The sequence below is a fragment of the Taurulus bubalis genome (assembly GCF_910589615.1).
Source record: "Taurulus bubalis genome assembly, chromosome: 2".
In the NCBI taxonomy this organism is placed as follows: Eukaryota; Metazoa; Chordata; class Actinopteri; order Perciformes; family Cottidae; genus Taurulus; species Taurulus bubalis.
Genome location: NC_136590.1, coordinates 18813970 through 19102327, shown reverse-complemented (window position 1 = coordinate 19102327; position 288358 = coordinate 18813970). Strand labels below are relative to the sequence as shown.

At 43.1% G+C, this 288358-nt stretch overlaps 14 protein-coding genes across 14 annotated transcripts; 6 read left to right on the top strand and 8 right to left on the bottom strand.

Annotated features, from left to right (window-relative positions):
- Positions 1 to 28828: 28828 nt before the first annotated feature.
- On the bottom strand, positions 28829 to 33373 carry eme1 (essential meiotic structure-specific endonuclease 1; the record flags this gene model as incomplete). The annotated part of the gene is made up of 9 exons (XM_079235337.1): positions 33298 to 33373; positions 32190 to 32876; positions 31972 to 32099; positions 31673 to 31768; positions 30900 to 31021; positions 30649 to 30787; positions 30016 to 30131; positions 29741 to 29930; positions 28829 to 29005 (listed from the first exon to the last, which is right to left on the bottom strand). The coding sequence occupies exons 2-9, from the start codon at positions 32848 to 32850 to the stop codon at positions 28829 to 28831; spliced, it is 1629 nt and encodes a 542-aa protein (XP_079091463.1). The 5' UTR covers positions 32851 to 32876; positions 33298 to 33373.
- A 705-nt stretch (positions 33374 to 34078) lies between these two features.
- On the top strand, positions 34079 to 37207 carry mrpl27 (mitochondrial ribosomal protein L27; the record flags this gene model as incomplete). Its single annotated transcript, XM_079214343.1, has 4 exons — positions 34079 to 34118; positions 34858 to 34986; positions 36318 to 36385; positions 36485 to 37207. 4 exons carry the CDS (start codon positions 34079 to 34081, stop codon positions 36689 to 36691), a joined length of 444 nt encoding a protein of 147 aa, XP_079070469.1. The 3' UTR covers positions 36692 to 37207.
- Positions 37208 to 45244: 8037 nt separating this feature from the next.
- LOC306754153 (ras-related protein Rab-37-like) lies at positions 45245 to 54726 on the top strand (the record flags this gene model as incomplete). The annotated part of the gene is made up of 9 exons (XM_079238070.1): positions 45245 to 45415; positions 50828 to 50938; positions 51848 to 51889; positions 52055 to 52121; positions 52238 to 52290; positions 52523 to 52588; positions 53567 to 53623; positions 53714 to 53790; positions 54621 to 54726. 9 exons carry the CDS (start codon positions 45245 to 45247, stop codon positions 54724 to 54726), a joined length of 750 nt encoding a protein of 249 aa, XP_079094196.1.
- Positions 54727 to 59054: 4328 nt separating this feature from the next.
- Positions 59055 to 83397, top strand: nherf1a (NHERF family PDZ scaffold protein 1a). Its single transcript, XM_079233657.1, has 6 exons — positions 59055 to 59640; positions 75755 to 75925; positions 78229 to 78382; positions 78538 to 78587; positions 81365 to 81475; positions 82342 to 83397. The coding sequence occupies exons 1-6, from the start codon at positions 59173 to 59175 to the stop codon at positions 82483 to 82485; spliced, it is 1098 nt and encodes a 365-aa protein (XP_079089783.1). The 5' UTR covers positions 59055 to 59172; the 3' UTR covers positions 82486 to 83397.
- Positions 83398 to 84720: 1323 nt separating this feature from the next.
- On the bottom strand, positions 84721 to 135074 carry LOC306753653 (CASK interacting protein 2; the record flags this gene model as incomplete). Its single annotated transcript, XM_079237548.1, has 21 exons — positions 84721 to 86601; positions 87061 to 87283; positions 87380 to 89521; positions 90127 to 90265; positions 90435 to 90536; positions 90958 to 91068; positions 92079 to 92152; positions 95443 to 95524; positions 95699 to 95826; positions 97247 to 97333; positions 99508 to 99636; positions 101403 to 101520; positions 103600 to 103694; positions 103837 to 103945; positions 104176 to 104284; positions 106251 to 106384; positions 109849 to 109944; positions 110389 to 110534; positions 112679 to 112776; positions 116772 to 116823; positions 134981 to 135074. 21 exons carry the CDS (start codon positions 135072 to 135074, stop codon positions 86505 to 86507), a joined length of 4365 nt encoding a protein of 1454 aa, XP_079093674.1. The 3' UTR covers positions 84721 to 86504.
- Positions 135075 to 143619: 8545 nt separating this feature from the next.
- Positions 143620 to 150070, bottom strand: wdr45b (WD repeat domain 45B; the record flags this gene model as incomplete). The annotated part of the gene is made up of 10 exons (XM_079214067.1): positions 143620 to 143726; positions 144583 to 144704; positions 144806 to 144907; positions 145307 to 145392; positions 145472 to 145662; positions 146220 to 146314; positions 146682 to 146769; positions 147598 to 147699; positions 148820 to 148894; positions 150004 to 150070. 10 exons carry the CDS (start codon positions 150068 to 150070, stop codon positions 143620 to 143622), a joined length of 1035 nt encoding a protein of 344 aa, XP_079070193.1.
- Positions 150071 to 151896: 1826 nt separating this feature from the next.
- On the bottom strand, positions 151897 to 156433 carry LOC306753862 (uncharacterized protein; the record flags this gene model as incomplete). The annotated part of the gene is made up of 7 exons (XM_079237779.1): positions 151897 to 154305; positions 154531 to 154654; positions 154909 to 155019; positions 155178 to 155273; positions 155416 to 155511; positions 156119 to 156321; positions 156430 to 156433. The coding sequence occupies 7 exons, from the start codon at positions 156431 to 156433 to the stop codon at positions 152258 to 152260; spliced, it is 2682 nt and encodes an 893-aa protein (XP_079093905.1). The 3' UTR covers positions 151897 to 152257.
- A 1740-nt stretch (positions 156434 to 158173) lies between these two features.
- LOC306753861 (uncharacterized protein) lies at positions 158174 to 163771 on the bottom strand (the record flags this gene model as incomplete). The annotated part of the gene is made up of 7 exons (XM_079237778.1): positions 158174 to 160244; positions 160903 to 161026; positions 161142 to 161252; positions 161515 to 161610; positions 161718 to 161819; positions 161994 to 162196; positions 163744 to 163771. 7 exons carry the CDS (start codon positions 163769 to 163771, stop codon positions 158311 to 158313), a joined length of 2598 nt encoding a protein of 865 aa, XP_079093904.1. The 3' UTR covers positions 158174 to 158310.
- A 484-nt stretch (positions 163772 to 164255) lies between these two features.
- On the bottom strand, positions 164256 to 170775 carry kdelr2b (KDEL endoplasmic reticulum protein retention receptor 2b; the record flags this gene model as incomplete). The annotated part of the gene is made up of 5 exons (XM_079214567.1): positions 164256 to 165510; positions 167064 to 167316; positions 168918 to 169076; positions 169270 to 169370; positions 170685 to 170775. 5 exons carry the CDS (start codon positions 170773 to 170775, stop codon positions 165476 to 165478), a joined length of 639 nt encoding a protein of 212 aa, XP_079070693.1. The 3' UTR covers positions 164256 to 165475.
- A 1843-nt stretch (positions 170776 to 172618) lies between these two features.
- LOC306733289 (forkhead box protein K2-like) lies at positions 172619 to 193478 on the bottom strand. The gene is made up of 13 exons (XM_079214505.1): positions 193018 to 193478; positions 191567 to 191761; positions 191316 to 191457; positions 190904 to 191050; positions 190490 to 190683; positions 189458 to 189660; positions 189070 to 189327; positions 188734 to 188931; positions 186399 to 186613; positions 174293 to 174483; positions 173998 to 174207; positions 173402 to 173586; positions 172619 to 173309 (listed from the first exon to the last, which is right to left on the bottom strand). The coding sequence occupies exons 1-13, from the start codon at positions 193311 to 193313 to the stop codon at positions 173083 to 173085; spliced, it is 2661 nt and encodes an 886-aa protein (XP_079070631.1). The 5' UTR covers positions 193314 to 193478; the 3' UTR covers positions 172619 to 173082.
- On the top strand, positions 175931 to 181234 carry LOC306752847 (uncharacterized protein; the record flags this gene model as incomplete). The annotated part of the gene is made up of 6 exons (XM_079236664.1): positions 175931 to 175955; positions 177398 to 177600; positions 177720 to 177812; positions 177907 to 178002; positions 178774 to 178897; positions 179015 to 181234. The coding sequence occupies 6 exons, from the start codon at positions 175931 to 175933 to the stop codon at positions 181150 to 181152; spliced, it is 2679 nt and encodes an 892-aa protein (XP_079092790.1). The 3' UTR covers positions 181153 to 181234.
- Positions 193479 to 203496: 10018 nt separating the features above from the next.
- Positions 203497 to 225967, bottom strand: LOC306732943 (ras-associating and dilute domain-containing protein-like). Its single transcript, XM_079214124.1, has 18 exons — positions 225840 to 225967; positions 224032 to 224225; positions 223087 to 223261; positions 221332 to 221564; positions 219887 to 220347; positions 215851 to 216147; positions 215341 to 215739; positions 214923 to 214960; positions 214606 to 214829; positions 214036 to 214148; positions 208972 to 209236; positions 208701 to 208873; positions 207864 to 208008; positions 207556 to 207751; positions 206859 to 207241; positions 206555 to 206781; positions 203716 to 203855; positions 203497 to 203636 (listed from the first exon to the last, which is right to left on the bottom strand). The coding sequence occupies exons 1-18, from the start codon at positions 225962 to 225964 to the stop codon at positions 203558 to 203560; spliced, it is 3867 nt and encodes a 1288-aa protein (XP_079070250.1). The 5' UTR covers positions 225965 to 225967; the 3' UTR covers positions 203497 to 203557.
- Positions 225968 to 234543: 8576 nt separating this feature from the next.
- On the top strand, positions 234544 to 279064 carry abcc3 (ATP-binding cassette, sub-family C (CFTR/MRP), member 3; the record flags this gene model as incomplete). Its single annotated transcript, XM_079237537.1, has 31 exons — positions 234544 to 234579; positions 248062 to 248238; positions 249294 to 249419; positions 250269 to 250406; positions 254336 to 254461; positions 254740 to 254801; positions 257014 to 257145; positions 259358 to 259603; positions 261057 to 261234; positions 261375 to 261536; positions 261701 to 261793; positions 261917 to 262120; positions 263092 to 263238; positions 263320 to 263407; positions 263805 to 263871; positions 263958 to 264084; positions 265275 to 265451; positions 265593 to 265760; positions 266148 to 266331; positions 266410 to 266518; positions 267224 to 267380; positions 267957 to 268161; positions 269096 to 269406; positions 273411 to 273610; positions 274412 to 274538; positions 275059 to 275160; positions 275657 to 275803; positions 275895 to 276053; positions 276875 to 277041; positions 277153 to 277347; positions 278325 to 279064. 31 exons carry the CDS (start codon positions 234544 to 234546, stop codon positions 278434 to 278436), a joined length of 4629 nt encoding a protein of 1542 aa, XP_079093663.1. The 3' UTR covers positions 278437 to 279064.
- A 3807-nt stretch (positions 279065 to 282871) lies between these two features.
- LOC306750246 (WAP, Kazal, immunoglobulin, Kunitz and NTR domain-containing protein 2-like) lies at positions 282872 to 284797 on the top strand (the record flags this gene model as incomplete). Its single annotated transcript, XM_079233646.1, has 2 exons — positions 282872 to 283057; positions 283253 to 284797. 2 exons carry the CDS (start codon positions 282872 to 282874, stop codon positions 284795 to 284797), a joined length of 1731 nt encoding a protein of 576 aa, XP_079089772.1.
- Between the last annotated feature and the right edge of the window lie 3561 nt (positions 284798 to 288358).

Here is a 288358-nt window from a genome sequence, read left to right as displayed (position 1 = left end):
CACATCTGGGAATTTGGAAGCATATTGATGTCCTACTTCACAGCCACAGATGTGTGATCGAAACGGCAAAGCTTTTTACAGTATGCGGAAAATTATTTGTTTTGGGGGGAATCTTTCTCTTTTCTTTTTTTTTGCCAGCGCCGGTAGTCCTGATCAATGCTGCCTTGTCTCAAACTCGATGCCACGAAGATGTCCTCCTTACAAAGAAATGGAGAGAAAATAATACAGTTTTAAATATGTCTCACTTTGAAGGCTACAACTTCACCTACAGCAATAGGCAGGTGGAATCAAAACATGGATCGGAGAGTACACTGTATATTTTTACTCAGAGGAGCAGACTCTTGTCGCACATTTCCCTCTTTGTCAGCTAGTTCTTTTATGAAAGAAAGGCAATAGGGCATCCTGCCAGCATTCAGATGTAGAAATACAAGATGTCTTCCAAGTCCTCTACTTCTACAGCCCCCTCCCTCCTCCCTTACTCTCATTCACTGCTCCTCAGTGGCTCCTTAATGCTTGAAGTTCCTCTCACACAGTCTGCACTTCCTCTCACACAGTCTGCAGGAGATATTATTTTTGCAAAAGGTGAAGGTCATCATTATGCAAAAGGATGGAATTTTCCCAACGTCATGCATTATTCCAACTCTTCAACATAGTTCCCTTTATTCCTAAAGTTATCTTTTTTTGTCCTTTTTTGAACTCACATAATCTCACTGTTGTGCGAAATTTGCATTATCGCCACTGACCAGCAGGGGGCGACTCCTTCTGACTACTTCTCACTTCTCAGTAAACATGGTAAACATGAGTTTATGGTCTCAATCTCTAGTTTCAAGTCTTCTTCAACACAGCATGATGTTTATTTAGTAAATTATGGTCCATTTAGAGTCACATAGACCAGGGGTTCTTAACCTAGAGTCCAATTTTTCAAGTACAAAGTGGCCCGGGGCCCATTCAAATATTAACACTGTATTGGTTTATTAACCAATTGATCTCACTCTTGGTTTGATTTGTATTAAATAACTGAATCAAATCTGAATTAAAACTACCTACAGTTTAACAAGCAACACTTTCTAAACACTTTGCAACAACAAGTTTGATGGCTTTGTGATCACGCCCCAATATCTGAGTGCTGTATCCCTCTGAAAGACTCTTTACAATTTTTGAGGGGCATTACACAAATACACATTATCTGACATGCTTGAATCCAATAGGCATTTAAGTGTGTACACCTTAGAGTTGGAAACATATGCATACAGATTATGATATGGTCAAAATAGTAATCATTAAATAAACTGTAAATAACATTTTAATATCGTGCAAATTAAAATATAGCCTTATAATCTGTAAATGATATGCTTCAGCAGTCTTTGCAGAACCAGAAGTTGCACTTCATATCTGTGACAGCTGGCTTTCATAGCACATTTTGAGTTGCCTGTCAGTGACACGACAGACCTTTTTTGCATTTGTAGTACATTGTCCTTTCTCTTGAAAAAGCCCACTGGCTTTCCCACGAGCGTTGGATGTTTTGTCTTTAGATACCGCTTTAGCTTTCAAGCCTTCAGTGCTGTGTTAACGAGGCTAGTGTTAGCCCACACTCCACACAGGCTCAGGGCACCACCTCGTTACCTCCGTTTACAAAGCCCTACTTCGTGAAGTCAGGATTATACTTCACTTTCGTCTTCATTTTTTCGTTTTAAATACTTCTAACTTTCGCAGGCTTTCACAGGCTAGAGGCTGGCTGAGTTTCTTCTTCTGCATATTGTAGATTGATAAACAACTGACTGACGCATAACCGTCCACTTCTTATACACAGTCTATGGTTGTAATATGAAAGGCTGGCGTACATTCTGTTTGTTTAACTGTTGGGTGGAAAATGAAAAAAATGAGACATCCTGTTATTTCTGCTTGAATGTATTTCTGTTCTCGACACAGAAAGGCCGGTGGGTTCTGAAACCCAGAACCTTCTCGCCGTCAGGTTACCATGCTGACCGCTGCGCCGGTGAGTTTCCATATATGCTTTGAAATGCGCAAGCATTGAATACAGTCACGGGAGCAGCTCCAAGCAGGGAGGACATGGGGGAGAGATTTTTGCTGCACAGCTGCTGCACAGCTGGAAATGATGTGGATTGTGTTTGAGATCAGTGTCACGTCTTTTTCTACCCAACAGGGCTCTCTGTGGGATGTCATGCAGATGTTTCTGTGATGGGCAGGCCCATCACCCAGTTGTCTCGACCTTGATGGAGGAGCTGAATAATTGTTTTATGTATCTCTATGTACCAACATACTATAGTTACCATAAAAGGTACCATGGACATCTATTATCGCATCCAACCTTCCGAGCAACAACTCACCAAATTCAGCTCTGCATCTTGTTGTTCTTTTTTTCCATCTCAACAGAGAGGGAACACAAGTACCTATCTATCCACTTGTGTGCAGTTAAATCCACTGTGAGCCACCAAATGAGTACAGGGGAGTTAAAAATATCAATCTGCAGGCACACTGGGATGAAAAATACTGCCGCATTTAAGTCCCTTTCTGGAATCATGTGGGATTCTTTTCTCTTGGACCGTATGACAGTGGCGGGCTGTGCTTTTTCGACTAAGGTCTTCAGTGCCGTCTCATATTGTTTACATAAATACGCGCATGACGGGATGCTGCGTCATTAACAGACAATACTTGTTGTTCACATCAACAAGAACCAGTCACATTTAGTTATGTATTCAAGGGTTTATTTTAGGCCTATACTTCACTTTATTAATAAAACAACAACACGATGCTGCATAGTTTGCACAAGACGGCAACCACCTTTATTCTCGTTCCACACTTCCCTAGAACATTTCCTCTCCTTCCGTTTTTCCCTTCACAATAAAAGCCCCAGAAACGAACATCAGAACACTGCTTCCTAGAGGACTGTCCAAGTACTCAATATAGTAGCTTAGCGTTATAACAAAACCTGACAAAACAATCCAACAAAAACTGCTAAAACACCACACCTCTCTGCAGCCGCAGAAGCAGCCCAACGCCCTGTTGTTCTCCCTGCACCATCTCTCAGCCAGCCACTCCGCCGGCACCCACCGACGAAGCCCCCACGCTCACCCGAGGTGGCTTGGAAAACAATATATTACATTTCATTTAGCTGACGCTTTTATGCGAAGCGACTTACAGGTCTGGCAGCGAGAGCTCTCCCAACACCTCCACCCCTAGCTTAGCTTAGCTCTGTGGAGTTGGGAGCCAGCAAAGAGCCAAGCAGTGTGAAAAACACAAAAAGCAGAAAAAGCTGTTCACTCACCAGATGCTCTTCACTTAATAAAGACAAAGTCCATCCGCCTCTCTTCGTTAACACAGTTCAATGACGTGGTTGTTCAGTTCATCGGTGTGCTTCAGTGAGGATCGTCATTACCAAAACATGCCCATCCCTCCATGAGAAAGGCATAAAGTAAACCCCCCACTAAGTTTGTTTCTCCTCCTTCAACCATTAAGTGTTAAAACAAGCAAAACACTAAACATGTCATAACTTTGCTCGTTTCAGCCTGAATTCTTCTGTTGACACATTGACCAATCACAGTGTATGTTAATAGTCAGGCGGGCCCTGTGACGAATCACACGTCCAGAACGCTAGCAAGCCGTCTCCATGTAGTTTAACCCGCTATTCTACCATAGAGAAACAGAGGTGAAATATGGTTGGATAAGAGCTCTCCTTAACCTGCCAAGCAATCCGCGCCGTGGCAGGTACAGACGAAGACAGGAGCTGCGCAATGAGAAAATAATATAATAGGGAAAAATAACTATAATACATGTAGTGTATTTGTGGGGAAAAAAAGTAATTATAAAATAGCTATAATTTTTTATTTTTTGTATCTTGAGTGAGTTGCCTCAAAGACACCATTTTTATGCTAACTGACAGAGAAGAATCCAAGTAGAAACTGTGTTGTCGGCAATTATTGTGCAATAAGTATTATTAGCTCGTCCAAAATAATCAAATCATAGAGATGGAACTTAAATCAATCAATAGATGGACTGGACTTGAGCCATCTTGGTTCAGGAAATGATTTATTTTATTAGCTGTTGTATAAGTGTTGTTATGGATTACATTGCAGCCATTTGACCACCGGTTGATTGAGACCTCTGTTGTTCTTCAAAATTGTGAAAAGGCCTGTGAGTGACCCGTGCAGGGTGTCGGTGTCGTCGTCCTGCCTTTCTATTCGTGCAATCGGAAAATCTCTCCTTAACACCTTAAAGTCTTAATAAACTCCTTTCGGTCGAGAATAATTTCTCTTGAGGGCCTGGAGGAGTAAAGAATAGGACTGTTGCAGCAAAAATACTTTCTTTAAGTGTCCTTGAATGTAGAACAAAAGAACAAAAGAACAAAAGAACAGAAATATTGTCAACTTTGAAACATGTTCACCTGTCTGAAGCCCAGATGAGATACCGCTGTCTTGGCTGAACCACAGAACGGATTCAGCTGATGAGACCTCGGCAGTTGAGGCGTTGGAGTCGTGTCAAGGCGGCACTACAAAATCACCACCACCCTGACATCTGGACCACATGACCGTCGGGTCAAAGGCTAGCTTAGTTTTATGTTCGCTCCTGATTGGACCTCCCACTTAGTCTTCCACTCCAATCATCAGTCTGGACAGGAGACACAAAGCACCTTTCTCATCTCATGTTATAACTTGAGCTGACTGGTGTGTGTGTGTGTGTGTGTGTGTGTGTGTGTGTGTGTGTGTGTGTGTGTGTGTGTGTGTGTGTGTGTGTGTGTGTGTGTGTGTGCTGCGTGCACATGTGTGTGCAGGAGCAACAAGCCTTTAAGTCCATATTGAGACATTGAGCTAGTACCCTGAGAATATATTACCATCTCCTCCCTGACATAAGGCAGGTTTTTTTTTATTTTTTTTATTACTATTCATAATTCTGGTGATATTGACACAGTGATAAGCTGAATTGAGTTTATGAGGCTCCTCCTCAGAGGGATACCAGCCCACACTTCTAGTTGAGTCAGCAGAATAGTGTCAAAACTAATCACAATTTAATGGATCTCCAAGTCCCAAGGTCACAGAGATGTGAATAAAGCACAGCCTGGAGCGTACTTGGATAACCCCATACACTCTACCTCCAGAACACTTCTGATAAGCTGAACATCTGGGTTGGATTTGCTTGAAATGGACACTGGCTTGCCACATGCTTTATTTAAATGTATAGTTTCTCAGCAGACATTTCGTCAATATGTGTCTACTGAGATATTCCCCAGGCTATTCTATTCGTCTCTCAGTACTTTCCAACTTTAAGTATGGCAGTCAATGCCAAGCCTTTCTGTTCCTGCCGAAGACGCAAATCTCTAAAAACAGCTCACATGTCAATCATATTTTTTGTATTTTAAAGTGGAAATATCCTTTTACAGCAGGACATTGTAGTTTTCAGCAAACAAAAGTCATAGAGCTTGGATTAGATTCATTCTTTAATCGATAATTTAAGGCTAACGGTACTCACTTGCGTGAGCCAGGTAGTGTGCCGTTTAAGATTAGCTTGTAATAATCAGTTTTGAAGAGCAAGATGAGAGCTTTTTGTTTTCAGTTCTATTCAATAAGCCACACGTGTTATAAACATTAGCTGTGTATGTATTACCTTGTCCAACAGGTGGACATCACTTTCACATCTAGCCAAACTAGCACATTACAATAAACAATATTTTTGGGTTGGGTGGGGGGTGATTCTAAAGGAAATGGCTCATTCCCCTACACAGAATGCTCTGCCATTGGTTAAGACCGGTGAGCTGAGGGGCAGTTGGAGAAAGTTAATGGCAGCTCTGCAACCGTATGACAAAAGACAACAGTGAGCCATAATGTTCCTGTAAAAGCTACTAAAGTGTTGATTAGTGTGTTGGGCATCGGCTTTGGACTTTAATGGGGATCCAGGATTAAAGGAGGAAAAGTTTTTATGCCGTGACAATGAGCCTCCTCTGGATTCACACAGTCTGGGCCAAAACATTATCAAGCCGAAGCCTTTGTTACGGTTAACAATGTGTCTTCTGAAGATGGTAGGGATATGTGGGTGGAAGTCACATTATGGGTGTTTCTGACAGTCTCGTTTAAACTATGAAACATTGATCAGTTACATCCTAAGGTCGAGAGGGATGGGAGCTTCAATGCATGGCTTTTACAAACAGTTCACATGCCTTTAACTCACCATTCATATGTATAATCAGATACATGTAATGTTGTAGAACTTGTGTAGAACGTTCCAAGCTGTAAAACTAATGACGTTCTCAAACATTTAGCTTAGAGCGACGCTGTGTCCAAGTACTAATAAGGTGTCACCAAGCTTCAAATCAAGTGCTTGTCAAATTGTTGTACAACACACACTCACACACACACACACACACACACACACACACACACACACACACACACACACACACACACACACACACACACACACACACCTGTCCAACATTGGCATAGGTACAGTCTGCAGGATTGAACCTCTCTTTCTCTTGTTTTATTCGAGACCACCAAGTGAACTAATGTGTCTCTTCAGTCAAAAGTGTCTGGCTGCAGCCATATATATATATATATATATATATATATATATATATATATATATATATATAAGAAGTGGATGTAGTCGTCTTGACATCACCCATTGGTTTGTAAACTGCGTTTTTGAGGCTGCGAGTTCAGCGTTTTGGCCTTCGCCATCTTAGATTTTTGCCATCCCATGTTGTTTTTTTGAACGGAAGTGAATGTATTTGGACTGTGGAGGAGCGATATAGAGATGCCATGTACAGTTCTGGTAGGGGCAGGGACCTGTCAATCACAAGAGAGCCATGCCCAAAAGCATACTCTGCTATATGGTCTATTTTATTTCTAAATGGGCCATATTTTACGAAATGAACATCATGAAGAAGACTTGAAAGAATTCTATACAATCAGACATCTTTTTGCAACCAGAGGAGTCGCCCCCTGATGGTCATTAGAGAGGATGCAAGTTTAAGGCACTTCCACATTTCCTTCACTTTTCAGAACAGGAGGTTGCCATCAATTCATGAAGATGGAGGGCCAAACTAAAAACTAAAAGCACACATTAAATAAATATATTTATTAATGACTAATTTGAATAGATCTTTATGTTCAGTCTATGGTTATTGTCACTGACTGTGTTGCTAGCTAATGTAGCAATATCTCCACTGACTGCAAGGTTAGCCGAATAATAGAACATGCAATTTGAAAATGTTATCATAAATGTATTTAGAATATGGTTAGTTGTTGTGTCTTTCTAGCCAAACAGCTACCAGCACGGTAGCTTGTAATGTAAGCACCATGCTAAGATAAAGGCTAGGTGGCTCTCATGCAAACAAACTGGGACCGTACTGAACTTGCGATTGGCTTGGGCCTCTATGTATAGGGCCTCAATGCTCCGGCTCCCAGATCACTGCTGCGCAGTCTAGACTCTGTCTCTGAATTATGTTTAAAGCCCAAATGGTAGCCGTATCTGGGATATTTTGCCTTCACTTTCGTAAAGTGAGTAGAAAAACAATTTCTTGTCGATGGTCTCATCCCCATCTACGACAGCAGGCTTTTCGTCATGTGGCCATTTGGGACAACAGTTTTTCTAAATTTGTTTTGTTACTGAAAAGGAATCCTCCTCGCCAGGATATTCCTCGAGTGTTCAAGAATTGACAGAACAGGTTATATTACAGTTAAGGTTATTTATTTAGCAATTACACACATACATGAAATGCATACCTACAAGGCCTTGAACTCAGCTCCCCTGATGGTCTGCTCTGCATACAGTCTGCACACAGCCAGCACACCCCCAGAATGAGAGTGGGCCTCGTTCTCTAAGAACAATGGATATTTATCCCATTTCTGTGAGACTCCCCCTTATCTGACTTCCATATTTGTCTCAGTCTTAGTAGCGAAAAAGGGAGCTGAGTCCGTCTGTAATTCAGACATCTAGCTGACATCAGCAGCAAAGACAGTCTGTCTGTATCTAATCTGTTTAGCCAAGGTCAAAAGCGACTGAGAACTTGACCAGTTACGATTTCTCAGCTTCGCTCAGCTTCGAGACACCTTCTTTAGTATAAGTGGGACATGAAACTTTAGTCAAAGTAAAGTAGTACAACATATAAATCATTAAATTCTCTTCATTACTCTGGGTAACGTGAAACTTTTTTCTCTCCAGTAAGTTGGAATGTTGGAAGCAGAGAGATCCTCAGGGCCTCTGAATCCGAGACAGTGAAAGATTGCAGCATTACGTTTTTTGTAGATTAATATATTTACGGGTCAGAGCCATGTTCCTCCCATTAGGTCAAGCTTTGCCTCAAGACGAATACATTAACAAGATTATCATAGCTACCTTGGCCAGGTCTAGAGTCAAAATAACTGCATGCTGGGTGAGACTATTTCTATTTTGTATCCTTCTCTTTTGGCTGGCTCCCGCTGTTTAGTTCCATCTTAAGTGATTTTACAGAGCTCGCACAGCAGGAGATTTTAGAGTTGCCCTCCCCACCACCCCTTCGCTATCTTTGAATTATTTAAGTGTCTTGGCTCAGTGCTATCATGCAGATGCCAACCTGCTTTGATATTGCGTGAGCCGGCGGACCATTCTTCATGTACCTTCTCTTGTCAAAGACAGAGCGCGCCCATTGAGTCTAGTGACACCAGCATCAAATGATTAATTAAGAAACACTTCCTTCAGAGACGGGCATTTCAGTTACTCTGTTTTCAAACTGTTCAGTTAAGTAAGAGTCACATGGATATCTCAGAACACGCAGTGTATCGGGATGGATTTGGGCCACTTTGGATCGGCTGTGACGACGATAGACTTTGCTTTTCTGTCTCTTTGGTACTCGATTTTTACATTTTCCTTTTAAGCGCTCCTCTTCTATCTTTAGACTGAAAGGAAGAAGGTGGGTGCAGCAAATGCTGAAGCATAGTGTAACAGCAGCACAAGCAGAGAAGAGTCACAGTCAGCAACGTCGATTACATGGAAATCAGCTAACATTAGCTACCGTAAGCTAGTGTGCTTTTCATTGCATATTACTTCTACTTTGAATTGTGTTAGAAGAGGAATGTGTTGCAGCTTCCTTGAAAAGTTAGTTTTTCCACCTGTAGGAACAATAAGTGCTTGAGTAGCTTTTCAATACCACAGAGGGGGCTTAGAGGCAACGAAGAAAAGACATGAACACAACTACTGGGTGCAGCAACAGCATTTTATTTTTGTCTGTCAAATGTGAAGAGATTGTCAGTGTGTCATGAGGCAATTTGGACTGCCTTTACCGATGCACGTGGTATGTCGCGCACATCAAGGGCGTAGCTGTGGTCTCAACATTGGTAGGGACCTCCCACCCAAAACATGTGTCTGGAGCTGCTTATAAAGCTTTATATATAGTGATATTATATATACAAAAACTATAGTTTGTTGTATTTATAAAATCATAGAACAAGAATAAAGATAAGTATTGACATTGTATTGCTATTTTACCTGTTTATAAATATCAAACTCTTATAAAGTGGAGAAAAAAAATACTGTAATGTCGACTATGCCAATACACACAACTATGCAGACTTGAAGTAATATCAATGTTTGTGGCTAATGTGGTAGAGTGTTCGTCCTCAAACTGCAAGGTAAAACAGCTGCAGGGAAAGAGGCTTGACAGCGACATAATAGAATGTGACGCCCATTTTAGTAAAAAAAAATATTTAAACAGTTCCCTTTAAGAGATTTTCCACTTGGCAAAGCCTCAGGGAGCAACAGAGGTGCGAAAGAGCCACGCGTTGCTGACCCTTGCACTGCATCTCTTTCTGCAAGTCAAGAATCACGTAGTGTTTCTGACTACTTTAGCCAATTAAATGACAGCATCTTGTCTCGCAGGCTCCAAGGCGCATTGGAAAACGTGGAAATGTATTTTCTCTCTTCTGGGCGACGAACATAGTATAGATAATAATACGAATGTGTTTTCAAATATATTGTGCAAAATATTTTTCCCGTATTGATGGGTACAATTGTGTCTTTCCCAAACTTTGGTCTTGACTAGTCTCTATGGACCCTATGCAAACCTACGCCTTTGGCGCACATTGCCATACAGCGATAAATGTAATGTTGAAATGAGTGCAGACTTGATGCACACTGTGAGGGTCAGCTGATAAATTGACATTATAGAAATGAAAGGAAAGGAACTGCTCCAAATTCTGTACGGCTTGCATTCGGAAATTGTCAGCAACGAAACGGGTCCTATAGGTACAGAGATAGGTCAGCAGAGAGGGGTTCACTGTAGTGCTACAGATAGAGACCAAATTAGGATAACCAGCAGGGGAATGCCTCAAAATGACTATTTAAATCATTGGTTGCCATCTCAGCACTTGGAAAACATCCTACTCAACTGTGGTCGGGTTTTCTTGTCTAGAGAAGGTTGTGTGTCAGACGGCGTTTGAATAAACCTGCTCATCCACTCGTCCGGTCAAGCCTCCTCCCGACGCTCCGCAGCCTCCGGCAGACCCTGAAATAATTAATCTGCGGGTTCTTCTCTCAAACCTCATCCACAGACAGCACAACATCCAGGCGGCAGTCATCTGGGAAATTGATCCTCTCAAAGACATTCACAAGGCGGGTTTTGGCAGCTCTCGTTCAGAGGCGACGTTACATTCAGTAAGTACAAACAGGGAGCTGATCAAACTTGTGTTTTCCTGTTCTTTATACCTCCACCCTAGAGAGTTGGAGAGTTGATGGAATTAGTCTTTCTTCAATTGAATTTGTAGTGTGTCGACAAAGCTAAATAAACACAGAGCTGTCTCCCTTGCTTTTGTCAATCGTGGATCAAATAAAAATAACTTCCCTCATAAGTTTAAAGTTTTTCTCTGAGCTTTTTTAGCACCAACGCTACCGCCAGGGTCCTTTTACAACAAGTTGGCCCTGAGGTGCCAGTTTTAAAGGACAAATTATACTAATATGTTTTCACCCTAATGGGATGTCTCCCTGCGCTAAAATGTTGTGCTCTCTGAAAGTGTTTTCAGCAATGTAAAGTGCTCCATAACACTTGAATAAAATGGAAAAAGTAAAGTGGTATTATAGTGGAAATAAAAGTGCTGTGCATTTTTGTCGTTGAATTTATGATGTTTTTTTGTCACCGCCTGAAACTCTTTCCAACTTTCCGCTGATGCTCGGGCGAGGGAGAATGCTTCAAAATCTAAAATCTGAAGAAATAGTGCTGAAATATCATGCGCAGAGAGACCTTCATGTGAAAAAGGTTGATATTGGAGATGCTTTATTGATGTATTTTACAAAGAAGCCTCACTGTTTTCTAATCAACTGCAGTTTATCAATAGTCTGATTTTATTTTTTACTTTTTGTATAGATTATATTGGTGCACTAATTCAACCAATCACTATTTCAACCTTACTGTTTTGTCCATTTAATCAAACAGCTTAAACCCGTCTGAATAACACTGCTACCTTATAATCTCCATGTGTGACGTCTGCCTATAGTTTACATTTTAGTAAGATCGTGGTCAAACCCCGACATATATGCCATTTGGAATGTCTTGTGGTACGGTTCGTGTTTCCGTTAGTCGCACGAAAGATACGTTCAGCTAAATGGCCAACGTTTGATGTTATACTTACCAGTCTAAATGAAATGTTGCCAGTTCGGCGCCAAATTCTGTCTCCAGTGGTGAAAAGCCGCCCCCCTTTTTACTCTCGTTTTCTTTGTCCCAAAACAGGGCTTCTTGCCAAGAGCGGTCGATTGGGATGTGCCACTTAATGGGGCTGTGTATTTTCAGTGAATTAATTAGTGGTGCCCCCGACTAAGAATTGATATAGTCAAATCTGATTGATCGAGTCTTGCCCATCGCCAACTGATCGTCGAACCATAAAAATTTAAATATAGAAAAGATAATAGCAAAAAATTATTGATCGAGATAAGCAAACAGCTGATAATATGCTCCTCCCCCTGCTGATTTGACAGAGGATTGTTCATAAATTAAAAATATATAAATTTCCCTGATATTATGTTGTGAATTTTCTGATTAATTCATGTATTTTGAAATGGTGGCCTTAAGTTGTCATTTGGCCTGTCCGATTCTATCGCCAAGATGCTGCTCTGATGGGGAATGTGGATAGTGATCTATTCATGCTCACTGAGGATATGGATGGAATTCATTTCCAGTTTGTATTAACAGTATTATTAATAGGCTTATTGTAATACCAAAATATGTTATATATCGTGATTTATTAGGAGCGATTATATGTAAAATCTGACATTCAGCACCTCCGATATTGGTTGAATTTATCCGATCAATAACCGTGCTTTGTCACTCGCTTTGTTTGTTACCTGTGTGCTGTTTATACAGCTGTTCTTGTATATTTCTGCTTGTGTCGGCATCAAGACTATCTTTTAGAATGCACGGCGTTGATGGGAGAAACAGCTGCTTGGCCCGACTGATCAATAAAGCTTTGAAATTGGAAACCAGCTTCTCCTGATTGTAATGTTAGCAAACAATGTAGAGACCGGCAGCGATATAAATGGCACCAATCGTCAGACATCGACTTTTGCATCAGTACAATTTTACAGATCGGCTGCTTTGTGGCAGAAAACAAGGAGAGAGCTGGAATGTGCAACATTTATCCAAAAGTAAAAGCACTCATGACGTAAAATTCTTTCGGTTTATTTATCAGCTATTGGACCTCTTGAGTCCAACTGTTTAAGCGTAGCTGAGACACTTAACATAAACACACTCAAACGAGCTTCTCTCCTGTTTCACTTCTATAATATCTTTATGTCTTTCGGCGGCGTATGTTTCCGCGTGTGTAAATGAACTTTCAGATGGCAGTGGTAAAATTGGACTTTTATTTTGCATCTCATACTCATTCTGTGCAAATCTGCTTCCCTGTTGCTAAGTCCCTATCATGTTCAGACTGATGGTTCTTGCTGGAATGAGTCGCCGCAGGACTCTACAGTTTGGGAGAGACGGTGACATTTGAAGTTGTTTTGCAAGCGCAATGTGAAGAAAGTGATACTTCCAAACAGAAAAAGAAAAAAAACTGCAGGTATTAATGGTGCGAGAGGTCATTAGCATTGATGACAGGCAGAAATGACTTGAATATTGCGATTGTGATATATGGTGTGTACAGTAGGAACATTAAAAGGCTGTCCAGTCTTGCAGCATCAAGTCAGCAGCCACTAATTGCTAAACTAATCAATACACATCTAGTTAAAAAAAATGCTTGGTGGCATTTTGCTGGTGCCATTAAGTCATTCTCCTGCAGTCAACGGTCCCTATGACAAGATAAATAGAGCCATTCAGAGTAATGAGTGCCACAGTGCGTAGGTCAAAAGCTCTTTATAGTATTAAATTAGAGTAAGTGCATAGTCACGGGTATTAAGTCAGCTGAAGGGTGAAATTTGCACACAGCATGATGCTGTGGAATTTAGTACAGCGTGGCAGTAATTGGACTCAATGCTTTAGCGCATAACCCCTTTTTCAATGAGCACAGGGGGAATGAAAACCATTTGCAAAGTAAATGTTCATCACGTTCTCACTCCCAACTCAAGTCCCGGCCCTACGCTACAAAGTACGACGCTCTATAGGTTCCCCTTTCGCGTCAGTTTTGGACGTATCATCAGTTTCCACTGTGTTACATGCGTGTCTTTTTACAATTAGACTTCCTTTATCACAGGAAATGTTTCCACTGGAAGGTTTACTTAGTTTTTAGGTTTACACAGTTAGGTTTAGGAAAGGATTGTGGTATGGGTTCAAATAAGTTCGTTCAATAAAATAGCTATATTTGTTACGTGACTGTGTGGGTTTAAGTACGTAAGTTACGCCACAAAAGTAAGGTGAAATAAGTGAACGTTGACTTGGTTTCACTGGGGACACGAACTGCGGTCTCCTGGGTGACGGTCCGTATTTGTTTGACCCAATCACCCCTCCCTTGGTGATTGCACTTGAACTAAACAAAGGGCTGCTAAGGGAGCTCTCAAGTCTGCTCACAGAGGCATGTGGTAGAATGAGTAATAGTCGGCTGGAATGCGCAACATTTATCCAAATGTAAAAGACGCACCGAATGGTTCTTTCGGCTTATTTATTAGTAGTGCTGGACCTCTAGAGTCTAACTGTTTCAACGTAGCAGAGACGCTTAACACAAACACACTCAAATAAGCTTCTCTCCTGGTTGACTGCTATTATATCGCTCTTTATATCTTTTATGTCTTTTGGCCGGTGTATGTTTCTGCGTGTGTAAATGATGTGTTATTAGGCAGAGTCAGTAGGGCCTTTAGATCTGCTGGTTAAAGGAGTGGTTCAACATTTTGGTTAATGTGCTCATTCAGAGTCAAAGGAGGAGATCAATACCAATCTCATGTCTGTGCATTAAGTTTGGAGCTGATCCAATTCCCGATCCAATACTTCTGTTTTGCCAGCTAATACAGCTGTGCAGTGCACACATCGAGAACATTAATGCTATTTAAACCAATCGAATGTATATGCTTGGCAATTGAATAGCTCTGCATTGCATAAAGAAAAATAAATAAGAGAGCCTGCATCGGAGCTCTAACACACACCCAATAACAAACCCTCTCTGTAATATTTTTGGTCTTGTTGCTGTCTCGAAGCAATTTCTCTTTCCATTTTAAAAGTGACCTCCAGCCTTTACCTGAGTTACCTCAACAGCTGAATATCGTCGACACCGCCTTGATTGGCCCCGATAGCGACCTTTGAGATTGGAACGGGACCTCCCTATTATGTTCAATATAACCTCACTTTGACTATAAGTCCCTGAACTGAAGTGCTGGACGCATGGACAAAATATTCAACATCCAGAAGTTGAAGAGAGTATAGTTCCAGCACAGATTTAAGATTTCTTAGTCTAAATAAATAAATAATTTGATTTTGCTGAAACACGCCCACTTTCCAATGACCCCTCCCACAACTAAACCCCACCCAGGAGATACACACAAAAAAGACATATCATTTTTGTCGTAACAGTTTTGATTGGCAGATCTGAATATGTTCCATGCAATGACGAATAAACCATCATAAATGGTAAATATTAAATATTTCCCAAGACACGCCCTTCAGCTGTGCTGTGTGGACCTCCTGCAGAGAGCCACTTCACACGCTTAGTAAACCCCTCACAGCTGGTCACATTGCAAAAGGCGTGACATGAGAGTCCCCCGATAAGCAGTGGAAGCTGTGGTATTCAGATGAGCCCTCCATACTTGATGTTATATATGCGCTCAAGCTTCATATCATAAACTATCCAAGGCGAGGACACGTGACAGGACACAAGGGAGGTTGACACATAGGGTGTGTGTGTGTGTGTGTGTGTGTGCACTGGCGTAAGTTATGATAACCTTGTCATCGCTTGTCAGGTCTGTAAACTTCATCACCATTTATATATTTCATCCCGGCGCTGGGGAAACCGGCGGTTAATAGAGATTTAGACCTTCAGTGATTCCGTATCTGCTTCTGTGCATATCATAGCAAACTATTCCCCTGCCGTTCACTTAATTTGCGTTTTCTTTTTGTCTGAGCCTTCATGATATATAATAACTATAGTGTCTGATAGTAATTGGTCTTGCACTTATCGCAGCAAAAATCATCAGCTGCATAACATGTCCTGCAGGAGTGTAGAATTGATGTCATGGGAGTAGTATAAAGAATCATAAAACTCGCTCCATAAATTCAGTGTTGAGAAGCCTACTTTACCACAGAGGCACATTAAGTCCTTGTTGGAATACCACAGGCTTGTTGCAATACCATAGGCACATTAAGATAATATTATAATGGGGTTTATTTGTTTGAGAAATCTTTAAATTAACCACAGGGGAGGACGGATAAATGATTCAGGATCTTAATATATAATCCTAATATAGAGCTCAAATCTTAAAAGAAAAAAATATAATCAGAGTGAAGGGATGCTGATTAGCAAAACACATCATGCATCAGCGCCAGCTCTGACAGGATGGCAGGATAGTTGTGTTGAGGGGGTAGCCATGGCAACTGGATATGTCTGTGTCAGAAGCACGCGTGCAACACGTCCACAGGAAGATACACACAGTCTATCTAAATTCAGTTTTTTATGCTGACATAAAAACACATGCAGAGCCATTTCTACAGCTAGAGAATTACAACAACAACAAAAAACAGGAAAATGACGTACACATTGTTATGCGACTCCTGTCTCTGGATTATCCATCTCCGAGTCTTTTTTGCATTTTCCTGATGGATGGGCTCATTTGCATTGCTCAAAAAACAAGTTGGATTGTTAGCGAGCCAGGAACACTCTTCAACTTGATTATTCAGCCTGGTAAATTAAATCTTACAGCTCGACAGCAACTGTTTAATACAAGCTCAGTGACTTAAGAACGCTGAATTGAAACTTGAATTTTATTCATATTTGTGAAAGGAAATATCCCTAATGAAATAACAGCCATTTTGGATTTCTTTCCATTTTTCAAAAGATGGACTTAAGGTACCAAAACCCGAATAGAGCTGTTAACATACATTGATGTTAACTTTGTATTCCACTCAGAAAGTGCAGCTTAGCCAGCAAGGCCAGGGGTAGCCACAGCTTTTTGATTGGTGGACCCGTAGAAAGGAACATTTCCATCAAAAATAACTAAGCAACAAAACTTAACAGTCTAACTTGACATAACAGGTCGTTTATTGGATGTGCCCACATATTACACAAATATTTCTGTACCAGCTGCAGCCATAAACTCAGTAAGGGGGGGAAGTAGGGTCATTCTCTCATAGACTTCTATTAAATCAAACTTCTTTTGCAACTAGAGGAGTCACCCCCTGCTGGCTATTAGAGAGAATGCAAGTTTTAAGACACTTCCGCATTGGATTTACTCAGCAGAACCGGAGGTTGCCACCTCGGACTTACAGTGTAGCCTACTAGAAATATGTTCAAGCCATATTTTAGTTTATTTTTAAATAATCACTGCGGGCCATTTAGAAACGGGCTGGCAATTGTCGCTTCTTAGCATGAGAGCTACCTAGCTGCGGTTGGTTAGAAAGACACAACAACTAACCATGAAATCTCTATCAATATTCGTGAAAAAATTGACGCATGTCACGATACTTGTTCCAGAAACATTCCCACGTGTCACTAGCTAGCTTAGTGACGTTTCCACGGTTCATATCCTAAGAACGGAAGAGTCAGCAGACACACAGATGATCTACAGTCTGTGTTTGAAACAGACAATCACGGTTATAGAATGTTAACGGCCTCCAGGTCCACAACTACTTCAGAGCAGCTGTCAATCATGACGTCACTCCCCCTTTATTAGCGCCGTACAACTAATTGCGTAACTAATTGCGTGAATAGATCTACCTAAAATGATACCAACCATCTTTGAGGAAAATGTATTTGACATGTAGTTTGTTTATTTAATTTGTATTACATTGAGAAGTGTTGACGTCTTCTTTATATAGTCTACAGTCTCAATGGATGCAATGAAAACATCACATCACTTGACAATACTAAACCCTAAAATGTTCTTTTTGACAATTAAAATTTCCCCCACATTACAGAGGTGGAAACAAATGCCACAAATATAGATTCAGATTTCTTATTTTAAGATCAGGTTTTTTTCTTTTAAAATGTGAAGGAACCAAGAACCATTGGAGTAAAAGACTCAATTCAGTCACACCTGAGCTGAGGTAGCTCCTCAACACCAGGCCGCCATCTCCATTCCATCGGGGTCATTTTGGAAAGTGGCACTGAAGCCTGAATTTATCTGGCAGTTCACATCAGTCTCTCTTGTTACACATAGCATTCAGCCAATCCGGGCAGAATAAAATGATTTCACACTTCTTTTTTTCACCCACACACTTGAGACCGTGGTCCTTCTCGGTGGCAGAAGGCAAAAATAATTACTGTCCCCGTTGCAGATATTTCCAATGTCCTTCCTCTTGGTTTTAAAAGAGCATGAATTAGCAAATCAAGTCCAGAGGGACAGCAGCAACATTAAACAGCTTAATGGCGGCGATATACAAGCCTGTATTTGGTGATCACCTCATTAGCCAGTCAACATAAGAGTTCGGTAAAGTTTATGGAATGTCTGAATTCCCTAACTGATACGTAACAGAGGACTTTTTTTTCCGGCTGATGGCTGAGAGGAGCAGCCGGTTGGAGTGATGGATCTCCCACTTCATCATGTGTAATGGCGTAGACAGAAGGGAGTAAACTGGGGCTGAGGTAGAGGTAGCGCTCATAGAGAGCAACACCAGGGGCCAAGGTTGCATTCAATACCATTTATTCAAGTTTATATGAGGCGGAAATGTTGTGCAAAGGTACTGGACAGGAGTCATTGACTCCTTTTGGCTGTTGGTTTTCAATCACAGGAGTTCAACAGAGACGGGGGAAGCGGGGGGAGAGGTGTAATAATTCAAGTGAAACATGCTTTGAGTGTCATAAAGACATGATGTGCAGTCAGACGCTGTGATCCTTAAAGTTCCTTAATCAATATTGTTTTGTGTCAACAATGGATCAGATGACTGTGTATTGTGAAATGTGTTGTTCTTAGTGAAGAACTCACAGAGGATTATCACTCCACTTTGCAGCCCCACTCAGATCTATGGGGGCTTTAAGCCTCTTTTAGCCAGCTAATTCAGTTTATGGCTAATCCATAACAATACCTGGGCAGCTGGCAAAGTCACTGTACACGAAGCCTGCTCAGCAGCAAACATCAGTCAAAGTTAGACAACCTGGAGGAACAATCAGAAGATAAAGAGCCAGATGGCTTGGGGGTTGTTTCACAAGTAGCCAGTTTACAGGCTAATCTTAAAACCAATAAAAAGCTAAATTATCGTGAGATGACAGCCGATGGGTTCCCAGATTGCAGTCCAGCCAATGCGTTCTACCCAGGCGGCAACCTCTGATTCTGCAGAGAGAAGCCGATGCAGAACCGTCATTAAACTTTCATTCTCTATAATGGCCATCAGGGGGCGAAAACAGGGTCTAAACAATTCCATACAAGTCTATGAGAAAAATGACTCTACTTCTGTCTTGATTTATTCCCTCAGTAAACATTGTAAACATGAGTTTATGGTCTCAATCTCTAGTTTCAAGTCTTCTTCAGTACAGCATGATGCTCATTTAGTAAATGATGGTCCATTTAGAATCAAATAGACCATACATATGTGAATGCTGTGGGGCGGGGCTACCTGGTGATTGACAGGAGAGTTACCAGGGTGGGAGTTGTCCGTGTTTACTTCTTCGAACTTGTAATGCATTCACAGTGTGTTTCCAGTTCATGACAGATAATTGTAAGGGATGTTATATCAGACTACATTAGTTTTAGCTGAGAGTATAAACTGGCAACTGGTTGCATATAAAAATGTCCCACTCAGTACATATATTAATCAACTTCTTTAATAACATAATTTAAGCTATTTAAGGGAGCCAATATATCATTATCTGATTTAACTTTGAAATGCGTGTGTTGGTGTGTGTTTACGTTTTTTTAAATAATCCAGTATCTATCTTTCAATGCAAATGCGGCTCTGAGGGGCGAAGAAAACTCATTTAATGCAGCTTGATTTCAAAGATCATCTTTTCAGCGATGACGAGATAATAAAAACAGGTTATTTTCACATATTTCTGTCAACTCCCTCGAATCGCATATCATGCTCTACCGCGGAGACTCGTCGACGGTCTCCTTATCCCACCATCCGGCCGTCCCTCTGTGCATTTCCGTCCTCCCGCCGGGTGTGTGTGTGTGTGTGTGTGTGTGTGTGTGTGTGTGTGTGTGTGTGTGTTTTGTTTTGTTTTCTTCCTCCATGCTTAATCTCTCTGTGTCTCGCTTGGGAGGGAGGCAGACCAGCGGAAAATGAATGACACAACACACACACACTTTCTCCCTCCATCCTCTTCCCCTCTTTCCCCTCAACGCCGTCCACCTTTCTTTCTCTCTGTGTCTTCTCATCCCCCCCCTGTCACTCTCTGCATGCCGCTCAAGGACTTGGTGGGAGCAGCCACTTCATGTCCAAGGAGTGGTGGGGTTTGATTTGAATAGAGCTCTGCTGAATGGCACTCTGTTCTGCTGAATGCAAGCCAGGGATCAATGCATCACAACCAGTGTGGCAGCCATAAGATGGCTGGGGGTGAGGGGTGGAGGGTGGGGGGGGGCATGTGATATGCATCCATCTTTGTACTTGTTTCAGATTATTTGTGCCTGTGTGCGATTAGGAAGCCGTGCCTCTCGCGTGTCAGTGAACTCCCTGGGAGTGTTTTCAACTCCTGTATCAAAGGCAATTCCCAATTTGTTTCTGTGGATCGAGCAACCGCGACGGCAGCCGAGTGGAATGTTAATGTTTTAAAAAAAAAACGCCCTGCGGGAACGCCCCTATCCGCTGTCTGTGAATACTGATTTGTGGGTGCTGCAGACGAGATGGACTGGGGTTTTGGGGTTGCTTAGGCCCACACTGCACCATTTGTGCATTTTTTGACGAGCTCGAAAGTTCTGTTTTTTTTCACCATCAGGGGAGGGGGAGGCTGCGTGGAATATAAAACGAGCACCCAAGTATCCAACAGTAGGCTGGGGAAGAATGAGGATGAGTCTTGATTTGTGGGACAGGAGATCAATGAAAATCTGATGGGTGTAGTTTGTAGCTCCCGGCCGCTGAGGGCAGGGTTGCTTACACATCTGCTGTTCCAAGGGCAAATATAAGCCCCCCACCCTCCCTTCCCCCAGTTGCTGTTAACATTATGATTTAAGGAGTATAAGCTGATCTCTGACAAGTGCCTGAGGGCAACTTCCATCATGGCTTTCCAATAGTCCTGGTCCTGGTGTGTTCAAAAACTAGCTCTGATGGAGGTTCATAAATTCAGACTGCATTTTTTGCCCCACATTGTCATCAAGAAATTACGTATTTATTTTATTTACAGTCAATGTGCTCAATGGACTGAACAAACTGAAAGGAGATAGCTAGAAACCGTGTTTTGTGAGACAGTCTGACTGATCTCAGAACTTCCCAGAATTCCCAGTTCTTTCCTCTCATCAGTCGTCGATCAGCAGCTACTTCGACAACTCATAGATACTTGAATTTACTTTTCAAGTATAAACGGCCCCATTTTTATCCGTCTCATCGTTCAGATTTGCTGCTTTTTCTTTTTTTCTAATGTCAGAATGTCTTTTGGCTTTGGACTGTTTGTTGGGCCCAATTCACGGCAGCCATTTTGACATGTTGGATGTAATTAATAAAAATTAAACCGAGGAGGACACTGTTCGTTCCTCATGTGAAATGAGAAGCTGATTTGGATTTGGGGATTTATTTGTCATAACGCCATTATTTTAACCTAAAATAACTACAGAAGTCTCCAAGATGTTTTTCCAAAACCTAACCAAGTAGTTGTGTTGCCTAAACCTAACTAACTAGATTATTCTTGTGAAGGAAGTTTATTTCGTAACGAGGGGAAACTGACCCGTGTTTCTGGGCTGTCGGAGGAAAGCTTTCCGTAAGATATCGTATGAACTCTTATCGCATGAGGGTCCGTTGGCCACGGCCTGGTACTGAGAATGCTGGCAATCGAAACCTAATGAATCAATAAATCAATCAAGGAAATACTACGCAGATTGATCCATGTTCATAACCTGCTGTTCTACAGGACATTGTGAAATGTCAATTAAAACCAAATAAAAATACATTATGTTTGGGTAATTTTTTTATGGCAAATTATATCCAAATAAGGGAAATGTTAATGTTGAAGTAGCTAGACAGTGATATTGTAACAGTGCCAAAGTATCCAACTTGTTGGCAACTGTTTGGGGGAGGTCATTTCCTGTTTCCAGAAAAAAAAAGTTAGTGTGAAAACAAATTCCAAGCTAGCAGAACTGCCCGAGAGATCAGTCTGTTAGTGGGTGTTTGTGGGCGTGGCATGTGATACCCAAATTAGTGCATATATGAAAAACCCGCTAAAAGTAGGCCATAAAACTTCTTTCCCATTGCAGTTCTGTTGAGAATCCTAGTGTCTTTTTTTACTTTTCGTAAAGGGGGGTTAAAGATTGGGTTCAGGATTAAGATTAGAATCAGGAAAATATCCTCTATAATTGGAATAAATGCCTGAACTGTCGAACAGCCAAGTGTATGTTTAGAACTAAGCGTGTCAAGGGGCGGTTACGGTGTGGATTAAAGGGTAATTCCACATGGAAGAAGAAATTTAGTGTTCACCACATGTTAAAATATCCAGCGGGCCACAGTGACGTCACAACTGCCGTGTTCTCACGGTTGTCAGTGGCAACATACCCGCTGTGACATCAATGACTGGAGCATTGCCAGGGTTAGGCAACGGATTTATACAAAAAGATGACGAAATAAAGGCGATGCGCTTCCTTGGTTCTTCCTCTTTTTTCCGGCTAGTCCTTTAGTGCATTTTACATTCACACTGAAAACACTGCGCTCAATCCCCTTGGTAGTCTGGCACTGTATCGCACTTCATGATCACACATTTTAATGGGCCAGGCGGTGGGGTCGAAGGACCTTCTTTCACCTTAATGCATGCCGACACCTCGCCTCCTGATTCACACACAACCCTCGAAAAACACAAATGAGCCTCCTCTTCAGGGCCTCTCGGTGATGGAGCAAACAGAGGCAGGCCGAGAGATACCTGACATCCAACGTGGAAAATAAAACATGAGCTGACACGCCCTTCACTTTGAAATTTTATCTCGGCACGTAGAAAAATCCCCCCAAACTTATCTGAGCCATTTATCAAAATCTACCGTGGGTTTCTCTGTGCATATTTATCTTTCCCCCGTCCGTTAGTTTACAGGATACATTTTCTGCTGGCCTGATAATTTATCCAGCCTCTCAGATCCTGACATGCTGATGTTTTCCTATCTGCCCATCTGACTCCAGTCGAAGCCAATGGGGGTGTTTGGATGTGGCTCAAGTCTGCCCCCTAGTGACTTAATTTCACCATGGCCATTTCCCCATAGCTCTAAACATGATAATGAGTAGATTCATTTGCACCTACATCTCATAAGTGGATATGTTTTTTGTTTTTTTAATGTTCTGCAACATCCATTCACGCAGAGAGCGCCAGAAAGCTGTGACAGGAAACAACAGACGGGAAGTTCACGATTCGCCAAGAGCGTAGTAACACATAATGTCACGTTTAAATGTGAAGCCGTTTTACACGCAACATATTCTGCTAATTAAACATCGTCAACAAGGCTGGATCCTCCCAACAGGGCGACGCGAAGGAGCCGCACCATGGTCTAAAGGCCCTCGGGGGCCCCAAAGGGCTGCAGCTTCACCGTGTGGCAATTAGTTTGTGATAATTCGATTAATTGAAAATGTGTTTATAAATATTGTGTGGGCCTGTAAAGCTCAGTATAAGATGGATGCATTTATAGGTAATGTCTTGCTTGAGGCCCATATCTCATTCTTATTGAAATATTGTTTATATTGGGCTTACATTGAACACATTCCTACATATATTAGTATTTAATCACGTTACCACAAACATGTAAAAAAATGTATATACGCTTCAAAAAGATCGCCCGTTTGTTGTAATAATTAAAAATCCAACAGGAAAAATCCTGTTTTCCCTCTGGGAACCAGGGCGATGCCAACTCTGGGGCTGGCCTCTCAAAATACTTCATCCCTGGATCCATCAATCGATCCATCGATCAATCAATCTGTAACTGTAACTGTAATCTCTTTTACGGTCAAATCAAAAGCAAAGGATTTGATTGTGATCCCTCTTGTGACTGTAATCCTAAAGTTTGTTTGTCATTCAGACACCAGTGTCCTTTATACATTAATGTTCCCTGCGCTTTCGTTCAGACACGTGTCACTGACAGTCAGAGCCACAATTATAGCGTGATATTTGGCGCCCAATGGGGGCGGTGCATCTGGATTATTAGAGCGCTGCCAGTTCTCTCAAAAGCAGCATCAATGATGGATTTTGAAACTTGTTTCGCAGTTGATGCCTTCATAATGAGCATCGGGGAGCACACCACTCGCAACCGCTTCTCACACTAAAGCCTCTGATAAATGTTGCCATCAATTTAATCATGTACTGACAGCTCGTGCAGTGCAATGACAAGACCTTAAAATGGGACTCTTGTATAATTCCTCATTCATTCATCATCACAATAAACTCATTACCAGTGTTTCGTGGTTGATTGAAGGGATTTTTTTTTTTTGCACATTAGAGATTATATATTTCTCTGTCTATGTATGTAACCTTGTGCTGATCTGAAAGCTTCAAGTTCGGACTCTTGTGTTTAAGTGTTGGGAGGCAATGCTACTGGGTAGTAAGGTTGTCATTGGAATGTTATTTACGTGGTGGGATGAGAACCCTGACCCCTAGTGAGTTAATGAGGCCCCTAGGGGCGCAGAAATCCTGCACATGGTTGCATTCATTTTAGATGAGGTTCAAACCAACGCACATGAATGTTGAAACGGCACCTTTTTGAAATCCTTTTCCAAAATGTATTTTTAAAATGCAGCCTTATCACTAAGTGTGGATCTGCCACACATAAGTGCCACGTTTACATGTTTTTGAGGGCATCAAACTGAATCCGTTGGAAGTGAAAGTGCCCGTCTCGGATAAACAGACAGTGACATATGATGCTCCGAAGCGTTGCTCGCCGATCTTTCTCCTTTTCTAAGATGAAACCCTTCTTTCTTTTTGAGTTGAGGTCAAAAAAGGGGGGCAGGGGTGGAATAACGTTACCACAGAGAAGGCATTTACACACATCTCCCTTCTTTTGCCCGCCACAACCCCCTTTTTTTGTTCTTCCTGTTTTGGCTCCATCCCGCTGGCATCCTTGAAGTCTCCCCTTCCACCTCAAAGCAAATGAGATAGGACTTGAAGCAGAGGCTTGTACTGAGGTAGAGCAAAGCCGTGTATCTTTCGCTGTAATTGCAAAGTTCTGTGACCTGAAAGCGTTCCGATCCTCCTGCGCGACGACGTGGACTAAAAGCTACTGAGTCATGTAATGTAACAATAGCTTTTGGGGCAATGAAGGCAGAACCAATTATTGACACTCAGTAGCCAGACGCAGTTGATGTTATGGTACAGTCTCCTCCACAGCAGTGTGGATCGTGTGAAGAGTCTTGGAAATGGGGAGAAAAAAACAACAATTTTAACCCCACTTACCTCCGGTGGCGTCCCGTCAGTTGTGGTTTCATTTGCAGTTTTAAGATCACTGTGCAGAGGTCTCTCGTCTGAGTCCAGGTTTATGAATCCGTGTCCCCAGGCTTTTGAAACAAATTGCCAGAGAAAGGTAAGCCTGGTTCGTTCCTGGCTTACCAGGAACGAATCCTATTTTTATCCTATTTTATAATGTCAAAATGTAATCAGGCTTGTTTATTTGATTTTTCACGAGCTTTGTATTCTGGTCCCGTTTAAACGCGCCATTAATGTTTTTATGCCGTTGTTGTTTTTTGTCACTCCATGACAAACTGACGATCACACACATGTGACGATCACACACATGGCTTACGTTTTAGTACTCTAATGCCTGTCTGCACTTCCAGGAGACACAGAGCAAAGTCAGCGTTCGATTCGGAGCTGTGCGTCCGGTGACCCGGAGAATGCTGCTCGCGCCAACAAAAACCCTGTTGTGGGCCCTGAAGGAGCTCCGTTGTGGGCCCCTGAAGGACCAATCGGCCCTCGAGCAGCTAAATGTTACGTTTGCCCGCTGCTTGCCAACTATGTCTTTCTGCTATTTAGTGAAGGGTAGTTTTATTCAGTAGTGCAGCTTTAATGTTGTTTATGTTTTTTCATTTACTTTTCTCATCTCCGCCAGGAGATTATGTATTCGGTCATGTGTGTATGTGTGTGTGTCGCTGTGTCAGTCCGTCCACGGATGATCTCACGCACTGCTCGAGCTATGAACCTGAACTTTTTATTTTTCTCATTTTTGACTGCATGCTCAAGGGCCTCTCGTGGCGGACGTTTTAGGAAAGCATATGCTACAGACAACATATTTTACCGACTGTTTTATAGGCCTATCATCATTGACTGCTGGCTACTCTTGACCGGCCGGTAGGCGCCACAAGTGCTATTGTGGATTGTTTTCTATCAATCAAACCGTACAGCAGTGGTCATTGCAGACACCTGGCGGAGATCTGCATTTTTGTAGTCATCGTTGGTTTTGAACTTGTGGCCTAGCGTAAAGCACGGTGCAACATGGCTTTTAAAACACACAAGATTGTTTGTTGTAATTTGGTAAAACCATCCCTTTGAGAAGCCAGGACAGCAAACAGTTGTGACTTTGTTGAGTGTTTAGCTCGCAGCGACGGAGCTACAAGCCGATTGGCAGCAGCCGAGCGGAGTGAACGAGCTGGGGTGTACGGTTTTACCATGTCCTGGATGTAGATTGGACCTCATCTGTTCGTAGCACGGTACGCAAGTACCAATGTTTTGAAGCAGATGCGGGCGACCACCAGTAACCAGTGAAGGGCGCGGAGGAGCGCAGTAGTGTGGGTGAATTTAGGTTAAAGACCAGTCGAGCTGCTTCTGGATGAGCTGCAGAGGTTGAATGGGACTAGCAGGTAGACATGCCAGGAGGGAGTTACAGTAGTCAAGGCGCGAGACGATCAGAGCCTGGACGAGAACCTGTGCTGCCTTCTGAGTGAGAAATGGACGTATTCTCCTGATGTTGTACAGCATGTACCTACTGGAAAGTGTTGTTGTGGTAATGTTGGCAGTCAAGGAGAGTTGACTAGTTCAGTCAACTCTCCTTGACTGCCAAAAGTAAAAGGAAAAGTCGTTCAGTCTTGTCAGGGTTAATTTTCAGGTGGTGTGCGGACATCCACTGGGAGATGTCAGCCAGGCAGGCAGAGATTTGTGCTGCTACCTGTGTTTCAGATTGGGGAAACAAGAGGATCAGTTGGGTGTCATCAGCATAGCTATGGTGGGAAAAGCCATGTGAGCGAATGACAGAGCCGAGAGAGTTGGTGTACAGAGAGAAGAGGAGAGGACCCAGGACGGAGCCTTGGGGGACCCCAGTAGTGAGAGGACAAGGTTCAGACACAGATCCTCTTCAAGGTACCCGGTAAGAGCGGTCATTGAGGTAGGATGAAAAGAGGGAAAGCGGAGTGCCTGAAATACCAAGGTCCTGGAGGGAGGAAATAAGGATCTGGTGGTTCACTGAGGCAGCAGAAAGGTCTAGAACAGGGGTACCCACACTTTTTTGGCTCACGAGCTACTTTTAAAATGACCATGTCAAAAAGATCTACCTACATTAATAATGCTAAATATCTATAGAAAAAAAAATAGCATTATTAATGTATAAATATACCGAGTATACTTTATATTTACAATATTGGCGTACCTTGCATAACTGCATGAACCCTTATGACACAATACAATTCTGTACATTTTTGGTCATTACATTTTACTCTGATGCCTTCACTGAATGGAACCAGCAGGGTTGCATAGTCCGGACAGTAGCTGCTGCTAGCCAGCCTCAGGCAGACCAAATGGTCATCAGTCATGGTGGAATGGTATTTGGACTTAATATTTTTCATGTGGGAAAAGGCTGGATCACATAAATGAACTCTGACAGACACGTGTCAAGCTGCTCTGTGTAGCGCACACGCCTTCCGTTGAATCTCCAGCTCTGACACCAGGTTTTGTAAGCTCATTCAACAGATCGGTTAAAAATGCCACATCTAGCAGCTACTGATTGTCATTTAGTTGGTTGTATTGCATTTTTAACAACATGGAGAAACTCCTTTATCTCCGGACAGAGCTCTATAAGCCATCTCACATCAGTGTGCAGCAGGAAGTCAGAGTGGCCGCAGTCCTTCTCCAGATACGCACGGAACAGCCGTCTTTGAAGAGCTCTCGCTCGAATAGGCGATCTTCGTTACCACATCCATTATCTCTTTCATGTTTAGCATTTTAGCGCATAATGCTTGTTGGTGTATTATGCAGTGGTAATTAAGGAAGTTGGGGAAAACAGTCTTCCCTGCACTTGGCAATAAATCCATTCAAGCGGCCGACCATTGCGGGTGCAGCGTCCGTGGTGATTGACATTAATTTGCACACCGGGAGCAGGGTTTTCTTTCTGTTGAGTGGCCGGCCTTGAATCCAGACTGGTGAGGGTATAGAAGGTTGTTATGGTGGAGAAAGGTGGAGACTTGGTTAAAGATAGCTCGCTCCAGAGTTTTGGAAGTAAAGGGAAGGAGAGAGACAGGTCTGTAGTTGTTGACTTCCGACGGGTGAGAGTGGGTTTCTTCATGAGAAGGTTAACTCTTGCCTCCTTCAGCGAGTTAGGGAAACAGCCAGTTGAGAGAGAGGTGTTGATAAGATGGGTGAGAAAGGGAAGAAGGTCAGGAGCAATAGATTGGAGAATGTGAGATAGGATGGGCTCAAGGGGGCAGGTGGTTGGGCGGGCAGAGGCTACCAAGGTAAGAACTTGATTGGGAGACAGGGAGGTGAAAGAGGAATGCAAATGGGAAGAAGATGAAGTTACTGGAGGTATAGTTATAGAAGATGGATTAGTAAATGAGGAGCATGTCATCTATCTTTTTGGTAAAGTAGTCAACAAAGTGTCTCAGCAGAGAGAATGCACGTTTAAGACACTTCTGCATCGGCTTTACAGAACCAGACGTGGCTATAGTTTGTACTGTTAGCGCTGTTAGCATTGCGCCGAAAAAGCAGCAGAACTTCTCCAAATCTAGCACCTTCTAATGATTACAATTTTCAAAAAATGCAATTTTCATAAAACTTTAATTTAAACATAAGGAAAACAATTGCACAAAAATGTAATGTCATAAAAAAATAAAGAAGAATTCCAACTCCATAGTTTTTAAAATGCAGTCCTACAAAGATGATAAACATCTTATTTCAAAAAGGCGTCAGACGGTGGCATCCAGAGTCTGCTGAGGATCGCAGGAGGTCATCATGAGGAAGAGGCGTTTGGAAAGCTCCGGGCCGACGCGGCGAGTCGTGGAGGTGACGCCTTCTCCTCGGCGGACCACCAGGTCAGACAGCAGGGCGATCCTCTCGCGCTCTGTCTTGCAGAGATTGTAAGCCTGCAGAAAGACGGCGGGAATATTTCATAGAGACGAGAAGATTTGATTTGAAGAGAAAATGTGAGTGTTTACCAGACGTGACTGAAAATGTTTTGACTTGGAAGTGTTGCGTTGCTATTTAAACTCCCAGTGAAGAGTCATTCCCTTGGAGCCTGCCCTTAACTGACATATTTGAGGCAATAAAGATGCATTTGTACTAAGCTGGTGTGCTTGCATTGAAGCAGATTTTTTAAAGCGCTCTCATGGTGCTTTTTACAAGAGGAAAAGCAGTAAATACAGAACATTTAATCCACAGGAAAACTCTCAGGGCCGGTCAGGCTCCTGCAATATTCTAAATATAGCCTGAACTTGACCTCATATTGGCTTTTTTTTGGCGGGCCTTTATTTTAGGTGGCTGATACTTTAGAGTAAGATACACAAAAAAATAAAAAAAATTCTGAATGAAGCTTGATTGGATGTCTGTGTAAAGATGAAAAGACCCTTCTCGGCCTAATATAATATAGATCATATAACCCTATAATCAGGATTCAAAGTTTTAATGGAACATACTGCTGCCATCGTGACAAAGGCAATCTGCTCATTTATTATTATGACAATAAGATTTTATAGTATATTTTATAGTAATCCGGTGCATGTGCGGAGACAAAATCAGGCACCGTAACAGACATCTTGTTAAAACGCATGCTGGGGCATGCTGGGGGATGGAGAACCGGCCTGCTATAAGTGGGCGTGTACCTTCCTGAGCAGCTGTGGGGAGGGATACGCTGCCAGGATGGCCGAGGCCATGTCGGGACTGACTCTGTTGAACTGCTGGATCTGCCTCCTCCACGCCTGCAGCAGTCCCTTCCCGCCCCTATCCACCCGCTGCCCCCCCGCCCACTCGCTCTCCAGGTAGAACGAGAAGCCCGTCTGCTCCCTGTCTCGCCTGCCAAACACAAAGAGGAAACCATCGTTTTATCTTTGGGGGTAGGAGTCTCCTGACAGAGGAGTTAACTTGCGAGGTCGCTCACTTGAAAGGGGCCTCCGCGACCGCTCTGGTCGTCATGGTGATGTGAGACGAGAAGTCCTTCCAGGTTGCCAAGAAGTGGACGGAGACGCCGGTGTGGAGCTGAAGATGCACCACTGCCTGATGGGAGTTTTTAAGGGAAATGAACGGTTAAAAAACAAAATGTTGTTTGTTCAGATCTATTACAGGTTCCGTGTGTTCTTCTGCACGGACGCCTTAAAGTTTGCAAATTACATCACAGGTACCCATTCATTTGTGCCACCTTCACTTAAGAGAAAATGAAAGGGGTTCACCTCAAGCATGGGGATAGAATAACAAGATTTATGGAGAAATTAATGGGTTTTAATAAGATTTGTTTTGAAATTAGCCCTATAATAAACATGGGGTTTGCATTCTTTTTTTTTACATTTTAAGGGATTTTTACCCCTTATTAAGCCCTCAAACCATGCAGATGATCCATTAAAATATTATAAAATAACATTTTCCATTGATAATGCCCTAAAATCCAATTTCCGAAAACACATCATCAGTGACTGATAAAATAATTGGCTCCGCTTCATCGTGAATAATTTACCAAAGTCTGTTTCAGATCAAGAACAGACTGCCTCCGCTCGTCTTCCTCCGCCGGCCGACCTACCTCCTCCACCTCAATCCGCGACACCTCGGGTCGCACCTCGTCTCCGCCGTTATTCCTCCTTTTCTTCGTTTTCCCTCCCCCTCGCTCCTCGCCGGCGACTGCCTCTCTGAAGCGTTTCTGGCTCTGGGACTTCTGGAATCTGCAGACGGACCAAAACATAAAAATAAGGGGCTCCCTTTCGGCTCCGTCTCCCAACGATGAAGACGTTACCTTATGACGGGTCCCTATTTTCTGCCATTTCCCTTCCCTACCTGAAGTATTTCTCTAAGTCGATGACCGCCAGGCTGAGGACCTTACCGGGGTGACGCCGCTGCTGCTCCTGCACCCAGGACGTCAGAGTCGGCCCAGAGCCACACAGGCCCCGGCTCTCTTCCTGCATTAGACACACCCACACGCACCGGCACACTGCTGTAAATACACTGGAACGCCATTTAGCATTTAAATGTGGATTAATCCACCACTGAAAATAGTCCCGAACAAAAGCAGCTACTGCCTGCTGTTTGCTTTTAAAGATTTACATCTTCAGTAGGAATCAAAATGTATGACATCAGCGTTCTGTCCTGTAAAGGTTTTGGTATTTCTGTATTACAATATATTAGTGTTGCTTTTTACCTTCTGTGACAAGCAAACCACACTCAGCAATTGTTTTGTAATGTGAATATGGTACATGTTTATGGCCATATGTTTACAGCCATTTAATATTGCTAATGTATTCTGATGCCTTCACAGTTTACTGGAAACAAATGTCTTCTGCTTCGCTACGTGGTCATTAAAGCGGCATTTTACTATTTGTATGTATTCATACGCTCCAACATACTTCTACTTATTGCTCCGTGACTATATTGTGATGTCATTTCCCATCGGGTTCCGTTTGACATCCCGTCCACCTGTTCCGCTCTCACCTCCGGCTTTATTCTCACGCCTCTGTCCCGCCGCCCGTCGTCAGAAGCGGCCGCCGTGTTCCAAGTTGGTTCATTAATATGGGCCTCAGGTTTTTTAAAGCGCCGGTCGGACGCAGACCAACCTGAACGTAGCCGTGGATCAGAGTGATGAAGTCGTCCACCGTCGTCTGCATCACCACGTGGGCTTCCGGCACACATGCACCGCCGTCGCCGTCTGGCTGGAGACAGGCAGCGGGAAACAGACGACTCGCTGGTAAACATTTCATTACAGCATGCGCGCACACACACACAGACACAATGGATGAGCGCTCGTAAAACTGCCTTCTTAACCACGGCCCCATTTGTCTCAAGTACAGTCATGCGTCTCCCCGTGTGGGGCGCAGCGGTCGGAGCAGACAACGTGTGTTTTGTGTGTTATCACCTGGGCACAGGGAGCCCTCCTCATCCAGCTGACGCTGCGTGGGACCGCTTGTTTCTCTACGGCGCAGCTGCAGCCCAGAGCCTGCACCGACGCCAGCAGAGTGCCGCCTCCTTCCAGCTGTAAGAGAGCTGCAGACGCCAACAACAACAAAGAAGAAGCTTGAATAATGCCTTCCGAGCACGTGGGCTTTGTTTGCAGTATGAAATAGATCTACAGACCTGGGTCCACGGCCACCACCATGCGTTTGATGCACTCCTCCGGCCTCAAGGCCCTGGCGGCCTCGGCCAGAGCCTTCCTCTCTGCTTTCTGTCTCTCTTGTTCCTGCCGAAGTGCCTCCTTGTCCCTCAGCTGTCCCCGCCCGACCTGCTTCCTCCGCAGAGCCTCCTCCCGGGAGGCCTGGATCTCCTCTTCCGTCCGCCTGGCGGGTTTCCTCCCGACTGGAGGGGCGTCCGGGCCCCCAGACGAGACCCCGCGGCTCACCGTCCTCGCCTGATGGAGGCCGAGCGGCCGCTCTGACCCCGGAGGACCATTCGGGCGGGGGAGCCGCGCGCCGGCCACATTAAATGCTGAACAGCGGTCGGCATCTTCCCCATTACCAGCGGAGGAGGAGGAGGCACTAATCGCATTGGCTCGTCTCTGCTCGAGCCTCTGTGCCAGAGGGACATACGGTGCACCGTCATCAGAATCACTGCTGATCATCAGCACATCAGCCGCCCCCGTGTGGGCGGCCGTGTGGCCCTTCGCTGCGGAGGTCGTGGCTTCAGAGCCATCCGAGTCGTGGCTCGGGGAGGCTCGGCGGAGGCGTGGACCCGCCTGGAGGAAGTCAAACACAGGCAACTCCTCATCGAGGTCACTGGTGGAGTCACTGTAGCTACCCATGCTCCTTCACGTGCAAGCAGAAGTTCCTGTAAATGAGATAAGAGACAATAATTCATTAAAAAAATAGATATGAATTGCATCGAGATGACCAAGCTTAGGCCCAGAAGTGTTTTATCTTCACACAGACACCCAAACAAGCTTCATTCAGTGCATCTTACTTTAAAGTATCTGCCAGATCATAACCTAAAATACACAGTAAATATAGTTATTCTTCTAACTTCACCCACCATCACCCACCAAACAGCACTCATTCCAGTAAAATAAACGAGATAAAAGACAATAACAAACAAACAAAGTACAATATTTTTAAATAATTGGTGCAAACTGCTTGTTAACGCCCACAACTGTGTGTTCTGGTGTCAAGAGAATAACGAGGACCAATTACAAATTACAGATGTCACTGCGCAGGAACCAGTAACGTCGCTACTCGGTGAAATGAATACTTACACGATAAGAAAAATAGGTTTTGATAAGAAATGCGTTACTTCTTCAGTTGAGTTTGGTGCAGCATTTATGGTCCCTCGGGAAAAACAAAAGGCGAGACACATCAAAAACATTAAAGCAACACTGAGCAGAAAGAGACGTCGCCAAAGTTACGCCAGCTGGAAGCTCACTATGCTTGTCGTACTCACCTCTCACGTATTCCCGCACTCAGATGCGGGTTATTTTAAGAAGTCAGTGCTTCTTGCAATAGCCAGATGTCGCACGCAGCACGTAAAGTATATTTTTGCATAAGAGTCCGTTTGATTTCCCGGGTTGCAGGAAATGTTGCATTCAAGGTTATGGAACGAACCTAAACTTCCGTTCAGCGCAGTGTTTCTTTAATCGTTAAACTCGTTTCGTAAGGGACCAATTGTAGTTAGTTTTATAATTAAAACAAAACTACAATTGATGTTTGCCTTGTTTGACCGCTTTTAATTGATTATGTAGTGCGACATGGTATTTTGTAAATCATAAACTCAGAATCCTATCAACCTAAAAGCAATTTGAGAACATATTTGTTGTTATTTTTGCCATTTCAAGTATTGTTTGTAGATTTGTCTTAATAAAGTGAACGCAACAGTTACTTTTGATGACATTTCATGACTTTTGATTGCATTTCGCTCCAGTTTGGGCACTAAATAGGGTCAGTATTTGTACTCTGCTGATACGGGACTGGATCTTGAATGCAGCAAACATATCCGGATGTGACGCAATTGCGCAGACGACGTAAGTGACATCGTTCAAGATGGCGGCGCTGGCGTCCTTGATGCTGAAGTCTAGAGCAGGTATCGACTACTTACATTTCTATTTTACACGTTCTACCAATATTTACACATGTCTCGTGCCGACGTGTCAAATAGGTACATTTATTCTCAGCAGCTCTGGGCTTTCTGTAAACATTTAGCAACGTTTTTAATCTGAATCAAGCTAACAAGCTAGCTCAATGTGTAAATTAGCACCGAATGTCATACGGTGCATCCCAAGTCTCTTAATTGCAGCCCCGTTTCCCTCACTTGCGTCTTTCCCTTGCGTCTTTGTCCCTCCCACCAGGGATGCAAGGAAACCATGCGAGAGAGGAAACGAGAAATATGTTTAAAGAGACATAAGACGTCCTTTCCTCTGAAGTGTCACGTGAAGCGACGTCATTTTCTGATGACGGCGACCCCTGATCACATCTGGATCAGCTGTCAGTCGGCTAACATTTTTAGCTAATATTCTAATCAAAATCATCTTAAAATAAAGACGGTTATCATCACTGTCAGAGTGAAAATGTATTCTCTGTAGGCTGTTACCTGTTAAACAAACTGCATTGAGTATTTTTACACAGTTTGTGGTATTTATATTGTGTTCTGTGTCCTGCTTATACGCGCAGGATGGATTTCTACCGGCGGAATGTGTTTGTCTTATTCATTATTTGTGTCTGTATGTTTTTTAAAATTCTGATTGTGACATCATTATAAAGTAACCCACAATAAGATTATGGTTTCTCTTCAACACTGGAATTCTCTGTGATGCTGGTTTCAGGTCTGCTGGTACCGGGCCAGATCTCTCTTCTGGACTCCGTGAGGTTCGCGTCCAAGAAGGCCGGCGGCAGCAGCAAGAACACCGGAGGGAAGAGTCCCGGGCGGAGATATGGCTCCAAGAAACACGACGGTAATAATGCATCGTTTTTAAACCACTTCCCATAAGTGCTGTGGCTATTCAGCCTCCATGCGATGCCTGGTACTGCTCAGATAATTATTGTTGTGCAAACTGCAGTACGACCGAGAAGGCAAATTAACCTTGAGTGAGGTGTTCACCTAATCCAGGGATCAGCAACCTTTCCTATCCATTTGCCCTTTTTTGCTATTTGATATCACATCTTATAATGTTGTACATATAGTCATATTAATTATATTTACAAAAACTATAGTTTGTTGTATTTATGACATTATAGAACAAGAATAAAGACAATTATTGACATTGTATTGCTATTTTACCTGTTTATAACTATCAAATTCTTATGAAGAGGAGAACAAAAAAGTCATGTGTCGGCCTACATTAAGGTAAATTAACATGACCACTTTGCAGACTTTTATTCTTATCAATATTTGTAGATGAAGTGGTAGAGTGTTTGTCCTTGAACTGCAAGGTAGCAGGTTCAATCCCCACGGGAGGTTTTTTATTTTAAAACGCATATCTTTTGCTACGTTAACACTGAGCGTCCACACTCCGCCACACTCCTGAGGACGGATCCGTTTTTACTAGCGGACGCCTCAGTGTCTCATGAGCTGCCACAGAACCAGCTGTTTTAAAAAAAAAAAAGTAGCCAGCTGCAGGGGAAGAGGCTTGACAGCGACGTGACAGCGACGTGACAGCGACGGTACAGCGACGTGACTCACATTTTAGTAAAACAAATATTTAAAAGATTTTTTTTATTTTCAGTGACCCAATATCACCTCAAACTCCAAGATAGGAGGAATTCCCTTTTGAAAGATTTTTTTTTTCTTCTTTTTCCAAAGTCTCAGGGAGCCGCAACAGAGTTGCGAAAGAGCCGCGGGTTGCTGACCTAATCCTATAAACCTTTGTGCAGCGTTGCGTCTTCGCCAGATGCTGAGTCAATTTAAATTGGGCTTTTATTGTGAAAGGTTAAAAAGAAGTAGGAGGAGTGGAGCTGTTGTGCTATGACAATATGGAAAATAATACAGAGCTGTTGCTGGTTCAGACTGCGGAGCCGCCATGTTTATATTTTGATCATCTCATAGTAAATGCCAACTGGCTACACTGTTTTGACTGGGCGTCCATAGTGTTTCAAGCAATGCACCCTGGTACATGTAGGTACTCCAGCTCCATGTGCAGAATAACTTTCTATGGAGGATATAGCACACACTGAGGAATTTCTTGCTCCCATGGCTACATTTAACCTGTATTCCATTCCATGGTGAGGTGTTAACTCCTGTCATAGTCATGATGTAATCTAACGGCTCTTTTCATCTGGTTACAAGGTCATTATGTCCATGCGGGTAACATCCTTGCAACACAGAGACTGATGATGTATCACCCAGGAGCGCACGTAAGCAACACTTTCCGTGTCAAGTCAAACATCAATCCGGTGTCGTGGAAATGTACACATTCTCATCGTGCCTGCTGTTCCCCCTTACCTGTCCCTCAGGTGGGCATGGGAACCAACAAGACGCTCTTTGCCATGGAGGAGGGCTACGTCCGGTACACCAAGGAGGTCTACGTCCCGCCGCCACGCAGCCCTGAGGCCACCAGGGTCATCACCAAGCTGCCAAAAGGAGCTGTGCTCTACAAGACCTTCGTCAGCGTCCTGCCAGTCAAACAGGAGGGTAAGTTTAAACTGGTGGACATGGTCTAAGACTGGACCGGACTAGGATGCCATTGTTTCCCCTGGTATTCTCGCGGTGGACCCCGATCAAGAAGGATTTGTTTTTGACACTTTCACTGATTTCCGGAGATCTGAGTGAGCAGCGCACCATCAGCCAGAGAGCAGAGAGCAGTCGGGACACCTGCAGACTCTTGGCCCCTCCTTGGCTTCCTGTCTCTGAGTTCCATAATTATGTGACCTACCTACAAACGGAAGTTAGCTCTGTCACGCGTTGGATTTTTTATTTATTTATTTGTTCAGTATATTTAAAAAAAAACACGACTGAATCAAATGTATAAAGAAAAACATTTACAGTGAAGATTTGACGGATTTCTTGTGTTATCGGAGTCAGCAATGTGGCAATTTCCTGTGTTTTGATAATAAATATCATCCCAATGTAGTCCATAATACGGGTGCATAAATATGTGACCGTTACCTCTCACTGAGCTGCTTTGTGGTCAGGACAACACTGTAACACTGAACTGAATTAAAGTTTTATACGTGAAAGACTTCACATGTAATGACTTGAAATTCTCTTTACATCCCAACAGCAATCAATAATCCCCCGTTGGAGCTGGTGTTGCTTGCTACTTTCATCAGTAATGAACATGGGCTGTTTTTTTTTTTTTGGGTAGATGCTAGCTGAGCCAAAGCTTTAATGGGCCAACTATAAGCAAGCAATGGGATTGAGTTTACAAGTACTGCAGGGAAGAAATAAAAATGGAAATGTGCAATACCAAAAACTGACCACAAGATGTAGTACAATTACTACTTAATGTTTATGGATTCACCAGCATTAGGTCCACATTCATGCGTTGCTGTTGTGTTTTATTCACATATTGGAAGTTACAGGGGGAAAAAAGTAACCTCAAGAAGATGTCTCCAAAAGATCAGGATCACTCTTTACCAGACCTCGTACTTCATGTGAACAACCCCCGTATGAAGTGAGTTGTGAATGATGCAAGCTTTCAACAGGAATCAAGAGGAAAAACAGGACCTGTTGTAGCTCAGCGGCTTGTGGTATGCAGGTGGGAGTGTGGGTAACGCCTGGTACACCACATGGGAGTTGGAACGCTGTCATGAAGCAGAGTGATGGATGTGTGGAGTTGGCAGACATGGCGTTCTATTGCTGAGATGTCGGAGGGCTAAACTGCCATCTAATTGGACAACATACCGAAATGAAACTGAACGATATTTCCACGAGCCGCATGTAAGTGAATGGGCTATTTGATATCTTTCCCTCCTCGTCAAAAAAGAACACAATGAGTCATGAAAGTCCACTGCGTGCGCACAAACGACAAAGTGCAGTCTTGTTCACCCAGATGCTTCCTGGTTTCTGTGGTTAGTGTTTGATCGGGTTAAAGAGTAACTGCTTTACCTTCGTTGGTGAATGAGTGCAGGCCAAACACATCTACCGTGTAAGCAACACTCAGTCTTGCGAGGGAGACGCCTCTATGAGAGTGAAATCATTGGATTTTGTCTTTTTTTCTTTTACAGTCTGGAAATGTGAAAGATGTTTACTTGACATGTTGCAACATGAGTGCAACAATCGCACTGTAGTTTTTAGTCTCGGTTGGTGGATCCACTGCTGAAATATCTCAACTGTTAGATGGATTAGCATGAACTTTTGCACAACACATGCATGGTTCTCAGAGGATGAAACCTACTGACTTTAGTGATCCCCTGACTTTGCCTTTTGTGCCACCAGCAGTTTGACAGGTTTTTTTTAAATAGTTTTAAGTTTTAAGTTAAATATCTTAACTCTGGGATGGATTAGCATGACACTTTACTAGAGATATTCATGGTTCCCAGATGATGGATTCTACTGAATTTAAGGATGCCCTGTTTTTGTTTTTGTTTTTTTTACTTCAACTCTACAATGGGCTCTTAGGGGGTTTGAGTGAAATCGCTCAACAATGATTTGATGTATTGCCATTAAGTTTGATACAGATATTTGTATGCCCCAACAAGATGAACTGAAATCAGTAGACTTTTTATCTAGCGCCATCATACGGACGAAGACTGTACATAAGAAGTGGACGTAGTCACCCATAGGTTTGTGGAATTCCGTTTTAAAGCCTCGAGTTCATTGATTTCGACGTCAACATCTTGAATTACCGCATGTTTCTTTGCAACCAATGAACGAAGTTACCATATTTGGGAGAGCAGTAAACGTCTTTGGTAGCAGCAGCGACCTGTCAATCACAGTAAGCATCCCCAGCTTTATGGTCTGTTTAACTCTAAATGGAGCATAATTTACTAAATGAACATCAAGCTGTATTGAAGAAGACTTGAAACTAGAGATTGAGACGTAAACTCATGTTTACAATGTTTACTGAGGGAATAAATCAAGAGAAGTAGTCATTTTCTCATAGACTTCTATACAATCTGACTTCTTTTGGAACCAGGGTAATCGGCCCCTTCTGGCCATACGAGAGAATGCAAGTTTTAAGACACTTCCAGCATTGGCTTCACCCAGCAGAACCGGAGGTTGCTGCCTGGTTAAGCGCTAATTAGCAAACGTCAGCACGAAACTGGTGAAAATGGTAGCTTAATACCTGCTGAACATCAGCACGTTAAGGACTGGGTGTGGGTACAGCATTAGCATCGTATGATGGTCTAAATGTTGTTCCTAGACTCTTTTCAGAGTGAAAGCCTGATGGAAACACTGGACATGCAGGATTTAATTGGTGTCAAATCTGTTCAATTCAAAGATGTCGAATAAAAAGCCTTCAGTACGAAAATATCACCCTCGAAAGAATCACATTTGTCAAACATTTAAGTCCATTCTCCCATTATACCATTCTTGGAAACCCACAATGTGAACCCTGCCGGGAATTGAATGGACAATGCAGAGAGATGTGTCATTGTCAGCCTTGGGGAGTGTACAGCCAGAGTCGTTGTCATGAAGATACATCCAAGCAGGATCCCAGTGATCCATCAACAGCTCTGCCTCAAAGCACAAGCAATCCCTTCCCGAAACGCTTCTCTTGTCCCCGATGACGTCACCTCTTGGCTCTAACAAGTGTAGCCCCCCCTCCTCCCTTCATAATTCTGTGACTTGGCCAAACAAACTCCAGAGCCATCAGACAGACGGAAAACTGGAGCTCTGTGCCGGGCAGTAGGAGAAGGACGGGCCCTGGAGGGCCGCGGGTGGTCGACCCGGGTTGTGCATGTCTTCATTGAGGTTTGGGTTGTGATCCTGGGGGCAGACTGACGGGGGAACTTCCAGATGTTCAGGTGGAATGTCGACGGATTGGTGAAGGGTTTCTTCATACGTTGGTGGAGGCTAGAATGTAATGTGACAAAAGGAAATATTTTGAATGTAATATATCTAAAGATTTACTTTAAAGGTAACTCCCCAAATGTGTACACACAAGTTCAGTTTACAACGGCTCCATAATAACTAAGGCTGTCAAAAAAGGGGGGAAACAACCAGGAGGCTGCTTTGCAAACCGGGGGTAAGGAATTTGAACAATAGGCATTTACCAACAAGGGAAGATCTAACAAAAATCATATGTGAAATGTTACGGCATGCCACGCCTCCAATTTGTTCATCGATTCCAATCGGTCTGGTACAGAGCCCCAAAATGCTGAAAGGTGATTTATTTATTTATTATCCTATAACTTAATTATCCTTTGGGAAAAAGTTACTATCTTTTACACACAAGATAATTAACTCGTTCCCACAAGAAAAAGGAAAAAAATCCCTTTACGAGACTTTGGGGCTCTGTAGTCTGGTGTTGTGCTAATGGAGGAGGAGTCCCTCCCCTTCTGGTGTCTCCAATGGGACCATATTTGCTGAAATTAATATGAACGGTAGTCAACGGCTTCAGACAAATATTTTGTTTGAAATGTGCCTTGAATTACACATGATTGTTGACAATGTGAAAGAAGACTTTACACGTTGAGAAAGTCACAGTTTTTCGGTGCACTTTTTGAGCAAGAGCTGGGCTAGTCTTTCAATTCAGTTTATTTTATATAGCCCAACTCTTTAGCTCTTCATGCTAAGCTAGGCTAAGTGCCTCCTGACTCCAGTTCCATACTTCTCCCACAGACATCAAACTGTCATTTAAAACTTTTTAAGTGCGATAAAAGAAACGCCCTCCGACAGGACCAAACAGAACTTCGGTCCGCTCACCTCGTCCGAGCAGCCGCTGAGGCCAAAGCGCTGTGAGATCATACTGTGGATCCGTCTCTGCCGGTCCTTCTTACGAACGCTCTCGTAGGACGGCAGCCTCGGCAGAGCCCCATCCAGGTAGTTGTGTGGCTTCCCAACAACAAACAGCCTCCCAGGGAGCTAGATTCCATATACACACACAAACACACACACACACAAGCAGATAAAAAAATACATATAAAACTTCTGGCAGATGCATTTCAAATCTTTGAGGCCATCAGTTCCCGCCAGATCAGTTTTTACCTGTGGTCCAGTTGCTCCCTGGTTCATAGCAGCATTGTGCACATTATGGGGAATGCTAGTCAAAGAGTGCCTGGTGTGGTAATGGGGAGGCTCATCCTGGGAGGTAAGAGATCATTGGCAATTGGTCTCAATTCAACATCTACAGCAAAGGTTTTCCTCATGTCTATTAGTATGGCAACAGCATCTAAAGACAATCTCACCCCAAAAAGCTGAAGGGGGTGAATTCTGTAAATTTGTATAGCACAGTTGACGGGACAGAAGTCTGAAGTCTTTCTGTGGTTACTGTAGACTGTATTGTTCTTACACGTTCAGTCCTGCTGGGTCTGAATCTGCAGCAGAGAGGATCTTTCCTGTACAGGACCACCACCAGCATCAGCATCATTAAACAAATCGCTACACAGGACCCTGAGGCGGGAGAGAGGAACAGCAACTGTACGTGTTATGATTTATGAAGGCAGTCGGGGAAGGTGGGGGATGCCCACCTGCATGTATCTGTTATGGACAAGTAGCAGTAAAGTTGTGGAGCAAATGCACAATGTGAGGGCGGCCATTTGTAAAGGTCCAATTCAGAATTCTACACAAAACAAAATGTTCCTAATTGTCATTCAAGAAGTGTATTTCACAAGTAGAGTCGTATATTGGGCATTCCAGGAGATTCGTGTGGGGAAGTTTCTATTGTTGCAGTTGTTACTTTTTAACTATTTGATTACATATTAAATACATAAATAGATCAATATGGCTATAAAATAAATCTTGAAATAAATAATTTTGGCAATACATTTTATATATATTTATATAAATGAATGAACATGTATTTCCTTTTTTTAAATAAAACCTGGAAAAAGTTAATATTTATATATGCAGAAATCTTACCTTGTGTTTTTTCAGGGGACATCTCTCCCTACATCTACCCAGTATAACTACTGGTAAAAAAAAAAAGCACGTGGTTTTTGATAGCGATTATCAAAAAAAGACGTGATGCTTTTGCTCACTTCTTTCACATCATGTCAGAAGTATGGAAGCCCATTTCGTCGAAATTATGAGATAGAAAGCCAGAAATCAGAATCATAACTATTTATTTGCTAGGTATGAATTTGTCTTGGCAGGTGTTGCAAACATTAGACAAACAAGAACAATCAACACAGTGCAATAGAGACATATTACATTTACAATAGAATATTACACTTATCTGATCGTCTATATTATTGCACAGACGAACAGATAACAGTACTTTCTATCTCATAATGTTGACTTTCTATCTAATATTTATGACTTTCTATCTCATAATTTCGACTTTCTATCATAATTTTGACTTTCTATCTCATCATTTTGACTTTTTATCTCATTGTTTTCTGACAGAAATGGGCTTCCCTATTAGGGAAGCGTTAACCACGCAGCAGAGAATCGAAGTGCCCTGGCCCGCATACTCACCCGAAGCCACGATGGCGGTCAGCAGCTCCGGACTCATCTCGAGTCTGGCGCTGGTGAAGCAGATGCGACACTTCCGTCTCTCTCGCGCAGGTTCTGGGCAGTTCAACCCAACTGGCTGTAGAGGAGACGAAGTGTTCACCAAACTAAATGTTCCAAACTCTTCACCCGGGATTAACCTGCGGGTGAATATTAACCGCACGGAGGGAGGAGGCAGCGGGTTACAGCAGAAACACTGCAGAGAAACTCAAAAAGAAAAGAAAAGAGAAGCGACTCTCGTGCAAACTCTAGCGGAGTTAGCGGACATGCGCAATCGACCACGCTATAGGCTTAAAATAAAAAAATTAAAACATATAGCTTGACAAATCACCAAAATCCCTGCTATATACAATAAAACGTATACAATTTTATAAAAGTGTGATTATTCTACTATAGTTAATACGTTTTTATTATTGATGCATTAACTTGTTGGACGTGTTTAATATGTAACTAAAATAATACATTTGAAACTCAATGAATTCATTTTCCACAGAGAATCATCATACTGTTTTCTAGTTACATTTTGATTTTATAACGTTTTTAATCCACTTCCAAGTGTTTTGTCTCCGATATAGTTAAACACAAATGCTAATAAAGAGTATTGAGTAAATATCTTGAGTGAATTAGTGTTTTTATATCAAATAAAGTTTGGATTGCTTTTTATCCAACATTTTAGGCCTGCTTTAAAATGTTTACTCCCTCTTTTAAGGTAAGACATTTGTACCTTAAAATAATGAGAAGAAGAGGAGAAAAACAGAAGAAGAGGAACTTTCAAAGTAAATTAACAAGGTGCTTAAATGGGAAACAATGTAATATAAAGTCAGGGAATTAAAAGCATAGCAAATTAAATTCATTACAAATTAAACAAGCAGCCATTTCAATTCTTGTTTTGCTAAATAGATGAAAGCAGCTCAATTGCAAAGATCTAAAACGAGCGGATGTCTTTAGTCACTTCGGCTGCTTTAATTCTGTTAAAGAAAGACTGACCAATCACATTTGTTTCATCATAAATGTCATCCAGCCTGTACTCAAAGTACAGATTGCCATATTTGACATTTGGGGACATGTTTCTACAGATTTAATTAAAAGTATCCAGCAAGTTTGGGGATGTTTTGACAAACTACCATTGATGTATGGCCGACTGTATCTTGCGAGTTTAGTATTGATTGGACAAAACATAATCAGATTTCAGTTTGCTTCGTGTTGTGCCAGCACCGTGTGCATCTGTAGCGCCCCCACGTGGTTGATTTGATGAAACCTGGTATGTTTGCAGGCGCTCTCGTGGACATATCCTGCGAGTTCCCAATATGGGCAACAGGCCCTTCACTTGAATTTGCATCTAATAGAAAAGTCAGAATACACTATGGGGTGGCGGTTTATTTATGTTATCTGTAATTTGACATTTGCACATACGCACACACACTGTAAAGCAAGTGTCCTGAACTTTTGTATTTAAAAACGACAAACAAAGTAAATACAAAGTATTTGTTTGTGTTTTTAAATTCAACTCTACAAACTCAAAGGTTCAGAAAAGGGGGAAGATGAACCTGATGGTCCGGCTGCAGCTCAACACAGAGCAAATGAGAGAAGAGGAGAACGAGCTCATCGTCCAGCTCGGGATATAAGAACACAGTGTGAACAAACACGGCAGCATCACTTTATTTATGGAGAGACAAGCTGAGAAAGCCTCCGTTTTCAATCTCAATTCAGTTTATTTTGTATAGCCCAAAATCCTAAATTACAAATTTGCCTCGGAGGGCTTTACAATCTGTACACATACGGCATCCCTGTCCCGGGACCTCACATCGGATCAGGAACAGAAAAAAACTTTCACAGGGAAAAAAGGATGAAACCTTCAGGAGAGCAACAGATATCTATTGATTCTGTTCATCTCCCCGGATGGACAGAAGCAATAGATGTCATGTGTATCCGTTAAACATTGCTGTCTTTTTTTTTATTGATCATTTCGATTTCTTAATATTGTCCTGTAATTTTCAGTCAGTGTTATGTCCTGCAATTTGCACATATTAACATACTTTCAATGACAAAGACCAGAACAAAGTTTTGATAAAATCACTTGCATGTGTGTGTGTGTGTGTGAGAGAGAGAGAGGATTTTCTTTCTTAAACTTGTTTTATATTACCGTAGTTTATGTGCTTACCAGTATATTATCAGTTTATGTTTTTTCTTATATGCTTAATTGACAAAATGAGAGTTTTCAGATTTGTAGAGTCTGTGCTGAAAGAAAAGATCATTTAAATATAAAATTGGCAGAATTGTACAAAAAAACAGCCTGTGAGCTGCAATGCAGGCTGTTCAATAATGTAGAACGTTTAAATGTGAATGGTGTTGTTCACCTCCTCCTCATCTTCATCCCCCCCATTCTCCTGATCTCCTCCCATCACTCTTTCACATCTCTTCCATCCCCCTCACGCTTGTATCATATCCGGCTACGTGGTCACGACATGCCTTTTAAATCACAGAGAAAAGGCTGCGTTGAGGGGGGAAGGCAGAGAGAGAGAGAGAGAGAGAGAGAGAGAGAGAGAGAGAGAGAGAGAGAGAGAGAGAGAGAGAGAGAGAGACGGGGCTGCGTGTTTCGTCAGCTCTCATTCTCCTCACCAGCTCCTCCGTTGTGAGAAAACAAAAGCGCGCGCATGGAGGACGGCAGGATGGAGCGGATGGAGTCGATGGAGCCGATCTCGGCGCACTACACCACGGCGTACCCGGAGATCCATCCCGATAGCGGCTACGAGTCCAGAGAGACCGCCGACAGCCAGGCGAAGACCCCGCCGGCTCCGACGTACGATGAAGAATTCGTGCACAAGGTATGGATGTGTTTCAATTTCTTTTTTAGGTGTGCCACAAACTATATTTAGATTTGTAACTTTGGTGCGCTTTCTTTAAGACGTTTTCTTCTCCCAGTCTCTTTTTCTTCTTCCTATTATTTACTTTTATTTGCTGGCATTTTGGAAATACCCTTAAACCCCCCTGAAAGTCCTCCAGACCCGGGGAAGCCTTGGGTGCTGGACACTGGTTTGTTTGCGCTCTCCATGGTGCTGATCTTCACTTGGCTGCCGTTTCACTTGGTCGGTTTCGAGGCTCTCTGCACGTCAAATGTGAACAAAAACAACACACAATTCCGTCTGTGATGAGCTGTCAGTGCTACTCACTCATAACAGATTCCTGATCCGGATTGGAATGTGGCCTGGAATGAGGTCACTTCATGTTCTTTAAATGTCGTCTCTGGTTGTGTCTCCCTCAACGTGTTAAGTTAATATATATACCACTAATGTTTTCCAATTAGATGATTAGATTAGATTAGACTTTTCAAGCAAAGGGGCAGAAGTGCTTTCCAGTTAAGGGAGACTTCATTAAAAATAAAGTTACACTTTAAAAACAACAACAGCATTAAAAGACCGTAAGGTAAAAACAAGGAAAACAAACATCAAATCTGTCGGTAACAACAATCTGTCGGTAACTTGAACTGTGTTATGCAAACAAATCAGAGTCTCATGTGTATGGAGACAGGGTGAGACTTGGCGCAGAGCCAAAGATTCCATCACCCCTTAACCTGAAACAGGACTCTGGTGCAGCTGGCCTAACCCGGCAGATCCAAGTATGAGTAGAGTGTTTTAAAATGGACTCAAAGTGATGGGTAACCAGTGCAAAGATGTATGCAGTTGTTTGCTAACACACTTGCAACCTCAATAACCAAACGCAAATCGATCACCACGACATAACAATGTCAAGAGTGAATGAAGACAAAATTCCCTCAGATTATGGGGCTGGTGTGCTGGAAAAAGGCTCCTCTGGCTCCGCAGCATAGTGACTTAATGAACAAATCCCTTCAAGCTCAAGAGTGCTGGCCTCTGACCTCGCTGTTGACTGAACAGAGAGAAAGAAGAAACCTCCTTTGGGCTTCGGTGAAAGGTCACGGCATATTATGAAGCCGTGGGTCAAAGCTCGGTCAGTTTGCAATGCCCCTCCACTCTCTTTTATCCACTCTCTAATGTTGCTCGCTGCGAGAAACGTTGCGTTTTTATTTTTATTTATATTTATTTCCGAAAGTGACCAGATGTTTAGTTAATTACATCACATTTAAGTTATATCATAATTTGTCCGATGGTGTTTGACAATTACAAGAAAATGTGACGGCTGTTCCTGTAATCTACACACAGACACAATCATGCTATAATGTCACTGCACCTGAAAGTTCAGCGAGAACTGAGTTTTCCCAAAGGCTAATGGTCCGATGAGACTCGTGCCTGGTTACCCTAATCATTAGGGCCTAATGTAACCATTATGCACTCTGACCATCTGCCTTTAATTGCCCCGGAAGCAGTGTGTGCCTGTGTGAGTGCATGTGTAAAGGCTTGGGTTGTGTGAGCGGGAGCAGGTGCTTTGGAAAGGGCATGTTGTAGCAACACAAGCTGCTCTTTTCTAAAGAAATCTGAAACAGCTAGGCAGCAACTTCCAGGTCGGGAAAAAAACAAAAGCGGATGAGCCTTAAATCTGTATTCTTTCTACTGGCTATCAACCACTATTCTGGTTGCAAAAAATATGTCTGATTCCATAGAGGTCTATGAGAAAATGTCTCTACTTCTCTCTTGATTTATTCCCTCAGTAAACATTGTAAACATGAGTTTATGATCTCAATCTCTAGTTTCAACTCTTCTTCAATACAGCATGAAGTTCATTTAGTAAATTATGATCCATTTAGAGTCAAACAGACCATGAAGCAGGTGATGCTTTAGGGCGGGGCTTACTGTGATTGACAGGTCTTGGAGTTATCCGTGTTTATGTCTTCGAACTTTAACTCTTCCACTTAGTTCATGAAAGTTAAATAGAACATTTTGGTCGCCTCAAAATACAATTTTCACTGTTCGTCCTACAAGAAGGATAGGCTGGTGTTATATTTTTCTTATTGTCAAAGGACCAGAACTCACAATGCATCAGTCCGCCTCTCAATACTTGCTGACTTCCCTATTCTTAGTCAGCAAAACACAGTAATTCCTATGTGGTTAATTTTTATCTAAAATGCACCATCTTACAATATATATTGCTATCATGGTATACAATGACATACACCATGGTATGAAATGTATCCCTATCTCCCACTCTCTTGTGTGTCGCCACATACGGCACCACGAGTGTAAATTAAGACTTTTAATACTGGAAGCTACAGTAATCTGTCGCTGTTCTGTGGATTCCAGCTCCTGCTGTGCAGCATATCAAACGGTCTAAGTTAGACACAATATGAAAACTGTCACGCTAAATTACATTCTCGGCTTTGTGCCACAGATTTAAGACTCCAAGAAGATACAAGTGACTTTTTCTCCCCCTTTGCTTCGGCAGAGGAGATCAGCAGAACGTCATGACTCCAAATCCCTTTGACTGTTTCTCAGACTTCCCAAACAGAGAATTGCGCATCTTTTTAAAATGTTTGTATCGTGATTGCCTCCATGGTAGTTCTTAATGACGCTTCTTATACTGTTCACATCATCCACGTCTAATTCCCGAACATCTGCTGTGCTGTCACTTAATTGCCTCGAGTCTCCAGTGGGTTTTTTTCATGAGACAGGCCCACTTCCCAGCTAACCTCTGTTACCACGGAAACAGCGTCTTACCCCTCCACCCCCACAACAAATGCACTCATCGTCGTCACATAATGCATGTGTAACACAACGAGTGCGCTTGTTTCTCTCCATTGTTTCTGGCCTCACATGTGCACATTATGGCATTATGTTACATGCTCTCAGTGACGTCCGGTAAACAGGAAACAGAAGCCATTAAGTCGCAGGAGGAGCCGATGTAATAATAATATTGCTACTGGTTTGTGTTGTGCTCGACATGTTTGTCTGCTCAGTGATTATCTTTCTAATCCGTTTCCAAGAGATTCATTATGATGAGTCATGATGTCTCTATTCACAGCCCCGGTGTGTAAAATATCCAATGACAAGTGACCGTTTTCTATAAGTACTGATTTTGTAAGATTGATACTTGCAAAGACTGTATACAAGAAGTGGATATAGTCATCGTGATGTCACCCATTGGTTCGTGGACTGGCATTTGAAGCCTTGAGTTTGGCGAAATTGAGGTTTCGCCTTTGCCATCTTGGATTACCGCCGTCGCCAAATTGTTTTTTCGTAACAGAAGTTACCATATTTGGAATGCGGATGAGTGGCGTAGAAAAGCCATACACGGACGGCTCTGGTAGCGGCAGCGACAGCGACACAGTAAGCCCACCCTGAAGCGCACTTTGGTTTATGGTCTGTTTGACTGCATTGTGAGTTATGGTCCTTTGACAATAAGAAACATGTAACACCAGCCTATCCTTCATAGACTGAACAATTCAAATGTTATTTTGAGGCGACCAAAACGTTCTATTTAACTTTCATGAACTGAAAGACCACGTGGAAAAGTTAAAGGTCGAAGACAAAAACACGGACAACTCCCATGCCTGTCAGCCACAGTAGTCCCGCCCTAAAGCATACCCTGCTTTATGGTCTGTTTGACTCTTAATTAACCATAATTTAGGAAATGAACATCATGCTGTATTGAAGGAGAATTGAAACTAGCAATTCAGATGATAAACTCATCTGACTTATTTTTATAACTGGAGTCGCTCCCTGCTGGTCAGCAGAGATAATGCACATGTTAAGACGTTTCTGCATTGGTTTAACTCGGCAGAACCGGAGATTACCAAAAAAATTATCTCGCCACCAACCCCCAGGTTGAAAACAACTGGATTAAACAGTATGGTTATCTGTTCAAACGCGGGCCGCAAACGTTAGCATGTTCGGCTTTATATTCTCACCACCTTGTGCCAGTCCTGCTAATCAAGTTTAGGCTAACGGTAGTAGCTCTGTCCTGCTCCGTATTGGAGACGCTGACAGTGTGGTGACCAGACGTTTTAGCTGGCTAAGAGCTTTCTAGCCGACACCAAGTATACAAGCGAAGCAGCTAAACTGAGTTTGAATGAGACAACAGTCAGTCTATAATTTCCTCATCGTAGCTTCTTAGTTATATTTAGTACTAAGACTATTTATAGTGCTATGTCACAAGAACAATGCTGTTATTAAATAAAGGTTATTTGATTTTGAGAACGGCCCAAATTTGTTTGCAAGATTGTCAGCAGGTCCAAGGTATTAATCGAGCGTTCCAAACCCACTGGAGTACAGCCATGTTTTTCACACATGCTTCCCAAAAAAGCCATCGTGCTTTCAGTTCATCCCCGACTAACAGACCTCTTAAACATATGTCTTCCTTCAATTGCTGCACTGGCTTTTCTCTCCGCAGAGAGAATAACTACCTGGAGTTAGCGGCGATGCCTGAATACAGTTGATGTGAAAATTCAGAGGATGCATTATTGTGGATGCCGCATCGATATTTGATCCACAACTCAGCAGTGACACACTTCTGAGAGTTTCCAAAATCCCTCTAAACGCTGACTTCAAAGGGAGGCTATAAAACCCGTAACTGTTGAGAAAAGCCGCTCCAGCTCCTCAACTCCAATCCTTTCAGCCTTTATCATTTATCACTCGAGACTAAACTGAGTTACAGTTCGACCATAACTTCCCTTTTTTTCCTTTCTATTGCTTGCGTAGCAAATACTCGTCGCCTCATGGATGTACACGTTATTTGTCTTTACCGTTCGTCCAGTTTGTGGACATGAATCCCGATAAATCTATGGATGTTAACAACAGGATCAAACTGAATCCACTTTCAGGTAAAAATGACCCATTGCATCAGTGAAGACACTCATGCTGCATGTTTAGCATCAACACATCCAGAGCCTTTTTTTGGGAAGACAGAGAACAGCCTGGCTGTGTCTCATTTACTGTATTCGTCACAGTTGGAGGGCAATAATTTGTGTGTGCGGAGGTGGTGGGTACCTCAGTGTGACTTTTCTAAGTTGGCTACAAATGAAAGACAGGCCTGTAGAAGATTAAGTATTGACTGCTGGCTCTGGTGACTAACTTGGAGGCTTCTGAACGCTGCCTTTCATTGTCTCGAAGGTTATCTCCACAGGCTTCTGAGTCACACTGTGATAGCGGTACAGTGCCAAGCTCTTGTAAAAGATCCTATTTTTCTGTGCTGCTCAAGAGCAGAAGTGTCCACCGTGACGCAAATGCTGACTCATCACCCAAAATAACGACATGAGCCTCCAGCCAGAAAGCAAATATTCCAGGCTGATTCTGATACCGATATGCTTTTTATTGACTGTTTTCCTGCAGACAATCCTGGTCGGGGACAGCGGAGTGGGGAAGACGTCGCTGTTGGTGCAGTTTGATCAGGGGAAGTTCATCCCCGGATCTTTCTCCGCTACAGTGGGCATTGGATTCACGGTATGTCTAAATCTTTTACATACAGGACACTCTCTCGTTGGAATTAAGTAGGATGTCGCAGGTTCAGGTGTCAGTTCACCCAAATCACAAATAAAAGTAATGCAGGTAGTTTGGGTTTAATTGGCTCAGATATCTGTGTGAGATTTCTGCCTGCGCTCCGATACAATGGAGGTAAATGCAATTTGGATTATGTTGCAACAACATAAAAACAACAACAGCGACATGTATTTCAAGGGAGAGTTTCCTATACCCAGGAGAATTGACAGTACTCACAGTTTTGATTCCCTTAGGAAACAAAAGCACTCCACCTCAACTACATAAGAGTCCCACAAACAAAATGTAGGACAGGCTGTCCCCACTGTCAACAGCCCATGGAAATAAACGGCTTTGTTGTGCACCAGCACAATGAGTTACTACTCATAGGAGGTGAGAAAGCCACTTAATTTAAGTCTGAGTGACTGACATGTGGGAAGCAGCATTGTCTTGAGAGTGAAGCACAAGGCACCCTTCAGCATCTGTATGAGGCGCACCGGGCAAACTTGCTCAAATGTAAACCCATCCGAGTCATTATTAGACAGTTAAAGCAACAGATGTCCTTTTAAGAGCTAGAGGGTCTGACGATGTGGGTCAAACAAATACAGAACTTTCACCCAGGGGACCAGTGTTCATGTGATATCAAAAGCTTAGCTATTTTCTGTAAACTGATCTTCAAAGATGTGCTGCTGTTGAACATTTCCGATGTATTTTTTCAGTCTATTGGTGTAGAAGCAGAAATCTCAGAAGGTAGACGATTTAAAGTTATTTAGAAGACACTGTACGTTTTTTTCTTATGTCGTTTGTCTGTTTATTCAGACGTTAACCTGTGGGCCCCTTTTAACATCAATACAAATCTCTCTCTTCTTCTCCCAGAATAAAGTGGTGACTGTTGACGACGTAAAGGTCCAACTCCAGGTCAGTGAATAAATCAGTTCCAGTGATAACTCAATGTGCTCCCACAATGGCAACCTATTTTTAGACCACAGGCTGGTTTTTCTCTTGGGCACCGGTGTCACGACTGAAAATGAGATTTAGCCAAGTGGAACCAGGCCGAGTTCTTTGTTTCCCTTTCTGTTTCAGATTTGGGACACAGCGGGCCAGGAAAGGTTCAGGAGTGTGACACATGCGTATTACAGAGATGCCCACGGTGAGGCCAATATACACCGTCACCAACGTCTCACCCGCTGCTCTTTTACACACAGACGTAGAGATGGGCGGCGATATAATAATAATAATATACTCGTTCATCTTTTTTCTTTAAAGCTTTGCTCCTCCTTTATGACATCACCAGCAGAACCTCTTTTGACAACATCAGAGTAAGTCTGGGAGAAGTCTACCGTCTGGCAGGATATGGAACAAAAAAGTCGACAGAGAGCATACAATGACCTGTGTGTGTGTGTGTGTGTGTGTGTGTGTGTGTGTGTGTGTGTGTGTGTGTGTGTGTGTGTGTGTGTGTGTGTGTGTGTGTTATTGTAATCAACCCTGCCTCCCAAATGCAAACACACTTGCTCTGGACTGACTCGTGTCCTTCTGTCTCTGTTCTCTCAGGCATGGTTAACAGAGATCCATGAGTATGCACAGACCGACGTAGTCATCATGTTGCTGGGCAACAAGGTGAGCAGAAGGACAAGGAAAAATCTTGAGAAAATGGGATGGGACTGGAAAACTGTGGCTTTTAATGGTAGTAGATATAGAATACATGTTTGTACAGCGCCACACAGAAGACAAGACACGGTTCGTAGTTAGCGTGTGGATGTAGCTTAAGGGCCGAGTCCAGCGGCGTTATCAGAGTTTTTTCCTTATCAATGCGTATTTTGGTCAGTACAACTATTGTGAAGTTCACAAAGAAACTGTAAACAATAATGCATAAATGCTCTGAAGTGCAACAGGGACTTCAGCCACCGGCAGAATGAAGGGTGTGAGAACGAGTGACAGACGTGTGCTGACCACATGTGTGGCTGCAATCAGCTGCTATCCAGGGCCTCTACTTAGCCAGTGGGAAAGTGTCATTTCACACAGAGATCAGCTTTGTCTTTCAAATGAAAATACATTATTATAATACGGCATCCCTCAGTTTCACGCTGCTCCACTGTTTGACAATTAGCAACTCATATAGTAACGTAACAATGTGCGTGGCGAGGAAAGGAAAAGGTAAAGGGCCAAATGGACGAATGTTAACAGTTAACGGGTTTCAAACAAATATGCCAGAACAAGTCTTTGCAAATGTAGTACGAGGAATTAGAATGAATCAATACTGTTTACAAGAAAACTCCACAGGAATTACTGTTGTTTGAAATTTGTATTGTTTAAATCATGCATGGTTTGTTAAAAATAAAAAAAAGTAGACAAAGCAAGATTCCAAAATTTAAACGGTGGCATGCCACAAAGTATACTGCAGCCACATTTTTCCAAGTCTAGCTCAATTTTTTATTTATTTTTTATGCAATGTCTCATTCTAACGTACTGATTTTTTCAAATATAAACAACATAAACATGATTTTTAATTACTGTGTTTCCTTTTGGTTCAGTTTGGAACGAATCACAAGCATTAATGTCCTCTTTCAGGAAATTTTAATTTGATCTCTCTTTCAGGCCGACATGAGCAGTGTCAGAGCCATCAGGAGAGACGAAGGAGAGCGGCTGGCCAGAGTGAGTACCTCCTTTACCGGCGTTCAACCGTCACCGACACGGTTTACTCTGCTGTTAACGCCGCTGTTTGCTCCTCCTCGTTTCTCTCAGGAGTACTCGGTTCCTTTCATGGAGACGAGTGCCAAGACGGGGGTCAACGTGGAGCTGGCCTTCACCGCTGTGTCCAAGTATGAAACCTAATAACTCATCTCAACTCAAAAAAAAAATTCAAATGTTTAACTAAAGTTTCAACCCACTTAGTAAGCCATTTAATTGAATGATAATAATATTCAAATACAGTGAAAATATTCAATATAGTGATGTATTTAACTGGGATTGTAAACAGCTATTTAATAATGAAAACCCTTAAAATGTACCCAATAGCATAAGATCCACTCATTTCTAATTTACTTCTGAAAAGGACGTTAAATTATCAATCAAACCGATGAATGTATCCATCAAATATAATATATACCAAAATAATGATAAAGAATTCCCAACAAAATTATATTATATACCAAAATAATTACTCTAATAGTAACTTTAAATAACATAAATTTACATCTGGAAATATTTTAGAACCCTTTTTAAGACCGCAATTCCAATTATCACATTCATTTCTAAAAGTAAAACATCTTATTTATTATTACTATTTATTGATGTGGTTAATATTAAGAATATTATACAAAAAAAGGTGCCAGAATAGACCATTTATTAATAATACACATTATTATATTCATTTATATTTTATTAAGAATACCAAAATATTTTTTTTAATTATTTTAAATAACGTGGGTAAATTAAGTCAACTAGATGACACTATTTTAATAATAATAATAATAATAATAATTATAATAATAAATTCTCTACAGATGGTTAGCGAAATTGCTGCACACCTTATAATTTACTTTGACTGCCAAATAATCTTGACAACACCAATGTGGATTAATTTAAGATCGTAAAGAAAACAAATGTGTGCTGCTTTCTAAACTGTGTGCTGTCTGGTTCTATTCTTCAGGGAGCTGAAGCACCAGGCCGTCCAGCACCCTAATGAACCCAAGTTCCAGATTCATGAATACATTGAAACGCAGAAGGAGAAGTCGGGCTGCTGCAGCTCCTTCTGAAGCTCCTCTCCCGAGCCCTGCGCCCACCACTCTGGTCTTGAGTGGGAGGAAGCTACTAACTCACTGCTGCTCCCAAAATATGATGCTGCCATTCATTCAAGACTAAAAGCCAAAAGGACAAACCAAGCTATGGACTCGCAAAAGCCACGCTTTTTTTTCATTTAGCCGCTGCCGACGTTTACACAGCAACTCAATATTTTCAGTAGAAATGTTATCAAAAAAGTATTTAAATTGTTTGAGAAAATAAAGCCTTACGCGATCTGCTTTCTTTGTGAGAGTTAGACGAACAGATCCAAAACATTTATGTGGATGCCTGTTAGATACGGAGGTGGAGTCAGGAAGTTGTTCCCCTAGGTTAGCTTAAATGCTAATGAAAACCGCTCGCCTGGTTATGTTCAATGTTTAAAGATACACCTACAGCTCTAAAGATCTTAAACGCTTTTTGGTTTGTTTTCTAGCATACCTACCGACTGATCGAGCACTTAATGCAGATTAAGTCATGTTAAAAATTACATTACTTGTAAACCTTTCTGAACAATAACAAAACACACTAAAATATATATATTTTTTACCATTTCTAGTTTTTTTACATTGCTACATGGTTGCCGGGCTAACATTAGCTACTTAGCAATCAACACAAACAGCTGAGACTGATGGGAATGCCATGCTGAGCAAATATTGGTCAAAAACATTGACCAGTTGGTTTATGGACAACAATTTTGAATCCCTGAGCCTTGGCATTTTGGCAGTTGCCATCTTGTTTTTTTTCATACCACCAGAAGTTGACACGAGACGGTGAAGTTAAGTACAAGCGAACGCTGAATATGACATGTTTAGGGGACCGCCATGTTACAACTTACTTTCATGAACTGTAAGTACACTGTGAAAGGTTTAAAGTTGTAAGACGAAAACATGGACGACACCGTGGTAGCGACCTGTCCATCACAAGGAACCCTGCTTTATGGTCTATTTGACTCTAAAGGGGATCATAAGTTACAAAATAAACATCATGCTGGATTGAAGAAGTCTTGAAACTAGAGATTAAGACATAAACTCATGTTTACAATGTTTACTGATGGAATAAATCAAGAGGGAATAGAGTTATGTTTTCTATACAACCAGACTTCTTTTTGCAAACAGTCACACCCTGCTGGCCATTAGAAATAACTCAAGTTGAAGGCCCATCAGCATTGACTTCACAAACCAAAGTGTTGGAATATTGAAATTCTGACCTGATGATGGCATTTGGATCATCAAAGTTATTTTAGTTCTCCCAAAGGGAAACATGAATGTCTGCACCTGATCAGATTTTATCGCAATCCATCCAATAGTTGTGAAGACTTTTCACTTAAAGAACAGAAATGTCAACCCATGGTGGCACTGGAGCAAAAATCCCGACTGAAACTCCTTCCTAAACGCACGGACATGAGCTTGATATCGATCTTCTCATCTAACCAACTCTATCATTCATGCCTCTTTGAATAACGTTCATTTTTCTTTTTTGTTTGCCTTAACAGACTCAGTCTATCGCAGACTTAAAATACTTTTTCTGCATTTCAAATTGTTGCTGATGGAAGTACAAGGATGTGACACCATTTCACCAAAGTGGAAGAAAACTTAAAAACTACACACGCACCACTGGCACGAGCAATAAGAGCACACAGTCTCGCAGACTTAGTTTGGGAAAAAAAATCAACATTGCTACGGGCTCGTATGTGTGTTAACCTTCCAAGAGATCCGGACAAAGGCCACACATTGTGTCGTGGACGCAATTGAAAGCCAAGAAGATGGACAACAAAAGCCCTGTCTGTTTGGTCAGACTGGTGTTCCTGACAGACTGTTCTTGAGAAGTGACTGCCGGCTGCTGAGAGAGAGAGAGAAATGTGTCTCTAGAGGAGGATTGTTGCATAAAACCAAACATTACACCAGCTATACTTGACAATGATCTGATTTGCAATTTGGTCCTTCATACAAGAAACATCTATGTATTTGTGAGTGAGCAGTTTTTTTGCTAAAAAGTATATATATATATATATATATATATATATATATATATATATATATATATATATATATATATATATATATACATATATATACATATATATATATATATATATATATATATATACATATATATATATATATATATATGTGTGTGTTACTTTTATTTACTTTTTATGGTTTAATTGTGGATTTTAAACTTGAGTTGCATGTTTGCTGGATTGCATGTACCAAATCTGTGCACAGTGCCTCCAGAACGTTAAACTCTGTTTTATATTTGTATCAGGACAAACATAAATTATAGACAAATAATTAGCTTTTTTTCCCTCCTTGGATTTGAACTCAACACTCAAGATTACATTTTGTTTTTAAATAGATCAAGTATATAAAATACACATCACCAACACATTAAAAGCTGCATTAATGGATTCAAATCATTTTCTGGGCCACTTTCTGCAAACTTTTTTGCCAACTTTTGTGTTATAATAGTTGACTATTAACAGGTCCAGCATGCAGAGAGGCACAATAGCATTTATTTAGAGTCAAAGCCTACTTTCCTTTTGGCTCTGTTTTGGTCTCCACCAATTCCTGATTTTAGCAGCTAAATGCTACGCTTTGTTCGGCAGACTTTTGTCGCTTCTCTTTGGGCAGGTGGTTTTGGGAGAATTTCCCGTCAGCCATCCGAAAAAATTACTTGAAGGACGCTGAAATGCTAAGAGTTGGGTGATAATTCCCCCATGATCTGATCCATTGGTAACAGCTTTAAGAAACTAATGATGTCAAAATAACTGCTCCAACAAGCAGGTTTCCGAACTTCTGTTCGCAGTATGCAATGCTCTCCTGCAAATGTTTCTTATTGGTCAATTATTGTTGGGATGCTCAGGTCTGACACAGTTAATAAAGGAAAAAAAAGAAAGAAAGAAAAAATCAGATTATTGCCTTTTGATCATTGTACACGTTTAACAGTTGCTTCTTGTCAGACCGAGCTGCCAAAAGATGTCTTTGATGTGTCATATGCTGCATAAGAAATAAACTATTTTTAACTGAGCACACTTAATATGAGCGGTCATCTTCAGTGCAGTTAATCAGAACGAGAGAGAGAGGGAGAGGGAGGGAGGGAGGGAAGGAGAGAGAGAGAGAGAGAGAGAGAGAGAGAGAGAGAGAGAGGGAGAGAGAGAGAAAGAAAGAGAGAAAGAGAGAGAGAGAGAGAGAGAGAGAGAGAGAGAGAGAGAGAGAGAGAGAGAGAGAGAAGGCAATCAATCACATTTTAAGTTGTTTTGCCTGGTTTTATACTTCACTCATAGAGCAAACATGAAATCAGCAGCAATTACATATGAAGGTTTGTTGCAAAACCTACAGGAATGAATGAATGAATGAAATATCTTACTTGCAGGTGTGACTTCACAATCAAATACATAGCATGTCCCCTTTTTAAGTGTGAATTCAAATAAATTTCTCTCTCCATTTTTTGTTCTCAACCTTATAAAAACGCCAATAAAGGAAACGTTGTTTAAGTGCCTTTATGATCACCTCCCTTTTTGCCAGATACTATTGGCTCTTATGTTGACTATCATTGATCAAATTGTACTTCAGTTTTTGGTTGTTGAAAGTCAGTGGGAAAAAAAGTTAAGATTCCACCTAACATTACACATTTTTTTAATGTAATTATTATTACATTAGTAGACCATAATGTTGTTATTAGACAGGCTTGTCGACAGGATTTAGAAATAATGAGGCGTCAAGTCCAACCATATCATTTTGTAAGAAAAGTTGTTGGCACTTACAATAACTATACAATATATATACAATATACAATATTACAATATATACAATATTCTATTATTTAAAATAAGTTCTCTTCTATGCCAAGGATACATGCTGATGATTTTAATTAGTTGTATTTATTCATTTAGCACAGTTAAGCCTATTATGTACCTTTCTCGCCCAGAAAAATCGAATTTAAGGATCTAGTCTAAATGATTAGTATCCCGTTTTAAAACACAAACTCAAGAATAGTTTAATCGTGCACTGTGGCTCAGATTTTAAAGTTATCGGAGAAAAATATTCAGAAATCGTTCAAATTGTAACTGTGATGTAGTCTTAAAATGAGCTTTTATTTTGAAAACCCGATGACGCGCGTTAATCTTATGCTTTAGTTTGACACTGGCACGAGACGGTGTCCGATTGCAGGTGGAAAAAAGGAAGATTGCAACATCGCAGTTCAAAGGGGAGGTTCAGTGAACCGAGCGGAGTGAAAGCGAAGCGGAAAGTTTACTGCGACTCAGTTCAGCGGAAGTGAAGCCGAGCGAAGTCTGTGCGCAACAGGTGTCAGCTTTTGGTTGTATGGTTGTTGTGCGACTCCCTGTTTGACGGCTCTGAAGTGGTTTCGCATAGAAAAAAAAATAGAGAAAAAAAGTTTTCATTCGTGAGAAAAGCAAGAACATGTCAAACCTCCGACCCAAGCTGTGCCACCTGAAGAAAGGAGCCAGCGGCTACGGGTTCCACCTGCACGGAGAGAAGGGCAAGACCGGGCAGTTCATCCGGCTCGTGGAGTCGGACACCCCCGCCTCCGAAGCCGGGCTTCTCGCGGGCGACCGCCTGGCGTTTGTGAACGGGGAGAGCGTGGAGGGCGAGAGCCACCAGCAAGTCGTGGCCAGGATACGGACCGCCGACGGGGCTCTGGAGCTTATCGTCGTCGACCCCGAAACGGCCGCGCTGCTGGAGAAACACAACCTGAAGTGCCGGAGGGAATTCGTCACCGAGGGGATTCCCCTGCCGGGGGACAGCGACTCCGACCGCGTGGACGCGCAGAGCAACGGCACCTCGAGGGAGTCCACGCCGGCCCCGCCTGAGAACGGGGACGCTGCCTCGGAGAGGTCGGAGAGGCTGAGTGTCGGCTCCAGCACCAAGGTACAGCAAAGCACAGCAACTCACTCCATTGAAGTCACGGCTCACTGAATTCACGGGCCCCTAAACGCCACATTATATTGGGTTGTATTAAGTTATTATTATTATTATTATTATTATTATTATTATTATTATATAAATTATGTAGTGTCATCTCGACCAAACGTAAGAGAAATCTCGGTCGAAAAGCTCAGTTGTTGACCTCTTGACCTGTGAATAGGAGCGGGCGTTATGGGCGAACTCTTCTATTATGTAATATTTAACCAGTATATCACTGTACAGTGTCACAATGTTGTACATCTACTGAAAATCAATTGAGAAACTTTACCAAGGAAAAAGTATTCTTGGCCTTTTGGATCAGTGCGTGTGTTACAAATCAACCTCAACTCGACAAGGTCCACCTACTTTCTATGTTGCATAATTATTTATTTATTTGATCCACAATCAGTTCCTTAGTTTGTTTTGTTGACAAACTAGGCACTTCATGCATAAAGGAAATCAATCTCATTAATGCCAAAATCACATTAAAACTATATTGCCATAAAGCATTGGCGATCATTAATTTGCGCTATCATTTACAATTTTACAATCCCCTAGTGCATGCAGAGCGTTAAAGCCATAGCTGCCATGGTGACAGTGTTTGCCTCTGACGTTTTGACGAATTTACATCATCCGGCTATATGTTACATAAGCATGGGCCTCAGTTTGTGGTCGGCCAGAGGTCATTAAAACACAACTCCTTCCAAATGATTGCTTTTTATGGGAGTCCGATTTACTCGCCATATATTCATCAGCCCAAAAAACAGCAGTGCTCCTGGCTTATATCTTCCCATCTGATCTGAGGCCAGCCCCAAGTAGCCACTGCAGTGATCTGCTGAGACTGTGAGGTGACACCTCTACTCATTCCTATTGAATAGAGTCTTTGTCATGCGCCTGACTGTTTCTCTGCTTCCCGTCTTGAATTCCCCGGCAGGTTTTGCTCGTCGGACCAGAGGCTTTGTCGCTATGATTCATGTCACTGACGACATCATTTTCTACTCTACTATTGTTATTACCTGATGGGGATTTTGAGAGATATGAGTAGACATAATGGGTGTTAAAAATAGAGCTTTAATTGCACGACAGGTAAGATGGAGATTGCACCACAGTTTCCACACTTTTTATATATATATATATATATATATATATATATATATATATATATATATATATATATATATATTATTTTAAGAAGGCGCTTTGTTGATGGCACTCACAAAAAGAACAATTGGCAAACAATATTGAAGGTCTGATGCTCTTGTCTGGGACTGTGACATGTGTTTCTTTCGTGGGATTATCATTATCCTGCCTTTTTTAAAGGACCAGGCTTTTGTTGTCAGCTAGGAAACACTGTACTCTCTGAAGTGGTCGTAAACATGGCAAGATTTAGTTGCCGTTCTAACTGCCGGTGCGAAGTCTAGGCCCTGATTTTACATGTGGTGTAACGGCCGTATAAAAAAGCTTAACAATGGAGCCGTTTATCTGTGTGGTACCCTTTTGAATAGGAATTGTTTTTTTAATTTTAGAGTAAGGAGTCAAGGGTGAGCGTCAAAACAGCATGCCGGTTATAGTGGTGCAACAGGTCATAAAACTCATGGATCATAAAACTCACGGATCGGATAAGCACAAAAGAAAAAAGGGAGCAAATATAGAGATCCCCGATCATGTTTTTTTTTTTCTTCCGTTGATACTAAATGCAGATTGTACAGATAATTTTGTTTGACTATAGCAGCTGTCCCAAAAATAATTACAACCACAACGAAGTAAGTGTAAACCATCGAAAGTTCTAACTGTTATCCTTTTACTTTGTTATAGTAATTTAGAGTGTTTTTTTTTTTCATTTAAAAACACACAATTTAAATGATGAGGAAATAAAAAATTGTATTTTTACAGAATAAAACAATCCTTGTCATTATTAGTATTGATTATGTATTAAGCTGCTTGGAGTTTAGTGTAAACATAATTTGTAATTCCCTCATCTAATCTATTTACTGTATGTTGTTTTGAAAACAACTTCAAACAACTGGGTTGATTCAAGTTTCTCACCAAAACAAATTTTACAAGATTACTTTTGAATAAATCAACTTTGCCTGAACAGAGACTGAACGCATCATAATGTGAAGGAACATAGAGATGCTGCCACCGTCCTGTCAATTGAAACTCTGGTTGGTTGTTTACAATTAAACATTATCGGAGAATGGCGACTAGAAAAGCATTGATGTGGATGTCCTGATAAATATTATATAATATCAAGCCTAACAGCGTCCTGTTGTCCCGGGGACGGTAGAAAATGTCCCTGATAATGCTACATCGTCTACAACAGACCATGTTGAAATTGGCAGGGGCAGAGCTAGTAATGTTAGCCGTTAGCAAAGCAACCAAAGCTTTGATGCAAAGATCTAATTAAGAAGATCATTGATCTTATGCTATCTCCTAGGTAACAGCAAGCTAACGTTAGCCGCAACCTTTTGTGCGGCCTCAAACTCGAAATAAAGTTGGCAGCTTTTGTTGCTTCTCTGACTCGAATCCAACTCATACGACTCGAAATCCACACCCTGCCTTTACCGCATGGGTCTCTGAAAGTTTGGCCCCTGTTCCGCGGTTATAAAGGGGAAATCTAGATCTCCGTCTCGCTCTATGCAGGCGGCTCACGGCCCGTCACTAATCCTCCGGTGAAGTGAATAGCCCAGGCTGGCTGGGATGCTGCAAACCTCCAGCCACATTCCTGCCTGATGGGAATCTTGGCAGAGCCTGACTGATGGTTCTATGCTGGCCTCTGGTACCAGGCCTCCCAGGGGGATACACTTGAGTCGGCTGGCCAGTGATGATGCAGTGATGATGCGGATCTAGCTCCCCGAGCACAATCACCGTTGCGCCTCAAACAATAGCCCCTTTCACGTGACTGCCTTTTGGTTTGACTTGGTATTGCAGTCCAGGGCTCGGTCACCAAATGTTTTTTTAATTTATTCACACACTAAATTAAGCAATGATCCTCCCGGTGATGGTCTAGGCAAAGACTTGGATATCTAATACCACAAAGATTGCTTTTCTTTTTTGCCGGAAGATAAAGGCATGAGCTGAATGAGCATGTCATCATATTATGGTAACATCCTGGCCTCCAGCGACTCGGTCCTCCACCACACCGAGGGCCTTCTGTCGGTCGCCATAGTAATGCCCGGCAGCAGAAAGAGGCTTTGTCTGCCGTGTTTGCATGTGGAGAAAGGCTCGCAGGCCAGGGGAGGAAAGGAGAGAGGTCTCTCACGCCTCAACAAGGAGGCCATGCTGACCCTGAAATACCTACACCCTCACTTAACACACACACACACACTGTTATAGGACTGGAGTGAAGTGGGAGGGGAGGGGGTGTGGGTGCAGGAGCGGTCACCAGATTAAACAGCAATTTGTTCTGTACTTGTAGATGTGAAAATGTCAAACAAACGGTGAAATAATGAGGTCGTAAACGAGTGGGTGTTTGAAGTGTTGAAGCGAGATGTAATATAATGAGGTACTTGACCAAAAATCGAAATGCCACTTCGCACCCGACTCATTATATTTGCCCCGAGCAACTTACTCCCTGTTTCCAGTTGCAGCATACCTGGAGACCCTTGAACCTCCGACTCGGATTGAAGTCCTCGAGGCAGCAGCTTCTCATCTTGCCAGCCGATCATTTCTTCCTGCACATTGTGCTACGTCCTTTATCTCTCAGCTCACATGAGCCAGAGAAAGGGCAATTAATCTGCCACTTTGATTGATTTAAGAGGAGTGAAAGCCACGATTCGAGATTACTTTCATGCCACTCGGTGGAGCCGCCGGTTGCTCCGTTTGTAGTTACAATTTAACCGCACAATGACTGGAGACAGGCTTATTTTGGACTGTTGGTTGGCCAGAGTAAGCGTGTTTTTTGTATTTTTATTTTAAAACTTTAAGGATACAAAAGAAATATAGAAAGAAAGAGGGAATGAGAAAAAGTAAATAAAAAAAATAAAATAAACAACCACAGCAAATGACACATTTACACATCCCTAGTCTTACAGAAGTACATATTGGTTATATCATCAGGTAAAGTCAGTACCACTGTTTTTAATCTGGCAGAGCAAAATCCAGTCCGGAGCGGTCCACCATGTCTAATGCTGCGTTCACACCAAAGGCGGCGCGAATATTCGTGCCGCGTCAAAGTCCCAAAAATGTCGGAACATGAAACGCCCTTGTGTTTGGGTTCATAACACCATCCGTAGCCGCACACAGCTCGGTGAATTTCACCGACTCCTCCAGGAACCACGGTCTCCCTGGCTTATCTCCATAAAACGGATACCGCTTCCGCCATGGAAATAACCACTAGTTCTGCTTTATACTTTTTGTGTAAATACCACATACGTCGGAACATCAAACTCCATCGTGTTTGGGTTCATAATATTATTCGTAGTTTGATTCAGCAACGGCAAGACGGCCGTGGTGATGGGCGGAGCTTCTCAACGCTGATTGGCTGACACAATGACTCACGCGATTTTTCACCTGCAGGAGAGCTGCTCCGGTGTGAGGAGCAGCTCTGCTGCTCCTCACATGAGAGCTGCTGTTGCCATCTTCACCCTGGGAGCGTTTAAAACGCAGATATAGCGGTCTGCTTTTCACGCGACATATTTTTCGACGCTCTGTGTGTGTGTGTGTGTGTGTGTGTGTGTGTGTGTGTGTGTGTGTGTGTGTGTGTGTGTGTGTGTGTGTGTGTGTGTGTGTGCGCGCGCGCGCGCCTGCGGATCGTGGCGGAACTCCGCTGTGAGCGATGCAGAGCAGAGGAGAAGTGTTAACGCGACCAGTAGAGACCGAAATGACAAGCTGTCGTGTGGATAAGATCAATAAAATACGGCCTTTTAGTTTGTTTAATAACAGAACAAGGTGTAGACCTGTTCTATAGGAAAGAGAAACTTAAATGACGACTTGTGATCTGGCGCTATCAAGAAAATTATGGGGGGTGGGTTCTTCAGGGGGGCGCCCCGCCCCCCTATTATAACTGTAGGGGAAACCCTGGTGTGTGTGTATATATGTTTAATTTACTTAATACTAATGTATAAATATTGCCAAATACTATCTCACCTCAGTCCACTCATTAGCTGGTTAGGAGCTGCAGGTGTATTTTGCAGTTAAGGACGTCTTATACTCTTTGTTTACTTTCACAGAAAATTGGTAGATTAATTGAAATACCAATTTGTTGCCGCCTGTTCTTGTAGTCTTTCCCACGTCAGTCTGTTATTTTTGTGAAAATCTCCATATGAGTGCAAACCTAGCATTTGCTAGGCACCATTAGACACCATTAGCGCCTGTGTCCGAGGCTCCTGGAACCCTACATATAGTAGAATGGGCTCGCTTCAAGAGATTCCCGTACCATTGATGGAAGCTTGCCTGGTACCTTCTCTACTGACAGAATGGAAATGAAAAGTGCTGCTGGCAAATGCTCAGTCAAAATTATTATACAGGATTTGTATCTTTCTTTTTTTAATTTTTTTTAAGTGAAGTGACGCATGGGGCACGCCCTGCAGTTGATAAACCTATGAGTCTATCTGGAGTTACGTTATACCTGTAATTGGAGACTTTCAAGTCTAACCATTTATTTTAAATTGATCAAATGTGTTATTACATAGCATTGATATCATTTATTGTATTTAGATCTATATTTGTCACTCCCAACAGTCACAAATTGGCCTTTATTCTTTTTAAAGATTCCCAACATCCGAAACATCTTTACAGAAGTGTGTGATTTAAAAAATATATATATATATTGAGTGTAGGTAGTATATGCTCATGTTTTGGAATCAAATACAACCTGTTGTCTTACGCTGGACAAATCTTGGAGACATTTCCCGCTGGGGCAGCTTTCCATCAGATGCTTCTTTACATGGGCTGCCATCCAAAACAAACGCCACGAAAGAGCTGTTTGCGTCACCGGACCAAGCTCCTCGCTTCCCCACTGTTTTCTTTGTCAAAGTCTAAATAAACATGGATACAGAATAGCCTGTTGGTTGGCCGAGCTTCCCATACAGTCCTTTTTATTCTGAGCAATAGAGTAAATGCAGTGTAGCCGTTCCCTCATTGAGATTGAGGCCATCCAAGGACATGCCGCCAAGGCGACAGGAGACTTTGTGCCGTCACTGCTGTGATCGTGCTCTTCCCTCCGGCTCGGCCTGAACCTTGACGTTAAGCCGTCCAAAGAAAAGTCTGCGGATCTATCATGATTGAATCTTTGGCATGACAGGGATTATAATTACATTTGGTGCAAGCAATTAGGACGTCTTTGAAGTAACTAATGCTCTGAAAATCGGAACGCAATCCTACTGTGTTGTGACTGTATGCCTCCAGCTTCGGGCTCCGCCAGCTTTCAACTCGAATCAGTCAGCAGTTGCTAAATGGGGAATTCGACATCACCAAAACGAATTGAGACGAGCATAAAGAGGAGGAGGGGGAGGGCGGGGGGGGGGTCGCATAAAAATACAATATCTTCTGACAGTTAACCCACTGAGCCCCAAGCCGAGGTGTGTGTGTGTGTGTGTGTGTGTGTGTGTGTGTGTGTGTGTGTGTGTGTGTGTGTGTGTGTGTGTGTGTGTCTGTGTCTGTGTGTGTGTCTGTGTGTGCGCGCGCACACACACACACTTGTATTCTATACTCTATAGAGGGATTCCACCTCTATGGAAACGGCACAATCATGACTAGAAGTAAAGGACTCAAAAATGTATTTATTTTGCAGTGTAACACAGTTACAATGTCATAAATCATAAAAGAAAAAATGCAAGTAACACTTTTTTTCCATGTATTTTTTTGTAAAGAAAATGTAATCTACATATGCAACATTTTTCCAAGTGTTACCAATCTTTAGAATGGCGGCTCTACGTACTATGTAAATTTCTTTGCACTATTACAGGCATGGAGGTCACACGCTGTGGACCGACCTGCGGAGCTGTTTTAACCTTATAAGCACCAAGACACATATGGTTTACCATTTTGTATTTCCCCATATTAGCAACTGTAAAGTCACAAAACGCGCCGTGCGAGCCCCCGTGAACAGCGCACCCTCCGCCTCTCGAGCGCCATCTGCCTTCTCAGATGCAGCACCCCCATCTGCATCTCCAGCAGAACCTCCAACAAGCACCACCCGTGGCTAGAATCATCGGGCTATGTTAATCCCTAAAGCCACTGTTGCATGACGCAGCGCACCCATGTTGTCCAAATAACCACCAAGCAACAAGTCACATTTAGTAATAACAAAACAAGCCAACAACATTAAAACACTGCAGTGCTGCACACAGACACACAGACATCTCCAGCTGTCTGACCAGCAGCAACAAAAGCGCTGCGTATGATTAAATACGACTGCAGATTATTTATTTTTTTAAGTAACACAGCCAGCATTTAACTCACCACATGCCCGTAATCCTCTGTGCGAAAGGCGTCATCAGTAAAATCCATCAGCAAGGTAGGTTCTAGGTAGCAACTAGAAGTTTCTAGTAGCTTTGTGCCCCTTTGACCAATCACAGCTCATGTTAATGGTCACACTGGCCCGCTGACCAATCATACATCTACGCCACCTCGCAGGCCCTGCACGTCAAATAATCCGCCCAGTTTGTCAAACTAAAGATCTGATTTGTTGAAGACTACGGCGTAGTGTAACGTCCGCAGGAACGACTCGCAGACGTTGGTTGCGTTAACTTGCAGGTTTATTGCACGAGTGTTCACAGAGTTCGCAACAGGCTCTTCGCTAACAGTAGCTCCGGCGTAACAGCTAACCAGCTCAACTAGCAGCCCCACTCTAGCATAACATCAACAACACAACGTCACTTCCTCCGACGAGCGGCGAGAAATCCTTTACAAAAACTGGCCGCATGCGAAGAACAACTTTTTCTCAAGTCTGCCAGTGGATCCTAACAGCGTGGAGCAGTGTCAAAGAATCCACCATCACCAACGGGTTCTGAAAGGCTGGACTGCTGCGTGACGGGGAGGACAGCGCAAGCAGATTTGCCTCGGGAGGAAAGTGACATTGAGAGCGCAAACGAAAGAGAGACTGAGTGCAACGAAGCAATTCTGAGGCTGTTTTATTCCGACACTAAAGAAGAGGACTTCAATGGTTTTAGTGCACAGGAGGACGATGGCGATAGTGATCAATTACTTTTTCTGGTAGGTTCCTATATTTTCGTCTAGAAAATGTGTGACGAAGTAATTACAAACCTTCAGGCTGTTCAATTCCGATACTGAAGAAGACAACTTTAGTACTGTTCTGGAAAAAACATTTGTCGTATGTATGTACTAGTTGTGGATGTTACCGGCATTTATTTAATTAAAAGTTTTAAAAAATAGTTCCTGTAACATCTTGCTGTGTTAATATCTCATGTTTCAACGGGGACACCTGCGGGACCAGAGTCTTATTTTATAAAGATGTGCCCGCTACACTTCCCCAGGCATTCACCAAACCACCTCAAATGACTCCTTTTTAATGTGGCTAAAGCACGATTCTACACCAAACGCCTCTGAGAAATCTCTGAGGTCCTCACTCCGGTCTTTATCCTGTTAACGTTCTGCCATCCCGCGGGCGTCCTTTACTGGACATTCTAGTGTACACTGTACCCCCTATTTATAGTTCGGTACAAGTTCGGCACGAGTGCCATATGTTTCTGGAAACCTACCAATCTTGTGATTCCAGCTGTGCAATCCGTTTCAAGATCAGACCACCACAGCAGCTACAAACGAGACTTTTGTCAGACAACAACAAACAAACAAACGATAGCAAAAGCGAGGCAACTCACCGATGACGCCTCATATTTATCCATAAATCCATTACATTCCAACAACAACGGCGTTGTTACGTCGTAAAGGTCCAATAAAAATAAATCCCATAAAAGATTTAGTCCAAAACACGTGATTACATCCATAAATATCCACGAGCTGGTGTTCCATCATTTCATATCAGCTGGAAGATATGAAAGAAAAACGATTTTGTTTTTAGAAAAAAAGCAAGTCACCTCATACAGCTCGGATGACAGGCGTTTCGTACAGCCAATGAAATAGCCTAAAAAAAACGAATAGCAGGAAGTGGCAGTGGAGCTGATTCCAACAGCTTCGACTTCACCAGAACACACAGCTGCTCACTGAGCCTCAGTTTGGCATTGAATTAGCATGAAAATGCATTTATACTTCATTTTCTCTGTGTCAGCAATACTGGTAGTAAATATGACCTCTATAGGTTTGCAAGACTATAAGCCTTTTTAATAGATAGATAGATAGATAGATATATAGATATATATCTATCATGAATATTTTCAGTCTCAAAATGGAAAAACGTCTAGACATTTCATTAGAAAAACATGTGTAAAATATAAATTTTCTGTGATATTGTTATCTGCTTTTTACTTAGACTAGAAAAGGCTATTGTCCCGTTGTGTTTTCCAGTCCATACATCCCATTTATAGTCATCTACAGGCATCTATTTGCAAAGAAATGTTCAGGCGGAAATAAAAACCTTATACTTTAGTGTGTTTAAACTGATCACTTAGTGTCAGCAGCACTTAAAGTGATTCTGACTATTGAGGGGAAAAAAGCATCAGTGTTACCTTTTCAAAAGAGACCAAGACCATGTATTTACTCCTAATAGTCCAAGTACAACTTGTGATTTACTTTGGGTATACCTGGATAGGCGTTTTTCGTCAAATTTTACAGGAATGTTAAGAGGTTAATATCTGAGCCCAGGACCATTATCCCACAGCGTGGAGCACAAACGATACACAGTAACAACAAAACAATGGCACATGGCTAAAGTCCAACAAATGCTAACGTTTTTTTCTTTTCTCACCAGCATCATATTTAGTGCTAACTTGTTCTCTGTAGTTATTAGAACACATCCTTGAGTGGTTTCTGAACACATTTTTCAGATGTCCTTTCAGAGGCCATTCCTGTCTCTCACTCACACACACACACACACACACACACACACACACACACACACACACACACACACACACACACACACACACACACAGAGAGAGCTGTTGGGGTGGAACCAATGAGGAAACCACTTCCTGTCCTTGCAGCGAGTTGCTATAGTGCAGAAGCCACATTGTTTGTTTGGTTTTTGTCTCCGTCAGGTTATTGATAACAACAATGCCTCATGGAGTTGGCAGTTCTGTGTAGTTTGTGTCAATTATATAAGCCAACAACTTAATTTTAGCAGTAAACACCATGTTTCTTTCCGAAAATCAGACCTTGTTGTCAATAACTATTTTTTTTCCAACCTGAGCTGCACGTGTTTACATTCAGGATATCTCGAGTAGCTTGTGTAGCATAGAGGTGCTAACGCAAAATAATCCAGAGGTAAAATACCCTGCCAAAGTTGGCTCCTAGGTTTTTTTCCTCTTTTTTTATGTTTGTTGCACAAGCCCATTGCTTGGACTGTAGCAATCCCTGGGATCATTTTGAGTTAATGAGTTTAAGACTCTCTGCGAGATGGGGATCCAAGGTTCAAGAGTGCAACCTGTTTGCATGCAGCCTTCGTGGTTCTACAGAAATGGCTCCAAATTCAGTCCTCCCGTGCTTTGTGAGAACATGTTTGAGATGCAGCCTTTTCTCTGTGGAGTTGTGCCCGGAGATCGTCATAAAGGTTTCAAATGGCACACCGCTTAGGGTTTCGCCCTCGGTTCAAGGTCCTCATTATGTGACACCGGGTCGGAGTGCAGGATGTGATGTTTAACTACAGCGAGCTGTAAAACCATTAACCTCCGATATTCATCAGGCTTAGGTTCAGTATCTGCCTGCTGACTCTTATACCATCGCACTTAAAGAGGCTATATGTTAGGCAAGTGATTGCTCCCTTTCCAAATGTATCAGCCTGTTGGTCCAGGGCAAAGTATAAATGTAAGAGGCTGGTGCTATTCTTTAGTTTTCTTCTTGTCAACAAATCCTATAAAAAAAGACCAAAACCAACAATGTGTTTCTCCGTCTCAGTATTTTCTGACTTCCTCCTGTCTGTGGCACTTGGACCCAGGCCCGTTGGTTCCTACTGAAGACATTCATCCTTAACGGCTCACAAATGCATAACATAAAAAAAAATAGTTTTAAAGGCTAGACACTGTTTTTTTTTTTTTTTCATTGTTTACATTTTTTCATGAAACATTGTTTTCCAAATGGGAGGAAATGGTGCATTTGTTGGGTGCCTGTTTTCAGCGCCAGATGAACCAACATTAGTGCACAACCCCCCCAAAACGACATGCATACAGTATATAAGGAGGCTTTTTAGTTTTCACACTTTTCGACTTATTATTCTATACTAAGTTAAATAATTTAAGTTACTATTTTTATGAAAACTGAGCTCCTGAAACCTCTTGAGCTGGTAAGCAGTGCAGGTTTTCCATCTTTTCATGGCACTTGTTGACATATAGACACGGTATGTTCCAACAGCGTGTGTGTGTGACGAGGCGCCGCATGCCAAGCGGCATAACGACGCTATGAATTTGAACATGCGGCTGAATTATGTTGTTATAGTTGGCCAGTCGCATGCCACACACGCTGTCGAGACATTTCAGATGAGCTTCACCTCTGACGGCTACCTTCAGCGGCGGATGGTTGTTGTGGCAACAAACATTGTTTTGATGCCAGCATGTTGGAGATACTCGGTGGGACTTTACCCAGCGGTATCGTTATCATACAGCACTTGTATCACTGAAGCTGTTTTTCTGTGTTCGGCTCTGCTGACACTGTGGTTTTCCTGTGCATGACGGGAAGCCCTGAAAAAACATCTGAAAGCAGTTCTTGAATGTCTCTTGAAATGCACCACGCATAGAGTTCGAGTGATAACGATTTATGGGGATGGGTAAGACCTGGGGACATCTGTGATTACGTCAGTTTGAGCTAGAGGCCAAACGAAGCGAATGCTGGAGTCACAAAGTGGGACGCTGAAGTGACACACCACTAATGTCATTTGCTGTGTTGTTTGATTCGTCACATCCCTTTTGATGACTAGCTGTGATTCAGAGAAAGTGTTGCTCATATTTCAAGTTATTCTTCTGCTAATGTAAAGGACACATCAGGATCAAACATAACTCCTTGATTCCTTGACTTGATTCCGTAGCCCTCTGCACATGCAGCCACAAATATACACAGTTTGATGCTGCAGTACAAACAGTATCGGGTCAGATCGGTCTCAATATTAGTGAATACTCACAGAAGGATTTACAAATGTATTTTGTTGGGTTTTCTCGCATACTTTGCAAGCAAAATATGTTTCACACTGTCCGTTTCAACTGGGGCTCTTCGGCCTCCTGAACAGTTTGAAGCATCATTCATAACGTGGGCTTTCACATTCTTATCCATAATAACTTACAGAAGCATTGTAATTGTTTCATATAACATGAATAACTGATGCAGATAACAGCAACAACAATATGATCTTTTGTTGCCCGGAGGAAATCTTTAGACTCTCAAAACAATCGCCCCATTTCTTGGCATGTTGAGTTTGAAGAAACGGAGCAGTAACGTAATGCACAGCAGACTGTAGGGCATGTCTTTTTTATTCTTTTTTTTTTAATTGTAAAATATGACTTGATTATCATTAAATTACAAAGTTAGTCTTAAAATATCACAACCGTATTAGCAAAATCTCAGCGACTACATATGTGGGAAATGTGTTGAATGTTTTAAACGTTTGAGCTATTAAAGGCCAGGGGTTTATACATTCATTAGAATGAATGAATGTATTCATAAAAGTGCCGCATGCACATTTAAATAGGTTACTTCCCAAACTAAAGACATAAAACGGGAGTAAAAGTAAATCATTCCTCTGCATGTGTTGACTCAGCAGGGATTAATTAATATTTGAAAGCAATAACATAGCCAAACAGAATAAATAAATAAATAAGCAAAACATTTCCACAATAAGCAGATGCAGACATTCACTACAGGTCTCCCTCGCTTAATGTCCCCTCCCTCCCCCCCATCCCTCCCCAATGTTTAAGCGAAACCTACGCCCTTCAGTGGTATACCAATATGAATTATTGCAGCTTCCTTACAGGCTCCGTGCCATATCAGGACGGGGCGTGGAAAAGTCTTGCATGCAGTAAGTGCTCCAGATTCTATGAGATATGGATTGGCATGTGGTGCACTTTGCACCTCACCTGTTCCCTCATCCTTATCGTCCTCAGCCTCCGGTTATGCAGGCTTTGTCATAAATGTATTACTCTATCCAAAGATCCTTCCGAGATCACACTGACTCCCTTGGAACGTTTCGGCAATCATCAACCGCCCCAGCTCCATAGAAACCCTCGGACCAACGCACAGTCCACGCCGAGAGTTGGCACAAGTGTGTGTGGGGGGGGGGGGGGGACTGAGGTTGTAGCGGTTGAACATAAATGGTCACTTTGCAGGGAATCATTTACAGACAGCCGCTGATATCGGGGAGCGCTGCAGATAGATGTGGGTTTTATCAGGCAAATGAGGTGTGACTTTTTGATGTTCACGCCTGTAAACCACTTTGTGCACATGTTCGCTGTTCAAGGTTTTGGAGGTTGAGTCTGTGCCCTCCATGAGTTGACAGTTCTGTCTTTCAGGCAAGTTTCAATATGGAAGTCAAATTACAGTCAAAATAAAAAAATGTACTTACTATCAGTCCCAGCTGTGGCGACATTGGTACAGCTGTCAATGTATAAAGCATTAGGTTTATGTATTTTAATTGTGCTTTTGTATGTATTCTATTTAATGTGTTTTGTACTGTCTGGACCTTAATCAATCAATCAAACTTTTATTTCAGACTTCCATGACTTTGGCTTGCCAAATTCTGACTTATCTCGATTTATGACAGAGTATCCCAGAATATTTTAATATTTATATTATCATCCACTGTCGGGTTTTTGTTCTGCAACCCAGCTGGACCACATCTAAAATGTTAACAGCTAACTTCAGGGCCGAGTTGTGACACTAACTAATTATCTTGATTGTGCATGTTTAAAGTACAATTGGCAGCAACAACAATAGGAAAGAAGAATACAAAGTGATATGGATGTATTGGAAAACTTTATATGGAGCTGACCCCTTTTTATGGAATAGGAACCCATTCAGCAATCATTTCCAGGAGTGGTCTAATAAAAGACGAGCTCATGCAGCAGTGAAGAGGTTAAACGAGGTCCTTCACCCGCACATGGATTAGACTCTTAGCCCGGCACACAGCAGGATTAGCCACCTGCTGCTGATTCATTCAGTTAGGAAGATGCATGTTTATGACCTTGTGTCATGTTGTGCTTCACTCAATAGCATATGTCACTTGTCTAAGTATGCATCATGCACAGGGTGTGTAAATAGGGAAGCTACGTGGTGTACAGACCTCTGTTGATTGTGTTGGTGTGGAAATGTCAGATTGACGTAAGAGGCATGGAAGTGGGCCCCGCCCTGCAGACATTTTAAGATTAATTGCACTGAAATGGATGGAAAAGGCACTGGCAGATAAGCATCATGTGTCACGTCCTTCTTTCAATCCCAAACATCCGTGGTCATCGGTCTCCCCACGGCTGTTTGTTGTTGTGTGAATCACTTCACCATATGAAGCCCTTCAAGCAATGTTCCCTCTAATTTTTTTCAGCACTGAGCAATTTTCTTCTTTTTCTGAGCGCACATTTCAGCACTGTGAGCAATTCGCAACCACGCAACCTGCCGAAAATAACCACAAGCCTGCGTTAGCCATAGGGGATTCAAAGAGATGACAGCAAATGCATCAATATGTATACAAGGTTGATATTTATTCAATATCCTTTATAATGGCTGGACTTTGGGAACATTTTAATGATGGTGTTTTACCAGTCAGTTTAGTTGAACTTAAAGGATCTTTGTTGAACTTCAATAAGGGGAGGTTATGACTGGTTCACTGGTTATGATTGATAATGATATATATAAAAAATAAAAGTATCAAAGGTGTTTCGTCATTTCTCAGCAGGTACAACATTTAAAGTGGAACTTCATTGAAAGAAAAATGCTAATGCAGTGCTTAACAATAATTATAGGCCTATTAAATTGACATGGTGTCATTTTTCCTAAAGGTAGCCTATATAAACAATTTAATAACTTCATATTCTTCATATTTAAATATGTCTGAAAGTTTTATCCTACCTGTGTCAGTTTGGACTATTTCATCTAGCCACTCATGTTTAAACGTTAGGCAGACCTTTTCCTGGGGCGCCTGCTCTGCCTTTCTTTTCGCCATGGTAGCCTATAACTGCTGGAGCAGGGCCCGCCAAGAGGAGCCTGAACAGCGCCGGCCCTAGCTCATGTGGCGCTCTGGGCGAGCTTCACTCCTGGCACCCGGAGGAGGACAGCGGGGGTGGGGGATGCCAACGGAGGCAGAGCGCTAGCAGAAGTACAGAGAGCGCATGTCGAGAAACGGGACGCTGATTGGCCGAGAAGACTCGACACGTCACATCAAATATCTTATTATTGTGGAAATGGCTCACTCCTATCTCAGAAACACTTTTAAAAAAAATCTTTTGTGCGGTCTGAAAAATCTATTGCGCGGCCACTTCGACTGGCCTGCGCGGCCACGCACGCAGCTAATAGGGAACACTGCCTTCAAGCCACGAGTATCTGACATTTAACATGGCGGCTGTTAGACCTGCTGTATGTGACAATATGCTGGAATGGTTTGTAGTTTTTATTTATTTTTCCCAGTGAAAGTTCTTCACCACCTGACCGAGCCAGAGCCCAGTGTTGTGTAGATGTTAGAATGTGATGATGTGGCCCACCCAAGGGTGCTGTGATGCAATCAAGGCTGTCACCATGTCCGACTTTCACAACACAATTATCGCGGCCAAGAGAACTTACGATAACATTATATATATATATATATATATATATATATATATATATATATATATATATATAATACATTATAAACATTATCTATAGAATTTTTTTTATAATTTTTTTTATTTTTATCAGTCAGTCCACCTTTTAACTTGATCTATTTTGCATTCTGGCAAATTAATTCTACTTGACTCTGCAGTTATTCACAATCATAAAAAAGGACAATCCAATTTTTTTTCTCATTGACTTCCATATTTGTCGTGTGCAGGAGGAGCTCGGCGGGCTGCGGCCTCGTCTCTGCCACATGAAGAAGGGAACCAGCGGCTATGGCTTCAACCTGCACAGTGAGAAGTCCAAGCCGGGCCAGTTCATCAGGGCGGTGGACGACGACTCTCCGGCTCAGAGGGCGGGCGTGAAACCACGGGACAAGCTCGTCCAGGTAACACACACACACACACACACACACACACACACACACACACACACACACACACACACACGGTTTGTCTGTGCATGTGTCAGTGGGGAGACGGGAATCCTGAGAGGTATGATTTCATTATTAGATGGAATATGCACATGTAAGTGTGTTCCTGTGTAAAAAAGGAGCGTTTATTTTTCTCCATGTTTGTGTGACGAGCAGGCCTCCTTCGTTGAACGTGGCGGGGTCAGAGTTAATCCACTTACTGCGTCTGTGGGCTGCATTACCGCCTGCAGGGCCCCTCACATGCAGGAGGGGGTCTTTGTACATCATACCACATCTCTACGTACTGCTTTGGCAATGAGGTAGAAGCTTTAAAAAGGACAAACGTGGAGGGTTTAGACGTCGACTCCTGGAAACGGGACGCTTGGAATTTCATTAATTTATCTGAGGCGGTCTTGGGAGTGGGATCTGGCCGTACCACCTGTCCCACGTTCACACCCACAGTGGGATTCTGTCAGGCTGAGAGATTCCTGAGGGTACTCCCACCTCGGATCCCCCCCCACAGGAATTCCTCAGTCTTATCTCCCAAGAGGCTTGATTAGTTCCCTCTCCGGGAGTATGCTTGCATACCGCGTCCCTGTAACAACACTGTTACCAAACTGTTTCCATCCTGTCGGCTCTCATTCCGTTCATTCCGTTTCTCCGCAGCCACAGAAATCTGGCACCCGAACAAAAACATCATCCTTCACTTACTTTGTGTGAATAAATCTGTGACACCATATAGTTTATGTGCAGGGTTTTTATCATCCTTCGGAAAAATCCGATTGTCAGTGATTGCCGTATTTACAACCGTGCGAGTCATTTTTATCATGTGAACGGCTGTCGTGGAGGATCAGTTTTTGGATAGCGTAGCTTCGGTTTGATATTTACAGAATGCAAACACAATTGTTTCAATGCTGCCTTTGGGCTGTCTTGTATGGAAAACAAATGAAGGCCTAAGTACAGTACAGTTGTAAATAAGTCTAATGTGATAACATGTCCCGCCCTCAGCTTAGTTGAGAAGCGTTCAACCTTTAGATCAGGAGTGGTCAATTAATTTTCCCAAGGGGCCACATGAGAAATTTGGACCGTTGTAGAGGGCCGAACCAATAGTCTGAACTTAATTCAATTAACTCAATATGAATGTTATTATTTTATTAAAAAACTGTAAATTATTTGGTTTTGAGCTGCCAATGGTAAGAATACATGTTACAATAAGGCTATGAAAATAAGTTAAAAAAAATGTAATTTAATTTTTTAAGATTTTTTTTTAAACCTTACCTTACCTTTTTAAACCTTACCTTTTAAATATGCATGTTAAAGACCAGCAATTTATTAACTTTAAAGTGACAGGTATCAGTGAGAGAGGATCTGATCTGTACATCTTCTGAGCAGGCCTCCTCATGTGAGGAACGTTCTCCTCTTTGAGAGAAGAGTGAAGATCCTGACTTAAAGTGCTCTGCCATAGTGGATCAGACCGCAGGTCAGATCCGCGGCGGCTTTGCGCAATTAATGTTCAATCTGGAGGCGGAGACTGCAGCGCAAGGCTCCTTGGGAGGCGGGGGTCTCGCCGCAGCACCCGCTGCTCGCTGAGGACACAAACTGCAGAACAATACGCTTTCACTTCAGTGTGCGCACGCGCACACACATAAATAAATCGCCTTCAAAGTAAAAGCAGTGCCGTTTGTATTGCATTCATGGCGTGCACCTTATTTATTTTTCATTGACCTCACGCGGCCCAGACTGGGAGAGCCCGTGGGCCACATCTGGCCCGCGGGCTCTCCCAGTCTCGGCCGTAAGATGCCCAGGTCTGCTTTAGATACATGAATGAGACATTATTAAATGAATAATCCTTTCAGCCCATCTCTTCAGCCTCCCAGGAGACTCCTCACCACTGGTTAGCTTGTTAGTTAGAGCCCGGGTTTCTAATGAACCAAAAAATGTTTCACGTGTGTTCAGGTTTCATCAAGTTTCAGGAGTATGAATTTGATTAAAATTGCACGTCACGTCCCAGGCAGTATTCTCCCCCATTCAACTCTCCCGTTCCCAGTCTTTTAGTCATTTTTTTATTTGGATTTTTCTAAGCAATCTGCACTTAAACTGCAACACCTCAATTCCACAATCTGTGTTTGACAAGTTGATTGAAGACTTGGCGCTCTGGATTTGTGCTCACTGCAAACTAAAACGCATCCAACGTAGCATGAGTCAGATAGTGAACTCTCCACTCATGTCTCCCTCTCCTCCCTCTCCTCTGCTCACCTCACTCTCCTCTCCTCCCTCAGGTCAATGGCATGTCCGTGATCGGCATGCAGCACTCCGATGTTGTCGCGACCATCAAGGCGGGAGGAGACGAGACCACGCTGCTGCTGGTGGACGCCGAGACAGACGAGTTCTTTAAGAGATGCAACGTTGTGCCCACCGAGGAACACGTCACCGGTAAAACACACACACACACACACACAGGTTTGGTACAAGATGCCGCTCGCGTGTTTACCATGACGGTGTGAAAAGATCAAGAACATCATGATCAGACATTTAGTTCTAACCCGACCGGAGTAAATACAGATGAAGTGTCTTCTTTTCTCCTGCAGGACTTCTTCCTGAGCCAGCGTCAGAGAGAGCATCGGAGGAGGAGGAGGAGGTTAGTACCGATCTGTACGCACGCACAGAGACAGATAGTGGCCTGGAAAAGCCCCACTGATCCTCTCTGGACATTCCTGGTAGCAGATTAGGAGTTTGGACAGTGTTGTGAAGCACTCTGGCTGCTTTCATGCGTTTCCTGTTTGCTGACTGCACTGTAAAGTTAACTGACAACTCATTGACAGTTAATGTAGAGTTGACCAGTTCTACATCAACAAGGTAGTTCAGTAAAATAGCATCCCATGCAGACGGATGAAACAGAGTAGCTTGTTACTAAGACTAACTAGCTTCTGAGGGGGCATTATGCTCGGTGCTAAATTTGTAATCAGGGATGCTCATTTGACACACACAATGAGTGCGTTAACAGAAAAGGGGTTTATTGAACTTGCAAAATTCTGAGACAAACCGTGATCTTTGAACACCCACCCAACTGGTGTCCCGGGGGAGAAAGAAAGACCCAGCTCAGACCCGAGGGCCACTAATGAGTACAGGTGTCCCCACTCTCCTGACGACCCTCTCTGCCACGCCCACCTGCACACCTGCAGGGACAACGGCCAGTGGCAGAGAGGGAAAGACTAATTGTTTATATACAGGAATAATGAATGAATTGTCTTTTTTTTTTTTTTTTTTTTTTTTTTATATAATAAAAAGCGAATAGATAAGAGTATCGATAAAATCCTAACGATACCCATTCCTGATTGTAGCGCAAAACCTCATCACTATGACATCATCAGTTTTATTTTTTCAGACTTAATTAAGCTCCTCCCCCAGAGCCACAGAAGACAGAATAAAACCGTTTTTACAGTTTCGAGTAGTATCATCATAATTATCATTATCATCATGATGTGTAAAATCAGAGCAAGACCGAGTTTATCAAAAGTAAACACTCGAGACACACACACACAGACACACACTGTAATGGAAGATTTTCCTGTATCATATCTGTTAAAAAGGAATGAAGTCTCTGAATCAAAGTTGTCTTAAGTCCGTTTATTCCTGCAGGAAGGAAAGGTCTGTCACGGCTACTGGCGCAGCTTGTAACCCAGATTTCCAATGGAGCAACAGTCATCAGCCCATTTTATAACACCATGAGGTCTCCGCCTCCAAACCCCCCAATGACAGGAGACCAGAGTAGCTGAGTCTGTTCGAGAAACATGAACCCCCACTGTTCCCGCCAAACAGAACTTACATTCCCTTTGTCCTGACAATCAACACCGTATCTGTTTACGACCCCTCCATATACAAATGAAGACAGGTCAACAAGCTCTCTGATCCCAGTACTTTCCCATCTCCTGCCTCGGCCATTTGGTCCCTCATCTCTGAGGATCATTTAAAGTTCAATTCAGGCTCTATTGACAACATCTACAACATTTATCTACAACATTACAACACTATATTTTCCCATTACCACACACACACAGAAAGTGGATTGGCCCCTCAGGTGACATTGTGGCTGACTTCACCATGGCAACAAGAGCTCACCAGTGTGTGTCTCTCTCTCTCCCCTCTGTGTCCTAGAGGATCATGGGATTGAAGTGGCTTTAACTCTCAGGGCAATTTGGGGATTATGCTAATGAGGTGACTAACTAGCGCCGTTCACATACACATAGGGCAGATTCTCCTCCACTGCAGCGCAACAATCACTCATTCACCAGCGATTACATAAGCAGGGCTGTGTGTGTGTGTGTGTGTGTGTGTGTGTGTGTGTGTGTGTGTGTGTGTGTGTGTGTGTGTGTGTGTGTGTGTGTGTGTGTGTGTGTGTGCTGATTAACCCACATTTACAGAAGCTGACTGAGTTGATAAACTACACATGAGCATTTTAGACAATAGAGTTGTGTTAATGTTGAGGTTCCTTCAGTGGGAACGAAGTCCATTAAAGAGCAGCGTCTCCTTTGCTGTGTTTGGTGTGTGCACGTGTTGAAGCCTCCAAGCAGCGGGAGGACCTCATTAGACGCTCTGGTGTTATGCAGCGTATTGTAGCGTTTGTCCAAAGCCCCAGTTTATTTTTAGAAGAGCAGCTGCTTATGAATTTGATGCCAATTTTATACACACATTCATCCAGCGAGTCCTCCAGAGCAGCGGCTGAAGATCAGGTCACTTTGTGCAGCTGAAGAATGTGGACATGAGCGTGTGTGTTCTGTTTTACCAGCGTACAGATTAGAATAATGAGAATATGATTGAGGCGCACTGTGGCAGGGTTACTCCCAGTAAATATATACTCCCACTGCTGCCTCCTGCTGGACAACAACTGAAACACCAAAACGAGTTCTTTAACCTCCAGCCAGCAGAGTTTTACTTTCATTAGTCCAATTTTTGAGAGATCGTTCCCCTGAGATATGTGCCTCCACCTGAACACTTTGGTGCTTAATAACACTAATAATAAGGATAATTCCCCTGTGATATTGTTATTTGTTAATTATTTACTTTTAAAATATCACGGTTAATGGCGCTGCAGGTGCATGAGGACGCTCCTGGGACCTTGTCTGTGGATCGTTTAATCAACAGCTGTTTCCAACTGTCGTCCGGCTCCATTTCTAAATACAGATTAACGGGACAATACAGTGAATAGTCTTTGTTTATTAGTGAATGTGATGGAACCCTTTTCATTGTCAACATGTCATTCAATATGTAATAACCTGTTGTGTAGAGTTTAAAGAGCACCTGCTTCTGTAGATCCTCTGAAACTGATCCCAGTACAGCCGATATGTTCTTCTGGGATTGGGGGAATTTACCCTTTAGTCTCCATTAATATGAGTGTTTGTTTTATTCTACTTGCAGGCGGCGGCAGCAGCAGAGGTGAAGCCTAAAGTGTCGGTGAGCTCGTCGGCCTCTAGCGCCTCCTCCAACGCCTCCCTGCCAGCAGCGACCCGCAGCTCCCCTCCTGCAGAGGTACACAGCGCCACCATCTGGTTTCTGTTGGTCATTGATACAACTCATTGATGATGCATTTCAAATGGCCTCCTTATCCCATCGCCTCACCATTCTCCTGGTTGCCAATAATAATGTCAATGCTTTATGTTCTATTGAAGGAAAGGCAGCTTTATTTATTCTGCGCAATTTAATCACAGAGGCAGTTCTCAGTGCTTTACATATAGACAAGAAAAACATTAGAATAAAAATCAATTGAGATGGAACAAAAGTTGATTTTTAAAATGGAAAATTTTAGTTAAAATACCAATATACATAATTAATAATGAAGCAGAAATGCAGATCTCTCTCTCTCTCTCTCTCTCTCGCCTGTGGGCACGAACCCAAAACACGTGGCTACAGCACAGTGACACCAGTCACATGTCTTGTCTAAATTAGTATTTCTTTATTATGAAGGACTTGGGTCGAGCACAAGCACTACTTCCAATCTCCCGCACAAGTTGTGTTCTGCTAAACTAACCATTGATTAATTTAAAAAGTCAGAAAACCGTGAAGAACGTCCCTAAGAATTCCTTCACGCCTAAATCTAACACCACCAGACGTCTCTAACCAAAAGCCTTGACTGTTGCATAAGAAGGTAACTAATAAGAGTCGATCCTCCCCATTGAGAAGCTGGAACCAGGAAGTGTTTGGTGTATTTGCTGGAAACCCCTCGTTTATTCTCTAACGTCTATGGAGAGAATGTGACACTGATATCAAAATAGTGTGTATGAGACCTTGAGGGGGTTTAGGACCGCTAGAAGGGATTCACACACTTTAGATCAGGAGAGATGAACCTGGACATTTTTTATTAATGGATTAAATTTTGAAAGTTTGTGTGTTTCCAGGCGGCGCGGGCCCCGGCGGCTGGCGGCCTGGCTCTGGGCATCTCACTGGCCCAGGCCAAAGAAAGAGCCCGTCAGAAACGAGCTGCCAAAAAAGCCCCGACCATGGATTGGAGCAAGAGGAACGAACTGTTCGGCAACTTGTAAACATCATCATCATCATCATCACCACATCCATCTCCTCCTGACTTCTCTGTACTGCCCTGTGTCCAGTCTCTGAATCTGGCTTCCACTTGACACCCAGTGTTCATTTTGAACATTTTAATCATGTTCTTCAGTATTATACGATGATTTTATTTGTTTTAATTTAGTTTTGCCACTTGACATGTTTTCATAACGGTCAACGTCACACACAGGAATGAATGTTAATATATTAAGGAGAATCTGTAAAAGGAGAATAGCAATGTACAGTTTCTTGTATGAAAAGGACCATGTATAGAATAATGGGAAAATAGAGGAAAATGTTATTGGAAGATTTTAAATGAGATTTTTTTCAATCTACAGTTAGACAAATTTCCAATTGTTGATGTCTGCAATCAGCAGCTGAAATGAAAGTATATCCATTTCCTCTCCTCAGTGTCTGTGAACAATCAACTGAATGTCTCTCCGGAGCCTTTTATTGCCAACATAACCATTCCATGGCGACCGGTTTCCCTGTTTGAATCATCAGTATGAAGTCTTAAGCCGGCTGGAGGTTAGTGTAGTTAGTGGTGAAAGCTCTGGTCGCCGTACTGGAAACTGTCCGTCATGTCTGTCCGCTGTCTCCCCTTCAGGGGTTTTGGCATCTTATAGGATTCAACAGAATGACGTATTCTTTTTTCACTTTGCTCTTAATAGACAATTGTACATATTTGATTAAATGATTTAAGAGGATATTTTTATTTTGACCGAGAAATTTAGCTCCTCAGTAAATTGTTTTGATTTTGCAGGAATTAATCATATCTGCATCAGTGGGTCTGAGTATCCAATACATTTTCATGTGAAAATATAAAGTGTGCTGATGCTGGCTCTGTTGTAGAATGCATTGACGAGCACTGACAAATAAAACATTTTGACATACTACTGCTTTATTATTACTTTTGTGAACATAATATACTGTGACTGTATTCTATATTGTTTCTTTTTTAATTGTTTTACCTTTTTTAACATCCTATTCTTTTTGTGTATAAACGCCTGCGCTCATCAGCATCACTGGTAACACCTTGCCAGTGCACTAAAGTGCAGTGATACAAGTCTCGCGCTAGGGGCCGCCTCGTGCTTTTCTCCTCGCAGGCTGCAGAGATATTCTGCGCTGAGCGACATAAATATTATGCGTGCGCTGCTGTTTGATTTGCACGCGCCGGACCTCTACGCACGCACGCGGGAATCTCATTTGTGCTCGCGGATTTAGACATTGATTTGCCTTCATGAAATGGAAACTGGAGGGAGCTGGGAAGGCAAAGGATTGGGGATGTCCTGCGAGTCAAAGAAAATTCACCATTGTGGTCTCATTGTGGAGATTTCAGTGAGGAGGACCCGGATTTGAGCGGTTTGCACAGGCAAGGTTAATCCGGCTCTTAGCGAATTTTGCTGTTGCAGTGCGTGTTGTCAGGGAAACACAGGAGGCGTCTTTAATGATCTAACTTATAAAACCAGTGCCCTTGTGCGTGTATGATGAAAATATTAAAGCACAGCAAGCAGCGCTGTCCATGGTTCTGAACCAGTGAGGCCCTCGTCTCGTAGGGCTGAACCAAAGGTCCTTGTTCTTACATTAGATGGAAGCTTCTATGACGGTTTTGGAATACAGCTTCGGATGTCCGTTGTTATATTTTGTGACATCACCCCTAAATTTGGATTCACCTGATTAAATGAGTTTAGTAATACATATGTTTCAGTTTTTTTTTTTTTTTTTAAAGGTTGAAGATTCTTTCTAAGGCCAAATTGTGTGCGAGGACAAAGCTGTCTTTCTTTTTTTACATACTTATTTGTGCCTTTTTTGTATATGCCTTAATGACCTTTATTACAATTTTCTATTTTAAGATTTTTTTTTCAATATGTGCTATACAATTACTTTGAATAGCATGTATTTGACAGACTTGAGAGAAATTGAGCTCCTCAGTAAATGTTTGGATTCTGCAGAAATTGCAGGAATTATTATCTGCATCAGTTGGTCTGAGTATCGCATACAAGACTTACCGTGTGAATTTATAAAGCTACTGATGCTGTAGAATGCATACAAATGAACCATTGGATCAAGTCTGGTTTGTAATGCAGTAAATTCCTCACCTGGGAAACAGTAATTTGACAAGAAATGAAGCACAAATCATTATGTTAACAATTTTGTGTTTGAATTTTCTCATGTGAATACATCTGGACACTCCCTCAATACAAATTCTCCTTTTAATGATTTCCAGGATGATACAGAATTCAATGGAAATGTTGCTGAAAACAAACAGGCATACATCAAAAATAGAACGGAGGAATCAATAGTGCTAAAAGATGTTTTGATTTATGAAATGCTCACACCTCACAATCTCGAAAACATAGCAACAGTGCAAAACAGAACTTTCTGAGGGCTGTTTACAAAACTGAGTGCATTTGTAAAAACTAATATAGGATTAAAGATGGCTTTCTTTACTGGATGGCTCACAGACAGACATTGAACCGCACGATGAGCGTAGTATGGCATTGGGTCAATGACTGAAAGTGAAGATTAATAATAAAAGCATAGTTGTGGGCAGTGAAACACTGGTGATCAGCTGGTCCCTTTAAAAACTAATTGATACATATTTTCTTAGTCCGTCTCTAAATCAGATTGCATCTCATAACTTTTCGAGATTGCTCCCATTTAAAGACAAGTCTTTCCTTTTAAGATGTGTGCGCTACAAGTCCAACACTGGAAGCCCTGATTGGCCGAGCTGCTTTAGTGCCAGGCGTCTGGCCAATCAGAGCTCTTGCTGCTGCTTCATGGGTTTTAAGTGACTCTATACTCACACAGGAAACAAATACCCAGCATGCCCTGAGCAGTTGATTTCTTTATACTTTCAGTTTTATACTGCACACTTAAAATGCTATTTGAATTCAGATTTTTAGGATGGCATGTTAAAAAGGAATCATTGATCATAAATACACATGTAAAAGTCATGAATTATTCCGGTGTCGCACTCCAGGCTCCCGATCTCTTACCGTGTTCAGTCACTTTGAACGGTGCACATATCCTTTCAGACGGTTGACTTTGCTTGAATTGCTTTGTAACAGTCCACGTTTAAAAGGAAATGTTTAAAAGCATCTCCCATTCTTTGAAAACGGCACACTTACAGTACTTTTACTTACAGTGAATTCATTTCATAGCACCCTGAGGCGAGCTTAAAACCTTCCAAACCGTTAGTGGGAGGTGAACTGAGCTCCACAGTCTGGTACACATCTTTCACTGAAACGCTTTAAAGAAAGAACGTTTCCTCACTTTGTGCTGAGAGAAGCCCCAAAATGTGCCTCCTAAAGAGAATAAAAGACTTTGGTAAAAAAGCAACAACGTGTCAAATCATATCAGGAATATGCATCTTTAAATACAATAAACAATATTTTCCCCACGTTATAGACAACAAGCAGCAAAAATATATATAACAGTTATGCTAATATACACTAGAATGATTGAAACAGTCAAGAGGAACTCCATTTGTTAAAAAAAACAAAACATATATATATATATATATATATATATATAGTATAAATATACTCAGTATAAAGATATCCGACTACACACATACACAGTGTCACCAGAGACTCATAGATACATTTACAGGTAACATGAAGAAAATGGACCCTCATTCCCTTTAGTGATAATAGAATGAACACACACACACACACGAACGTCTGGAAGCTGCTGTCTATTGTTGCTCCAATAACATTCCCAGGTGTGTGTCCTAAGGCGAAGTGCTCGCGTTGAAAAACTGGGCAATATTGCGGAAAGGTTGTGCAGGAAATCCTCAAATGTGCACTTTGAGTATCTCCCCCCAGGGTTAAATAAAGTATCTATTTGTATTGATCCACCCAGTCACGAAGAGGAACTGAGTACCTCCACCGTCTCTGTTGTCACCAGCGTCAGAGGACTGTCCTAATCTCCTGCTCGCCGGCTTCTCAGTCTCCATGTTCGTCCATCGCTCCCCTCGGACAGGGACTCGGGAGGGTCACTCCAACATGGCGTCCAGCTGGTCAGCCAGGTCGTCAAACATGCTGCCGATGTCGTCCAGAATGTTCCCCGCCGCCTTCACTGAGCCGCTGCCACTGTGGAACGGACAAGACTGTTACAAGCCTGCTGGAACTCTGTAGAGTTAAGTTATGTCGTACTTCGCTGATCCCCCACACAGGATTTCATTCAATGTTTGAATGTTTACGACATACTATATTATACTAGACTACCCTTTGTGAAGTGATCTAACGCTCACAGAGGTCTTGAGCTACCTTCGCCCCTTCCGTCTCTTTCTGAGCTGAACTACAGCGGCGCATTACCTCCCATACCGTGCGGATGTCCCGAGTTGAGTTTCTCAGGAAGACCGTGCGAACCCCACCCGTTGAATAGTGTTAAAACATTTGACCCGGACTGCAGGTAACTTATGGAAACCCCTGGATGAGTCATGGCAATGGGAGCTGTGTGAGTTTTCCCTCTTGTGTCAAGAAGCAGGAAAGGCGTGACGTGTGCAAAGTTAATTTGTCGACATCGCGGTGTAGATCGGTGGCGCTCACCTGTCCACACTGCTCCCCTGTGCCAGTTTGTTCTCCACCACTTTGAGAGCCGCCTCCAGCGACGTACTGGTTTGCTCCAGCCTCTTGTGAGCCAGCACCTCCAGACCAGCCGCACCAGACAGGGATGTGGCCGCTCTCCCTGCCTGACCGGCTGGGGCCGAGGTGGGGTACGAAGGGGCCGGAGCGGCGAACGCAACACTCTGGACCAAAATGAGGTTCAGTCCTGCGGGAACAATAAGTGGGGGATTCATTATTTTAGAAATATTGGACAAAATATGGTTCATTCGTGAGGCAGATTTTGTTAGTTGGTCAGTGTTACCTGCTGCTGATGCCGGGACCATGCCGGGCTGAGGGAGTCTTGATTTCTGTGGACTCTCTGGTTTGGACATCACCGTCTGTGGGTTCACAGGTGTGGGGCCGGGTACACCTGTCTGTGTGTGTATGATGGCGCCCAGCTTTGGGGAGACTGTGTGAATCTGTACGCTGGTTAGTTTCGGAATGGCTGTTTGGCCACTAAGTCCCGAAGAGACAGATTTTCGGGAGATTGTCGGTTTGCTGTTGGCCGGTTGTTTGAGAGGACTGGAAGGTTTCGAGGACACTGGAGGCTTTGGGCCTTTTCCAAGGGAGCCTACTCTACGGAACACGTTCCCCGGCCTCTGAGATTCATCGTCGCTGACGTCGCTGGGTGTGTGGAGACTGTTGGTTTGCGAGTGTTTGTACTCTCTGTTGGGGGACGCGGCCTCCTCAGGTGTCAATGAGTCTTTGGGTTTGTGTCGTCTTTTCACCGTGTCCGACTCCTTCAGATTGAACTCTGGGAGCTCCAGGCTGCTCGGGGTCTTGACTTCGGCATCCGCATGGGGGACAACCACTGTCCTGGGCCGCTGTTTGATAGTGAGGTTGCCTTCCTCAGCGAAAGGGAGGTGGCCACCGGAGCTGTGCCTTGGAGACGCCGTAGCACTCTTCGACATTCTTTCCCCTTTCCTTGCATTGTCTTCGAGTGCTCCCTCCGTGCCTCCAGCTCTTTGTCTGGCGGTCTCCAATTCTGTCTTCTCGCTACCCGTCCTCCTCAGGCCCCCCAAGCCCAGGGCAGGGACAGGTTTGTAGTGCTGTAGTATGATGCGAGGACTCATCCCATGTGGACTCAGAGAAGAAACGGGGATGAAAACAGGTGAAACTTGGATATGAGTTGGTGGGATGTCTATCCTCCGGGATGGACTGCAGCTGCTGCTTCCCTCTAGCCTGGCTGCGATGCTCCTCACAGAGCCCTCCAGCTCCGCCCCTTGCTTCACCTCTGGCTCCACCACTTTCTCGTTTCCTGGTTGGCGTACCGGGCTGCCACTTACCGAACTCATCCTTTTGGGCGGTGGCGGCGGTGGGCCCTTGCGTCGGGATCGCACGGCGAACGATTGGCTGCGGTTGATGTGCCGTTGGATCCCTGAGGCGCTCGTGTGCCCGCGTCCTGGCCTGCGCGACAGGGTGGCGTAGGAGGGCATGGCTGAAGAGGAAGCAGAGGTGCAGTGGGGAGCGAGCTCGTCTTCGTCATCCGGCTCGCCGTCAGACAGAGCGTAGCGAGTCAGGCTTTGGGCGCGCTTTTTGTGTGAGCCCCTCTGGGCGTCACCAGTGGGGCCAGGTCCAGGCCGGGGTCCCAGCAGAGGCACCGCTCCAGCCAGAGGTTTGGCGAGCCCCCACGGAGCCCCATTGACGCCTGCCGCCTGGGCATGGAGGTAACTGAAGGCCTTCTGTGTGGGCGAAGGCTGCGGGGACGGAGAGGAAGGGGAGGAGGGCGTGGGCTGATGGAGGCGGCTGGGGGACTGGAAGTGTTTGGTCTTGGGTGGGACGGCCGGGTAGGCAAAGCGGGGCATCTTGCTGGGTGTTAGTGGAGGAGTCAGAGGGGAGAAGGGGAGTTTGTTGGGGGTAGCAGAGCGACTCAGGTGCTCCCACATCTCTGTGGGTCTCTGTCTACTTCGACCGGCCTCCTCCCCCGCGCCGCTCCCCAGACTCTCCTCTGACCGGCTGGATATCCTGTCTGAAGACGCTGCAGCTTGGTGATCTTGAGAATACCCCGAACTTGAATTTCCGGAATTCCCTGACCCACGCGATCGCACGCTAATGCTCTCCTGGCTGACCGACATGGCCGACATAGCCGCTGCAGAGGGCACACCCCTGATGCCGAACGCCTCGGCGGCTCCTCCCCCGGCTCTGCCCATCATGGCGCTCTGCAGCTCGGCGCTCAACTCGCTGTCCTGGAAGGAGAGGAGCGCCCTGGGGGTCCGAGGGGAGGGGCAGCAGTCGTCAGGAGGAGCGTGAGCCTGCACATTGTGCGTGTGCTCAATGGCCACCATTTCCAGGGCGGCGGGGGGTTTCCGTCGGAGAGTCCCGCCTCCAGCTCTGTCGGCATGATTACGGAAGCGCTGCAGGTCGCAGAGTCTCTTCACTGCTAACATTAGCTTCTTCTGGTGGCCTGAATCAGAAAGAAAGTGAACACTACGATCAGCTGAATGTAGAACACAGAGCGTCCTCTCATGAACATTCTCGGATGTAAAAGTTCCTTCTTGACCGTTCAACTGTGATCTTGTAAAATTAAATTTTTGGCAAGAGACTTCAATAAATACAGCTGTTTGAAGGATATGTTTTCAGAGCAATATAACATAGATATTAGAGAGGGAATTTTGACCCGTTGAACTTACTAACACTAGCTCTAAGAAGCTTATAACGTATAATTAAAATGAAAAATCATTAATTTCCTCATTGTTTGATGAAATACATACAAAGTAATAAAAATGAAATGAAATTACTTTTTGGAACGGTTTCAGGACAGTGGTGTAAAACGTTTGTCCGGTTAGTCTGAGAAAGCTAATCGTAATCTGCAGGTCAAACTTTTCAATAACAGGAAATTGGAATCGGTGCATCTCTAGTGCAGAGTAATGTTTGTTTGGAGGCACAAAAGAGAATGAACATGAATGGATTTGAAGAGTAAACGGTAAAAAAAGAAAAACAGTATCATTCTTTCGGGGAAGCCGTGTAAATCCCCAGGAAGTTTCATAGAAGTCCGGTGTAATTCCTCACCCAGTTTGGTCATGCCTATCTCCTGCAGGTCCTCCCAGGTGATGTCTTTGACGATAGTAATGGAGTCATAGCCATTGTCACACAATCTCTTCTGGTACTGAGGCAGTCCAATCACACTCAGCCACTCGCCCAGGTCCGGCTGAGAGAAGCAAACAGACCAGACAAGAGTCAGACTCATCTTGGATGTTGTGCTTTGCTGATTTTAAGAAGCAGCATCAATTGTGTATCCTTAATAGCCCAGACACCAGTTTTACAACACAAGAAGTAGCTGCATATAAGAGTGTTTCAACACAAGAGCGATTCCTCACAGGGATGTAATCAGGCAGCCACTCAGGGATGCTCAGCTTGCCAATCTCCATTGAGATCTTCTTCCTGTGGCCCGGTTTGGTCACTCCGATGGCCGTCAGGTCCTGACGAACAAAATACATGTAGGCAGCCGGTGAATACAAAACATTTACATATATTTAGACCGTTCATCTTTCAAATATTGGGCATTGACTGCTTACAGTACAATGGATATTAATTGTACTGTATTCATTATATGAATTATATTATAGTTATTTCATAAAAGGGCGGTTCACTCCTTGGCTGTTATTTCTCAATATGACACGATGCATATGAAGGAAAACTATGCAGACAAGCAAAAAAAGTATGGAGATAGAAGTTGGAAAGAAATGGGCAACAGAGATGAGTACGATGGCTAAATGAGCACAGCAAGTAAAAGTGTTGCAAAAAAGTAAAACAAGCAAATTAATAAACACAAATAACAACAATGGATCTAAATTTGAAAAAAAAAAAATCATGCTAAAATGCTAATTGCAACACACACACCTCAGGGGTCATCCTGCTGATGGTGGGTACATCATATCCTGCGGTGATGAAGTTCGATGTGTACTGCTGCAACTGGAACTCATACAACCATTGGTAGATGGCCTCAGAGTCCTAACAACAGAGAGGGAGGATGTTTATTTCTTTCCATAAAAAGAAACAAAAACATGGTCAAACCTGGCAAAAACAAAAAGCACTACAAACGGAAAATAGTGAAAACGTTATGAGGTTACTTCTTCTTTCTCCATTCGTTTTATTTGGTCTCTCTTTCAAACTCTCAAAGCAAAGCAGAGTTGATGCTTGTTGGAACGGTGGAAAAACTAACAAAGAGGGTTTTGATGAATTATATTTGAGTTTCTGTCCAGTTTGAATGAAAGTGTTTCACAGTGATAAGCGAGGTAACGTTTGGAGACTTATGGCTTTGATTAGAGCATACTAAGCGTATGTTTGGACCATTTATAAATTATAATAATTGTCCAAATCCCTGCCGATTTAATTGACTAATTATTCACTTAGCGTCACATTGTCACGGGAGACTCAGAGAGAGGACCCAAATGCAGATGCGTGGTGAAAGACAGTGACTTTATTCTTTCCAAAACAGGTAGGATTCTCCAAAACAAACAGGATTCCGACAGAATGGAACAAAAAGTAGGACCAGGCACACACAGTACAACTCGACAAGGGGACAGGAGACAAACTGGGTTTAAATACAAGGGGAGGGTGAAGGTAATGACGCACAGGTGGAAACAATGAAGGCAGGACTTCACAATCAAACAGAGGTAAGGCACTCAGGGAAGGAGGTATCTGGAAAACGGACAGGTGAAAGGAATATGCAATCAGGGACAAAGCAGACAACAGGAAGCGCGGGGACACAGAGGACGCGGACTACAAAATAAGACAAACCCAAACCGTGACACACATAGCATCGCACTGGAAAAACGGGCAAAAATGAGCACATCCACCAAGGGGTCGTGCTTCCATCACTGCCAATAGGAGGTGGAGCCAAAAAACAGCAGTGACTATTGAAGAGTCATTTGTTCCGGAAATGAATGCCAATTTGAACCTTTCCCACGAGAGACAGAAGCCAGATGTTAATCATGTTAGTGGGGTAGAACTCAACTCACCTTGCCCTCCAGAAGCTGTTCCGGCCTCACAAAGCCTTTCTGGGGAGTGCCGTTGACTTGCCGATGGGAACCACCTAGAAAACACACACACGATCAGTCCTACAGGACGACAACCTGCATCAAGCTTCATCGCGAGTGTCTGTGGGTTTAGCCCATCCCGACGGTAAACAGGTAGACGGCGCTAGAACAATAATTATACACATTTGAGCAAATCACTAATATAGTCCGCATCAACATCAGTCCTGTCAAACTAAGTTAAGTCATGCTGAGTCAGCCTTCTTGCTTCTGTCTGAGTGGTGGCTATTGTTGGGTCTCTACAGGTGTTTGAAGGTGTGTTAGCTACCTGATCGGAAAACTCCATGAACACTCGTGACTCATCTCTAGTTCACTCATGACACATTACCACAGATCTCTGAGGAATGCACCTTTCCTCCCATCTGTTGCCCAAGTGTTTTCATCTTTTCTCCCTCTCTTTCAGACATCCCTCCCCACAGGGTCCAGTTACCGTTTAATTATCATCGTCTGTGAAGCGCCGTTCTGAACCCACGGATACACTCGAGTGAGTGGCTGAGATAGATGAGCAAAGTCAAAAAGTTCAAGGGCGTTTGATAACCCCAAAGAAAAAAGTGACAGTATGAAAAGCGTCAGTTCAACCAAATCATATATTCTCACTTAACTTTAGTGGTATCTAGCCGTGCAGATAGTTTGGGCTTCATTTACACAGGCAGATATATCTGCCTCCACCTTAAAGGGAAACTACGCCCTTTTATAAAATGTGTACATGTTATTCCTACGATCTAACAGACGGTCCAAAAGTATTGTTAAAAGACCTACTCTCTCTTAAATCCAAAAACTCAAATGTATAAAGTGTGCTCCAGAGACATTTCATTTGTGTTATAGATGGCACAGAGAGCAGATGAGGAATGTTCTGAGTATATGGTTAATTCTCTGTTTCACAACTAAAAACACTACAATAGAATAAAGCTCATTGTGTACAAACAAACATTCTGTGGAACTACCATTCATTGTCTATTGAACAGCTCCACACTTTATACTTGGAGATATCACAAGTTTAATACAGAGGTAGTTAAACCCTAGATAAAAGAATTGAGCCAGCTGTGATTAGCTTAGCATAAAGCAGGAGAAAAAAAGCTAGACTGGCGCTGTGCATAGTTGAAAAATACACCTCCTTAAATGTCTAAAGTTTTACATGTTGGGTGTCACTACACAGAAATGTAAAAAATATATTTGTTGTTCTAAGGGGGGAGTTCGGATCCGGAACTATTTCTTGGCGCAGGGATTTCTCGGAGCCTCGTCATCACCGTGAGGTTGCCAGGTTTGGCGCTACTATGACTCCATTTGTGTACAGACTAAACATACACGATACCAGCTGTTTACCACTGCTTCCAGTCTTCATGCTAAGCTAAGCTAACTCCAGTGCTGTACCAAACACACCGACACAGGAGTATCAATCTTTTCATCAAAAAAGTGTATTTCCCCCGACACTTTTGAAGTACTACTTGGTGAATCCAGGACTCTAAATGTCCCGAGGCCAAACCACCTCAACTGCTTATCTTTCTGAGTTTTAATTACTCAGATTCTTTTCTCTCTCTACTTTGCCGTGAAGGTCAGGGGCCCGTTGTCTCCCAAGAGAGTAAAACGTAGCACCGAGTGGAGAGGTATTTGGCCTCGGGGCAAGAGATGAAGCTTTTGGGTTGAGAAGCCAGTTGCTCTTCACAAAGACAAATAATACATTTGACTCTGTTATTTATCGATAGCAATCTAGAATGAAACCCTTTTAAGAGCGTGTTGTTTTGACATATTCGTTGCACCTGTCTTAACAGTAGGTAAGAAAAAAAACTAATATAGGACAGATGGAAAATTCAACATTCAACCTCTGAAGAGTGTCAGTCCACCAGGATAATTTTCTCTAGTTTCACCTACGCTGTCTCACTGCCTCTACTTTATCCTCCTCTGGTCACATGGTAACAACTGAATCTATCGATAGACAGGACATTAATTGTCCCCCACAGTCATGACAAAACATCAAACAACCTGCGCATGACTTCTTACCCATCAGGAGGAACGAGAGCGGCACAACTCCTGATGTTTGGCACTTCATCCTTCCTTCTGCCTATCCGTCACGCAGACATTTCTCCCAGTGAGGTCATCTGATCTGTTCCCTTTATTCCTCCTTTCTCCGTCACTTCACAAATGTGTTTTTGCTCTTTCTACTTCTGTTCTTGTCCCCTCCCTACGACCCCTCCCTCCAACTCCTCACTTCTCTCCTTCACTTTAACCCACCTTCCTATTCAGCCTGAGGTCAACAGTGAGCCTCTGCTTCATCTAGCATGTCACTCCATAACATGTTCAAAGCCCCTTCTCAGCACTCCAGAGAAGAACTGCACAATGTGCGCTTTTCTAAGATTTGTTTTTGCACCTGCCGTACAGATCTATAACAACCGTGCGCACACAAAAACACATTCTGCTAGCATGCAGTGTTTCCTTAGAAGAGGTGATTGGGAGCTTTTATGGGTTGTGTGGTGGAGACAGGATTGTGGTTTTATTGGTTTCTGTGGCGAGGTGAGGTCAGCCTTTTTTTTCTCTCCTCCCATCTCATTTCCTTTCAGACTCGCAGCAATAACGGCTCTCCAGAACTAATACACTGCTGCTACATTTGTCTATAATCACATTCCTCAAGTAGGTGCAGTAATGTTTAAAACGAGACAATAATAATATCATTTATGGCTTTGATGCTGTTGTGCCCTGGCTATGAGTCCTAAAGATGTATCCAAGTATCAGGATGTAATATGGATTTCATGTCGCATGTTATGATAAATAAGTCAGATTTCTAGAAATAGTCACACTATTAAGATAAAACAAAGATAATACTTAGAAAATATAGTATAAATCGTCAAACTATTTAAGTCATAATATTTCATAAAAAAAGTAATACTCCCAACAGATGAGGAAACGGGTAACCATTTATGAATCAAATGAAAGATTTGAATGACCAGCAGTAATAGATTTCACAAAAAAGCAACATTATCCAACATTATCAAAGCTTTTCAAAAGAAACTAAATAAATGACATGAATTACATGCTTGAAGCAGCAGCTAAAGCACAGCAGGGACTTGTAATATTCAAATATTGTAATAGTCAAAGACTGCCGAGATCGAAACACAAGTTCACGGCACCACAAAAGGATTAAAGCTCATGACTCACTGGGAATCACATGAACCTTTTCCTTGTAATCTATTCTAATTTCTGTAATTAGAGCTTTTTACTTGATTATCAAATGTATTTAATATAAAAAGGAGCTGAGAAGAGACAGAGACAGAAGATGTTTTATTCTCTGACCAACCTGTGGATCCATCTGCCTGTTTGATGTGCTCGGCTCCTGCAATGTGGAGGTGGTCTCCTGATTCACCAGCAGAGGGAGCCAGCTGCATACAGAAATAACAAAATGATGAAGGAAGATGCAACAAACACCACCACATCTCTAGAATTCCTGAGGTGCACTGCAGACAATATCCAACATGCCAAGTCAGATCGTGTTGTGTATTCAACTGTTCATTCACACAAATGAATCACGATGGAGAAATCGGAGCAGATCTAACCTTGCCAGTGTCAGCATTGTGGCGATTTTGAATCCCATTCTGTCTGTGGCCGCTCTCTGAGCTTTGGCCGCTGCCAGCGCTGCGGCTGCTGCCCACACTGCCGGCACTCCCAACACTGTTTCTGTCTCCTGAGAGAGAGAGAGAAAGAGAGAGAGAGAGAGAGAGAGAGAGAGAGACAGAGAGACAGAGATCACATCACGGTGTAGAATCAGACTTACATTAGACTGATAGTTAGGGAAAGCGAGATTGTATTGCACTGCAAAGATTTTAATGAAAAGGTCATTCCTATTAACCCATTTTAAAAGATTAGTTCAGCCTTTTATGATATGCGCATGTTTGCATTCTTATTCAAAAGTTAAATAGGCACAGTCTGCAGGATTCCAGGTGAACTATTAGCTGAAATAGAGTACAATACTCATAACTATGTTTTCCTTACTGTACGATCACCTGAAACGAAGAAATGTTTCTACAGTAGGCCAGAACGAACAAACCAAACACTGGCTCTGGAGAGAGCCTTTCACGGTTTTATGTTACAATGCTTGTAAAACTACGGTGACATGATCCACAGAGTGTAAAAACCGTGGTGCCACCAGCCACCGGCTGACTTCTGTTGCTCCTGAAGTCATTGGTATTATGGCAAGGTTGGAATCTGGGCCTCATGGTCTTGGAAAGGGAGGAGACTCAGTTGGTTGCAATCTCGGTACCACCGAATCCTACACACTGAGCCTTTAAATGAAAAGATCTTTACCAATCTCATGTCTGTGGGCGTGTTCGGTGCTTAGCTTAGCTTAGCTTAGGTTAGAGACTGGAAATAGTGAGAGACAAGCAGTTTGGCTCTGTCCAAAGTGGAGAATTCACCAATTATATATAATTTGTTTGGCTTATCAATGATGTGTGATTTTAGGGGGAGTTACATGATAAAGGAACCACAGTTTATCCAGTTCAGCATGAAAGTTGCAGAATGCATCACCCCATATAATCACAAAATATTTACACCGTTTTAGTGTGAAATAAACAAACAAGATATAACATGCTAATTAGTGAGCTTTTATGCTAAGCTAATCAACACCCAAGCTCTAGCTATGATTGCTACCCATCCTCTTATCTAACTCTCAAAGCGCATTAATGTTTTTACCAAAAAAACGTTCTTTAAAATGTTGCCAATTTCTGCAATTATCTGGTGATCAGCTGACATTATCGCTTTGCTTATAAAAACAAAAGTGCAATTTTTTTCATATTTTGCTGTGCAGGCTTTCAGGTTGGAGGTAGCTGCACAATACAGGAGCAACCATGAAGAAAAGGCTTGAAAGAGTGCTGCTTACCATTATAACTGCTGCAAGATAAGTCAAAGGTTAAGGTTACCGGATTATTTGGGTGGGTGGGTGGGTGGGGGGGGCAAGGCAAGGTCAAGACTCTGAGATTTTAAGGGATACAGATGGGAATAAGCTTCTTTAAAGAGGCAGGTATCAGCATAGCTGGGATGGGATCTGGTCAACAGCTTCACACAGGGTTGGTTGGCTGCCAGGGTTTGGGACCACACACCCTTACCAGTGGGAGCGCTCCTGAGGACCCAAATGTCCTGAGCAGGGCTATCAGCACTAGCTGGGGCAGAGAGCTGACTGTCAGGTGGAGCACCTAACAAACACACACACATACTTTAGACACACGCTCACTGTGTGACCCAGACACCGTAGCCGGGAGAGGACCTACTGCATCAATCTGCCACTGAGCAACAGAGGGTTGATCGAGAGGGGACTGGGATCAGGAGGCTGTTTGGGAGGAACTTGTGAAACTTGGGAACATGGAAGGACTATGAGACAAGGGGCCCCTGGGCACAGACATGTAAAAGCCCCACCACCACACTCCTCCGATATAGAGACCTTTAACAAAGACCTAACAAGATGGATTAGGATGGCTTTTCAAAAGGGACAGTAAGAACTGCAAAATTATGGTTAAAGACTTGGCTCAACCCCCTCGGCTATTGTTCCAGAAGGGGCTATTCATTCACTGTCATATCCAGAGCTTCCTATGATCAGATACCATCCTCGTTATCTCCGGAGGGAATTTACATCGGCCGTTATCACAGCGGTGCCTTGGTTTGTTGAATTACGGTTTTGAAGCCTTGAGTTCAGCGTTTTGCTGTTGTCATCTTGGTCTGGAAGTGACACGAAAGGGGGTGGAGCTTAATACAAGCAAACATTAAACAAGGCGACTCCCAGACTGGACGTCCTGGTAGGTAGCTCTGTCAATTACAAGGTAGCCCCGCCCTAAAGCATACCCTGCTTTACCGTCTATTTTACTCTAAATGGACCATAATTTACTAAATGAACATCATGCTGTATCGAAGAAGATTTGAAACTAAAGATTGAGACGATAAACTCATGTTTACAATGTTTACTGAGGGAATAAATCAGGAGAGAAGTAGTCATTTTCTCATAGACTTCTATACAATCTGACTTATTTTTGTAACCAGAGGAGTTACCCCTTGGTGGCCAATAGAGAGAATGCAAGTTTTAAAGCACTTCCACATTGGCTTAACTTTTCAGAACTTGAGGTTGCCTCAGTAGGATATATTTTAGGACAACAACATAGACCCCACGATATTCTCCTTGCATACAAGTCCCTCCCACCGAGGATGCATGGAAAGACGCAGGAAATTAACCATGCGAGGAAATATGTGCTTAGAGAAATGAAACGTCCTTTCCGTCACTGTGTAGTGACATCCGTTTCGAATGGCAGCAGCTGATCACAGATGGATCGTCTGTCCACTTTAACAGCTGTAGAGACGTTGGAGTTTGTGTCTGCACACATGTGTACTGTGCTAATACTAATGAAGGCACACAGTTACCAAAGCCTGAGCTGCAGTGTTTTCTCGCTGTAGCCTGTTACCTGTTACACCTGCACATGAATAAAAGCCTGCATTCTGTTTTTATACTGTGCACTGTGTGTAAATTAGAGAGACAGGAAGCATTTCTACGACTGGCAGAATGCATTTATATTATTTATTCATTATTTGCGTCTTTATTTATTGGTATTCTGATTGTGAATTAATTATTTAAATCACTCAGAATATAACGTTGGTGTCTTTTGAACAATGGGAATTATTTATTAGGCTAAATATCTCAGGGGAAATTGAAATTATGTAACTCATGTCAAACCAGACGCTCAGGAGTTATTAGCCTCATATGTGACGATAACCGATGTAGAAAGTGAAGGCTTGCTCATGGCTACTCAGAGATGCCTCCTTGCTTTTGATCCTCACTCCTCAGGGCAGAAAAAGGATCTTTAATACGGCCATAAGATGGAGCAAGGAAATGTCAATCAGAAACTTAGGATAAACCCACAGATCAATGGCATTGTAGCTAGGAATACTGTACGGACATTCCCAAATCAGGAGGTACAAAGGCCCAGGATCTCTGCCCACTGATAATACCCCTCTGCTTGAATAACCACCGCCCGGCAGCACTCACCTCTATCATCATCAAGTACTTTGAGCCGTTAGTCAGATCCGTCCTCTCTTGCCTCCCAAACTCACTCAATAAATGACTTGAAACAAAACAATTTACAAACTAACCTTGGCAACCGCATCGTTTTTAGTCACTTTGCGCCTTATTGTGGTTTTACCGTGTCTCTTGGAGGTTGTACAGTGTCTCTTTGTGGTCCTATTAGGTCTCTTAGTAGTTGTTTTGCACTTTTGTATTTGTTTGACTGACTTTCCAACAAGAAATAAGTCACCTAAAAAAAAGGAGGGCGCCCAGACCCATTGTATTCTTATGTGTATGTGTGTGTGTGTGTGCGTGCGTGCGTACCTGCAGGATCATAACCAAGGATGTATAAGTCATCAGTCTGAGGGGCGGAGCCATGGCTTGAGGGAGGAACTCTGGACGTTAAGTGTTGTCGTTGGCTAGTCATTGAGGCTTGCCGGGATAGAGTGCCCCCTAGGGTCAGGGAGACAGGTTTGGGTTGGGATGGCATGGCATGCATGAGTGAGAGAAAGAAGTACATGTACATGCATGTGTGTTTTGTCAGTTCGAACTGCGGGCACAGGTATGGGAACAGACAAGAAAAAGGCAACAGAAAACACCCTTTGGAAGTATTGTGAACACATTTTTAACTTTGTCATATATTCTTCTTCATTGAGCATTTGGAACAACAGCTAAAAACCAGCAAATTCACCGTAAATCCCCTACTGATGTTACATAAGAGGCTGCTGAAAGAGAGTGTAAGATCACCAGCGACGCTTATAGGGCTTACTTTTCCTTTGTGTGTTGTTGGTCCACAGTTGCTGACATCATTGACATTATCACAGAACTCAGGCACACACACACGCACACACGCACTACTGAGTTTGCCTCATAAGCAAAGAGCCTGTCACCGACTTAAAGTCAAACTCTCTTTCTCTTGTCTGTTCTCCCTCAAGCATGAGCGCGCGCGCACACACACACACACACACACACACACACACACACACACACACACACACAATATCCCAGCGCAGACTGTGAGGGCTTTAGCACTGAGCTGACACTTTGCAATCTGGCCATAGTAATCCTATTAATGTGTGTCTCTGTGTGTGAATATCTACGTTTGTGTGTGTTTCCAGGCTTGTTAAGGAACTTGAAATGAAGTGAACACGCGTTTGTGTGTGTGTGTGTGTGTGTGTGTGTGTGTGTGTGTGTGTGTGTGTCTGTAGCTGTTATTGGACTCCTCGCTGTGCTTGTCCCGCTGTTTGAATGTCAGTGGCTTTACAGCTGCAAAACAAACATTGGGATAATATTCCTTTTATTCAAAGGGATTAAATCAGATGATTTACAAGCATGCTGAACCGTCCAGTGATCATCCATGCCAACATGATAGATCCTGCTTGTGTACAAGTGTCGAGATATATTCTTAGCCCAGATATGTTAAAACCAATGCCCTGGGTTAGCCCTTTTAACAGCACTCTGTCAAAGAGTGATAGACAGAGTACGACATCATCTCAGTGGCCTTCAGTGCTTGAAGGGGGCCGGTAGTAAGCGGTACTTCTACATTTTACTCTTTGGCGTACTGTGACGTTTTCTTGCACTTTGGCACTTCTCACAAGCTGCCAGAACCCTCCTCCTCCTCCCTCTTCACATCGGGTCCTCTGGGGCAAGTCATAACCCTGTCACCACACGATGTTGCACCAGCATTTTTTGCAACGTCCGAACATAAAAACAATGAGGAAAGAATCTGGACGAGGGAAGGTGACAACCAGGGCGCTATGATTGAGTGTTTTTTTTTGTCATGTTTATTATTGTGATCAAATAGAATTATTACTTTATTTCAATGTTTTAAGATTCTGCAATTTTAGATTTATAGAATATGATTTTATGGAGAAAACATGTCCTGAGGAACTAAATTCAACTACACATGGAATAAGAAAGTAGCACTGTAGTAGCACTTTAGTAGCACTTAAATGGCACTTACTGATAGCACTTTGTAGTTTAACTTTATTGAAGAAATTGTACTTTCTTGATTCTTGTTGTTCTGAGTTTGTACTCATGGTTGAATGCACTTATTGTAAGTCACTTTGGATAAAATCGTCAGCTCAATGAAATGTAATGTAATGTAAATGTTTCGACGAAGGCTGTGTAAATAACAAGAAATTAATAATAAAAAAGTACAATGTAGTGTTGCATGAAGCAGCATACGTTATGCATGTGTGAGCTGCTTGTTTGTCTACCTGCTCGTCTGCTGATGACCTCCACCACTGAAGGGGGGAAGAAGCCCACCCGGTCCGTCCCCCGCTGGGTGTCATGGATGTGACCTTTCCACCGGCCGTCTGAGTGCTGCTCCAGGACCTGACACCAACCAATAAATCATGAGCACGTTTGTGATGCTGTGAGCAGCACTAATCTCGCGACGATTCACAATCACATTAGACAAGAGCATGGAACGCAAACAGTCTCGAACAAATTAGTCAACCATGTGAAGACTGAGCGCTTTGGTTAAAGTGGGGGAAAAAAGGTGGGGGAAGAATTTGGAACTTGCTTTCATAACATTTTCCCTTGTCAACTGCACACCGACTCTAAGTATGGACGTCACGTGTGTGACTCCTCCAGGCATGTTTTTAAGTCCCTAATGAGAGAGCCAAAACAAACACCTCTGCCTTCTGACAGGATACCACTGCACAACAACATACGAGCCCATACAGGAGTCTGGGATGTCACAAGGACTCGTTTATAAGATATCGAAATATACAGCAGTAAGCACATAAACACCAAAATGTGCACGCGCATGAATTAGTGCAAACAGCATGTGTGTGTGTGTGTGTTTGTGTGTGTGTGCGTGTGTGGAGGGGGAGGGAATGCGATAACAAGTTGTTAATAAGAGAGCGACTGCAGCAGGTTTGTGCCTGTTCCTCTGCTGTGGTCTCCTTGCTCAGGGTACACTAAATTACACCGCAACTTCCCACACAAATCCTAACAACAAGCCTTCACTCACAAATGTCTTGTGATTCCCCCGCCAGTGAACAGGCAGAGTGAAGGCAGCTGCCGGCGGGTGAAAATGATTTAAAAGTAGTTCCAGTCTGGGGAAATGTACCATGGTTCACCTGTACGTGACTAGTGTTACAGTAATTACTGCGTGGTCACGGACGTGAACAAAACACACAGCAAGCCTTCCCCTGGGAGAGGTGCAGCAAAGTAAATATGCACAATGGTAAATGAAATTTCGTAATTTGAACCCTTAAGAGGAGAAGACGTGTGTCTGGAGCGGTTTGTTACGTCTTTCAATCGTCCGTCTCGCTGAGCAGATGAGCTTCTCTTCTTACAAACATGTCGATCCGCACCAACACCCAAAGGGCTACCTGGACTATGAGGTCATAGTCGCAAAGTTTTAACAATGCATACCATGCATACCATACCATGCCACATAGCTCATTTCTCACACACAGACTGGGCTTTATAAATGAGTAGTGTGGGTATACAAACATCATGCATACTTCAGAACAGTGTGATCAATGTATCCTCATACAACAGTTTGCAGGATATCTATTAAATCTGAAATGCCAAACCTGGTTATGCAACAACTACTTGGTTAGGTTTAGGAAGTGATCGTATTTTGAGGACAAAGTACGTTTTTTACGTAACTTACATAGGTTGCTTTAGTTAAGTTATGTAAAAAAAGTCGAAATAAGTAAACATTCACTTTTGGTTACATACAGGATGCGAACAACGGCCTCCCGAGTGAAGGTCCTGAGGTTGTTTGACCCATCCATCCACCCTGACCTGCTGCCTGTGCAGATTCGTTCTATATACTACATACTTTCCTTAAAGGCAGCCCTGCACGTCCAGGCTCAGGATTATGTAGGTTATATAAGAATTACAGTGCATTACTTTTATTGAAATTAAACCGCTTGGAGTGATTTCAATATATATATATTTCTTTGTTTAAATTAGCACATTTATTTTTTTCATTTCATTTGATAAATTTTTTTAAATGTTTAGTTTATAGTTTCTTATTTATCTCCAATACATATCTTGAATCTCAATTGAAAAATTGACCAAAAAAAATAATACTTAGTTAGTCAATTTCCACAGATTATTAACAGCAATCTGTTAAATGCTTAATTTTGATTACAAATGTTCATCATTGTTTTTATTTCCATTGGAGGATCCACCTTAAGTCTCCTTCAATATGTAAACTAATCTTTAAATCGCAATAGATATGAACAAACTACTTCGCAAACGAAGCTAACAAAGGGTAAAAAGAAAAAAGTTGTTATTTGAGCCACTGAAAGCAGGAGAATGGCAGAATTGGCAATCAGTTTGCTGAGACGCAACAACTAAAGTAAAAACACGGATGATGCTAACTTACTGAAGCAGGCAGTCATTAAAGAGAAGGGTTATTTTGTCAAGAAACACAAAAAAAACTAATACCATAACAAGATCTCCAGCCCGGAGGTTAAGAGCCGTGGGGTCGTGGAGGTTCCAGTAGTCCTTCACCGCTCTGACCTGGAGAGAGCTTGATGCCTCTGCACAGAGACAGAAAGATACAGACACATAATGTATCTCTATTCTGTTTCCACTGCCTCTGTCTCCATCAAAGAGAAAATCCACACTTCATAAAAGCATCAATGAAGTCCCAAAGAAAACTTGTTTTTAAGAGCCACTAACCTCTCAGCAACTGTTTGATTTCCCTGCTGGCTGTGGAGGTGGTGAACTGGTTGACGATATCCAAAGCTGTCTGGTTGTACGTGTTGCGCATGTTCACATTGATGCCCGCCTAGAAACACACACACAAACACACGGTGGAGTTACTGTGGGTGAGGTTCAGTTTAATAACAAAACCCTCCCTCAAAAGGCCTCCCTCTTTTATTAAAGCATAACAATTGCAGTGTGAAGTTGTGTTAGTTTGCAATTATCTTTGTATGTACACCGTCAATATGAAAACATCCGTGTCAGCCTTCAAAATTCCACATCAGCTGAACTTTAATATTTTACGTCTTTGCTTACATCAAGCAGCAGCCGCACTACTTCCATTTTGCCGTAGAGGGCAGCTTCGTGCAGAGACGTCCCGGCTTTGGTGGCTCTGTTGATGTCAATGCCGGCTTTGAGCAGCAACCTGGGTAATTAAAGCAGAAGCACTCATGTAAGGCCGTAGGCAACCCCTCAGAAAACAGATTCTTCCATTCAACTGTTACAGACATCTGCGACATCTCATTAAGCCATATACCCCCCACTCATCCGCCACACACACACACACACACACACACACACACTAAGAAATGTAACTGAATGCTGGTGGCGTTGTATCCAGAGAGCGGTTGCAGGAGGAGGAGGTCCTCGGCTCGCTGTGTGAATGTTGAGTCAGGTTCCTCTGATGAAAACACTGAAGCAATGCTGTAGGATGTTCTCTGAATGTTAACCCACTACCAACATAGCCTTGCCACCAATTTCCGCGGTGGATGCCAACACTTCCGCCGCTACTTCCTTTGCTGTTACAGCAGGTTACCAGTCAGACAAGTTAGTAAAAAAATTAAAAAAAGGAAACATTAGAAATGAAGTTGTGAGACAAAAGGTCTTTACAATAAAAGTCTCCAAACAAATATGTTGCAATATTGCAAAATTATTATTCTGTGATTGTTATCTTTGTGATGAATACTCTTATATTATGTCCATTTCTTGTAAAATAGTCAGTCCTGATCACATCCCTTACAGTATTTCACAGATCATAGCTGACAGACTGTGTGCAGCAGTTTACTACTACTACTACAAATTCCAAATTAGTATTTTAATCATAATTAATACTTATAACTGTAACCTTCCCACATACATGGAGTGTTTATATGATACTAAATTATCAATAAAGTCTTTACATCTTCCCTTGGGACAAAATCGTATCTCTTGCTTGTCTGTGTGCACATTTTTGCAGCTCAAGTTCGAACCAGACCCAGAAAACTTCTCTAGCTGTACAAAAAGTAGGTACGATAAGACGTCTGATGTGGAAGAGACAGAGACTCTTTGAAGAGACATAAATCCCTTAGTGGGAGATCACAGGCAAATTCTGCTGAGTAAACTCTGAATAAACTTGTGTGCTAATGCAGTGATCTTTTTTTCATATGTTTGTGTTGAAAGCTCTTCTTTCCTCCTTCATGTCTCCTATTCATTTTCCCAGTTCAGGAGAATGAGAGAGGAGGATGGAGGGGTGTTGCGAAAGAGATCTGATAATCGTTAGCGGCATGAACCCGAGAGGCAGGGTGGAGTTACTTGGCTAAGCACATACATATTTACACAGATATGCTGGCATAAAAAAACAAAAACACACACACAGCAAGTTGATCTTGGGTAACTGAAAAAAGTTACTGGGATTAAATATCACTGCAGTATAGAGTTTGTTCTTTTTGAACAATGAGATCGTTACTGGTTGTATTTTCTGAAGTTACCTGAGGGGAAACGTTGAGCACCTGCAGCTGTGAATTAAGGCCTGACACATACAGTATCAGTAGAGTGATAATGGCAATAATAACGGTGATAGCAGTGGCAGTACCGGTAGTAACAGAATCTGTACTGTCAGGATAGCAGCAATAGTAAAAGTAGTAGCATTGACTGCCCTAGTTATGGCGATCTTGATAGTAGCAGTAAAATATTTGTTGTCGTAGATTTAGTGGTTGTTATTGTGTTGTTATTTTATTTGAAACAATGGATATAGTTGCACCAACAGTAATAGTGGTAGCATAAGCAGTAAGCTTATGCTACCACTGTTACTGCCACAGAGGTTACCAACAACCAAGATGGCAACAGCAAAAAAAAAAAAAATGGCCGACGTCCCAGTGACTCAACAACTTCTTAGTCTATGGTTAGCGCTGACAGCCCGAGTAGTGAGGATAGTGGTCGCAGTAAAAACAAAAATGTAACTCCAGTTGTAGTAGTAGCAGCAGCAGCAGCTGTATTGGTGGCATAAGTAGTAAAACAGTAGCTGTGGTTGAAGTAAACGGAAGCTGCTAGGGGGATGAGAGGGCCGAAATGGACCATGTGATAGAATTCTATTCCAGTGCGTTTCAAACACTGCTTACTTGCTGTAATCTTACTTGATTATGTCTTTGTGTCCATTCCTGGCTGCCAGGTGGAGGGGAGTGGTGGATGGAGAGTCCATGTTGTCGTGCCTGCCCTCCCCTTCCAACAGCGCGGCCACCATGTTACTGCTCAGCAGCAACTGAGCCACCTGAGGAGAAATCAAAGAGACCAAAATGAATGAGTTGTGAGAACAGAGGAGTGGCAGAATCGGGGCAAGAATTACAGCATTAGAAGTACTTAAATATAAATGCAACACCATGAGGTTTGGGGGTAAAAATATAGGGACTGAAATAATGTATATGGGGACTTACAGTATATATAGGGACAAGCTAGTACAGAGAGGCTTATCCACTACTCAGCAGCTGTCTAAATATACCATAGCCTCCACTCACCCACAAACTCAGTCACTCACAAAGTCTGTGTGTCAGAAAACAGCCCAAAGCCTTCTATTCTTTCATAGCTAAACTGCAGACTCAGACCTGACGAGAGAACATTTAACAGGCATACGAAATGTGTGTGTGTGTCTAAATCTGAATCACAGGGCCAGCTATACGTCTCCTAGCCAGGCTCATCCACCGATGTGACAGAGAAACAGTAAAACACACTGCAATGTACAATCCTTTTAATGTTACAGTGTGCACGCACATCCAAAAAGAGCCACTGAAGCCTATTTTCCTTTCGCTCATACAAGCTTAATTTAGCTCTGGGTCACTAGCCATGGCTAGTGTTTGACACCGGCCATCCCCATCCAAAAAAGGCCAAATAGAGAGTTTTCACATGCTAATAATTGGATTAGAAGGACTACATGAATAGAAAACTACATGGAGTGATTGGCAAGAAAATCACAAAATAGCATAATAAGATCCTCCGACAGCACTACAGTCAGTGTTGGGGGTAACGAGTTACAAAGTAACGGATTACAGCAACGTAATTACTTTTATAGGTAACGAAGTAAAGTAACGCATTACACTCAAAATATTGGTAACTACACTACTTTACTAGACCTCAGTAACGCGCGTTCCTGCGTTACTCAAGACATTTTTACCAGTCCGAAAAGTTCTCTTTTAGCGTCGTGCGAGTCACACGACACTTCCTGCATGAACAATCTATCACAGAACTCCGATCTGAGTGATTTGAGTGACGTAGCTGCTGGTGCGTAGAAGGAGGGAAGCGGGGAATGGAGGAGACGGAGACGGAGTGCCCGGATCAAACTGGGAGGTTCTCTCCAGGTTCCCTAGGATTAAGGATATTGCAAAGCAATACAACACTCCAATACCATCAAGTGCACCTGTCTGTAATGACGTGGAGCTTCTAATGAGGACCAAGACACGTCTGGTATGAACAGAATCACTTTACTGGTGAACTGCAGTATTACAACTGTTAAAGCATTGAGAACGCGCTCTTGCACCCGACATGTATATATTTTCCACACGTAACATCAACATTAGTTAGCGTCAACAAGCACGTATCATTGTACTTTCTGCCTTCAAAGTAAAAGCACTTCCTGTTTACATGCTCTTCACAATAAGAGTAAATCATGTAATAAAACAAGTTACAACACTGTCAAAAGGCTTTTCAGCCTGGGCAGTATTGTTCTGACCCCAAGGAGGAACAGGCTGTCGGATAAAAGATTCAAGAGACTTTTACTCATGCGATACAATCGCTATTTTGAAGGGTTAGGGAATAGAGAAAAATGATAAACTTCATAGGATATAGTGCACTTTCTGTTTATTTAGGCAAAGATGAAGTGGATTTTCTATTTATTTAATTGCATTTTCAGTTTCTATTTTTTGGGTTAAGTGCATTTCTGTTTCTATTTTATGGGAAAAAGTGCCATTAATTTTTCTATTTTTCTTAAACCACTACAATGATTCCTATAACAAGCTGGTTTTGTTCTTAGGAGTCGGCCCCCATTTGGTTTAGTGGGGTCTCATGTTTCCAAAAGCCAGTTTTTAATGTGTTATGCTGTTTGACCTGAATGTCCCCACCATACATAGCCTCTTGTATCCTGTTGTTTGTGGATTTTAAAGTGAGGCATATTTCTTTGGTCAGACAGTGTGAACAGGGTTAATGTTCGTTCAAGTTAATGGCTGAGTTTTATATGCCATTTTGTTTTACATGTTTACAATACACTATGTGGAAAGGCTATGAGATGCCCTTTATTGAAAATAAAGTGATGAAAGGGCCATGATGTTTGTCCATGTATCTTTGCGGTTAATTTGGACATTTGCTTAAAAAAATGGAAAGTAAAGTAACTAGTAGTGAAGTTACTTTTCAAATGCAATAACTAGTAAAGTAATCTAGTTACAATTTTCAGAAGTAACTAGTAGCTTGTAACTAGTTACTTTTTCTGAGTAACTACCCCAACACTGACTACAGTATAACACTGTTCCTTATGCAGGCCATTTCACTTTATTACAAACAAACGCATCGGTATCGGTATATATGCCAGCAGATAAGTGACAAGGAAAAGACCCTTTGCTAAACCCCGCCTCCCAGGACTAAACCGTGAAGCTGTCAGAGCTACCGGGGAGCCCACACTGTCACTAACTGCACTCACTGAAGAAATAGTAGCACATTCTTGGAGAAACAGAAAAGAGATTTCAGAGAGGAGTAGTAATGTTTGCTCCACAGGTTTAACTACATACGTAAATTCGTTCTTTGTGTTTTGGGTTAATCAACAAACTTGCTAAACTAAGATCGTGGCAATGATGTACATTATACCTGCTAAACACCAACATGTTAGCAATGTCATTGTGAGCAAGTTTGCATGCTTTTGTTAGCATTTAGCTCAAAGCTTGTTGACTCGTAATCTTGTTTTAATTCTCACGTATCGATATAGGCCTCCAGTATAAATCAGGCTCTGGTGACTTTAGAGGCTTTTGTTTTATATAAATTTGACTTATCCGAAGCGAGGGGCGTATTCTGTATAGATTGTAAAGCCCCTCGAGCCAAACTTGTGATATTAGGAACTTTCTCACTACGCGTTCTTTTATGAAATCCAGTTAAAGGCGAATGTGGCACTGTGGTGAGCAGGGTTGTCCTTCAATCAGATGATTGATGGTTTGATCCCCGGCTCCGCTAGCCCATGTCTATGTGTCCTTGAGCAAGACACTTAACCCTAAATTGCTCTCGTAGCTGCGCCTACGGTGTATGAATGGTTGATAATCCTGATGTGGCACCTTGCATGGTAGCTCCTCTCATCAGTGAGTGAATGATGTCATGTAGTGTTAAAGCGCTTTGAGTGGTCGGAAGACTAGAAAAGCGCTCTAAAAGTACAGGTCCATTTACAATTTAATGAATGTGAAACCGTGTACATTTTCGTGCATATACACGCCTCTGGGTTTTGAAGACTAGTACTGTTATTCTTGTATTGATGACGTTAATAATGGCAGTGAGGAACATACACCTTGAGGGCTACAATTATACAGATGATGCCAAATAAAATCCCACTCCGATCATAAATTGGAGGCGTGTTTATCATAGCATAGAAAATGCCCCCAAAAAACTGTATTGTGCTGTATGCAAATACCAATAAGTGGAAAGATGCCACCATCATTTAGTTTTTTTTTGGGACTACAATTGAAATTTCGTTGTGCAATACTTTCATACCTTCAGTCTCCCAAACTCGCAGGCCAGATCTAGAGGCGTCTTCTTCCCCTTGTTCATCAGGCAGGGATTAGACTGGTGCTGCAGCAACATCTCAGACTGAGAGAGAAAGGGAGAAAGGATAACGTAAGTGATACTATCTTATGCATTATGCACATGCACTCGCATTGTCAGTCATGCCAACACATTCTGTGTTGACGTTTTGTCTTTGAACAGAAGAGAGGAACATATGATAGCTCTGTTTAGGATTGTCTTAGTATTGTGTTTGATGGTGTACCAAAGAGGTCAGGCCTCCATATGGGTTATATGACAGCTTGAGGTGTCTGTATCTATCCATTAAGAGATTCCAGGAGCCACACGGATGAGGCTGGAGGAAAGGAATGTGTGCATTCACTACCTTTAGACTTTTGTGAAAAACCTGTGTCATGGCATTACCAGTATTACTGGCATTGTTGGCGGACAATGCAGACTGAGACACAAATGGGGGTAGATTTCAGGGGTCTGGTAATGCCTTGCAGCTCATGTGCAGGTGTGTGAACTCACCACCTCGTAGTGTCCATACTGAGCAGAGAGATGTAACGGCATTTGTCCATCATTGGAAGTGGAGTTGACTGAAGCTCCGGCTCTGAGCAACAATAGGACAGAGTCTGCTTTACCCTGCCACGCTGCGTAGTGGAGGGGGCGCATGCCTAGAGACGGAAACATTGATAGAGCCCGTGAGTTGAGAAGATAAAGGCAGTGAGATGTGTATTAAAGAAGCTCCACGAAGAATTTCACCCTGAAAAAATAAAAGTAATGATATCCTTGAATCCGTGAACATAATGTCATCAGGGGCTTGAGGTTTTTAACAGAACGCTTGCAAGCAAGAAGGGTCTAACGAAGGAAATGATCAATTTGCATTATGGTAATCAAGGGCTCTTTGGAAGACATATTAGGAACTTGAAGCCTGTATCTTGGTCTCTGCAGCATTGTTATTTTACCATTCTTTCTAAAACTCTGTCTCTTGCAAGTCATCCAACTTTATGAAAGTTTAATACTGAAACATTGGAGTGCCCTATTAAAGTGTCAGGCGTGTGTTATCCTTAGTGTCAGCAAATCCCATACAAAGACCAAAACTGACTTTTATTTCCTGCCTTCAAAACCCTGGCACTAAGGCCCAAGTCCATCAGTTCCTATTGGATATGTAAATATTTAACTGCGAAGCAAGCTTTAACCACGCCGTTGACATGTTATCGCCTCAAATATGTTAGCAAATAATTGTATACTCACACATCCCGCAAACACAAAGCAACATTAGCACTGATTGGAAATCAGTCCAATGATCACAAAACCAAAACAACAAGCTGAAAAACGCTAAAATACTCTGCAGACTGAGGGGAGCCGCAGAGCTGAGGGGAGCCGCAGGGAGCCGCCATCTACTGTTGAGTATTGATTAGTGTAACGAGTCACAATTATACAGTATGTATGTGGAATTGAGTCAATCATCCTACTTCTCACTTGATTTATTACCTCAGTAAACATTAAAACCATAAACTAATGTTTACAATCTCTAGTTTCAAGTCATCTTCAATACAGCATCATGTTCATTTCGTAAATTATGGTCCATTTAGAGACAATTAGACCATAAAGCAGGGTATGCTTTAGGGCGGGGCTACAAGGTGATTGAAAGGTCGCTATCACTGTGTCTCCATTATGATTTCACTTCTCCACAGTCCAAATATGGTCACTTGCGTTCACTGGTTGCAAGAAACCAAGATGGTCGAAGTCGAAAATGGCTTCAAAAACCTAGGAACTTCTTATATACCGTCTATGGTGAGCTCACTTTGTTGATTCATCGCACGCTAGGCACACTTCTCTTTTCCCCCCAAAGGTTAATGTTTTGTTTAATAAAAAAAGTCATAATTTCTTCTGCCGTTAGTGGCAGTGGTCTTCCTTTCAAGGTAGGCGGCCTTATCCTCATCGGTAGTCCAGGGAGCCCCTTCTCCTTTGTTTATGTTCCAAATGATGTAACATGACTGTTGAATCTTATCCTCTCTTTTAATCAAACTTCAGTTACTTGGTCTTTACAACAGCCAACATCAAATATTTAGAATTGATTAGTACCGTTAGATTTAGATGCATAATGATGGATTTGAAGTAGCTTTAAAATATAATGATGCTAGGACGTCACAGAAAAAATGCTAATTAGCACCGATACGTGTCGTCTTTGTATCGGTCATTACACGGGGACATCGGTATGCACCATGGTACTTTTTACCTGCCTTGATGTGCACTAATGCTTTAGAAAAGCAGCTATTTTATAACATTCACTGACCAGATCGCTGCGTACTGCCGACCGTACCTTAGCTAGTTCTTCTGTCTGTAAAACAGTCCATAATGTGCTACGGGCCTCAAATGGTGTGACGCTACGTCAACCGTGGATTCCCAAACTGACGTGAAGTGTAAAATTCAACCTTCAAAACAGTCCTCAAGAAATCTATTGCTGACCTCAGTGGCGTCACACACGGTTATGAGCACTACGCCCCTCCGGTCTCAGCAGCCGAGCTGCTACTCCTGCACCGATTCTACTACATTTGTTCCGCTTGGAGTCTGAAGATATTTGCTGTAGCGCTGCTGTCGCTGCGTGGCAGACTAACTTCAAAGTGAATCATATTTATTCATATGGGTCAAACTTATTTTCAGCTGAGAGTGTCAAAAAGCTGTTGAGGAAGTTTCAGGCTCAATTTAACCCCAACTGACTTCCAAAAACGTGGACTTTTTTTTCTCTCCATAAATTGTAGGTTTGTCCGCTGACATTGGTTCAGCCGGTAAAGCTGCTCTGCTATCGCGTTACCGTTGATGTCCTTGATATCCACTGTGGCCTGGGCCTCCAGCAGCAGAGACAGCAGCTCCGTGGTGCCCGTCAGAGCGGCATGGTGCAGCGCAGAGAAGCTAAGGGTGAGAGAGAAGAAAGAGAGAGGAGGTGGGGGGGGGTTAAGGGAGCGCAAGAAGGAGAAGAGACATAGAGATGAGAGGGCTTATAAATCATACTGATGACTTTACAGCAGGTGAGCCCCTTTTCAAAACTTAAGACTGAGATAATGTGTGTGCATGCTCTCATCAAAACTTTAGAAGGTGTGTGTAGGTGTGTGTGTGTGTGTGTGTGTGTGTGTGTGTGTGTGTGTGTGTGTGTGTGTGTGTGTGTGTGTGTGCGTGCGTGTGTAATATCCCATTACGAACTGCAGCCTCAGATAAGAATTTATGTGTGCTTTTATGAGTGCGTATCCCCATTCATCCATCAACACTTCAGACTGAGAAGACAAGTGTGTCTGTGTGTACTTGTACATCTTTCCTTTTGAGAACCACTTGAGTTTGAGACCTTTAGAGTGAGGACATTCCTGGAAATTGAGGACATTTTTGGCTGTTTCAGACTTGGATAAGGGATCAGGTTTGTGTGTGTGTGTGTGTGTGTGTGTGTGTGTGTGTGTGTGTGTGTGTGTGTGTGTGTGTGTGTGTGTGTGTGTGTGTGTGTGTGTCAGAGATGAAATGTGTGCGTCTGCGTCCAGGTGCCTGTCAGGTCGCAGTATTTTCCACAGAGGGAGAAATTAAAGGCATAAATTCTTGCCGACGAGTTCTGCTTTTGCTTTGGGCGACACAGGCCCAGTGAGCATTCCAGTGGAGGCAACAACACGCGAGCAGAGCGGCACACTCCACACCAACTACAGTGCAGAGGGCTTCCAGGTGATCAAACACAGCTTCAGGCAGTCAAGAGTGGAAGACCGTAGCTCTTGGGCACCAATAGCAGTAAACAGCCAGGATACTTTTGGAAAGAGAACTTACTTTAGCTTTTGCTAAAGATGTCAATCGACGTGTTTAAAAGGTAAACTAATGTTTTCATGGAAAATAAATGCAGTTTGTTCACATTATTTGGCCCTTACATTTTTTTAAATCAAAACACACAAAGCCCAACAAATAGGTACGTTCAATTCAGAGGATCAAATTGACGTGCCTGATCAATCATCTCTCTGGAAAAAATTGAGGTATTGTCTCTACTAAAGTAGTATGAACAATGTGACATTGTTGAAATGTGTGATACAAATAAACTTGCTTTGCCTTACTTTTGTTACGTTACTTGAAAGTACTTTTGTTGCCTAACTAAGTAGTAATGCTGTGGAAGTGAACATAAAAACTAAGTAAACCTACGCTGGAAGTACATTTTAAAAAGAGACTGAATGAATGTAATGAGCAGAAAAGTTTTCCTATGAACATGGAAGTTTATGTTAAAAAGACTCAATGCATGGAAAGAGCGTAAACTGACTCAGATGACTCAGATGTGAGAGGGGTACCTACCCAGAGCGCCACAGTTTAAAGCATAGCGCCACTGACCAAACTGCAATGTTTGACGAGTTGGTGGTTAGAATGTGTTGGTTTTTAATTAGTTACCGCACTTTGCGACACTCTGTGAGGTTTGACAAGCTAGCCATTATGATATTTAGACGTCGGCCTGTGCCGATATAAAATCGGAGGGATCTCCAGACCGTGAATGGGCTTATCTTATCAGTTGCATTGTTTAGTCATTCATGCCCCTCAGCCACGCACACACACACGTTTGTTTACCCACCCATGTACTCCATACCACGTCCATATCCGGAGTCACTTACAGCCCCCCTCCCCCTTTTCTACAGAGACACAAACAGTCTCAATCTCTCTCTGGGGTCGTGTTGACTCAGTGACAAGCGCCTGTTTGCTAACCTTCCCCATTCTTTTCATCCCCTCTGCACTGATCTCATATATCACAGGTAACCCCTTTCTCTGTGCCACACACACACACACACACACACACACACACACACACACACACACACACACACACACACACACACACGCACACACACGCGCGACATGTTTAATTTCAACACCCCCATTGTGTATCACCTCCCACACACTGCACTGACCCTGCATGTAGATACACGTCACAGGCCTCGGCCAACCCACACATTGCTTGTAGGCCTACACATAAACACGCATCATGGCTTTGCAGAGGGGGATTCTTTGCATGTCTGACGGGCTCCTTTGCTCAAGCTAAAAAATATAATAAAAATCAACTGGATGGATAAGCACAAAGACTAAAACCTTTTTCTTTTTCTTTGCCGTTTCAAACCCCCCCCAAAAATTGGCCACGCAACATTTCATTCCACATCATTTTGTGTGATTACAGGATTCTCTTCCAGTAGCGACGCCACGCGCAAGTGCTCTGACATCATCTTAAAAAAGGGACATGCTGAATCCTTTTTTGAAGCAGAGGAACGTCTGCACTTCATCAGATGTTTGCATTAGTGTTGTTTTGTGGGCTTACATTTTATTTTATGTTTATCTGGTTTCTGTGAATAGCTTGGCTATTTAAAAATGGCGGATCTGTGCAGGATTTCCCATGTTTCCCGAGTGACGATTCTCTCTGACCAATCAGGGATCTGCAGTGTTTTAACTTGGAACCTCGACTGAGGTGGTTCTAGTAAAAGAACCAGGTACTAGGTATTATACACAGCTTTTACTGATGGAAACCCGTGACGAATGTGTGACGAACTGAACTAAACTTTGTGGTGGAAATGCAACTATAATGTACCTCAATTCAACCTATGTTAACGTTAACTGTAAGCTATGTTATTTAGCCAAGCATAACTTTATTTATATAGAACCTTTAAAAACAGAGTCAACAAAGTGCTTTGACAGACAAAAGCAGAAACAGAAAGCTCAGCAGTGAGGCCCAACCACAAAGGAAGACAAACTAAAGTATGAGTTAAAACCTGATGAAACAGTACAATAGACAAAACAATAAAACTAATCGATATAATAAAATACATCTTAATTTTAAATTTGGTAAAAAAAATAATACTATCAGTAATCAAATAAAGCAGTAAAGAAGAGACACCATCACATAAAAGCCAGTCGGTTGAAATGGGTTTTAAGAAGACATTTCTGATTATGTAAGCCTCATCTCCTCAGGCAGGTTGTTCATCAGGGCCCTTCAGAGCTGAAGGGCCCTGATGGCAAAAGCACCTTAAGTTTTCAGCCTCGACTTTGGAACAGCCTGAAGGGCCCCACCCAATGATCTAACGCTGCAGGTTGGCTCTTTAAAAGTTATCAGTAAAATCTTGAAAATCAATTCTAAAAACAAGCAAGGAGCCAATGGAGAGAAGCCAGGATTGGGGCGATGTGATGTCGTCTGTTCAAACCAATGAGAAGCCGAGCTGCCGATTCAAATGACGATTTGTTGCTTGAAGTGCATTAACAGGGGAAAATATATATAATAATAGGATGCTCCCCCTCGTGTTTATTACTGCCACGTTTTTGCAGCGTTCTTTTTTTCTCCCTCACATAGCTATGAGGAATCAAAAGTCACGGAAGTCAGTGATTCCAAGGTGTGAGGATGCTGACTTTTCCCCTGGAAATATAGGTTTAGCCACAGCCTTTTTGCATTATATGATATTTATACGGTCAACTAAAACTACTTTGATTACTATTAACTTATCTTGAATTTTGCTGAATATTCAGAACAGAATAGAGTACTTTTCTGAACTCAAACCGGTTTGACAGATGAGTCGTCATATATTAAAAAGGCGCATTCTTGCTTTGAACTAAACAAAATTAATTTCCAGTAATTGTCAACGTGTTTGAAAAGGAGATAATAACTACGTAGGGCACTATATGTCAGAACATGTGTGGGACGATGTGATGATTCACGCCGTGGTGGAGCTTGAAGACAAAACAGGAGGCACAGGTTGGGCTTTTTTTAATTTTGCAATATGCATGTCAATCAAGACACAGTGACTCCTCCATTGCATTCTAAAGACTCACCTTTACGCGTATCTCACGGGCTGACTAACACATTAACACACACATACACACACACACACACACACACACACACGTACACACACGCCTCTCACCCGTCTGAGTCCTGGTAGTTGATGTTGAGTCTCTTGGCAGAGCCCAGCAACTCTGGAACGAGACAGAGACAGAGGGAGGGAATGGAAAAAGAGCATTAGTATTCAGTGACATATTTGTCTTTTCATCGGAGCTCTCCAGAAATCCCTCCATCCCTGCCGGACCCTGTGTGTGTTTTCATAGTGTTTTTTCTTTTCTTCCTGCACTTCTCCCTGTCGTCGCTCCCTTCCTTCAAACAACCTGACAGCCCCGACAGGATGGGAAGCTTTCCTCAACTCCTGCTGCCTCACCCTTCCCCTCTCTGTCTCTCTCTCTCTCTCTCAGCGCGTCTGACACCCTCGCGGCAGCCAAATGATTCATAAACAAAGTGATTCTGCCTCGCGGAAACGTAGCACCTCATCTACACTGCTTATCTTATCGGCTCTTTGGAATCGCCAGCGACAAACATTAAACACAAGCACGCCAGGATAAAATAGTACATGTTTCCGTTTTTTCCGTCAGCAGCACCCTGTCGCAAAAATAGCATAATTCAGTGAGCAAGACTGGACAAGTTTTAATTTTTCCTTTCTTTTTTTTCTCCCACTCATTTTGGAATGGACAGACTGCTACTTGTCCCATGTCTTACTCATTCATACTTTACTCCAGGAGGGAACATTCTTTTTTGCCCAGGCAAAGGCCTGCGGCCCACTGAAAATGGCTCTAGTCTATCGTCATTTTCATTAGTCCTGCTTCCATGCGTGTTAACTAGGGATGGGTATCGTTTGGGTTTTTTCCGATACCGGTGCAAAACCGATACTTTTAAAACGATACCGGTGCCTAAACGGTGCCTGAAATACATAAATGATGATATAAAACACTTGACTTCAAACTACAGCTTCAAACCTTTTAACGTCAAACTATAAAAATATATATTTAAAAAAAGAACAGTCAGGTGGCCTGATTGGGACCGTGTGCAACAGAACTCAGAAACCGTTGGATTCTACAAACTGCTGCTTTACTGGACTACAAGTCTTCATTAATATCAACCGGGAGAGATTTGTTCCATCAAGCGAAGGACGGACGTTCAAAAGCTCGTGCTCGTGTCTCCAGTGATTTCTGTGTGCGCGCACTGTGTGTGTGAGCGCTGGAAGCCCCGCCCCCTCCAGCCCCGCTCTGCATGCAAGCAGACAGAGAGCAGAGCAGCGAGTGTGCTGTGATCCGAGCTATTTTAATAATCGTTTTTAACGTGCGGGTACCGCGCTACCCTTTTAGTATCTATATACCGTGCAACTTTACAGAGTAGTGTAAAAAAAAAAGTATTTAAATCGGCTCAGGCACCGGAAGGAAGCACCGAAATCTGCGTTGCTTTTCGGTCCGGTAGGTACCGGACGTGTTGGTTCTCGGTACCCAACCCTAGTGTTAACCAAGAATCACAGACTGTTCACAATGTCTCAAATTGAATACAAGTTGCTTAAACTAATTGACAAACTGTACTCGGCAGTTGCATAGTTGACATATTTTCCTTCGGAACCCAAATAGGAGGCTAGGTTTGCAATGAAAGCGTATCTGATTCTGATTTGTATCAAATGTATTTTATCTAAAAGAGTAGAAAGTCTAAACTTCTACTAACTCGTCTACATGCACAATCCTCCTTTTTCATCACCTCGCGCCAATCAAATCTGGCCATCATCCCAAAGCTCGGCTCAACCTTTCAAGCTTAAAGTCTCATTTTAAAAAGATATCCAACTAAGTTTCCAGACTTCAAATGTCATACATCCATTCTCCAGCCTCTAATGAGGGCTGGAAGCTCTTCTCACACAGCTATAGATCCCAGGACATCCTACAGCAGAGAGACCTACTGTGAAGGCCCTACTGTCTACTAGGACCCACGAAGGAACCAGATTGCCAAGGCCTCTGAATACTGAGCCATTCATTGCACTCAATCTCCCTCACTGTTTTCTCCCACTTAGGTGTGGAAAAGTATGTGTGTGTGTGTGTGTGTGTGTGTGTGTGTGTGTGTGTGTGTGTGTGTGTGTGTGTGTGTGTGTGTGTGTGTGTGTGACAAAGAGAGACGGGAAGTGAAAGTCAAGCAGAGTTAACCAGAGGTGAAGGTTTCAGACTGGTACCACCAGTAGAGATTAGTGCTGAAATGGCTAGTCAATAGATCAATTAGTTGATTGGCAGAACATTAATTGTCTCCCTTTTGATGGATAGATTTGTTGTTTGAGACATTTATGATGTCACTTAGAAAATGTCAAACAGTCTCCGGCAGCATTGGAAACTGAAGCTCTGATGGTGAAACAGAACAAGCCATGTGATGCTATGGGGAATTTAATGGCCATATTGCACTTTATTCTGACATTCTATAGACTAAAAAATAACAACAACAAAATAACTTGAAGAATTGATTGTGCCAGAAATAATTGCAATTAACAATATTATTGTACATCCTTTAAAAGAGCAATGAGTCTTTTAATTCTTAAGAATATTCAGACATTGGAATTGGAATGTGAAGAGATAGTAAAATATTCTTAATGAATAAAACATATATGAAATAAAACCACACACAGTCTAAAACAATAAAGAAAACATTGTTTGGCTAAAGTGTTGTCAAGTCCATATATCGTACAATAGGTTGATAACGTTTTTATTGTGACTGGCCAATCTGAAAATGTCTGTAACGTTAGTTTATCCACCTCATAGCAATCGGCCAGGTGAGCACAGGTGCTAGAATAAGGCAGTTTTTTTCCTTTTTTTATTCTTCACACAACAACTTCTATCTTTTTGTGTACAAATGAGAGTAACGCTATTGCTGACTTTCGAAAAGAAGACTATAATACATGTACAGCCATATTGTACATCATTATGTGATCATTGTATCACATTATATAATATAATATGAGTGATAGCAAAATAATACAAAAATTGAAAGGAAATAGAATTGATAGCAACAATCACAGTAAACATGTTAAAGGATTAACATCATCCTAATTATGAACACGTCTGGAAATCTCACTGCTCATGTTTATTCGTCCATCCAACTGCTTTTTAGTTATGTTGCTGCTACCCATGTCTCGGATAGTGACTTGGTAAAGTAATATTATTCATAATCCAGCGGTTTGATGGCCAAAACTATTTGTAATAAATTGCAATGATCCGTTCAGTAGATATGTATGAACAAAACTTGCGGAAAAGAAAAATGGATTACATCATCAAAGGGGATGCTTAACAGCAGAAGCTGTGGGAAAAAAACTTGCTATAGAAAATCTGAATAAATGTTCCATATAAAACAAAATGAAAAAGAGAATATGAAGTAATTTGTGAATATGTAGCGTATAAATGGGTTCCCACTGGAGTGCCGATTAAGGATGCAGTTCTTTCTCTCTGGTTTATTGATGTTATCTTTCAGCCCAGAAGTCATAAAGTGAAAAATATTCCAACTGCCAGTGCAGTTAGGTTTTCTGTGCATAAAATTAAAGAGAAGAACTGTCCCAAAATATACAGACTTTCGACAATATTCCCACTCTTTTCTACAGATCATTTTGCAGGACCTTTCCAGTAATGATCTAGCTGGTCTTACAGACGCGGTTCCCGCCTCACGCTAATATGTTCCTCTCCATGGAAGTCTGATTTCAAAGACGTGCTCGTCCTCGGCAAGAACTCATCCATGATATCGCCTCTTGAATTGAACCTAACATGCACGGCCAATTTAACATTATTCAAACATTTAAAACAAGTTGGAGAGAAAGTCATCCAACCGGCACGTGACATGCGTTTTCACGGACTACGAAATGGGTCGATCGTTTTGCCAAGGTTTTCTAGGACGCGTAGGAACTCCCTGATACAGAATGTCTGCCATTTGTTCCGGAGCTTAGTGGATAAAGAAGGCATTCTCACTTCCACGGTTAGGAGATCATTTCCAACCGCTGGAGCCTCCCACGACAGAAATGCTCACCAGGATCTTTTTCTGGGGGGCGGGATTCTCTACCAAAAGGTAAAATGAATCTGCACAAACGGGGTGCGGGCTTCACTTCGTGTTTTGATGTAACCATTCTGCGCTTATTGTGGAGCGGTTGCTGCTGGAGATTAAAACAAGAGCCTGAAGGCACAAAAAGGCACATTGATAACGAGACGGATAGAAGGGTTGGGCGTCAGGCTGCATGCCAAAACGGGGTCTAAACTGTCCCAGCGCTATGGAAAGAACAGGGCCTTTCAGGAGTTCTAGTTACAACACGAGCCGGCATTCCTCACATAGCACACCCACCACACTATCCTACTCGACCATGTATCTACAAAGCTGTCAGCTCTCTTTTCTCCCGTCTGCTTTCCATCCCTCTCCCTCCGTCCCCCCTTCGCCATAAAAATCTGTAGGGGGCTCCTTCTGACAACAGGATCAATTAAAGTACCAGCGTGATGACTCTTCGTTGTGTGTGTGTGTGTGTGTGTGTGTGTGTGTGTGTGTGTCTGTGCCCCCCGACCCTTCCAACCGAGGAGTTGGTGCAAACAGATGTGTATTCAATCTCAAGCATTGAGTTTTCTTGCAGAGGCAGGGAAATTACAGACTCGGCTCCCTGCTGAAAGCCGCTGTCCGCGGAAGAGTTTCCAGCGTGGAAGCCCTCTGTTGTTTAGGGCCACGACAAAACAAAGCGAGGAAAACCCGTGCGGTAGTTCAGTGCGACCGTACCCATCTTGCAACGGGATCGTAGAGTCAAAAGCGTTGCCGCCCTCCCTCTCGGAACAGCTGAAGCATCCTGGACAGAAGAAAAAAAAACGATGGGAATTTGTTTGGTCCTGATGGGCAGGTGGCACGTTGTGTGTGAATGGGCGTAAGACAAGCGCTTCAAGCGGCTGGACGACTCAAAAGGCGCTATTCAAATGCCTTTTGCCTTTTCAGGTGAGATGAAGGGAATGTTGTTGGGTTTTTTGGGGAGTCTCGTGTGTAAACAAACACTCGCTGCACGATCAGACGAGGAGGAGGCGGAGGAGGAGGAGGAGGAAAAGCTGGAAAATGTAAATAAAAAATAAAAGACTACAACAAAAAAAGCTGAACCGCTTGTGTTCGTCTCCTTCAGCGTGACTGCAGCTGGCAGAGGCGTCTGTTGCTTTGAGAAAAAAAAAGGTCTTTGATCGCGGTCCACGCATGTAAAAGGAAAAAAGCTGGAAGGAAAATGCGTAGAAATAAGGGGTGGGGGAATAACATTGATTTTGTCTCCTCAGGCACATTACATAATTTCACATGTTGGCAGGAGATAAATGTATGAAATTTCAAGGATTTCCATTTATTAATTCTGGGTTCAGACGACACAATATCAGCCCAATAATTGCCCGACATAAGTGGCTCATCGGGGGACAAAAATGAGCGGCAAACACAACAATGGATCATTTTATCCCGCGTTTATCAGAAAGGACACAGCTTCCATGTGGGAATGCCGCAAAAAAAAAGAATAAAGGATGTTTTGACTTTGTTTGTTATACAACAAACAGTTCCAGCAGGTTTTTACTTTCATTCATGCAAACCACGATTATACTGCATGTGCCTCAGGTAGAACAGTGAAGTTAATCACTCCGCTCCAACCACCACCGTGCCTTGAGTCGCTTGGATTGATCGGGCTTCAACATACGGCCCGATACAAGATGGGATATACAAGATGGGATATACGTCAGATGAGTAAAATATTGCCAAATTTTTCTGAAACGTGTCACCTCTAAAAAAAAAATTCAATGTTTAAAATAAAGGCAGGAAAGCATTTTTGCAACAAAAAGAGTAAAAAACAACAAAAACTAAAAAACATTACAATGAACTGGCTTTTTGGCATTGTGTTAAAGTTTCCTCCTCTATATCGGGGAAGTATTTCTTAGAGTTATACGTTGCGGGAATTCAACTTCACAAAAGGCCACTTGCTTCAGGAGTTGTGTGGTTGGAAAGAACCCCCCTTTGCAGGAGAAGGGGGCCGGCACACAAACAGTGCAGTCCACAGTGGCCCGGGGCGAGAGCAAAATACAGGGGCGGGGGGGTAATTTAAGGTCATCTTCTCTCTCTGGCGATAAATGGTTTGTGGTCAGGTGAGGACCGCATCAAGGGAAACACTTATCAGAGGAACACATCCATTTAACTGCTCTGATTACTGAGAAGGTACACAGACCCTCAAACTAAACCACCGAGGCAGAGCGGGGACCTGGCTTCACTCCAGCTGTCCCACAGAATGCCTAATAGGGCTCCAAAAAACATGATGCATGCGACACACTTGTTGTTTGTTGCAACCAGGTTATGACAATTTCATAGGATTTTAAAACATAGGAGAGAAAAAAATGCGGGATCATAATCCATGAAGGTGTCTGCAACTTTAAATTAACTGTAAAGTCCCATCTGACAGTGTCTGCAGCGTGGCTTCGACAGTGCCAGGCGTCCATGGCAGGTGGTGACCAAATCCCCAAAGGAGTGTGTCTGTGTGTGTGTGTGTGTGTGTGTGTGTGTGTGTGTGTGTGTGTGTGTGTGTGTGTGTGTGAGTGTACAAGTGTTTGTGTAAGGAGTGTAAAAAAAAAACGGGGTGTTAAGTCTCACAGAGTGGGAGCCATCCTGCAGCTCTCTGCAGTAAGAAGAGAGCAGAGAGAGAGCAGAGAGAGAGAGAGAGAGAGAGAGAGAGAGAGAGAGAGAGAGAGAGAGAGAGAGAGAGAGAGAAAGAGAGAGAGAGAGAGAGATTTCCTGTGTCAGCTTGAGCTGCTGCTACGGCTTTCCCGGGGAAAAAAAGAAGACTCCACAGCACTTCAGCTTCAAAAATAACTCCAGCAAAGTGGCAAGACTTTCAGCAAAGAATGTGATACCGTGGCTATCTGGTGATGTGGCGATTTTTTCAAAGGTTGCATGAAAGAATTGAGCAAATGACAAGAAAGATTAAACTTTTTAAGCCCTAGTTGGGCCCTGGGCCTAATTGTTATCATTGATTGATGACAGCTTCAAATTGATTTTGTCGAGTTTAACACTTGGAAATATCAATGGCCGAAAACCAGGGGTTATTTGCAGCGACACCATACTATATATATTATTTTGACAGATTTCTTTTAAAGATATTTAGACACACATTTCGCCTCTAACAAATGTAGTTCCTCCTGCTATTTACAATGTGCAGTATGCCATATTACAGTCGAAATAAAATGTATCCTCACTACCTGCATCCCCTTAAAAATACAAGCAAATATTTTTATGATATCAAAACTCTTTCCAAAGTTGTCTGTGAAGTCCTGTTTAACCGAACATTGATTAGTCGTTGAACCTCGTCAAAATGCCACTTGTCCGTCAACGATGCTTGGAGAAGACCTCCGATTGTCAGGCGTAATCACCTGTAATCCTGGTCCGTCATAGACCCGATACGTGATGAGTGCTGATGCTGATGAGGTGAACGGAGGCGCGCACTGCTTGCAGAGACAAACAAGCCCTGAAGCGACACCAGCATCATGTCTTTAAATAGTTGAGTGAGGGGCGGCCCCGGTGTGGATCCCCCGACAGGATGACCAGAACGGGGAGACTATGAATATGTGCTGGTTAGCATGTTTGTATTCATGTGTGTGTTTATGACTCTCTGTTCAAGTAAACAGACAGTCATTATAAATAATTAAAATAACAAAAAGAGGCAAAGGCTGTGTACATGTACTGTTAATGCAGCTGGAGTTCACTGGCAGAGTTTCCCAACCCTACCGAGGAAAGGAATAACAGTAAACAGTGCAAGGTTTTTTTAAGTGACACACTTTAGCTGAAACAATTCCTCATCATTTTTTGCTCCATCGCGGTGTCGGTTTGCTAAGAGGAACAAACTGGGAACTGGGTCTTGAGGAAATAAATAAATAAAAAACTCCACATCAAAACAGCCCCGAGCCTTATTATCCAATAAATTTGCTCCATTGTTAAAAAATGTAGGGAGTAATCTCCCGCGGTGCCTCTGGCAACTGGGTCAGACGCATTCAATATTCGCTGACAGTGAGCCCAGTGTGGGAATGAAACGGATCATCTGTAGCGCCGTGTTGCATTGTGCATGTTGCTGCATCTGTATACCTTTCCTCCTCGGCAACGGGAGATTAGAACACACATGCAGGTTTCATGTTACGTAACGCACCTCAACCCTGCACGTTGGGGGACAAAATACTTTACATACTATTGAAATAATCTGTTGTTAACTCGCTGCAGAGATCCCTGCTGGTTTCCGTGCTTCGGGTTGGACCAGTTCATTACTTTCAAACATTGGCCTTGGAGGAAAACTAATTTGTTGGTTATCAATATTCATCATACATCTGAGGCGGCACAATACGATGAACCGCACAGTGAGGCATTATGACAATGTTGGATTTCAGCATGATTTTTTATCTTGAAAGGCAAACAGGTTCAATGGGATTGAGACAAAACATACCATAAAACAAGAGGTTGAGGGGGTGCACCCAAAACCTGCTCCTTCTACCCCCCTATTTGGCCCACTTATTGTAGAAGAGCAAATATCAAGGGAACATGACAAAATCGGGCAGGCAAAACGCTTAACTTTTGAAAACCAATACATTCTTTCAGGATAGAAACAGCTTCTTAAAATTGATTTCAGTAATAAAAACCTGTAATTTAAATTCTTAATTTCCATGGACTTAAAATTAGTTTTATTGATAGGTTGTGGCATTTTGCCTTCGTGCCCCATCAAGGCCCGAGTGGCCACTAGAAGGATGAGATTTTGATCCAGCATTGAGCTCTTAAGGGTCTGAACGTTAAATGAATACAATGACCGTTTTGCATACCAATTAAACAGCCTGAGTAAGTTTGAATTATTGAAGAAAACTTCAAGCCTCCACAGCTAACCAAGAAAAAAAAAGAAAAAAATTATAAATGCTCGATGAATTTAAGTAAACGTTGAACAGCATGACATTTACAAACTCTCACACAACTCTAGTATAATCCAAGTCTCACTTGTCCGGCCGTACGCTCCCAAACACATGCATTTTCGCTAAAACCACACTATTTAAACACACTTACAGGCACTACTGTTCCACTCGAGTCCATAATAAATAGTACATATATTAAAAGAATACAAAATAAAGTCACACTCAAGTTGGACTGCACCATGGCGGACTAGATTGTGAAGACTTGACGTGTTCTAGTCGAGTCCTGAGGGTTTCTCCTGGTTCGTTTCCATAATAGAATAGTGAGAATTCAGTCGCAAAGCCTTGAGGCATTACCGATTACGCTGCGGAGGTCGAAAAAAGAAAAAAGAACAATAAAATCTATTCCACAAAGGCCACTTTGCTCCAGCTAGTTAGTTAACTGTTGGGATTATTGGATTTAAGCCAAACACCAGTATGAGGTCAACCACACTGAATGGAAAAGTCATTACATTTCTCATTTAGCCAAAGAGGCAATGATCAATACGCTGGAAATGTGGACATTTGGGGGAATGAGATGCCAAAACATGCTGCTTCAATGCTGTTTGAGACGAGGGCTAAAGATACTACAAGCTCGTAGACGAGGTCTGATCAAAAACTACCGTATGTAGTAACACCGCATGATGCCACCCTTCCCCCACCCCCCCTCAAACTCAAAGCCGGGAATTGAACCTTGATGAATTTTTTCATCAAGTGTAACAAGTGTCACAAACTGTCAAGTTGAGCCGCAACAGTTGATCAATATGTCGCTCGAAAGAAAATGTATCGGTTATCTGGATAATTGGTTCATTGGTTTCATCATTTTACTAGCAGAAATGCCAAACATTTCCTGGGTCCAGTCGCTGAAATATGAGAATTCTGCTGCTTTTTCAGGCCACATATGATAGTAAATAAAATATTTAGTTTTTGGACTGCTGGTTGGACAGAACGAGACAATTGATGATGTCAACTTGGCTCAAGAGCTTCAGCAATTTGTTTCAACTGGGCAAGTTTAAATTGTTCTTTCACGTCAGCTACTACTATTGTCATGCTCTCCGGAGGCGAAGACAATTACACTTTACGGGAATATCCAAAAAGACGCCAGAAACGGCTGATCGGTCGAGTGGGTTAAATGTTTGCCTTGTCAGAATTTATTTCCGCAAAACAGTTTCTATATCACATTTAACACATCAACTCCTTAGTGTTTATATTTTTTGCAATTAAGGAAGTTCTATCAAATTTTGCCATTTTTGTGCAATAACTTTCGCGTCAATATTTATATATTTTGAACTTTTGTTTTTGTCATGAGTACTTTAACACAGAAGGCACATATTCAGCTGTACAATAACACAGAGTCGCCCAGGTCCGATCACGGAGGGAAGACTACGATTACTCCTTTCAACCTTGACAAAAGGCAGCGCATACCAGATACACTTCTTTCCGTTTTACCTTTCAAAGTAAAGCTTAACTGTTTACTGGAGGGAACGTTCACTCAGAGCTTTTTGCTAAAAGGTAACTCAATAAAAACAGCTTACAGTATCTTAGGCTGTACACATATTTACCTCAGACAGACTGCGAGATGCAGCTCTGGTCAATAGAAGTCTTGTAGTTGGTAAATCTATCAGAAACTTTCATTCCAAAGAAATGCTGCAACTGTATTCACAACCCATTATTTCACATTTTTGTGTTGTTTATTGGTGACTACCAAGGTGTGTAAAGGCCCTGAGCTAAAAAAAATCACTAAAATTCCCCTATATATAAATATAACCTGGATTTCGTTCCGAATTACAAACCCAACACCAACCCACCTTGGCTACAGGCCGTCCACATATATGTGCTGTGAATTAGCCTGCTAACACTATGATTGCCAATATTAACAATATGGAACCAATTCCACCCATCAAAATAACAGCACCAGAGCATTTAAGTGAGAGCAATCACAATAATGCAGCGGGAAAAAGCAGTTTGAGGTTACAACTGATATATAACTTATGTCTCTGGTTTGAGGTGAGACAGTTTTGATCACTTGACTGTCTGAGACTTAATGCATGTATATATATATATATATAAAAAAAAAAAGCTGCTGTGGTTTGCGGGGGAAGCCAGATGATGAGGACAAATTGCCAAAAAGAAAAGGTTGCACTAAAAACTTGAAAACTCTCATGTCACAGGTTTGCACAGACACTCATGTGTTGGCCTAAATTCAATCCAAGATGCCATTATCCAGACACTTCTCATTACAATCTATTTTTTTTACATCGTCCTCTGAAGCACAGTAGCGTATTAAAACGAGTACAAAGCCGGTTAGATGTGAACCGCCACCGCAGACGGGGATTTCTATTTGCAACCAATTTTGGAGACGGGGAAGAATCGAAACGGTGCGGCGACGTGGAAGATCAAAGCTGCAACGGCAACCTCTCCCGCTGATTCTAATTACCGCTGCCAGATACTGATGCCGCTGATTCCCATTCGGGTAGACACGTTCCTCACCAACCATACACACATACAAACAGTATGCACATTCATGTCAATACACACACAATGAGACCTCATTGTACAGACGATCAATTTTTCCTTGTCTGTACAAGCACAAAAGCAAATCTACAAACTCAGAAAACTCTGCCAACAGGTATGTTTTTATCCAAACACATGAATACAGTTGCAGGGCGTGTAGAGGCAGAGTAGGAATAAAAACACGGTGACACCGTGCCTCACACTCTGAAGGCTATATTCATGCACCTGCCTGACTGACGACTTGTTTTTTAGTAACAGGAGAAAAGAAAGGCGCTCGATGAGGATGAGCGCCAGACTCAACAATGTGCCGCCTGGAGCTAGTAATAAAAGGCTAGTTATGGGAGATTAAATGACGCTCTCTGCTGCAACCACACACACACACAAACACACACACCACTTAATTCCTTTAGTAAATTCCTAAGCAATCCTAGACAAGCTACCCCATCTGTCAGGGGTGGAAAGGGCTCAGGATTAATGGATACGGCGCAAGAGGAAGCGAACTCGAAAGCCGTTCACTCACTACTTGGCCACTACCCAAATGTCTGGCTAATCAAGTAGAGGAGTGATTAGCCCAGTTAGCCGGTGGGCTAATGGGGCTAACTTCAACACCCTGCTGCTGTAGACTTGAAACAAGACTCTAAATTAGGTACGACAGAGGTCTAATCTACCTCTCAGGTGTTGGGGCATATGCCGTATCCGAAGAGACAACACATATGCAGGCTTTAAGCCACACTTATATGCTTTTGCATAAATACACCTCTTCTTATATGCTCCTATCTAACAGACTTCTAATCTGACACTAGTCCAGATGGATCGTCCCTAATTCAAAGTATTCAAGGTACAGGGATGAAGGAAGCAGGAGGCCAAGATAATGGATTGGGTGGGATTGGGAGGGGGGGGGGGAGTCGTTGACCCAAAAAAGAAGAACCCGAATGTAATATCTTAAAGTAAAAAAGTTCAACCCTTTGGAAAATATGTTCAAAATATGGTCAATTTCTTTTCTTGATGAGACTTAACAGGACGGGGATGTTTCTGTAAAGGCGGGATGAGAATAGAAAGATGCTTAGAGTGAACAGGCCTATGTTTTCTGAGGAAACTTAAAAAGTTTAACTTATTGTAGAAAAGCCATTAATGATTAATCAAGAAAACACTACCAGTTTGGATTGTGAATTTCTACTTTTGAAGTGCGAAAAGAATTCTTGAGCAAGTTCCCGATGGGAACGTCCAATTTAAAGCAATGAGTTTAACTGGTGTTGAAGCTAATCTGAAGTTTTCAGATCGCTCTTCTTGAGTGGGGAAACCAGAGGCCTCATAACAAAAAAGTTATTGTAATGAATCTCAGCAAAGTTCCCGTGCACATGGCAAAACATCCCTCTATCCCAACAATTACCCCAATAGTCGATTGGCAGAAGAAAAGAAAAAAACCCTCTATAAATGAATTGGTCAATTGTTGAAGTAGTTTTTCAAGCACTAAATGTCGAACATTCTCTGGGTCCAGCTTCTCAAATGTGAGAAACTACTGATTCCATTGTCGGATGGCTGGTCCACCATTTTGCCTCCTCATCATATTGACTTTGGTGATGAATTATTTCGTAGGTATAGCTATGAATGGTGTATGAGAAAAGCCCGCATACATCTCTTCCCACTTTTCCTGTACATCTTCTTCTGTTCAATTTAGTTGATCTGAGAGTTTGCAATCCACTGTTCCCCAGGATGGTTGGTCGTGGTGGGTGTTCAGTATCGAACACGTCATTATGACAAATGCATTCACCAGGAACTTCGCTGGCAACATTATAACAGCGATGGAGTTGTGATGTGCTCGGTGTGATTGGTGTTGGGGCGACTGCGGCTCAGTGGTTAGCATGCCCATCTTTTAATCAGAGGGTCTGTGGTTCGAACCCCGGCTCCGCTAGTCCATGTCGTTGTGTCCTTGAGCAAGACACTTAACCTCTGATTGCTCCCCGTTGCTGTGTCTACGGTGTATAGAGCAAAACATGTAAGTCGCTTTGGATAAAAGCCTCAGCTAAATGAAATGTAATGTGCTAATCACAACTGCTTTATGAATCGGCCCTGTGGAATTAGCGTGGCAAAATGGTGTGTTTGGTGAAACGAAAAGTGCCAGGTCTTGTGAAGGTCATCAATACATCAAATAGTTTACACAATGGATGTTAAAATATGATCTTTCTCCTTTTGTCTTGGTTGTCCATCTGTCCAGTGAGAACTACCCAAAGGCCTTGTATTTAACATGACACAGGAGAGGGTTGGGCTGCGAGTCAAGATGAAAGCAACCATGTGTTGCAACAAAAGACATTGTAATCATAAAGGCCTTTGAAGAACCCTCTAGTCTCTCATGGTCCCCGTTCAGGGAGGGGCGAGAGACACCCACTTCAGTCCACTTCTGGTCGAGAGTGTTGTGGGAGGAGCACACTTTGGGTAAGATGACTTCACATGCCGAGTGTAACCGCAATGTCGATGTACGATGAGTCCATCAGAATTGTCAGCTTGCAACAGCGAAGCAAAAAAGAAGGGAGACCGTCCGTGATAAGTCCACTTAAATTGTCCGAGCAGCCAACGTGATGTCAGCAGATGGCTGATCGGAGGAGAAACCTCCTATCTCAGCTACCTGTCCATCAGCCAGCATCAGAGCCTCCGCTAATCCCCTCGGGACACTGCCAAGCTTTGCCGTTAGGGGGGAAGCGACAGGGGTCTTGAGTTTGTTTGTGTGTGTGGGGGGTTGGGGGGGGGCTCATGTTGTCAGACTGGTCAGAAAACCCCTGATTTGACCACATTTGCTGTTTTTTTTTTTACCAATTAGTGGTAGGAACTAAGGAGCCCCGGGAACTTAACTCATGAATTAAAAGGCCCTTTCAAACAATCCTTTTGCATAACCACTTTGTTTGTAGAATTGTAAAGATAAGGTAATTTAACGAGAATGGATTAATAAACTATGGCTTTGTATGACAAATTCCGTGAGCACAAGGTAAAAACTTCTTATTTCGTCCAATTGTCAAATATCCCAAGACATTTAAAATTCCAACAGTATAAAACATTGAAAATCAGCAACACTGTCATACATTTACTTTTTATCCAGCTTGAAGACACATTTTTACAGCTGGAACCTGGACCAGCGGCAGCTCGGCTCGTGGCCCCCTCCGGAACGTCTTCCTGTGTCCCTCAAACAGTGTCGGAGAAACACAGATTTTTAAAAGTAGCTTCGGAGCCAGTGCTTATAGCTGCAATCTATTGCCACACACGGTGATATTTGAATGGATGTTAGAGAGGAGTCATGAAGGGGGGGCTGGGAGGGAGACTTTGTATTCAGTGGTGGGAGAAACTCTTCAAGATAAAATTATTTTGTAAAGAGTTCATGTCAGGCAGTGCAGTGCAGATTTGTCCAAATATATGTATCAACAAAGGTGAGAGGAAAAGTCCATCTACAAAAAAACATTAACAACAGTTCTTTAACATTCAAGTGTAAATCAGCAGTTGTTACCTTCTCTGTAACCCAACTGAAGAGGCTCTCCGATTAATTGTTAACATAACAGCAATAAATGCAATTATCCTATCAGAGTATTCAAACAATCAAGTGCGCACCCATGGCGATCTACAACACCGTTGCGATGAATATCGGGGATGACCTACTAACAAAGTGGGAAGGCGAACGAGCGAATGTGCGCACATTTACTCGTGTTGTATATGATATCAAGATTCAGTGATGGGACCGCTCTGTCACAGTTCATCCACTACTTCACCTCTTCCCCCACCACACTGGGATGAATCTTTTTAAGCCATATGACTGGACAGACAAACAAACAAAAGGAAGGAAGGAACCGGAAGCAGCTTGCAGCACGAACTAGACACATGTCGGATGTTGCTCCATGTCCCCTGCTCTGAATACAGTATACATTTGCCCCCTATGGTTGTTGGGCTAAATGCCCCCCCGGCTAAGTCTCCCTTACAACCAGCCGGACCGACTTGCGTTTTTGTCTGTCCAACACAGGCGTGGTAGCTCCCTGACCCCCAAGTCGCTCTCTCTCTCTCTCTCTCTCTCTCTCTCTCTCCCTCCCGCTACAGAGTTCAATCAGTGTGCAGGTGCCTCCCTCCTCCATCTGCACCCAGCCCCGGCCCAAGGCTTAGCCCGGAGGTTTGGGAATGCCCAGCATGTCGGCCTGACACCACCATAACAACTTAAAAAGCACCTGACCTCTCCAGAGGCTTCCGCTTGTGTGAGAGTTGTGTTTGTTTTCAGAATGTCACTCGAGCTCACAAGGACGTCACAGAACACTTGCAGGTCTCATTTTCATTTAGTTTGTGTTCCTAACATAAATCCCAAACAGACCATATAGCACTTGAGACTGTAATGCTTGTTCTACCTTACTATAGAAATGTGTTAGAAGAAATAGCATACCGAACATTTTTGCTGTTCTTAAGGGTCATACACATTTCTCTTTTGAGTGGCACGTCAGGAAGGGAACTGGAATTAATTAAATTAAGAGGATTTATCCGACAGGGAGCAGGGAAGTAGATTATCAAATATCTTGTTTTAAAAGCTAATGCAATTTGTTCATAAGAGTGGTGCGATAGGAATACTCAATGGGTGCATCCTCAGTGGAGAATGAATGTGTTCAGTATATTTCATACTTTTGAAAGGTTGTTATATATATCATTTGGGATTTTTGGACTGATAGTTGGGTTAGAGGAAAGTCATGGGAGAGCCAACTTGCATCACAATTCTTTATCTGGGGACAATGATAATCATGGTCCAAAGTAAATTTGATAAACAATTAATTAAATAAAGAAGATAACACTGTTGCTCTTGGAACAAAGTGCAAAAAAACTAAAAACAGGGGTGAAAATCGTTGTATAGATCCATACTGAAATATCTTTTCCAGCTACTGGATGGATGACATTTTGTTGAGACATTCATGTTCCCCAGAGAGGGGAGAGAATTACTTTGGTGACACGCCGCCCCCCTCCCTCCTGACTTTTTGCACTACCAGGCAAGGAAAACGTTTACTTCATGCCATACTTTTTGGTTTACAACCAAACACCTGCAGAAATAATGACATCATTAGTCACACCAGTCTCAGAATTACCCTCTTTTCGAGGGTCGGAGTTCAAATAAATAAGTAATACATACAAGCCTTTTTTTGGAGTGGCTGGTTTAAAAAAATAATAATTATTATAATAATAATCAGGTCACTACTAACCAATCAATCAGCCCTTATTGACAAGGCCAATCTGTAAATGTGAGACAGCGGAGGTCATCTGCACAGCCCTCGCTGCCAGCTGCAGCATCTGCCGTACCGCCTTCGGACAACTGCAGGCTGCGACTGAAGTGACAAATGACTACACCGGCGTGGACAGAGTTCGGCGAGGGTCATCGAGGATTGGCGGTGTTGAAAGCAGTGTGTGAGAGAATCAGTATAGCGGAGAGAGATTAAGAGATACACAAGCACCCGGCATCTCCTGGCCATCTGCGCAACAATTCAACACTTTCAAGCATAGATTTCAGCAATATCTTTGTCTCGTGCTCTCGGTGTGCAGGTGCTTAAAAAAAGCGGAGCCGTAAAAGGCATTAAGTATACATCTCCGCTTTTGTTTTCATAACGCCATGTGGTCAGCTGCTGTGTTTGCCTGGTGAAGGTCCAACTTTTAATTAGCTCAAGAAAGTCAACTGAGCGAGTAAACTCGGCTCTTCAACACCTTGCTTCATTGGACACAGTTACACTTGTTTGTGTATGGAGAACATGACTAAGTAGAAGAGTTACTATCTAAATGCATGCTGAAATTAATACAGGTGGATAAATAAATATTGGTAATTAATCTGGTTCTTTTGTTACGAAAATGAACCCTTTTCTGGGGAGAGTTTATTATAATTTTTTGTTTAGCATGCATTTGTTCTTTCATTTGAATAAGATATCTATTTTTGTATACATTTAAGTATTTATCTGTTTATTGACTTACTCTGTTGTATTTAGAGCTGGGTATTTGTATTACGACTGAGCTGCTCTTCTCTTCCAAAACTGATGGGAGTGCCTTGCTCAAGGGCACCTCGATGGTAGCTTATAAAACAGCAGGAACATTACTCATTCACTTTCTTCCCCCTCCCCGTCGCATTTTCCCAGCCAGTTTGGCAGCTGTTGGTTTTTAACAAACAGAAGCACACAGCGGTACAAAAGCAGATAATATTACTTTTAAATATTCCCTGCCAAGCGGCGCTCGCAGTCTGTGTAGTGTTCAAAGTGTGTAACAGGCTTTTTCCTGACAGCCACGGCTTTGTTCCCAGAGCTTGTCACTGAGCAGCCAGCCACACTGATGAAAGCCCAGAAAAAGATAACGCCACAAAGAGAGACTTCAACTTCACAGCCCGCTTGGCCTCAACTTTCCCCCAGGCCTGGATAAAGCAGAACCCTTGTCGCTTGCAACAATGTTACCGCACAGAGCTCGCTTGACGCCCAACTTGGAATCTACACTGATAAGGGCATCTGCGAGCAGAAGAAAGACCGCTATAACCCACGCAACAAGACACACGAGCAGCAGGGGTCTGCGCTTAGGAGATTAGCTTGTGTTCGCAGTTCGATTCCACTTAGCTCCAAATTGTCCCTGACCCAACTCCTGGAGGGGAGGGGGGTGTTATGGTTGACAGCTGAACCCAATCTTGTGGTTATTGCAAAGAAACTGCCCTTGGTTGAGAAGTGAGTCTAAGTTATATTTCACTGTGGAAACAATTACACTCCCAGAGCACAGAACAGACCCAAAATCACTCAGTAATCACACAAAGCCATGAATCCCCTTGCCCCCGCCCCCTAGTTAGCGCCATACTCACTGGTTTTGTTGCACTTGACTTTAGAGAGAAGTTTGTGTGCCAGCAGAAGATCTCCAGTCTTCACCGCCACCAGCAGATCCTGTTCTTTCCCCATGATCATAGGCCTAACCACAGGCACACAAACTGCTAAAGGTTACGGTCGCTTTTCTTTTATTTATTTTTATTTTCAATGCTCTTTCAGGCGAACGGTTTCAGCAAACATTTGTCAACGCTGATAGAATCCCGGCCATTAGATGACGATTGGGGAACGGATGGCTTGGCAGCGTCTAGAGTGAAGGAGCCTCAGGTAAACTGGTCCAGGAGATCTTTTTCCCCTCATTGTTGGAGTTCGGGTCCATTATCTCCGCTGGATGCCGGCTGTTTGTTGGTGGTCTTGGATCTGGAGTCACAGCAGGACTAGTCGAGATTTAGAGGCCAGTGGTACTGTATGTTCATAGTGCGTCTCCGTCAACCTGGAGGGAAACCGCTGTCCAACCAGTTGTTCCACCACAATGCTAGAAAAAGAGGGAGAAATTACTTTAAGTCTATGACATGAAAGACCAAATGTGTTGTTGTTGTTGTTTTTAACCGCAGACAAGGTACTTCATGTGCTATACGCTGCCGGAAATAAAAAAAATACATAGACAAAAAGTTAGCTGCATTCTAAAACACGAGGACATTTGTAAAAACACCTTTACAGTACTCACATTTGAGAAACTGCAACCAGCATTTTTATGTAAATGACAAACAATGAACTGGTTCATTTTCTGTCAATTGATGAATCGTTGCTTGTGTCAGTTGCCCCATTCAACAGCTGCCCTAATATCAATCAAATAAACGTTTTTTGATAGACGAATGCTATCAGGATTAGGCACAAACAAACAAAAGGATTAGACATGTGACTTTAACTTGACCCAACTTTTATTTGTTTTCTAAGATCCAGGAAGGCCTCAGGAGGCTGCGGCTCCTCTGGTACTCTTCCCGTGCAGGAATAAGGTCCCGCGTCCATCAATAACATTCCCTGAACTTTCAGGAAGCATTATTAAAGACAAAACCATGTCTGTTGTTCTGGCAGATTATGTTATTATTTTAAATGTTTTTTAAACAATGATGTAATTTCCATCTCTTTGGGACAGCAAGTGAAGCAACAACAGTGAGGAGGACACCAAATAAACAAGGAAAATGTAGTTAAGTGTATAAACACTCCCCCTGTTTTTACTGTGGGGCAACATCAGAGGCTGTTTCAGTGAGCCACACAGCCTCTTATTACAACATTAGAGTCCATTATGTGTGCAAGACCACAATTAGGACTAGGAATTTGTTCGGAAGCATTTTTTAATCGCCAATACATCCTAACAGTAGATAATATGTTTCTTGCATCTGTGCTGAGCACTGAGGAGAAACTTTGCCAGTCAAAAAGCACAAGTGGACGATATAGTCTCCCTGCCTATTTTAGGGCTGTTGGTCGAATAGCTTAGTTATTCCTCCGGACTGCCAGGTGATTGTGCAGCAGTGTAGCCCAACAGCAGATGGCAATGCATGTCTTTGCACTGACACATGATCTAAAACTAGCCAGGCACCTTGCCAGGCAGTAAACGAGTGCAGAGCCCTTTGCTGCCATGAGCTAGAATGTAAACAAGGAGTTCAAAATGGGCTTGTTAGCCTAGATGTCAACGAAGCTATTCGAGGCAGTGGTTGAATAGGTTTGTGACAATAGGTGACATTTTCGTGGAATCCTAAGTGACGGGTGATTATTATATGTAATAATGCCCAAAGTATCATGTTCTGTCTAAAAACACAATCAAGGAAGATCACAAATTATTTAATAAGAGCATCCCAATTTGTCCCTTGTTGTTTTTAAACTCAATAGTAGGTTTAGCAGCCCAAATATCCTTGAAACAATTGCAGACCAAATCCCACTCTTAACTCTGACAATTTAATCCCACCCATTTTGCCAGCAAACGCACACATCAATTATGGCACGTTCAAAGACCTGTGAGAAATCGTAACTGTCGCTCGTAAATTCGGCATTGATCAGTTGCACAAATCTGTAATAACATCTCAGGAACACCCTCGCGGTTTCTAACTGGTTCATCTGTCTTAAAGATAGAAAAACAACACAAACTGGTGGTAACGAGGAGTGTAAAACAGTTGCTAAAAGTTGCAAATTAAAAAAAATACGGTTCCGTTTGGCGTATTGTGTGTATGTCGAATTTACGAGAATACTTTAACGCTTCGTTCAAAGTTATAAAAAGATGAACGAAACATTTTTACTGCTAGCTTATATCTAAGTCAAATAACCAATTTGCAAATATTTGACAGCGCAGGGGTAGATTCCCCTGAACTATTCGGATTAACTACGGAATGACCAGTGAAAGTCTTCCACCTCTTCATGTGAGGACACATTCATTAAGGTACGTCCTCTGCTGCTCGTGAACACACCGAACATGTAGCCGCTCCTCTTTGCTAACTTGACAGACTCAACTGTCAAGGTGTCCCGTCTCCCCGGCCGCCGCGCAAAGTCCCCAAAACGCAAGTATTTCCATCTATAACGCGCGTCTTGAGGTCCGCTCAGCTTTTGTTCTTTTTGTTCTTAATAAATACGTTGTAACGAGAGGCGCGTCTCACCTGTTGTAGACGCAGCGTAGCGCAGGTGGTGGCAGGCGACACGCAAATCCACTGTGGAGTTACTGAGGGAAGAGCTGGAGTCTGGACAGCGCGAGACGGAGGAGCCGAGGCGTCAAGTGAACCATGTCGTGTGCACGACTTCCGGTAGTAGCTTTCAAAGTAAAGCCGTCATTAATTATGGTCGTCCAATTGAATTGTCGGTCTTTTTTACTTGTTTGGAATTCCCCACCGGGTGTTCAAGCTGTGTATGTATTTGACGTACATTTCTGAACCCCCTGAGCAGCCAGCAGCATTTACGTAGCTCTGCCCGCCACTTATTTATGGTTTTATTTTGAAGGCAAAATTGCACAACTTCTGCTATTTTAGCATATCTTCCTAACTCCGACTAACTTTACACCGTTTATGACTTAAAAACTATGATTGAATGCAGTTCGGTTGAAACCAGAGATTTGCATTATTAAAGACACTTCACTTTTCACACAGGGCCACAAATGTCTTTTTGTTTTTTAACTAAATTCACCTGTCTGGTGGGCGACAGCAGGGACAATGGAACTTGCTATTGTCTCCTATATTATTTCTAATTTAGACCACTTCCGGCCAACATGATATGGTAATTAAACAGTTGCTTGTTTCCCTGCGTGAGCCCGTGGATGTATGAAAAAGGAAATCGAGGAAGACCCCGGGCGTAGTGGGGTTGTGTGGTGGCGACCTCCGCTGGTCAAATACTGTTATTGACGTTTGACATGAAATTAAATAAAAAATATCAACTCCAACCTCAGACTGCCCTTTTTCAAAACTTTTCTTTTGGGATTAGAATCATAGATATTTTTCTAATCTTCTTTCTTTTGATCCAGGCTCACTTCCAGAACACTGAAGCGAGCAAGAAAGATCGCAGCTGAACCCTCTCACCCTGGACACAACCTGTTCGTGTCCCTTCCCTCTGGCAGGACTGCGGTCAAGTGAGCCCACATCCGCCGAGTGAGCCGCAGTTGCAATTCTAAATGCACCTCTATTCAAGGTGTTACGGTACGGGGGCCAGCTCAATGTCACAATATTCAAACAGCTCTAAAAACAGATCCATAGACTTGTCCATAAATATTCCACTGCAGGCTTGTTCAGGGGGACCTCTGCTATGTCCATGTGCATGGCCTCAAAATATTACTGTACAGTTTTGGAGAAAAGTGAATTCAAAGTCAGCTTAAATTTCATAATGATATTCATAATTTCACAATATTCAAACAGCTATAATTTTCTCAAAAACTGTACAGTAATATTTTGAGGCCATGCACATGGGCATAGCTTAGGTCCCCCTGAACAAGCATGCAGTGGAATATGTATGTACAAGTCTATGGATCTGTTTTTAGAGCTGTTTGAATATTGGGGAATTATGAATATCATTATGAAATTTAAGCTGACTTTGAATTCAATTTTCTCAAAAACTGTACAGTAATATTTTAAGGCCATGTACATGGGCATAGCAGAGGTCATCCTGAACAAGACTGCAGTGGAATATTTATGTACAAGTCTATGGATCTTATTTTATAGCTGTTTGAATAATTGTGAAACTGTGAATATCATTATGAAATTCAAGCTGACTTTGAATTCACTTTTCTTTTAGAGCTGTTTGAATATTGTGAAATTGAGCTGGCCCCCGTACCGTAACACCTTGAATAGAGGTGCATTTAGAATTGCAACTGCGGCTCACTCGGCGGATGTGGGCTCACTTGACCGCAGTCTATTTCTCGGACAATTCTTTCGGATCATTTTTCTTCCCTTCTCTCTTCTCACCGGTCATTCCACTGTACACTTCATATGTAAACACTCATGCCACCTAGCATAGACTTAACCTTAACTTTAACTTAAACACACATGTCACTTTAACTGTTGTCTGAGCACTTTATCTTTATCTATAATTGATTTAAATATCATTGCACTGTTGCTGTCGTTGTCTGTGATTGTTGTTTGTCTTGTCTCGTCTAATGTCTAATGTATGCACCTTCCACCTAACTAAATTCCTCGTTTGTGTAAACATTCCTGGCAATAAACGGTTTCTGATTCTAAGGGATTTAGCTAATTCTGACTCCTTTTTGTCAAGATCATACTGGCACCATAATAAGAAGACTTGTAGTCTATAAATAGACCTCTAGCTCAATATGTTGTCAAGCTAAAATACAGAACTGACTAAAGGGTAAGAAGAGTATGATTATGCGTGTAAATTGTATACATCCAAGAGACTTCTCTTGTTTGCTCATATAATGTGATGCGTACAATTATCACTCATTTTAAAATGCTATAAAAATGCACCAGTTTGAAACATCTGCTCTATGGTGTGATAAGATTATAGGTTTTGTTTGGCCTCAAAGTGCAATGCCTGAGTTAAAAAACAACAACAACAACATCTCTAATATTCACCACTTATTGAGAGATGATGCTGAGTTGTCTTACAAGTTATAACAGTCTCATTAAAGAAACTACGCTGACGTGGAAACCAGGCTGTATATGAGCTATGACTGTCAGCCTTTTTACCTTCATCAAAAATAAACTTGAGGAGGATGGGACATTTTGAAGGACAACTGTAAAAAAGTAGGTTTTTTTAGATGGAAATGCAACAACAACAAAAAACACACACAATACAGGCATTCCTCTGGAGGATATCATGTTTTTATAGCACAAATCTTCTCCACTAAGAAAGTTAATACTTGGGTTCATGGCGGAACCTTTTGACTTTTTTCTTACTTATTTATTTTGATCAGTTGTTTTTTATTACGTTCTGTCACTTTGCATTTCCCTCTAAGACCCTGCAAGAGCGAAATATGAGCAGAAAACATTTTATTCACAAGGTCAGCCGTGAAGATTTACAGCACATCCAGCCCAACATGAAAATCACAGCTGTCACATGAAACCCCACTACACTTCTCAAGCACTTTATCACCAGACACAAAACAACAACAATAACAGCTTCTGTTCTTTTTGCGTCCAATTCGCATCAGTGATATTTTGATTTCCAGTTGAGTTGACTTTGCCAGTACAGCTAAAGTGTTTTGGCCTTGTTTTGGGAAGCAAAGAGTGTTACATTACACCCATGTGGTAAAAGTGCAATGGTAATGTATTGCAGGTGACCACTGAGGAGCAACCAAAATACACCCATCAGGACCAGAACAAGGATGGGAAACAAGTTGTAATTCTCCCTTCTCACATAAGTAATGTTCCCCAACGACTGGAGTTGATTTAAGTATCACGGAGCTGAACAATGATTGGGTGGACAAACCAGTACATAAGGAATCATTTTTTAAATAGTTACTTACAGATAAATGCTGACGGCTCAAATATCAACATGTTCACAAGAGAACAAGAGTTAACGCCCCACAACTAACATGGCTGCTCACTCCTCTGAGAGCTCCTCCGCTTCAGTTTGCCACCTTCCCAAAAAGCCCAAAACCCCCAAACAGAAATGACAAGGACCGACATTGGATCTCTCTGAGTCACTATCACAATGAAACGGAAGATAGGAAACCCAGGAGTGAAGAGGCAAATCATGACAATATGATGCTCTTGACTCTGAGCAGATGGCCATTTGCTGAACCATGGAGGTGGTACAAGTCCGCGACCGCTCCAAAAGACATGTTTGAGAAATCTTGCTTAGATCATGCTGGATGTTCATAGTTATGATCAAATATGGTATAAAAGTAATTTTTGGGAAAATAATTTAAAGTAAGTAATAAAACTCAATGGGGGTTCATACGACTACTTGAACACAGGGAACACAAGTACAGAAGGCAAAACAACCCAAATATGGGCCTCGTGGTGTTAAAAAGGTTAAAGTCCAACTGAAATCCCATATTGATCCTTTGTTGTTGTCAAAATGAATGTCAGTTATTTCAATTAATATTTTTTCCATCTCAAAACCACCAAAATCTAAATATATATATTGACATTTTAATTTCTATTTTTTTCCTCAAATGAGAACAATTGGTTTACAGAGTAGATATGTTGCTGTAGCAATCAAATAAAAAAAAAGAAACCATTTAAGATCAATTGGACTTTAGGACCTTCTAAATATGTTTATGGCCCTTTAAGTAAAACCCTGAACAACAACAGAGAGTTTACGCTCATCTTACGCGGTACAGCAGGTACAAGACGGACCATAAAGTTTAACTGTAAAAGCAGATGTTCAATTTTATTCACAAATTTAAATGCAGGTTTTACAATCATTCTGAGTGTGTCAGACACAAGTTGGCTTTCAGTTTGTGCAGCGTCACCACTGGTCGGTACCCGCCAAGTCATGCGTTTGTTCAACAGAGCAGACAATTGTACAATCTGATGCAGAGCAACACAAACTAAATGTGTTTTTGCACCGAATCACCAACAATTCGGTCAATCAAATGTAAATGTACATGAACACAGTTCCATGGTGGTGGATCCACACTGAACAGATCTCCCATTTATGGCCACAAGCTTCAACAAAGCACTTCAGAGTCCCTGATTAGCATTGGCTGACTTTATCAATGGCGTTAAGGGGGGGGGCATGGTGAAGCAGTTTTTTTTTTTTAAATTATAAAAAGTATAATATCACTGTGACTGGAGAGCCACACTGGCCAACAAAAGTATGTGAATGAACCAATCAGTCAGGAGATTTAATAATGTATCAACATTAAACAGTTAGTGAGGTGAAAAATATTCTGATTTTCACAGTTGATCGGGCCTTTTGAAGCTCAGCCAATAGATACGTTGTTTATGATTTAGGATGGAAACCGTGCATGTGCCAACACTTTCACAAACTCTTAAAGAAATAGTTCAACATTATTGGGAAAGGAGCTCATTTGCATTCTTGCCAAGAGTTGCGCGGGAAGATCAATACCACGCCTTGGGTTAAAGATTAAGCTAAAGCTAGCAGACGGTTAGCATAAAGACGGGTTTACGCTGGCATATAATCATTGTAAAACCCCAACTTGACCAAAAACAGATATATTGTGCCAATAAGTAAGCTTTAGAGGTGCCGGTTAGCAGACTTTGTTAGCAACATACAGTGCGAGAAGCCATACTAGCTGCTTTTAGTCTTTATGCTAAGCTAACCAACATCTGGTTGCAGCTTCATATTTAGCGCACGGAGCCGGATCAATCTTCTCCTCCAACTCTCAGCAAGAACGTTAACAATTTAAGTGTTAAACTATTTCTTGAAGCTTTTTGTGTTTAGGTAAAAACAACAAACACTCAACTTTCATAAGCTCTTAACAAAAAAAGCAATTCGGGAAAACATATTGCACAGTGTATGAAAAAAAGAAAAAAAGAGGGAAACAAATACGCGTTACGTTTTTTTCTGCTACTATTCTGTACAATTTTATTGAATTAGAAGTTCAGTCTGGCGCGTTGCATTTATACAGTGAATATAAGAAAATCTAGTAATACTAAGGGGACGCTTCACAACGCAGGATCAGAGACATGTTACCTCATTCCGATGCGGCGAACATCTAATATGGTACATTGGTATATATACACACACAAACACACGTATGATAACAATATGTGCACACATACAAATTCTCTCCAGTCTCGAGGCACTCCCTATAGTTCGGTTAGGTGGTGTTAGTCGACAAAAATTTCAATATTTTCAACCCGTCTATCAGAATCATCTATGCGATTAAAAATAACCATCCTTTTGTAAATTCCTCGGAAGACTTCTTAAAAAGCGTCATGTCCATTTAAAAAAAAAAAAAAGTTTCCCTCTTTTCGCTAAGAGTTTGGGAGTCCCTTGTTCAGAGACGATCCTCAGGAGTCCACGGAGAGACAAAAGTCTGCGTCGCTGACGGCGCTTCCATCCGTTCATCTTTGCCGTGAGGGTTTCTCTCCAAAGTCCTTGCTCCGCTTTCTTTCTCCTCCGGTCATCTGAAGCTCTTTTACAGAGTCTGTCAAGATAAGGAGAAGTGCAGCATGGGGACCTCTTCTCCAAAATAAGAAAAAAGGTGAGAAAAAAAAAAAAGAAAAGAAAAGAAAAAAGCAAACAGGCTGTGTCAAGTCTCCAGATGGGTTAAAGGTCATATTTTCTCATCGGTCATCTCCAGGAACTGGGCGTACACATCTCTGGCACACTCCCCTTTCTGGTTGAAGAGGAACTTGTAGTAGCTGCCGTCAGCACAAATGGCTGCAGAGTGGAGGACGAGAGAAACGAGAGTGGAATACAGTCAAGTCAGCAAAACACAAGCTTTATTTTAAATGGAGCCGAGCATGCTGCACAGAAAGTTATTTTTCAAATAAGGATATGAGCGGTATTGATGTTCGGCACACAGGCTGTGTTATGTACATTGAGGGCCATTTTTCACCGGTTGGAGAAACAGTTAACCAGTCAGATCTTAAGTCTTTGTGGGGGCTAAGAAACTGGTCTTTTGTACACATACAAAAAGGCAACAAGCATGTGCGAGATTGCCACAGCTGTACCGGTTATTGAAAGTCGACTTGCACAACATATTCCTTTGAGTCGCGCAATAAACATTCAACTAACTGCTCCATGCAACCACTACGAGGGCTTTTGTAATGACCGAAATAGACGTCACAAAGGATGCGTCACTCGCTGGTTGGTTAGGGCAAAACAAGAAAGCAATTAGAGTCCATCTATCAAATTTGGTAATATGTTACTGAGTCTGTGTTTTCTCATCTGAATAAGTTGAGCTCACTCAAGGGATTTGTTTTTGCCACCTCAGGATTGCATTTCTTGCACCGTCTCGCTTCCGTGATCACAGCTCTCAACAATTCTACAGAGAGTACAATATTATCATTACCGATGGAGCAGAGATATTTCATGACCTGCAGCGATCACTAATTATGTTGACCACCATACACCGCGAGACGCCCTCCGACTCTGATCAGTAAAAGCTATTTTGTGCTTCTTGCAGTCAGCACGATGTTCTTGGGGACCTTCTCGCACCGCAACAAGCATTACACGGGTTTGAGAGGGACGACACGAGACGAGCGTTGCGTCCTGAATGCCAAACTGAACTCACCGATGACGGCATTGGTCTCCGTTCCAAAGGCACACACGCAGGGAGAGCCCGAGGGGACCTGGAACTTGGAGAAGCTCCACTTGGAGCTGAAGTATTTGGGTAGAAAGCTGGCTGACGCCAAACTGCAGCGAGGGAGAAAGAAGGATACGCAAACTATCAGTATTAGATTTGACATCGCTTTTGTGGAAAACAATGGAGAAAAAAAACTTCAGTTGAGACTAACCTCGACTGTTTGTTCCTTTTTGGGTCCTCTGCAGCGAAGATGTGCACCGTGCCGTGGTCACTGGACACGCAGATGAGGGACGCGTCCTGGTTGAAATTAATGCTGCGAAAGACAGAAATAATGAGAACCAGCCAGGGGGGCAGGGGGCTTTCATGAGCTCAGTCGTGTGTCAATAACACATTCAGATCAACACAGTGACGCAAGATAAAAACATTTAGACATTTTGTAGCCAGCTTCTTGGCACGGAGAAACCGCTCACCTGTATTTATGAAAAAAAAAAAAAAAAAAAAAGGGCCTGAACTCACATTTTAAAAAGAACAAAAGTAGGTAGAAGTGCTACGGTGTGGGACTTAACAATACGAGCGGCCTATCGATCAGGGTTTAAAGGGCACGGTTTCTGTCGTCAAGCAGAAAAAGTGGATTGCAACGCTTGTTAGGTAAATGATAAGGATGTTGTTTGTAATTGAAATTAGGTGAACAGTGTTGGTGCACAATGCTCACCAATAAATGTTAGCTGCCTGAGAGCCTCGTCGTAGCTCCTGTATGAGCTGGCCCGCGGATGTGTCAAAAATTCGAATGAGGGTCCCCTGCGGAAACACAACATGGATCAGTGACGAGTAGCAGAAATAAACGATGTGCCAACAGAAGAATTGGTCTCCGGCTCACTTTCTCTGACGCTGTAGCTATTCTCGTGCCCTGCAGGTTGAGAGCGATGCAGCACAGCACCCCCTCGTGGGCGGGAATGTCAACGGGGGGCTTCTCCGTGTTGGCCAGGTCCACTATCTGCACGTGGCCCGAGTGAGTCCCCGGGAACGCCAGCAAGGAGTTGTTGCTGTTGGGACACAGCACACACAGACCTGAGGAGAACAAAGGGGGAGGAGGGGGAGGTTGGTCATCTATTGGTATTGGCATCACTTTCAGCAGGGTTCATACACATTTTGACCACTGGATTTCCATGACCAAACATATACAATCTCAGTGTATACTGCATGCTTAAATGTTAGTTTGGACTAACATTTAGTTAGTCCAAACTAAACTTAGTTTGGACTTAGCTAACCCCCTAACCTCTATACTACCTTAAATGACACAAATGAATGAGACAATAGTTTCATTCAAAGAATAAGCATTTATATAGATGCCTGTATGTATGCCTGCTTATATTTTGAGCGTCTTTCTTTTAAAAGCAAATTCATTATTTAAAACTCAGCGTAAATTAACAACATGAACATAACAAAATTCCATGACTTTTTCAAAACTTCGGAGATTTTATTTTTTTTAAGGACTTTTCCAGGCTTGGAAATAACCATTTTAAAATTCCATGACTTTTCCAGGTTTCGTATGACTGTAGGAACCCCGTTTCAGGCTACTGGTATTGGTACCGGCATCGGAGTATAGAGCAGAAGAGGAGACTGACCTTTGGGGTTATAGCAGGTCTCAAACACATGCAGCTGATGGGGGTTGTGGGTGAAGGTGAAGACTTTGATCATCGAGTCCAGGACCACCACGATCCTGAGACCAAAGGAGAACCAACACACATTTTAAACTAAATGTCAAAGACTCTACTACTTATATTAAAAAATAAATAGATTAAAAAAAATTTAAAAAAAAATAAATCACAAACTGAATCCTAGTCAGACACTTAAAAGAAAAAAAGGGTGAAATCCAGAGGCTGCTCGATTGACAATGAGTGGGAGACACGGCATCAGGGCATGCACCCCATCTCATTACCACAGCACTGCTGTATGATTAAGTTGACACATTGGGAAGTGTTTTGGATGCCTTGTGACACAGGAGATCTAAAACCCCAAGGAATCTCCCATTCACCCACTGGTGCATTACACTTATTTTGCAACTGTCAAAAAGTATGACTTTTTACCTGTCCCGCCGAAGCTTCACCGCTTTGACTTCTGTTGAGAACTCAATCTCAATTACCGTCTTCTTCTTCAGGTCATCCCAGATCATTACTAGAGAAATAAAAAAATACAAAAAAAACACCACATGAATAAAATATAACAAAAGTGGTACGGGGCATATTTAATCAGTAGCACGCGGAACAAAGAATGATACTCATCAGGTAAATCTGATGGAGTATATGACCTAAAGATACGTGTAATTTTAATCACATTGTTTGCACTTCCTGGCAGTTTAGAAGAATAATTCCTAATGATACAATTAACTGAACACGGCCTGGACCTGCATAAGCAGCAGAAAAGAGATGGCTGGATTGCCCAATGAAAAATGACTCATTTACTAAAAAGCCTCTGAACACCCACACATGTGTTTTTGGTTAATAACCTGGCAGATTAGACCTCTGCTCAGGAGTGTGCTGTTGAACCGGTTTGGGTGGGACGATCTACCTGCACATCAACCAATAAGAATGATTAAGTTGTAGATTGTGACCTAATAAGTTCCCGTCCCACCTTCAACCTTTGCAGAGTTCTGAATCAGCCGATAATTGGAAAAACCTGTGTTGGTTGTACAGAGACTTGAAGCTCCTTTAAGGTATTGGGCTGGTCACCCACTATGAGCTTCCGAACTACCGTGGCAAGCAGTAATGGCTGTGTTTTTTTTTTTTTTCAAACTAACATCACTGCAGGAAAGAGAAACTGTCTCTGACTTTTGTAAGTTACATTTCGGACTTTACACGATCTGCAGACATCCTGAAACATGTAATCCACGCCGTCATTTGTCAGTACAAAAAAAACGGGCTTAAATCCAGTATAAACACTACACCTGATATCGGGGATTAAAAAAAAAGATTTAAAAAATGGCTGACTGAAGACAAAACATACCTTTGTTGGTTGGGTACTTTGGCTTCTTTCCTCCTCCCACCAATGCTAAATAGTTACACCTAAACAGCATCTCCACGTGGCCGACTCCACCCTCCAGGAATTCTGAAAGTCAACATCATTGGTGGTGAACATCAATAACAATAAGCTGTTACTGTAAAAGAAGGTAGCTCACTGCTTCTTAGAACTGCTATTCATATCTAATGGCTCAGCCACCCCACAACAGACCTTGAGAAATCCTCTCCCTCCCTGCATGTCCAGCACACATTACATCAGCAGGAACACTTCTTGTGAACTAGTCCATGATCAGTTCTTCCTGAGGTAGAAAAAGTTACTCTGGAGTAGGTCCAGAGGCGCTGATTCACCTCTGTGTGTGTGGGGACAAAGTTCCTCTTATATGCCTCCATGTTAAAATTATGTCACAATACTTGGTTCTTCTGTGCAGAAGAATTGGTTGGTTTTAATTATATTTCAGCTATTAAAAAACAGACAGAGCGTTTTCTGCGGTTTGCAGCATCTTTTTTTGGCTTGGCAACTACTGAACAAGTGGCACGGCTAGCTTGACACAAACCCTGAAGTCTACGCTACCTAGTAGTTCATAGTACAGTTTAAATTAAACAAAATTTGTCGCACAAATTTGCCATCTGGCAAAATGCACACCCTCACCAGACTCTTTCTGATCGGGCCCTAATGCTAGTTTTTCTTACATGGGGATTGTATTCAAAACGAACTGCATTTTCACTGCACTACCCCAGTAAATGTGGTATTTGTATCGTACATAAGCAGAAGTAAATTATGTGAATCACAAATACATTCAAATAAATTCTTATCAAATTCATGAATTAAAAGTTTCCGCTCCTGTTATTGTTCAACAAATGGCCAAATAAAGAGATGAAAATGAGTCAGCAACTATTTTGATAAAGAGTTTTTTCCAGGTAACTTCTAGTGATTGGTGCAATTCTGCAAGTCAGCAATATCAGTTGACAGTGATGTGACGCAACATCTAAATTACTATCAATGACATTATAAAAGCATGTTTAAAATTCACTGGAACATCAGTCCCATGGTTTAATTGATCTTCCGCGTATGGAAGGGTGATCCAGGAAGTCTGCCGAGTCACACTTTTTCAATGCGTTTACCTTTTGAACAATAAGGATGCTTTAAGTATCAATATGAAAAATAATGTTCAACCATGTTAAACGTTAAGGTCGACAACGCGCGTTACCTTGTTTCTCCTTCTCTTTGAGAGGATCTGTGTTGTACACACGGAACCCGGTCTCCATTCCACAGGCAAAGCATCCTTGGAAAGACACACACACACACACACACACACACACACACACACACACACACACACACACACACACACACACACACACACACACACACACACACACACACACACACACAATTTTGTTCATGTCCGGAGCGCTATACAATTAGCGTTTGAAGTGGAATCATTCATGCGGCATTAGGGCAGTACTGCAGCGATAAAGAGAGAGAGTTGGCACACGGCATGGAAATGATGCGCCTCTGAGGGAATGCCTGTCAAACTGGCACACCGCATGTTGACATGTGACGACAGCGATGTTGGGTGCCACAGCTAGCACCAGTTCTTCAATGGGCCACATGAGGTCACGTGACCGTTTTCCTTTATAACCTTAAACTACCCCTAGTAACGCAACGTTAGCTGGCACCGTCCCAGAGAGTTAATACCATTTAATGTATATTAAGTTAAAACCAACTTAAGACAAACACTTTAAATCTACGGCCTGTGAAAATGTATGTGGGTGGGGGGAAATATAATTTACGATGGGGATTATATATTTACGTCTGATAACTGGAAAATCTAAGAAAAATACTGGGCGTCAGCAGACATGAGCCCAATAACGCGGTAATATCTGTCAAACTTAGCCTAGTAGGCGGTTGTCTAGCTAGCTAGCTATCGTCACCGCTGGCAGTTACGCCGTTGTGGAAATTCGGTTAACAGCAGCGTTGGCACTTAGCTTAAGTAACCGCTGTTAACACTGTTTACACTGTTAACTTTAACCACTCGCTAGTGTATCACTTAATAACCAGCGTAATGTCGCTCTAATAGCGTTTGGCTAACGTTAGCTGGTTTAACCGCTATCTGTTGGCTGGAACAAATAAAACAAGCTAACGTTACGTTAGCTGACCAGCTAAAGCTAACATTAACTCAACGTTGTCGTGTTCTGGAGTGACTACCACACAGCAGCATTATGTGCTAGTACCAGTACAATTAATAGAACAATGTAAAGCTATTATTATGCAAGGCTATGCTTAATGTATGCTCTGGGAAGACGTCGGTTTAGCAACGCTAGCTTAGAATCAACGACGCTGCCAATTTCCATTTGAAAAAAACAAACACATTACAGCGCCACTTCTTACCATTGTCCTGGTTAAATCCAGCATAAAGGAGCCCGTTGCCGTGAGGATTAGACGGTAGTAGATTCATTATTTTAACACAACAACCGAAAGCCAAATAACGTAAATCCTACAGCTGCTGCCTGAAGAGCTAACCGGCTAACGCTACCATTCCTCCGGAGTCTGCTGGGCAGAGAGCAGGAAAACAACTGCGGCTCCTGCCGGGAGAGCGCTGTCCCCAGTCAACCGGGGAGCTTGCGGGGCACTCCGGGAACGTAACGCTATTTGAGGAAATATTTAACGCTGAAATCATTTAAATAGTATCTTCATTAATGTGTTTAACATACAGTGAAGCTAATGCAATGCTTTTGAGACAATCACTGATCAAGGAAGGGTTTTAATCAGCGAACTTCAGGCGCCGTTGTCGATGATTGAATTCACGTTTCCTATAGACCATAGTTTGTCGCCATGCTTAATAATAGAGATGATTTGGTAAGTGTAACGACAGTGATACTGTGAGTAGCATGAGAAGTTTGATTCTCAGCGATTTAAAAAAAAAAGTAACAGCTTTTGGTGTTTAGTGACGTGGCACATCACTGTGAGTCACGCGAACAGACACTCGATGTAAACCAGTCTGACTTAGTAGCCCCAAGTCACACTTGATGTATTGTACTAATTTCGACAATGCATCCGTTTCAGCTATACAGCCCCAGTGGCCTAATGGATAAGGCACTGGCCTCCTAAGCCAGGGATTGTGGGTTCGAGTCCCATCTGGGGTGAGTATTTTTTAGCGGGACCTAGTTATGTATATAATCATATATTTATGTAAGTTAGTCATGGAGGCGTTTGGCTTCGCAATCAAACTTTCCAGCACAAATAATGGGCTTCAATTATCAAAGTATTGCCAACATTTAATGATATGAGTAGCAATCAATTGAATGTTTGAGCTGATGAAAATAGTTAAATGAAATGTAATAACATTTGATATTTATCAAATTATATATATTCAAAATATACCAATTTCTCTGCAAAGTGGTATATTGAAAATACAAATATATTTACATAGTGTAGAAGAAAATATTATATATATATATATTATGTATAAGATATATAGATATATAATTATATTAACTGATTATTGTATATTACCTGTGTATTCCTGCCAGTTTGGTCTGTGATAGTAACCCCTGTGCAGAGAGAAACTATTTTACATTAATTAACAAATCTCCATGAGCGAAACCTTTTGGTAAAGTGTGAGGAGAGCAGAGGAGAGCCTAGGACAGACCTGAAGAGGCCATGCCTTAATGTATCAATCACCTTTTTCTTTGCAACAGACCTATACTGAGCCTGTATTTGGACTTGTTGCAGTAGGAAAAGCACAAGTACCAGATAACATGAACACTACTACTACAGTGTCCCAGTTAGAAATGAACAATACTGAAGGAGCCCACTGGAAAATGAGCCATCAACAATTTTATTATTTATGCATTTCTTATGTCCCTGTGACATGTCAATATATGTCAAGCAGGAAAAATGCCTGAATATCAAAACACAACCTGTGGTTCTGGCAGCTGCCAATCCTCCACTGGTCCACATAATAGCCCAAACCCAATTAAGGGCCATCTAGTGGTAGACAATTGCAGATGTGCAATTTAGTAATTTTAAGGCACAACATTCATATGCATGGATATAATAATATACGGTTACACTATTTTACCCAATCCTATAATATTTCATGTTAAACAATATCCATTTAGTTGTTAGCGTATATACTGTAGAAACATGTTTTTCTATGCTCCCTTCCTGCATCAAATCAAGCCAGAATTCCTGTCAACAAGAAACCCATAACAAACATTCGAATAACCTCAGGACTGAGCAAATCGAATGCCACTTGAAATCAAATGTTCAATTTATTTCAAGAAAAGAAGTCAATTCCCAATAGAATCAAGGATGATATTGTTTATACATACAAATCTTATGTAGAACTACAGCAAACATTTCTGTAAAAAATACAAAAGCTACTTTTTTTTAACATGTTTTTTTAATAATGCACTATACAATTACACAGTTCCAAACAACACACGCCGTGACAGCAACGTGGCTGACATAAAGGAAAACGTCCTTCCATTGAACACCCGGTTTCCATTCATCTCAGTCAACATCCGCGGGGCTGATGTGTCAGAACCTCAAAATCAGGCCGATGCCCGACCCCTGACCTCCTTCACTAGGGGCCCGCCGAACAGAACCCCCATGCGGCGCAGTATCATGCTAACATTAACTACGCGTGAACGAGTCTCCTGTGTCGCTTTAAGCCATGCAAGCTTGAGAAGCCCTTGCTGCACACGGTACAAACATACGGTCTCTCTCCTGTGTGGGTGCGCATATGCAAGGTGAGGAAGCAGGACTGGACGAAACCCTTTTCACAGATGTTGCACTTGTAGGGCCGCTCTCCCGTATGGTACCGCCGGTGTATCTTTAACTCCGCGGCGGACCTGAAGGACTTGTCACAGTCGTCGCACTTGAACGGCCGTTCACCCGTGTGAATCAGAGTGTGCCTCACCAAGGCGTCCTTGCCAAAGAACCCCTTCCCGCAGAACTCGCACGGGAAGCGCAGCCCTTTGTGGTGGAAGTTGTCGTGCTTCAGGAGGCACCTCCTGGACGTGAAGGTCTTTCCACACTGCGCGCAGGTGAAGGTCGGCACAGGCTTATCCGACATGGGCTCGCCGGAGTGGTGCACACGCTCCACGTGCCTCGTCAGTGTGACGCCGTGCCGGAACTTTTTGCCGCACTCCCAGCAGAGGAACGGATAGGCTTTGGTGTGTTTTTTCTGGTGCTCCACGAGGTCGGAGTAAGACCGGAACCGCTTGCTGCAGTGGGGGCACTGGAACGGTTGGTAGCCGGTGTGTTTCCACTCGTGGCGGATGAAGCGCTTCAGACTGGCGAAGGTCGTCAGGCAGTGGGTGCAGGTGAAAGGCTCGATGGGGTTGTGGACGTCGATGTAGTGCTTGTGGAGGGCCTTGAACACGGGGAAGTTCTCCTCGCACCGGTTACACTGAAACGGCGTGTGCGATTCCTTATGCATTGCCAACGCCTCCGAGTCGCGCACCAGCTTCATGCACACCTCGCAGTAGAGCGGGTTGTGCGTCTGCTTATGGGATTCCAGCGTAGACTTGTACTTGAACGCCTTGTCGCATTTGTCGCACCGGAAACAGTGCTTCACGTCCTCCGGCTGCTCCGGGTCCACCTGCTGCTCGTTGTAGCAGATGTTTCTCAGATGGAACCTGAAAGTCTGTTTGCACTTGAACTCCACGCTGCAGTGAGGACAGTAGAACGGACCCTCGAGCACACTTTTGTTTTCTTCTGGACTTTTCTGTCCAGATTCTTTTGAAGGCCCCTCCGCAGAGGTCGCGGAATCGGGGTCCTGGTCCATGTCGGGCTGCTCCTCAAGGGTTTCCTCTCCAGGAACCCCACTGGATGACTGTTCACCCTCACCGGTCTCTTGTTCCTTTGATTTCCTGCCGGGCTTCGCCTTTGTCTGATTCGGACATCGATGTTGCTGCAAGTAACGCAAGCTCTTGTAAAACCTTTTACACGAAGGACAAGAAAAGGGCAGCTCCTCCGAGTGCCGAGTCATGTGCCGCTCCAGGAACTTGGGACGGCTTACCACCGTGCCGCACACTTTGCACGTTCTCTCGTCTAGGTCGTTGCTTTTGGTAGGGGACTGGGACCCGGCACACTTTTTAGGGCTACTGTTGGTGTCCTGCGTCTTTCCCGATCTCCTCCACTGCGACAGGTACCGTTTCATCTTGAGTCCGCGGTTCTTCCGCACTGGTCTTTCCCACGCAACCTCGTAATCGGGGTCCTCCTGCTTGCCTCTCGCTCTGCCTTGCAATTCGAAGTCTTCGTCGTCGGGTCGTTTCTTTTTCCTCCCACGCCGGTTTGGTTTCTTCTCTGCGCCGTCGAGCACCGTCACCTGGCCGTCCACCCCAATCATCAGCGTCCCGGATTGGTCGTAGTTGTGGTCGTCCGCCATCTCACTCTCGCTCGCATCGGGGCCTTCGGCGGAGTCTGTGATCACCACTGAGTCCATTTCGGCTTTCACCCCGCTGCCGACTCCACCCCACTGGGTTTGCGTGCCCTCGCCGGAGTTCCCGGCCCCCTCCGCATATGCCTCTTTGTTCTCAGACTCCACCTCCATCTCGGTGCACACCGTGTACATGAGTCCGCTCTCCGCGTCCGTTTCTGTCTGCTCGTTGACAATCACAACTCTTTCCACAGGAGGGAGACACAAGGCTGACAAGATGCCACTGTCCACAACGTAAGATTCTGAAACGAGGAAAAGAAAAAGGTATTGAGTCTGTTGTATTTGTCATTTTAACAAACACCTAAATATATATATATATAAAAATAAATATACATTTAAAAAAAAACACAAATGTTGCTACTGACACAAGCACTAAAAAATAAGTGGTTTGGGGTATGTTGCCGTGCAATAGTGTTTGTTGTTTCTGGAACAAAAAAGTGTTACAGCGATTGTCTATAATAAATCACCAATGTCCTCTAATTGGCCGAGGTCCTTCTGAGTGTCCAGCAAGGCTTTGAGCTCCTGCGGTTGAGCCAAAGTCTCCATGCATTCGTTCAGAACCGAGGTGGTATCACTGAGCAGCGATGCGATCTGGCAAAAACAAAACGAAAACAGGCAAACATGAGGACAGATTCCTTCTTTCATACACGTATGAAACAACTGCCATATTTAGGGAGATATCAAACACTGCAGTGAAATAAAAAAGGGACTTTGACCGGCAGTGCTTGTGACAATCGGACACAATAAAACAGGCCTTATTTAACTGCGTCTCTTTTAGTGGATTGAAATATAAAGCCCAGAGATAGAAAATACTATCCTATTGTTGAATCGATATTGAAGTCTACCTGTTGGAGAGTTTGGGTGGGAAGGAGCTTTTCTAGTCTGGACAGAAACAGCCACATCAGTGTTTGGATTGCTTTGTCGTATGTGGGGCCAAAGTCTCCCGGGAAAACATCCTGAAACATGGAAGGAATTCATAAAATGTTAAATATCTGAGCGTCCCATGCACATCTTGACTTCTCAAATACCGGGTAAACCGAATTACGTCATAAAACAGTACAAACGTTCCCTGTGAGATGTGAATTTCATCAATTCCCCCCAAAACATAAATTACCTGGAAGAAGTTTCTTCTCTCATCAGGATCTCTCAGCAGATTTTGGACAAGGCCCATGAATTGCGAGTCAGATACTTCCTGCTCTGCATTATCTGCCTGCAAAAAAAAAGAAAGGTTTGAAATAGCAGGAAAAAAACACGTTAAAAGCAAGCGCTTCAAGACTACCAATCATTACTGACAAAACTACAGACCGAAACCCCACAACAACAAAAAACTACAGGTTTAGACTCACCTCCACATTCCACAGAGATCTAAGATTCTGCATTCGGTCCAGATGTGGCTGAATAATATGAAGCTCTGCAGTCTCCTCGGAGCGACACAGCTCCAGGATCAGCTGCAATCAGAGGACAGCAACAATGTAATGAACATGGGATGCAGCCCAGGGCCAGAATAACCACAGTTTCTGGGATTAATGAACACGTCAACACTGACTGGAAACTGAATTCACATGCAACACCCGAGTGCTTTAATCATAGACAGTCCCGGTGCATCCGTCACAACCTGCCGATTGACATCTTGAGACACAGCTGGATTTCTGTTTCTGAATCACAGTGACCAGACTTCTGGCGTGTCACTGAAGAAGTGGCGCTGGATACAGCTCCAACAAAGTAACGCAAAAATATATATAAGATGAGCTGAGAAACTATTATTACAGAGGAAGAAAAAAAACATCAACTAACGAGAATATTTGTGCAACAGATTAAGAGTATGTAAGTGAACGATTATGAACGCCCGCCAGATTGATGATTCACAAAAATGAGGTGCAATCAATTTTAAAACACCTCTGTTCCATCCACCATGTTTAATCCAAGTAATCCATCATATTAAAATGCCATCATTTTGGGCCTCGAACACACCACGTTGCCTGTAAGAATATACTGATTTTGCGGGCAACGCCCCCTCCCCCCCCTTTTTTAACATCAATTTCAGCTCCTCCTTACCCGTGCTCTGAGACCTAAAATGAGTTCTGCTCGCTGCCTCGTGGAGAGGAGTTGAGGAACCATCTCAGTGACCATGAACACAAACTCCTCAAGCAGCCCATAGTCTAACACAATTTTCTGCTCCACCGTCTGCCAGATGGCCGCGGAGACCAGCCGAATCGGCGGGATTAGGAGACGCAGCGCGGAGAGGGGAAGGGAGGGACCTGCAAAATGGGATAAAGGTCGAAATTAAAAGTTGACATAGCACCACTCACACATTGAATCAAGTTAGTTTGTATATTAAGAATATACTACTCGATAGCACGAGTTGCCCATGCTGTGTCATACAGTATATACAGTGTGGACATACAGTATGTGTTGCTTGGTAACGAAACGACATTCAGAGAGGACAGATCTTAACTATTTGCATGGAAAGAACACCGCGTCAGTGAGGGGAGAGAATCTAGTTGTTTCGGTGAATCAGGCCATTAAACAGCCTTCTGGGTTTTCAAAATGATTGCCAGTCTGATTAATGTCAACTCACTGTAGTAATTAAATAGCACCAGAGGCACTAACGGTAAAACAAATCAAAATCCACAGTTTAACTACATTTGTAAAAGGGTCAACTTTGATGTTCAGAAGAAATAATCAGTCCTAACAGAGTTTAGAGTAAGAGATAAATGCACAAAATAGTAATAAACGTACACAACCGGACAGCTAGCGTCGAGTCTGTATTAGAGCCAACCACGACTTCTCCCATCTCTGATCTTGTTTGACCTCCCAACCTTTGTTGCACAGATCGCACAGCTATAACCGGACGGAAAAACTGTGGCGTCAGGTAATGTTTGTGTTAAACAAATAAGGACTGCAGTGTTTTATGGGAAATCATTTGAAACCTTGGCGTCATCTCTTGAGGCGGATGAGTCTCCTTTCATTTCCGGGATCTAACGTAAAATGCACATCATATTAAATGACACACAGTGCATATTTATTAATAAAGACCCTGCGTGGTAATGTATTTGTTTAGGGTTTGTCGCAGGTCGTTTGAAACCAGCTGATACACTAAACGTTGGGCGAAATACTGAGTTTTTCCGACAGCTAGCTTAGCTCAGATAGCACAGCCTGACGGTATATTCGAGCGAAAGCCGATAGCACGAAACTGTCACTTCATGTCCGTTGTGAGGTTTAACGAGCCACCGGTATTCACCGGCGAGCAAATGTGGGGCATTCAACGTGGACTTTAAATGGGCCATGGAGTGAGTTATCTTTAAAATAGAAAAAACGGTTAAATCCAAACGAAGTTAGCAATGCCATTCCCGCGCGCGGGCTGCGTTACGGCCTAACCAAACAAATGTGTGCGAACCAGTTTGTACCCACCAGACATATCTCCGTCCATCCTGCGTGTTCACTGTAGTTACATTACTGTTCGGGGAAACAATGCCCGTTGCTCGACCGAGGCCAAACCAAATATTATCACGACAGTTACGTTCAGGACACCGAAGTCACACAAGCGATCTTTGTGCGTCAACGATAGCATGTCGTTCCGTCCGGAACAACAATCCGACAAGAAACAGGGAGATGTGAAAGGTTCCGCGTGTTCCTTTTTGTTCCTCTCTGTCCCATGCTAATACTATCAATTGCATCTGCTGTATTCAAATAAAAAACACTTATAAAGAGTTTGATTCGTGAACTAACTTCATGATTAAAAATTCACATCCTGTGTGTGGTTGTTCGTCCATAAAGAGACGTACAGTCCAGTGTTACATGTTCCATCACTCAGTTCTTATCATGTCATGCGTCATCTCATCCAGATGCACAGGCAGAACTGCACACTGTTTTAAATGTTTTTGAAAACATATCCGCATACATATAGTTACAAATAAATAAATACATACTATATATAAATAATATTTATATATATCTAATAAAATATAATCTAAGTGAAAGCAAATTAGTTAGTTAGAAATTAACTACAAATACACAAATCATGTTGTCAAATAATACAAATTACAGTCAACATAATTGAATGTGGTGCAGAATTGTATTATTTTATTTCAGTTTCAAATATATGGTGCTTTTCGAGTTTTTAATAAGGCTTTCAGAAAAGATTATGTCTGAAAGCGGTGAAAGCGGTTTAAAAATGTCAATGAAGTGAATTCACTACGTCAATAAACAGCCACCTCCATTTAATGAAGTATTCCTTCCATGCAGGGTTAATGCGTTACAAATGCATGGACCAGTTTTTTGTGTCGTTGCATGCTGTAGCGCTTTGGGAAAGCCTTGCCGCAGAAATGACAGACAAATGGCTTCTCACCAGAGTGTATTTTAGCGTGTGCACTGAGAGAACACACTTTTATAAAGCCCTTTCCACAGACATCACATTTAAACGGTCTCTCTGTGGTATGGTGTATGAGGACATGCCTCTTCACTTCAGAAGCTGACCTGAAGCACTTGTCACACTCAGGCACGGTGCATTTGAAAGGCCTCTCTCCCGTATGGATCAATTTATGTCTCGCTATCGTTGACTCGGAGACCATCTTTCCGCAGTATGGGCACGGGTGACGGAACAACTCGCGCTGGTGTTTGGTCTTCTGGTGTTTCTTCAGGGCCCCGTTTTCCTTGAAGGACTTCTCGCACTCGGTGCAGGAATACTTCTTCTCGTTTCGAGCCTCGCTGTGGATGAAATTCAAGTGGCGCAGCAGGTTGGACCTCTGGGAGAACGTCTTGCCGCACTCCGCGCACAGGTAGGGCCTCTCTCTCGTGTGGACCCGCTCATGGGAGGAGAGATCTGCGTCGCTTTTGAACCTCAAGCAGCACAGGGCGCACTGGAACGGCAGGTGGCCCGTGTGCTTCCACTCGTGCATGATCAAAACGCGCAGCTTGGAAACAACCTTGGGACAGTAGTTGCATTTGAACGGTCGCCTGATTTGGTGGATGTTCTCGTAGTGCCGGAGCAAGGGCTTGAAAAGAGCGAAGGTTTCCTCACAGCGGTTACACTGAAACAGGGTGTGGGAGGACTTGTGCCTCGCTAGCGTCGCCGTGTCCCGCAACACCTTCCTGCACACCTCGCAGTAGAGGTCATTGTGGGTCCGTTTGTGACTTTCCAGTGATACTTTGTACCCGAAAGCCTCGCCGCACTCGTCACACTTGAAAAGATTCGTGGCCTTGTCCGACGTAGCCGGATCCACCCACTGCTGACCGTGCTCAAAGCAGGTCCGGTTCAAGTGCAGCCTCAACGACGAGAAGAGCTTAAACCTGCTGTCGCACCGAGGGCAGGCGTAATCACCGGAGGGGAAGTGGGTCTTCATGTGGGTCCTCAGGCCTGTGCTCACAGGCTCATTGCAGATGAAACACTGGACTTTACGGGTCTTTTTGGGAGCGCCGGTTTTGATGTCCGAGACGCCCGGCTTTCTGGTGGCAGCCAGATTCAATTCCTCATTCAAATCCCCTTCAGTAAAGCTACCGACAGGAGTCACAAACGGAGACTCGTCGCCCGAGTAGTTGGAACACGAATCAGCCATACTAAGACTACTACCTGCGGTCGTGTGGCAAGAGTCCTCATCGGAGTAGTAAGACCACGAGTCGTCACTGCAATCGGCGATGGGAGCCATATACGAGGACTCGACTTTGCTGAAGCTGCTCAACTCCTCGTTGTGTAAACGAGCCCTACTGGAGGGTTTTGTTTTCCTGGGAACCGATTTGTAGGCAGGGAGGGCCTCTTCACAAAAACCTTGTTTCTCTTCCAACAGAATCTTTTTCATCCGCAGGCCTCGGTTTCGTCTCGCAGGGCGAGTCCGCACCGGCATGTCCAGTCTTTTTAGCTGAACGCGGCATTGTTTGAGAAACCAAGGCGCCTTCTCCGCTTGGCCTTTAACAAGCCCTGCATTTCCCTCATGTCTTGTAACACCTCCCAAAGGCACCCCTGTTCCCTTTTCCCCAGGAGTCACACTAGTCTCATCAACCTTCATCCCACTCATCTGATGTTCTGCGGTTGTGTCCTGAGACAATGTCAAAGATCCCTCCCCTAAATCAGATGCACACGATAGCGTATTATCCGAGATGTTTGCTCGTGGTTTATCGGTCACAGTTCTTTCTTCAATAGTGAGTTTGAGAGCTGAAATAATGCAGGCGCCATCCAAGGAACCATCTACAAAGCGAGGAGAAAAAAAAGCAATCAAATGGTGACCAAAAATCAACAAAGTGTCATACATGCTGTACACACTATGTATGCAGACATCAGAAGTGCATCATTCAGGAAAAGCGCTGACTCGCCAAAAATATTTTAAGCTGCGTTCATTTATTTGGGTTGTTGTCTCATTTTTTTGACCACTTGGAGGCTGCATAACAAGCTAAATACCATGGCCTGGCAGAAACCTTCGGAGGCAGCAGTCCCAGAGCAACCTTATCGGATGTTATATGTTACAATATAATATTCACTCTCTTTTAGCTCTGGTTTGGTCTCCACCAACTCCTGATGGAAACGGTTCATGGAAATGAGTTTAATGAGCGGCGAGATTGAACCGAAACAGTAAAGTCAAACCAATGAGCAGATGTAGACCAAAACCCTCAAATAATCGGCAGATTAACTGATAACGTAATTAATGGTTGCAGCTCAACTGTAGTCCTCTTACAGGTCGGTCCTGTTCATAGCACCGTACTTTGGAGCATCAAAGCAAAGCTCTAAGACGGTTCCAGTGCTGATGATCTCTCTTAAATCATGATGGGGAGGAAAAGGAACAATTGGAATGACAAACCAAATAAAGCCAGGAGTTTATTGAAAGGAATTGGTAACTATAGAGGCTTACCATTGTGATCCAGCTGGCTGAAGTCCTTTTGATACTGCAGCAGAGTTTTGAGCTCCCTGCATCGAGACACAGAGTCCATACATTCATCAAGAACCGACGACGTCTCACCAAACATGGAGGAAACCTGAAGGAAAAGGAAAGGCGGAAAAAAAAGCTTAAAAGAAACACAGAAACAAACTTTTGACTGACATCAACATGATGTTGCGTTAAGAAACATGTGAGGTCCCTTCCTTTTGTACCTGTTGGAACGTCTGGAGAGGAAGAAACTGTTCGAGCCGGCAGAGAAACATCCACATCAAGTCATGAAGTGCGTCGTCATACGTGGAACCAAACTCTACGGGGAAAACTTTCTGAAAGATAGAGAAATAGAAGAAGAAGTGTCTTATATTTAGGAAAAAACTATGACAACTGAAGTTATTGAAGAATTAGAAGGTTTCAAAGAAAGACGCACGATGCAGGGGGAGTCAATATGGAGAGACGCATTCATTCAATATGCATTACAGAGTTACAATAGGGGATACATTGTTGTCATGCATGAACAACAACGCAAGCATGTCGGCTCCTATTTTTATATAAACATGAACATATTTGAGGTGTAACAGAAATACTGACCTGAAAGAAGTGTTCCCTTTCGTCACGATTATTCAGCAAGTTCTTGACTAGATCCACGAATTTAGAGTGTGGCACTTTCATATTTGAGGTACCTCCCTGTATAAAACGACACGGGAAAGAAGTCGATGACATCGTCAGCGCGGGGCTATTTTAAAAGACCCCTTTATCGGATTTCTTACAAAGCAAGGCCACTTTAAACTCACCTCCATCACCCACGCCTCGATGAGCGTTTGCACTCTGTCCAGGTGTGGCTGAACAAGCCCAAAGTCGGCAGTAGCTTCGAACTGACATAACTCCAGGATCAGCTAAACACGCAAAGCAACAGTGTGTAAAAAAAACTAAAGCAAAAACACAGAATTTTAAAATGTGCCAAAAATTCACAGAAAGAGACCCCGCGTTACGATCAAAAGCCAAACTCACGGCAGTGACTACAGTAATAATGACGAGCGGTTAATAATTGAGCACTGCTCCTCCCTCACCCGTGCTCTGAGGCCCAGGATGAGTTGGGCTCTCTGGCTTGGGGTGAGTAGCTCTGGAATGATGTCTGTAACCACGGAAACAAACTCCTCCAGCATCCCATAATCGGCCACGACTTTCTGCTGGACGGTCTGCCAGATCGCCGCCGAGACCAGTCGAATGGGTGGGACCAGGAGGCGCAGAGAGCAGAGGGGAAGAGGAGCACCTGAGTGTAAACAACAGTGGGTTATCTCAACGCAATGGACCCCTTGAGTTGCTATGAATGCATCTCACCTTTACATGTGCTTAATACACGGAATGACACCGGAAAATACCTGGGTTCTGTTCCAGCAGTAAGAAAACCTCATTAAAAAACTCCTTTTGACATTTGTAAAAATGCAAACAAGCACAGCTGTTGCGCAACCCACAGGACAACATGCGCTACATTGCGCTACTCAAAGACTTTAGAAAAAGCATCAAACTGGCTACGGGTCCTCTAGCAGCGCTGGAAGCGGCCGTCATTCAGACACACTTCCTCGCGTTAAATCCACCGAGCTGTGTGACTACAGATACCATTATAAACCCAGACACGAGGGCGTTTGACGTTCCGATGTTTTTGGGATTTCCACAAGCAGAAAGAGTGGTTATTTCCGTGGTGGAAGGCGTAAATGAAACCTGTTTGCACATAGATAAGCCCCGCCCCCTCTTCGGCGCATCCAGCTCGAATGACAACATCTATGACATGTTGGTCAGTTTGTCTGCTTGACAATCACATTTTGCTGCAATAAAAATGATTGAAGTGAGATGAAGCTTGATCTTCTTAGATACAATATGTTGACGAAGTTTTCCTTAAATAGCAATACTCAATATATCGCAGTATAAAATAGAATCGTGGGACCTCTGGTGATTCCCAGCCCTAGTAGGTACAACTTGATTAAGGTAACACAAACGATCAAAAGATATCATTTTGAATTATTAAAAAAAAAAAAGTTACTTTTTTTAATAACAATGAATTACCACTAAGAAATAAGAATAACATTGAATATGATTGTCTGATTTATGTTTTCTGTTTGTTCAAAAAATTTAGAAAGAAAACACTTTGAATCTGTAGACTGCTGCCTAATAGTTAGTGTTGCCATTTAATGGCAATTGCTCATATACTGCAAGCCTAAATAAGTATATTTATTATTTTGAACAAAGGTTAAATGTTATTTCACAAGTTTCAAAAAGTGCCCCCAATTTGTATTGAAATGCCCCTGGATTCCAGTCGGTGGGGGCAAAAATTGCCCCCTAAAAAATATGTAAATGTCCTAACCTGGCTTGAGCCATTATTACTGATGTGGCCGCGAGCGGTTCATGCTCGCGTGCACTGAAAGGACGTGCGACCCGGAAGTGACGACAAAGAGAGGAGATGCTCGGAATGTCGTATGTGTCGCTCCTTCACGGCTGACGTGATCTAAACGGGATTTCTTCTTCTGGATATCTGCTTGGCAACGCAGTTACCTTTAAATTACTGCAACAGTGAAGTTAGCTAGCTAACTAACTTAAGCTAACATATATAAATAATGTTCTATAAATTTCAGTATTCCCAACGGGAGTAATAGTTACTCACGATTAATCTTTGGTATACTATCTTCCATCCCGTGTATCCAGTGCGCTCAGCTGCGATGTGTTCTGGGTTAGCAGGACAATGTTACAGTTGCTGGAGAAGTGCTTCTTGCTCCTCTCCCTCTCACTTCGGTCGAGGAAGCCGTGAGAAAGTTGTGGTCCGACGTAGATCTCGTTCCGGGTTGCCCGACATCGAAGGTTCCTAGCTCAAGTCGAGTAAACTGGTGGGGAAAAGGTGGTAGAGATGAGAAAAGGAGGAGAAAGTTAGATGGTGAACAAAATGACAATTTGCTGACAGCTAGCAGCCGTTTAAACGAGAAACATGTTTGATAAATCACAATCACTGTCTTATTCAAGGTATATACACATATGTATTTGTATTTCCTCTCATCAGCAAAACCAAAACAATCTTTAATATTATACTCAGGTAGAAGTAAGCTACCATTATCAGAACAATAGGAACATTCAGGCCCCCTTATCAGTTTTCAACCCTAATAAGATCAGAGAGAGAGAGAGGTCTTGACCAGGAAGAAACAGCTCAGGATCCCCCTGGTTCTGCTGCATTAATTTGGATCTCTTCTCCATCAAGAGTCCGGCAATGTTACCGATGGCCGCAACGTGAAATCGGTGGAGTGCTCGTAAACGTCGTAACCACAGCATTGACACAAATGTTTCCCATAAAGTCTTTATTTGTGGTGGCAACATCATGCAAAAGCTCTGGTAAGAAATTAAAACGAAACTTGGAATGGTGTCTGAAAACTGAAAAAGAAGCAGATTCGTCTCGAGAACTGTTTCAGCGAGACAGCGTTCACAGGTCTGTGCTCTTCTCCAACAGGGAGATTTCAGTCCACTATCGAAATTGCACACAAACTACGGACTCCGTTGATCGGACACCCCGAGAAGAAGAAAAAAAGAAAACATAAATACATCTGTGGCTAAAAGAAAAATTAAAGACTTTTGTCGTTTTTCCACATACAACACATTACCAGTGAATTCAGTCTCCCTCAGACATTACAGGAGCCTAATGAAATGAATGGGCTGGGCAAAGAGATAGATTTATTGTGTGTCCTCACTGGGTAATAAAAAAGGGGTACTGAAATTTAAAAAAGCCATTTGCAATTATTCATGTCATTTACAACCCTTTACTTTCATTCACACAAAAGCAACTCATACCGGTCAATTTTTGAACATTGCTTTCTGGAAGAGAGAATGTTAAATTTTGGCATCTACATTGAATTTCTACTCTACCAAGTGCACGGGAAACTGAAATAGACAAAGTATTTATATATGGTAATGCATAGTGGTCAAAAATAGAAGAGCGAAACATGAGTAATTTGACCATTAAACAAATTCCTCCCCAAATTGATTCAGAAAAAAAACAAAAACAATGCACAATTATTTCAATTGCAAATACTATAACAAGTGCTTTAGTCAATAACATCCCACCACAAGAAGTCCGCTTCAATATCATACAATGCCAAATCAAAGGCAATTTTACATCTTCAGCTCTTATTCACCAATGTGTCAAATCTTCAGAGTACACATTTTTCTGTAGAAAAAAAACAGTGTGTTTTTTTGTTTGTAATTTTTCTTCTTCCTTTATACAGAATATTTAAAAAAAAAAGTGAAGGCAAGATGCATCAAACAGAAATCCGAAAGGCCACGGAACAGCCTCTGCAGGTGTTCCGAGCCCGCTGATTCTGGATCAGAAGTAGTTGCAGCCGGCGGCCCCCATTCGCTCTCTGTCTCAGGCATCTTACGCTGGCGGGGGAGGGTGAAGAGGACAAAGCGGTGGTGGAGGGCTGGGTGGGGTTGGGGGACTCAGAGGCATCCACTACCTCTCCTCCTCCCCTCCGATCCCCCTCTTTAAGTCTCCCAAAACACTCCTCTTTGGCACTTAAGCTGGCAGACTCAGCTTCTTTCCTTTCAGCACTGAAACGAGACAAGACGGCTTTATGCTCGACAACATGACAGATCGACAGCGTTCACAACAGCAACACAACTGTCGAGGCCGTTTCCCTAACCTCTAGAACTAGAGTCAGTTTTATTTGTCAATTCTTCCATTGTGCAAGCATACAGAAGATTTTAAATTGTGTTTCTCTTCTGTCTGACATAAAGTAACAATGAGCAATTTAACCAAAGAAGGATGTTTCATTCTCACGCTTTTAATTTGAAGAGATAAAACTCCAAAATGTAAAAAAAATGACTGTTTTGTATTTCTCGTTTATCTCATGAAACATCTCAAACATAAGAGTTATTTTTACTCTCAACGCCACTTCTTTTCGAGTACAACCCGGTTTTAGCTGGTGCCGTTATGAATTTATTTAATTAATGTCATTTTGAAATGCTGTGAGCAGAACATATGGAATTCCATTCAGTATTTAATAGCATGATTACATTACTTTAAATGTTGTGAATAGTGGACTGCCTGGAAGGTCTGGGGCTTTAATGCAAAGGAACATTATGTGAGATTTAGCAGCATCTAGTGGTGACAGTGTGGATTGCAAGCGACTGCTATCCCTCCGCTCGGCTGTGTCTTTCCAACGCGTGTCAGAGCTACAGTGGTCCTAAAGTAAAGACAGGTATCTTTAGGCTTGCATTACTACAAGGAGCTACTCCTTGTAAATACTTGGTTATCTTTCATCACAAAAGCATTGCTTTTTCAAAATGTACAGTATATCAATATATATTCGATGTACAGTATATTTGAAATAAAACTCAACATTGGTTCCAGAGCAGCAACAGTAATGTTTACAATAGCAAAGTCACTATGTAAAATTATAAATATCTCACCGGAAACAAATCTAAGATGTCAATAAAATAAATCATATTCCTGAGTGATTTTTATAAATGATAATTATCAATAATGAAGAACACAGAAATCAGAGAGTATCAGTCAATCTTCCTGTCCTCCTGTCTGCTTTGCCTCAGCCAGCAGAGAAACTCTTACAAGAACAAACTAAGATAAACAGACTTCATCCAGACAGCTTTAAAAAAAAAAAGCCTTCATCTGATCTTGACAAGCACTAGCTGTGCTTGTGTAAATCTAGCAGAGGTGGACGGCAGACTGCGGACAGAGCAGACTGAAGTAGGTGTTGCTTTCGTTTACATGTTTGTGCTTGTTGAGCAGACGAGCGGAGTTGTTGTCGTCAACTGGACTATTCAGTGTCTCTGCTCTGTATGTGTGTGCGCGCTTTTGTCTTTGTGTAGTTGAAGGTACTCGTACCGATAAGAGATGTGCGCTGCAGCCTGATAATAAATTACACCAATACAATTCAAAGTACTAATAAAAAGCAACAGTAACGTCAGGTTTACCAGTACTTCAATAATTTAACACTGGCGCCTGTTTAACACAGTTTCGGTTCACCGTTTTCAGTTGATTTACGGTTAAGTAACCAATCTATGGAATGGGTACCTAACCCACTACTCGAGGAAATGGAAACCCTTTTGATAAACAAATGAAACAAAGACGCAGCAGCACTCACCTTTCGTTACATACAAATAGAAGAAGTCGCAGTAGAGGATGGTCTGTACCACCCCAGCAACGATGGCGATCATGTCAAAGAATCCCTCGAAGTAGAACCTCCATATCCAGTTGATGAGGTAGAGGGCTCTGTAGAGGCCCAGGAAGAACAGGTAGTGGGTGGTGATGGTCTCGGCCTCACCGGTCTTGCTGATCATGAAAAGCTGTGGCAGGATGGCCACGGACTCCAGGTAGATGGAGAACGTCCACAGAATCTGGGCCAAACAAAGGGGGAGACGAAGTTTTGGCGGGGGGAAATAGTGGGAGAGAGAGCGCCACCATGTGCCGACTGAAGTCAAAGAACATTTGCATACTTTTATCCTCTCCAACTGGCTGTGTGCTCAATGTGTGCTCAATGTGCGTATGCGCTCAATGCGCGTGTGTACCATGTCACAGCCGGAAACGTAAAAACATTCCAAATGTGTCCTTTCCTACTGCAGTTATCGTGAAGGACAGCTGGCAACAGTCTATGTTCATGTTTTAATGCCATTAATCCATGTGAGATAATGAGAGAGCAATTACTAGTTTTTTTAAAACAGCGACAGAGAGAAGCCATGAATGAGAGTGTAGTGACTACTGAGCACATGAGGTTTGCCCTTCACGGCTTCCTGCATGAAAGACTGTTTACATGTTGCCTCGACTACAGCTTTCTTCAAAGCCAAAATGTTACCACATTTGCACCGTTTTTGTTTTCTTTGAGACTAGCTCTGCCGTGTATAGACTCGTCGCTTAGAAAAAAACAACACAAATTTGCTGTTAAACAACAACGTGCGCGTCCTACATCCTCAACAGAAATTGAAATTGAATCTGCTTTATGACGGAGGCCTCGGCTCTGCAAGCAGTATTGCTGTGACCGATTTTAATATTTGTGCTCGTTTTATTATCTTACTTGGGGTTGCCGAAGAAAAAAAAAAATGGAGTGGAGAGGGAGAGAGTAAAAGGAGAAAATAATAAAGCATGGCTCCAGTTTGATGACCAAATGAAGAGCCGGCAACGCAACACCAGCTGGATTGAGCCACGACTGCCTAAAATCAAACCGGTTTAAGTTTGTACATCAGACCTGTAAAACTGGTATTCGACCCAGCTCTTCAAGACGTGCGTGTACATACAGTCAGGTCCATAAATATTTGGACATTGACACATTTTTCATTATTTTGGCTCTGTACACCACAACAATGGAGTTGAAATGAAAACGTGCAGACTTTCAGCTTTAATTTGAGGGTATTTACATCCAAATCAGGTGAACGGTGTAGGAACTACAACAAATTAAAATGTGGCCACCCTCTTTTTAAGGGACCAAAAGTAATTGGACAAATTAATATAACGGTCATAAATTTAATTGTTACTTTTAATACTTTGTTGAAAATCCTTTGCAGTCAATGGAGTCTGGATTCTATAGACATCACCAGACGCTGGGTTTCATCCCTAGTGATGCTCTGCCAGGCCTCTACTTCAACCGTCTTCAGTTCCTGCTGGTTCTTGGGGCATTTTCCCTTCAGTTTTGTCTTCAGCATGCTCAAATGGATTCAGGTCAGGTGATTGACCTGGCCATTGCAGAACATTCCACTTCTTTGCCTTAAAAACCTCCTTGAGGTTTCATTTCAATGCCATTGTTGTGGTGTACAGAGCCAAAATAATGAAAAATATGTCATATTCTTCATTAAATATAACATATTTATGGACTTGACCGTATATTATTTTCTCTGCTAACGGTGACAACCAGAGGGACGGCTGGCTGGTGTAAATGGAGCATCTCTGCTGTATAATAGGATTTGGGGAGGTGGGGGTATCACAGTGTGTATGCGGTATTGCTGACCTCCAAGGGAGAGAAGTCGTGGTTAACCAGGAAAGCCAGGCCGCCAACCGGGACGACCAGAAACTCCACTCTGAATGTATCGTGGTTCCCGTCATAAGTGGCCTTGAATTTGGCGTAGATTAGGTACACTGTGGCGTACGCGCACCCGATGTAGATGACCTGAAAGACACAGACGACGCGTTACAAATGGATATTCACAGCCGATCCGCCATACATAGACATCGGGGAGCAGCGTCACACAGCTTCATGACATCTTGCACGGCCGGCCTTTAGCAAACACAGGCGTGTTGGCTTGGCGCAGTAGTCAAGCCCACAGCACTGAGAGGTTAGCTACAGGATACGAGTGTCTCACCTTCATGGTGGAGTTGTAAAGGGAGATGAAAGAGGTGAGCAAGTCCAGGTAGCGAGTGGTGAACACCAAGCCAAACAGGACTTGACTCTTTCCGGAAATACCTGTGAGGAGACCACAGAGAGCGTTTGACTTTTTTTTTACGTCAGAGAAATAGGTCCATTGCAAAAAATATAGTTCTATTGTCACATGCACATATGAAAGTCAACTTGCATTTAACCAGTGGGCTGGGAAGCAACTAGGGAGTTCAGTGTCCCACTCAAAGATACAGGAAGGAAGGGCGCATTTACATAAAACAAACACTTCTCAGCATTTATAAAAAGGTAGTAGCCAGAGCTCACAACGCACAACATTACATTTGGTTTGTTGTGCTTCAACTACAAGTAATTTGCACTTGAAAGCAAAACAGCAACATTTCTATACAAATACACCAACTCAAGTTACTCACTGCCATGGCACAAACCTCACACCCCTCGCCGTTTGAGTACTTTCGAACAGCATATGCCTGTTCACTTTATCTCATTGAGGGAGAACAAAATATTTAAAATATAGCCTGTCCAGCCTCTGGACAGACAACACAAATAACACATCTGAGATTGGAAACTTGAAATTGCAAGTTCACCATGCCGTTCCACTGCCATGTAAAGCAAAACATAGTTTACTTATAATAGATCAGATATGCAACGGTTGCACGTGCAGAGCTTTGTGGTTTAACAAACTGCGGCATTGACATAACTCGAGTGAACGTGAGCCTGTCTTGCAGTGATACGACCCTAACCTTTGACCATCGGGACAACGCAGCAAAGTACCACCACGATAACGCAGCACGCGATAAAAATCCAGAAAGAATGGATTCAGCCACTGACTTTTCATCTTCGACTGTCAAACTTGTGAGCAACTCGGTGCTGCCACGTCAGAGAGGTCCCTCTGTTCAAACGCAACGTATGAGAGGATCAGGGGGAGGTGAAGCTAGCACAGTTACCCCCCTCGCCCCAGACAATTTAAATGTACGAGGCCCAACATGGCCAACTAACAACTGCTGTGGCTCTCTGGGTCCCACATGTCCCCTAACCTGACGTTGTTGCGGGGGCCCGCAGCACTGTCAAGGCTAACGTGCGCTAACAGGAGAGCTGCAGCTAGCTGGACTTCACATGTGGTTTTGAGTGTGTTTTCTTCCTGAGACGAGCGTGTATCAAGTTCCACGTCGCGCCCCGGTTAGCCACGTTCCTGACAGTGACAGCGAGGGTTCAGAAACGATGGCTAGCTAACGTCAGTGTTGCTAGCCAGCAGGCTAACGCTAGCCGAGATACTAATAGCTCCAACTAACGTGACAGAATACGTTTCACAGTAGAGACACCTTTTGTGTGAAACAGCGAGGGTCACGCAAACTGTAAAGGGTATACGACTGACTGACTTACCAGCACAAGACCTGGTTTTCCATATTTTTAGCAGCAGGATGATGATGGCTGCTAGGTGGGAGAGATCGCCGGTTAGCCTGAACACGTTCATGTTTATGGGAGCTCCGGCAGAGGAAACCCGATTTTAAGACTCTAAAAAGAGCTCCGTTTGTCTGCAGGTAACGATTCGATTACGGTCTGACAGCGTTAAATGACACCGTGACACTAAATAGAGGGTTTCTGGCTTCAGAAGCTGGGAAAATGGCGAGAAAAGCGCGACGTGGCTTGGGGACGTGGCCAAGACAACGGCACCCAATGCAAGACGGGAAAACGTCCGTACGTTCAGCCAATCAGAAGAGAGGAAGGCAATTATTTGCATACATTATGCGATACGAATGCTGCCTCCACGCTCTGAAAAAAATACAGTAAATACGAGCTTCCTCTTTCAGCTCTAGGTTGCACACGTACAAGGAAATGTACCAGGAAATTAATCTCCGCTATACGGAGGACATACTTGAACACGTTGCCATTTTAATTTAAACTCAAACGAAACTGATGTTTATCACAGAAGTGTCCATTTTTGTTATATCATGATTAGTTAGTTAGTCCACTTGCAACTTTTTGGTTTGTGCACTGCAGGTGTATGTGAGGTCAACGACACTTCATTTATCCATTAAAGTCAGTGGTGAAACTTTCAGAGATAAACCTGTTCAAAGGTAAATTAAGTGAATGAGTCAAAATCTAAACCCTATTGTAATGGGGTTCCTATGGGAGCCTTGAACTCTGGTTAGGACAGCTGCTACAAACTAACTGTAATTCAGTTTCTAAAATAATCTCCACCAATTACACATCACAATCATTCAGTGGCATGGACATATGAGGTAAGAATTGAATGAAATGAATGTATTTGTTTTATTCTGGCACCCATATGATACTCTTTCAATACAAATATTGCATTAATTGTGAGACTTTATTTTAATAGTGCATTTGTGCGCCTCTGATTTAAAGCGAGAGCATGTAACTATTGAAAGACTAAATATCTTCTTCTTACAAATAGCATTTTTAATTCAAAAGTAAAAAAAAAAACCACCCTTGCTTAATTCAATCCATTCAGGGGTTTTGCTGCTACCGATAGCTTGTGGTGGCTAATGTTGGTAAACTGTAGCTATATTGTTGTGTAACTGACAGCAATCTTCTTTTGCCGAGCTAGCCAACACAAAAAGCAGTTAACAATACGTTGTGGAGTAGTAGCACCGGTGACGTAGTAGTTAGTGTAATTTACAAGTTTGTATAAACTTTCTGTTCAAGATTCTGTTTTAATAAGCGAGGAGGGGTTCAATAATGACCCCGTCCCGGAGTGATGTCCGTTCTCACCGCCGCCCGAGTTCCCAGTTGGTACCAGCAGCAGTGCAGACCTAACATAAGAAATCACCGTAAAAAGAAATTCCCCATTTAATTACAGTAAACATTTTTACTTTAATTTCTACAGTGTCACTATTGTAATTAAACTGTTTATCAACGCAGACTGTATTACTGTATTCTTCACAGTACGGCAGCTAGGCCTGCAAGCAATATGCTGTATTCCCACAGTGCCGGCATTGTAATCTCTAGTAACGTTTTTTCCAACTTTATGCGTTGCAGCACCCAACTAAAAAGTTTTCTTCATTGTACAGAAAGAGCTAGATATTGTTTTCTTAAGTGTTGGTGGAGACCAGGTGGCCAGAAACACAACTTCTGTAAATGCTAACGTTGCTCCTGCATGTGTACTTCGAAAATTGTTGCCTGATTCTATTGTACTTTCAACTAGTTGCGCTGCCCCATAGTGGTAAAAAAGAAGAAGAAGAATCCAAGTTACATAGGCTCATTTAAAAAGGCCTCATATCATTTGCATTATGTTGTTATATTATGTAATCACTAATAGCAGTATAAGTAAAAAAAAAAATAACACCCCCAAAAGACACAAAATTGCATTGAAATACAAAAAGTCCAATTCACAATGTTTAAATCAAGTGTGAGCATACACTGATCCTTGTCATCACAAACTGAAACATTCATCCAGGGTTATTTCCATTCCAGGATGGTGAAACAATAACAGTTCACACTTTTCATGGATAACTGAACACCTACAGCATAGTAACATGTCTTAGAGGAATTGATCCTCAGCTGCATTTTAATATACAGGCAAACTGCCATTCAGTTTGTTTGTTTGCTTAAAAAGTAGAGGTATCACTGTCGCACAAGATGACTGGATCTACAGTACCTGAGCTTCACAGCTGCATCACCCTTTCTAAAGAAATACCATCAGAAATACTGTGTTTTACGAATGACGCATACGAAAATTGCACTAAAATCCATGCAGGAGCGACCCTGCCAATACGGTTGGTGGGGTCTCCCACAGTTCAACGTTGCATTTTGGTGTTCAGTCAGACTCTGACGTCTCCTCTGAGGCCTTGAGAACAAAAACTGCATCGTCGAGGACGTAGTAATCGTTGTACATGTCCCCCTCGCAGAGGTATGGCAACCGGGTCACGGCCTCCACCTCAAACCCCGCCCTTCGGAAGACCTCGTTGGACATGTTGGTCACTTGCTCCTCCCATGTTTTTCCTGCTACTTTAACATGTTCTTTGGGACGCTGCCATCTCCCTCCTGGGGACAAACACAGAAAGAACGGTTGTATTGCGCTTCATAGGAGGGAAGCTCACGGAAATCATAAGTGCGTGTGCGGATTCCCGACTGACCGACTTCCACGTAGGGCTGGAAGGGAAGCACCGCAGCCAGGATGAGTCTCCCCGTGTTGGGAACCAGCGACCGCCTGATGTCCCGCAGGAGATGCAGAGGATCGTCGCAGCGGTCTAGCAGGTTCAGACAGCTGATCATATCGTACTGGAAACCAGTCTGCTGCCACTCATCGATACCCAGCAGTCTAAGCACGGCAGAAGAAAGTTACGCATTTTTAGGTGGTAACAAGTAACTTTCAGGGCTTCAAGGAAATTATAGTTGCAGGCTTTAACACTTATATAGTGTGTATGTATATATATATAGTTTAATTAAGTTGAATTGGTGTTATCTTAAAAGGGTGTTAAATGTGATATTCAGAGCATTAATAGACCAGCAAACAACTATTATTATAGTTAATACTCAAACTAGGAACTGGGAATCAGAGCCACTGGATTTAGTTCTTATTTTATTGATTTATTTGTGTTGCAAAGATTGAGTTGCATTAATTGGCAAAAAAACAAAACAAGCTTGAAGCAACAGATAGGCGAGTGAGACATTTGGTCTGTTGTTGTGCTGATGGGATTAGTCACACTGAACTGAGATTTGAGTTGCTCACTTGTAATTCCTCCTCTGGAGATGCCATTTCATGGGTGCCGAGACCTCGGTCGCATAGACCTCTCGGAAATGGGCACCCATCACCTCTGTTACACCCCCGTCCCCGGCTCCGAGGTCCAGGAGCCTCCCAGACCTCCACTCTGGGTCGATCCGGAGAAGCCGCTGGAACTGCTCGGCGGAAAACACAAACATAGAGCCCCGACCGAGAAACCTGGAGAGGAGAGCGTGTCAGAGGACTATTTTTGCACTATGTGGTGGGGTGGGGGGGGGGGGGGGGGGGGGTCCGCGCCACTCACCCATTAATGGAGGTGCGTGAGACCAGTGGGCCGAGGACCGTTGACACGAACGAGTGATAGAGCTGGGTGAACAGCCAGCCAGACTTCTCCACACTCCCCTTGAGGAAAGCTTTGGTGCCCGAGTCCAGGTGGCTCTGGACGAAGAGGGGTCGCACCGATTCTCCGAGCAGGTCAGGTCCGCACCGGTACCACTAGAGCCACGGGGAAAAGAGTAACACTACATTTAAGACAACTTGAAGATGCACTTGCAGCAGGGAGCTGGATTCAATCTCCTTCCAGCTTCATGGCTTAAATGTAGATCGAACCTTCTAATAACTGTACACACATGTTCCTTTGATCGGATCTTTTTTGTGTTTTTATGTGATTGAATTTGGGGATTTCAAATGTTTATCAACGTTGCAAATAAAAACCTTGAGGGAAGTCAACTTCAAGCGAGCAAACTCCTCTACTTTTTTTTCTTCAAGTTGACGTTTGGCACTCAGCACCTATCCCACTAAGATTTTCTGGGTACAATTAAATGACATGTTCTTTTTATTACAGCACCCGCGTATCCTAGACTCTGGGTCTCTTGAAATGATGTGTACCTCATTTGGTGTTTCAGTGGACAACACTGGGATATGTCGACCAGAAAAAAAGTCCAACAGAATCCTGCCAGGATGTGAAACTGGAATATGCAAAAGCAATTTAGAAGAAATCCTAAAACAACAGATCAGCACTGTTAGATGAAAACACTGACAAAAAAGTATTGTTAGTAAGGCATTCAAAAAAGGGGGGGCGGAAAGATCAACCCCCTTCTTTTGACAGCCTCGTACCAAATTCCATTTTAAAAGTTAACAATTCCAACGTCTGTAGCTTGCTAATTGGAAACGGTGCACGAGTCTGGCCTTTACGCGTGAACTGACCGCAGTCGGTCTCTTCAAAACGGGCACCGATCCCGGACCTGCAAGTTCACCTACCGGGTGCGGTTACAAGGAATGCATACCTCTTGCGTCTCGATCGCGGCCGCGTCGTTCTCGCTCGCCATGTTCATAAACAGCGAACGGGCCAGTGGGCTACGGACGTATTTCCCCGTCCACATCTTCCTGACGGAGAGCAGAAAGGCGACGTAACCCAGCAGCCACGCAACAAAAACCAGTGTCCTCAGCTGTAGATGACACATAATGGACAACAACCCTCAGTAGGAAAGCGGACAGACGGCGGCTGCAGTCTGGAGGACGTGGACAGACTGGCCGGTGGTTTGGCACTGAATTCGTACTCAATATTAGATGCTGATAAAGGAGGCAATGGTAGCCAATTAAGAAGCAACACGCCAGGGCATGACTCCAATTCCAAGACAACAAACAAACAAACCTGGGGTGCGGTGTTTTTTTAAGAAAGCCTGCTGCTATTTACTCGCCATTTTAGTCTTGTAATCTCATTGTCCTGCTATTGTTACTTCTCACAAATTACCCTAGCTCATCTGTCACCTCCGTGGTCTCTGCCCATTATGACAACAGACTTCCGCATAGTATGCGCTTCCTGTGTTACCGTTAAATATGTCCCCGGAGTCATCGAACCGCGGACTCTGTTCGGCTTTAACTACTCAACTGCATCTCGTGTTGCCAATTTAGAGAGGAGCGTCACCGGCGAAGCCGAACTATGCATCACGTGTTTGAGAAGACAGGTAACCGTCATGTTTCACACAAATCTTAGAAAAAAGCGTGACATCATCGCCGTGGCCTCGTTCCATAACCTCTAAAATATCGCGCAGTATAACATTGGGGCTTCGACATGTTTGTTTCTTCGATACACGACATTTAAGGTGAACATTAGATCGATTACATTGTCTCTCTTACATGGTATATTGTATGGGTTATTCGTGCCATGAGCTTTGTGTGTTACGGGAGCTAGGTCTGTTACGGGTTAACGTTATTTTGACGTGGCCCGTCGTGCCTCTCTTATTCAAACATGACGCGCAGAACTCAGTTCTGAATCCCCTTAAGCATCATGGAGGTTTTCTCCCCTCCAGCCGGTCAGTAGACTTGTTGGAAAGAGCTGCGCCTCGCCTGGAATCCAGACGAGAGCAGGCGGGAGCAGCAGGAGGCGTTATCAAAAAACTGCGGTCAAGTCGGACAGTTTTCAGCTGCCTGCAAAGAACCCACAGGAAGTCACAGAAAAAATGACTTCCTGTTAGTTCCGAACTTTAAGCTACTTGTAGTTTACAGATCACTGGATTTATTCATATATGTTTATAAGTATATATTTATGTAGAAATGTGCGTGTAGCTGCCTGTGAAATACATTACTACTCGTTTTGATATGCGTTATATAAATAAGCTTTATTATTACCAAACACACAAGATATGTTTTTAGATTAAACCTGAGACTAATAGTCAATAATCAACGTGGTGTTTGCTGTCAGATCTACGAGCCAATCAGCTCTCTGATGTGGCGACAGCCAGGCGTTTCCCATCATGCACTGGGCCACGCAGTCAGTGGAGAGCTACTGCGGCACCTGGCTCTAAAGTCGACGGCCGCCTTGCTCTCTTGAGATTAACGTTGACCACGTGTGCATGACTCAGAGCAAGCCGGGACCAAGTCGGACACAAATCTAACCGGCATGCATTGCGCGCCGGCGATCAATACTGCGCAGAACTGGCTCATCTTGAACGAGTCTATTGCCATTTAGCTTTCGTGTTCGTTTTGTATTTAGTAATCTTGTCATTTGGATAATTTTCTTCCATTAAAGTACAACTGTGAGGGCCGAAGCAAGCAGTGTATTGAAGTGGTTCAAATGAGCAGACCGAAACTTTAAGAAAAATTACCAAATTATGCTGTGCAAATGGGGCATGGGAATATCAGTTTTGAATGGTAGGCCTATTTGGCGTCATTATTTGCGTAAAGTAAATTTGACTAAATACCTTATTCTGCTTAACCCCCTAACTTAAAAAAAAAAAAAAAAAAAAATATATATATATATATATATATATATATATATATATATATATATATAATCAATTTACTTGCATATTTATCACAACTTATTTTTCCTGAATCGCCAACATATTTCATTGTCTAGTCACTGTTTTGTTTTTTTGGTAAACAACTCATGAATCTCTCCTTATAGGTCCCCCTCTGCCTTTGTCCTGTCTGCGTCTCCTGGTCCCACCGCTTCGGCTGCTCTCCGCAGCTATGTGGGAAACTGTCCAGCAGAAAGTTGTGGCCGATTACGGGCTGCTGGACGACTTAGTGACAGCAGTCACTGAGATTGTCCCAGAGCTTCTTAATCCCAGACAGAGGCGTTTACTGAGCCTCGGCCTCCGGGCTCAGGTACCGTTTGAGGACTCTAATATATTGTGATAATGAGTTTCCTTTTGCAACCTAGAGACACGCGAGTATGGTGGAACTGTAACACATTTGCCACTGTTACAATTCTGTCTTGGTTTTAGCTGACACTGGAGTTGTGTCGCCCAGAGCAGACAATAGACATGAAGACCCTTCAGCCACACCTGGATGTAATCACTTCACTGTGGAACACAGAGGTACATTCACCTTTGTTTCATGCGTTCTGTGGTTTTCTATTCTTTACTCTTAAATGGCAACCAGAACTTACTGACCTTCGACCCGTTTTCACAGATGAGTGATTCAGGGTCTGGGTTGTGTGCACCCAGCCTCCTCGGTCTTATTCACACCCTACTTAAAGACCAGGAGGAGAGGCAGCATTTCTTCCAGGTAGGTGGTGTCTCTGGCTGAGTAACTTTGATATGTTTTCATCCTGACTGTTAATCAATGTCATTTGCAAAATTTTAGGACGTTTTCCCGGTGAGATTTGGAGACAAGTACTCTGAAGATATACAGAAATTTGTGGAGATATTCCTCTTGCAGCTTGACAAGTTACTTATTGTACCAAGTCATGAACAGGTAACTTGCAATGTGCGGTCAAGCCTTTTTTGAAATTTACAGCACTATCATTTTGGGAAATGCACTTTTTTGCTTTCTTTCCAAGCGATATGAGTAGATGCATATCAACCGCCAGAAGCTGGAGTCAGAACATGATTAGTATAGCTTATCACATATAATGGAAATGGGGGAAACCGCTTTCCAAACCGTAGACCGTATAGAAAGACGTACATTGACTTTAAATACGACCATCATTTACTAAATGAACATCACGCTGTATTGAAGACTTGAAACTAGAGATTGAGGCCATGAACTCATATTTACAATGTTTATTGAGGGAATTAATCAAGAGACTTCTATAAAATCAGACCCCTGCTGGCCAGTAGAAAGAATGAAGGTTTAAGACACTTCTGCATCGGCTTCACTTTTCAGACCCGGAGGTTGCCGCCTGGTTCAAAGTTGAGAAATACACTTACCACAACGATGGCACTAATGAATACACTGTACATTGTAAACTACATATCATTCATGGAACGAAAGCAACTGAGCATTTCCCCTCACAATGTTTAACAATTTAACTGATCTCATCTTTCTCATGAGCAGGTTGCCTGTATGCTCAGCGACGTGCCTTCGGTTCTGTCCGAATGTGTGCAGTCTTTCTGTCAATCTCAGGAACTAAAGACTCTCCTGGAATATCAAAAAGAGCTCAGTCAGCTGAATGACAGTGGTGAGTCTGGATTAAAGACTGACATAACTGTGGTACAAATTCACAGCAGAGCTACTATATCATTGAAGGCACTCGGCTGTTCATCTAGTGGTAACTGTGTGTATTTCTAATTTTCAGATCATCAAACAGTTGGCGGCAGCATTTGTTCAGCGCTCTGTCTGCCACCTTTGACGGCAGCCGTGACGGAAAAAGAAGAAACGGCACTAGAAGTAAATGTGCTCACCGATTACATGGAAGCGTTCAACAAAGAACTGATAGTGGGGACCGCTACACTGAGAAAAAGTGCAGATGATGTAAAGACGTCGATCGACGAATTAGGGAGGAGAGAGACCGGAGGCTTGGAGAATCAGCCCTTGGGTAACGAATCGGAAGGAATAGAGGACGAGCTCTCGCGCTCTGTTCACCATATCGGGTCTTTGGATGGGGATCAGGCAAGTGTAGACTCTTGTGCCGTTGAGGTCCAAGTAGGTTATAATGTTAAAATCCTTGTAGAGGAGGCTGTTTCCACAGTGAACAAGCCCTCCGCTGAAGACTCAGTGATAGATATTAGAGAGGACGAAAAAGTTCAGGCATTGGTTAGAGCTACAGACGACAGAGGGTACAATGTCATGAGCCCTAGTGAGACTGAAAAGTGCATGAAAGAAACTTCCAGCACAGCAATTGACGGACAAGTGCAAAACAGCGACATATCTAAGGAAGTGCCGTCGCCTGTAGTTTATGCACCTGCTGTGGTCACATCCCAAAGGCCGGTCAGAGAATACCGAGGTTTAAAGGTGAAAAACGTTTCAACAAAGCCCAAAAAGGAGCAGCCAGAGAGGGATCCTCAAGTCCCATCAACCGGCAAGACTTGTCCCATATGCGGTAAGACGTACAGTCGTGCGTCAGATATGAGACGGCATCAGAGGACCCACACAGGAGAGCGGCCTTTCCGATGCTCGCGGTGTGAGAAACACTTCCAGTTCCAGCACGACCTCAAGCGGCACCAGTTAAACGTGTGTCGAATCGCTCCGCCACGGCCTCAGAACTGGTCCTCTGAGGCGCACGAACCAAGAGGCGCTCAGGACCAAAACCAAGGGGACGTTAGCAGACAACTTCGAACTCTGCCTACGGAGGTCAGGACATGTGAAAAGCAATGTCGAATGAATCTGAAACAAGTTGGGGCTCCTTCAGGAGAAGCAGTGCCTGTTCCCACCCAGCAAGATAGCCAACCAGTCAGCAGCAAAGTCCAGTTAGGAGACATGAAGGAGCAGAGCCAGGAAGCTCGTCGGGGTAATCAGAGGGGCAGGAAATCAAAGGGTTTCAAGTCGAGAAATACACATAAACCCACCGATTCCGCACTGTATTGTGTTGAATGCAACAGGTCGTTCCCAGACGAGGCGAGACTTAAAACGCATAATCTGAGACACAAGCCTCGTTCGTGCACTAAGTGCATGGAGAGTTTTAACGGTTTCTTAGACCTCAACCAGCATTATGCCGACGTGCACGACTTCAGAGGACCTTTTCCCTGCACCTTGTGCGAACGCACGTACACAGATTTGAGAGGTCTGATCAGGCACGAGAGGTTCCACACGGGCGATCTCCCTTTCAAATGCCCCAAGTGTCCGAAAGCGTTCGGCTACGCATCCGCTCTGATGCTGCACGACCGGACTCACACCAAAGAGGTGCCGTTCCTCTGCTGGGACTGTGGGAAAGGCTGTAGGTCCAACGCCGCTCTGAGGATCCACAGACTGTGTTGTCACAGCGGCACCACGGAGAAGTGCTTCTGCTGCGAGCACTGCGGACAAGCATACGCGCTCAAGAGGAGCTTGGACCTGCACGTGGCGAAGCTGCACGCCGGTGTGCGCTACCCTTGCTCCCACTGCGGCAAACTGTTCCGGAGCGCGAGTTCGCTGACGAGACACGATCTGACCCACACGGCGGAGCGGCCGTACTCGTGCACCGAGTGCGGCAAGAATTTCAGGTCGGCGTCGGAGCTGAAGATACACACTCGCTACCACACCGGGGAGAGGCCATTCAAGTGTCGGGAATGTGGCAAAGGGTTTGTGCAGTCGTACTACCTCACTGCACACATGAGGATGCATACAGGGGAAAAGCCGTACAAATGTCCGACATGTGACAAATGTTTTAAAAGCGTGGGCATTTTGAAGAGACATCAAATGACACATACAGGAGAGAAACCTCATAAATGTTCAGCCTGTGACATGGCATTCAGTCGGCCAGAGCTTGTAAAAGCTCACGCAAAGAAGTTTCATTAAATTTATAGATTTTTTTAGAACCCCCCCAAAAAAGTGTTTTCTTTGATTAGTAATTAAAATCTCACAGGATCAATAAAGTCTGTAAGTGACTCCAATTTGCCTTTCAATAAATGGTCTTCATCAATATTGTTTGTTTGTCTTCACATTTGTATCATCATAAAAGGTGCTAAATTGGAAATCCACACAGCGCCGCCAGTTCGCAGCCAACAATGTAAACGAAGCTAACCGTTAAGCTTTAACCCGAGGGGGAACTGGAAAGTAGATGCCGCACTTCCGCGATGCCGTCGGTCTGGACAGAGTTATCAGCTGCATATCAGCAATTCATAAACAGTTATACATGTATTATTCTTGATTATTAAGCTTGACTATTATGCGTTTCATGATTGGGTTTTCGTACTTTATAAATGAAGGATTCCCCATTTGTAAATTAAGTATATATTGCAATCCAATTATTAAGGACTTATAGATGATGCATGTCCTTTATAAACGTGTTTTAATACTGCAATTCATGATTAATTCAGGTAGTTATTAGTCGTTAGTTAAGTATTAGTTAAGTATTTTGTGTGACCCCATCTAAAGTGGGGACTATATTCTTTACAACGCATTCATAAATGACTTTGAAAGTTCAGCAGTGCCTCAAAGCTAACAAAAGTCTAAGTTATATTCTCAACAGAAAAGGGAAATGGACACAACAATAAGTGATAAAGAATATTAGTATGATGGTGATGGGGGACGATGCCCGTCAGTGGTACGAGTGTTTCATAGTTTGCTGGTACACACGTATTATTAATTATTGATTATCTAGGTAGTTAGCTGTGACTTGTTTGCTAGCCAGCTAGCAAACAAGTCAGTAACTAGAGGTTCTGAGACAAGCACACTGCACCTCAGTTGCAAGTAGACCACACTCGTGCCACTGACAGGGATCGTCTTGCATCACCCGGCACCGTGGGACACACTGGGTACATCCCAAGTCTCTAAATTACATCCCCGTTTTCCTCACTTGCGTCCTTTCCTTGCGTCTTAGTCCCTCCCACGCAAGGAAACCAAGCGAGGAGAGAAGACGCGAGGAAATATGTTTTAAGAGACATGAGACGTCCTTTCCTCTGAAGCGTCACGTGAAGCGACGTCGGTTTCTGATGACTGCTGCCGCCTGACAGCTGTCAGTCACTTTAACAGCTGACAGAATTTTGTCCGGAGAGTTTTTAGCGAACGTTCCAATAAAAATATTGATAAAAATGATCGTATGTTTTCAGTCGATTTAATGGTGTTAAACTACTACTTATATTAATAAAAACAAAGTTATCATGAGTGTCAGAGTGGAGATGTTTTCTCTGTCGTCTATTACCGTTTATTAATCTGCATTGAGTATTTTTATACTGTGTTCTGTGTCCTGCTTATACGCGCAGGATGATTTCTACCGGTGGAATGAGTCTTATTTATTTATGTCGGTATGGTTTTGAAATTCTGATTGTAATATAATTATAAAATAACTCAATATAAATATGGTTTCTCTTCATTACGTGTTGTATAAAAGTGTTTCCTCTCTCCAGCTCTCTGATTTTAATTACATACATAATAAATATTGAGGGAAACAGATCAAATCTTTGAAGACAGTTGTTTGAGGTCCTTTTGTTGTTCAGACCTACAAGGAACATATTTTAACCAGATGGTGAATAAGAAAACAGATCTAATATATAACTTGAGTTTAATCTGTGATCGTCTCTGGTATGAAACTCCAGCGATCAGTCCGCACAGCTGCAGCGTCCAATCAAACAACAGATGAGCAGTGAGGGGGCGTGACCAGCATTAAAATACTTCCTGGAAGCCTGTTTTTGGGGCTCCTCGACCATGACTCCTCCGATTTCCCTCCTCACTCCTCAGAGCAGAATAAGAGCTTTGGGACGGCCGTCAAGATGGCGGCGCAGAACCACTTCCGGTTCAAGCGAGGAGCAAGGAAACGACAACAAGAGACTCGAGATGCACCCACTGAGTCCTAGAGCGTAAACGCGTGTCCCACGATGATGACGTCACCACCGTGGCCCGGGCCAGAAAGAACTCCGGCCAGGTGATGTGAGGTGATGTCTGTCAGTGGCACGAGTGTTGACCATGTTTTATAGTTTGCTGGCACATAGATATATTATGAGTATCTAGATATCACCTGGATAGGTCTACCTACAACTGAGGTGCAGTGTGCCGTCTCAGGGCCTCTAGTTAGTGACAAGCGTGCTAGCTGGCTAGCTAGCAAACAAGTCACAGCTAGCTAGCTAAGTACTCATAATCAATAATTTGTATGTGCCAGCAAAACATACTCACCACTCGTGCCACTGACGGGCATCGTCCCCATCACCATCATATTAATGTTCTTTATCACTTTGTGTTGTGTCTATTCCCATTATCTGTTGAGAAGTTAACTGAGAATGTTGTTAGCTTTAAAGCACTGCTGGCCTTTCAATGTAATTTATTAATGTGTTGTAAAGTATAGATAGTCCTCACTTTAGATGGGGGGGGTCACACAAAATACTTAACGACGAGTAACTACCTGAATGAATCATGAATTGCAGAATTAAAACACGTTTATAAAGCACATGTTAACCATTAGTGTTAACATCTATAAGTCCTTAATAATTGGATTGCAATATATATTACTTAATTTACAAGTGGGGAATCCATCATTAATAAAGTATGAAAACCCAATCATGAAACGCATAATAGTCAAGCTTATTAATTTATAAAGCATTTATAACTGTGTTTATGAATTGCATACTAGTGAGTTACTAATGAGTGTTCATGTTGGAACAATGCTTTATAAATGATGAGTTAAGTGTTTATGCATGCTTTACTAATGCCAAATAGTGTGTATTTATTATAAAGTGCTACCCGTAATTTTATTGTTAGTATTCTAGCCATTAAAAGGAACGTTGTGTTACATTTAGGGAGGATTCATAGGCAGAAATGGAATATAATGTGCATAACTATGTTTGAATCAGTGTATAATGACCTGAAACTAGGAATGGAAACTAGGGTCCTTTTCCACAGAGATGTCAAATTACAGACACACGTATGTGGGCACAGTTCAATGAACCAGAAGAAGGGAAGATTACTCGAGTCGACGACAACCACGGTCGTTACTCTACATGCAATAAAACATTTTGCGAGTAAAAAGCAGATACTTCATCAATACATCTGTTCAACAAGCATGATTATGTAAACGAAAGTGAAACCTAATTAAATCGCAGTCTGTCGTCCACTGCCGCCATGTTTACAAGCACAGCGCGAAAGATCAGCCTTTTTTCTTTCTTTTTAAACAGAAGCTATCTGTCTGGACAGAGGATTGACCGATACTATCCGATTTCTGTTCATTATTTATTAACTTACTGACTTTATATAGTGACTTTGCTGTTGTAAACATTACTGTTGCTGCTCTAGAAACTATTAGTCATTTCTAAAATATAAATTATCCTGAATTTGTTTTTAAAATTCTATGTGTTTTTAAAAAGGAATGATTCAATCACAAGAGTATTGTTCAGAGTAGCTCCTTGTAGTACTAAAAGCCAAAAGATATTTATCTTTACCTGAGGGCCACCGTAGTTCTAGAGATGGGCAAGCGGAAGGATACATTCTTGCTTGGGATCTGCAACCTCACCACTAGAGCCCGCTAAATCTCACACACTTCCTTTAATAAGTCGGCTCATCTTTCCACATTCTGACAAAAATAAATAACTCTTCAAACAAATAGACGTTTGCAGTTAACCAGCAGAAAAAGGCTTTTACTCAAAGAAATACAAACTAAAAGGTTATGTGTTTTAAATAAATTTATATATAATAAAAAAAAAGAAGCATTTACCCACTGAAGCAGAACGAACACCTATCACTTGTTTTTCCTTGTGTAACATAGAATACATTCTGAATAGGCTTGTTTGGTAGCCTTAACAGAATAAAATAATAAAGCAAAGAGTTGCCAATTTCAACACAAAAGGTAACAAACACAGCCCATGATGATGGGTGGGGACAGCAAAATGAGAGTAAAAAAAACTAAAACTAAGAGGGTTAAGTGCAGCACTAGTCAGAATCATATAGTGTAGATTCAGTCGAAATTTTCTTCAGTTCCATATTCAGATAATCTGCTCAAGTACATTGTCTCTAGATCCGTAACATGCAAGCTCGATGAAGCATATGGTCGAATACGCATGGGAATATACTTTCTCATAGGATATTTGTAAAATCGGAAGAAAAGAAAATCTGTAGATGTACAGTGATAAAGCAATTTCATTTGCATGAATCAGCAGAAAAAAAAAAAAGGAACATCCACTCCATAGATAGTGTTTTCTTTACTACATTAATTTTACTGAACAAAGAGTCCACTTTTTTTTAATATATATATATATATATATATATATATATATATATATATATATATATATATATATATATATATATATAAAAAGATTCCCAAAATATCATGTTGTGATGTTTAAATGTTCTTAAAGACCCCACTTATAGCTTTTAGTTAAATTATTACTAGATAGTATCTGTGGAGAAACGGAGAAACACTCAAAAAAGATCCAAAGATACACTTGTACAACGGAATACTGCATATCTACTCACGACTGGGTTTAGGTGACATGGAGGCTAGCTGCCGGAGACGGGAATGTCCACACGTACGTTACACACGCTTCCCTTTTGGCGGAATACACTACTGGTGATTCCGTTCGGTTGCTTTTCTCTATCCGACAAACAGTAAAGCGCTTGTTTGTAATGCTACCAGGATGAGGCTTCTTTTCCATCTTTGGGGGAAGTTTCAGGACTCCTCGCTTGTCCAATACATGTATTTTTCTCTTTCTTTTCTTTATATATCTGGAAATCTCAGATTTGTGAAAATGTCTCCCTGTGCTTCTTCTTGCCGTCTGGGTCTCAAGCTTCATCAGCAACTCTTTGATTTTCAAATTTGGTCTTTAGTTTTTGCATCGTACTGTATTTCATGGTCTTAAATATATGGAAGAGGATTCTGGGTGGGTCGGGGGCGAGGTTCGAACATTCTGTAGTCCCGCGGGTGTTTCTGAGTCTCGTCGTTTTGGGGTTGTTGTTTTTTTGGCACCTTGGAGTAGATGGAGGGGTGAGTGTGGGAGGTGAGACTCAATGCGTACAGGAGAGCAAGGGGTCAGGACGCAGACCGGCGTGTGTGTGTGTGTGTTTGTTTGTTTGCGTGTGTGTGGGGGAGGCTACTTGTCACCGATCTGTTCACTGACCCCCGCTTCTCCGGCTCTGTCCGTGGTGCCGTTTTTGTTGGTGTTGTTGTTGTTGTTGTTGTTGTTGGCGGCCACTGCTTCACCGTCCTCTTCCCCCTCTGTTTTCACCCTCTTTGATTGGGGTTGGTCTTGCAGTTCTCCGTTCTGCCTCTTGGTAGGGAGGCACGCCGAGGCTGAGGCGTGGGCCGCCAGGAGGTGAAGAGGGTTTCCAACGGCTGGCAGGAAAAGGAAAAAAAAGAGGAGTTATTGTAACTGCTTTGGATCGGCAGAGACAAACTACATGCTTATAGCTATGTTTCCAAAGACATCTTTGGCCTTGCTATTCCATATAAGCATTACAAAAATGACCATGGAGCACTGGTTTTGCCAGTCGCTGCTACGTGTAAATTTAAGTGCAGGATGCAGACACTCGACCAGACAGGCTGTGTGAACGTACATGGCGGGAGCGTGCATGGCTGCAGCCTTTAGTACAAACGGGGTGTTTTATATTGCCGTCAGAGGTGTCAAGTAACGAAGTACAAATACTTCGTTACCTTACTTAAGTAGAAATTTTGGGTATCTATACTTTACTGGAGTATTTATTTTTCAGACGACTTTTTACTTCTACTCCTTACATTTTCACGCAAATCTGTACTTTCTACTCCCTACATTTTAAAAATAGCCTCGTTACTATTTCATTTTGGTTTGTTTTCACTCCGGCTTGTCATCGTTAAAAAACATACACACAAAAAACTCTCCGCCCCGTTGCCCACAGATACGTGCGCGCGCACAGGTGAGCACTGAGCACACACACCAGCGGACAGAGAAAGTCGAAAAATATGTCACGTGAAAAGTAGACCGCTATATCTGCGTTTTAAGCGCTCCCAGGGTGAAGATGGCAACAGCAGCTCTCATGCGAGGAGCACCGGAGCAGCTCTCTGAACCCGGAGCATCTCTCCTGCAGGTGAAACGAGCCACGGTGCTCGTGTCTTGTACCAACAATGAGCTGCTGGCTTCACATATTACAAAAGTACAAAGTACACGGATATAAAACTAAGTCATTAATAAATACATGGACAAATGCCTGTACTTTCGGGTAAATGGTTACGGTACGCCGTTAACAGGTTATGCTTGCGCATGCGCGATTTGAAGCGACGCCATGAGCTCCGTGAGCTCGTCTTTTCCTGCTGTTGCGTTTCTCAAAATAAAAAAACAGATTTAAGCTCAATATTGAGCATGAATTGAGAGAGGCCGTATCAAATCTACAACCCCGTTTATAACATATGTGTCGAGGAAAGCAGTTCACTTCAGCCACTAATACTGATACAACCTGATGGCTCACATATCTGCACTCATTCTGTTTTAAAATTAAAAGCTTATTGTTTTCCACAATGAGCTATATAGTAGTAACTAAATATGAGTAATTTTTTGCACAGATAGAACTTACACAAAACATTGTCTGATGGGGCAATCTGATTTACTTGAAAGTGATTGCAATTTTCTTTATTCTGTTATTTATAAAAGCACAGATGAGTCACACAATTATGTTATTTACAGAAAAAGTTTGAGAACCACAGCTTTAAGTGTTTGTGTCGGAGTTGCCGCCTATTTTGCACTATTACAATACTTATAGGCAACTAGTTATCATGTCGTCCGCTCCATGAAACGCATGTTAATGCTCAGTAGTACATATATGGTACTTTAATGTATTTGCATTGTAATAAAATGTGATCATTTTAAATGGGCATATATGCAGCTGAAACGGGTAGCCTAGTGCATCCCACATTTTTCAACATAACATTTTAAAACATTAATTAGTCATTATGGCCTTTATAAAAAATGATTGTTTTGGGGGAGGTGGGGTAGTGCACTATAGGCCCCTGAGACGCGGCTTAAGAGTTTGTCCTTAATGGAAATAAAAACATTCCCCTTACATTACTTTTACACTTTTAAGTAGTTTTTAAACCAGTACTTTTACACTTTTACTTAAGTAAAAAGCTTGAGTTGATACTTCAACTTTTACAGAAGTATTTTTAAACCCTAGTATCTATACTTCTACTTGAGTAAGGAATGTGAATACTTTTGACACCTCTGATTGCCGTCTGTCCCGGCTCACTTACTTCCCTTGCAAATCTTTTTTTCATGCTATTCTGCTAATTGATGGTGGGGTTAATGTGCAGAAAAGCACAGTAACGTAAGGGAGAAGTAGAAGAGGGAGAGGATGTCTTAGTTGCTGTCTCTCTCTCTCTGTGTGTGTGTGTGTGTGTGTGTGTGTGTGTGTGTGTGTGTGTGTGTGTGTGTGTGTGTGTGTGTGTGTGTGTGTGTGTGTGTGTGTGTGTGTGTGTGTGTGTGTCACCTGTGCTAGCAGCAGTCGTGATGGGGACCAGATGGTTCCCGTTTTGTGTGATGGCCTTTATTGGGAGCTGGTGCTGACCGAGCGGGGCTTGCTGCACGATGGTCAGCGTCGTCATAGGCGCAGCCTGAGAGCTTTGGATGATGCGGCTGACTCCGCCCATCGACGAGGCTGTGATGGATGGGATCGACTCCACTTTGACTGCACGTGGCGGGGGGAAATAAATTATTTCAAACTTAATTCACACATGCAGGCTGAAATACATAAATGCTTTGCAACAGCAGGTAGCAGCAGAACTGCTACGAGTGGAAAAAAACTACATGGACCGAGGGAACTCACGTTTGATCTCTCGGTGCTCTTTGTTGCCGTTCTCCTGAGGTTTGGGGCTCACCGTGGCAATGGGCTGCCTGCCGACAGTTGTCACGGCGACAGCCGGGATCTGGTGGACAACGTGCACCGTCTGCATGACGGGGGCGGAGTTAACCGACGTGGTTACGATGGCTGGCGACGCCATGGTGTAGGTCACAGGCTTCATGGTTGTTTGAGGCATCTGGCGCTGCACGGCGATCAAGACCGGCTGGTTGTTTAGGGGGGAGCCTATTAGGGAGGGATGGTCGGCATCACACACAAACAAAGCAACAGTGAGTACTATTTTCAACCATATGGTGGCTTCAAATGTCAACCCTTTCGTTCACAGGACCAAAAAAAAAAAACGGTTACGCTTTACCATGGGAGCTCTGTGCAAAACAGGGCCCTTGGATGACGGCGAGCTTGGGCTGGACTGTAGCAGTTTGGATGGGGGCTGGCGGTGGGGTTGGCTCTGGCTCCATGGGGACAGGGGACCCCTCTCTGGACAGGCTGTCTGGAGTCTGGACCCCGCTGGAGTGGGCAGACAGGCCCCCTGTGTGGCTCGGAGAAGCTGGAGCACTCCTGGAACGGAGGAAGAAGTACGGTTGATTATGGACATACGTTGTAGCCGTACACTGGTGAACTGTTTTTCTGTGGGATGCCTAGATCAGACAACATGCGATTCAACAAGCCAATCAGATTCGGCTCCCCTTCCTACATCACATGCAGGCTCATTAGAATATACCGCCCCACATCTGTGCATCTCTACTAGGGCTGCACAAGTATGGCCAAGATCATAATCACGATTATTTTGATCAATATTGCAAGCACGATTATTCATTCATTTTAAGGATTTTTTAAACGCGCTTTCACGTTTAAATGAACAAGAACACTGCTTCCACTTCCATTGTTGTGCTACATTATGGCTAATATACAAATCTTTGCATCAGACTGGTCCTTATCACAGTGCATCTCGTAGAAGGAAAATATAAATAAAATAGAATCAACACTTTTTACACAAAATTAAATCAACAGATTTAATTTTTCACTTCCATTTCACTTCCATGTTGTGTTACATTCCAGCTAATGTACACGTCTTTGCATCAAAATAAAACTTATATGGTTCTTATTCACCTGAAGCAAAATATAAATAAAATGTTTACCCCAAATAAAGGGCTAACTAAAATGAAATATGCCATATCAGGTCAGTCGTAGTTGCAAAATATACACAAAATACATGCAATCAGAGCAAACCGGGCCCTTTGTTTTTGGAAGATGGGGCTTAAACAGACGGAGCGTTTTCAGACAGACGGTGAATACAGGTTCATTCAGACAGACAGTTCAAAAAACCCTAATACAAGTACGAACTTGAAAACGAGCCTGATATGGGCCCCTTTAAAGTGCTCCGTACCTGGAGGAGAGAGGGCCCAACGGGGTCCTGAAGCAAGGCACTCCCCTCGGCCGGCGCTTCCTGAAGGCCTGTTCCATCAGCTTGCCCTCAGAGGAGGGGTCGATCCTCCAGAAGGAGCCCTTGCCCGGCTCCTCCTGAGAGCGTGCCACTTTGATGAAGTAACGGTTCAGGGACAGGTTGTGGCGGATGGAGTTCTGTGAAAACACCAAGACGCACGCAGAGCGTTACCAAAAGCCAAGGTAATGATGACTTTTAAATGATGGGAGCGTTATTGCATTCCTGTTATATGGTGTTGGAATATAGAAAACGTTTACATATGACGCCCGACCCGTCAGGCCTGAGGGAGAGAGTTACTGTACAACCACAGACATACTGCAAGTGTAAACGATGGTGCCACGTAGCGAAGAGACTGACCTGCCAGCCTTTATCAGCCGTTCTGTAGTAGGGATAGTTCTTGGTAATGTGGGTGTATATTCCATTCAGTGTGAGCTGTTTGTCCGGGGCCATGGTGATCGCTTGGACTATTAGTTGTGCATATGAGTACGGAGGTTTGGAGTCATCCTGTGGACAAGAAAAAGAGTTACAAAGTTGCGTCGTCTCCCACTAGTTAGATCACAAGCGCATACATGTGTGAGCGCGCACGGACGGACAGATGGCCGGACGGACTAAAACTTAGCAAAGTTCAACCAGTTCCTGTGCTCCAAAGTCTATGCTGCTTTGAGCAACATCAACATATTTTTACTTTTTACTTACTTTAATGAGTAACCAGGGCCGGTAACATTCAACGGTCTTCGTCCACATTTCGATTGCCCGGCTCTATGCTCACCTTTGGGCTGTCTTCACCCGAGGCCTCTTTGTCGTTTTCTGAGTGAGAGTTGTCTCCTATGAGGTCAGAGGCCAGGACACGGCCTGTCCTGTAGCTGGAGATTCCCGCCCCCCGTGGACTCGACGGACAGGAGTTTGCCGCACTGAGAAATAACAAAAATAAAAAAACATCTGTAATTCTGATCTCATGTGAGAAAGCAACCACTTCAATAATACAATATTATCATTGTACTCTATGGAACCCGCTCTCACCTGATGGTGCCAGTAGGTGAAGGCAGCGGGCTCATGAGGTGGGCAATGTTGTCAGGAATGTTGATGGTCAGAGGGGAGATTTGGGGTTGGACGGGCTTGACCGGTGATTCCGGCACGTTCCTTGGCTCCTTCTTGTCATTGGACAGGGCTGTGAACGTGATCTTTATACTTGTGCTGGGGAACCGGAAACAGCACCTGGAAACAAAAAAGACGAGCAGAAACGAAAAGTGTGTGTTTTAACGTTGGCACGTTTCCACTTAAAATCCCCACGTTTATCTGTCTGCGTTAAAAGACGTGTGTGTGTGTGTGTGTGTGCGCGTGCCATGCCAATAGTGCGTGGGGATAAAACGAGCGTCCTGCCTGGCAACAGGTCGAACTGAGGCCGAGAGAGGAGCCCCGAGTCCAGCCTCAGGGTTTAAATATGGACGTCCACCATTATGTAACACATCGTTTGTAACGTGTCTCATTTATTATTAATAGGGTATATTTGGACCAATGATTTACTCCTGTGGCTGGTGGGGGGTGACCACACTAACATATCTCACCTCAGTATTTATGAAGATTAGATGTAAAATATGAGTTACCGCCACAAAAACAACAATACACTGTGAGCTTAGGGAGATTACCAACTGAAAGAAGAAAAGACAAACAAGCTGAGCAGTGTAAACATACCGACAGGGTAACCTGAGGCCATGTTGACATTGAGCCAGCTCAAATTAACTACAGCACGGGCCTCAGCGTCGTAGTTGACGTTGTAACACGTACACAAAAAAAGTGTTGTGCCTAGTATGTACATATTGTGTTGCAGCACGTTTACCCTACAAGTCCAACTTCTAGCATGTGTTGCTAGCATGTTTGGTGGGACAGTGGCAGTTGAGTGTTGAGTCTTAGCCCCCCCCCCCCCCAAACAAATACAGTAAGTTCTCTAGTTTTGCACCAAATTCGGTAACAATTATAGCCAATTTAATGTTGCTTGCTTTGCTACAAGTAAACACAGACATTGGTGGACATGTGTTAAACACTGCTATCATGGCTTGAGGCCACTCTGCAATTCGGCATGTACGAAACACCGGGTAGTAAAAAAGAAAATACTTTTTTCCCCAAAAGCTATCTTCCACGTAACGCTAATGCACTATGGCGAGTGACTCCCTTAAGAACACTAAAGTTGATGGACTGCCTGCCGAATAAAACCAGATAAACCCAAACGATTAACAAAAGGCCGTGAACTCCAGTTAAAGGAGTTTTGTGGATGAACGTTACTCTGTTTTGGCACAGACATGTGCTGCCTGTGACGTTATCGCCGTACACACAAGCAGCGCGCTATCAGACTCGCGTTTCCTGACACAGCACGTGCAAACACCGCTGCGGGACAACAAAACAATAACAACACACGGAAACCACACACCGGCTAAATGTTCGTAGCTCAAGCACACCGGTCGTATCAACCTTACATTCGAGGGAGCTGGAGAGGTGGCGCCCCTCTTCTCTGGAACACCCCATCAACAAACACCCCGTTTTTTCCGAGGCATCGGAGGTAGAACTCCCCCGTGCCGGTGCCATCCTCCCCCGCGGTGAATATTTCGATGTGCCGCCGGGAGATGAAGCTGGAGTGTCCCATGCTGACGTCCACCGAACCCTGCGAGGAGTTCCGGCCGATGGTCACCGACCTTTTCTTCATCAGATACTCGAATTCTCGGCCCTCCAGCCGGGCTACAGCCGACCCCGACATCCCGCTTACCACCGCCATCTTCAGATGTATCTGGTGGAGGTTTGGAGGTGAGTGTTGAGCGGAAACGTACAGGCGGTTGCAGGGAATTGAAGGGGAGATATTTTTGGTTTCGTGAAAAAACGGGGGATCAAATTTTACACCGTGGAGAATTTGGCTAGGAACGTGCCAGACCGGGGACACAGCGGCTCCGACCCACCGCCGCGTAGAAGAGGAAAAAGAGAGGCGCGTCGGCCAATCAGAACCGACCAAACGGAAGAAAGTGCCGCGACGGACAACCCGTTCAACCAATGGGAAGCCGAGCTGTGAAGGCAGATGTGTTGTGTTTACCAATGACAACAATAATAAAAATAGCCGTATAAAATAGCGCTCGGTTGCACCGCAAGCTGACACGCAGATGGGTGGAGAGATGTAAAAAGCGGCGCAGTGATTTAAAAGGGGTGATTTTTCGACATCCAATATACTATGACTTTTTTCATGTTTTTTTTCTGGATACAGTACTATTACATTTTTCAACACAGCGGATAACTTTTTTCGACATACTATGCTATAAGTTGTTTTTTGGACACCCCCTCAACAAACGATGTGCTCCGTCTGTTCTGTAAATGACTCTACTTTTGCCCACTTCTTCAAAGATATTTCTCCACTCTTTACTTTTTTTTAACTGACATAACATAATAAACCAGCTTCACACTTGTCTGTACAACCAAACCTCTGTGTCTTCTTGTGCAGCACATTCATACGTCAATAATAATAATGACTTCCAGGCCAGGGCCCTATTCCTCGTACATGGTTCAACAAAGTCGATCAAATGTCCTATTATCCAGCTGAAATTACCGAGATGATTGACGGCAGGCTATGTCGGTTCCTCAAACGCTGATCCGCCCTCAAACAGTCTCGTTAATTCGAACAAGACGTTAGTCATCTGGATAATTGCACGTGCATGCTCCTCTTCAAAAGGGAGCATAGTTGAGCACAGATTCCATGATCTTCTAACGCTACAATGGCAAATAAACTCAGAGAAAGAGCCTCTTTTGTCTCCGCTGACAAGCAGGAGATGATCATGAACGCATATGAGGAAGTCAAGTCCTAGTCATGGCAAATTCTAATGCTTGTGGTGGAAGATTTTCTTTGTCACTCGGGGAAGGAGGAATAAAGTCTCAAGAATCAAAGTTGTCTTTTGTCTGTTTATTTCTTGCAAGAAAGGAGGAAACATGTAACAGCTACGTAAGGCAGTATGCAGCAAGATTTCTTCGACATATAAAAAGTCACCAATATATTTATGCATATCAAGAAGTAACACCCCTTTTTAGTTGAACACTAGTCTAAACCAGATATGATTTCTGCCCAGTTAGCATTTTTCTCACATCACAATACAATCAACTCTTATCAATGTTAGGTTTGCAAAAGAATCTGAAAACGGGCTTTCCCAGGCACATTGTGATACGTTGTTTCCTCTGCTAGCTTGCAGGCCCATTGTCTTCTCTAGCTTGTGAGCCTTCAAATCACTTTCTGCTTACATCAGAAGTACTTTTTCATTAGACACAAACAATTTCTCTATGTAACTTCTCAAACCTGTTGTAACCTAAGCAATGCTATATTTTACCATTACATGCAGCATTCACAGCAAACGCGTTGCGAATGTTCTTGCGAATGTTTGCTGTGAATGCAGCATAACACCGCCCTGCTGCGAGACATAAGCATCGCAAAATATCTGACAAGTTGTCAGTGTTGGGAAAATGTATTGGCTAATTTCAAATGCCTCATCACCCCAATAAATCTGATTTATATTTCTTTAAATGTGCCTGCTGGTAGTAGTATACAAATTAATATATACTTATGAGGATATATGTACTGTATGCGCGTATGTATCATATACTATATATGTGTATATACATGTATGTGTAGATTACCAAATAACTAGGAGTTTGAATATGTGCATGGGCGGATCAGTATGTATGTATTATTCATAATCAGAAATTCAATCAATACATTGACGCAGTGAAAAGAAATTGTGTGTGATTCTCTGTATTCTTATCATGAGTCCATGTTAATAATTGTTCTACAATAATGATATGTATGGTGTACTACTAACACTGTCGTATAATTATGAGTGCTTTAACACATCCATAAGTGTCTTAAGCGCTAAATAAACGTTACAAACAGCACGGCATACAGCGGCTTTCCCGATGTTCTCCGCATCGCAGACACTGTACAAACATGTACCACTTGCAAAAAAGCTCAAGGCTATGATCTATTCTGTGAGACATTCTGTGATCCAGTCTGCATACGTGAGACGGTCAATGCTCGGCTGGGCGTGTGGCGTTTAATGTACAGCTCGAGGAGGTCTCGGCAGAATCGATAGCGCTCGTACAGGAAGTCATGATGATGTGAGAACGGATCTTGGCGATCTGAAAGAACTCTCTCCCTATAAAACTAATATCGCCATATTAGTTATATTAGTTCCTCATCAAAAAGGAAGAGAGCTGCCTTTTTTGTCCGGTGGGAGTGGCCATCTTATCCAGTGAATTTCAGTTAGCCTGCGCTGGAGCAGGTTAAGGGATTTGGATGTGTTGCTATGGGGATTTTTCCAAACTTGCTTCGTGGAACCGAAAAGCCTGACCTTCGTCATCTTATCCTGAAAATTATCCAGCTAACTCAGTAAGCCAGGTACGAGGAATGGGGCCCAAGTGGCAGCCTGTTTTGGTAGCCCTTGAAAGTTGTTTTCTATTCCACGAGGACTGGTTTTCGGGCCACTTGGGGGCAGCAGAAACACACTGTTTGGTTTGATCCCCCACCAAATCCTGCGCAAAATACCTATTTGTTTGGTCATCACCCCTTCCCACATTCATTATTCTCATTGTCATTATTTCATTTGATTTATTTCTATGTATTTTTGTACTTACATTTTCTAACCCCCCCCTAAAAACGTAGGGTCTGGGAGCTGTTTTTCTTTTTCAAGGGATCAACCCCGCAATGGGCCAGCAGGGTCTAGGGGCGACCAATTAGTCAAAACACTAAATGAATGACGAAATTATTGTTATTGTCAATAACTACAAAGCGAACCAATATGCCTGTTGTAATAATAGGTTCGTTCGAGATGAGCCAGTTGTGTGCAGAATCGATCGCCGCCGATCGTTGCACAATGCATGCCGGTTAGATTTGTGTCTGACTTGCTCTGACGTCATGCACACGTGTTCAACGTTAATCTCACGAGAGCAAGGCGGCAGTAGCTATCCACCGACTGCGTGGCCCAGTGCATGATGGGAAACGCCTGGCAATCGCCACATCAGAGAGCTGATTGGCTCTTAGATCTGACAGCAAACACCACGTGTTGTAGAAAATCCTTATTTGATGTGTAGTTGTAATACTTAGCGCTCGATTGTTGACTATTAGTCTCAGGTTTCTAAAAACATATATCTTGTGTGGTTGGTAATAATAAAGCATATTTATACAACACATATCAAAATGAGTAGTAATGTATTTCACAGGCAGACATAAAAAGAACATGCAGGATGCAGGAAGGATGCAGCTACACATACATTTCTACATATATATATATGTATATATATATATATATATATATATATATATATATATATATATATATTTATAAACGCGGATGAATAAATCCAAACGTGATCTGTAAACTACAAGTAGCCTAAAGTTCGGAACTAACAGGAAGTCATTTTTTCAGTAACTTCCTTTGTATACTTTGAAGGCAGCTGAAAACTGTCCGACTTGACCGCAGTTCTTTGTCAACGCCAAAGTCAAGTTGGAGCTCATCAATATTGAAGAGCAAATGCTTATATTGCAAATGTTGAAGCGCAGGCGACAGAGAAGACGTTTGCGGAGGTGGTCTGTACGACCACTAAACCGGTCGAGGCTGGGAAAAAGCAACTGCCGGAAATTACGTTCTGAGCGGACCAATCACAGCGCTTGCGGTCCGCGTCAACGCGACGCGTAGTTACGATTTTTTAGAGGTGCGCGTCAGGCTACGGCGTAGGGGTCTGCGTCGACGGCGTAGCTACGGCGTAGGTACGCCGTCGACCTGACAGAGAACCATAAACTAGGCTTAATCCTAACTCCCCGTCGCGTTGACGCGAACCACAAGCGCTGTGATTGGTCCGCTCAGAACGTAATTTCCGGCAGTTGCTTCTTCCCAACCTCGACCGGTTTAGTGGTCGTACAGACCAACTCCGCAAACGTCTTCTCTGTCGCCTGCGCTTCAACATTTCAACATCTTCAATATTGATGAGCTCCAACTTTAATGCAGCCACTCCAACTTGGTCGCCATTGTTTACTGTGACCGGAATTCGGCTATAACCCCTGAAGCCACACGGCCACACAGGCACACACCCCTGGCGGCATGGTGATTAATTGCAGAGCAACGCGGTCCCGACGCAGAACTTTGAATGCTCAACGACGGCGTCACGTCGACGGCGTAGGTACGCCGTCGACCTGACGGAGAACCATAAACTAGGCTTTACAGTGGTGGTAATAGGGATTACCGGACGGAGACAAGATTGCCGCTACATTTGAGTAAAAAAACTTCGCTCACGATGGGAAAAAGAAAGGATTATCACGCGGAATAAACCTTTTTGCATGGATGAGGACCAAGTCAGAGCCTTCATAATGGATGATGTAAGTTACTATGGATGATATTCGTGAAGATTTCGCCACAAGATCAACAGACAGAAAGCTACATCGCACGCCGTGCTAGCTTAAGCCTAGTTCATGGTTCTCCGTCGCGTCGACGGCGTACCTACGCCGTACCTACGCCGTACCTACGCCGTCGACGCGACGCAGTCGTTGAGCATTCGAAGTTCTGCGTCGAGGGAACGCGTTGCCTGCAATTAACCGCCATGCCGCCAGGGGTGTGTGGCTGTGTGGTTTCAGGGGTTATATAGGGGCCGAATCCTTTTTCTTCCGGTCACAGTAAACAATGGCGTCCAAGTTGGAGCGGCTGCATTGAAGTTGGAGCTCATCAATATTGAAGAGCAAATGCTTATATTGCAAATGTTGAAGCGCAGGCGACAGAGAAGACGTTTGCGGTGGTGGTCTGTACGACCACTAAACCGGTCGAGGCTGGGAAAAAGCAACTGCCGGAAATTACGTTCTGAGCGGACCAATCACAGCGCTTGCGGTCCGCGTCAACGCGACGCGTAGTTACGATTTTTTAGAGGTGCGCGTCAGGCTACGGCGTAGGGGTCTGCGTCGACGGCGTAGCTACGGCGTAGGTACGCCGTCGACCTGACAGAGAACCATAAACTAGGCTTAATCCTAACTCCCCGTCGCGTTGACGCGAACCACAAGCGCTGTGATTGGTCCGCTCAGAACGTAATTTCCGGCAGTTGCTTCTTCCCAACCTCGACCGGTTTAGTGGTCGTACAGACCAACTCCGCAAACGTCTTCTCTGTCGCCTGCGCTTCAACATTTCAACATCTTCAATATTGATGAGCTCCAACTTTAATGCAGCCACTCCAACTTGGTCGCCATTGTTTACTGTGACCGGAATTCGGCTATAACCCCTGAAGCCACACGGCCACACAGGCACACACCCCTGGCGGCATGGTGATTAATTGCAGAGCAACGCGGTCCCGACGCAGAACTTTGAATGCTCAACGACGGCGTCACGTCGACGGCGTAGGTACGCCGTCGACCTGACGGAGAACCATAAACTAGGCTTTACAGTGGTGGTAATAGGGATTACCGGACGGAGACAAGATTGCCGCTACATTTGAGTAAAAAAACTTCGCTCACGATGGGAAAAAGAAAGGATTATCACGCGGAATAAACCTTTTTGCATGGATGAGGACCAAGTCAGAGCCTTCATAATGGATGATGTAAGTTACTATGGATGATATTCGTGAAGATTTCGCCACAAGATCAACAGACAGAAAGCTACATCGCACGCCGTGCTAGCTTAAGCCTAGTTCATGGTTCTCCGTCGCGTCGACGGCGTACCTACGCCGTACCTACGCCGTACCTACGCCGTACCTACGCCGTCGACGCGACGCAGTCGTTGAGCATTCGAAGTTCTGCGTCGAGGGAACGCGTTGCCTGCAATTAACCGCCATGCCGCCAGGGGTGTGTGGCTGTGTGGTTTCAGGGGTTATATAGGGGCCGAATCCTTTTTCTTCCGGTCACAGTAAACAGTAAACAATGGCGTCCAAGTTGGAGCGGCTGCATTGAAGTTGGAGCTCATCAATATTGAAGAGCAAATGCTTATATTGCAAATGTTGAAGCGCAGGCGACAGAGAAGACGTTTGCGGTGGTGGTCTGTACGACCACTAAACCGGTCGAGGCTGGGAAAAAGCAACTGCCGGAAATTACGTTCTGAGCGGACCAATCACAGCGCTTGCGGTCCGCGTCAACGCGACGCGTAGTTAGGATTTTTTGGAGGTGCGCGTCAGGCTACGGCGTAGGGGTCTGCGTCGACGGCGTAGCTACGGCGTAGGTACGCCGTCGACCTGACGAAGAAGCATAGATTAGGCTTTACTGAAGTACTTCGTTACCGGAAACGCTGCGTGCTGTGGAACGGCACGCCGAGCCTGCCGAGCTGGCGTGGCTTGTACACAGTAGAGGTGGTGAACATTAGTGGAACCTGGACAACAACTATCTCTGGAAAATCGGCGCACACTGAAAGAAACGGTTGGACATTAGCTTCTCAAGAGAAAACGTACCGTTTTGAAGCAAATGCAGACGGTTAAATTGTGCATTAACTGAGTCTGGATAACGGTGCGTTGCTATGGAGGATTCTGACCAAAAGAGGGTGCCAAAGCCCACTGAAAAAGCTTTGGATGACAGAATCAGTCGGTGTATTGCAGCCAGAAGAGGTAAATTATCTCAACTTTCAGTCGTGATGAAAACGATTGAAACCCTTACAATTGATGGCACAAATGTGAATGAAGTGGAAGAGATGCTTTCTCAGAAATTCTGCCGTGCTCAAAGAGTTTGATTATGTTAATGCTGAAGTTATGACTTTATTAGATGAAGATGAAAGACAAGCAGATCAGGATAATTGGTTTGAACCAAGATCAGCACCCATGAGAGACTTTGTGGAAAAAACTGAAAACTGGTGTTCTGCAATGTGGAAAAAAGTAAGAAAGCAAAACAATGCCACTGTAGTTCATTTTGCAAGTGAATATGAACACGGTGATGTTAATGCTAAAGACAGCATATCTCAAGTTGGGACAGAAAAACATCGTAGTAAGAGTAAATCCGGCTCATCTACTGGCTCTAGCTCAGTAGCTTCATATGCAACTACAGGCTTCTCAGTGCGCATTAAGGAAGAGGCAGAGCATGCAGCACTGATCGCACGTTCAGCCGCATTAAAAAGGAAGCAAGTGCTTGAAATGTAAGAAGTGCAGCTAAAGGCTAAAATGGAACAACTAGACATTGATACTGCTATTGCAGAATCCAGTGCAAAGCTCAAGGTGCTTGAAGAGTATGACAATGCTAAGGACAGAGCCAGCAGTCACACATTGAAGAAGTCTTCTCAAAGTAAGAGAAGGGAAGAGAGAGCACAAGACAAGCTACGCGTCTATGATAACGGTCGCCGTCGATCTGGGAACAATGACAGTGGGCTGTACCAAGTCATACAGAGGCTAAATGTGATAACTGAAATGCTTGTTAAGCAGCAGACTATGTCCCACCTCCCATGCAGAGACGTTCCAGTGTTTAAAGGTGACTCTCTTACTTACAAATCTTTTATTAGGGCTTTCGAACATGCAGTGGATAGCAAAGTTGAAAGCTATCAGAACAAACTTTATTACTTGGAGCAGTATACCAGTGGGGAACCACAAGAGCTTGTTCGCAGTTGCGAGCATATGTCATCAGACAGAGGCTACTCGGAGGCCAGAAAGTTATTCCAAACGCATTACGGAGATGAGCATGGATAAGGCATTGAAATGGCCTCAGATCAAACCAGAGGACGCTAAAGCATTAAGCGCCTACGCTCTGTTCCTGATTGGCTGAAGGAACACTATGGCCGATATCAGGCCTGGACTGGGACAAAAATTCGGCCCTGGACTTTTTGGTCCAGACTGACTTACCACAATCCACGCGCAGATACTGTGCCAACTCGGTCCGTTGATGTACTTTACATATAATCACACAAGCCCTTAATAACACTACTATACTGAATCATATCCCTTAATATTCTGGAGCATTGAATAAAATAAATGATGACTACACAGTATGTTGCTCACTTGCTCTTAAGAAGGATACTGGAGAAAGGATTTAAGATTCAAGAGTGTTTATTTATACAAATACTCATACAAATAAAACTCCCTGTGAAAGACAGAAACAAACGATGTTATTAATATCCATTAAAGTTGTAAAGTGTTGACTACAATAAATGTATAATAGATAGCCAAGAAAAGAGTGTATTGCTCTTACAAGGAGGATACTGGCACAGGTACATCAGGACAGTGGCACTGGAAGACAACTGTAGGTCCCTCACAAAGCACACACTGGAACAAATATAAAGCTCTCCTCAGCCCTGGGAAAGACAGACAACATTATTTTTGTGATTTGTACTGATTACAATTAGTAAATTAACAACCCAGTACTTAATATACTCATTTACAATAATACTCACAGATGAAATAAAATACTCTCTGGTCCTTGATGAACTGCCTGCTTTAAACATATTTTTCATAAACAGGTCGGGGAACATCTCCTCAATCAGATTAAAAGGGTTCACCTGAGGCAACTCCACGGACCAGTTTGGTGTAAGACAACATGTTCATGGACCGGCCTTCATAGTGTGGGCGATAAATATGACAATTATAAAACGATACAACCGGCATAAAAACAAATATAAAGTGCATAAAATATACAACTCACCATTATGCTGAATTATCACCATATATTATGCAGAGCGGGCGCGTGAGAATCACCTGAAGTGATAAACCATTGGGCCTTTTCCCCTTTCCAAAGAACTCTCCAGAGACGTTTGTTTTTTACAAATTTTTGCTTGCTTGTGGGCTTAATTTTTGGGGTGACATATCACATGACCTAAGACGAGCGTTTACATTTACACATTTACATTATGTTGGCAGGAGTGGGTCAGATTCCGATTCCCGGAGTTTTGACTGATGACTTGACTGGAATAACTTACGTACGGTACCTAATGACTGAAGTACTTTGCTGCAATATTTGGAAATACAGTCAAGCCATCAGTATCAACTCGGGGAGGCCTCTTCTTTACACATGCTGTCCTGCCTGCGTGTACCAGAGAGAGAGCAGGTGGAGAGACGCTTGAGTGTGTGAATGGTAAAAATATGAACAATAGAAGCAGAGGAGAGACACTGGAGCTTTTGGAACTCTGCAAGATCATGTCACAAATTATCACATCACATAATATCATGTAGCATCCCCCCCCTATGAAGGGGCTGGTATTTTCTATACTATAAATGTGTTATAAACAAATTAATTTCTTCAGTGTGACTGAATGGAATCACACCAAGGAAGGATTACAATGTGTTTATTGCTGAAACAGCAACAGACTGAGCTAACTATGAAAACAGCTTTTTTTTTTTTTTAAGTCTATGGGTAATTCATGAAAATAAAGACATACTAATTACAAATATGAACCCTGGCATAAAGGGAAAAAAATGAATGGGCTTTCTGTGACTGAGTCAACCGGGGGAAAAAGTGACAATATGTTTTTTGATGGTTCATTTACCAACAGCATGTAACAACCCCCACATGTCAAAGGACTTTATCCAGATGATGGATAAAAAACACGAAATCTAAATCCAAGAACGGCAATGATATTACACCTGAGTGGCTGCTTGTTATTGTTGACTGTTGGGCTGACGGCAGTGGTTGAACATTTCTTTAGACATCGACTGGACCTGGTCTCGAACCTGACTTGAAATTGTTAATGGCGGTCTTGATAACAGCCCTGCGTAGGAGTCTTCTGCAGCTCAAAATCAGGGCTGGATCAGAAATAGCAGCAGGGATGTTTGGAACCCAACCATACCAAACGCATGCAGAACGTTTGAAATTCGCTGGAATCACGTTACCACAATGTAAATAAACATGCTGCAAAAACTACATTGAGCAGCTGAAACCCTGATGTTCAGTTTAACCAGGAAGTCGCTCATTTTATAGTGCATAAAAAAAAGAAAATCTTCACAATCACATATCCTTTTGTTCAGGTCCATGTCCTGAGCTTGGATGTTGAACAAGCTCTTAAAAGTCATCACTAAGTGTGTTCGTGGTGCATGAACAGTCTTGGTTAAAAGACGCCATCAGCAGTCAGCCATCCAATCAGATCGGGCCACCAGTAACCTCAGTCTGTCACCTGATGACTGGATCAGCTCCTTTCCACTAACACGGAGGTAGAAGAGGTATGTTATCCAAATGTTATATTTAAATGTAAGTTTGCTCACATTGGAATGGTTCTCACCTCTGATAGTCCAGTCCGAGCAGACTAACTCCGTTAACGGCCAGGATCCTGTCTCCTGGTACCAGCCTCGCACACCGAGCCGCAGGGGAGTCCGGGACAACCGCGCGGACGAAGACGCCTTTCACCCTTGTAGAAGTGTCCTAGAAGATGAGGTCCACACGTCATTGCACACTGCAACTTCCTTTTAATACTACATCAAAAATAATCTTTCGGAAGCTGACTCAAGATATCAGAATTCCCACAATCAAAGTTGTTTGAAACTAAATTGCTGAATGTATTGTAGGAAAACCACAACCACATAATTTGTAATTTGTGGTTCAAAATGTGCAAAACCCCAGACAGTCCTGAAATAAACTGCAACTGAGAACAGAGCTACATTCAATAGAATAATGTCAGAAATGTGCAGTATACGTTTAGACAGCAACTACATCTGTAACTGGTAACTTCCTTTAGTGTATTGTCTTTATGTGATCTGCATGGTTATGTTTTGAAAGACTGTAACATTTACTGTGGTTGAACTCACCGTCGCCGCGCCGCTACGCGATCTCTGACCACAATGTTGACGCGCTTATATTTAGCAGGTGTATTGTGTACCATGTTTACTAGATTTGTTTAGCATGCTAACATTTTGCTACTTTGCAAGGGCGTAGGTTTCATTTCGACTCGTACTAAATGCGGTGTCTGGGCTGAATTCTTCTGCATGGATTTAGGGTGGAAAAGTCTTCATATGTGAAAATGAAAACACTAAGTTGAGGCTGCCAAATGACAATGCAAATTGGAGGTCAGGGCCCTATTCTTCGTACCTGGTTTACTGAGTTAGCCGGATAATTTTCAGGATAAGATGACGTAGGTCAGGCTTTTCGGTTCTTCGAAGCAAGTTTAGAAAAATCGCCATAGCAACACATCGAAATCCCTTAACCTGCTCCAGAGCAGGTTCAGTGAAATTCACTGGATAAGTTGGCCACTCCCACCGGACAAAAAAGGCAGCTCCCTTCCTCATTGATGAAGGAGCGATATTAGTTATATTAGTTTTGTAGGGAGAGGGTTCTTCCAGATCACCAAGATCCCTTCTCACATCATGATGACTTCCTGTACGCGGCGCTATAGATTCTGCCGAGACCTCCTTGAGTCGTACATTAAACACCACAGGCGCAGCAGAGCATCGCTCGTCTTACATACTGTATGCAAACTGGATCACAGTGTCTCACAGACTTGATCACAGCCTTGAGCTTTTTTTTGCGACTGGTACATGTTTGTACAGTGTCTGCGATGCGGAGAACATCGGGAAAGCCGCTGCATGGCGTGCTGTTCGTAGCGTTTATTTAGCGCTTAAGAAACTTATGGATGTGTTAAAGAACTCATAATTATATGACAGTGTTATTAGTACACCATACATATCATTATTGTAGAAAATGATTAAGGTACTGATCCGCCCATACACATATTCAAACTCCTAGTTATATGGTAATATACACATGTATATACACATATATGATACATACGCGCATACAGTACATATATCCTCATAAGTATATATTCATTTCTATACTGCCAGCAGGCACATTTAAATAAATATAATCTGATTGATTTGGGTGATGAGGCACTTTAAATTAGCCGATACATTTTCCCAACATTTACGCGTTTAACTTGATATTTTATGATGCTTAAGTGACTCTAGTCCGACCAGCGGAGGCACCGTTATGCTGCATTCACAAACAGGTAGTATTGCGGATATTCACTACGCTTTGGATGTAAAGGCAGCATTAGACTTTGCCATGATTATGGACTTAAATTCATCAGTTGTAGTCATGATCATTTCCTGCTTCTCCACGGAGAGAAGAGACGCTCTTTCTCTGAGTTTATTTAAAATTGTAGCATTTGAAGATCATCAAATCTGTGTTTGACTCCTCCCCCTTCTGAAGAGGAGCGTGCACAAGCATTTATCCAGATGAATGACGTCTGGTTAGAATGAACGAGACTGTTTGAGGGCGGGTCAACTTTTGAAGAACCGGGAAAGCCTGATGTCAATCATCTCGCTAATTTAAGATGGATAATAGGACATTTGATCAACTTTGTTGAACCACGTACGAAGAATACCCCCCTGGTGGTTCGATCCCCGGCTCCTCCAGTCCTTGTGCAAGATACTGAACCCTTGATACCTAATAACAGTGGTGTCAGATTTTGTGTCAACTAATGTAAACCCTTCTGCGTTGGTCAGAGCTTTGGCAGGCTGGATGGATAAAACAACCACAGGACTCTCCCCCCAGGTAATCGCTCCTCATGTCCCATGTAACACGTCACCCATCGGTCTGTTGACTGCCGTTATGAAGCCTTGAGTTCAACGTTTTGGCCGATGCCATCTTGACTTTTTGGAACTAAGGAACGCAGAGACGACATATACCCCACCCTAAAGCATCCCTTGCTTTATCATCTATTTGACTCTAAATGGAACATCATTTACTACAGGAACATCATGCTGTATTGAAGAAGACTTGAAACTATAGATTGAGATCATAAACTCATGTTTACAATGTCTACTGAGGGAATAAATCAAGTGAGAAGTAGAGTCCTTTTCTCATCGACTTCTATACAACCAGACTTATGAGCCAATGCGGAAGTTTAAGACACTTCCACATTCTGGTTGCGAGTGAGGATTTCTTCGACTTTCTTAGCGGCCTTTAGCGTATGTCACTTCCCATAAGCCCTAGAGCATCGCGGGATGAACTTCACTGTTTGACAAAAGTCCCTGAGGGATTTGAGGGGTCACGTTGAGCTCAGACTTCTCTTTAGTAACAGCAGAACAGAGGTTGAACTATGAACTATGAACTACAACACTCACCCTTGAGTCAACCAGAGCGAGACCAAGTCCTTGTTCACCTCGCTCCAGCTCCAAGCTAAAAACCTCATCATTACTGTCATCGTCATGGTCAACCGCCTCCCCCTCCTCTTCCTCCTCCTCCTCTTCTTCCTCTTCCTCTTTCAAGTCGAAAAACCTCTTCACGGGGGGGCAGTCCGACTTTGAGCGGTCTACTTCCAGAGCAGCGAGACATTCAAACACTAAACTGCCTTTGGAGAAAACACAAGGACACGCTCAGTTTTCTTTTAACAGACAAACAGAAAGGTGATGTAGCTCTGTGCTGTACCTTCGTCACTTGCGTCCACACTAGAGGACCAGGGGAGTGTCTCACCGTCACCCTTCATCCACTTATCAACAGGATCTAAGAGGTGGGGGGTGTTGGGCGGGGTGAGGAGACAGGAGGGGTCCAGAGCCGACCTCCCTGCGTCTCCGTCCTCTCTGGTCTGCCGCTCCAGGTCTCTTAGCTTGTGGGACAAAAGGAGGACACCGCAAGAGGCGAACTCGTCCGGGTGTCGGGTGGAGGACGGCGAGGTAGGCGATGAGGGTGATGGAGGTAAGGCGCCAGAGGTGGTGGAAGGGCACCGGCGGTCACAGACAGCAGCCTGGGATGAGACCACCTCGACTGCTGATGTGTCCTCGGTTTCCAGAGTGGCCTTTGGAAGGACGACATATAGACCAGTTAGGATCAATTAGAAAAGCACATTTCAGAATTGGCATACTTCATCAAGCCGAACGCTACCAATTGTACTCATCAAAACGTGTTTATAGAGCTCGAGCAGTACTAATTGTACTGAGCCTGTTCTGTCTTCAGAGGGCGCTGTGTGTCTGATAAATTGTCTTTAGCGATGCCACTTGACTAACATTAGTTTCATCAGCCTTTACGGCGCTGACTCTTTACCAATTTGCCAATTTGCCAACTTTCATGAATTATATTTCCCAACCACTGTCAGTATTATCTATATTATCCAAGATGTAAAAAACACAAGGTACGCACCTTTTGCTCCTCATTAGCTGTGACCTCATCGGGCCGCGAGCCAGAAACGGCGGCCATGAACTCTTTGAGCTTGTCCAGCTGTTCCCTCAGGGATGCATCGGTTACCTGCCTGCCCAGTAGGAACTGGTAACCCTCATCCGGCAGCACCAGAGGATGGTGGGTGTCGAAACTCTCCAGGATATCAGCTGAGGAAAGGAAGGCTTGAGTCTTCAGGATTATCACATTCATGATTGGTATTGGTATTGGTTTGAAGGTAAGTTATAGGCAGAAGGGCTGACCAGGATGGGGACCTCTCACCAGTTTCGTGTGCGTCGGCCCGGTCGTGAACAGATGGAGTCCAGGTGTGTCTGCAGGGAGATCCTGGCCTGTAAAGGCTCAGCAGGTGGTTCAGCTGGGCCGGACTCAGGGCAGGGTATTCAGACCGCAAGGACACCCAAGATGTCTACACCCAACACACACACACACACACACACACACACACACACACACACACACACACACACACACACACACACACACACACACACACACACACACACACACACACACACACACATTTATTCTACCACAATGATATATATATATATATATTTCTTTACCTTTGCAGAATGGATTATATTACAATTTAGATTGATCATGCAGAAATTATTCAGGAAATATTATGATAACAAAGAAACTTTCCAATTTTTTCTAAATGGGAATTGTGCATTTGGACTTAAAACTTTGTTTTATTCAGGACAACTATTTTTATATAAATAACTGCATTATTTCTTGCTTGCTTCAGGATTCATAAGGGCTGGGTTGCGACAATAGACTGTATACGTTAATAGAGATTTATATCTAAACTAATCAAACCACACACACACAGTCCTGAGTTTTTGACTCTCAATAAATAACATAATAATGTTTTGTTTTTCAGAATTTGAACTTTGAGTGTTAATAATGTCACACAGAAATACTCAAGATTTGAAACCGATATTATTTTTCGCCCACTCTGCAGAAATCCCACCACCAAATCCTCAGCCTGTTATGTCTCTGGTGATTATTTATTGTTTGGATAAACCCAAGTCGGTTGAACGCGCGCGCGTGTGTGTGTGTGTCTGTGTGTGTGTGGGGGGGGGGGGGGATCTGTACCTGCAGTAAATTCTTTCTAGGTGTAGCCAGCAGATTGATAGCTGACGAGAGTGTGTGTGTGTGCTCCGAGACCAGTTCTCCCAGTCCGGCTGCGTGAGCCCAGTCCAGGAGCAGGTCCAGATTGGCCCGCATTCGTACGCCTCTGGCCCACTGGTAGAAACCGGGCTCGGAGCCTGTGTACACATCGGGGAAAATGTATCTTTAAAAAATACTTCTTTGCGTGCTCCTCTATGTGCCGAGCTAATCTATGTGGACACTCGTGCACTGATACCTCTCTCCATGAGCGAGTTGAAGAGCGATGCGTTGATGAAGTAGAAGAGGTAGCCAATGAGCTGCGAGGAAATCTCTGGGTGGAGCTGACAATCCTGCAGCAGCCTCCAGGTCTCGGTCAGGACATCCGCAAGATACTGGATCTCATCGGGGACCTGCAGTCCGCCGCTACCCGGGACCCGAGCACTCTCGGCGGTCGCCTGCAGGGCGGGACTCTCTCTGAACGGGTTGCAATCCAGAAGAGCCGGCAGGATGGGGTAGAGGACCTGATGAGACAGAATCGGTTGAATAAAGGGAACTGTGCAGCTCAGTGTGAGAGTTACTCACTCATCCATGTGGAACCGGAGAGTGTTGACAATTCCTGCGGGTCCATATAAGGTTGGAAAAGTTGTGTGGTGGATGTTCTGATCACTGGGATGAAGTAAAACATGTAACCCTCCTAACCCAGATCTCAGACCACCCATATTGTTTGTCTCTCTGTGTTTCTCGCACTACCACCGAGATGATACGAGAGAAATCAGCTGGAATGAGAGAGACAGTTCGTTTTTGGCCCAATGTCCTCGCTGCTTCTTGAGAGCGAGCCCGGACAACGCAAGCTTTGTTCGGGTTAATTGTACACAGACATCCCCCTTCTCCGCCAATCTCACTCTTACACCCACCGAGCTTCCGAGGCCAGCGGCCACCGTAGATCAACATTCCTAAAAAAAGCTGAATATGGCTCATGTGGGCTTGGCATGCCGCTGCAACAGGACTGCTGAGTGAAGAGTTCTGAAGGAATCCACCCTGAACAGATCGGTTTACATCTAGTGTAAGGCCCCTGCGAGCCAGAGCAGGCCGAACATGAACAGCAGAACCGCGGCTCCCGTCACACATGAGACAATGGAAAAAGGGCGTCTTATTAAGCCCAGTGATCTTACAGTGTTTCTGGTTGGAAAATGTCACTCAGCGGAGCCAAGCCAGAGGAGATTCATTCATTTTGGGATGACCACATGCATCCATGGCACGCATTGTTCCACTCCAAAAATAAATAACAAAGTGTTGTCTGCTTGTTTGTGCATTTATTGTGATGGACAAGCAAACACACACAGTCTGCCCACAAGCCTGTTAAAGCGGCTCAATATTCACGTGACATGTCTTCAGTTGGTAAAAGCTGCTCAGCAGTGGCGCCTCTTGTTTTCACATCCTCGCAGCAACTACCCCTGTTGTCGGATAAATAAACAGAGATTTAAGAAGATGCCGCCACGCAGCAAAGCAGGGAGTGTTCCCATTCAGTTGTTTAAAGTTTTGGAGAAGAATGAATAAAATCGGCAACAGCATAGTTTGGTACATTTTCCGTCGCAAACTAAAAACCCATCTTTTTCAACTACACCTTGAATAAGGAAGGTAGCGCCGTAGTAGAACTTTAGTAGCACTTAAATGGCACTTACTGATAGCACTTTGTGGTTTAACTTTATTGAAAATTGTACTTTCTTGATTCTTGTTGTTGAGTTTGTACTCATGGTTGAATTGCACTTATTGTAAGTTGCTTTGGATAAAAGCGTCAGCTAAATGAAATGAAATGTAATGTAACTTGTTTCAACTTGGCAAGTTTTATGGTTCTTTCGTGTCAGCTACTATTGGTTGTTTCAGATAAGCGTTCACACGCTATGGGAACATCAGAAAAGACAGTCATCCAAGTTAAATGTTTGCTTTGTCAGAACTTATTCAGCCAAGGTGTTTCCATATGCCCTTTAGTGCAACAACTATTTTTAAACAAAGGCAAAACATGTTTTGAAAAAAATGCACATGCAAATTGGGGGAGTAGAAACACGGCTACTTTCTGTCTTGTTGGATGGCACGTAAAAAAAGAAACAGTGAAGAAGAGGATGAGCTCAGTCTTCTCTTGTTTGCCTTGTTTTCTCCCTGGAACATTACAATCTGCCCTGCACAAACTCAACCTTGGGTCACACACTGGCATAAATCACTATGTCAACTCGCTACACTGCTGAAGGGGAAAGGATACAATCTAGAGTAAATCATTAGGGCCTTAGCCAGATTACTCCTCACCACATTCCTCACAAAATCTGGTTTGTCAGTCCAGGAAGAGATGTGGACGGGAGCCCGCTGTGAAGTGACAGTCATGATGGATGACACGACATGCCCGGATTAACTGGCGAGAACAAGAAAAACTGAGACCAATGTCAAAACTGGGCCAACTAAATCAGAAATATTTAGTTTTTACCCCGTGAGAGAGTTGTGCTTGCACCACCACAGCATTTTTGTAGAGATCTCCATCAACCTCTGAATTCCTCCTCCATTCTATATAGCCCGCTGGAGGGAAAGAAGGCACGGGAGAACCAGAACCAGGGCCGCACAGAGCAGACTGTCTGACCCCGCTGCAGCAAACCCCGCTGCAGCAGAGGTTTTCTAAAGGGAGTCCGGTGGTCGGAAAACCCTACCGCGTTTGTCCACAGGGACCGACAGAATCAACACAAAGTGAAAGTTTCTCGTAGTAGCTTTAACATTTCCTGCTGAACATCAGCGTGTTAGCTGTGAGAATGTTGGCATGGCAATGTTAGCATTTAGCACGTTGTTGTTGAGTTATTTCATGCAAAATTGACTCTCAAATGATCATATGTACTATAAAAAAGGAAACACAGTCTCCACTTCTTCCAAAACACACAGCTCACACTTCCTTTAGCTGACGCTTTTATCCAAAGCGACTTACAATTTTGCTTTATACACCGTAGACACAGCAACGAAGAGCAATTTGGGGTGAAGTGTCTTGCGCAAGGACACAATGACATGGACTAGCAGGGCCGGGGCTGGAACCACCAATCCTCTGATTGAAAGATGGGCATGCTAACCACTGAGCTACAGTCACCAGTGTGTTTCCACTTGGATACTTCAGAATCTCCCAACAATAGCTAGAGGGAGAACACCAGTTCTCAAATGATTTTTAACTTCTAGATAAACGAGAATGTGAACCAAGGCCAAACTCTTGCTTGCTGTAATATGCATGCACGTCCTTATTTATTTTTTAAAAGGGTTTTCTGCAAAGTTAAAATAAAAGTGTACTTTTAATAGACTTAATATTACAAGACAAATAACCTTGTACTCAGCCCACGTCTTGGGCAAACGTTTTAAGTTGTCAGGATGGGGGAACTCAGACGTCCAATTTAAATCACATCCCACAAGTATAAACTTCATGAACAAAGTGTGTTATATTTTATGGATTATTCATGGGTTTACTGACAAACCCCATCTGGAAGTCATTTGGTTCATCAGGCAGACTTGCTGAGAGAAATACGTCTGGAACAGGTAGTTAGATAACCACATCCTCCTGCACTGAGCAAAAAAGAAAAGAAAATGCTGCCTAAACACTTGCAAGACAGCAACTATTCAGGAATTAATTTTGTCTTCTCTTTAGAGATACAATGTCATATCACTGACGTCCTTTCTGCGTGGGAAACCGATACAGAAGAAGCATCCAGGTCATTGGAGGGTCTGTGCAGGAGAGCATCTGTGTGCTCATGCAGCTCAGCTGTCAGTTACGATACCTAGTTCAGCTACTGGCTGAGGAGCAGTACTGTACATCATTAGGTTTTTTTAATGGTGTTCTTTACACATGACCACACAGCTCAACTGAAACTTTCCTGGCACGCTTCCATGTAATGTGATGGGTGTGGTGCTATGAAACTGCAAAGAACTGAATTAGGACGACAATGAAATCCTCTTCTTGTCCAAGTAACACTCTCTGAGCATAGAGTTCGATACAAACTTTACACAATCAGGCGCCAGTAAGCCTGTGAGCCTCTCCTTAGAATCTAAATATGTTTTCTCATTAGGGGAGTGATGAGATAAATGCGAAAAATAATGGAGGGACGTGTGTCGGAGAGTTTTTATGTAAATTCTTTATTCATCACTTCCCAATAAAGCTTGGGGTATAGGCAGTGTATTTTTTGGCATCATTGTGCAAAAATGTTATAATAACCTTTTCGGGCACATCGTAATTCAAGTGCTCTGAGAGAAAACTAGACTTCTGCACATCCTCTTGGCTCTGTTTGCAGGCTTTAGAAAAACTAGCCTGTGATGGGAGATTTAGGTGGTGAAAGCCTGATTCAATGGTGGAAAATATATCCTGCTGGAGGAGCTGCTTTTTTAGCATTGGCATCAACTGCCTAGCAAAGCAAAAAAGGAAGGCAGACTTATCAAAAAGATATTGTCTGACAATATCAATGAAGTGTTTCAGAGATGGAGATAAAACGTTGCCTTCTGGTTACGAGTTAGCAGATTGTCGACTGACGTTTTGAAGCCTCGAGTTCAAACCTTAAATTACGGCCGTCGGCGTAGCTCTCTCCTCTCGCGTCACAAGTAATCACTGGATTCATTGTTACAAGTAAAATGAAAATATAAATGAGTGGTAGCTTTGAAGTTTTTCCCTGTGCAGCTTTTACTTGCTGAGGAGCAACTGCTCCTGGTTACTTGTGTCGTTCAACATGTTACACGGGGAACGCATGTCTTTGTCGCTCAGCCTTTTTTTAAGGTTGAACATGTCCTGTGTTGAAATATTATAGGTTGCAATGTAAAGCTTCCTTGGCAGCGCCTGAGGATCCCTGGCTTGATTCCTTCATTCTCCCCCAACACACACACACACACACACACACACATACACACACACACACACACACACACACACACACACACACACACACACACACACAAAGGACCCTTGGTGTCCTGTCTCTCTCCCATGTCAGAATGCCACAAGTGTGGTCTGGCAGTGTGGCTGGTTGGTCTATTAGTGAGCTGTCAGTGTGGCTAACTGGGCTCTTTATTCCCAGCCCATCTCTGATTATTTTCCTTCTTCTTAAACGACACATCATAATCATCTGCGACGAAGCAGCCACATAGGCCTGCTTTGATTCCTCTCCTTTGGCAAAGAAAGGTTCCTTGTTGACGAACGGTAGAAGGTAGATGGTTAACTTTCCCATTCAAGACACCAGAGTACTTTTTAAGTACAACTGCGTTGTATCTATTTCTAATTCTGCACATATTTTAGCTATGTGCTTGGTCATCCCCTCACCTTGGTGATGTAGTACACACACTGCTGGAAGGCGAGCATGATGACCTCCTCCAGGACAGCCATCGTCTCTTCGCTGACTGTACGGACACCGGATAGACGTAGCGCCAACAGGGCTGGAAATCCCACGCATTATTAAATGGCACAGTTGTAGCTCAGAGATCCAGTGACAAATTGCATGTGTGTGTTAGTGTAACATGGGCAACTTTAAACCCTTTGTCAGTGAGATATCAAAATTATATGTATATATATATATATATATATATATATATATATATATATATATATATATATATATATATATATAAAATATAAAATACACTTTTGGTCTTTTTATCTTTTGCCCAGAAATATTCAAATATGTCAGCAGTTAGCTGTCCTATTGAACCACTAAAGAATAAGTTTTTTTGTATTAATTTCTTCTAGACGTTCGTAACTAACCCATACACCTGTTTTTTATTTGATAATACAGGTAACATGTTGCTTACCTAGCAGAACCTGGTGAACCTAGTGAGCAGATTTAATTATTCCCATGATCACTGCATCAAATTACAAGCTCAATAGCTGACTAACCCAAGTTCTCCACCTCCTTGCTCTCGTCATCGTCCGTTCCTCCTTCATCATCTTCCTGTTCCTGCTCTTTTCGGGTTCTCCACTCCAGAATAAGAGGCAGCTGGAACTGGATGAACTGCAGAAGCTCCAGACTGTTGGACATCCACACCGCCAGGGGGCGCAGTCCTGAGATCGCCTCGGGCTGGCCGAGAGCCTGGAGGTAGTCCGGGTTTGAGCCTTCACCGCTGACACTGCAATACAGAGAGGGAGATCTGCAGTGTTAGTCTGTGAACTGTGACACGAGTGATGGCTGAAGAAAAACTGTAAGGTGCGCTTACACTTCAGGTTGAACTGCAGCTAGGTCCTTAGTGTGCTCCTGTTGGAGAACAACAACAAGAAGGCTTTGCAATGAGGGCCTGAACATGTAATATCAAAGTACAAAATTGCAGATGGCAATAAAATAAGAAAAAAAGGCATACAATGTGAATACAACATCTAGTAGACCACAGGGAGGTGCTAAATTCCAAATTTGGGACATATCTATGATGAGGGACTGCCTCCGCACGGCTCTCAGGGTGGCTGGCAGCTAGCGACTAACAGCGCTAACCAAAACTTACTGAGTAACGTGATTTGTCTCGTATTGTCGTGGACATAACTGTCAGTATAAGGATGGGTCCACCTAATTTAGACAGTGATTATGTATGTATTTAAAAAAAATCTAAATTACTGCTCTGGACCTGGACCTCCACAACTCACCCACATGGCACTCTGGACTCCGCTCGCAATAAGCAGCAGCAGCCGACGCAGGTCTGACGTGTGAAGACATGTGGACGAATACTGCACGCAAAGACACAGCAAGAAGGCAACGGTCAACGGAGGTCCGTCTTTGACGCTGGCCCTTCCCATAGCAACTATCTCCTTGACAATGCGCTCCTCGTCCTCGCTCTCGTACTCTAGAGTCGGGCTGTGGCGTTTGGGTGATTTCACAAAGGGTAGGCGTCGGTTCCGAGGGCTCTGGAAGTCGGCGGAGGTTGTGATGCAGGTGTCGCAGAAAACTGTTTTTCTGGTATGGCTCGTTGTAGTGGCAGAGGAAGTGTGACCCATCGTCCAGGGGACCGCAGTCGTGCCGGGCTCAGGAGCAGCATTGTCCTCTTCCTTCGTTTCCAAGAAAGAAACAAGAATAATGAAGCATTTATATAAGTCTATATGTTCTCACTTAAGGAACTTGGGAAAATGAAGATCTTAACTTCTGCTTCCCACTCTCACCTTGTGTGCTGAGGCGAAGGGATCCTTGAACAGAAACAGGTAGTGCTGTCCCATCCCGATGACATCACCGAGGTTAAGCTGCACTTCTTTTGTGAGCGCTTCGCCATTCCTCGTGACCGCGGCGTTCGGACAGGGTAAGAGCACAGTGGGGCCGCCGACACCATGCCGATGGAAATGGCAGTGCCTCGGAAGGATGTCGGTGGCAAAGAGAAGGGTGTCCGGATTTGTGCTGTCGTCATGATCGCTTTGCCGACCGAAAGCCAGGTTTGGCCCAGCGAGTAGGTAGATGACAAAGTCCTGAGTGCAGAACAAAAATGAAAGATGTACCACACAATCTGAAACAATTGATTCATTCTTTTGATTTTAGTTTATGTTTATTAAAATTTTGATTTTCTATCGATACGTTCTTGCAGGTGCCGTTCTTTTCCTCTACGTTTGATCAGACATGCTTATACAACTAGCCAGCTCACCTGTCTTTCTGTTTCACCTTATTAAGGTGAGACGGCTACTACAGTTTGTAAGGCCGTGTTAGCAAACTGTTTCCTTTTTCCCCACACCTAGCAGACATGGAGCATTATCGCGTTCAGATTTCTGGCCACCTGGACAAACCAAAGTCCAATATTCACCCTCCTTTTAGCTCTGCTCCTTTATCGCTACGTCCACCACCGGCAACATAACAACAGTCTCTCTCAACGCAAGCAGTGTGACAATGTGGAGGTATTACAATATTAAAATCCAAGCCTGATTAGACACACAGCCTTTTATTAATCAGAGTGCCATTTGCAGGGATTATTATACTTGACATTCCCCTTGTGATGCCTGTCTTTTCCAACAGGACAGATTTAACCAGCTGAATTAGTTCACAGATAAACTCTCTAAACCTTGTTCACAATAGTGTTTCTCTGGTAGATGATTATATTCATATGACGGGTCTTTTGGGAAAACAACTGTGACGCAGAGCCTCTGCGTGCCTGCCTGTGTGTGGCAGTTCCTCGCCGTTAACACCATGTGTAATCAGCCAGGAAGCAGTGCCAGGGTTGTCTTTTTCTGTTTCCTGATCAGTGTTTTGACACTTTTTTCTCTACATACTGTTTGCTGACCTTTCCTATTATGATTCTCCATCTGTCTCTCTCATTATCCAGAGAAAACATGCTGTGAGAGCACTTTACAGTGAGTACAGGGCACAATGCATTAGTTAAACGCATAAAAGTAATACAGTGCACATGTCAACAACAATAACCCTGTTAGTTACTGTAGCACGCCTGTCAAGTGTATGTGGTTTACAATAACAAGGGCAGATTTCTCATTTGAGACAAAAAGCAGCCTCTCAGTTGTAGCTAATAGCTGTTAATTGTAGCGGCTGAAAAGATGATTTTGTAACTAGCTAGCTAATTAAACTAAAGTCACCCCCGTGAATTGGCTAATAAAGCCATCTCTAAACTTGTTTATTATATGGTAATAGTTTAGTCAGCAACCTTTCCTACCCAAAGAGCCATTTTGCCCTTTTTTGCTATTTGCTACAGCTTATAAAGTTGTATATATAGTCATATTAATTATATTTACAAAAACTATAGTTTGTTGTATTTATGACATTATAGAACAAGAATAAAGACAATTATTGACATTGTATTGCTATTTTACCTGTTTATAACTATCAAACTCTTATGAAGAGGAGAAAAAAAATAGTCATGCGTCGGCCTACATTAAGGTAAATTAACATGACCACTTTGCAGACTTTTATTCTTATCAATATTTGTAGATGAAGTGGTAGAGTGTTTGTCCTTGAACCACAAGGTAGCAGGTTTGATCCCCATGTGAGGTTTTTATTTTAAAATGCATAACTTTTGCGACGTTAACACTGAGCGGCCACACTCCGCCACACTCCTGAGGACGGATCCGTGTCTCATGAGCTGCCACAGAACCAGCAGCAGTAGTGGAGTTTGGAGAGTTGATCCACTTCCTGAAAGTATATTTACTTTGCTCAGTTTGCTACAGCAGTTGAGGAATCTCTCTTCTTCCCTCTTCTGCAGCTTGATACTTTTCAGCAGAGGCTGTGTGTCATTATTTTCAAATAAATTAACCCTTGCAATTGTCTGAATGTTTTAATTGATTGTTATTTGCTGGAAGAGTCTTTCAACATTACATGTTTTGTTGTTTGACAATTTCTCGCCACATATTAAGCAGACAGGTCAGACAGCAGTGAAAGCAAATTAATACGTGCATGCAGAATTAAACTCTACTTTTCTCCGTGACTTCTTTAAAAAAAAAGTTCTATCAGTTGATATTTTAGCGAGGGCGGAGCTCTGGGAATCACGAGTAGCCAGCTGCAGGGGAAGAGGCTTGACAGCGACGTGACAGGATGTGATGAGCATTTTAGTAAAATAAATAAATAAATAATTTTTTTTATTTTCACTGACCCAATATCACCTCAAACTCCATGATATGAGGAATTCCCTTTGAAAGATTGTTATTTAATTTTTTTCTTCTTCTTTTTCCAAAGTCTCAGGGGGCCGCAACAGAGGTGGGAAAGAGCCGCATGCGGCTCCGGAGCCGCGGGTTGCTGACCCCTGGTAGCTTAGCTGTTCGTGTTTTCAGTAAAGGGACTTTTAGGATGAGGGCTGATGTGTTTGGCAAAAAACTCAATCTCAGCCAACCTTAGCTGGGGTTGCTAAAGTGTGAACTTCTCATTTCTGATAAAGAGCAGGAGCTGTTAATGGTAACTTTCTCTGGTAGCATCCCGGACTAGCTTTCACACAGTCGTAAAATAGTACACGTTGAAAATGATGTTCTTGCTACTCCTGAATGGGGCTTTTTCTTTTTTAGTGTTTTACATAATCTGTAACCATTCAAACTCCTCTGTAATTGGTTAATAATGTGCTCCATGGCCTCGGAAGTAATGCTGGGTTTTAGGTAAGCTGGTTAGCTGAACCTGCTGACGATTGCCGTTCACGTTGGAGCAGATAAACTCGCTGTTTAAAACCCATTCCTTACTAAAGCCTTTGCTGTTGTACTTTTGGTTTTGAAAAGACTCAAACTCTTTAAATGCCACAATTCCCTTTCTGGTGATAGTTTACATAGCTACGGTATCTTTCAGATTCAGAGAGAGGTGACGTTTTTTTTCAGAAAACGGGCTCTGTGGCAAATACAAGTTTATGATACTTACAAGTTTTGTTAAACTAGATAATCTTCACGAATGAACACCTATTTAAGGATTTTTGAAGCGTGTCGTCTTAATTAGCCGCTTGTTAGCAACACAATAAAAGCTTCCAAACTCCCAAAAAGGGGTACTGACAACTTTTATCATAGAACACAGCATTAGAATCTCTAAAGCTTGTGTTAACCACAGACCTTATTTCAAGCATCTAACCCAAATCCCATAAAAAGAATAAAATATATGTATATATTTATTTGTTTATTCTTTACTATTTATTATTTAAATATATAACTGTATTTTTATTTTTTTCACTTATATTTACTTGCACCTTATCATTCACCTGCACCTTTTATTTATCATAGAACCTCCTCATCTTTGTGTGTGTGTATAATTCTTTCCTATCCTTGTCTTCATCCATTATTGTTTGTTTCTTAATTTCTTTATTTGTTTCTTAATCTCTTTATATGCCGCTCTTTGCCTTCTTAATTACCCCTCGGGGATAAATAAAGTTTTTCTGATTCTGATTCTGATTCTGATTTAAAAAAAAACATTGACTTTGAAGGAACCGGAAGAGCATTTCTGGGTTCGGGCCTCATGAAGTTGACCCCTTACAAATTAAGAGACATAGAATGGTCGAAGGAACTCGAAAGCTTGCCACCCATTAATGTTACAGTCACTGTTGGCACCTATCATGGTGTTTGGCGTTAGCGCCTACACTTAGCCGGCAATTAAAAAACCTGCGACTAATGATTTAACGAGGAGTTTCATGCCAATCCGGAGCCATAGAAGAGCTCATAACTGTAATGTGTACTGCCAAAACCAAGGAGACGACCAAAATAGCTCTTCCAACCCCCAATACTGTTGTGTGTCTGAATGAGATACCTGTGCCGGGCTGCAGCCCTGTAGCAACAGCAGGTACGGACAGTCGTGAGGAGGGTGAATGGAGTACTGTGTGGTGTTATCGTCGCTGCTCTCCGTCTCCTCCCTCTCTGACTCCTCTCCTTCCCGCTCGCCCCTCGGCCTCGGCGGACAGAGGCCCTCTGTTTTGGGATGCGGCCCGCGGTCCCCCTTGGAGGGGACGGCCGGGCTGTGAATGCGATTCTGTTCCGGGCATGTTCCCGGGTGCTCTGAGCTCTGCGACGAGGTTTGATTCAGACTCTCGCTTCGATCCTTGTGACATGCGTCACGATCGCCGTCCTGTTTGGCCTCTGTGTCAGAATCTATGAGGTCTATCTCACTTTTGCTCCTCCACAGTTTGTGGCCTCGTCCCATGGTCCTGTCTATGAGGGTGGAGGTCACTCTGGAGCGGCTCTTCTGCAGCTTTCGAGCTTGGGCGTTGATACCTAACGGGGGGATGAATAAGCAAATGAAACCGTTGGGAATTTGATTGAACCCTGCAGTACAAACGTGTGCAAATTGAGCTGCTGTATAAATACATTAAGCCCATGAGTAATGGCATGTAGTGATAGGGCAACGCCAGTTTTTTCCCCCTCAAATAAGGTGAGGTGTGTATTCGGCCATTTGTACGTTGGGTGTATATGCCAGAGTCAACACGGAGAAGCCCAACACAGGAAACAGACCTCAGTGGAAAGAAAGACAGAGCTCATGGAAATACAAAAAAGTTCACCCACTCTGCAGGCATCCACAAGCTGACACTGATCGGGAGCTATCACAAGCTGCGCCATTCATAAAAGCAGAACACAAAACAGGACGCACTCGTACATCGCGGCCACAGCTGTGTCAACCACAGCCCGTGGGGCTGATAGTGAGTGGTTTACCCTGCACATTTATGCACAAGGCCGTGGTGTCCAGTGTCCACGGAAAGTATTACTCTGCTGCATCGTGCTTTGTAAATATCAGTGGATCAGATAATTTCCTGTGTAAGGCTTTTACAACACTTGTGTTCAAGTTGTAAAGCGTTGAAGCAAGGGTGTGTCACCGGAAGAAGTTGAATCAATTTGCACGGTGTGTGGTGTCTGCGAGCTTTATTAAATCAATTATTTTTAAAGTCGTTTTTCATGCCAGTAAGAATGAACTCGAAACCAAAATGTGTAGCAACTTGAAACAAGGGAAAGAAAAGAAAGAAATTGGGAGCTATTGAAATATAGCTTGGTCTGTGTGGCTTGGCGGATTTTTTACTGGAAAAACAACGTGCCAACAAACCACATTTTTACTGTGAGAACTGTAAAACTGGATTAGACTCTGACAATACTTAATTTAATGGCACAAGCTGTTATTCCAGGACATGCCGACACCCTGCATGTCGGACGCGGTTTCGCTGTGAAATGACGAGAGCGCCCTGAGTAGGCTGCAGTCGGACGCTGTACCGGCGGTCACGGTGTCTTTGTCTCTGGACGTCTTCTCCTCAATCGAGCTCCTCCTCTGGATTTCGAACCTCCGCGCCAGGCCTTCTCTGGGTTTCCACAGCGACTGCAGGATGAGGGGCCTTTCGTTGTCGCTCACGACCCGGAAACCCTCTGTCCTCCACCGGTGGTCTCCGGTGGAGCCAATGGTGTCGCACAGAACATAGGACTCTGCCTCTTCCTTGCCCAGGCCATACCTGGACGACATTGTCGAGACAGATATTAGAATCATGATGACAAAAAGTGTGCTTTTGGAAACATGGTTGTTGCATTGTAAAGCACAATTGAAAACAATGTCTTTATATAGGATTTGAAAATTAAAAATAAACTAAACTTTTTCTAATATCCCTATACACACGAACAGGCACTGCACAAGTATTCCCTCATTCTTAGACATTTTGAAGCAGCTATGGGAACATAACAATCTAACACGTAGGGGGCAACAAAGAAACACTGTTATTCTAAATTTTAAAAAAGCTGTAAAACACACCCTTGCTCAATACACTGAGTCAACACAGTCTTGGTTGGTCTGGTGGACCAGTAGCTAATGTTTGCTCATTTTGCTGTGTGACTGACATTTGTGAGTCGCACTGAGTTTAAGACTCTTCATACACTCGTTCTGATGTGCTAGCGTTTAGCCTCATCCCGTAATTGTCACTGTAAAAGTTACACAAATTTGTAATTTTTTTGGGGTCACTAGAGGGCAACGCAACAAACTGGACATGCAACATTGACATATTGCCACTAAGCTGATCCGCTGAAAGTATTAGCAAACAAATGTATTTTTAAACATCCAACCAATTGTTGCAATAGTCACTTTACTTTTAGCTTTAGTTTGGTCTTAACCCACTCCTGACAGGCGATGTCTGGCTCCTTAGCAGCTATATACTCCGAGTCGAGTGATAAGTGTCAATTAGAGCAACTTCGATGTGAAATACTTCAATATGCAAATATGCAGATTTATAGAGTGTTATTTTCTTTGCAGTTTCCCTGAACTAATCATCATCATATCCTGACCATAGATCATCCATTGGACCTGCATGCAGCACAGGAATGAACTTATCAAGAGTTTTCATCGCCAGATTGCTGAATGTATTTGCTAACCCATTACTGAAAAACAAATGTAGTAACGATACAGCTCAATGTCACTGCTGCAGTGTAAATGCTCATGGAGGGAAAGGAAAACTGTTTTTCTCCTTCCTGTAGGCTGAATACCACTCGTATTAATCATTCCATTATGTTTTTGGCTGAAACGTAAGCAAAGGCTTACAGACATTCACTCTCCGGAGAGGCCGCCTTAAGAGCCCTGGCCCGACACTGGCTGTCTCTCACACAAATCTGTGGTTTGTTCAAGACCCTTTCAGAACTACTAAATAAACTATTTGGCACACGCACACGCGCGCACACACACACACACACACACACACACACACACACACACACACTCACACACACACACACCAATTACAACAAACAGAACAACGGGTCAAGGTCAGCCTTCATCTGAAACATGCTCTCCTTTCATCAACCACCAACGCTTGTGTCGAGGACTGCTCCGACTGCTTTTAATAGACAAATGATGGAGCGCAAAGGTACATTTCAGCAGAGGAAGTGTGTGGCTGGACTTAATATAACTCACACAAGGACCCGTACGAAAGCAGACACATATGGCAGGCAGATGCATACACACACACGTGCCCAGATGACACATGGTCTTACCGTTCGAGGGCCTCCCTGACTAGCTCTTTCGCACTGGAGTGCGTGGTGGCCAGGACGCTCTTATAGTGGGCTCCCTCACAGATCTCGTTTCCAAAGATCTTCAGGATCCCCGGGGCGGTTATCTGATTTGATAGCTCGGACGGGTCGTCCGCTCTCAAGGCATCCGCGGGAATCACTGCCAACGAGACGTGACAACGGAGGGATGATAACGGAGGGATAATGTTTTGATGGTGTTTTTTTCAGTTGTGGTTTCTTCATATTGATGGCAGATTTTACCATTCAGCATAGGCACAATCATATCATACTCACTAGTGAGTAAATATACCCATGATCTGTACAGGCAGGAAATTATATGTGTCAGTTGAGCTGGTTCCTCCATTGCTTGTATGCAGCACTGTCATTCAAAATCACATTACAAAATCTAGCAATTTAAGTATGGCATTTGTATGCGTTCTTTGTTTCGACTATGGTTTCAATTTCAGTGATGTAAGTCTCCCTATTACCTCAACACAATAAAGAAAAGCAGTGATAGTGACTGCCACTTGTCTCTGTGATGGTTTTGTGTGTTTACCCCAATTAAAAGCAACCACTCCATTTAGGATTGCACTAGTCAAAATCAAAGCGGTAAAGGTTGTGACATACTAGTTTGTAGTTTTGAGAATGGTTCAACCTCCAAACAATGCTGGATCCTATGTTTCCCATAATACAGTTGATTAAATATTTTTGTTAGACCCTCCATGCCAGTTAAACTCCCGCTCAATAATGGAGGCTGTTTGTAATGAACTTGTAGTCTCGACATGCTGGGGCTGGAATAACCCTGATGACATCATAGAAAAAGCTTGTCCAGAGCCACATTATCCAACATTGACTTGTAAACCGGTGCCTTTATCTGTAATATAATCCCAACAAAAATCGCATGAAAAGCGTGAAGTCGTGGTGACGTACTGCTCCCCTTTCTGGCTTGGATGGACAGCGAGGCCCTGATTCCCGCCGTAAGCGCCATGGAGCCCGAGGTGGAGGCGGGGCCGCGGAGGAAGACGCCCGAGAGGTGGTTAGTTTGGCGACGGATGCGGCTCCTGCCGGGTTGTCTGGCGGCCTCCGCTGACCTGCTGGTGGACGAACTGCCTGATGAAGCTGACCTGATGGAAAGAGGAATGTCGGGCCGTGATCAAGACGCTGAATACCTTCTAGCTGATTTGTGCTGTCCCTCTCTGGCTTTGACTGCCGGTGTAAGGGCAGTAAGAGAGGTTCCCTGGGGTGCTACAGGAATTAGTCCTAAGATCCCCAAATGAGCATTTCTGCACTTCTGGCTCGAATTCAATATTTTTTTTAAATGGGTTTTTGGTTGGATGCCTGAAGTAAGGTCTTAACATAAGCTCACAAGATGTTCATGTATGAAATGTGTCAGGAAATACCCCTTACAGGATTTTTTGCGATGGTAGTGGTATGAAGTCACGATGAGCACGTTGTAGTTTGTTCGTAGCCATAACGTTGGCTTTTTTTTTTTTTTACTTCTGCCGTTGGAATTAGCACAACTACCATGGGAAATCCTATTGGCTTTTTGTCAAGGGAACCAATGCGATGTTAACATCCCGGGTTGGCCTGCAAAAAGCCATCATCACGCAGAGTTCCATATCGTGTGGACAGAGGGATGGAGGAAGGGACATTTATTTGTTTTTTGTTTTTTTCAAGGAGAGTAATTAAAGAGGGATGATGAAAAAAGAGGGTTAAACGGAGGATAGAAAAACAGAATTCAGAACTGATGCAACAACAAAAAAATAAAAAAGCAAAGTGCTGAATAAGAAAATATAATATTGGCATGAAGAAAATACTTTGTAGAAGTAGAAGGGGGAAAGAAAGGAAGCACAAGTAGCAGAAAATGTTCACCAAATATTCTGCAACACAACATCATCGAAACCTGCATCACATATCGCTACAACATACATACGTGTCTGTGTTCCAGTCCCCTCTCACCATGCCTCCATCAGCTCTCTGCTCTCAGCACATTAATGAAATAATGAAGTGTTGTTTTACTTCGGACCAAAAGCTTGTTTAAGCTTCTTATCGCCGCGGTTCAAAGGTTCTCTGCACTTATGCCACCCTTTGGCTGTGATAGGTTTCAGGTTTCTGACTCAACGACGGGCGGCGCAGTGATGGAACCAGCGGCACGCGAGCAGACTGCTAGAGGTTCAGTGACAGCGATACATAAAACAGCTTTGAGGTCGATGAGAAAGTAGTGCTTCATTTAAACCTGGAGACATATTGTATCTGAACTATCACTTTTTCTTTCAGGTCAAGAACCGAAGACTTCCAGATTATATTCTCTTGGCTCTTTAATGTCAAGGAATGTAATGTTTTTTGTGTCTTATGTGAAAATATTTTGAATGCCTTTGTTTGCTGAAATGTGCATTACAAATAAACTTGCCTTGCTTTAATGGTATTTGTGGTGTTGTGCAGACTCGATGACAAGATGTGCATTAATTGAAAAATATGTGATGTCCAATGTGCTGTTATTAGTTTAGTTTTTCATTTTTTCTTTTCATTTTTTTTGTTTGTTTTACCTTTTGTCCTTATTCCATCAAATCATTCCAGTCTCCCCTTTAACCAATTAAAGCACTTCTTCTTCAGAGGTACCTTAAAAAGATAGGTATTTTTAAGAGCACAAGGAGAGACACAAAAGAAAATACGTTTAACATCCTGAACCTCTCACAATTCATTTGAACAATGAGTAAAAGCCCCATGTTCATACTTACAGGGATCCATCACTTGTCTTCCTCCCCAACTTGACAAACCGTCTCTTTGGTGAAGCTGCGGGTAAAACCGGGGGTCTCGGCGGGAGAGAACGCACCTCTTCGGAGGACAACTTCTTCTGATTCATTCCAGTCCGACGGACTCGGGAGCTCCTGTTCGACTTGAACTCTTCCAGATCCAGATCATTTAACGAGCGAGGACAAACGGTTACCATCACAGCGTCCCGTCGGCCTGTGATGCACGCGGGTCGCTCCGCGTCATTCCAGGGGGTGTTTTCATCCAGGGCAGGCGTCACAGATGTTTCAGCCCCCATCCAGCTGCTGTGACTGCTGTTCGCAACGGCGGCGCGTGGCCCCGAGGGCGCGGCTTCACTTCACACCGTTTCTGTGACGATGACACGTCGGGGGAGAGCGGGTCGAATCTGCACACTTCATATTATTATTATTATTATTATTATTATTATTATTCACTCCGCGCGTGGATGGAGGAGGCAGTTTGGGTTCAAACAGATCGAACACGCTCTCCAGATGTGCGTCGACAGCGTAACTGCTTGGAGATGCGCGCACACACCCGCCCGCCCGCTAAAACTTTCAAAATAAAATCCTCATGCGCTTCAGGCTGTTTTCTCTCTCTCTCACTCTCTCTCTCTCTCTCTCACTCTCTCTCTCTCTCTTTCTCTCTCTCTCTCTCTCTCTCTCTCTCTCTCTCTCTCTCTCTCCATTCTAAAGCCAATTATCTAATAATTCGTCACTGAGGAAAACTCTTGGATTTGTAGAGTTAAACTCAAAGCAGCAGAGAAGCAGAGAAGCAGAGAAGCGGTCCTCCTCTCCACCATGAACCGAATGAACCAAAGGACCAAATCTTGCTGCTTCATGACTCCATCTTCTGGTTGCGCACAGATCTGAACTTATAGCCTAAAAGCAACGAGTTTACTGTTTTACGATAAGCCTTTATGTTATCACATGTCTTACCTCAGCGTGAGTTCAAATATTAATAGTTTGTTTTAATGACTTATAGCTCCTGGCCATATTATTTGCAGCTGCAACACTCTTCCACAACCTCATAACATCAAGAATGTATAGAAAAGATAATGCACGTGCTCCTGCCAAGTCATTTTTTATTGGTCAAGTCAAGTCTCAAATACATCAAATAAATAGTCCCTCCCCTTCACGTTTTATAAAATTTGACGAAAAACGCCTATCCAGGTATACCCAAAGTAAATTGGAAGCTGTACTTGAACTATTTGGAGTAAATGCATGGTCTTGGTCTCTTTTGAAATGTAACAATCTGATTTTTTTTCCCCTCAATCACTTTAAGTGCTGCTGACACTGAGTTATATACGTTTGAACACACTAAAGTATAAGGTTTTTATTTCCACCTGAACATTTCTTTGCAAATAGATGCCTGTAGATGACTATAAATGGGACTTATGGACTGGAAAACACAATGGGACCATAGCCTGAAGCCTTTTGTAGTCTAAGTAAAAAGCAGATAACAATATCACAGACAATGAATATTTTACACATGTTTTTCTAATGAAATGTCTAGGCGTTTTTCCATTTTGAGCCTGAAAATATTCATGATATATATATATATACCTATTAAAAAGGCTTATAGTCTGGCAAACTTATAGATGTAGTATTCATATTTACAGTATTGCTGACACAGAGAAAATGAAGTATAAATGAAGTCAGGACATGAAGCTCCTATTGGTTCAAGTGACGTTTCATTGTAAAGGTTGGATTTCGGCGGTCATTCGTCTGTGCTCTCATGCAAACTTGCCTTTCTTCTAAAAACAAAAATATGTTCTTTCATATCTTCCAGCTGATATAAAATGATGCAACGCCAGTTGGTGGATATTTATGGATGTAATCACGTGTTTTGGACTAAATCTTTTATGGGATTTTTTTTATTGGACCTTTACGACGTAACAACGCCGTTTTTGTTGGAATGTTATGGATTTATGGATCAATATGAGTCGTCATCGGTGAGTTGCCTGGATTTTGCTATTGTTTGTTTGTTTGTTGTTGTCTGACAAAAGTCTTGTTTGTAGCTGCTGTGGTGGTCTGATCTTGAAACGGGTTGCATAGCTGGAATCACAAGAATCGTAGGTTGTCCAGAAATAATCTGATTTTATCCTAATCCTATGATACATCCACTGCTAGCAGGATTACTGATGCTAAAAATGATACAGAATATAATAATATCTAACACTACTGCTAACATGAGGCTATAATACTACAACGGGCTCCGACTGATAAGCTGATTTGAGTTCACAATGCCAACAATCAACACAGTCCTGATCCTGCAGCCCCGTGTACGTGCCACCAGTTGGCCACTAGATGGTGAGCTCAGCCCTGCAAACAGTTAGACCACCTGGTGACAGGAGGCGAGGACGTTGGATAGATGGATGCAAGTATATATGCAAAATACAAGTATATGCAAGGGGTGCTAGGGTTATTGATGATTCAATTGAGGGAGGATCTGGCCAGAGGTGATTTATTATACAGTCGTATTGACGTGGGCAGGAATGTTCTCTTGTATCGGTCCTTGTGACGGGGCTGAATCAGTCTGTTGGAGAAACTGCTCCGCTGTCCCTGCAGTAGGCGGTGGAGAGGGTGGTCAGTGTCCTCTTCCCACCACCTGTTCCAGATACTCCTGTTTGAAGCCAAGGATGGAGCCGGCCTTCTTCACCAGTTTACAGCAGAAAAGCTCTGTAGTGCATAGTGAATGCAGCTGGACGAATCATTGGTGCCTCACAAATAAAACTAACTTTGACTTTGAGTCTGTTGATGTCTCCGGCTGCAATGCTGCTCCCCCAGCAGACTATGGAGAAGTACAGAGCACTGGTCACAACCAACTGGTAGAACATCTCCAATATCTTGCTGCACACATTGAAGGATCAAAGTTTACTCAAACAAAAGATTCAACTCATCCCCTTCTTGCAGACAGCGTTGATGTTGACCTTCTAGTCCAGTCTGCTGTCGATGGAGACACCCAGGAACTCCACGTCCTCTCCCAGAACTCTCAGCGGTTGTGGAGCTGTCATCTTGCTCTCTGGTGGTTGACCAGAGAGTCAACCACCATTTCTCTGGTCTTGACCACATTCAGAAGCAGGCGATTCTCACGGGCCCACTCCACAAAGTCATCCACTACTGCCTTGTACTCCTCCCGTCCATCCCTAATACACCCGACCACTGCAGAGTCATCAGAGAACTTCTGCAGGTGGCATGACCCAGAGTTGTACTCAAAGTCAGTGGTGTACAAGGTGAACAGGAAGGGAGGCAGAACAGTTCCCTGTGGGGCTCCAACATCACTGACCACCGTTTCAGACACCACCCACAGCTTCTCACACAGCAGCAGTGGTTGGATGGTGTTGAATGCACTGGAGAAGTCAAATAAAGTGACTCTCACAGAGACACCGGTTCCATCCAGGTGCGGCTGAGCTCTTTGCAGCAAGTAGATGATGGCGTCGTCCACTCCCACATGAGGCTGGTATGCAAATTGCAGAGGGTCCATTGATGATTTCACCTGCGGTCGGAGGTGGGCCAAGACCAGCCTCTCCAGCACCTTTACAGGAGCAATAATAAAAAAACAGGGAAACAGGTAATTAAAAGAAATGTATATAAAACACATTTTGTATTATTTTTCAAAGGCAGTGTTTTTTCTATGAAGTCATCCTCAAGACTTCCCAGAGCTCTACGGACTTGTATGTCCAACTTCCAAACATTCATTTTTGTTTATTAACCTGACTTAGCTTTATGGGTCCCTTGTACAGATCAAACATCAGCCAGAGGGAAATCCCTCCTGACATGCATGGAGAGATAAAAAAGAAGGCTTACAGGTCCTGGGCCTTTCTTGCATAACCTGACATGGCTGATACCCGAGGACCTGAGACAGCTCCCGCAGGGGTAAATACAACACAGGGCTTCCCCTCGAGGGTGAGCTGCCCTCAGGCAGGTCCCCTTCGTTTACCTGCGCCGCATCGGAAAAGGAGATCCAACTAATCGCTGGAGCGACTGCCTGTGGGCCTAGGGTGGCTTTCTTTCTTGGAACACCGAGGGCAGAGGGGACTTAACGTCCGGTAATCAGATTCCCCCATGTTGGAAGAGGAGTAGGAGTGACACCTGCAGCAGGAGCCCCGGGGACTTAACAAAGCCCCACGGCTCCACAGAGCCGGAATTCCACTCCAATGTAACTTGAAGTCGAAACTGTTTGACTCCGAGAATGTCTCTCCTGAACATAACGTTCCCTCTCTCCACCAACATGGAGCTATTCTGCATCTCAAACCGAATACACGAAAAAATACAAAGCAATGCACTGTGTAATTGTTAACTCGGTCTTTGCTATATGCTTTGACCTGAATTTACTTGCATTCAGAACAGGACCTGGTGTATTACACTTTTATCTGATGTTTTTTTTTTTAACTGATTAAAACTACCGCTCAAAAGATTACTAAGAAATCTTTATCTCAGCGGATGTAACCTTGCGGTTCAAAAGGGAACGCATGTCCAGCACTCTGTATGGCTCTCAGTACGTTTTTTTTATGTTTTGGGGGCGACTATGGCTAAGTGGTTAGCATGCCTGTCTTTCAATCAGAGGGTTGGTGTTTCGCGCCCCGGCTCTGCTAGTCCATTTCGCTGTGTCCTTGAGCAAGACACTTAACCTCTAATTGCTTCCCGTTGCTGTGTCTACAGTGTATAGAGCAAAAATGTAAGTCGCTTTGGATAAAAGCGTCAGCTAAATGTAATGTTTTGGGGCAGTTTCAATCACAAGGGAAGTGTGCATCTTATTGTGATGTGACCCGGCGTTGTACCTGTAAAGCGATATGTTTCATGAGGCCTTTCTCACTTTCTGCCACTGCATTGCATCTATGTCTCGCCTCAGATGTATTCCAGAAACACACATTGAGTGCCCGAGCTTGTACAGCTCCGTTCGGCGCTGAGCTGTAGGCTGTTTCTCACTTACATCATAAAATGTGGGAAATCCCTCCCTGATCCCAAGGGCACGGTCATCTCTGACCTTTCTAAGGGAAAAAGGGTGAGAAGACTTCGGTGAATCAAGGGCCTAATGCGTCTAGTGATTGATCCCTGTGGATGCATTTCCCCCTCCCTGACACATTAGAAGGAGCTTGTGGCCACGGGGGCAAGCGAACAGAGACATGTATCTGTTTTCTTCTGAGAGGCAACAAACTACATTTCCGTGAGTATTTACCAGATGCTTTCTGGAGACACAGTTCTCTTTTTACTGATAATACTTTTCTTTCCGGTTTGGCTGTGAGTGTAATATCTTGCATCCTCGGGGGGTCATTTAACCTTTTAAGCCCCATGGGTATTTTTTAGGATTCTGCTCGAAATAACATACCCAAACTAAAAAGGGTGCATCTCTGCAACCACAAGGGCTATTTGAATAATTTTGGTGTTATAATAAAGGCAACCAATGTGAGCTTTTGTCCAGATGTAAATATTAGTATATATGTTACTGGTTAAGAGTAAATAAAGATTGAAACACAGCAAAAATAGAAGTTTCAGGTCCGCCTATAAAAAAATCACTTTCAGGATGATTATCTCTTTGAAATGATGCCTCACTAAGGTCTAAAGCTCTCGCAAATCATAGCATAATATGTGAACAGTCTCTCAGCAAAGTTTGACTTTGAAAAAAGTGAAGCAGAACAAAGTTAGAGAGGTTTTAGTATAGAGAGAATTCAGGCGAGGTCTCCAAAATCTGTGCCACCTGTGCTATTTACATTTTCTCATGTACCAAACCGAATATTTCACTTGAATATTACTTATGGTGTTCAATACACTTATATCAGTGTGGATTTACTGGGGGAAATGTGTTTTTCTTTTTCTAATCAACAAAGGTATAGGCAGCATTTCTGACTGTAAAGCAACTGTAAAGCAATAAAGCGATTCATGTTGCTGTATTCTTTGGTTCATATCTCGGTGATGCTTTAGAGCAGAAGGATTTGGTGAATAGATTTGGAATCGGTGTGGAATTGTCTTGCTTGCCATCTGTTTTTTTCTGATAGCACCGAGCTACGGGTTGCTAGTTCCGGAAACATGCCGAGTGGGTGGACTCATGACAAAATTATGATTATGATATTTTAATAATTATTTTAGTTGGTGTTTGAGTTGTGTTGAAATGGCTGACCAATTATTGTAGCCAAGGTTCTCTTGTTCAATTTGATGTGTAACATCAATATATTTGTTCATGAGTATTGTAATGTTTTACACAGTTTAACTATCATGTGTAAAATTCAACCTATAAAGGTTGAATGGGGCTTTTGCAAAAATGATGTCTAAAGTTATAAAGATGTTGTAGTAGTTGTAGCGTTGTTATAATAATGAATTAGCATAGAGGTTGTAATGGCTATTCAGTGATGTCTATGACTAACCAAGATATAAACCTGGCACCTTCCTGCAGTTAAAACATTTATGTACTCATTCATGTAAAGACAATTAGGCCGAACAGACCAGTCTTAGATATTGTGTATACGGTATTCCCGACACCCAAATACAAAATATTTGGTTTCATCTAACGAATACTTGGGTTTGGCCAGAAACTGAGAGTATGAGGAGTTTCTTCTTCAGCAAGATTGGATTCAGGTCAGAGTAGGCCATTTATTTTATTTCTGAAACGAAAAACATGTTTTTTTTGACTGAAAATGCTTCAAAACATGTCAATGCTTGTGTTTATTGGGATTATTAGATTTAAGTTGTTTGCTTTAAGTCGTAATCTTTCTAAAGCAGTATTAGTCTGTGGCATGATGGGAAGGAACCGAACAATACAATTAAAAAACTCAGGGAGCAATCAAGGAGTCCTTTTTTGCTCCGACTCTTGACTTTTGGTCATATTTATGCAGAAAATAAGTAAAATCATATTTTTTTTTTTTAAAGGCAAGGAGTTGCGGATTCGTTATATATATATATATCAAAAATAAAACACAAAATTAGCAAGAACTGTAACGGTCGAGAGGCATAAATAAATGCAAATAATTTACCTAAATAAATAAAATGAAGAAGAAGACAAAACACCAGTTTAAAAAAATTAAGATTTCAAACGTTTTGTGCGGGAATGTGGCCCCGATCTTTCCTGTTCGCCTCAGGCTCCTGGAGGCGTATACAGGTCCTGAAGGGGACTGGTCAATCGGAGCCAATCAACATCTGAATGAATGAGTGAATGACACACGCTGCCAGTCTGTCCTCATTCTTGGTGATGTGGGATAAGTGAGGATGGACTCGATACTGGTGACATAGAAGTTTACTACTGTTTTGACTTTGGCAGGTTGAACTTCTTCAGTGGCCTCAGGTAGTACATTGGCTGTTGATGAGAGCGCGCACTCAAGGCCCCTTGGGGTGGCAGGAGGCCCTCTGCAGCATCAACAGGGGAGTCACACGGGGTGACAGGGGAAGGAGAGTCCAGGAGCTGGAGGGGAAGACGGATGTCCCTGTCGGCTCTGTAGATAAAGGAGTGGTTAGGATATACTTTACTTTCTATACTTTACATATTCAAACATGAAATATCCCCCCAAAAAGGTTGACGTTTCACAGCGATATCCATTTGTTATTTGTTGTACCCCATTCACCTAGTGTCTTTAAAATGTCTGCCATTTTACGATACATGTCCTTAAAGTATCCCCTGATGTATACAACATTGTATTCCTAATACATTGCAAAATGGATTTATTATTATTTTTAAATGGCTGTATTTTCTGATTCATGAAGAGATAAAATATCCTACATCCCTCTCTAACAACCTATGACACAACATTAACTTTGAAACTGGCTTTGTTTCGGCTCTGGAGATGCATGCTAATTTAGATAATATTTTAAAAGACGATACATAATTTGCTTGTACATTAGAATAAAAATAAATAAAAAAGTGTCATTCAAAAAACACTTGTCTTAATTAATATACGTAATCAACCGGGGAAGTTGTATTGGATATCTATAAGTTGAAGTCGTATTGACCTGCAGTGTCACCCCTTGCGTACAGAATGTTCAGAAAATAAAGGCTTCACATTCCAAAATGTCCGTGATGTATTCCGCGGTACAGACAGACACAGAATGGGTGGGGCCGGGGACCTGTTGCTGTCACCTCTCACACACATGGAGGACTTGAAATACCCCCGAGCCTCGTATACGTGTATTTAATCCGCTTCACCCCGAACCCTCTGCATCCTGCCTGGACCTGGTCCTCAAAGGAAACCTGCCTGGAAACTGCATTCCGCGCTTATAAAACCGTAACGACGTGACTCAGCGAAAAAAGAAGAAGACAGATTTCAAGTTGTTGAGTCATGTGTGTCGTGTTGCGTGTGCTCGTGTCTGAGAGAGAGCGAGGGTGGGCGGGGCCTATCAAGCTGACACCCTGCCTGCCATCACCACAACCTCCCATTCAACTCATTCTTCTCTCCGAGTCGACTCTTCTTTTCCGTCTCTCAGCAGAGCGGAAGGAGCGCAGCGTTTTTCTCCACGGAAACCGAGGCGCCTCAGCAACACGTACCTGGTCTGTGGGGCACGTGACAGTCAGCGAGCGTCTTTCTTTTTCTCTTCTTTTTTCTTCTTCTTTCTGTTCCCCCACGCGAAGGAAACAGGGGAAGCTGGTCGGCGAGAGAGAAAAAATAAGTCGACCGGCAGCGGAGTTAAAGAGCTCTCAGTCGGTTCTCCCCGGTCTCCCGCCCGCCCGACAGAGAGAGAGAGAGAGATGGAGCGGCTGTGCGGACCAGACCTCCCTTTCTGGGTGAGTTCGTTTTCCGCCACTCGCCGCCGTTTGCTCTCCTGGGTTTTCCACGACTGGGCTGTGTGTGTGTGTGTATGTGTGTGTGTTACAAGATACTGTAACTCTATCGGCCGTGTGTATGTGTGCGTGTGTACTATCTAGCAAGCTTGAGCAATGTTATGCCATGCTTTTCTTTTCCGGTTAGCCATTTAGAAGTACAGCAACGGTCATAGCTGACTATAAATAACCCCCTTAATAGCATTTAGTGTGTTAACAAGCTCCCAATTAATGCCGAATTACGTGTCGTTTTCTGTATAGAGAGGCCGGGACACTGTGATGTCCTCGAGGATGAACTGTCAAACGATATAGCTAAATATGAAGGTTTCTGTCGTATTTAGTGTACACCTTCGACGCGATAAGGTCCGTGAACTTTATCTCAGAGTCAGTATACAGTAGCTGCGTCTCTATGAATAATACAGTGATAGTACAGCAGAGATAACAACACCACAAAGTATGAAGTATTCTATCAAAGACACACTTAAGTCTCAATGGGAATATTTCTGTACAGGTGATACAAATAAATACATAAAAGTGACTTCATATCATTGACACATATCATTATCGACAAAATTACCCAAAAGAGATGAATAGCACTATTAGTCACCACACCATGTCAGTAAGTACTATGAGTACTATACGATATGAGAAATGCTATAGGGTATTTGGATAAGGTACTAGCTTGCACACAGACCGGTTAAATCCCAATGGGAATATTATGGAAGTTTTCCGTCCCCCACTTTTCCTTAGAGACCTGGATGATGATGCTCTGTTCATGGTAACTGGTCACGCATAGTGTCTTTCAAAAATAAATAATAATAATGATGTGGGTTTAATCCTGTAAATGGTACAAACGTGGCAAACTGTTGCAATTGCGTTTTCCCCAAAGCCACAAATCCTACCACTGGTTCACATCGACGTCTGATGCAGATTTGCGCAAGTTCTGCCTCGAGACTTCGTCGAGGATTCTTTGAATTCGACGCTTGTGCCAGTTTGTCTTTGGGGAAGTCTGTTTATAGACCAGTTGGCGTGGTAAATCAGTGTTCCTCTCTTGAGGGCTTGGTGTGATATTGTGGGAGGAAAAAAGTGTTGAAGTTTGAAATTTAACGTTAGATACGAACGTGTAACATTTACGACATTAAAAGCCTGATGCATCAACGAAAAAACAAACCAAAAAATGACTTGCCCTCAGTCAGCTTTACTTTTTGGTCACATCCCTGCAGCTGCTTCACAGTAAACCTGTGGCTTTGTGCCATATTGCTCTTAACAGTTTTTTTTTTTTTTGGAGGTTAGATTTCCAGGCTTATCAGTATAACAACACAAACCGTTGTGCTCGTTCGAGCCCCAGGCTGAGGGGCCACTACTACATGGTTTTCTCGGTGCAAATCTCATCAAACCGTCTAGCATTCACGAAGAAGTCGAACTCGCAAGCTTTGAGGCTCTTTGATGTTTCTAAAAGGGGTTAAGAATGTGCACCTGATTTTCCTCCTGCTAGATATCACACCAAGGGCCGGCCTGTAGTTGAGGTCATCTGCGGTGAACTAAACTAGTTGCTGCTGTTTACTTCCACTTCAAACAAACTGGAGGCGGTTGTAATCCCCCAAGCACTCAAAAATGCATGTTCGGTGCGAGTCTGCTTAAACACTAAGGCTTAAGACCAAGGACTTAATTTGCAATCTCATTGTTTGCTAAATATGTTAGATACAACTGGCATCTTTTATCTCCACTTGATAAAAGTTAAAGCTCAAACAAAACTTACGTTTGTAAAGTCAGTGCTCCAATCGCTCCTTGCTTTGGAGGGAAGATTTGTTAACAAGCTTTCAAGCGATAGCCTGAACACAATCTTCACGTAAAAGTGGGCTTTGAAAATCTTGCATATCTGCTAACATGGTTAGCTTGTCACTTTCATGTGACACCTTCAAAAGGTCAAGATCTCTTAGATTTGATCTCCAAAGCACACCAAATTTGAGACCACTCTTGCCAGACAAGAACTTGAAAATTGTTGAATTTGACTTTAGTGCCCGTGTGTCACTAATATGGGGGAGTCTGTGTACAGCACTGTTCCCCACTCCAGGGCTGTGTGATGAAGAGAAAACATGCAGTGTGTTAAATATTATGTAGTAGTATCAGTTTGTAATTTCTTATTTTCTTTGTTGCAAATATTAGGGCTGTGCGGTATACCAGTTCAACTGTATGGCATGAATTTTTCAAATACCATCATACCGATCACTGCTGTTTGGCAGGCAACAACATTTAATGTTCACAGCTTGAAGCTGAAGGCGCAGCAGACCGAGCTACTTACGTCTCATGTTAACTCACTTGACTCATGGTGTGCAAGAAATGACATTGCCAAAATGTATTCTGGGTAAATGACACCGCCCACACAGGAAGACTTTTCTTATGCAGGAAGAAATCTTTTCCTGTGCAGCAAAGTGGGCGGGCTTTACCCATCATGCATTTTGGCAATGTCATTTCTTGCACACCATGAGTCAATTTCTATCCGTGAGACGTAAGTAGCTCAGACCGCTATACACGTATCTGACTGTAAACATTAAATGTTGCTGCCTGCTGAAGAATGACAATAGTAGTTACGCATGCGCCACTAGTATCAAGGGATTCCCCTGGGTCCTAAATTCCTCCAGTTTAGCTCCTTACGTACTATCAAAACAGCTCCTGGCCAGCTGTGAGCGAGTGGTGAATAGCGGTGGCGGTCCTTTTTGGCGTCAATAAATTAATGTGTTTATTTGGGAAAAAAATACTGTGAAACCGCCAGAATCTTACAAAATACCGTGATATGAATTTTTGGCCATACCGCCCAGCCGTAGCAAATATAAATGAAAACGTTGATTCCTGTGCAATAAAATGTTAATTTGTTCTAATTGAATTTTAAGTCCTATCTAATAATGCTGTCCTAATGCACTGCAACCAATATTGCTAAATCTGATTATGTTCTGGATGAATCAATTAATTGTTTGATTTCTAAAATTCCCAAATATAAGGTTTACAGTGGTTTTTTTTTTCATCATCAAGTGTTGATAACGAACATGCTTATTGTTTCACGTGAAAGGTGCGGAGATTGTGTGCGCCGGCATCACTGATGCACTTGTTGTACAGGGTGGGTTAATGTGTCACTCATTAGAGCCACAACAGTAGACCGTGGCATGAATGACATGCAAATGATGGAGCATGTCACCGCTGGATTCTGTGGCTGGCGTGTGACTGACATGACTAGAAGTGATTTGCATGTTGCATGGCGGTCCAAAATATTGTAATTTTAAAGTTCATTTTTGACGTTTGCAAACAGCAGTACAAAGCCCAATAATAACTGTTTGTAAAAATGTTGTAACTCTGAGCATTTCTAGGTAGCCTATAGTCCTTTTTCTCTGCAGGTCCTGTTCAGCAGTGGTCCCAATAATTCATTCAGCTGAAGGGAGAAAAAAACTCTCTAAAGCCCTCGTGGTTCAAACACACTAGTATTTCATAACTATTGCACTAAGTTGATGTGAACTCACCCATTCATTTGAAGAAAACAAACGCATGAATTGACTGTACGCTCCAATTACAAAAGCTTTGAGGAGTGTATTCACAAGGAGGCGTAGCAGTGGAAGTGGACCGAATGTGCAGCAAGCGGAACATACATGAAACGGGCTGACCCCAAACCCATTCATCATCAGCAGTTAATACCGACAATTCAATCCGTCACCGGCAGCTTGGGTTGTCATCGTGTTGATGCTATAAGGTGTTGCATACTAAGTCTGGACAGATTTTCAGGTTTTGCTGCTGTAGGGTGAGGCTAAGGCTGTGCTGAGTGGAAAGTGAAAAAGAGGAAGGTTGCTATTGAAGAAGTTCGAGTCCCGATGACAATGGGGGAGGTGATGGGGCGTTTGGTGGGAAAGTTCAATGCTTCTCAGGAGTTAGAGTGAGTATGTCCGCACTGTGAATAAACATCTGACCACAGGGAAAGTAATAATAGGGTAATGCCTCTACAATGTAACATTTTGTCTTCGATGTAATATTATTGGTCTATCCATTCGTTTATCATACATGTAAATGTCATCTAAAATGTAATCTTACTTCCTTCATTGAATTTTTCTTTAGATAATTGGTCAAAACCCCATGGTGATCAGTGATTGGTCGTTAGGTTCTCTCATTCACAGCTCATTTATGCCTCTGTTTTGGGCAGGTCATTTGGGCTACTTTTAAGAAAATAATTAACATGGTGTGCACAAACAAAAAGTTACTTTATATTCCACTAAATCTGCCCCTCGTCTTCTAATGCCATGTTCACACCGGATGCGGCGCGAATTATCGCGCCGCGTCCACCGCGGAAATTTACTCGCGTGAGTGAAACGAGGGTGTTCACACCAAACGCGAAAAATTGCGGCGCGAAGGGGTTTGTCGCTAGTCTCTCATTTCCGCTATCGACCATGGAATAAATAACCACTAGTTCTGCTTTATACTTGTTGTGGAAGTCCCAAACATGTCGGAACATGAAACGCCCTCGTGTTCGGGTTCATAACATCATCCGTAGCCGCACACAGCTCGGTGAATTTCACCGACTCCTCCAGGAACTGCGTCTCGCGTATCTCCGTAAAACAATACCGATTATGCCATCCATCATGGAAATAACCACCAGTTCTGCATCATACTTTTTGTGTAAATTCCATATATGTCGGAACATCAAACTCCATGGTGTCTGGGTTCATACTATTATCCGTAGTCCCACAACAGCGTCTGAATGAAGCCGCTGTCAGCGCTGGTTCTTTCGGAGCAGCAGCAGTTTAATTCAGGAACGGCAGGACGGCGGTGATGACGGGCGGAGCTTCTCAACGCTGATTCTCAACGCTGATTGGCTGCCGCAGCTTTGCGTCACGCGATTTCTCCGTCGGAGTTGGGAGAATTCAACTAACGTGAATTCGCGCCGCGTCCTTCGCTTTGTTCGCTCCAGGTCAAGCGTTCTGTTCGCGCCGCCTCAAACGCGTCTAGCTCGCCGCCCCGCGAATAAATCGGCAATTCACGTCGCGGTGCGTCTGGATTGACTTTACATGTAATCTGGTCGTGCTGCATCCGGTGTGAACATGGCATAAGAAGTATGATTGAGATTGACAATGTTTAGTGTAATGCTATCTTTTTATTTTAATTATAAATGTGCCACACTTGCTTTTTGACCAGTGTCAGAGAAGTGATAGTGAGTTAAGGGCTGTCCAAAAAGTCGCTAAGTTTAAAGTTGCCAAATCTAGCAAGAAAGCAAGGTGATTTTTATCCGTCCAATTAAATAAAAAAGTAGCCTAAAATCCCTGGCACTCAACCAGCTGCTCCAACATTCTTGTAACATTTTATATTCTCACAGCAAATCCTTAACTGTAGCGTCTATTTCCCAGAGCTGAAAAATGCTCACCAAGCTAAAAAACAAACAGGAATTGAGAATGTTGAAGGGATCCCCCAGCCGTATGACTAAATGTTGCTAAAAATAGAAAGGTGCTTGTGTATGTGAACTACATGATGGCAAAGTGGCAATCTACTTTTCCAAAAAATAATTTTAGATTTGTAGAATAAGGCCTCTCAAACAAACTCTTTCATGTCACCCATATCCAACTGCAGGCTAATCTGTGATTTATTATCCTTCCCATCTGAGTCCCTTCCTCTGTGTTCTGCAACAGTTTTATTGCTTTTCACTTCCAAGTAAGACGGCAAATTCCCTCTAAAGCAGGAAGGAATGTCTATTCAATAGTCCACATTCAATGAGTGGTGTCCAGTACACTGGGAAGAACACAAACATGTGAATAACATTGTTGATGTTTTAACATAACTGAGGTGGTTCGGGCATCTAGTCAGGATGCCTCCTGGACGCCTCCCATTAGAGGTTTTCCAGGCACATCCAACTGGTAGGAGACCCCGGGGAAGTCCCAGGACACGCTGGAGGGATGATATCTCCCGGCTGGCCTTGGAACACCTCGGGATCCCCCAGAATGAGCTGGAAAGTGTTGCGGGTGAGAGGGAAGCCTGGGTCGGCCTGCTGAACCTGCTGCCACCGACCCCCGGATAAGCGGCTGATAATGGATGGATTTTTTAACATTACTAATGTTTTCTAGGGCTGCAACTAACGATTATTTTAATAATTGATTAATCGGTTGATTTATTTTTTCGATTAATCGATGAATCGGATAAAAAAAAACAAAAAAGCATTCATTTCCAACCCTTCATTCAAAAACAGAACTGACAGTGCAAAACATATTCAGAAAGTGCACAAACAGGTTGCTCTGCTCCGCTCTTTTTTCTTCTTCTCCGCGACTTATTTTATGGCGTAATAATCGCGCAACATAACGTTAACTGGCCCTTTGCTAGGTCCTGCCCCTCGAACACAGACTGGTCAATCAACGAAGCATCGGGCCAGCTCAGACCAGGGTACGACAACCATCCAGCGGTGCTCCACAGACTCTCCCGCAGTTGTTTTCCCGATTTTCTTCATTTTCAGGCTGGTTCCGTAGATCTGGTGAAAGTCCCCTTTCACACAGCCCTTTTCAAGGCGGGACTTTACTTACCTGTCTTCTTGTACAATGCCTTTACTTTTATTTATTTCCTATTTACCTTAGTTATGTCACAATGGTGCCTCACATCTTGGAAAATAAAGGTATTTAAAAAAACAAACAATAAGTGGACATTGTGGAAGCAGGCAAATAATTCTCTCATTTTTTATTGTTCTTGATAGTCTTATTTTTTTAAATTTATATTTCACTTATTTATTTTGGCACCTACTGTCTTTTAAATGTCTTTTGCCCTCTTGCAAATGTGTTCTTTTGTAAAGCCATTGAGCTACATCTTTTGAATGAAAAGTGCTCCATAAATGATGTGTATTATTATATTTGATTAGGTATTGCTCACGGATGTTTCTGTTGTGAAGAACTGATCTGACTAATGGCATGACATATCCCCCAAAGCTCCATAATGTTACGTTATTATGTCTCGCCAGTGTCTCCCCAGCTTACATGTCCTGTTAATTAGCTCGGGCTAAATCTGGCGTCTCTGGCTGGTTTGTGTCCGGACAAATGCACTATTGCAGGTTAATTTAAAAATGCAAGAGACAGAGAAACCTTCCATTTAGTTTTCTCTCCCTTTTGTGATGGATTAATGGAGCCAGGCTTTGTCTTCATCAAGCATTAACTTTACAATAGCTTTATCAGGGGCCTGGCTGATAATGAAATGTATTTGATCCATCACAAAACAGAGAGAAAACAGACTGAAGAGATTTCTGCCTGTTACGTCTGAATGTTGTTAGCTGGGGAAGAAAAGGTAACAAAATCCTACCAGCACCTCTAAAGCACATCAATTATTATACAAAAATACATTTTAGTTTTTTTAATCCATACAAAAACAACAACTAGGCTACCTGTTTCCAGTTTTTATTCTAAGCTAAGAAGCTCACTGACTGCTAGTGATTAGCTTAGCTTTACCGTACATATCTGAGAGATTTATCGATCTTTTCATCCAACTCGCAGCTAGAAACCAAATATTTTCCAAAATCAGGTCCTGTTGTTAAGGAGGGGCTCAAACTGTGAAGCTCCTCATCCGAAGGCTGGCATGAGAATGACTTTGGTCAAGCAGACGACTCCACAGGAAGAGCAGTCCGTCAAAGTCTTGCTGTGCTTAGTTGTTTGTAATTCAGTTCGGTGGGTTCCAATGCTCACTGTCGGTCTGCTTCCTACGTGGCCGTGACGTGATACTGCTAATGTAAACTTTCTGCTTCTTCACATTAAAAGCTTTTCATCACTCAGCCTCAGGAATGCTTTTACTGTGAAGCAGGTACGGCAATTATTCATTGTTCGGAGAGCCACTTCATGCCTCCTGGGTTAGTTTTTGACATCATGGATATTTGATATTAGAGGGAAAAACATAGTTTTTCAGTATTTCTACGTTATCGATTAGATTATTATAATTTTGTATTGTGTACAAGTGCAGGCAAGTACATAAACAGATATACGACCCAATAAATTATACAAAGGGATACAAAAAACAACAACAAAGAGGACAAAAGCAAACTGAGGAGAATAACATAGGTTTAGACTGGAGAGTATGAAAGTGAGAGACAGAGGTCAATATAAAGGTATAAGCAGTATAAAGGTGTGCGTGCGTTCATCCATCTTACGTGCCATCTGGTTAATGGGTGAGTGAGGGGGTTAAGTTTGAAATAATGAGACGCATTCCAATCTACACAAATACTGTACATCTATAAATATCCCTATAAACATACATACATACACAGTACCGTTCTGGATTGATTGATGTGAATCTAACAATGACTGCTGATCGCATGTCACCCGATTCCAAAGCCTAACCCCTGTTCACATTGATTCCGTTCATGTGTGTTCATGAAGTCAGGCGTTAGCGATAGCCCCGGGGCTCTGGAACCATCTTTTGATACCAGCTAGGTGCTATGCAACAATCCCAACTCAACATCATAAGGTTAGCGCTCTCTGTTTCATCATCCAGAGGATTTGTTTCAGACTCCCTGTTCTTTTCACTGTCGGGTCTCAACCCGGCCGACTGAAGTAATCTTCCCGTCACAGCCCGCTGGCTGTAATAGCAAACCGCCTCACCCCTTTTTTCTTTTTTTTAATCTCACCTTTTGTTGAAGTTTCAGGTTTCAAGTGTAGCGATAACCGCCTGAAAGTCTGGGAAATGGAATAAAGGGTAGCCACTATGCATTTCGTGAGAGTGTGTTAAGAGCAGCTTTTCTTTTCTTTTTCATGATTATCAGTTAAAGTCTGTTTTGGTTGTGAATGCTGGTATCAGCCGATGCCTTTTGTATTTTTTAAAGGGAGGGACCACAGTCTTTCATAGCAACCAAATGAGCTTACAAATGGCAGCCTTTATTTTCTCCCCTCATCCATGGAGACAATCTCCCGTTTTCACATTCAGAATATCTGCAGGAAAATGTTTGAAAAGTTCCCCCGTTGTCACGTATTCTCACATGAACGCTCTATTTGAAAAGCGAGCCATGGCAGAAGCTAATTAAACCACGTCTTGTGAACATTTAAGTGCCCTTTGTCACCCAGATAAGAAAGAAAAGAAAAATTTCCTCGTCTGGTGCGGCCATTTATTAAACATGGTATTTGCTCGCTGCCTTTTCTCCCCAGTGTGCAGGGGGGGAGATAACTGAATACTTTTAAATTTGACATTTACTTTTCTATGCGGGCTGAGATAGGGTTGTGTGAAAAACGATGATGAAAAACCTGGAAAAGTCATGGAATACAAAAGTAATTTCCAGGCCTGGAGAAAAATAATCAAACCCAGATAACAAACAAAACTTGAATGGTGTGAGTCCAACCTGAGTCACAGCTGGAGCTTCCTCTAAGGTGTGGTTTATAATCTGCAGCCTGCAAAACGTGGACTGTGTAGTAAAACATGGGAGAGGCAGCAGGAGCTAGGCTCCAGGCTGCTGCAGCTTTGGCTTCGGCACGATTCAACTGTCAATCACAGGCCTTTTTCCCCCCGCGTTGACAAACGTTACACCCGCTGCCAGCGGCAGCACTTCCCTCTCGTCCGCCGTCGAACGAGGATCCGTTTTGTATGCACATTAATAGTCCTGCCTCTACATGTGAAGACACAAACCAGCTTTTTCAGGTCCTACTTCCCGTTTCAGAGAATGTATGCTCATGGACATTTGCTTATGAAAATTGGTGGTAGACCGTACAAACACAAATAAAGTGCTGTCGGCTTGGCTGCTCAGGCTGGCATGAGGGAAGGAGGGAAGACAAAAAATGAAACATAAAACCAGGAAATATATTTTGTCAACCACATTTGCAATGAAAACACTGCATTACTTTCAACAAATATACAGAGTGTCACAAACCGGGACGCACGGCCATGACAAAAGTAGGGGGATATACACAAGTGGGTAGTTTAACAAAAAGGGTTTTCATGGAAGGCTAAACTGTGGAGTGTGGAGTCAGTACATTCAGGAGTGGATGTGAGTGCATGAGTGGAAAGTGGGTATGTAGTGTTGTATAGTGTAGAGACAAACCATAATCTTGAATTCATAGCCAAACAGGTATCTCAGACCAGAGGGCATTTTAAGAGCATGCACTTGCACACAAGGCCTATGTGTTTCCAGTGCCGCTAATTAGCACAGGTGTCCCCACTCTCCTGAGGACCCTCTGCCACGCCCACCTGCAACCCTGCAGGGACAACGGCCAGTCGCAGAGTGGGTTGTCACAAGAGGCAAAAGGAGCATGAGTATGTCCTTTTTGGCTCCAGTCTAGTGTTAAAGACAGGTATTTACTGGATTAGTTGGTTATTCGTGAAAAATGAAGTATCCCAGAGCACAAGGAAACCCAATAAAATACCAGAATATTGAATAAGGCCAATTCTTACATTTGAAAAAGGAATACTTCGGATGCTTTCATTGTTTTTTTATTTTTATTATTCTTATCCGACTACTACTCCTCTTTAATGATGCACCTGATTTTACATTTATTTTTTTACCTCAACATCACCACCCTCAAGGCTCCTTGACCGATAGTGCAGCACCCCCTATTTTCTCTCACCTACCAGTACCTCCAAAGCACCCTGACTAACCCGTCTTTTAACCTGGGGATGGATGCATGAGGGGTTGTATTTCTGACAAATGGAGAAATGGGCGTGTTCAGAATCGGTAGTACAGTATTCACGCAGCTAGAATGGGAGGGAAATATCTAATTGTGCTAACCTGGTTCACATTATGCAGCCATCACGTCAAAAGCTATTTGCATAATGGCTTTAATGTATGAGATATGTGATATGTTTGTGGAATGTGATTTTAAAATCTCCCCAGTTTACCTCCTCAACAAACAGCATTTTATCAAGTGACGCTCCACACATATTCGTCACACTTGACGAATATGTGTGTACCAGATCTGTCAGTTAGCTATGCAACAGTTACACCTAGCAAGTACTCTGTTAATATTTAGCAACAACTCATACATTCTCTCCATGGGAACTAGTTTGTGTGGCGCAGTTAAATGTAGATGTGGAAGCACTTGCTAAAAATGGAAGAAAATACAATGTATTTATTAGTCTTAGTGTAGGATCTTAGTGTTTATTCAATAATCTGTCCCACATGCACAACACGCACACACACACACACCAGCAACGAGCAATTACCCGTCACCTCCTTACCGCCGCAACACTTTCACTCACACACTTATTAGCCCATGATTCATGCAAGTGGGTGTGGCGGTGCATCTAGCAGCTGTGTTTATCTTAGTTCCATCTGTGGGTGGGCCCACATCAGCGTTTGTCCAGGGGCGCACGGGAACCGCTGTGTCACTGCGATGCATGTTTACTTTACCTTCCTCCTCCGGATGTCCTCTGGATCACTCGGTCATTGTCCCACTGCAGCAAAATAAATGAATCACACTGTTTTCGTACAATGTCGTGGAGAAGTTTGACACAAGTTGTCTTACACAATCTTCTTAACCTTGGGGAACCCCAAGATCGTGTTTTCTGCTCCCTGCATGCTTTTGTTTCTATTTTCAAGGAAGCAGCAGAAGTGACCCAGATTGATTAAAGTGCTCAAGTTAGGCCAGGCGTGTGGTTCCCCTTCCCCCTGAGCGAATCGCACATAAACCTGTGCTTGATTCGGGACCCTCCGGCAGCAGCCAGCCCGCCGATGACAGACCCCCATTTGCTGCTGCCCTTGACCTCTCCTTCGGCCAACACCGACACCCCCACTCTGCTGACGACGTATGACCGAGAGAACCAGAACCAGGGTTGTGCAGGGCAGACCATCGGACTCTGCCGCGATGAAACAAAAGGTTTTCTCATACCTGCAAACGAAAATTGACGTTTTGAAATGAAAATATGTCATGCAAGTGAATCGTGTAGATCCGAAGAGTTTTTGTTTTCTGGAGGGGGGGTCAACTGGCCGCCCAGCGTTTCTGAGATTGGAGTGAGACACGGAAAAAATCTGATGTTGTGATCTTCGCAAATAGAAGATCTTTGATGTGTCGAGTCTTGGCCAATCAGCGTTAAGATGTCTACAGCGGCTTCATTTCCCTCAAACTTGTTTTTTAATAGCAAGCTAGTCAGCTAGCTAGCACGTTAGTTAACGTTGTTGGGAGAGACAGCGAGTGAGATTACTGGCAGCGGCGAGTCCATGGCAGCGCGTGGGAGGCGTCAAGGTGCAGGAGAGCGCCGAGTCAACGGCACTGGCAGTTCTACCTACCGACACCTGACTACATATAAGGAGAGGACATTTTTTTATAAAAAAAACAAGTGGCCGAAATGAGTTTCCTCTGTAGGGTGGCTGGGCTCCTGTTTATATTCAAGTTTTAAGATCTACGTGTAGAAAAGTGTATCCTCCAGTTAATCAGAATCATTACATACCGGTAGTTATGTGGTTATAATTGCTGTTACACAGAGAGGTGTGCATGTTCAGGTTTACATGGTGGAAAGATTATTCCAGTGTTTATCTTAGACCAACAGTGCCGTCTCCTCAAAGTAAAGTGGTATAACAATATGACATAATATGGTCAAAATAAAAAGGCTGGTACATTTGACATATTATGGCATAAAAGTGTAATATTATGAAGTGAAATGTAATAGTAGCAAAACAATATTCAGTATAGTACAGCAGTATTGCATATTGTAAGTATTAAGTCTCCAAAAATACATATATACATACATATATATATATATATATATATATACGTATGTATATATATATATATATATATATATATATATATATATATATATATATATATATATATATATATATATATATATATTTGTACACTTAGGAATTGACAAAAGAAGAAGAAAAACCATAATGATCCCGTTGCCGCTGTTCGTCACTGACTCTCCGTCACTGCCCCCCCTCCGCTGTCACCCTTTTCACCCCTTTTGAGTTTGCAGGTATGTTTTCTAACGGGGACTCTGGTGTGGAAAACATGACCGCTTTTGTCCACAGAATGAATTCCTCCTTATAGCCTTAATACACCTGACAGACAGCTGCAATAAGTGTCTGATTGGATTAATTCAGGAAGAGAACATAGTATCACAGTTTTATCACATGCACTCCATGATACTATGGAGTGCATACAGATATGCACTCCAATTAGTCACACATTTTCATTCCTTCGCCTCCATTCAGTGATAGGAGCGGTGGAATTTGATGTGCTGCAGCCAGCCCCCCCAAAGAGAAACAACCTGGGAATGTTGGACGGGCTGTTTGATTTGCTTCCCTTTCCATCATGGAAATCCAGTTCCTCCCTAAAGGGTAAACACCGTCAAAGTGTTTACAAATTTCTCCTCAACGAAAACATCCGGTCTGATGAACTGGTGGTGGTGGTGTGGGGATGTCGGAGGAGCCCTGATGCATTGTTTAAAGTGCGAGTCTGAGTCAGTGGGACGGTTTAGATGGCATGTAAGCGAATGTGCCGCTCCCCATGTTGTGTGTCTTCGCAGGAAGCCAACCAGACGCTCCACACAGATCGGCCCGACCTCCCGGAGTGTTTCCAGCTCTCTGTCCTGTCATGGCTGCCGTGTGTCTACCTGTGGGCCGTCTGCCCCATCTACCTCTTCTATCTCAAGAGGAGCCACAAAGGCTACATCATGATGTCCATCATGAACAGATTTAAAACGGTGAGAAGATCTTGTATATTTTAACACTGTGTCCTCTAAAGCTCTGACTCGTGTGGTTGATACCGGCCACTCCGCGCCGTCCACTTGTGTCATGAGTACAGTTGGTTGATGGGTTCTTCATTGGCCTGGCTCCAAAATAGTTAGTTTTACTTTGAAGATGAACTAGTCATTGTGATGTCACATACTGTTTTGAAGCCTAAAGTTTGCCGATTTCGCTGTCGCCATCTTGTTTTTTGCAACCGATGAACGGAAGTGACCATATTTGTAATGCAGAGGAGTGACGTAGAGACGTCTCTAGTAGCGGCAGCAACCTGTCAATCACAGTGGCCCCGCCCTATAGCATACTCCGATTTATGGTCTATTTTTAATTTCTTTTTACATTTCTCTAAATGGGCCATAATTTACTAAATTAAAATTAAAAATTAAAAAACATCCTGCTGTATTGAAGAAAACTAGTAATAGAGACCATAAACTCATGTTTACAATGTTTACTGAGGTAATAAATCAAGAGAGAAGTAGAGTCAATTTCCTATAGACTTCTATATAATCTGACTTATTTTTGCAACCGGAGTCGTCGCCCCCTGATGGCCAGGAGAGAGAATGCAAGTTCTAAGACACTTCTGCATCGACTTCACTCGGCAGAACCAGAGGTTGCCGCCTGGTTGCAACGTTAGTAAATCCAGCAGCATGAAGTCAATGAGCCGCCGCCCCGCTGCTGAAGAGATTGCTGTTGGCATTCATATTTAAATTTGATCTGAGCGTGTCCATATTGCACCGACTTAGTCCTCAGCAATCCACATGTATCTTGTAAAGTAGGTCGTATGAAGCATTCTTGAGATATGTGAAGGACCCATACACACACAGATTTGCTTTATAGTCAGATTTGACTTTAAATGCAAATGGTAATTACTAACCTCTGAACAATGAGCACAGGAAAATCCCCCCCAATGTTTTAGATAGATCACTGGCCAGTTAATCATCTCCATTCCTTCCCTCTTACAGTCTTTACCGTCTGTTTTTAATATTTTCTCTTCCCTCTCTGTGTCTGCCCTCAGGTGTTTGGCTTGTTGTTGTGGATTTTGTGTTGGACCGATCTTTTCTACACATTCCACGAGCTTCGGCAGGGTCACACCCAGCCACCCATCTACTTCATCACCCCGCTTGTCGTGGGCATGACCATGGTGCGGGATATGTCCACCCTAAAACAGTTGCCTCTTTTTAGGTTTCGTAAGAAGATTCTGGTTTTATAATCGAATGCTCCTCTGCCCTCTGTTAAATATTTCATACCTTTTTTTTTAAGAATAATTGTTGGCCTTGGTAGCTTGGAGGCCTTGGAAACTATACAAACAATGTTTGCATACAAATGGTATACAATTGTCAGTTACAGCAGTTAATATGCCCCAAAATGTCCATATATACCTTTTTTTAATGGGACGTAAATCGAATAGCGCATTTGGAATATGACTTTACAAGTGATCTTCCTTGATCTCTCCGGAGCTGTCTCACCACCACCCACAATGTAATTAATTTGTTTCTAGCCGCGAGCAACTTCTCCATTTCCTTTGTAGGTAACAAATGCTTACGCGTATTAAGGCTGTCAAAAATATGAGCAAGTGACGCAATGGTTTGTGTCGGTATGTCTATTTTATGATATGTATTTGAAAATATCTACATTGCAAAATAAACAAACAGAATACTGTTCTTTTGTCATAAAAACCTAATCGAGAGACCGGAGTCGCCTGCATGCCAGGCAGACAGTTAAGGTGGTGCTGCTTTAATTTTTTTATATACTTGAGGAGAGCTCGTCTATAGTTCTCCTGAGGGCTACGTCGGGTTAAAAAAACAATAACAGATAAGCTCGTCCCACGGGGCTGTTTGACGGGGGAGCTGCAGTCAGCGTGAAACCCTTAGCCAGTCAGACTGCGGTTTACCTTACATCCCCTCTGTGAGTCTGTCCCGGCTAATCTAACTCAGCCTCTCCCTTCTGGCCACCCATTCCTCCCCCCCTCTCCCTCCTTCCTCCCTCTCAGCTGTTGGCCACGTTTCTGATCCAGTTTGAGAGGTTACGCGGGGTCCAGTCCTCAGGGGTCCTCTTCATCTTCTGGTTCCTGTCTGTGCTGTGTGCCGTCGTGCCTTTCCGCTCCAAGATCCTACAGGCCTCCAGCCAGGTGAGAACACGCCTAGGGACCTCAAATGCCTCTTCACCTGTCTGTCATCGCCCTTTTCATCTCTCCTCCCTCACCGCCCCTTCTTAGCTGCGATTTCATTGTCCCCTTACCTACATGTACTTTTTGTACTTTGGTCTTGTTCTTCATCCCAGTTGTCTGTCACTTATACTCCTTGGTGTTCTTCAGGTTTAAAGACTACTTCATCAGTAAGCTCTCTCCCTTCCCCCATCTTGTTGTCTCAGGAGTTGGTATGAAGCTTACAGTGAGTGGATGTTTTGCAGAGGTCAGCCCAGGACACCGCTAAGCGGAGAGAGGGAATAGTAGGCTTGTTGTTTCACTGCAATAGCGTATTTATCTCACCTCTAGTGCTGTAGCACACTGCAAACAAACCCCGACAGGAGATCAGCCGGTGTATAAAGTGAGAGGCTGGAGAAGATATGCTCAGCAGCAGGCAACATGGAAGAACAAGAAAATAAATGGGAATGTATCGGAAGCGGCCCCAAAATACAATATTAATATTTCCATGGGGGTTGATTGAAGTTGTTGAGTAAGACCTCTGACCCGGTTGATTACTTGGCTCGTGTTGGGAATTCTGGCTACCAGAACTGTAAAGCTCTAATCTACCATAACTACAGGACTCCTAATTGGTGACCTATTAATCATTTCTGCTTTAAGGCTGAAGAGCGTTTTCAAGAAAGAAAAGGTTAACGTTCAGCTGTTGTAATCAATATTTTTTTTTTTATCTCACCAATGGATCCCGTGACTACTTGTATGTAAAAGGGATAATTTGTAGTGATGAGCTCCTCGAGCATTGTAGCGTCTTTCTTTCTTTGTTTTTATTGCTCCCAACCTTACGGTTCTGGATCCGTCTCGCTGCTCTCATCAGCGTTGTCTCCAACCGTTTTCAGGGAAAAGCCTTGAAACCCGCTGTAAACTTTATGTCCAGCACCAAATGGAAGACATTTTACAGTCAGTAATTTTGGGTTCACGGTGGAGATGGTTTAGGCTTAGATAACTTTACCAATGCAATAGCAATTGTGTGCAAAAATGTGCGATGGGAACGGTGGAAGGTTGGTCCGGTGAAGGATGTGGCTGTTTTCATAAGGATGGCAGTCTTCTTGCGTAGTGCTCTCTTATATAATTCCTAATTATAAGAGAACCCCGCACAATTCTGTTGGGTCTTTGCTCCATTAGGGACACTTGCTGACTTGCTCAACAAAGTGCGAGCAAGAGCATGTAAAAACACTCGACCAGATGTAAAAGAAATGCAAAGTCATCATGATAGAGCCACACAGTGAGGCTAAAACTACAGCTGGCTGTAAGATCTTTGTTCATCAAGTCCTACACTATCCAGGTGTGGGCGAATTTATTTTAAACGCCTATCCAGCCTGCAGGTGTGTGCCTGAGTGCAACAGTTGCTGTCACAGATGAGTTGCTTTTGTTTTAGTTCTTTTGTTCCACATGATGGATGGCATTTGGCATTCTCCCAAAGCTTTTAGCTTTCTTTGTTAATGCCCCAAGTAAATACCTCAAACCCAAATGTGAGGTAAATGAGAATTCATGTTTAAAAGTCGTCTTGAGGATGTTTTGTAGCTGCTATCGTGATAAAAGTAGGACCAACCCCAGACAGTCATACAGCAGGCAGCCAGACGTGGAGGCAGAGCATCAAGCGGCCATGTGTTGAGGTCAGCCCAGGCAACTGCACAACTGCGCTGCTGTAATCTCGTTGATCCAGGAAATTAGCCCACTAGCAAGTTTGATTCAGGAAAAGTGAAGGGATTCCGCGCCTCTTTTGTTAATCGCGTTCAGCTGCTTTAGACGTTTGTGAGGAAAAGTGCGTGGCTTCCCGTGTGTGTGTGCGTGTGTGTGTGTGTATGTGTGTGCGTGTGCGTGTTGTGTGCCTTGTGAGTATTGTTGTTGTGAGAACTCAAATGAATGATTGAATTTGACCTTTGGTACATTTGCATGAAACGCATCTCAACAGTGTTGTTAATTATTGATGTAGTTTGATTAAGGTGTTTACAGTAGACTCATTCCCCCAATAGATGTGAAGCAACATAAACTCAAGCTCTGTTCCATGTTGCAATGCTGAGGTTTTGCTTTAAGAATCAGCTATATTTGTACTCACTGGTACAGCAACTCAATTGCCACAGGATGATCGACAAAGTAGATCCTCTGAATTTTCACTACCGCCATCATCAGGTCAAAATGTTCTGCCCTACAACTATTAGATGGATTGCTGTGACATTTTGTACAGAATTCCATTGACAATGACGGTTTTGGGTGCGGTGTTTTGAGGATTATTGGATAGATTGCTCTGACATTTGTGTGTGGTTAGTTGTACACCAGCGTATCTCTGGCCAATGGGAGGCCGTTAGATCCCGGGCTGCGCTAGATGACCTCAGTACCCGCAACAGTATTCAACAGGATATAAAAAACTGTAATGTTAGTGAAACTTGACTCAATCCATTCAACCATGACTTAATTTCTATATACTGAGCTGACAGAGTAAATGACTATGGCAAGATCAAATCAGACGTGTGCTTCATAGTGAATAATGTTACTGCACAAATTGAAGGCGCTGGTGTGATTGCGTTAACACGAGCCACAGCATTAACATAAATGGCTAGCAACTTACTAGCTTGTTAGCTTTGGCAAGCTAGGTAGCTTCGACCTAGGTGAGCGCGTTTCAGCGACCTGGCTTCATTTAGTCTACCTCAGCTCAATCTACTTTCCACCTCGTTGCCCATTTTTCGATTATTTTGTGTCGTCACTGCCAAGATGGCGACGGCTGGAGCACTTTGAGCTTCACTTTGGTTCTTCAGAAACCTACGCGTTAGGTCACAGAGACTATGTCCATATTTTCTACAATGGCTACAAAAGAACAATAAATGCTTGCATATGTCTGAAACTAGGGCTGTGCGGTATACCGGTTTCAGATTTCCATACAGTATGAATTTTTCATATACCGTCATACAAGTGGTTACACGTAACAACTGTTGTTGCGCTACGGCGGTCAACTAGACAGCGGTGCCGTCAACAAGCCGTGCATAACCGCATGAACAGCAGGCAGCAACATTATTTTTTTACAGTTGAGTACTGGAGCGCAGTGGAGCTACTTAGCTGTCAGGGTAACTTGGTTCACTTATGGTTCAAAATTACACGGCCAAATTGAATGCTGGGAAGTTGGGCGGCGAACAGCTGTTTGTGTGGCGTGTCTTCCGGTCTGTCTCTTCCTGTTTTTTTTGTGCGCGAACTCTACCCAGAATGCAATTCGGCGCTGTAATTTTATAACATGTGTGAACCATGACTGAGCCCAGTTACACTGACAGGTAAGAAGCTCCACTGCGCTCCCAGTATTAAACTGTAAAAAGTCAATGTTGCTGCCTGCTGTTGTTGCGGCTATGATGGCTCGCTGACAGTACTGCTGTCTTGTTGACTGGTGCTGTTAATGGAATCAATGTGTTTACTTGTTTAAGAAAATATGCACCGTGAAACCGCCAGAATCTTACAAAATACTGTGATATGAATTTTTGCCCATACCGCACAGCCCTATCTGAAACCTAAATATGCAAATGACATACTATTTCTGGAGAAATATTACAATATGCAAACACTTTTCACTACGCCAGCATGAATTTACCACGATGCAATGCGGTAGTAACAGCAATGGCAATGGCTTCCACTTTACTTGGACTCTATATGTGCCGCCATGATATATATCATTTTTTTATTGTCTTAATGTCATAATCTTCCCTTCACTTTTAAAAAGAAGACCATTCAGATGCTAGCGTGACAAAAATAAAACTACAACATTTCAGCACTCGATTGGCCTAATTTGCCTACATGTAAATGTACTGTTTGACAGGGGATGCTTGTATGTTCAAACTCACTTCTTTGTATGTGTCTTTGTTTTTTTTACATTTCAGAACGAAGTGACCGACAAGCTGCGATTCACCACGTTCTACTTATACTTCGGCCTGGCGGTCTGTGAGCTGATCCTCTGCTGCTTTAATGAGAAACCTCCTCTCTTCTCCAATGTTGTCACAGACCCTGTGAGTTATGCGTCCCGCTGCGGCATCCACTCGACATGAAGCGCGTGTGTGCGTTATTCGTGAGAACATCTTTTATTCCTGCCGACACTGTATTCAGTGTCCCGAGTGGTTGAAAGTCTGGAGTGGGCGCTTTGGGGCCGCTCCGTGCTTGATCAAGCAGGTCACATACCATTCACACACACAGCAAATACGGTTGTTAATGGCTGCTCCCAGAAGTATGTCATCCTTATCCTTGTTTAACCTCTCTATTTGTCTGGACATTTTCCCATTTTTCTTAGAATCCCTGCCCGGAAACCACAGCAGGATTTCTCTCCACCATAACGTTCTGGTGGTTTACAAGGTGGGTTCACTTTGCTATCTGCACATCACTGAATCATCCATAGACCCCCACTATACTGTGAATATATAAGGATTACAAAGTAAATGAAATACTAGATAAAAAAATATTATGAAGCTAATAATAATAATATGGACTCTTTTTCAAAATACGCTTTTTTAATGTAACATTTCAAAAAGTAATGTTATTATATGTCACTGTCATGACAGTCACCACCCTTCACCTTTCAGCTAATGTACCCCTAAACACCACAGGATTTTTAGAAGTGCAAAGGCAATAAGTAAAAAGATAACGTTAGAGTTTACTTCCACAGCTATAAACAAAATACAGCATGGTTGCATGACTTCACGTCACCGCCACTAATGGCGGACTAGTGTTTGCCGTGATGACGTTTAGTAGTTTCATTTAGCCAAGTGTTAGCTTAGTTTTTTAAAGATGCGTAAAAGCTTCAAAATTCAACTGTGGAGTATTAACTGACATATGTTAGGTTGAAGAACAAAACGTTGAGATCCCTGGTCTAAAAAGCTTATGTCAACCACAGACCTTGTTTCAGGAATCTAACCAAAAACCTGTTCATAAAACCTGTGTAAGGGTTCGGTTATGGCTGGATCCAAGCACAGACACGGGGACAGCAAGATTGGGTGAAGGTAATGGGTTTATTGACAGAACACTGATGGTATGGTAGGACGGTGAGTGCAGGCAGAGCGGTGAGGTGGCGACTGAGCAGGAGTGCAGGTACGGGAATCCTGCTCACTAAAACCAGAAGTGCTCACTAATTTCTGTGTTTTAGGACTCCTTTCTGCAGCACTAAAGGCCTAGCAAATGTAGCTCTTGTTAGCTAGAGCAACAATGCCGAAGTATTTCTGAAATAACCAGCTAGAAGCTGCTGCTGTATTAAACACAGACACAGTAAATAACCTCTCTTTTAGTTTAGCTTAACAAGTCTGCACATGCTACCTACCTAACGCCTAACTAGCTAGGCTAGGTTGCAAGCTTGGATTGTTCCTCAAAGTGAATAGTTAGCTAAATTTAGCTTTAGCGTAGAGACAGTATTTTTGATTTATTCTCTGAGGAACATCTCTAGAATCAAAACACTGCTGAGATAGCTTTGAAGTATCCAGCTAGCTGTTGCTTTTAAAGCTAACGATTTGATGCTGAGGAATAGTATAAACTTGCAACTTCGCCTAACTAGTTAGCTGGCTATTTAGCATGCAGCTTTGTTAAGATACATGAGTAAGATGTTTTTGTATGTGTGCTGTCTTTATTTACAGTTTTTACTTGGTTGATTTAAAATAATTTGGCAGTGTTGTTGCCTTAGCTAACGGGAGCTAGCTGGCTAAGTTTGGTAGTAGCAGTTGTTTAGTCTGCATGTGATTGGCTGAAAGGTTAGCGTTCTTTTCATGATTGTCTCGTCTAATGTCTAATGTTATGCACCTTCCGCCAAGAAAAAATCCTTGTTTGTGTAAACGTTCTTGGTAAATAAACGGTTTCTGATTCTGATTTCGGGACTAGTGAACACTGTTATGGAAAGGGATATTATGAAATAAATTAAATGCATGAAATAAAAGTATCATTGGGAAAGATGACATAATAATAAACTATATAAAGGTTCCATTTTATGTGATATTTATTTATTTATTTGCAATTAAACAATTGAACCCGGCTCCCTTCAGTATGTTATTGTAAATCACATTAATTAACAGTAACATACTTACATATCAAGATACAGAATAATTGCAGGATTATGCCTTTTCTGTAAACAAGTGAGACCATATTTATACATCTTGCAACAAGATAATGCTCTTTTATATGTATTTTTAATGGATATACTGCATCTTTTTCCCGTTTCCTGTCAGCCAACCACTCCTCATGCTGTAAAATGCATCAAGCCAATTTCCGGTGATATCCGATCCACTAGTACATAATGATGATTAGCAAATCCAGGAAACTCCATTAAGCGTCTTTGTGGAGAGCATTCTTACTGAGTTGTCTCAGTATCTCAAAGTTGTCAAAGTTAAAGGATTTTAAGAATCACTAATTGTCTAGAGAATGAAAATCAAAACAGGGGACAAATACCTTCTTTTTTTTTTAAACAAAGATTCAGTGGAGGCTGACGACCCTCCAATGTCTCCTTTGTTTACTGCAATTACACCTGTTAGTGTTGACTTGGTAAATACATCAGGTCACATTAAACTGCTGTTTCCCTTTCTCTCAGCATGGCTATTAAAGGCTACAAAATGCCTCTGGAGTACAAAGACCTTTGGTCTCTGAACCAGCGTGACAGCTCCAAAGTCATGGTGCCCAAACTCCTCCAAGAGTGGGAGAAGGAGCTGGCCAAAGCCAAGAGGTACGTTTGTAGAAGAAGAAGAGGAAGAGGAGGAGATGTATGAACAAGGGATGCATTCTCCATTTCTGAAATGCACATTACAAGCTTCAGGTTTTCCCAGTAGGACTGTGTTCCTCATATAAAAGCTTTACGTGGATCCACCGTGCATGAAAGCAGATACTATGTTTACTGAAAAAGACAGCAGGTTATTGGGAGAAATCAGGTTAAAGCAGGAAACCGGAGAACTGCTGTAACCTGGATACTACAACATGCACAGCTGGTCAATAATCACATCTATCCCTCACCGTATTTCTTTTATGATGCTGGAGCTTCAATAGCGTTTTATTTTGTATGGTTTTCCCTTTGCTGGCGCAGTGAGAGACCAGGTTCTGTAGTGGGAACACGGCGTTTCATTTATTGCGCGAAGGTTTGTGCATTTATATGCAGTCTGCTGTAGAGGCATGTTTGTCTTTATTGAGTTCAGTTTTAGTGGAACTTTGGAATCAATTACCTTAGATACAGCTGTGGGCAGTGATGTTTCCTTTCATCTCTGCCGCAACACATTTTTCCTGTCTGAAGTATTTTTCAGCCCCCAAGCTTATTGGTTCCAACTGAAGACATTCATCTTTGAAAACAGGTAATTACCGGTATTATATAGTTTAGTTAAGGAAAAGTTGAAAACAACTGGTGACTAGTTTTTCGCCAATGTTTTTTTTTTTCTCAAACAGAAAGAACTGCCTCGTTTTTTGGGTACTACTTTCAGAGGCGGATTTATCTACATTTGGTGCTTTAGTGAGTATTTGTGGCAGCAGGACGGTTCCAAAATAAACAGTTGTGTTCACGGTAATGAAGGAACATGTCTGCCAGTCTTCTAATAGTTTTTGGACAACAATTGAGCTCTAGCACAGAGGAAGAAGACTCACCAGGCTGCATTTGACTGCAGTAGGATCAATTAATTGTGTTTTTTTGACAATAAGAAAAATGGAGAAAATAAATCTACTGTAAGCCTACTGTATGAGACTTTAGATCTGTGGTCTTAGAAACGTGTCCTCTCATTGCTGATCTGCTCTGAAAATTTGAGTCAAGTGGAAGGTAAGGCGTAGCCTTATGTCCACTTTTTATCTCCCCTCAAGTCTGAGAAGAGAGGGGAGAGGATGTTGACTTTTAAGGCAGGGTGTGTGTGTTTGTGTGTGTGCGCGCTCACGCACGTGAAACCATGAGCATGTGTTTGTAACCCTAGCAGCAGGATAGCTACAGCTAATATATAAAACTATGCCCGTTGCCGCTGCAACAAAAGAACACACACGCACTCTAATAGAGCAGACATTGGAGAAGATAGGACATGTTTTGCTTCGCTCTCATTTGCTCTCATGTTATTAACTTTTGTTCTGTATAATGTGCAGCAGATCGAATTAATTTTTTTCACGTCAGTGAAGCGTGTTCAGCTCCAGACTGGAGAAACAAGTTAAATTGCTTGGTCACAGAGAAAATGTCTTCAGCTCCGCTATGTGCCACTCCAGTGAGAAGCGCTTGTTGTGCACAAAACGCACTTGACGAGCCCTGTGAACTCCGACCTCCGAAGCGGCTGCTTCCTCTCTCTCTATGCCACAGTTTTCCTGTTGAGAGTCTTGCTGCGCCCTCTCGCTGAGAGCAACTTGTAAAACGATATAGAAAAGCTCAATTAGGCCTTTTCACTAGTCGTCATCTGGAAACCTGTTTGGTGTTAAGTTGAACTCCGTCACAGTTGTCCCGTTGAACCTCTGTCACCAATTTGTTCACTACTGGAATCCGACTTTTGCGCTTTAAGCCGGTATTAGAATAGATTTTGTGAAGTTTGCAAAACATTCCTTTCACTGAAAACGTATGGCATTTGTTAACAAACGGGAGGAGGAACGCTCTACAGCGTCAATTTCTTTTTCTTCTGTTTGCATTACTACTTTCTAATGCAATAATCCATCTTTGTCGAAGGGATTTATCATAACTGATTATGAAGTATGGAATGTGTTTTACTTAGTATAATTAGGAGCTAACTTAAAAGTTAATGTTAATGGGTATTAGTTGCAGCCTGAGCATAATTCAGCCATCACTTAAAGGGATAGTTTGAATGTTTTGAAGTGTATGAGGTACTTATCCATAGTCAGTGTATTTACCTAGAGCAGAGGGCTCCACAGTTTGACGATTTCCTCCATCTTGCTGTCTCTTTCCTAACCAACAACCTCCCGAATTCCCACAGTGAAGAGAATCTGTCCAGCCAGGCTGTGTACTCCAAGCCCCTGCTGTCCACCACCAACCATATCGGAGGAGGTCGAGGAGAAAGCAGCCCGGAGGAAGCCCATGTGCTGTTGTCCACTCAGAAGGCCGCCCATCATCCGTCTTTCCTACGTGCCCTCATCAAAGCCTTTGGACCGTACTTTTTGATCGGCTCGGCCTACAAGCTACTGCAGGATGTCATCACCTTCGTCAACCCTCAGCTGCTCAGGTAGAGGAAGAAGTTAAATGTTCCTGTACTACACCATATTTGCAAGTTTGGAACACCAATAAGCTACCATTGTTTTGGAGTTCCCGAATACTATTTTCATGACATCATTTTGAATGTTTGTGTGCATGTTTTTGCATGCTGGTTTGCATCAGCAAATATTTTAAATACAGTATGTTTAATTTTATCTACTAATGGACCAGGATGGGAATTTAGTGATAACAGCTATTTTATGGAAGCCTTATCGCTGTATAGAGATAAGAGATACGGTATCAGAAATGGATGACCACACAGTTTCCCTGTATGTATTTTGTTATGGTGATGTGGTTCAATAAGCCCACATATATTTGTAAAGATATAGTGGCGAAATGACGTCTTGAGGAGAGAATGAAGTTCATTGTATCTGCTCAGGCTGAACTACAGAGGATGGCTTGACAACTCAATCTGTACGAAACGGCCCGTGACACAGAGAAGTGTGTGCGAGTAGAAGCACACACTTCTACTCGCCGTAGCAAGCAACGAAGCATACTTATCACATTAAGCTAACTAGCAAACTAACAACATGCTAGCTTAGCGAAAAGTCTGCCTGAGGCACCGAATAAACCGAGTAAGCAAAATATGTGAAGATAGCTAGCACGCTAAGCTAACCATTATGTTCCACCTCAGCTACCTCACCTAAGCAACCTACAACATAAAGAGCTTTGAAAAAGAGCAGACCATCAAGTAAAGGACACCTAGAAACCTAAAAATATAAATTATGATTTCAGGTAAATGCTAGCAAAGACTAGTGTATTTGCACAGGTTTGGATCCCTTGAGTCTTTTAGCCACAGAGGATATTTTGTCAGAAGGACATATTGCGTTTAATGACTGTAATTTCTGTTCCATTGGAACAGAACAGTACACTGTTACGCGCTCGCAGATGGGTGATGCAATACATAACATGTTTGATATTGATAACAATCAGCCTGTTTCAGACGAGCCACAGATGAGATACAGTTTCTGGGAGAGCAAATGGTGGTGTAATGATCCTCTCACGGCATGGTGGCAAAAATGCTGTTAAAGTCTCTGCTAATGTTTAAGATTCTAAATAATTAATCCGAGACTAGTTGCATTGTCTAGTGAATGGATGGCTTTAATTTTAAAGTGGTTTTGGGGTTTCTGCGGTTCATATGAGTGCAGAGGTGCCAGACTGTGTCTCAGAAGTCCTATTTTAAGATCTTGCTGAAAGGTTACAATTTAAAAAAGGTGTTTCATCTGGGACCAATTCTGTAGCTTTTTTTGTTTAAACCCTTGCTGCAATGTTCTGGGACCATTATTGTAGTACAAGCATTTGCAAGTGTGTGTGGAGAGTAGTGTAAGTCGTATCTCGTATCTCTGCACAGCCTGGCTCTTTCTGGATAAGTTCAGTGTTGTGATCTAAAACCACGTGTCCTTTCCCTCCCCTCACTCTTAAAGGATGCTGATCTCGTTCACAAAGCAGAAGGACGCTCCAGATTGGTGGGGTTACTCGCTGGCCTTCCTCATGTTCTTTACGGCCATCTTGCAGACCCTCATCCTCCACCGTCACTTTCAGTACTGTTTCGTCACCGGCATGAATATACGCACGGCCGTCATAGGAGCTATCTACAGGAAGGTCGGCGGCCATTCTGAACATCTCAGTTGTCCGGCTGCGGGTTTATACAAATGCACCCACGCAGGAGATGCAGTATGTTTCACAGAAAATACATTTACTTCAGTGATTGGTACAGTTGTCCCCCCATCGTTGTTCTGCAGGCGCTGGTGATAACTAACGCTGCCAAGCGTTCATCTACGGTCGGAGAGGTAGTCAACCTGATGTCGGTGGACGCACAGAGGTTCATGGACCTCACCACCTTCCTCAATTTGTTGTGGTCCGCCCCTCTTCAGATTATGCTGGCACTATATTTCCTCTGGCAGGTACGTGCATCGATTCCATGGCGGGCGACTGAAGACGGTCATGATTCAGCATTCCCCCTCTACAGTTTGTTTACATGCACACATATTTATTGTATGCAGGGTACCTGTGCTTTATCTCTGCATTTGATTTTAATTTAATTTGGACTATTTTTGGTATTTTACAGAACCTCGGCCCGTCTGTTCTGGCTGGGGTGGCTGTCATGATCATGCTGATCCCCTTTAATGCCGTCATCGCCATGAAGACTCGAGCCTACCAGGTATGAGCCGTCCGTGTCCACCTTTCTGTTTCTTTGGTGCTTGGTTTGTCTACAACATCCCAGGTAAAGAACATTCTGCCTCCTTGTCCTTGTCTTCTTCCTCCGCTCTGCCATCCCTCCCAGGTGGAGCAGATGCAGTACAAGGACTCTCGTATCAAGCTGATGAACGAGATCCTAAACGGCATCAAAGTCCTGAAGCTGTACGCCTGGGAGAACTCCTTCAAAGAAAAGGTCCTCGCCATTCGACAGAAGGAGCTCAACGTGCTGCGCAAGACGGCCTACCTGGGAGCGCTGTCCACCATGGCCTGGACCAGTGCCCCCTTCCTGGTAGGTGCTCAGTCCAGATGTCTGGAAGAGACCGCTTTGTCAAGCTGATTGGTCAGGAATTAGGCATTTGGTGAATGTCGTGATAAGCAGTGGCCTTCTTCATCCTGTTTCGTTGTGTGAAGTGAAAGTTGAACATGAGATGGAGCAAATCCAAACAGGCTTCTGCAAGTGTCTACAAAAATGTCTTCGTTGTTGGTATTTTCTGAAGATGACAACATGAGAATCTGTGCTGTTGTTTCCCAATTAAGGCTCATTATAGGAAGTCTCGTTGCCTCCAGGCAGTTTACATAAGCCCAAACATCATGTTTGACAGCCATGAACACAATCCAGCAAGTGTTTAGATAGCCTAGCCCTAGTCTGTCGTCAGAAATTACAAAGGAGCTTTATTTGAAGCTAGTTTGGAGCTCATTTGTTTAGAAACTAAAGTTTCCAGGTTTTTAGCCCTAATCTAAATATATCCTGCCAAAACAGTCAGATTTTGTATTTATTAATTAATAAAAAAAATTACAATTCCTCAATGACGCAGTTGCCAAATGGAAACATTTTCATCATATGCATGTCTTAGTGAGAATCGGTTTATGGGAAGTGATGTTTGGCAATGGAGATGGGTGACATACCGTTTCTAAGTACCAGTAGAACAACAACAGCAGCAGCAGCAATATACCACTTTGAGTCAACATACCATCAGCCACTTATTCATCTCTTTAAAAAAAAAAAATATATATATACGTATATCATGCTTGGAGAGAGGAGGGTGAGTGTAGCAGGTGGGAGGTTCGGACAGGTTTGGCTTGGTGTCAAGATCAGCTTAGACTATCTGTAATATGGTGAATGTCTCCATCAGCTGATAATGAGGTCGCTGCTGCTGAGTCACCGGTTGACTCAGCTTAAAGTGTGAGTGTGTGAAGCGTCTCGCCAGTGAACTGACGGACCTCAGCCTCTAAGCGGCCTGTTTGCCGATGTGTTCTCAGGTTGCCCTGACGACGTTTGCCGTGTATGTGTCTGTGGATGAGAACAACATCCTGGACGCAGAGAGGGCCTTCGTGTCGCTCTCACTCTTCAACATCCTCAGGTTTCCTCTCAACATGCTGCCGCAAGTAATCAGCAGCCTCGTGCAGGTAGGCGCCTTTCATTTCCCCCGCTCGTTCTCCTCTTCCTTGCTCCAGGTTTTCATTGAGCGTGTTTGTTCTGCGTCGCAGGCCAGTGTCTCGCTGAAGCGAATCCAACGTTTCCTAAGTCACGATGAGCTGGACCCAAGTTCAGTGGACAGAAAGAACACAGCCACAGGTGAAATTAGACACGTCTCCTCCTTTTGATTAAGGTTTTTCTTTTTCTTCTCCCACCTTGCCCAGCTTCAGTCAGATTTCAGAGAGAAAAACTGTTTTGTTTTTTATTGCACATGCTTTAACAAACTCTAGTGGTTGCAATACCCGGAGAAATGTGCACTGTCATTATGTGTCATCATTCCGCCGTGTGTCCTCAAATGGCTCTTTTAGATACAACGCTTGAGAGCAAAGCCATTGCCAACCACTTACAAACCCACTTCCCCGGTGACTCGGAGCCTGAAGAGCTTTTGAAAGACTTAACGCTCAAAAAGAATGCAGTCCAGTCTTTAGTTTAGTCAGACCACATCTCGCTGTCGCCTAAAGATGAAAAGAAATTCACGACATTTTTTTCTCAACAGAGTTTTCAGTGACGGTCGTCAACGGGAAGTTCACCTGGTCTAAAGAAGATCCTCCTGTTCTGCACAAGTATGTCATGAAAAGTTGCACGTCATGTGTTTCTATGTTGTCATATGTGAAGCACACACATGTGAACGGGCCCTGTGTGTTCGCAGTATCAACGTGATGGTGCCGCAGGGCTCCCTGCTGGCAGTGGTGGGCCACGTCGGTTGTGGGAAGTCCTCTCTGATCTCGGCGCTGCTCGGTGAAGTGGAGAAACTGGAGGGAGAGGTTTCTATTCGGGTAGGACTTCTTTTCATTATCCGTAAAACAAACCACAATCAACAAATTAATGTTTTCACGTTGAAGGGGCAATGGTCAAGGTCTGACCAAAACTTCAGAAAATGACCCAACATTATCAGCAAGATGAAAAGAGGTTACAGAGTTGACGTTAGGTCACAGGCGGTCAGTCTAACACGAGAGATGGGCTGAAGGTACAGGACAGGTGTACGTTAGTTGAGGAAATCAAAAGTGACAGAAACGAGAAAACATCTGGTATTTTCGTTTCACGTTTTCTTTTTTTACAAGTGATGACTGTGAATTTAGATTGTCTGGAGCCAGTAGTGGAAGGGTAATACTCTTCCCTACTTGTTTGGAGCGTGCGGCCAGATCTTACGCATCGCATCTTTTTTAATTGTGGATCGATGTAAAAGAGGTTGCCGGGGGCGATGAACCCACAGACAATTCTCACCCGACTCTAAGGAGCATTTTAGCGTCTCTCAAGTCTTTGTTCATTCACACCACCTCCAGATATGTCGACCACGTTAATATATAAAATAAGCAATAACCTTTTATTAGTTTTTATTATATATGCTGGTCATGTGAGAGTACTAGCTCTTATGCATTTGTGCGCACTTGTAGTCTGTGATCTTTACAGAAACCAAAACCAGAATGGAAACTGACAAGTAACCTACAACTCTCAAATTGTGATCTAAAGACCCATTTTATTCTCACTTAGAAGAATAACTTATTTAAATTATTTGGGGAAATGATTTGCTTTCTTTCAGAGTTTGATTAGAAGATCTATTCCCCTCACTAGAGATTAGCTTAGCATGAAGTCTGGAAGCAGGGGAACGGCTAGCCTGCATTTAGTTTTTTTGTCTACAAAGTACATTGTGTCAGTTATTGAATTTCAGGGGCCCTGAGAATGTTTGACCTTTGGACTGAGCCAGGCGAGCCGTTTCCCTTTTTTTGTTGTCTTCATGCTAAGCTAAGCTAATCACCTGCCTGCATTAAGCTTCATATTTAACGGACACATTCGAGAGCGATATCAATCTTCTCATCTTACAAATGGCTCTGACCCTGGTTGTTCGGTCATTCAAGTAGAGTGAAGTGATGAATCTAAATCCATGTAAATCCAATATGTCCGTATATATATCGGTATAGATGTATTCTGGTCGGTTGCTAATTGCAGTTGGTGGGCCTCTCCTCAGGGATCAGTGGCATACGTACCGCAGCAGGCCTGGATACAGAATGCCACCCTGCGGGACAACATCCTGTTTGGGAAACCCTACGATGAGCAGAAGTACTGCTGCGTTCTGGAGGCCTGTGCCCTAACTCCTGACCTGGGAGTGCTGCCTGGAGGAGATATGACTGAGATAGGCGAGAAGGTACAAAAAAGAGACACTTCCATTCATTTAGTAAATGCTTTTTGTTTCTATTCTCAGGCTTTGCTTCTTCTTTCTTATATACGTTATACCGCTGAAAAGAAATCGCGTGGTGGATTCTGCTGACATGTCTCGATCCCGCAGGGCATCAACCTCTCCGGTGGGCAGAGACAGAGGGTGAGTCTGGCCCGAGCCCTGTACAGCGACACTGACGTCTACCTCCTGGACGACCCGCTGTCGGCCGTGGACGCCCACGTGGCCAAACACATCTTTGACAACCTCATTGGTCCAGAGGGGGTGCTGAAGGGCAAGGTGAGGAGTCAGTTTGTAAAAAGCCCATGTCAACAACACTGCAGAGGTGAAGGACCTATAACATACTGAATGGTTCGTAAATATATGGCGCAGCCTCAGAGAACTGCTGTCATGACTCAATTCAATAGAGGAAGTTGTGTGTGACTTTTTTATCACAGAGGAAATGGCATCTTTTATCAGTTTTATTGCACATATATGACACAGGTTTCTGATAAGAGCTGGTTGACTTCCTGTTTGACTGGGTTCTGTTGGGAAAGTGCAAATATTATGTCACTGAATCCGTAATAAAAAGTTGTGCCTGTGTTTGTCTGTGATATAATGTCTATAGTAGTTTATCACATCAAAGAAAAAGAAACAACCAATGTTTCTTTTGTTCTTTGACTCCAGACACGTATTCTAGTGACACATGGCATCAGCTTCCTGCCTCAGGTGGATAACATCATGGTGATGGTGGACGGCAGGATGTCGGAGATGGGCTCCTACCAGGAGCTGCTCAATCAGAACGGAGCCTTCGCAGAGTTTCTCAGGAACTACGCCCTTGAGGACATCGTAGAGGAGGAAGTGGCTACTGGTAGAGCATCACCTCACATTTTATGGTTGAGCTTCATTGAAAAAGCACATAACATACTGCTAACAATGCTTTCTACAGAGGAGTCGATTGAAGAAGAGGAACTGTTCCCCGAAGACGCCCTTAGCAACCACACAGACATGGTGGACAACGAGCCGGTGATCAATGAGGCCAAGAGGAATTTCAGAAGGTAAAGGAACTATTTATTTCCAACCACCTTCAAGGATACATATTATTTTCATATATTCTGCCCTTTTCTCTTGAATGAGATCAGAGAATAAATGCCAGACAGTAAACTGCGACTGACGGGATATTATTATTTGGTCATACAGGAGACACGCTCTTGTCCACTCAACGCCGATGTGTGTTTTTCGGCTTGTCCGTCTGTACAAATGTGTCCGTCTGTCAGGAAGTCCTGCAGAGAATTTCTTCAAATTTGGTCCAAACGTCCACCTGGTCCACCAGATTTTGGTGTGTCGAAAGTTAAGGTCACTGTGACCTCACGTCCGTCCGGTCAGTTCTCGTAAATGCGATATCTCGGTAGCGACTTGAGGTAGTTTCTTTTAATTGGCTGCAAACGTCCACTTGCCCACGAAGGACGAGCTGATGGGATTTTGGAGATCAAACGTCACTGTGTTCCCACGTCAAAATATGCCACATACATCCAAGGATTCAAATTTGACGGTCAAAGGTCACTGTAACATCACAAAACAGATCTCACTCAATAATTCCTATGCTAAGCATGACGATATCACAAAATGTCTTAATGGGATAAAGTGACAACATTTTGAACAGACATGGACGCAAACTGCAACTCAACTGGCCGGTGGAGGCGCACGACCGCAAGGTGCTAATTGTGGCCGTAACATGGAGGTCATCTTTGCTCCCTTCGCAGGCAGATCAGCATTATTTCAGCAGACGGAGAGAACCCCAAAGGCCGCTCGGTGAGGAGACACGGCTGCAGCCAGAGGAAACCCTTCGATCAACAGGAGAAGAAGAAGCCACACGAGATGCAGAAACTCATCCAGGCGGAGACGGCGGAAACCGGCAGGGTCAGTCTTTTGTCCTGCAGATTTCTTTAATCAGCCACTTCTGTTTTACAGGCCTACAGATAGACCTTTTGCTGAGGCCTGTAGCTTTTCATTTTAAGGGCAATGTTTTGGCAAATTTAGATACTAACGGACTGAAAAGACCTAATTCAAATGCCAAGCTGCGGATGAATGGGCTCTTATGAGTAAATATGAATTTGCTTTATTAATTATATCGGGAGGCATTACCCCTAATATGATATAATAGAAATATTCACAATACTTACGTACATAATATTTCCCATGTAACCATTTTCAATCATAGACACATCAGATCAGGCTATAGTGTAGGCGTGCTCTGTTTCTGAGGGGTCTGATCAAAGTAATAGTTCTTATAACAGTTCAATATTAGCTTCAAAATAGAATCTGAACTTCTTTGTCATCATATCCTCAAATCCTCTCCACAGACATAACATTGCAACATCACATTATTACTATTACAAATCCTTATGTACAGAAATCAACAAATAAAATCATATACATATCTATAAGGGCACACGGAGAGCGTAGACCTCTGTCAAGGCTGTTTCCACTCACCAGGTGAAATCAAAGGTGTACCTGGAGTACGCCAAGGCGGTGGGAATTCTGCTGTCAGTGTTCATCTGCTTCCTGTACGGCTGCCAGAGTGCAGCGGCCATCGGAGGAAACATCTGGCTCAGCCAGTGGACCAATGACGCCTCGACAAATCAGACAGAGAATGTTCATATGCGGGTGGGGGTGTATGCAGCACTGGGCATTACACAAGGTAAGAAACACTTGAGTGGCATAATGAGCATTATAGGAAGCACAACATCTTCTCAAAGTCAAGCCCCAGTCATGTTTATGCATTTCTACAGAAGCTGCCTTTTATTCCTCTCTGTCTCAGAGGGTTTTATGTTTTTTAATGTTCATCACCGGAGTGCCTTCATTATCAATTTGATTTATATATTGAATTAATCCACCATCTTTTTGCCTCCTTTATTCACCATTTTGTGCATGCATATGTAGACATTTGGGACATACTGACAAATGCTAAGGCTTTTTATTTAAAAAAGCTTTTTAAATAAAAAAAACCTTTTATTTAAAAGTAAAGAATAGAAGGGGAAAGTAGACTTCAAAATCTGTATGGATTTAGATGCATTTCATATTATTATTATTATTATTATTACATAGCTACACACATAGACACTCCCACATACATCTTACCCCAGTTACCTGCTTCCATATACATTTATATTTGGGTTGTGGCATTAGTTCACCGGCAGCAAGATGAATCTATTTTACGTTTTAAGTTGTTGTTGTTGTTTTTGCATTGCTGATCATGTTCGGGAGATCCGACCATTATGTTTTCAGGTTTTATGTGCTGCCACATCATGGTGCCGACATTATTTCTGAACAGCTGCTTTAACTCCATGGTGCCAAATGTCACTTCCAACCTCACCAGCATCTTGTTGCAGACTGCGTTGAAATAAACCGAATGTACTGTATTTGCCTTGCAGCCAGTTGAACTTTTTTTTTTCTGCAATAAGCCGGTGGAGGACATTCAAGTGGCTGTGGATGTGTAGTGGACATGCGCTCACTGTGTCTGCTAGTAATTCCATTACTTTCTTTCTCATGCTGCAGTAAAAACCTTTCCCTCTCCAATATCTTACCTCCCCCCCCCCCTCCATTCCTACTCCTCTGATTCAACACCATCCCAGGTATCTTGGTCATGATCTCTTCCTTCACATTGGCCATGGGGAACATCGGCGCAGCGCGGAAGCTGCACTTTAACCTGCTCACCAACAAATTTCACACGCCCCAGTCTTTCTTTGACACCACGCCTTTAGGACGCATCATCAACCGCTTCTCCAAGGACATTTACGTCATAGACGAGGCTCTCCCGTCCACAGTGCTCATGTTCCTGGCCACCTTCTTCGTCTCTCTCTCCACCATGATAGTTATCGTTTCCAGCACACCCATCTTTGCCGTTGTCATAGTGCCACTGGCTCTCGTATACGTCTTTGTGCAGGTACTCGAGCCGGAAAATGTTGCCTGTGTGCCAGATGAGCCTCTCTCCTCCTCTTTTTTTTCCCCTTCTTTTTCGCAAATGTCCTCTTCCTGGGGTGGCATGCCGCATGCATGTTGGAGCAGCAGCTTTATTAACCTTTCCAGTTTCAGCCTTTGTCCCTCCCGTCGTCGGTGATGAGCCTGCTTCCACACACTCCAAAAAGACTAAATTCTGAAGTTGATTTTCCCAAAAGTACCATTACTCAGCCTTTAGTGGTTCATGATCTCCATCTAGTGGTGGACCAGTGTTAATACAACTGGAGCCTCTTCCTATCATAGGATTGTAATGTGTAGCCTATGCATGCTCGTCAAGTCTTTTTATTAATTTATTTTGCTCAAATAAAATAAAGTAAATAAATAAAGTTGTTGTCTGGTCAGATAAAGGTAGTTTCTGTGTGAGTATCTGCGGATCACAACAACATCTTCCTCATAATAATTATATACAGAAGGATCTTAGTCCGAGGTCAGCAAGGGTTTGCTTTAATGACCGCTGTAACTGGAGATACGTTCTTCAGATCTGGTGATACATGTATCTAAATTAGGCAGATATGGAGAGTTCATACACATACAATATAGGTAACATTAAATAAACGGTGATTCATTGGAAATGAGCAGGTCTCATGTTACATTTTGGTGTCATGTTACAACACTGTTGTAAACCACTGTGTCACACACAGTTTAGATTTAGCTTTTAGCCGCCTGTCAGTCATCAATGAGATTCATCGTTTGCTGTTTTATACACAGGATGCTGTCAGGGTCGAGACCAGAAGGCATGTGACCAATCCACATCAAAAATGATTTCTTTAAGCTGCAGACTAGTTGGCCTCACGCTACGTTGAGGAATTGGAATCGGTATCGGTGTGAAATAAAGAGTAGCCGTTGGTTTGGCTCTTATAAGGACAAATCCATCGAAAGCGGTCGCCTGTGTCGGTCTTCCCCAATCAGCACAACTCTCATCGGCGTACCCCCGAAGTACCCATCCCCATCCCTCCTCCCACTCCTCTACTTTTAGGGAACTGTGGCGGCGCACAAGAAGTGATGTTTTTCTGTCTGTCTGCGGCACACGTTTTCATTAGACATTAGGAACAGGTTCCTCCATCTAACGCAGGTGTTGTTGTGTTGTCACACTTGACCCCCTCTCTCCCCCCCCCCCCCCCCCCCTTCTCGCAGGTGCGCTGTTGTTGGCTAACTGCCTGTTGTGCCGGGCCTACAGTATGCTGAAAGCGGCCAAGCTCACGCACCAGAACATGCTCCAGGGGGTCCTGCGAGCCCCGCAGGCCTTCTTCGAGAGCACCCCCACTGGGCGGTTACTGAACCGCTTCAGTAAAGACGTGGATGCTATAGACTCCCACATCCCAGACAATATTGACATATGGATGCGCACTTTCTGGTACACACTGAATGTGCTGCTCATATGCTCTGCTCTCACCCCAATGTTCCTCATAGTCATAGCCCCGTTATTGCTGTTCTATTGGTGGGTTCAGGTAAATAGGAAACGAGTCTTCTCATTCATTAATACAACATGCATGTCTGAGAGAGAGAGAGAGTGCTGGTAGACCTTTGCATGTGGTTGAGGCAGTCACTGCTGTTCTAGTGCTGTAGGTGCAGTGTAGTCGTAGCTGGCTGAAGCATTAATGAACCAGCGTAGTTTTAAAGACTGCGGAAGCTCTCGTCAGCAGCACCACCACCTGGTTCAGTTGGCCACACCTAAGTTATATTATGAATTCAGATTTCAAAAAGTTTGGCCAATCTCTTCCAGTTATATTACATTTGTATTTAGAGGCAGAGCTGCTCTGGAGGCAGAAATAATCCCATAGTTGTACTTCACAGTGTTTGTTCATAACTAAGCTCAACTACTGTTCTGTTAATCAGCCGTCTACGCACAGAAAAAAGCCACCTCCAGTAGGTTAAACGGTATCTGTGCAAGCTTGTTTTGTCATAGTGTTACACAGCTTTGCTATAATGGGTTGCTGTAGTAGCTTCTGCACTCTGAGGCTTAATGAAGGTTATTGCTGCCGCACGAGCATCTCTGTCTGTCTGTCAGGGTCCAGGCTGTCAGAGCCGGGTGAACTGTGGTCGCTGGAGAACAGCAGTTGTTGATGGTGGTTTGGTTAGTTTTGATGGCTGCAGTAGTGATTCAATTTGTGTAAACATTAATAAGGCAAATTTAAGGAAGCCCTGAATGGAAAGTGAGTGAAAAGCAATTCTGGTGGTCTATTTTCTAAGTCTGAATCTAAATAGCTTTTTCTGTTGTGATTTTTATTTCTTCAACTGTGAAAACCGGTGACAAAATTTTGGCTAGACATACCTTGGTTACACGATTATGTAAATTAATTCTCACCTGGTAGAAAACGTGAAGGCTTAGAAAGTCCTGTTTTCAAGTGGTGATGCACTTCAGCCTCTTGTGGACAAAAGGGACAACAACAAATACTCAAAAATTATCCTGATTAAAAATAAAACTCCCACAAAACCCTTTTCACCTGTTGTAAAGTCATAAACACTCGATCAGACGAAATGGATGACCAGAAGTTCTTCTTCTCACTTTCATTCAGGGCTTCTGTACTAATTCATCCAAACTAATTCTTTGCAAAGTAATTGCTTGTGGCTTGCAAATATGAATGTGATTAGAATATGTGATTCTCACGAGGTAAAAGGCAAATAGGGCGTGGCTCTTCTTTGTGTTCATATTGAGAGATTAAGATTATTGAGATCAAGAGATCAGGTTAAAGTGTAGTATTGTAATGGCCATCTAAAATGTGATGACACAGTTTCTTGTGATGGAAACACACTCCTGTACTTGACCTAAAGATGACACAGCATGGCTCTGCTATGTAAACACAGCCTGTAAAGGGGCTCTCCATCCATTTTTTAAGTTTAGTTCACTTGTCACAAGGATTACTTATCAGTCTGTGAAAACAGTTGTGTAATGTTTTCTATGGGGTTCTGGAGGGAGCTTTCCAGACTTTGAAAAACAAAACGAAATACCCTAGATGATGTCACCAGGGTTACCTCAGCTTTGGCATGAGACTTAACCTTTTTACCAGATAGACTGTATTGCTATTTCCAGCTTGACCCGTACTAGGGAATACAAGCCAGATATCTCTGCAGGCCTCTGCTGTTTTTTTTTGTGTGTTTTTTTTGTTTTAGCCTTAAGGATCAGGAAAACGTCTCAGAGGAAAAAAAGATAGTCAATATATCTCTCAAGCATTTATACTTAGAATATCACAAATGAGTAAGAACAGTGGTAGTCACTACATTTATATTAGAGTTGAAGTTCACAGGTTTTTTTCGGGTCTGTGTGTGTGTTTACCCTAACTGGACCTCCAAATGACCAAAATCGTCTGTACTAACACATGCTCATACTATTCCTGTGGCGTTGTCATGGCGATCCATCCCTCCTGCATGGCCTGCTTCTTTGCTGACTCTGTCTCTAATCGTAGCTTCTGCGTGAATAATACACCGCTCTCTGCACAAATATGATAAACTACTGAACTTTTCAAAAGGCCAAAGTAATTGTATTTTGTTCTTAGACTATGAATGTATAATTTACAAACACGTGTGATGACAAAACAAAGCACCTGCAGTTGAACCCATTTTACTTACTGTACCAAGTTATCATGCAACAGGTGATATTTCACGTGAACCTGCAGACAAGACCCTGAAGTGAATGCAGGAGACTTATGTGGCCTCCAAAAACCTCTAAACTGGAATGTAAAAATGAGCACTGCTGGTGTTTTGCTCACACAGGTTTTCTTTATTCATGCATGCATGCGAGTGTGTGTGTGTGTGTATGTGTGTGTGTGTGTGTGTGTGTGTGTGTGTGTGTGTGTGTGTGTGTGTGTGTGTGTGTGTGCATGGGTGTGTGGGCTTGTCTGTGTGCACCATCATTTTTTAATATTTGAGCACCTGCGACAGCTCATTCAGTTGTAATGTTGTGTTTGTTTCTCTCCCCCTCAACCTCTATAGAGATTTTATGTGGCCACGTCTCGGCAGCTAAAGCGCCTGGAGTCGATCAGCCGCTCACCCATATACTCCCATTTCTCCGAGACCGTCACCGGCAGTAGTGTAATCCGAGCCTATGGCAGACACTCTGCCTTCGTGGTGATGAGCGATATGAAAGTGGACGAGAACCAAAAGAGTTACTACCCGGGTATAGTGTCCAACAGGTAAGTGAGTGTCCCGTTTCAGCTCGGCAGAGCGGCAGCTGTGTTCCAGTGGTTGTTGTCTTCCTCTTTTAACCTCGAACGAGGCCTTCAGTGGAATTGTTTATATTCCAGAAATTCACCGAAATATTTGACCCAAGATAAAAAGCTCAACTTTTCATATCCACATGTTTTTGAGAATTAAACACACAATATAGGACGTGTTAAATAGAACGCTTTTTAAAAACCCACACGCTCGTACCTCCAAGCAGCATTTGGTAATTTAGAATTTTACTCTTTAACTGTCAATCCAAACGTTATGTGGCTTATTTGAAAAGAGTCTTTTTGACATGACAGCTGTTTTAATTTAGCATGTTTATCAACCAACTGATTCCCCATGAGGGTAAGAGAGGCAAGAGACTGAATGTTGGAGAGTCCAGCTTTCTCTGGACGGAGTTCCCACATATGCTGGCGTCCAGCAGCATTCTGCAGGCTCGGTAATCACTTATCCAACACATGCGGTAAGTAAACAAGCAAAGTCCATCACATCCATCCTGTGGGGGATGTGAAATGCTGACTTGCCTGTATTCAATATTGGAACAAAACTAAAGCTGCAACTCTCTTACAAAAATATAAATGTTTCAACACTGGAACACAGCTGCTGCCCGCTGTTTCACGATGTCCAAAATACAGCAGTGGGATACGTTCACTCGGCTACACTTTCATACAGTAGCTGAATGTGACTTCACTCGCTACAGCGTTCTCCTACCATACACTACACTGCTGTGACCTATGACCCCTAACCCTGCTGGCTCTGTCACACAGGTGGCTCGGAGTGCGGATCGAGTTCATCGGGAACTGCATGGTGTTGTTTGCTGCTCTGTTTGCCGTGACTGGAAAGGAGAATCTGAACCCGGGCCTCGTGGGTCTGTCGGTGTCCTACGCCCTCCAGGTACGCAGCCACTATCTACGCTTCTGTCATTCACTTGGAGCCTTTAACTGTTTACACAAGTTATGTATAAATCAGCAGCCAAGGTTAGGATGTTTAAAAGTCCTAGGATATATAGGTAAGTTAGGTCAATGTATTACTTTTATTATGAAATGGGTCGCATTAATTCAATATTACCTATGTTGACGTTACAAATAACTTTTACGATTTTTTTTATGGGTCAAATTATTATGGGAAATGAGTGATGGGTTGCTCCCTAAGACCAACTCTGGCCAGTACTCAAGAATTAAAATGCAAGTTTTAGAATGAAATGGTAACCATTTTGGACAGACGTAGATGTAAACTACAACTTGAATGCTTGGCTGAGGCCTATGACCTGGAGGCGGTAGGTCTAGTCTCAAATTAGTTTATCTGTTCCACAATGTTTTCAGGTAGCCACGGGCAACATCAGAAGTAACTAGGAGGTCTCACAGAAACACTTTATACGGCTTTTAAACAACACTTGTCTGTATTGTTTTTGTAGGTGACCATGTCGCTGAATTGGATGGTGCGAATGACTTCAGATCTGGAGAGCAACATAGTAGCAGTGGAGAGAGTGAAGGAGTACTCTGAGACCAAGACAGAGGTGTGTGTGTGTGTGTGTGTGTGTGTGTGTGTGTGTGTGTGTGTGTGTGTGTGTGTGTGTGTGTGTGTGTGTGTGTGTGTGGCAATTAAAAAGCATGCATTTACTCACATTCCCAAAAACTGTCTTGCTGCCAAGTCCACTTCTCAAACAACACAGGACCTATAAACTCTAACTAGATCCAGAAATGTCAGGTTACCTGGTGCCAACAACGGCCCCTCTGTTACATGAGACGAGCAGGGCATTTGTACTGTAGACCGTGTACTCTTTCAGCAGCCATCACAGTGGGTGCCCCTTCTAGAGCTGCTATAGTTGTTAGTGAACACTTTTGGAGCATCCAGTGCGTCTCAGAGGTGGAATAAATGTCTGGCAGCACCTCAGTGACTCTCTGAGTTTGTTTTTTTGAGTGATAGACAAATCTGTTCTGCTAAAAGCCAAACAAGCTGATGAGTTGTTCAGACGGTTTTCCACGTTAGAAATGCTGCTTTTGTGTTGACAGGCCCCCTGGGAGGTGGAGGACAAGAAGCCCCCACCTGAGTGGCCCGCGGAGGGGAACGTGGAGTTCCACGACTACAGCGTTCGATACCGAGAGGGGCTGGATCTGGTCCTAAAGAACCTCACGCTGAGCGTCAAAGGAGGAGAGAAGGTGGGGGCGGTGTGGCGAGGCGATCAATACGCAAACAAAATGTGGTTCAGCGGGTTTCACTAATCCCCGCTGTGTGTTTGTTTCCGTACAGATTGGTATCGTGGGTCGCACAGGGGCCGGCAAGTCCTCCATGACTCTCTGCCTCTTCCGATTGCTGGAAGCTGCAGCCGGAGAGATCACCATTGACGGGGTGAAGATATCTGAGTTGGGGCTGCATGACCTGAGGTCCAGACTCACCATCATTCCACAGGTACACAACACAAGAACAAGATTAAAACACTTCAGCTTGACAGATATCAGACTTCAAAGCCCAGTGACCTGGAGCCTCTGACAGCACCATTTAGTGATATTACTCTTTCTCACAGTTCTACACATAATATCATTCTTGACAGCAGCATTGCTGAGATTTCGTTTCAGGCAAATCGTATGTATATTTTGTTTGTTCAGTCGGTAGTTAAATCCATTTGTCCATACTACAAGTTACGGCCTGGAACTGTTTCTCGGTTGGGAGTGACTTCCTGGTTACTTGTCCTCATCAATCCACCAGCGGCAAAGACATTTGCCTGGCCAGGAAATTACTACGCTGTGAAACCACAAATTGTTTCAATGGCTAGTCTTAGAGGTGTTTTTTTTTCTTTCATTTACACACCTTTACACACAGCAAAGGCTTTCGGTTTCCCCTGTTTTCAGTCTTCATAGTGAGCTAAACTGAACGCCTGCTGGTTCTAGTTTCATATTTAGTGCACAGATAGGAGATAAGAGAAATGTCATCTCTCATCAAGAGAGCAAATAACTATTCCTTTAAAAATGGAATAGTCAATCAATAGAAAAGGGCTTCTTGATATAGTTATAAATTGATATTGTTGGTTTTGGACTGGTGGTTAGATAAATCCAATAATTCACCTTGTGCTCTGGGAAGTTAAGATGAGCATTTTAAACAGAATATGTATAATGTAATGTTTAAAAGCTACTGCAAAGCCACAAAGGAAATTGCAGAATGTCTCTTGCTGGATTTGAACCTGAGTCTTCTGTTTCTCTTCCACACCTGCAACGTTTTCTTCTCTGCCACAGGAGCCCGTGCTCTTCTCAGGCACACTGAAGATGAACCTGGACCCCTTTGAGAAGTACAGTGACGAGGAGCTGTGGAGTGCTCTGCAACAGTCCCACCTCCACAAGTTTGTCAGCAACCAGTCGGCAAAACTGGAGCTGGAGTGCTCCGAGGGAGGAGAGAACCTCAGGTTGGCTCAGAGGGGAAGAGATGCAGTAACCCAGTGTTTGAGTAGTTTTAGTTAGTAGTCTAATCGTAGGCTCTCTGTAGCGCTGAGTTTCATGTGCCGTTGTGTCTACAGTGTGGGCCAGAGGCAGCTGGTGTGTTTGGCTCGAGCTCTCCTGAGGAAGACGAGGATCCTCATCCTGGATGAAGCTACAGCTGCGGTCGACCTGGAGACGGATGATCTCATCCAGTCTACCATTCGGACTCAGTTTGAAGACTGCACCGTCTTTACCATCGCTCACCGACTCAACACAATCCTGGATTACACAAGGTCCAACATACATGAATGCTTGCTTGAAAAAATACATTGCAGCAGCAAAATGTATTTTAGACCCCTAAAATATCCGCATTGGTCTAAGTGTGCGCTATATTTTGAATATTTTCGCCTCGTTTCCGTGCGGTCAGACAGCTCTTTCCAACGGAGGAACTGAAGCCGTTATAGATGCTCAAAGCCATCGGACTCCTTCGACAAAAAGTTTTTACTTTTTACTATCGCTGCCTCGATTGGTTAGATCAGGGTTCCTAATAAATAAATCCGTCCCGCCAGGGGGTCCAGTCCGGCCCACGGGATAATTGTTAAAATTGCAAGAAAAAAATAAATAAATACCCGAGTAGTATCAGAGGATCTGAACCTCTGATTGTAAGATGGGCATGTTAACCATTGAGCCACAGTTGCAATTGATTGTAGCACTGACATTACTAAAAATATGGGAATCTACAGAGTAAACAGTGGGCTAATGTCTGAATTTTTGGTCTTTATGTTTCTAGTTTATTGCAGAAAGACCTTTTTAAAATAGGGTTTATCATCCAAAAAGCTTCACCAATGATTTAAACATAGAGAAATATTGTCATTATGTAAGCGTTATTATGCTATGACTTTCTGGTCCGGCCCACTTGAGATCAAAATGGGCAGCATGTGGCCCCTTAACTAAAATTAGTTTGACACCCCTGGGTTAGATAGTTAAGAAAATCTAACAGCAAGGTAAAGCGTTGAAAATATTCTAAATATAGCATGCATTGATCGTTTTTTGGGCTAAAATAAATGTCTCTGCTGCCCTCCGTCCGCAGCGGTAAATTGCTTTACGCTTGTCAAACTGGCAACGTTCCGACTGTCGTCTACTGTCGGTCACAAATAAACAAATGAAGACGAAGGTGGAATTTAGCCTTAAATGTGTATGTAGATGCATTTATCTGAAAAGTATCCAGGCTTTGTGAATGACTTCCTCTCTCCTCTCTCTGTCCTTGTAGAGTGCTGGTGTTGGACAAGGGACAGATAGCAGAGTTCGACACTCCAGCAAACCTCCTGTCCCAGAGAGGCATCTTCTACGGCATGGCTAAAGATGCAGGGTTGACACAGTAGAACTGCCTTCTTTCCCTCAATGTTAAAAACCCGGGTTCAGTCTGACTTTTTAAGCCTGGCAGTGGAACTGAAGAGTACACTCGCTGAAGGTTTTGAATTAAGGCTGAACTGCTTTGCGGACTTGGATGGATTAGCAGTTGCATACAGGTGTGGTGTTTGTCTGAACCCGCATCGGGACCTTTACGTACTCTTCTGTGATTGTCTTAACTTTCCGGCACTGACTGTATTGTCTTGGGTGGCAAACATGGTCTCGTTGGCATCTAAATAGGAAAAAACAAGCCATATGTGCAAATACTAGTTGATCGAAGTCTGCCCTTTAGTGCCTTCTGCCAGTGGGATGAAGAAAGCCAGTGAATGTATCATTTTCTAATCGGCTGTCTGCTGTAAAACAGTGAGAAAAAAAAAAAAATTAGGAACTTTTTTTATTTAACTTTTTAAATACTGTGCCACTGTACTTTCCTCATAAGAAAAAAGAAAACCATACACTTTTGTGATAAACCCACTTATTTTTGTACTGTACGGTTATTTAAGCTACTTTTTAAATAATTGTATCATCTAGGGAAGTTTTCTCAGTTAAATATGTGATTCTTTTGTGAACCAAATCTATTAAAACTTGAATTCTGTACCACCAAAATATGAATTATGATAATGCCTTTATAACAAACAAAAAGGAAGAACAATGTTTGTGTGCTGCTTTGTTATGATATTTAAAAATTATATTCAAGGGAATCAAATCTAATCTAGGGGTTAATGATCAGATTTAAAGAACAGAACTCATTAGGAATGAAAATTCCCCAATTTTGAGTGCCGCGCAAATAAATATATGATATAATATATACATACATATATTATTATATATATGATATATATTATAATATTATAGGTTAGTTAATGGTTAATGTAAGTAGGATGAAATTCACTCCATTGCCAGTTTATTAGTTGCATCTAGAAAATGCTGTTTCATTTGAATGCACTGGCAGCTAAAATCATCATTGATTTACATAAATGGGGTGAGCAAAACTATTAGGAACACCTCCTGGTATGTATTTGAAATATAATAAGAAACTGTAACTGAAAATGTAATTACTCCAGTCGTCCACTAGAGCGTGCTCAAAGCCAATCTGGGAACCACCAGAAGTCTCCAGTCCCCTGACTCACTGTGGCTTGATGTTTCGCAGATAAGCTGCTTCTCAACACTTTCCTCCTATTTCTGATGCTTTGAAACACACACTATCTTCTGTCTCTACAATATGCCAAAAGCCCCTACGGGACATGGCGGGTTTGGCTCTGGCCATCTGATGACGCAAGTGAGAGGAAGATTGTAGATTGTAGTATGTCATTTGTCTGTCCCTTGACGTTTTGCCTAAGGACCTGAGCCCGGTAGTCCATTCATGCATGGTACAGTATATAAGCTCATTATCAGGTGTTCAATAGTCTAATGTCAGCTAAACTGAGTTTCCGAAGCGGTTTGGTTTGATCAAAGACCAGAAACTTTACTCATCCAAATTACACAAGAATGTAGTTGAGGATTTGTTCTAATCACTGTATCCTTTTATTGAAGCTTGAATCCTCAAATAACCTCCAGTGAGCGAGAGGTTATAATTTTGTGCTTTTATTATTTCATTGATATTTCCTGACAGAAAAAATAAGCCTATCATTTCCTGCCTGTTCGTAGCCCCGAGATGTATCCGTCTTCACCTGGTTTGACAACAGGTTGTTAATTCCGCCTCCAAATGAAAAGTTTCTACATGACTGTTCAGACTGTGTGAGGGCCGGGCAGGTTGAGCCAACTTCTTCCCGTATTCGGGATGTGTCTGGATAAATCTTTTCTTGCTAAGTTTGTACATATCAACATGGATTTCTGCAGTTAGGTTGAACAGAAAGTGTCCATAAGAGAACTACAAGAATGAACGTGGTCCATGAATCAGAAAGACCCAGACACACAATGGCTGTTCAAATAAGCTGATATAGTTAAGCATACATGTAGAATGTGTGCAGTTGTTTGTCATTGGCAGCGAAATAGAGCAAATATAATCCTTCTTACAGGATTGAGACCTGCAGCTCTGGAAGTTTGGCAGACTCGAGATAAACAGGCTATATTTATTTGCTTGTCACACACACACACACACACACACACATATGCACTCACAGAAATCCCCATGTCTGCATCAAGAACAAACAGTCCTACACAAACACTTGGAGACAGCGTGAGTCCACTGTTATTGCACTGGAAGGCAGTCTAATAGCCGCACTGTCCTCGGCTGAACTGTGGAGGAAACCAATCAGAGAAGTTCACACATGCAGGAAAGGAGCGAGCCATTACACCTTCATTCATTAAATGCGCTGCCAAACATACACACACACCCACTGTGGAGCACATCACCTGATCTTCAAAGTCTCTGTCCTCACCTCACCTCTGCTGGCCTATGCGAGACGGATTGGCAAAAAGGGGGGTGTATTAAGGTTGGGTTTGCTATTTTAGGTTTCAAATGTATACGAAGCCAAACCCATTAATTAAAACCTGATCATGCATGCTGGCTGGTAACCTGTTGTAACGTTGCAATGTCCTGCCGCCTGCGTTTGCAACGGCCTGCGTTCCCGTTTATTTTTTCTGGAATGTGTGTGTTCTTAAGATTTCCAAAGAATCCACATGAAGTGGTCGTGTTGACATAATCCTGTGTACAAAGACACGCTGTGTAGTGTGGAACATGTATACTGTTCACTTTAAGTCGATGATTGGTGAAAGAATGGAAATGGTTGTGCAGCAGCAGTCACGTATCACCGGTCACATGCTGAGAAAACCTCTTAATCAATATAACATTTACTGCACATGTATATGCGATGTGTTCCAGGGTTATGAATGTGTGTTTGTACGTCTTTCAGTTCACACTATTTAATTTATTGTAAGCTAAACCGTTTATTTACTAATAGTAAATAGTAAACGTGTTATACAGTACAACTTTATAAGAATAAAGGAAAATTATAAAGTGTGTTTAAGGCAGTGATTCAGTCAGTTGCAATTATACTTATACAGGACCGAGCACCATGTGGCTCTGAATATGCATCAAGTCCCTCTGTATTTTCCTATTCAGTTTGAATTACATTATATTTATTTTTGCCACCAAACTATCTAATGTAATACTGCAAACTGAAGGGAATAAGGTCAGTATTGTAACTTATTTCACTTTGTAAAACTTTGTAAATTTCCTAAAGGAAATGTTTATTATTGGTGATCACAATTATAAGAGGATCGTTTCCCCCATTTTCTGACTGATCTGTTTGTCAGATGTATTACGCAGGTGAAAGAGTTTTTCTACACATTATAATAATGTGCAGAAAAAAAAATCATGCTCAAATAAATTACAATCTCCTAATGTTTGTTAAGCACATCCTCTTATTAAAAAGTAAATGTATAAAAAAATAAATTATATTTTCCAAGAACCCTGTTTCCAAGAACCCTGGCACCATGCAGACTCTACCATGGAAAATGATCCTGGAGAAGTTTAGTAAAATAAATAGTATTTTGTTGCAGCAAAAACAAATTTGTTGAAATGATGAGACCTAGAAAATGTTAAGTAAACAATCTTAATGTTATTAAATGGATCTGATTTAAAACAGGAGTGATGGTCAGAAGAGTTTCTATTCTTTCAACACAGGTAAGCATATATATATATATCTATATATATATATATATATATATCTATATATATATATCTCGATTTACATCTTTACATATGAAAATACTCAGTGGGTTCTAACTGAAAGGAATAGTGTACCATCATAATCAGTCCACTAAACCCAAAGTACACATGGTTTGTAGAAACGACCAATATGCGCTATTGTTGCAATTGTATTTTAATTTCGTGCAATCATCAAACCATATATATATATATGTATATGTATATATGTATATGTTGCATATATATTTTTTAAAGCAACAAATTCCCCGCTTGTCTCTTCTCTCCGTGCGTCTTTGCGCGCGCTGCGCTCCGGCGCCGCTGGAGCCCGCAAAGGGTTAAACGAGGTTACCAGCAATGCTTTTAACAGGTAGGTGCCCCGCCAGCCCCAGCCCAAAGCTCGCCGCTGACTTTTTTAAAAGCTTCCTCCAACATCTCGGCAGCAACTCATACCTGTCATGTTGCGAGGAACTTGGCTAGTCACGTCCACGGTGACGGCTGCAGCTGCTCACAATAAATAGCGCATCTTCGGCCGCAGCAGAGGGCTCTCCAGCTGGATCCATCAGCTGACACGCATCGGACTCACACGCGTGGGACTTGCCACTGAGTTGCGTCGTCGTTTCACCGACTTTTACACCCAGAGCCGTGGAGTTTTTCTTAATAATTGCTGGAAATATCAGAAATCTACCGACTTCAAAAGAAAGAGAGAAAGAAGAAACAAGTCTTCAGCACGTGTTGAGTTGTGTTCCGCTCTGGAGATGTGGTGGATGCTGTTTCCACGCTGGATCTGGTTCCTGGCGTGTGTGTCGGTGTGGATGGAGCAGCAGGACGGAGTGTTGCCCGATGCCACCTACTCGCACCTGGGGGTCTGCCCCAACGACATGAACCCCAACCTGTGGGTGGATGCCATGAGCACCTGCACACGAGAGTGTGAATCTGATCTGGTAATGTTAAAGTAGCCTTTCCGAATGAAGTGTTCTCACGTTATGATCTATTAACGCAAATTATATTTTAATTATTCATTTTCTGCTCTGCATTGTAATGCATCTCTATTCTGTTATTTATCATTGTTGAGTGGATGGAAATGCCTTACAGATGCCAGCTGCCTCCCGCATCTGTAACTCTTTCTTCTCTTGCAGGAGTGCGAGTCCTTTGAGAAGTGTTGCCAAAATGTGTGCGGGAACCGGAGCTGTGTGGCGGCCCGTTTCCTGGACGGGAAGAAAGGCCCCATGGGAATGCCCAAGGAAGCCACCTGCACCAGTTTCATGTGCACCCAGCAGGGGTCCGAGTGCGACATCTGGGACGGCCAGCCAGTGTGCAAGTGCCGGGACCGCTGCGAGAGGGAACCGCACTTCACCTGCGCATCCGACGGCATGACCTACTACAACAAGTGCTACATGGACGCAGAGGCTTGCTCCAAGGGCATCGCCCTGGCCGTCGTCACGTGCCGCTTCCACCTCACCTGGCCCAACACCAGCCTGCCGTTGCCCCAGGCGACCACTCTTCGTCCAACCACTGCTCCTCTTCAGGTGACCATCCCGCCTCCCACCGAGCCCGAGGCGCTCGCCGTGGTCAGCAGCCCCACCCACCTGACTGTGACCGTGGGGGACACCGCCAGCTTCCTGTGCGACGTGTCGGGTCGCCCCCGGCCTGAGATCACCTGGGAGAAGCAGCAGCCGGAGGGGGTGGAGAGGCTGGCCATGGGGCCCAATCATGTGCAGGGCAACATGGTGGTCACTAACATCGGTCAGCTGGTCATCTACAACGCCCAGCCGCATGATTCAGGCGTCTACACCTGCACGGCTCGAAACCCTTCCGGCTCGGTGCGGGCCGACCACCCGCTAACTGTGCTGCCCACGGAGCCACCCGAAACCCGCGCGCCCAAGTATGTGACCCACTGCGTGCCCGAAGAGTGCCTGAATCCTCCCGATAACCCCAAGGATTGTGGGAGCGAGATGGAGAAGGTCAGCTGGTCCTACGAGCCCAAAACCAACAACTGCTTCTCCTTCACCCACTGCCACGTCGACAACCAGCAGCCCAGGAAGGTGTTCCAGACTTACGAGGAGTGTATGCAGTGCTGCGGGCCCGAGCTTTCGGGCCCCTGCGGGCTCCCCAGCATGCAGGGGCCCTGCAAGGCCTACGAACCGCGCTGGGCTTACAGCAGCAACCTGCGGCAGTGCCAGTCCTTCATCTACGGCGGGTGTGAGGGCAACAACAACAACTTTGAATCCAAAGAGGCCTGCGAGGAGATGTGCCCCTACCCGAAGAACCACCACTGCAAGGCCTGCAAGCCGAGAGGCAAGATGGTGACGAGCTTTTGCCGGAGCGACTTCGTCATCCTGGGCCGCATGACAGAGCTCACGGAGGAGAAGGACTCGGGCCACGCCCTCGTGAGCGTGGAGGAGATCCTGAAGGACGAGAAGATGGGTCTCCGCTTCTTCGGAAAGGAGCCCCTCGAGGTCACCTTCCTCAACATGGACTGGAATTGCCCGTGCCCGAACATCACGGGCGCCGCCGCCGAGGGACAGGTCATCATCATGGGCAACGTGAGCGACGGCATGGCCGTCCTTCAGCCGGAGAGCTTCGTGGGCTCCTCCAGCCCTCGCCGTGTACGGAAGCTGAGAGAGGTCATCTCCAAGAACACGTGTGATATTCTCAAAGCGATCACCAACAGCCCGCAGTAGGGTTAGGATTAGGGGTATAACGTGTTCATAAAGTTTAGGTTAGACTACACCAGGCTGCTCTCTTCTGAGCCTTAACTGCAGTATTTTAGGACCATCCTCTACATTTAATGGATGTCTTGCTTGTTTTTGAAAGTCTTCAGGATTCCCGATGAGGTACCCTGTCTGTTATGGCACGGCCATTGGTGTTGTTGATTGAAATACCATGTATGTGAACACGAGGGACATCCATCATGATCCTCTTGTTGCCTTAATCCCCCAGACTCCGACTCCCCTCATGCCCTCTCTTGCCTCCAGCCGAAATGGAGGCTGCAGACTTTGCATTGAAGCGCAAAACAGACACGATTGAGTTTGATTTTTATGGACATAATTGAAGCGTCGCAATTTTTTCGATTGTTTTATTTTCACCTTTGATATCTGTTCACACTTCTTGCTTCATATATTTAACCCTTATCTTTTTTCAGTTTCCGTGTTGTATAAATGCATCCTCATACCCGTGTAGGGTATTGCACATACAGTACGACAAGATACGATTTGGTTCATCCAAATTAATGAGTTGTAATATATTTTATTAACAACCACATTTTGTCAGTCAGTCATTTATTTGGCATCTACTTGCTATTATGTTTTTGGCTATTTATTATCATGTATGCTTATCTTTTAATTTGTTTTTGTACTTCACGCTCTCCCTCTGAAATGATTTTGTATAAATCTACGAAGAAAATAAAGATTTGGGATTTTCCCATCACTCTCCTTTCATTTGATTTTGTTCATATAAATGTACTATTGCATTATATTCAATTACAGGGACTGAGTGGTTTCATCTTTTGAAGCTTACAGTACAAGGTCCACAGTGACTGTGGGCCCAGATCGTAGCTTGGTTTCTTTGCCTCTGTACCTGATGGAGGACAGAGAGCGGCTGCTCCTACCTGTGTGGCTACTCTGACAGGCTGTGATAAAAGAGACTAGGGAATAGCAAATTCCCCCCCCCCCCCCTCAATCCAGCAAAACAGAACCCATCCATTCTAAACACCCCTGTGGCATTGTAAAAACTTCACCCTGTTTTGCTTCGCCTCCGTGATCCAGTCTAATTGGGTAAGGAGCCCAAGCTGTAAACCTCAGATCCAATCCCAAACAAGAGTTATGTGTTTCATGCCGTGCCAGCAGGCATCTCTCTCTCTGGGTTACTAGGAAAAGGCCTTGGTGGGCTTCGACGAGGGTGTTCCACTTCCCAGATGAGATTCTGTTTCTCCCATCCAGAGCGGCCGAGGGAGGCAGGAGATCAGCCCATGTGCGGTGGTCCTTTACTGGCAAAATCACCAGGGAGTTCAAACCTGCACTTCAGCAGCTGTTGAGATGCTGAAGCAGAGAAATATTAGATCTGCAGCACCTTGGATCGCATTAGAAAGCCGTATAAACAAGGCTCACTTCAACAGCGCGAACCTACCAACAGACATTGTATCGCTTTTCAACGAACGCTGTTTATTCATTTCAAAATCACACACTTCTTATTCCCCCTGAGCGGTTACATATCCAGAATGTAGCTCCTGCGCACGTTCTGGGGTCAGTGGGTTGGATGAGTTCATACACGGAGTCACGCTGAAGGTTTTATTTGTGATTATCTCCAGCTGAGGGGTAAACTAGCATGCTCCTGTAAGATTACTGTCTGAAATGCTTCTTTAAAGCTTGGAGTGGTAATGTTGAGAAACAAGACAGATTTAGTTCCACAAATTGCTTAATCTAGGGAGAAAAGACGTCCCTTTAGGCCATATGCATTTACAAAAGTTATTATGAAAAGTGTTTCTTTGGTGTTATACATCTGTTACTCTATAGGCGTGGTTTATGACAGGATATAGTGCTGCGTGCTTGTGTGTATGTATCTATCCTATGAAAGCACATTTCAAGAGATGAATATTAATTTGAATACAATCAAAATAATAGTAGTATATCTACTATTATTTTGATAATGGTAGATAGTAATAATAGTAAATAGTAGATTTTCAATTTAAAGTAAAGTAAAGATTTTGACTTACGGTAGTAAGTCCCTGTAATGATGATATTTTCAGCTCCTCAGGCAAAGGAGAAAACATGAGAGGAAGAAGATTCTTATTATTCATTACGAGAATAAAGTATACGGTTGAGCTTTTCAGTTCCGTTTCAGTAAAGTTGTAACACCATTTTACAAAATAAATATAAATGTTGAGAATAGAGGCACAATACCATTTTGAGAATAAAATGGATATGTTAAGAATACAGTGTGAATACTATTTTGAGAATGTGGACAAAATCTTGAGAATAAACGTCAAACCTTTGAGATGAAACCACACCACATAACTTCAAAATAAAAATAGATTCTTCCTGCTCTCATGTTCCCCGTTATGCCTGGTCCTACTCTTCTGTATTTATTAGAAACCAGGAAATGAGGGAGAGAGTCGGACTGGCTCGTGGTTTGAACAACTAAACTACAGGTACGCTGTGTAACATTAAGGGATCAGCTAAAAGGGTCGGGAACCGCTGGACTATGATCTTTTCAAGCCACAGACTGGAACTTTGGGGGACACTCATGGCTTCTTACTGGTTTTCGGTGGTACATGTGTGCACTCTCTTGTCCTCTTGCGGCCAAATTTAAGCAATCACAGACACAACCAACAGTTCATCTCAGGGAACTAGTTCACCTACTAAGAACCCTCAAAACAACTTCAAACACCATCAATTATTTTTCCTCAGTGGATTTTACGTCCATTAAAAAAGAAAACACCTCTAACCACTTCAATGCGTAGTCTGGGGTCCACAAAAGCGCAATTTATTATCAATTAAGGGTCTGAATATTTGAAACATGTGTGATCCTTATTTTTGAAGTCCTTTTATGCTTTTCTAATTTGAGTCGGGCCAAGTAAAAGGGTACAAGAGTTATGCTTTGATATGCACTGTGGAATTTTCTCTCACATATTGTTTATTTTCCCTCTCAGGCTTTGCTGATTTGATGGGGTCAATGCGTTCACAAGCTCAGTTCACACAAGGCAGGAGAAGTCAGTGTGGTCCAAAAGCGAGGCTCAGATGTAGACCTGCGGCAGGTAGAGAGGACACGGCGGACAGCGGAGACCAGTACAGTAGAGCCGGTTACACACTGCGTGTATTTCTATGCTCAGCCCTCCACGTCGTGGATCCAGAAAGCGGATAGTGGCACCTGTTGAACAGATCAGCTAGCCGGGTGGTTTAGGACCTCTGATTCATGACCTGCATCTGTTATGGCCATATCATTTGGAACGTCTATTGAAAAGATACAGTAGCCACTCACACGCATTGACTGGAGATGAACAGGGTCCCATGGCAGTATATCATCTTGAGGGCAGTGACAGCCGGAAGCTTTTGAAGCCGGTAGGTGGTAGCTGCTGTGCTCTGGATGGGGAAATGATTGAGAAAATGCCTCCAATCACACTCGTGAGGCACTTCACCCCCCCAAAATGCTGCCCTGACAAAAGTGACACTTTCTCTGAAAAGGCAATAAGTGTTGGTAAAAGCCAGGAAACGATTAATTCATATAAAAGCGTCAGTAGCACTTTA

Bases quoted from the DNA above. Each gene is read 5' to 3' on its own strand.
- LOC306732943 (XM_079214124.1), bottom strand. From the start codon at position 225,964: ATGAATCAGAAGAAGTTGTCCTCCGAAGAGGTGCGTTCTCTCCCGCCG. The intron at 220,348-221,331 runs GTACAGCGTCCG...TCCCCCCGTTAG, and splicing joins CAAAGACACCGTGACCGCCG to GTATCAACGCCCAAGCTCGA. The intron at 214,961-215,340 runs GTGAGTTGTGGA...GTTCTCCAACAG, and splicing joins GAGTCCAGAGTGCCATGTGG to GAGCACACTAAGGACCTAGC.
- nherf1a (XM_079233657.1), top strand. From the start codon at position 59,173: ATGTCAAACCTCCGACCCAAGCTGTGCCACCTGAAGAAAGGAGCCAGC. The intron at 75,926-78,228 runs GTAACACACACA...CTCCTCCCTCAG, and splicing joins CACGGGACAAGCTCGTCCAG to GTCAATGGCATGTCCGTGAT. The intron at 81,476-82,341 runs GTACACAGCGCC...GTGTGTTTCCAG, and splicing joins GCAGCTCCCCTCCTGCAGAG to GCGGCGCGGGCCCCGGCGGC.
- LOC306733289 (XM_079214505.1), bottom strand. From the start codon at position 193,313: ATGGCGGTGGTAAGCGGGATGTCGGGGTCGGCTGTAGCCCGGCTGGAG. The intron at 191,458-191,566 runs GTGAGAGCGGGT...GTTATTTCTCAG, and splicing joins TCACCTACTGGCACCATCAG to TGCGGCAAACTCCTGTCCGT. The intron at 173,587-173,997 runs GTGAGCAACTCA...TGCCGTGCTTAG, and splicing joins CTCCAGAGGAGGAATTACAA to ACTGCTGGGTATCGATGAGT.